The sequence below is a fragment of the Microtus pennsylvanicus genome, chromosome 19 (assembly GCF_037038515.1).
Source record: "Microtus pennsylvanicus isolate mMicPen1 chromosome 19, mMicPen1.hap1, whole genome shotgun sequence".
Lineage (NCBI taxonomy): Eukaryota > Metazoa > Chordata > Mammalia > Rodentia > Cricetidae > Microtus > Microtus pennsylvanicus.
Genome location: NC_134597.1, coordinates 7,999,834 through 8,288,191, shown reverse-complemented (window position 1 = coordinate 8,288,191; position 288,358 = coordinate 7,999,834). Strand labels below are relative to the sequence as shown.

Genomic DNA, 288,358 nt, shown 5'->3' with positions numbered 1-288,358 from the left:
ATAAGGAAAAAAACCGTGCAATCCATAGCAGACAGGTGCCGGCACTATGTGAACATATACAGAACATCAACAGAGAGCTCTTAAGTAATTAGTGGCATTTGGTCTACAGGGGCAAGATCATTGTGTTGAGAAATAGTGATTTGTGTTCAAATGAGAATATAGAAATTATATATCTGCTCATCTTCAGCCCATGTTGAAAGGCTGAAGAAGCTGGGTTCCGAAAGCCAGGAGGCAGGGCAACAGCCACGACCACTATGGAACAGACGCGTTCACCAGCAGGAATCGAAGACAGGCATGCACGTAAACTGTCATTTCCTCAGACTTCTGCAGGAAGGTGTTGCCCATTCGGGACAAAGTTCTGCTGTTAATGAAGCCTTCTCGCAAATGCCTGCACAGTCCTTCCCTGAAACATTTGTCTCTTAGTTGATCCCCTACTCAGTCAAGTGGGGAATTATAAGCAGTTAAACAAATTAAAGTTATGGAGAAGACAGAATACCTCGCACAGTTTCAGAAATGTACTTTATTAAATGTTCTCCTGACCCACAGACAGAGGGAGTGACTGACACATGGACAGGGTGGGGGAGGAGGGGAGCGAGGGTGTGGCTGACCACAGATAGGGGGTGAGTGGCTGAGCGTGGCTGATTCTGCTCTTCGTCACACCACCGCCACAGGATTTCTCCTGAAAATTCATAACAGTGTTGGGAGGGGTATTTAATGGAAATGATTTTAAGCTTATGAGAGGTGTATAAAGAGTCAACAAGTGGGCCTTGTGGTCATAGATTTTTAAAACGATTCTTATCATATATGAAATTATAGATGAAAAATTGAATTTCTGTTATTTGGGTGTAGAACTCACAAAGATAAGAAAATTGGATTTGGGAATTTTATTGTCCTGGAGTTTTAATTTGAAGCTTTAGAATTTAATTTCATTATGATTTTACTCTTGAACATTAGTTTTTTCCAAGTATTTAGATAATGACAATGTAGTACAAACTTGGAACATGTTTACGTTGATGGCACTTTGTGTGGGAACACTTGTAAGCCTTCATGTGACCTCTTTGTGTATTCTCTAGTGAACTGTTGCCTGCCTACATAGAATGGGAAAGAGAAATATAATGAGGTTGCTGTAAAAGTGACCTCTTAGCATTGAGAACAAGGTATCAGTGCTAAATTAAAAACAGCACACCATTCTCATTTGTCTTTAAGGGCTTCTTAATAGAAACCAGGGTGCTCACCTGCGATCTCAAGAGGCTCCAGGGTGGAGTCCTGCTGGCATTCTAAGAGAATAACTTCATTAGGGTAATAGTACTGTCCTCATGCATGAAAACAGCCATGTTGTGTTAAAGGGACAAAAACATGAAGTTGGTTGGGCAAGTGACTCCCTTGATCTTCATAGATTTCCCTTGAGACAATCCCAGATAGGATTCTTGTCCTTCACTGTACTACTTCCTCATTTCTTTCCCCAATTGCTTACCTGCCATTTGAAAGGGAGAGAAGGTGCTTGTACTATATCTATTGAACAGTGAAGATTTAGTGAGTGGGTCACAGTTGGGGAGAGGGGCACCTAGTTCTTGACCATCGAGCAGATAACAGAAGCTGTATTTCTTCCTCCATGAAGCTGCAGTCTACAAGGAATTTCACCCTTAATCTAACAAATTAGTATAACTATTTTCCCAATGATTCCATGTTCAAGTAGAGAGTGGGTCGTATTTATTGGCTCTATTAAAAGTCCTATACACTCTTTGTGCACGTGTGTGTGTGTGTGTGTGTGTGTGTGTGTGTGTGTGTGTGTGTGTGTGTCATTTTAAATATCAAAATGGGAAATTTGGCTTCTGTGTGTTTGCACTGGGAATATCTTCTGGCTTTAAATGTATTCTTTCCAGAAATAAAGAAAGTGCAGGTAAACATACTTCTATAGACATTTTAAATTTCTCTGTGTTGTCCTTTGGTGTGGAGTAATACTTCAAATCCATATGGGCATTTCGAATTCCATAAATACCTTCATATTGCGAAGAAAATAATTCACATATAAAATTTTAAAATTGTAAGCAGGTCTACGTAGTCCAGGAGATGGATTACTTGTCCCAGGTGGTAATTATCTTTTAATGTGGGGCTGTTCAAACTTGAGATGTCCTGCAGCATGAAATACATTCTGAAACTCAGTACTACTTTAGAAAGAACACAGAATATTTCTTTATAATGTTTTATATTGATTTCACCTTCAAATAATAGGTCAGGTCAGGAACACTGGGTTAAATGCAATATATAAACAATACTAAAATTAATGCCCACTTTCTTTTTCTTTAATATAGCCACCAGAAAATTTTAAATTGCATGTATGATTTATATTATATATCTATTTGAAAGGGCGTGTGACAGAGCAAATTGCACTACATTTACATCCCATATTGCTTGTTTTAATAGTAACTCAGATACTTATCCTTTAAAAACAATGAAATCCTTATTTTTACAATAAAATTTTATAACTATACCATTTTAATTATTAATATTTACTAATAAACACTAATGCTTGTTAAGTGCCCAGGTACGAGACAGAGTACTATACAATTTGCATATGCTATTTCATTTCCTCGTGATATCTTACTACAGATGCACTATGGAAAGAGTATAAATGAGCAGCTATACTAAGAAGCCCTTCCTCCATGCCTTGGCAACACTGGGCTTGGACGCTCTTTTGTTTGTTTTCTAAGAACTTTCCTCTTTTGTCTTGGATGGCAGTGCTGTCTCTCACAAATTTTACCCCATTAGCTAGTCACAAGGAAACTTCCAAAATAAACACCCTGCCTGCTGAGGAGTAAAAACTTTCTGCTGAATATGTGCATCACCTTTCTTTTTTGGGGGGTATCCTCTCCCCCAAGTTGTTTCGTCACCTTCACCGTGTTGCAGATTATCAAAGTTGGGTAACTGGGGGGAGCTAAACTCAATGGAATGCTGCAAAATTCAACAAGGCAATCTCTGAATTGAAAGTACACAAGAACTTTATTTTCTGCCCCAAGACTATTTACAAGTAGTCAAATAATTTTACCCGTGCAAAATGTAGTCTAGGAGATATTTATCTCCTACTATGTTAAATTACAAAAATATTTTGGGGATTTATTGGGAAATCTGGAATACTTCTTTTTGCTAGTAGGTAGCAGAATACCCAGAGTATTTAAAACCATCCAAAAGGTCCAGGAAAATAGTGTGATGCCACCATAAGTAGAAGCAAATAAAACCCTAAATTAAGTACATTAATTTTGTTCTAATAGCAGAATTTTTTGTATAGCTTCTGAATGTTTTCCAGATATAGATTATTTATTCTATAAATTTATATAAATTATAAATTTATTCATTCGAAAACAGTATTATCCTTGCCATTGATTCTAGTCAATAGAATCCATATCAGGCTTCTATTTATATTAGTATTAGTATTAGAAACACCAAGGACTATGCTGAAATGTCTTATTTACAAATATATTCATGATCTTCTAAGTGCCGTACTCTATAGTATCTGAGAGTATGAGGGGACTGAGATTTAACAGAGGTGTTATTATATCTTATAGATTAATAAAATCAGTGTGTTGAATTCTCCCAAGTATTGTCCTTTGAGCGTCTGAAAAGGCATAATTGAAGCTTTAAAGATCTTTAAAACGTGCTCACAGAAGGAACACAAGAAACACACACATGGTCTCATTCTAAAGAGGTAGATAGTTTGTTTGACTTATATAAACTGGATATCTGGATATATTTAAGAATACACACACACATACACACACACACACACACACACACACAAATACATAGATTCATGCAATAACAATGAAAAGAAGATAACTAATGAATAGAAAAGAGGCCATGAATCTGAAGCAGAGCTGGGGAACGGTGTATGGGAGGATTTGGAGGGAGGAAAAGGGAAAATGTTGTAATTAAACTATAATCTTAAATTTTTTTAAGAAAAAGTTAATCATCTGAAAGTGAACTAGACACTGGCAAGCACACTGACTGCAGAATCAAGAGACAGCACCGCTAACAGAAATGACCTGAGTGGGTTGAGAGGCCTCAAACAGGAACTGATCTTAGACGGTGGAAGCACAGAGGCCCTTGGAAAAAAGAAAACTGCACAGAAAAGAAAGAGACAAAATCAGTTGGAATATAAAGTAAGAAAAATAAGGAAAACAGCAGACTTCTTAGCTTTAAACCCCATTGTGAAATATCTTGAGTACTGGGTGAAAGATTTTGTCTGAGAACTAGTGAGTATATACCATTTGACAAGATTCGGAACTATCAAAGTAGAAAGGAAAAAGCTACATAACCATTAGAAACAAACACTAACAGAACTGTGGGTCTAGGTGAGAAATCAAAATAAAAATAGAATTCAGATAGAACATCCCCATTGTCTCAGTGTGTGGGTGCACCCCTCGCGGTCCTGAGGTCCTTGCTCGTGCTCCGTCTCCTTCTGCTCCTGATTTGGACCTTGAGATTTCTGTCCCGTGCTCCTCTGTCTCTGTCTCCTTCCATCACCTGATGAAGGTTAATATTCATGAGGATGACTATGTGTTTGTCTTTGGGTTCACCTTCTTACTTAGATTCTCTAGGAACATGCATTACAAGCTCATTGTCCTTTATCAAGGCCAGCTGGCCTGGGTCTGAAAAAGCATAGGATAAATCCGGACTAGCTGAACATAGTGGACAATGAGGACTACTGAGAACTCAAGAACAATGGCAATGGGATTTTTATCCTACTGTGCGTACTGGCTTTGGGGAAGCCTAGGCAGTTTGGATGCTCACCTTTGGAGACCTGGATAGAGGTGGGCGGTCCTTGGGCTTCCCACAGGTCAGGGAACCCAGATTGCTCTTCGAGCAGATGAGGGAGGGTGACTTGATCGGGGGAGGGGGAGGGAAATGGGAGGTGGATGAGGGGGGGAGGCAGAAATCCTTAATTAATAAAAAAAATCAATAAAAAAAAATAGAATTCAGGCAGCAAGCCTGAAACCTGTAGCAGGGGCTTACAAATAAACAAGAACTACATGCTGTGGGTATGATGTGAGGAAGCCAATCTGGAAGTGATGTAGAATTCTGAGTTGACAAGCTCAGCCATGTTCAGGGCACTATGCTCGTGGGAACCTATTCCTCATACTGAATTGCCTTGCCTAGTCTAAATACTTGGTATGCCTTGCTTTGTTGATACCCATGGGATTCCTGTCCCTTTCTGAACAGAAACATAGGAGAAGTGGATAGGGCTAGGGGGTGAGGGGAGTGGGAGAAGTGGAGGGAGGGGAAACTAGAAGAAAAAGAAATCTAAATACTAAAAAGAAAAAATTCTGAGTTGACAAAGGTATTAACAAGACAACTAGGCCAGAGCTACGGGAGCGAGTGACACCTGACTTTTCTCATTTGTTAGCTTCATCAAATTCAGTAAAGTACATTTGGGAAATATGAATAATAAAAATTATGAAAGGCTTATTGTTTTTATAATTATTTATTGTCTTGAATCACTGTCTCATAATAGCTTAATTAACTTAATATGAAACAATAACTTGAAAACAATCACAAGTAATTGGTCAGGTTGAGCATACAAAAGCAGGAGTAAGGAGAATAATGGAGGCAAGAATCCTCAGAAGATAAGCGCGTGAACTAATCTCTGCCTTGTTGTTTTCACTCTGACCAGACAGGGTGCAAACTCTCACCACAGGTATGGTTCACTTTTATCTTGACTTTAAAACAATACTGTCATCACGTCTCAAAAATCCCACCTCATCCCACATTGTTTTGGTATCATGTATCCAAGAACCGAAAGTACGGAACTCAGTAACGGGCTGAGTCACTTAGAATTTTTCATTCCCTTAAAGCTTCTATATTCTGAATCAAAATTGTTGTTGACCCTCCTCTAAAATTTTTTTTCAAACCTTTTACCTTGAGATAACAAATATATAACTACTTGGGGTTTTGTCTCTTTAAAATGTTTTGGTAGACTGATTATACAGTCATAGGAGCTCAGTGTGATATATTGACTTATGTTCCACAATCCAATCAGGGTAATTAGCATATTCACCTCATCAAACATCTATTGTTACTTTGTAATGGGAATATTCCAAATCCTCACTGCTAGATATTATAATGTATTTTAGGAAGTTATTAAATGCAGTCACCCTGCTATGCCATAGAACTCTAGAACTTAATCCTCTTATGTAAATATGAATGTGGTTCCCTATCAGCCATCCCTGCTGTACACTGCCCCCTTACCTCTCTCCGTCTATGGTAATCAGGACTCTACTCCCTCCATGTAGAGAAATTATTCTTTAACGTCAAATTGAAGAGGCTTGTTCCTTAGTTACATCCTCAGAAGGAAGACTTTACTTCTGATTGGGTTTCCCTGTCTTTTCACTCTTTGTCATCTAAAACCGTATCCTAAGTTTATTGCTCTAAATCAAACAACAAATTTGGGATTTTAAAACTATTAAAGCTTGGTTAATTATAAATGGGTTTATTATAATAAATCTAATAAACAATTAAATTTCTTGGGCTTTTTTTTCTACCTGAACTATATTAGCAGAGATGTTATGAATCTTTTCCTAGCTTGGTTCAATTAGAAAAATTAAAAGTACATAAAAGTTCAAGACAAGTAAACTATTGTTACTGTTATTAAAGTTATTCATAATTACTACCCTTTAAAAGGGAATCCCTTGTCAAAGAAGTCATGAAGGCTACCGGTTTCCACTTATAGAGGAATGGATCTGTGGATATTAATGTCTCCTCTTGTCACTTCATTTTATTTTATCCAGCAAAGTAGAGAGAAAAGCTAAACTAGGCAGAACAAATAGAAATTCTTTGACTTGTATGACAGAAAATTCCCCTAGGTGGAGGTTTTCAGCAGCTATAATAAATCTTGGTTTAAAGGAGTATAATATTTCATGATAGAAGATATTTCATTTCCGCAAACTACTGTAATGTATGAGCCTTTAAGAAAACAAGAAGCGAGAATTTCTTGAATGCGCTGATAAAATCAGTGCTGATATTTAGATACTCCAAAAAAAGAAAAAAAGAAAAATGCCAATCAAATTATGAAATTAAGGTAAGACTATAAATTGCAAGATGGAATTAATATCTATGAGGGTGGATTTTGGTTTTTCTAAGATTAAAGAAGACAGATATGTCCCAGTCATGTCTGACCCTGGATGTTCTACCCACCTGCCTACCATGACTACCTCCACATTACTCAGATACAAAAGCAGGAGACATTAGCTGTTGTAGGAGCTGCAGGCTGGTTCCTGCCGCCCAGCTCCTGGCCTCCTGCTAGCTTATGCCCCAAAATAACAACACACAAACTGTATTCTTTTAAACACTGCTTGGCCCATTATATCTAGCCTCTTCTCAGCTAACTCTTGCACCTGGACTAGCCCATTTCTAATAATGTATGTAGCACCGCTAGGTGCGCTTACCGGGAAGATTCTAGCCTACGTCTATCCTGGGTCAGAGCTTCATCGCGTGTGTCCCCGAGAGCTGAGCTATGGCGTCTGTCTGAGGCGGCTACCTCACTTCCTCTTCCTCCCAGCATTCTGTTCTGTTTACTCCTCCCACCTATGTTTTAACCTATGAGGCCAAGCAGTTTCTTTATTACTTAACCAATGACCTTCCTCCATCAATTAGCAAAAGGTATCGGTGCTGTATTTACGTGCCTTTTACTTTGTTAGAGAGCTCTATTCAGCTTGGAAATTGTGCCATAATTTTTCTTCCCCCTTTCGTACTTCATTGCAATTAAATAAGTCAGGAAGAACTAAGGTGTTAGTTATCTTAATCCTATCTGTACTTTCAACAGCAGAGTCCAACTTTAACAACCCAAGTTCTTCACTGTAAATATCAATTATCACTTACATAAGTAAGCAGTGCTTAGTGTCAGGAAGAGCTCTCGGGTTGCTCAATCTAGATATGCCCTAGGTCACCATTTGGTGAGGTTAGGATATACAAGGATTTCAGAAATTCTGATCAAGTGCCTGAGAAGACTGGAATGATGAGACTGGGAAGGAGGCTGGGGGACATTAGCAGGAATAGGGAAAATGAGATTCAATATGCCCACCTTTAAAGCAGCAGGAAGTAGATTGATAAAGAGAAATGCCTACCCTGGGTGAAGGCAATCTTTTGGAGCCTGAAACTTGGAAAATGAAGATGTAACTGGGAAAATGACCACTGAGCACATGTACCAAAGAACAGACCCCAAAGTCCATTTTTTTACTCAACATTTTTGAGGATTTTATATGTAATACTGTATTTGCTTCATTTCCATCCATCTTTCTCCACACTCAGTCTCCTCCCATGTCCACACCCTCCCTCCTAAATGTGTGACCTCTTTTTCTTTAATTATTATAATTACACAGGCAGATACACATATGCATGCAATGTCAATTTAGTGATGTTCACATGTATATGTGTTTAGGCCTGTTCACATGGCAGTGTCTCCTCCCTGAAGAGACCCCAGTCACCCTCTCTCGTAGCCACTGAGACCCTGTAGTTCTTCATCAACTTACAGGATTTTGTGAAGTTTTCCCCACTCACATTCACGTCTTCTTAAAGAAACTGCATTGACTTTTAATTTCATGAGTTCAACTCAGTCATGTCCAAAATACACTAACAGCAGATGTCACAGTCCTCTAGTTCTTACCATCTTTTTACCCTTTTCATCTTCAATTTTCTCCGAGTCTTAAAAATATATATATACAGGTTGCATTGTAAATGTACCAACTCAGAGGAGGCACACCACAGTCACTTACTTTCTGATTTTTAACAGTTGTGGATTTGAGTAATTGTCTCCACCTGCTGCCAAGAGAATCTTGTTCGATGCCGGATGGAAAGCTCCACTTATCTGTTGATTGAATAAGTACGTAGAGTGCAGTTACAAACTCTATCGTTTTAGAAAAACGGCAGTAGTGAGTTCTACTCTCAGGTCTAAGACCTCTCCAGATGGATATCTATCTAGGTTTACAGTAGCAGGCAAAAATGTCCTACCATGGAGTGAACCTTAAGCCTAGTTAAACAGTTCTTGATTTTTTTAAATTTATTTATTTATTAAAGATTTCTGTCTCTTCCCCGCCACCGCCTCCCATTTCCCTCCCCCTCCCCCAATTAAGTCCCCCCCCCTCAGCCCGAAAACCAATCAGGGTTCCCTGTCCTGTGAGAAGTCCAAGGAACCCCCACCTCCATCCAGGTCTAGTAAGTTGAGCATCCAAACTGCCTAGGCTCCCACAAAGCCAGAGCGTGCAGTAGGATCAGAAACCCATTGCCATTGTTCTTGAGTTCTCAGTATTCCTCATTGTCATGTTCAGAGAGTCCGGTTTTATCCCAGGCTTTTCCAGACCCAGGCCAGCTGGTCTTGGTGAGTTCCCAGTAGAACATCCCCATTGTCTCAGTGTGTGGGTGCACCCCTCGCGGTCCTGAGTTCCTTGCTCGTGCTCTCTCTCCTTCTGCTCCTGATTTGGACCTTGAGATTTCAGTCCTGTGCTCCAATGTGGGTCTCTGAGTGAGGTAAGCCAGACCCAAAAAGAGGAACATGGAATGTACTCCCTCATATTTGGTTTCTAGCCATAAACCAAGGACATTGAGCCTATAATTAGTGATCCTAGAGAAGCTAAATAAGGAGAACCCAAAGAAAAACATATAGGCATCCTCCTGAATATTAACCTTCAGCAAGCGATGAAAGGAGACAGAGACAGAGACCCACATTGGAGCACAGTTCTTGATTTTTGCCAAGATAAAAGTGCCACTAGTGGCTGGGCAGTGATGACTCACACCTTTAATCCCAGCACTTGGGAGGCAGAGGCAGGCGGATCTCTGTGAGTTCAAGGCCAGCCTGGGCTACTAGAGCTAATTCCAGGATAGGCTCCAAAGCTACAGAGAAACCTTGTCTCAAAAAAACAAAACAAACCAAAAAACAGAGAAAAAAGTGCCACTGGTGCACAATTGCCAAGATCTTGTCAGAGCATCATCATTGTGGTTCATACGTTTTACCCCTAAGTAGGACTATTGACTCGTTTTTCCCCTAGAAAACCAAATAACTTCAAATACTATAAGAACTAATCCTCGGAGGGAAAGATTCCAGGTAAGTTCCAGGTCAACACCAAGTCCTGTGTTCAAAGTATATGGTGTTTTCAGCAATAGGATCAGACCATCCAGTTTGGGAAAGCATCCAAGGGTAACGGGAATAGCTTGTGTTGTTTGGGGTGTCTCTTGGATATCCCCAACCAACAAATCAAAGGAAATTGCTCGTGTCTGGCATTGGGAGTTTTGTGAAGTACAATAAGACTCTTGGGGGGATTATTATCATCTCATGCAGTATAATTAAATTCAAATATAGACGGGTGGTGGTGGCGCACGCCTTTAATCCCAGCACTCGGGAGGCAGAGGCAGGAGGATCTCTGTGAGTTCGAGACCAGCCTGGTCTACAAGAGCTAGTTCCAGGACAGGCTCCAAAACCACAGAGAAACCCTGTCTCGAAAAAACACAAAAAAATAATAATAAATTCAAATATACATGCATAAATGTTATATAATTATTGACTACTTTTCTATTGTTGTGATTAAAAACCATGACCAGAAAAATTCATCAAAAGATGATCTTTTGGGGAACTTGTGGTTCCAGAGGGTTAGAAACCCTGATAGTGGAGGGGAGGCAGTAGAGCTGGGAGTTGAGAGCTGAGGACTCACATCTTAAATGATAAACATTTCTCCATTTCTTTCATGGTCCACTTCATAGCACCTGTATCCTACAGTCTTCTACTATCTCCACTGTAGAGCTCCTTCTCGCCCTCTCTATGCATAACCCCTTTCCACTTTTCTGGCTACTTTCCATGATGAATAACAACTAAAACAAAACAAAACAAATAACAACAAAAAACTAGAAAAGCAGGAAAACCATTATCAAAACAGCAGTTGGACACCTTCGTTGATGAAATATACCCTAAGCACAAGGATGCTTCCAGGGAATAGCTCAGTCTAGCATCATTACAAAGATAAGGCTGGTTATTTTACAGCTCAAGTAGGAAAAAGTGTTTTCACTGAAAACCTGAACACTAGGGTGACAGGGATGTGAAGATAGGGGAAAAATAAGTTACTGATTTCCTAAAATGCAGGCAGGTGGGGTAGAGAGAGCTGTTTGCTTGAGGACTGCCAACAGCAAAGAAGACAGTGTTAGAAATGTAGCCTTGAGAAGTGTCAGATAAGGAACCAGAATCCCCGAGGCCTGCATTTGTGCCACAGAGCACCATGTCAACATCTCTGTCACTAGACTCCCCAGTAACTCAAGGACCAGGCTTTACTTAAGACATAGATTCCACAAGGTTGGGATCATTGAGGACCATCTTAGCTGCTCCTGAGTACAAATCTACCTATCAAAATGCTCCATCCAGTAAGAGCTGAGTATGTGCTAACTCCTGTCATTTTTATCATCTGAAGTTGCACAGAGACGTTCACTATTGATTGTTTCTTTACATATAGGTTATTACAGCATCCAAGCTCCAAACAATATTCTAGAGAATAAATAAAATAAAGTATCACTTCTCAGCTTTTTTATCGAGACTGAGGGAAGAATAGTTAAGACAAGGTATACTCACGTATGACACTTAAGTCACCAAATATTAATTCAGCAATTTATATCTCAGCACATATTATTAAAAAGCTCCTGTATATTTGAGGGTGATGAAAAGGTATTAGAATCAGCTACTTATCCTGAAAGGTTGCAAAATCATCCCATACTCTCCTTGAAATCTGTGTCTATTCACGGCATAACTGAGAACGAATGAGCTAAGTGATGCTCTCCCATTTCTGCTTTAAAGCGCAGGGGAAGGTGATGTGAGGAAAACAAACAGAAGCACACCCTAACCACCTCATCACCCAAAGGGGCTGGTAAAATGGCTAGGTGAGGATTTTTTTTTTAAGTTAAATCTGATTTCCTTCTAATCATGTGAATATGAGCTTCAGAAAAAAAGGAAAGAGGAATTAGAAAAATGACATGAATAAACACCCCTTCTTAGTTTAGCCAAAACAAATGTAAAGAGGTCAAAAATCAACCCTGCTATGAATACAAACCATCTCAGAGAAGAGTGGATACTGCAGCCTGTCTAGATCTGACAAGCACCAGGTCCACAGGACTCTAAATCTCTCTTCATCCCCAGCCCACCTGCCCGCACTAGGTACTAAGACAGCAGCAAATTTAAAGACATAATTAATTCTAAGTGATGAGGTGACAGCTGCTCGGTGCCTGGTCTCCAGCTGGAAAAGCCTCTGCATTGTGGCACCAGGCTGGTGTCCTCCAAAGGCTTCACTGCCAAGGCTGTAAGTTACTTGGTGGGTGGCTTGCTCACAACCTGTTTGAGAGCAGTGCTGGGAGTCGGCCTCGTTTCCGAGTTCCCCAGCTTGCCTTTCTCTTGCTGCGCCTCTCTCCTTCTTTCTCTGTAGCTAAGGCTCAGTCTTAGACCCCACCACCATCAGTCAGGAGAAAGAATTCTTTCTAAATTCAGTTCCTTTAAATCCACACAGGAGTCTTCAAAGAAAACAGAGGGTGTACAAGGATATATACCCTTTTTTTTTGTAGCAGTGATTGCCTTCGAGTTAATCAGCTACTGGGTCAAAAAAAAAAAAAAAACAAAACAAAAACCGCCTCCAGACAAACCTTCCTCAAGTAAAGAAGAAATCTAGAATTCTTAAATATTTATTTGCAATGCAATACACTTACGTATTCTCAAATTCAAAATGTGTACTTTTTTAAGGGGAAAATAAAGCATCAGAATACATTTCCCAGTTTGTTCAATGGGATCTTAGGGAATTGTTTATAGCCAACATTTATTAAAGTCTTCAGTGTCTCTGAAACATACAGCTGCAATGCCTTAATTATGTAACTAACATGTATGGACTATATGCCAGTCAATAAGATTTTTGTATTTATTAAATAACATATGTATATAATCACATTACATATGATTTCCATTTTATTGACCCATTTTCCTCAGTTCAATCCAGCACATTTTGGACCATGAAAACCAATAAGCCATCGGAGCCTACAAGTTTTGCCCCTTGGAGACTTGGCAGGATATCTCAGCCAGTTTGGATTGTACAGTTGACAAAGACCATGTGGATACCAGACAAAAGAAGTTTTGTTTTGTTTTGTTTGCTTTTGTTTTGTTTTGTTTAGTTCCTAGATCTAGGGTGAGGTCAGGGGTTAGCCCTGTGAGTGCCCCTTTCAAAGTGCAGACTGTCATCTTCTCTTTTGTGTTTTCATGGCTGAGAGGATCAGGGAGCTACCTCTGTATCTTTTGTAAGGGCACTAATTCTCCTTAAGAACTTCTACCTCATTTTGTGACCCAGTGCCTACCCAAGCATCCCTCCCATGACACCATGTTGTTGGGGATCAGGATTTTAAGACTTTCAGGGTAATACTAAAAGTCTTTACAAACACTAGAGCCTTTAGGATTCTCAACTGACAAATTTGTCCATTGAAGTCTTAGTTTTAAGAATAATCTTGACTCAACAAGTGTAATTCCCAACCTGTTCGCTTTGTCCACTAACTTCTGAGGCACTTCCAACTCTCTTTTATAGATTACGTCTTTTAGCCTGCCACATTTTTCCATCACTTTGTTCAACAATGATGACAAAACACATTCATAAAGAAAATATATCTCGATTCAATTCCATTGATGAACCTCTCTGTTTTTATGCCAATACCAAGCTGTTTTCATTACTGTAGTTCTGTAATAGAGCTTGATATCAGGGATGGTGATGCCTCCAGAAGTCCCTTTATTGTACAAAATTGTTTTGGCTATCCTGGGTTTTTCATTTTTCCATATGAAGTTGATTATTTTTCTTTCAAGGTCTGTGAAGAATTATGTTGGGATTTTGATTGTGAGTGCATTGAATCTGTAGATTGCTTTTGGTAGGATTGCCATTTTTACTATGTTGGTTCTACCTATCCAAGAGCATGAGAGATCTTTCCATTTTCTGGTATCTTCTTTAATTTCTTTCTTCAAAGACGTAAAAGTTCTCATTAAATAGGTCTTTCACTTCTTTGGTTAGTGTTACTCCCAAGATATTTTATGTTATTTGGAAATCAGGATGGTGGTTTCTCAGAAAATTAAGAATCAACCTACCTCAGGATCCAACAATACCACTCTTGGGCATATACCCAAAAGATGCTCAATCATACTACAAAAGCATTTGTTCAAGTATGTTCATAGCAGCATTATTTGTAATAGCCAGAACCTGGAAACAATCTAGATGCCCCTCAACCAAAAAATGCATAAAGAAAATGTGGCACATTTACACATTAGAGTACTACTCAGAGGTAAAAAAAAAATGACACCTTGAATTTTGCATGCAAATGGATGGAATTAGAAAACACTATCCTGAGTGAGGTAACCCAGACCCAAAAAGATGAATATGGTATGTTCTCACTCATAAATGGATACTAGCTATAAACAAAGACATTGAGCCTATAGATAATAATCCTAGAGAAGCAAGTAATAAGGTGAATCCAAAGAAAAACATATATAGATCCACCTGGAAATTCGAAACAGACAAGATTGCCTGACAAAATTGGGAGCATAGGGGTCGGGGAGAGGGGAGGGTAAAAGGAGAAGAGGAGGAGAGTTAGGGAGAGCTGAGGAGAACTTGAGGGAATGGGATAGTCTAAATAGAGGAAGGACAGAGATGAGAGCAAGGAAAGAGATATCTTGATTGAGGGAGCCATTATACGGTTAGCTAGAGAAATTCCCAGGAATCTATCCACAAGGATGACCCCAGCTAAGACCCTAAACAATAGAGGAAAGAGGGCCTGATCTTGACTCGCTCTGTAGTCAGACTGATGATTATCTTAAATATCACCATAGAACCTTCATCCAGCAGATGATGGAGAGAGAGGCAGAGACCCACATTGGAGCACCCGACTGAGTTCCCAAAGTCCAGGTGAAGAGTGGAAGGGATGCAAATATGAGCAAGGAAGTCAAGACCATGATGGGTTCACCCACCAAAACAGTTTACCTGAGCTAATGGGAGCTCACCAAGTCCAGCCGACTGGGAAGGAACAAGCATGGGACCAAACTAGTCCCTCTGACTGTGAGTGACAGTTGTGTGGCTGGGGCAGACTGAGGGCCATTGGCAGTGGCACCAGGATTTATCCCTACTGCATGTACTGGCTTTTGGGATCCTATTCTCGTTGGATGTATACCTTGCTCAGCCTAGATATAGTAGAAAGGGCCTTGGATCTTCCCCAAAGCAATGTGCCTTACCCTCTCTGAGGATTGGATGGGGGTGGGATGGGAGTGTGTGTGGAGGGTTTGGGAGGAGGGGAGGGAGTGGAAACTTGGATTGGTACTTTTTCAAAATCTAATAAATTTAAAACATTTTAAAAAAATAAAAGAAAATGTATTTCTGTCTCTTACTGTCTTTAAGTGCCCATTTGATAGGCAAGGTGTTTCTAGGTACCTGGATAAATATTAGGGGCCCCTTGACATTTCCTTACTTTTAAAGGCTGATGCAAGTCTCAAAGCAGGCCTCAGAAGAGTAATTAGGTGATCTGGGCCTGGGTGATGTAGAGATTTAATCTTGCTTTAAAGTTGTAACATGAGCTCCTTCGAAAATTTTGTTTTATGGCTTTATTGTCCACTTGGAAATATACCATCAATTTTCAGCTATTTTGCTTCAACTGAAACTTCAATAGCAGCATGCCTTGCATTCGCCTCTCCTCTTTTCATGCGTCTAACCTTTAGGAGGTGTGCAAGACTTCTTCACCCATCAGTGTTCTTTACGTCAAGCATGAAGCAAGGCAGATTGAACATATCAACAGTTTTATTCTTCATTCCGATAAAAACAAAATTTGACTTGTTTTATTTTCTATTTATCAACATGGACCATATACTTTCTCCAAATGGTGACATTAAAAAGCCTAAATTCTGTCTCCCGGGATCTCCCTGGACTCATAGAAGACAGCTATTTATCAGTAAAGTTCCACAAACTGCCTTTTGAAAATATAAAACTGTACCTTTTTAGTTGCTGGGGTTTTTTTTCCTGCATCCCCTTGGTATTCTTCATGTATTGTTTTGTGAATTACACCCACCAGGTTAGCCATCCTGGCTTTTCATTTCTCCCATCTCCTGCTGTTAATGCAACTTCAGTGCCCAATTTCCAGCCCACTGCTTTATTCATCCCAGCTGTCCGCATCTATTCCAGCCCACCAAAACTCACTATCCTGTGTAAACGAGCTCAGCCAAATCTGCTTGTTAATGTGTGAAACTCTCCACCTCAGGCCCTTGCCCACATTCCAACAGAAATTAAATGAAGGATGAATGTCATAGATGCTTTACCTGCCTGTCTACTAAAGGTTTCCCTCCCTCCTGTTCTTCACACTTGGAGAACGGAGACTAGCGAGTGAGAAAGAGCCATCTGTCCACCCTTTTCCACCCTCATTTGGGTCACTGGTGTATTCAGTCCACAGGGGCCGTGCAGAACAAGTGAAAGTTGTTCATGCTATTGCGCTGCGAGTTACTTATGCCACACCCCCAGAATCTATTCTTTCCCTTCTTGAAATTCAACCTTAAATGATGTATCTCTGAAAGCCAGGAAATATTTCTTTTCTTTCTCCAAGCCATAGGTAGAGGAAGGATCTAGGCAGCCAGGGTCATCTGACGCATCATCCATTCTACTATCATCAGCACACTAGGAACATTTTTTTACATCTTAAGAAAATTCTATACTCAACTGTCTTTCGTTGATCATTCTTACCCACAAGAATTTTGCATTTGGGATCCTTGACAGTACAAACAAACCTTTATATACTGAGGGTATATTGCTGGGCCTAGCAGATAAATGTGGGGGACTTCATCTGACATCCCTATGGTAATAGACGATAACAGTGAAACTATTGCACATATATTATAATTACTACCATTTAAAATAATGAATAGTCAGCCCCCCATGGACAATGACCAAGCACATGGTGTAGGTGTTGAGTAGGTGATAAGGTGAGGTCACACCTCTTGACATTTTCACAGCCTTGAGTGCTTTCAACTCACAGAAATGTCAAGGCCGCTGAAACCACTCCAAGCATTACTTTCCTTTCAAAGAGGCCTTAACGCTAACTTACTATGTACAAACTTTCTGCACTAACCTGGTATGAGCTGAGTATTGAAAACGGAGTTTCTCATCACTATCAGGTCTCCTTGTTAAGTTTATATGTAAGGTAAAATATCAGACCCTAGACAGTTCTTGATACTGCCATGCTATTTAAGTGTGCCAGATGTAGATCTAATGCCCTCTATCTAGCTATATTTTTGCTTAACTGGTTGTCTTTCAGTCATTGCTTAGCTCTATAGTTTATGACTGAAGCACAAAATTTTAACAAATGGGATAAAATTTTAACAAATGTTAAAAAGCATATCTGATGTGGAATATTAGCTAAAGATCTGTTACATTTGTTTATGCTGTGCAATATTTGCTTAATGATGCAAAAAATGTATTGCATTCATTGCATTCTTTTATGTTGCAATTGTTTAACTCTGTAAAGCTGTGTGACCTTGCCTGTCTAAAACACCTGATTGGTCTAATAAAGAGCCAAACAGTCATTAAATAGCAAAGTAGGAGAAGGGATAGGCAGGACTGTCAGGCAGAGAGAATAAAGAGAAGTAGGGGAGAAGGTGAGGTGGGTGCCAGAGGCCAGCCACCAAGCCACATGGCCAGATACAGAGTAAGAAGTATAGAATAGAGAAAGGTAAGAGCCTAGAGACAAAAGATAGAATGGGATAATTTGAGAAAAGCTGCCTAAAAATAAGCCAAGCTAAGGCTGGGTATCCATAAAAATGAATAAGTCTCCATGTATTTATTTGGGAACTGGTTGGTGGTTCCCAAAGAGGAAAGAGACTAAAAATAAATTTATACATGACAAAATAAAAAAGAAAGAAAGTGAAATTAAAGATTATAGCAGATGATAAGAGAACCTATTAATATGAATAGTCTTCAAGAAATTAATATTGATCTAATATGAAAAAGGCTAAACTCCAAGGAATAGATGAACAGGCAAATCAGAAGAATCCATATTAAATAATTTGCATACCTAATGTTGATGTATATTGACAAAGCTTGATTTACATACAGACTACATGATTATCACCCTTACCACCTCCAACTAATTCTTTATGTACTTTTCATCCCAATTAATGGTCTTAGGAAGGAAGCCATTGACATGACAACAGACAGATTGTAGCAACTAGAAAGGCAGCAACACAGGACTCACTAGCCTTGAACTGAGGCAGAATGGACCATAGTCCTCTGGTCATGGGCCATTCTATAACTTCAAACCACCTGGACACAAGCAAAAAGTCCATATAAGGAAATAGACAAGAGCCATCGAGCAATGCCACTGTCAAGTCAAAAGTCGTTCCCCAGAGCACAGTGCTGCATGAGAAGCTCAACTTAGGAAATTCTAAGATTGCCACGTTAAGGTGGCCTCTGGCTGCCTGTGCACAATTAGAAAACAGCATTTATAGTAAAGCTAACGCAGAAGCTCCAAAATATTTGTGGGATTACTGAACTGACCTAACATTCCACAAGTGATCTATGGGGGGGAAAAAGGCATCTCTGCAATTTTCTTTAATGTTCATCGAAAGACACTTGATCCTTAAATGGTAAAATTCAAATTTGAAAAATCAAAACCCTTCTTGACCAGAAACTTTCAATTCTGAATAGGCACATGATTATGAACTAAGTGTCAAATTTTTTTTTCACCTCCTTCCCTGACTTTAAATTTCACAAGACAATTTTGTATGCCCTCATACTGAGTCTCATCACCCATCAGGACATTTAAATTAAAAACATCTGACAGACAGACTTGGCTTTTGAATTCATTTTCATAATATTCAAATATCCACATCAAGGCCCTGTGCTGACAAGTGGTCTTTTTTTTTAAATAAGCATATTATAAGCCAGCAGGAGTCATCTTCCTAGTTACATTTTCATGCAAGAATTAGAGATGACGAGATTCCTAGGTCAGTGTAATCAGCTGCAATTTAAACTTATTTTTCAGGACTTATCAGCTTTCAAAAATGGATTTTTCATGACTTCCAAATAGGACCAAAAGTAACAGAAGATTAAAGGATGCCATTATGATGTCTGCCTGATATCGTTCAGCCTCTTATCAAAAAGCCTATAACTGAAGTATGAGGTGGTTAAATAACAGGTTTATAAAACAGAGTCTACCAATTTGCCCCTGTCCCTCACCCAGCCTAAGCTTGAGAGTCATGAAGATTTATTTTGTTTACTTCATTCAAGCCCGAGTTAGCCTCCTCATGCTGAGATTCCTCCTCAACTCCTCCCTTTTCACTATGGCACTTCATCCACATGCCATTGTCCAGATCCCTCTGTTCTTGGTAAGCCTGGACACCAGATGTTCAGAGCACAGCCACATCCACAGACGTGCCATGACAAACCCACCCACCTCTGTATACAACTTATCTGAGTCTAAAACTCATCCCCACATATGAATCCTTTCCTGGGCATCAGTGCATGACTCCAACCCTCAACTAACACAGTTCCTACCACTCACACACGCCCAGCCATGGCTCTGACGTGAGCTCAGTGAAGCATGACAATCTGGGGCAGATCAGTAAAGAAGATATTCTTGTTCACACATTTTACCCAACTCAGATGTAGACAGAGATTGGCAAGAAAATGGCTGATCATTCTTCCAGTGATGAAAGGAGACCACATTTGACCAAATACATCAAAGAATTAAGCTAGATACTTATAATAGTTACTTTTTTCATTATTTGTTAAAACATTATAACCAAGACAGCTTATAAAATAGTGTATTTAGGGTTACAGCTCCAGAAAGTTAGAGTTCATAATGGTGGTGACAACATGGCAGTGGATGGCAGGCTTGGAAGCTGGAGCAGAAAGTTGAGTGTTCATATCGTGAACTTCAAGAATGAAGCAGAGAAAGAGAACTGGAAAGGTCAGTAGTCTTTAAACTACCATCCCCAGTGGTATATTTCAGTCATCAAAATCCACATAGCCTAAATTTCCCATGCAGCATCACCAACAGAACCAAGTGTTCAAATACCCAAGCCTATAAGACACATTCTCATTCAAACCACCACAATAGTTTAATTGATAATAATACAAACAGGCTATGATCACATGATATTCATTATCAATTCTTTATGTCAGGAAGCAAGATCACTGGGGCTGCAGAGATGGGTCAAAAATTATGTACAAACTTTAGGAACAGAGTTCAAAAGCCCATAAATCTAAGTAAAAATCTGGGTCTGGAAACATTTGTAACTCCAGCTCTGTGTTGGAGGAGAGCAGCCAAAGACAAAAGGATCACTGGGCTTGATAGCCACCAGCCTAACTCCAGGTTCACTGAGAGACTCTTTCTCAAGAAAACAAGGTAAAAAGTGAATCAGTAGGACACCTCTTCTCTTCTGGCCTTTGCATGTGTGCATGGGTATTTAAACCTACATACATTGTACAAATATACCATACACAAACATGTAATAATAATAATAATAATAAACAATAAGACATTTGAAAGTACTTACCATTCACCAAAGATTGTGGTTATGTGTGGTGATATTTTGTTTGTGCGTTAACAAATAAAGCTTTTCTGAACAACAGAGTACAGAGCTAGCCACACTCGTTAGCCATAGAAGCCAGGTAGTGATGGATACACTTTTAATTCCAGCACTCGAAAAGCAGAGGTCGGTGAATCTCTGTAGTTCAAGGCCACCCTTGGCTACACCAAGTTCATCCAACCTAAAAGAGAAACAGAGCCGGGCAGAGGTGGACACACCTTTAATCCCAGCTCTAGGGTGGTAGAGACAGGAAGGGATAAGGCTGGATGCAGAGAGGAATATAAGACTTGAGGATACAGGAACTCACAGCATTCAGTCTGAGGACTTGTAGAGACAGGATACCACACTCAGTCTGAAGATTTCATAGAGTTAAGAACTAGTGGTTGGCTTCTCTGTTTCTCTGATCTTTCAACTTCCACCCCCTAATGTCTGAGTCTGGGTTTTTATTACTAAGACCAATTATAATTCACGCTACAGCCATGCCACTGTGTGTGTGTGTGTGTGTGTGTGTGAGAGAGAGAGAGAGAGAGAGAGAGAGAGAGAGAGAGAGAGAGAGAGAGAGAGAGAGAGAGAGAGAGACTATGCCATACATATCAATCAAACATATGAACCTGAACCTGACTGGTCATGTGAGGAGAATTGTCAGGATCCATCTTTCAAACCTTTAATCATTGGCACTACAATGTCTCCACAGGTAGTATTGAGTTGCATTTTCTCTGTGGAAGAGAAATTGAATTATGGAAGTTCCTGTAGTTGTTGCTGCTGTTTCTTGTTTTGTTTGTGTGTTTTTACTCTTTGGAGCCAGCTACCCAACTCCCAAATAAATACATGGAGACTTATTCTTACTTATGAATGCCTGGTCTTGCCCTGGCTTGTTTCTAGCCAGCTTTTCTAACTTAACGTGTTCCTTTTCTTCTACATTTTGCCTCTTGGCTTTTTACCTTTCTTTATTCTACATGTCTTTCTTTCCTTCTTACTCCATGCCTGACTGGGTGGCTGAGTGGCCTCTGGCATTTTCCTCTCCTCCTTTTCTTGCTCCTCCCCCTTTGTGTTCTTTTTCAAATCTAGATTTCTTCTCCTATTTATTCTTTGTGCTTGGCAGTCCCACCTCTCCTTCTCTCCTGCCTAGCTATTGGATGTTCAGCTCTTTATTAAACCAATCAAGTATGTTTTAGACAGGCAAAGCAACACAGCTTCACAGAGTTAAACAAATGCAGCATATCTTTGCATAGTTAGACATTCCACAACATAAACAAATGTAACACATCTTAAACTAATATTACACAACAGTTTCCCACTATGCTTCTCTGCCATCATAGGATCCTTCTGTCCCTGCGTTTTTCCATGTACATCAGAGCAGTGATGAATGGAAATCTCTTTATATTCCTTTCTTTCCCTTTTCTTCTTCTACCGTTTAAAACATCTGAGTCCTAGCATCCTTCTATAAGCAAATCCCACAAAGTCCCTCTTATGTGATCTTTGATGTACAGTAACAGTTAAATAGAAAGGGGAAGTAATAGCTTCAAACAGAACGAAAGAGATTTTTATTGCAGTTTTTACATGCCTAAACCATATGAGAGTTGGCATCATTACTTAACTGCTCCAAGACTCAGTTTCTTTCCTGGAAACTGGTAATAATAATTCCTGGAATGTTAAGCATCAAGAGTAACCTCAGAGTAAAAATCACATACTGTTCTCCTCCCAACATGTTCCAATTCTATAACCTTTGTATTCGTCCTACTGACTTCTCAGAAAACAGTTTCTATCCCTTTACTCCTTCTCACCCAAGTTTCCCTCTGCATACTCTCTCTGAACAACATCCCTTCCCCTTTTATTGTTTGTCTCATTTTATATTCCTTTGCATTCATATCAACATTGCCAGTCCTCACATTTGTTCATCCTTGTGAGGAGGCCGTGCCCTTATATACATTCCCAATTTTAAAATTTGAAGTCAATTGAATAGATGAATGACTATTACAAAGCACCAAATAGCTAAGAATTTATCATATACTAACTTCCAGGTGCTCTTTGTTTACCACTATTAATGCCCAAATATTCCTCATACATCTTCCTTATGAATTAAGAAAGCAAAATACATTTAGACTACATGCTAAAGGTTTTCCGTTTTCCTTATTGGTTTGTCCTCCCCCACACACAATATGTTTATCATATGTTCAAACTTTCATGTCCATGGTGTTATTTGTCATGTACAATGCACCATAGTTGATCCAGGAACACAAAAGATCCATTAACAGAGGTCTGAATTATTTAGTTCAGGAGTGATATCATCCTAAACACATACATATGTGTGTGTGTATAAGATATTCCCAGTGACAAAGATGCCATTGTCAAAATTATGTACTTATCACCTCAGAATCTTTAGACTATTGAAATGCTGAATTAGGGGTAGGAGCAGGTGGTGTAATTTCAATGCTTAGTAGCAAACCATAAAGAAATTCAGTTTTGGGAGAAGTCAACCCTCCATGTTTGAGGCTAGACTTTGGTATTCTAAAGTATGTGAGTCTTCCCTGTGATCAGAAATTCTAAACTGGTGTTATGATATTCAAGGAAGTATGATCACTGAAGATTTTAAATACAGACTAGACAACTGCAGTCCAAAACCTTGACTTTGCTGTTTGAAAAGAACATTAACTGCTTCATGTTGACAGCCAAGTACCACACAACCTATCTATACTGCTATGACCCCTTGGTCGGTCAGAATAGCTTTATTGTAAGCTTTTGTGGGGCTAGAGCAAGCTTTTTGCATGTTCTATCTCTGTCTCCTTAGATTATTATTCTAAAGCCATGGGTATTTGATCACAATTTGAAATTAAATACGGAAAACATAACCAAAGCAGATTTACTTGGGGTGATTGGTTTCTGTGCTGTCCTATTCGCTCCTAGAGAAACTGATAAGTGGTTGACACTTTCTAGGAGGCAGTTTGGCATCTATGGTCGTGGAAACCTGTAGCTTAGCGTTAGATACAACGTAATCTGTGCCCTTCATGTCACTTTATGATGACTCCAGCAGGAAACACAGAGGTTAAAAATTCTCAGTGTAATTCACACCCAACAGCTTAAAACACCAAGAACAAAGATGGACCCTTTGTTCCCCTGAGCTAAGTAGCATGACCCACCGTAATTATTCATGAAAATTAGCAGATTGCTTTTCTTTAAAAATAATTTTCAGGATCTAGAGACGTGGCTTGTTGGTTAATAGTGCTTGCTGCTGTTGAAGAGAATTCAGCTCCCAGTACCGACATGGTGGCAAAGAACTGTCTAATTCCAAGGAATCTGATACCCTCTCCTGTCTCCATGAGTTCTCGCACGTTAATGGTCACAAAAACTCACAGGAGCACATTTACAAACAAAAGTAAAATATAAATAAAAAGTAATTAAGAATAATAATTCCCAAGTTCTCTGTGAAAAGGAAATGAGATTGTCCATTTACCCAATCAACCTATATTACATACAATTAAATTTAACAAAAAAAATAAAAATAAGTAAGTCAAGAATAACTCCAACTTGATTCTATAGTACTCAAATGTCTTCTTTAATAAAATACAATTACTATTTTTACTTATGGCATTTCTGACTAAGTCCCACTGATTTCAATCATCTCTATATAAATTTTTACAGTTGGATATAGTTTTATATATATAACTATATTTACATATATATGGTGGAAAAGGATATTCTAAGCAATTACTTTTTATTAATAGCAGTTATGTTCAATAACAGAACACTCTAGACATTTAGCATTACATAGGGACACTGACTTGCCTGACTACATGAGTAAAGGGGACTGAAAGCATTTAGCAGCCTCATGTTTCTAAATATCCTTTATTGTGGTTGGTGCCCTTTGTAAACTATATTGTCAATTCTACCTGTTTGTGTATTTATTGTTTGTGATAAGACCTGAGTATGTAACCCTGGTAGGCCTAGAACTTGCTATGTGGAAAAGTTGGCCTTGAACTTGCAGTGACCCTCTTACGTCTGCCCTGTAGGTTCTGGCTGAGAGTTCAGGACAAAACAGTCATTCTACCTTTCGATTCTTTCTCTGTTCACCTTACTTATTTAAAAAGACTTAAGATGTTGGCATAAATTGACAGGTTGAGCACTGAACAACTTTCTCTTTGTTCCCAGTTTCCGTTTATCTCTGTTTGGGTGATGTTTGGAAGAGGGGAGATGTTGTGATGTGCAAGTGGCAACAGCGTGTTCATCAGATGGTCCATTAGTCAGCTCCCACAATGGGAAAGTCTGGACATGCTCCACACAGCTGTCATTTAGCATTCTCACCCCTGAAAAGAAAAGTTAAAGAAGAATGAAAACTTGCTATTTTTCTGTTTCAAAAATAAAACAAGGCCAGGAAAACTGTCAACGGGTCACTTTTCTCAGAAAAGCCTTGGCTGTCATCCAAAAAGTGAATTGAACTGTAAGCAGAAAACATCCTCACTGATTGCAGCAGGACAAGAGAGATCAACTGGGGACAAAACATGACAGAATTTGAAGACGAGGTAGAAAACCAACCACAAATGATCATGCAAGATCCTGCAAGAGTTCACACTGGCCTCTATCTGTAAGCAGAGAAGTAATTTGCCATCGGATTCTACTGTGAAATGCCTAGCTAATGACCACTTGTCTTACAGTATCTAATTCTGGTACCTAATCCCTATGAGACTGATTTCCTATTTTGGATTATAGATAAATGCCTAAGAAAATGTTATCAGCTGTAGTGCCAGTAGCCAAAGGAGCTCACACAGGATGCCTTTGTTCTCAGGAACTCGATTTATGTTTCTTTGGTGCTGAGTGGAGAACTTGATGTATCTCACATGTTCAAGTGGAAGATGATAATGTTGCTGAACAATAGCATCAGTTTTTTTGCTAGAGCTATGTAACCAGACAAGGTGATGCCACAAAAAACACTGCTGTCGTAAGCATTTGTCCCGACCAGTAATGCGTAACAGGCTGAAAGGGTCATTGCATAATTAAATAAGTGGTGGGATTTCTGTGACTAAGAAGGGTTAACAACAGTCTCTGCTGTCCCTTGTCCCCCTCATCTCTTTGATCTGCCCGCAGGTAGAAAGCTCTTCAGAATCACTTTCCCGTTGAGAATGTATTCACAATCAACTTTCCTTGAGGAAGTTGCTATCCAAGATAGACAGCTTCAAGCATTCCATTTGGGTAGACATTAATGCCTTTGAAAAGAAAAAAAAAAGTGGCCAGGCATTCTAAGGGCAATTGGAAATGTAACAGCACAATAAATTGTAACTTGAAATAAAAAGGCAATTTACATAAGTACAAAAGATTTTTTTTCCCCAAAGCATGAAAAATCCCTCGACCAAAATGTTTCTTTTAATTACTAGTCAAGAATGTTAAGCAAACTACACCATAATGCTAACATTTTAGTGGAAAATTTTATAGATCTAATGAAAAGTCATAAGAATGGTATGAACAGAAAAGCATACATAAAAATAAGGAAATGATCAAATCTTATGATAGAACATATCATTTCATTAAAAAGTAAACAAAAAATAAGTAGGGATTCAGCAAATTGGCAATAGTTCTTCAAACATTTTAATAAATACTAAACAATAAAAATGATATTGTATAGATAAAAGGGAGGTCATGACACTTAGTGTTGGCCAACACTCCAAAATAAATTTGACATGTTCATTAGGATCACCCTAGTTCAGTCCCAGAAACAAGTAATATTATATGGACTCAGCATAGAATATGAATTCAAAGTCTGGGAGCCAATGGGGTTTATGTTTTAGAGGAGAAGGGAATTGACAGTATATTTAAATGGCAGACATCTCTTTCCAAGACAAATGAGGCAAGGTAGTAAAAAGGAGTTGTGTTTTCATTGGAAACTTAGAACTGCTCTCTGAAAAGTTTCATTTGCACAGGAGACTAAGCAGAATGGAAGTGGGGGAGGGAACAACTTAGAAGCCTATATTGTGACCAGGCAGAAATAGCAAGGATGGGGCTGGGAACACTGTCGGGAATAGGAGAAAGAATAGAGAGGAAAAACTGAGTTCAGGGAGATCTACAACGCAGGAGGAAATTACTATAAAGTGTTGCTCCACTGGTAGTGTCCTCCTAAGTTTTTTCTGAGCATACAGGGTGCACGTCAAAAGGGTCACACGAAAGATCAGTTTTTTCTGAGCATACAGGGTGCACGTCAAAAGGGTCACACGAAAGATCTACGCACAAGTCTAAACTGAAAAGCTAAAGAACTGTCGTCAGCATAGGAGAAAGTGATCGCCAGAATTCTAATGACTGCCAGAAGACATAACTGACAAGTTTCTCTCATCCTCAGCAAAGAACCACAACAGTGAAATCTTACCAAAACACCGAATGAGGAAATTTGTGTAAACTACAGAAGCAACTCTGCTGCGACAAATTGCTCCCGTTAGAAGTTCCAGTAACTGCCCTAGGAAAGCAGAAAGCACGGAGTCATGGCAGTCTGGTGCAAACTATAGGACACAAAAGAAAATCCAGATTGTGTGATGGCTAACGTAATATTTTAATTTTAAATTACCATGCTTATGAGATCTATAAAACAAAACACCTTCTGACCTGTAAGCCACACTTGCCCGAGGACAGATATCTTCCTGGAATGCTGGGAGCTGTTGCTCAGAGAAGATAACAAAGCATGTGTTTTTGATTTAGTGAATAAGCTTGGTTGCCCTGAGTGCACAGGATGTGAGCTCTGGTTATTACACAGAGGCAGGAAGGACGTCAAAATAGGTGCTTGCCTCTGATTGCACGAAGGCGGGAAGCACGTAGTCTTGTGAGTTTGGCCCCTGTCTAATATTATTCGATGTCATGACTCCTTCTGAACATGAGTCTCAGGTATGAACCTGGTTAATATCTAATAAAGACTTTATTTGATAAAATTTATTCATAGTCAGACTGGTGAATCTCTGAATGTTCCCAGACTCAAAGCAGTTTGCTTTATGGTGCTAATAACCAGAAATAATCACAAGATTCTTGGAGTTTATTGGAAATGCTTGCACTGTACTCAGAATATTGCATCAACTCATTAGACTTGGCATAAAAATTTTCCCAAAATACTAAATTCCTGAACATCAAAACTACCTGCTCCCTGAGTGGCGGTGGCACATACCTTTTATCATAATGCTCCGAAGGCAGAGGCAAGGGAATCTCTGAGTTCTAGGACAACCTGGTCTACAGAGCAAGTTCCAGGAGCCAGGGCTACACAGAGAGTCTGTCTCAGGGCAAAAAACAAGACTATATATTACATTTTTGTTACCTTCTGCTTAATATAGTCAATATCTGAGAACTATACATGCTTGACAGATGGCTCAGAAATCTTTGAAGAACAATGAAAGCATCTTTACAAACTTTCTATATGATTTTTACAAGATACATTGATGCATAGAATCTAATTGTTGCCCTAATAGTAATCAGTCTTTAAAATTTTTACATTCTAGTACCAAGCATAGTCAAATGCCAGACTACCTTTTGATGTGATTAATGTTATAAAGTAAACTATTCATCTTTTGTTTTCTGTAGTTCACATTACAAATTATAATGTAACTGTCCTAAGTTTCCCTTCTGTGGTAAAAACAAAAATAAAAAAATTTAAAAAAACACTGTACAGAAACAACTTGGTAGGAAAGGGTTTATTATGTGACATACAGGTTTGAGTTCATCACCAAGGGAAGTCAGAGCAGGAAGTCAAGACAGGAAACTGGAAAAATGAATTGAAGCAGAACCATGGAAGAGGCAGCTTAGTGCCTTGAATACTGCATACATTCTTAGAAAAGAATAATATAGTCATTAATAGTGCAGAACAATTAATATAAAGCACTGTAGTCATAGTCTGTGAGTAGCATTCTCTCTATCTTTTACATTACAATTTCAAAGAGTATGTATATTTACATATGCAGAGAGGGATGAGAGAGAGACAGAGAGAGAGAACTCTGAGGAGATATTGAAGAGGCTGCCAACGGTGAACTCAGCTTTGAAACATCCCAAAGCAAACACTTCAAAGAAAGTAGATGTTTGCCTTGGAACACTGCTTCCTTGGCACGCTATCAGCAAACAAAAAGAAATCCAAGGTTATCACTGTGACAGAGCACACACCATCATGAAGAGAAAGGGGCTGGGAGTGAATGAAGAGATGCTACTGAAAGCCTCAATTTGCAGCTCCTTTGAGGACTGGCACAGTCTTGCGGTATTCTTTCCTGCAACAACCCTTTGTTGGCAGCCCAGTGAAAGGAACACTTTTAGCACTACTAAATGCTAAATGAATGAAAGAAAAACAGGAAACCTCATTAAATGCTGCCAACAGCTTCAACTCATTATGAATATACCCATATAGCAACCGATCATCCAATAATGGCATAATGATTCTGATAACATAGTTAAATATATCATACGGAAGCCGTTGTGGCTTGGCACACGCCAAAATCTGTTGCATGGAGATATTTAGGAACATTTAGTTTTCATTCTATTACTACTTTATGAAATTGGACTAAGTGAAATAAATTCACACTGGAAGAGCCTACACAGGAGATTGAAGGCTAAAGTGTCTGAAATAGCCATCATCTTTGTTTTCAGTCTATAAATTGCACCTCCTATATTTGCTTTCTGCTACTGTTAATAGACTATGCTTTTCATGGTGTCCCTAACTTGCCTCGATCTATTATTTGACTCCTAGAAATGTGTTTATTACAGGCTTCTCTCTTGGCTCCTTTTCCACCAAACACATCCTACTACCTTTATACCCCCTGTACCTTTAGACCTTTTCTACTGCCCTACCCACCATGTGGTGCTCAACACATTTGCTTTTCCTTTTTTCTTTTCAATTTCTCAGAAAGACATTTCACAAGGGAATTTAACACGGTAGAAAGAAGCACAAATAACGCCCACTACAAAGACAAGAACAACTGACAATCTGTGCACATCACATTGGCAGTTCAGCCGAGGTTACAGTGGTGATGGTGCTGTCTTATCCGTGCCAGGGAGGACTAGAAGAGGACACAGAGATTTCAGTTACTATTCCTATATAGGCAGATAAGCATTTTACAAACACACTTGAACACACAGTGGGGAGGAGGCTGGCAGTATCATATCATTAGTTGTAAAGTTTTTCAGATAAAAGAAAATTTAGGGTGGAGACCAGTTTCAACAAGTATACCACTTACTAGGGTAGGAACATGAGGATTAGAAAAATAAGTAAAGAGAGCAAAGACATGAGTCAAAATAATAAAAGGGAAACATAGGATAGTACCAGGAGGGAGTTCCAGTGAATACTGAAAATTGCCCACACTTAATTTCCCATACACTTTTATACCCCAATACAACAAGGAGGAAATAAGGCAAAAGATTGCTTTACTGTGATACAAAAGACAACTAGAACAGTTACTTGCTTCAATACTTTGAGACATCAAGCCATTAATTCATGAGAAAAGCATTCTGTTGTTTAGGCAGTGAACCCACCTTAGACCAAGCAACATAGCCACTCCCTAGGTCAAACCTCTTATTTCAAAAGAAGGAGCAAAAGTATGCTTGAATTCTCTGACCTTTGGTCAGAGTGGAGACAATACACTTCTATGGGCCATCTTAATGTCCCAAACACCACATAACCACACCCTAAGACACTTGTTGTTAACAACTTTGAGTAGCTGAAACTCTCTGACTTTCAGACAAGGTAGAAATAGATTCATATTTTTGGGCCTCCACATATTCCTACCTTTTATTAATTTTAATAAAACTTGAGGTTCTGCTACAGAACAGATAATTGCATCTGCCTTAGGTGAATAGTTTCCCTTTTTCTAGTCTTTCCCATCTTTGTTACATGCATTCCAAATACACATGTCCATTGTCTTAGGCCCCTAGGGGGCAAGGGATCTTACTTGTCTCTGACTGCGACCTCTGTAAGCAAGGCATTGATGGAGAAAGCACCTCTAGGCTCTATGTCTCTGAGCCAACTTTTTATCAAGAGAGTTTACTAATAACAAGATAATCATGTTCAATACACATGTTCCCGTGACTGCAGTAACTCATGCTCCCATGACTACAGTAACTCCTAATTAAAAGAGTTCAGGATCACCAGGAGTGAAAAATCCCTCTTGATTTGGTGTAGTTTACTTAAGTATTTTCAAAACATAAATTTGTTTCATCTCTAAAAGTCATTACAGTTGGAAGTCTCATTCACGAAGTCATGAACATCTTGAAGGCTTGAGAAATCATCTGAAGCAATTAGCCTAAGAAAGGTACTGGCTATTTTCCAGTGATGCTCTAGGTTGGCACCGTAACCCCAGCTCAGAGTTTTACTAGGGCTCTGCTGCTGAGTTTGCAATATGTGTGTTTGCTTTACGCATCCAGTCAGGCAATATTTTTCCAAAAAATCATGCCCTTAACAGTAAAAGAAAATGCCTACCATTGTGTTGTTCATAGGTAATGCACACATTCCTGCCCCTCGGGAGCATGGCAGTTGGCAGGCTTTCTTCTGTTCCTTGTAAATGCATCTCCTATTGGACAGCTTCTTGCCCATCTCTCCCTTTCTAGTCCAAGAACTGCTGGCACAGATTGTCTCCTATGGTGCAAACCCAATTGACATTTGATTCACCTGCTGGCAGCTTCCCAACCCTCTCTAGACAAGCAGGGTTTGCTGAAAGGGAGACTTCAGTGTGCCGTTGTTTTTGTTTTCTAGTTGTTTCTCAGCTGTTTTCAAGCAGTTGAAATGATCTTGGCAATGCCATTCAAAGGGATCTCTTCCTCTTTTCTTCCACCGCTGTCCTTTGAAACGCAGCCTCCAGGCCTTGCTGATGTCTGTTTATGTTTCAGCCTGATGTCTGGAAGACCTATGGAAGTAAGCAAACCAAATTTATGGTGTTCCTGTGTAAAACCGTACAAAGCATTGGACAAAAATCAGTGGAGAGATAAGAAATGAAGAAACAAATATTTAAGCTCAATTATATTACAGAGTTTACAGTTTCAACTCAGAGCAAGAGAAACTTCTCTGCAGGGACCCAGCAAAGCTCAACTTGTCTTCACAGCACCTGCTCTGGGGATGCAGCCCCTGTGTTTCTGACTAACAGTAGCACTAGACTGGGGGAATTTTCATTTCCAAAGAAACTAACTTCTGCCTCAAACTCTATGTTCCCGGAGACATGAAGAGTTGAAAAAACCTATTTTGCTGGGGAAGTTGTAGGAAGATAACTTAGATAAGGACCGAACTCTGTGATATAGCCAAGAGATTTGTTCCCAAGCAGCTGAAAAACAGAAAAAGAGTATTAATAGCTCAGAAAACTCCTAGCATTAAGTAGAAAAGGATCCATGAACAAACATATCAGAGAGAAATCCCTAGTCATACTGGTAAGCCTGGGGATTTTTAAGAACAGTGGTGTCACATGTTCAAATTCAGCTGTGCTCCTAGCTTCCCTCGTGTGGTACTTCTGTTCCAAGCACATCTATCCGATGCAGCAAACTTATGTCAAGGATGATCTGAGTGGGGGAAAGAAGGAGTGTGCAGGGCGGGAAATGCTCGAAAGATACAGCAAGGACAGCAGCCATCGACACAGGGTGGAGAAGCAAGATGTCGGATAGACCAGCTCAGAAGTAGATCTGACTCAATGCCGCTTTCCTAAAACCCACCAAAAGGCAAGTTTATTCAGGGCATAAACCAACGGCCTGGCACTAGTGAGCAGAGATATCTGGCTGGTGGCCATGAGAACTAGCGCTCTAACAATTGTCCCTGTCCCATAGTCTGCATTCTCCAAGCTAAATATTATTGAGGTTCTGTGTTTGGAGAGGAGAAAAACCTGAGCCATGATTAAGGACTTCATACAAGGTCACATATCAAATAACTGGCAATGGGGGAATCAGAGTCAGCTGGGATTGACTCACCTCCACATCTGTCAGAAAGGTCACTCTACCTCTTTGCAGACCCACCAAATATTCAGAAACCCTTTATGCCTGACCTAGATACATTTGGAACTTACCAATGGCCTGGTATATCGAGAGTAGAGCCACCATGCCAGCTTGTCAAAGCAAATGAAAATTAGCCCTGTGCCTCCCTGTTGTCTAATGACCAGTTTGAGAATTCTGTGGGTATAGTATCCTGTTTCTTTCCGGTCCATATCTCCTCACCAGCTATTTTCCCCACCAGCAATCTTCGTTCTTATTTAGTTAACAAAAGACGAGTGCATAAAGAAAATCCCGGCCTTGCCATTTTTAAAATGAATATCCATACCTAATCTTCTTTACTCTATCAGCTCTAAAGGGATTTCACATTGAATATAGCTGATAAAGTTCAATTCAAAAGAAGCTTTTCTTGCCTTAAAAATTAATACGAATAATCCACATTCTCATAGAAGAATTGGAAATAACAGATAAGCAAAGAGGGAAAAAAAACTGAACTATCCCAGTACCTCGAGATAAACCATATTAATGTTTTGACATGGAGAATTCTTGGCTGTAGATAGTGTGGCATGAGCTGATCTTTTCAAAATTTGGGCATGGGGCCAATGAGATGACTCAGTGAGTAAATGCACTCGCCACCAAGCCTGATGACCGGAGTTCAGCCCTACGGAGCCATGTGGTAGAAAGAGGAAACTGACTCCTACAAGCTGTCCTATGGTCTCCATGAATGGATGGACACACACACACATTAAGTAAATAAATGTAAAATATAGATATGTACAGGCGACTAAGCCAAAATAAGCATCTTCATCCAAATCCTGCTATGTGGGCTAGTACTTCAGTAGTATGCCTTAAAAGAGTTGAAGTCAGTATGGTCTGAGGAGATCAACAGTAACCACGGCCTCTGAAAAAGTTCTATAAAAATTTATGGCTTCCTTTCCATCTTTGCGCGCATTTTGGGAAGGCATAAAGCCTTTAACGTCTGACTAAACTGATGGATTTCATGCACAGTGATTTTTAAAAAGAGATTAGTCACCAATCACCTTCCAATTGCTGTGCTTGCTACTGGCATAAAAGTGAGAGAGTGAAATACATTTGGAGATACAAACATCTGTATGTGGAAACATAAATATCTGTTTTCCTCTGTATTTCAGCCTAACCTCATTACACAAATGAGTCAGTAAGGACCATTCTAACATATGTGGTTTTGCAAAGCAGCTGACTTAATTATTCTGTTGATGTGTAGTTCATAGTAAATGATTCCTCATTTGGAACAGTTCTTGAAAAAGAGATGACCGCCCTTTAAGGTTGATTTTTAATGTTTAGATTCATATTTGCTAGTTCGCTATTTTATTTATTCTCTGTTAGACCTGTAGGTTCCATATGAATCATAAATTGGCAACGGTATCAATATTTAAAATGCCTCCAAGCTCAGTTTAAATATGTATTTTCAAGGACATCTATAGCGTTTCATGACAACATCTGATATTTATTGTTAACATTCTGTCAAGTCCTCTATATTCCTTATCTGATACTATAATAACTGAAAGTTATTAATATGATTATTTTATAGACCATGAACTAAGGTCCATGGAATAGAAATGTGTGCTCAAATACATACACAACTAAATAGCAGAGTCTAAATTTAATTTTCTTTATTTGTGTTATTTTAAAATTAACCCTCTCAATAAGTTCTAGCAATCTATTGAATAACATGTTAATGACAGTTTGTCGCTGGGTCTCTGTTATGTTGCATTTGTCTAGAAGTCTCTATTTGTCCTGGTTCCATGTTGACTTTATCACTATGGCTCTGTAGTATAGATTGAGACCACATATTGTGGTAACTATGGCTATGAGCTTCCTGATTAGAATTTCCCTGACTACCAGTGTTCCCTTGTGTTTCTATAATGAATTTTAGTACTTTTTTCTAATTTGTCGGTTATTTTTGAGACAAGGTTTCCCAGTGAAAATTGCCAGATTTCACCAGCTAGTCTCTAAGTCTCTGGCATTCTCCTGTCTCCACCTCCAGAGTGAATGTGTATTTACTTTGCCCTTGACTATGCATAACAGATTAACTAGAATGACAGGGAAATACATTTTTGTATTGTCTCATTTTCTTCCTACATTTATAACTGTTTCTCATTCCAGTGCTACTTGCCTTTTCAAAAATGTGTTTCCCTATGGCATTTGCATAATAATTTATTTTGTTGATACTCCTTCCTCCTCTGCTCCCCCAGGTCCCAGGACCCTTATACCTTTCAATTGCCCCCACCCTTTTCTTCAAAACTTCTTTGTCTTCTTTCATGGTCCCCTCTCCAGTTTGAGACCTATACCCACATTCACATATAAAAACTCAAAACTAGGATTTGCTTATTAGAAAGAATATGTTATATTTGTCTTTTATATTGTCTCATTTAATAATGTAATTTGAAGAATTGCACATTTTCCTGCAAACTTCAAAAATTTATTTTTCTCTGTGGCTGAATAAAATCCCATTATATGTGTATACACATTTCCTTATTTATTAATCAGCTGGAGGAGCTCTAGACTGATTCTATTCTCTTGTCTATGAATAGGGCAGCAGTAATCACAGATATTCCTTTCTGGTAGAATATAGATTCCTGTGAGTATGCCCAGAGCTGGTATACTGACTGGGTCACATTGGGAGTTCTAGTTCTTGTAGAAACCGCCAATCAATTTCCACAGAACTTATACCAGTTTATACTGCCCCCAGCAGTGAACAAAGGCCCCTGTTTCCCCATATCCTCACCAGCATGTAATTTTTTTTTGAAGATAACTATCCAACTTAGGTACCACTGTTACTTTATTTACTTTCTATCAAAGTTTGAACTGTCTTCTGACTTGTTCTATATATTCTGAAATATGTTTGACATTTGCCTAAGTCTGAGGTAGTGTTGTTTTCTTTATCGTGCCTACAGCCTGTTTACTAGAACAAAATATCTATTCTTTGTTGTTCTTCAATGATGCCCTGCCTCTGTTTCCTCCTAATGATTGTTGTTGGAGCTCCATGACTTATCACACACATTTTAATGTTTGATACTTTCATGCTTTATTAACTACGAATTATCGTTTACCACTGTACATTTCAACTTTGATGTGCATGCAAGCCACCTGGGCATCTTACACAAACAGGAGCTTCTGATTCAATATTATACAGTGTGGCCTCAAATTTCACTGTTAACACATTTCCCAGAATGGCAGTGCTCCATACTACAGAGCTATCTCAGATAGCGTGTTTCTAAGCACTAGAAGTGCAATGAAATTGTCTGCTGTCAGACAATGTGCAGAACTTGCTCCACTACTCACTGGCCACCGGCCTTGGGAAATCTGACCTAATGTCTTTGAGAACCAGCTTTCCCCTGGACAAACTAAAAATTTCAGCCCCCATAGATCCGGCTTCCTATAACGATTAGGTGTGATTTTTAGCCTGCACAAACCATAGGAGGCATGAGGCAAAAGAGGAGAACCCTGAGCATCTGCAGTCAGGGTTAAGCTTTAATGATACAGGGCAGAGAGTGTGCTGGCACTCATATCTCCACCAGTAAGGAGGTCTCTGTTCTCAGCTTCAATCGGAACCGTAGTGTTGCTTTTTGAGTTGAAGGGTTAGAACAAAGTGTCAACACCTGTCTCATCCCTACACACAAGCACACCCTACCCGCAGAACAGGAACAAGCATACCCCCACTTCAATAAAGAACCACCTGTGGTGTCAGCCACAAGATAGAAAATGGGTAAATCGTGCTGATTGTTAGTGTGTTAAATGAGTCAATGACTGTCAAAAAATAATTCTTAAAGGCAGTTCTTATAGTAGAAATCATAAAAAGTCATTAGCAGACAGCAAATATAAACCCCTGGTATTTGGATAGAGAGCTTATTGCACTAAAATCATGTTATAGTAGCTTGAAACAGATGGAATAGGTAGGAAAGGAGAGAGGGAGGGAGGGAGGGAGGGAGGGAGGGAGGGAGGGAGGGAGGGAGGGAGGGAGGGAGGGAGGGAGGGAGAAAGGAAGCATTGATTTTGTAGCTCCTCCATGCCATGCACTAATCAAATACTAACTTGTAGTGTAGGTTCCAACAAGGATGAACCCAGAGCTTCCCACCTGAAAAAAATACCAGCTTGCGAGAAAGATCAATTCATAGAAAAGAATACATGGCTAGTTTTCTCTTATACAATTCAGGATCCAAACTAGGAAATGATCCCTCTCACTTTTAGGCTGGGTCTTCCCAAACAATTAACAGAATCAAAACAATCCCTACAGACATGCTCACAGGCCAATGTAATTTAGATAAACCCTCACTGACTCCCTCTCTTTCCATGTGAATCTAGATTGTATTAATCTGACAATTAAAGGTGACTGTTACACCAAGCAAATGCTTTAGATTTTATCCTTTAGTTTGACAAGCAAGCTCCCAATAACTTTTTTGAAAAATAAAGGGTGATAGACATCATATATATATGGGATAGCTGAAAAGCCCAAATGAGCTTTGTGAGCTTCATAACAAGGCCCTAGCCCAGACATTTTTACTTTGTCAAATATCACAGGCAAAAGAAAGAGGCCTCTATTGAGCATGTTCATCCAAACCCAGCAGTTTTTAACAGCAGGATCAATAGTAGGAAAAGATCAGAACTAAAATTTCCAGAATTTTGAACAGTGTAGATGGAACTGAGACAGGGTCTCTTTATTCCAGACTAGTCTGACGTTCACTGTGTATTCGAGGCTGCCTCCAACTCCGCAACGCTCTTACCTCAGCCTCTCATGTGCTGCTTTCTCAGACACGCGTCTCGAAATGTGGACAAGTGGTTCAGTATATAGCCTATAGTTAGGATGTAACGCTGTGTCCGTCTGCAATTGATGATATAGTAAAGAACCCCAACCTTTCATGGCATGAAAGCTCTAAGTGAGCCTTTATTCCCAAGCTCATATTTCTCTTGTCACCTGGGTAATAGCATCAACTTGCAGGTTGTGTATGTGAACTGAGAAAGCTCTGTTCCATGTCTGTCTTCTCCTAGGACAAGTAAGTTCCCCAAGATATACTCTGCTCATGGCAATGACAGAAGAGCCGCCATAAAGGTACTTTTCAAATACTCACCTATATTTTATCCAATAACAGGGGTCCAAGTAAATGACATGCCAGGCCAAGCATTGATAGCAATGAGATGTAGAAGGGGGAAATGAGAATTTACTCAACAACCAATCAGCCTATTGCTGCCTTCAATATAGTTTCTATTCATCCTTTTTCTTTTCATATTCAACCCCATATAAAAGTTATAATCTCATATTGAAAGTCTAAAATCTTCTCATCTACACTAGGCAGGAGGAACTCTGTTAATTTGAGGCCAGCATGGTCTACAAAGTGAGTTCCAGGACAGTCAAGGCTGCATAGAGAAACCTTGTCTCAAAAAAGCACAGCCCTCCCCAAGAAAGAAAGAAATCAAGAATAATCTTGTATTCCTAATTGCTGTTGAACAATCCTTTTGTACACTGTGAAGATATGTTGCTGTGATTGCTTTAATAAGGAAGCTGTCTGGACAACAGCTGAACAGGGTAAAGTTAGGTGGGAATGTCGAATTAAGAATGCTGGGAAGGAGAAAGGCAAAGTCAGGATTACCAGCCAGACACAGAAAGAGCCAAAGATGAATGTGCTGTACCAACACTGGCACATGGCAAAGTGCCATGTAAGAAATATGGGTTAACTTAAAATGTAAGAGCTAGGTAGTAACAAGTCTGAACTACTAGCTGAGCCTGTATAATTCCTATTAAGCCTCTGTGTCAGTTATTTAGTACTGGAGGCCAGGATTGGGAAATAAACATTGCCCATATTGGATCATCCTTCTCCTATCTCCTGAGTATTAGCATTACAGACATGCACCTCCATATTCTATTTAATGTCAGAATAGAGTTGGGACCCAGGACTTTGTACATGCTAAAATAGTATCCTCCTATCTGAGTAACATCGACATGCTGATAGGTAGGAGTTCTTTACTGTATTTATTAAACAGATCCTGCTTTCTATCGATGGTTAAAGCTATCCCTGGGATCATTCTCACAAAGGCTGTATTGAAAAGAGATGGACCAAAATTAAACCTAAAGTAGCAAACTGGCAATTTATGAAAGGAGAGGCACAGAGACTCAGCAATGGGAGCAGAATTAATGATTGTGTATAAGCAAGGCAGCTAGTCTTGCTGCTGTTCTGCCCAAAGCAGAAAAAGAAACTCAATAAAGATCTTCAAAAACAATTCATGGGCCAAATCCCTGCAACACAGGGAGCATTATCAGTGAATAAGAACAACCACCAGTGCTTATACCTGGGACCTTGGTGTGAAGAGAGCAATTACCAGACACTCAATTAAAAAATCTGAAGGAAATGAATGTTCAAGATAAATGTCATGCAATTATCTGAAACCATACCCACTCGCAGAATCACTGGGGATCAGAAAATGTATTCAGAGGCATCTGTAGACCTTCACATATCGATACCCAGGGCCACCAGCTACAACTTTAAATACGGTTGCCTAAATTATGCTTTGGGTTCTGTCTCTGCCATTCTTAGCAACCAGAAGTGGCTTCTGATTTCCTGCTAAATAAGATTAAAAGTCTAATCACAGAAGCCCCACGCTTTAGCCCATACAGCTATAGACTATTCCCTGGATGGAAATTTGAACCTCTCTACTCCCTGTGGCCTCATTGAGCCCTGCATTATCTCTGACCCGAATAAGGCAAGTATGCTGCTCCATCAGCTGTAATTCTTATTCCATAATTTTTCAAAGCCTCTTTCCAGTGCCACCTCCTCCACAAAGCCTTTTCTAATTACTCTGCTCAGAATATTATTACCTTTTCATAGTTCTTTATCCCTCATCTGGGGGTAATACTGGTAATTATTCCCAAATCATGACCAGAGTCTTGATAGGTTTAAGTCTGACTCCTCATCTGGATGGCAAGCTTCAAGAGGCAGCAGAAAAGCCTTTTCTCAACCAATTCCATACACATGGTGTCATGGTTTTAAATCCCCATGACTCAAGGTGCCTACAATTGAATTATGTATTAAACGGTTCTGATTTTTTTCAATATGCTGAAGCCCAATAAAACATATGTATCCATTATCACATTGATTACACGATCCCTTCATTTTTCCCAAATGATGGATTTACAATTCATGATCTCCAGGCCCTTCCCAACCACCTTTCTAAATACTTTAAAGCCAAATTTATGTACACGTAGTTGATCTTCTGTTGGCAATGGAAGTCAGGAGACTCTAAAGTATACACCAGATGATGATGAAAATGGGAGCTACAGATATGCTCACACATGAGAAAGTAAAGTTTTTGAGGTTGGCTAAGGATATGTGATTCATGTTCCAGAGAAGAAAAAAAAGCTTGTAACCACAGTTATTAAAATAATAAAATTGATTAAGGAAAAGTATTTCTGGAGATTTATTCGGTTGCTCCCTTGGAGCTTAGGTATATTTTGATGAAGCCAAAGATGAAAGTATTGTTCTCTGAAATCACTATGCCTCACAACTGTAATATTAAAAACAAGTTTTCTAAGGAAACTTATTTGGGGAAACTGATTTTGAAGTCCTCAGGCCATCACTGCATACATAAAACCTGGCTTCCAAAGATGCAAGCAACAGTTATTCACTGACCAATCAAAACTGAAAATCTGAGGGCAGGAAGACTGGGATGAACTACCTTCAGAGAGGAATTGTCTAGCAATTTTCTCATGTTGGTGCAATGTCAAGAAAAGCCATATTAAACACATTCTGTTCTAGATATTAGAGGTTGTTTGGCTTTGGTTTTGTGGTGTTGTCGTTATTATCACCACTTGTGATTTAAAGTATGTGGTAAATCTCCGTTTGGAGCAATGGGCTCCATCTAGCCATAAATACTTGTGTGGACGTGGTTTCTGATTCCCATTCAACTATGTTCTCAGAACATAATTCAGATAAGTCTCTACTTATTTGTCGGTCTTAAGAATTTGAAAAAAAAAAATCAGGCCTGTGAGATGGCTCAGTGGGTGAAGGTACCCAAGGACCTGAGCTCTGAGCTCAATCTGCATGACTGGCATGCAGAAGAGAGACCGATTCCCACAAAAGTTCCTCTGATCACTACACATGCCTCATGGCAGAAACATATACGCACACTTGAACAAATAAAAATGTAAATATAAAATGTTTCAAAGGACTGAATAAGTCATTGTCAAATAAAATCATATTGCTGACAAGTGGCTCCACAGGACAGCTTTTTAGAAGATCACAGATAGATGCTGGTACAACTAGCATATTGGACACCATCTAGGACCCTATCTCTGCTGTCTGTGCCCTCCCATTGCCTCATGGGCTGATGGAGGAAGGTCGTTGGTTAAAAAAAATAAAGAAACTGCTTGGCCCTCATAGGTTAAAACATAGGTGGGTGGAGTAAACAGAACAGAATGGTGGAAGAGGAAGTGAGCTCAGACTCGATAGCTCTCCTCTCTGAGCTAGACACAATGCAGCCAGCCGCCAGGTCAGACATGCTGAATCTTTCCCGGTAAGCGCACCTAGTGGTGCTACCCAGATTATTAGAAATAGGCTAAATTAATACATGAGAATTAGCCTAGAAGAGGCCAGATATAATGGGCCAGGCAGTGTTTAAAAGAATACAGTTTGTGTGTTGTGATTTCGGGTATAAAGTTAGCTGGTGGCCGGGAGCTGGGTGGCAGGAACGCCAGCCCGCAGCTCCTTCAACAATGGGCAATGAATGTTCCCATCTAGGGAACCTCTCACCATTGAGTCTTATTTGAGAAGGTGCCATGAAGCTACAGTCTTTATCAGCCTCACGAGTTCCAGTGAAAGTGCCCAGATGTAACTGTCTACTGCAGGGGGGGAGAAGAATTGAGTGAGCCTGAACATTTATTGTCACTATTCCATTTCTTTTCTTGACAGTTACCAACAAACCCCTATTCTTCTTTATTTATCTGTTATATATTTTTACATTTCTGAGACTGGGGTTGTGCTCCCTTTCCCTATTACATCTGAGTTAGTTAGTAAGAGGTCATCAGACTTTGGTTACTTCGAAAAAGACAGTCCTAACAGTAAGGGTCTTAATGAATGTGGGATAGGTGTGTGTAACTGGTATAAGCATGCATTTTTAAGTCAGTTTGTTGTGTTGACTGCTATTTAAAATCTTTCTCCTTATTTTCAAGCCCTTTGTCTTATTTCTGACACCATCCTTCAGATCTTTTCTCAGTATTCATTTTATGATCGACCTCTCCCAAAGAAGCGTACCAGCTACATGAGTAGTCCTGTGGTTCTGTCTTCATGCACTAACTATTGACTTCCTGTTGTCCCACTGCTGGCTCCTCAAGACTGGGCCCTAGGCGTCCCCTTCCTTAGTTGCCTCTAAAGTATTTGCTTATCTGGTTAGATTTTTCTTCCATCCAGCACTCTAAAGAAAGACTGGCTATTTAAGGGTTGCTTCTAGTCATCTGTTTTATGCATACACGTTGTCTCCATATCCTTCTGATCGGATTTCAAGACATCTTCTCTTCCCCCTCCCTCTCTGTGATCACCTGAGGCACTTCTGTTTGTCCCCCCAGCACTTCCTCCCTCTTCTCTCTAATCCCTATGGTATTATTACAGTCCCCACATCACCCACTGCTAGTACTCTCTCTCTAAAATGCGGGCATGATTGTATTATATCTCCATTTAAGAGCCTCTGATTTTCCTATTTCTTCACAATTAAACTGACAGTAGAACAGTTTGCATAACGGAGAAATCTATTCTTGACTCAGTTCTATGTTTCCCCCTGGAACATTTTCTGTAATCACCTGCAGTTGCATTTGTTTCTGCTGATTCTTCTATCTTATATGCTGTGACCACTTCAGGGCATCCTCAAGGCCCAGTTCACATGAGAGTCACATTCTGCTGGACCCTTCTTCAATTACGAGATGAATGTCTCCCTAGAAGTCTCCACTATACTTCTATACAAGGTTTGCCTTGTATAGTCTGTTCTGTTCATATCTTGCTATTAATTGAAAGTATAGCATACGCCAAATATGAATATGTGTTAATTCAACATGGGTGATTTGATAAGATTTTGGGTTAACTTTACTCAGCTAGTGGGATGACAGTGGGTCAAGGAATTTTTAATTTTAATTGAACAAATGTTTATCCCAAAGAAATTGTCAAGCATCCTCAGATCGGGAGAAAATTACACACATTAGACAATTTCTCTTCTCTGAGTTTATATCCTGACAAAGGAAATGCTGGGATAAAGACATCTAGCAAAAGAGCCACATGATATGAAAAATATCCACAAGATACGGGGAAAATGGAGGGAAAGCAGAATCCTAGAAAATTCAGGGAGGCCCTTTCCCATGACCTGGTAAGATCAGAGAGTCAAATCACATAAGCACTCTCACCAGGGCAGTAAAATAACAAAGGCTCTGGGTCAGGAATGAGCGTCCCATGCTTACAGACCAGCTAACGTGCTTGTGCAGCTGAATAAGGTGAGAGGGACGGAGCAGTAGAGAGGAAAGCCTCAACTAAATGCTAGATAGACATAGTGAAGGGCCCTGGTGAGCTGACATTGTTCCCTATATCTTCATGAATCAGAGACTTGGGGGTAGGAAAACCAGGAACATCATGTGTCCAAATCAGGCAGTCTATGAGCCATAGGAGACTTAATGTACCTTTACACCTGCCATTCTAGGCCTTTCCATAGACAAGCCATAGAGCCATAGTCAGTATGTTTCTCATCTTGGAGGTCTATGAACCCATCCATCTCCAGTCATTACAGATAAGTACCTCTGGCACAAAGGGTATAGGAAGTGACAAGAGGCTATACCTAGCTTGACCATACCTTGTCATTTGACCATACCTTGTCAGCATATTTTCTTCTGCTTTTGTAGGGGAGGATGGCCACAAATGTTACAAAGTGTATGTCAGGTGGGTGGCTTATTTAGAGAAGATTTCTTCATTTCATTGGTATTCACAGAGGAGAAACATTGACAAACACAGACTGAACAATATATCATGTCAGGAAGAGAAGGAACAGTGTTCCGTTCCTGCCATTTGTTCTTACAAAGAGCATTTCAAGGCAGAGGGTTTTCAACCTAGATCACCCTTTTTGGAAAACCCCTATATCCAAAAATATTTACGTTGCAATTCATAACAGTATCAAAAGTACATTAATGAAGTGGCAATGAAAATAATTTTATGGTTTGGGGGTCACTTCAACATGAGGAACTGTATTAAAGAGTCGCAGCGTTAGAAAGGTTGGGGACCACTGCTCTAAGGCGCCATAGCTGTACATAAAAGGTCGTAGTGGCAGCTATCAGTAAAGGTAGAGGTCACCTCCTGTCCTTTAACAGATAGTGTGCCATTGCTATTACTCTCCCAAGTAAGCTGAGAATTATTCGAACAGTAGGTGTCTTTTTGAAATGGCCTCATTTAAGAGCTTTCACCCATCGCTGTTCAAACACGCATTTTCTAATTCCTCCCTAAGCCTCACACAACTCTGTTCTAGATGAAAGTTACAGGACGTGGAGAGCTGTTTGGGTGACCTCTCTAATGGGGCCCAGCACTGGAGTTAACTGACGATGGACGCTAACAGAAGATTTCCCGAGATGCTAACGCTCTCTTTCGTCACAGTTGCCTTCCTCTTGTCATGTGCATCTGTGAGAGTGGCTAACCCCAGTGACAGACAAGAAGTAAATGTGAGATTTAACAGATTTGCTCTTGAACAACTGGTCCTCCATAACGAAAATTGCAGCAAGCTGTCAGTTCTTAGGTCCCCAGCCTCTAGACCTATGCTCTTCTCTCAAGCTGCCTTTCCTGCTGACCCCTGAGCTTCTACAGCAGAGAGTGAATTGATAGCCTGCTTTTGACTTGCTGTTCCCCAAAGACCCCAAAAATTTCTTGTCTCAAATTCATGTCTATTCCTCACTTGTTGTCTTAGTTTGTGTTTTTATCACTGTAAAGAGACACCAGGACCATGGCAATTCTTATAAAGTAAAACATTTAATTGGGGGTGGCTTACTTACAGTTTACAGGTTCAATACATTATCATCATGGTGGGGAGCCATGGTGCTGGCTACATCTTGATCAGAAGACAACAGGAAGTGGACTGTGGCACTTGGTATGGGCATATATGAGACCTCAAAGCCCACCCCCACAGTTACATATTTCCTTCAACAAGGCCATACCCACTTCAAAAAAGCCATACCTCCTAAGAGTGCCACTCACTATGTGCTTATGTGTGCCAATTATTTTCAGACAACCCACATTTCTTAACACAGAGCTGGCAATGTCTATTGGGAAACACGGCAGTTGCTTCCACAAACTGGCAAGAGATAAATAAAGTGGGGTGGTTTCTGCCTACAAACCCAGGCCTTGGGAGACTAATGCAGGAGCATTGCCTTGAATTTAAGACTAGCCTGTGTTATGTAGTAAGTACTGGGTCAGTCTGAGCTATAGTCAGTAAAAAGAAAGAGAAAACAAAGTAAAAAGTCTCCAAAAGAAAAGAAAATTAAAAGAGAAGAGAAAACAAATTAAAAACTGATGGCAACTCTTTAGCATAGAAATTATGCCCACCAAACAGGCTTGGCAACATGCTTCTGTAGACACAGCTCCTTCAGAATTTGAGGCATATAGGTCAGTTGAGCCCACGAGTCCAACAGAGAAAGACACTAACTTAAAAATCAATCAAACGAATAAACAAAATAATCGTGACATTTGCTTGCCATGGGAATGCACCTGCAACTAGAAGTCTAAAATCCTTGAAGGACCTCTCATCCTAGGGCACCGCCCCCTCCCTCATGATCCCCTTCCCTAGGGCAGCACTTGTTCACCTCAGTGTGCATACTGTGATGAAGGACTCTTGAGCTTCATCCCACCTGGGAGGTGTCTAAACAGTTATATGATTTTAAAATCGGCCTAATTATCCCAGAAAAGTCACGAAATTATGAGCCGCAGTTTCAAGTGTTGATTCTACCATAAACCTAATATTATAAATGTTCATTGTTCGCCTAGTCCACTTCTTGACTGAGGCATCTCCTTCTTTCTCAGGTCACATAGAGCTCATTCGTCAGAATCAACCTTGTGTGAAGACTTTTATCTACACGATGTTTGAGAGAAAAGGAAAGAAGACAAGGGTAGTCTAACTTATTTAGCTTATTTCGTCCCCTGGCTGAACGCAATCACCTACATAGACATAAAAGTGATGTTCAAGCCATAGAGATCACTATATCCTGGATGCCATTTGCCTATAAAGGCCATATTTTATACACCGAAGTTTGAAACATAAATGGAATTTTCTGGTTGCAGTAGAAAGGGTAGATATGATGCATTCACAGGAAAATACTACAAGCTGAAAAACAGGAGCGCGCTCTATCTGTCCAGCAGGAGTAAAGACCTTAAATGCGCCCAGGAATTCTTTCCAAACCCTGGTCTGATACACTGCAAACCCTGCTTCAGTCCAGCAGATGGCGAGAGACTGTCTCTACAGCCTTCAGGAAACGACACTCAGAGAGCAAACAAAATCGATATAGAACATTTGTGCTCCTTATTTTATAATTTCGTTCTGTTTTATTGAACACTGGCCTAAAATTGCCATCGCATTCTCTCTGCTCCCCTTTTACTGTGCAGTGAGAGCAAATCTGAATGGAATATGTTAAAGCAGACAGCCTGCCGTTAATTCATGCGTCTGAAAACTGCAACCAGCGAATTAAAAAAAAAAAAACTACTCAAAAGGACACTGATACTTTTATGGTGATGCTAAATGGACCCAAAAGACCTCTCAAAAATAAAAATAAGTAGGCCTCCCAAAGTTCTTCGGTGCTTTACTTTTCCCCATGAACAAAATCTCAATATTAAAATTTGATTTTACCACACCATAAAGATCATCTTGGTAAATGCTTAGAATTGTGTCTATAAGGGTGGATATTTTTGCCCTAGTTAACACGCCAGACTGCATATGTTTTCCAGTCATAGATATCATTGTGTGTTCTGGTTTACTAGAACTTGTACCTTCCGCTGTACTGCAAATAAATTCTCTGTTATAATTCCTTAGTCATTTATTTACTTTTCTGGTTACACTGTAAACTCCTTGAAAACACATTCCTTTATATGCACAGTATCTGGCCAGAGCTGAGTCAAAAAATAAAGTGTCCTGAAATGCTAAAATGGCAGTGAATGAATGAACGTGGTCAATATTATAAAGCATTCTTCAATCAATAAAAGTTAAAGATAATGGTTACATAGAGGCCTCGCGAATAGATGTGTGGTCTCAGGATATGGTGGACTCTCAAATCACACGTTTCCCAAGAACTGAAGGTCTATTTCCCAGACGTTCCGGCTTCTCCTCAGTTTCAATAACATGAGTGATGGTTTAGATAAAAAGAAGAGCAAGAAGCAACCTAAGTCTCACTTCTTTAGAGTAGAAGTGACATAAATGTAATTGAGTTTCTTGCACGAGTATCAGAAATAGCTTTTTGCCCAAACAATCAGGAAGGGCAGCTAAAGGTAAGTGATGTATGTGCTCCTGATTGCTGATGGCTGCCAACAAGAACTGTGTCCACAGTCTCTAGGTATTTTCTCATCATTCCACACAACTGCTTCACTTAACTTCTTTTCCTTCCAATCCTTTTTATTTTATTTTTACATGTTGTATGTGTGTGATGTACATGCATATGTTTGCATAGTCACATGTGTGTGGTTGCACATATGTGTGCAAGTGTGTATGATGTGGGATCCCCCTCTGTATGCTGTGATTACCATTGATTAATAAAGAATCTGCTTTGGACCCATAGCAGAACAGAGATAGGGGTGAAAACTAAACTAAATGCTGGGAGGAAGAAGGCGGAGTCAGGAGAAGCCATGTAGCTCAGCCAGAGACAGATGCCAGAACTTTACCTGGTAAGCCACAGCCTCATGGCGATACACAGATTAATGGAGATTGGTTAATCTAGCATATGAATTAGCTAGAAATAAAGCTATTGGCCAGGCAATATTGTAAATAATATGGTTTCTGTGTGATTATTTCAGGGCTGAGCAGCCAGAAATGAATGAGCAGCCCTCCTACAACAGGTGTATATTCCTGAAACTGATATCAAGTATCTTTTCTGATCATTTCCTTCTTTCACTTATTGAGGCAGAGTCTCTTGCTCAATCCAAGCTCGTGGATTTCTACTAGTGTAGCTAGCCAGCTTACTCCAGGGATTCCTGCTAGTGTAGCTAATCTAAGATATGGTTAGCTAGAAATAAAGCTTACTCCAGGGATCCTGTCTCTGTTTTCCTACAGGCAGCCACCACAGCTGCACAGTTTTTACATGAGTTCTGTGGATTTGAACTCTGGTGTTCACATTTGCAGTGCAGGTGCTTTACCCACTGAGCCAGCTCCGTGGCTTTTCCCCCGTTTCTTTACATATTTTGCAGGTGCAAAAGTCATGCATAGACCAGAGCTAGAAGGAAGAAAAACTCTATTTTGTAAGGATAATATTGAGTAGCAAAGATGTTCTTCATCATCTTTGAGCCAGCCACTTAGCTACCACCAGGCTGTGTTATAAGATTTCTAACAAGTACCTTCCCTCTGGCTTTTTGTCTTTGCATGTGTTTACTTTTACATGAACAAAACTGTTTGTAACATATTGTTTCTCTTTGCAAAAGTATAAAGTTCCTACCTCTACAACTAATATAAGTTGAATTTTCCAGATTTTTGTTCAATGTTTTTAATTCTGTGACAAAAGTGTTCCAAGCACGCACCGACACATGCCCGCACACCCGCACGCACACATCATAAAATGGAATCACACTTTACAAATTGTTCTAAAGCTTGCTCTTCCCAATTCTTTTAAGCACTGAGAAAATAGTTCATTGCTAACTACAATGTAAAGAAAATTCTGTAGGATGTTTCCAAGTTTTACTCCCAGGTAGACAATTCTGTCACCATTTCTCTTTGCACATTTATACAGGTATATCAGTAGAGAAAATCCACTAACTCATAAAACCACACCATCAAAGATAATTCACAAGCTAAATTCTACTGTTTCCAAACTTTCTTCAAAACACGACACTAATGACTTTACCAATCATAGGGTATGTGAATATTCCCCTCTTCATTGATGACAAGCTTCCTCTTCAGTGATATGTTATTAACAAAAAACAAAGGTCAGATATGCTTCATTATTATCTCAGAATTATTAAAAAATATTAATATGGGTACAAATTTTGTAAAAATTGTAAGAGCATTAAGAAAGGCAGGAGCGAAGATATTCACATATTCATGACTGTATCTCGGGTTATTTTTATTCTGTTTTTTTTTTTACAACAGTGTGCACCACAGACTGTATGGACACAGGAGGATGAGATGATACGCAATCTCAGAGTTCAATTTTTCTTTGTCTCTGTGTCTTCTGCTTGCTGAGATAAAGAAGTCAGTTTATTGGGTTCAAACAGGGCTGGGGAGGGGGATGAGGATCTTATTACCCAGAATCCCTCACAACTCTGCTCAGGGATGCACCAATGACAGTCCAATAAATCTGCTGCTTCATGAGAGCCCAATGCAGCGCAGGTTGGGAAGGTAGTGTTCAGCGGCCTGTGTCACCATACATCACACTCGGGCGCTGCTGGTCTTGCTCGGCAGAGTGACCGTGCTCTGATTTGTCTTCTTTTTTGTCACAGACTCCTCCAGACATCACTGTCTCATTGAATGTAGCTGATCCCTGGCCATATTTTCCCTCTTCCTGCCACCTTCCATTACTTGTACTGAGATAAATCTCCCCTCTTTGGCAGAAGGATTGAATATACAGCCTCTTCCCCTAACTCTGATCAATACCTCTGTGAGATAAGCCAGCCAGGAAAGGGTAGACAAGAGCGGTAGGTAGGACTGGCTTCTCTGCACGATTACTTGTCATGTGAAAGGAAGGGGCTTCCAGCCTTCATGGCATAACCCATGAAGATACTCCATATTTCAGTAGGATACGAAGAGACGTTTGCCACTCTTGTGATATACGCATGCAAGAGAACTTTTCAGGTAAGAAATAAAAGCCTTGAATCCCAGGACTTATATAGGCACACGCTTGTTTCTGTTATTATTGGCTTGCAGCCCACATCTTCCAGGTATTACCCTCATATAGAAACACATAAAATTCACAAGATCTAAGATAATGCTGATTTCAATGGTATCGGATGCAACTACATCAGCAGTTCCCTGAAATTTTAGTTCTAGTTACTTTAGAGAGTACCTACAGAACTGTGCTAAAATGCTCACACACCAAACTGTCGTTTGTATATAGACTTGGCTTATGGCATCTGCTATTTATCTTTGATTTATTCTGCTTACTTCTTTTGCAAATGCTGCCTGCAAGGACTTGAAGCTGCTGCTATACTAGCACTGACTGTTATGAGAACTTGAATGCCACAGACAGGGCCAGCTACATTGTCTTTCCAATCTCTAATGAACTGGTGTTGGGAAGTAGATGAGTACTCTCTTTTCCAACAGCCCTAACAGCCCCTTTGGACTACTAGTCCTCAGTCGCTTTCTACAGGAATGGGCCGTCACTAGGCTATACCACTATTTCTACTTCACACACTTAATAACTAATATAATTAATCATAAGACCCACATAACAACTTACAAAAATAGCTCTATCAAACAGAAAACATACACAAAGTAGGCTTGTACAACTAAGGTCTTTGCTAACTAAACTGTAGCCACGTCTGGACTTGTCTTTATATACAAAATTGTCAGTACTGTTTTTATTAAGTTTTATGTAACAAAATGGATAGCATGAACACATTTGAGCATGCTGCATCCCAACATTTTCTGTGTAAAGTCAACATGAAAGATAGTACCTAATCTGGGGTATAAGATCCCCATTATACAACCTTTTTTTCTTCTGCCAGCTTTGACTTCACCCATTCATACCCACCCTCCAATCACACTGAATGACGTTCAGTTCTTTCAAAATTATCCTTGTCCTTGCTTACAACCTTTGAAGTCAACGACTCTGAATTCAGAGTCTTTTTGTTTCAGAATCCTATACTGGTGCATCATGCAGCCTTTTTCCCCCTCTTCCCTCCTGCCTTTCCACCTAGAAAATTGGTCACTTCCTGCTGGACCCAACTCCACATTCCATAGATGGCCCCAATACACCATAGCACCACAATGTTTTATTTTAGAAAATATGCAAACCTGAAAGGCAAAATTGTTTCTAGTACTAACCTCAATACCCAGTACTCAATGTGTATTTAATGAACTAATCTCTTGAAAATAAAATAAAGGTGTTAGTACATAATTTGAAAGATATAAGTATATATAAAGAACTATACTCAACCCATTTTGCTTAGATATTTTTTTCTGTTAACTATGATTAAAAAATTACTATGACAAAAGCAATTTGGTAGAGAATGGTTTTATGACAGTTCACAATACAAAGCTACACTTGAGCATAGGGTTGAGGGGTGGGGGTCCTGGTAGCAGAACTTTAGGCAACTGGCCATGTTGTATCGGAAGTCAAGAAGGAAAAGATTATGAATACTCACACTCAACTAGCTCCTTCATTTTGATGCATTTCAGGCATTCCAAAGCCTAGAGAATAGTGTCGCCTTCCATAAGGTAGATCTTCCCTCCTAAACTACCTGCTTAATATGATCTCTCACAGGCATGATCAGAGTCTAAACTCCTCTAAATAATCTCTCACATGTGAGAACCTAGGTGCTGGATACCTAGCAGATTCCAGATTCTGCCAATTGACCACTGTTCCTCATCAGCATAGCGGTCTTTCCCAAAATACATCCAGCTGTATAGTCAGTGTTGCATAATTTAAACTAGGAGGGGGAAATCCAGAGAAGTCCGTCACACTAGGTATCACTCCTAATGCTCCCATGACACCCTAAGGGCCTGCCTCTGACTGCAGATGGATGGAAAGCTTTCAAATTCCCCAGTAAAGACAGTGACCCTGTATAATCCCGTCCCACACAACGCTGAGGAGTGGTTTCTAAATTCCCTGGCTGCTATCTCTCAGATGGGCAATTCCAGAAACATGTTGGGTGTTTCTCAGCCAGAACGCCCCTCTATCACTTCCAATGTTAACTTCAATAAAACACCCCACTCCCTTTGAGCTGCTCCCTTCTGTCTCCCCACTTCCTTGCGTCTACCTTGTAGGCCTCCCTTTCAAAAGCACACTTGCAACCGAGTCTGTATCTCGTATTCTGCTTTCAGAGGAACCCAAAGTAATCCATAAACAGTTTCCAGAAAAACTATACTCTCTTGCTAAATCAGTGTGTAAAAATGTGCCAATCACATAGAAAGAGATACACTTATTTAAGTGCAATAAGCAACATTTTTAGAGAATTATAGAAATATGAATATAGTCTGGTATTTGTTGAGATGTGACTATACTAAAATGAAAATGCCTTCATTTCTATGTAAAGAAGCACTTTATACAGACACACACACATGCACACATGGTCTGGAACAACATACAATGAAACACAAATTTTAAAAGAGTTGAAATATCTTTTTATTCTCTTAATTTTATTTGACAGTATTTTTAATGCTCTATGACATACACTGCTTCCATATCCAAACGGGAGTTTTTTTTTTTTAAGCCAAATCTGCGTCCAGTTATCAGCATACTGTTTTGCTATTCCAGGGATGTTTGCGCACAATGATGAATGAGTCTAAGAACACAGGGAAATTGTAAATGGACTATAGGAAGCCCCATAATGCATTGTGGCTGGATAAGAATACCCAAGCCGTGACCTGGCTCTCGTGTCAGCAGGCTCCCATAAATATCAGAGCCCAACTCCATTTGAGTTATACCCACTCTTCCCTGAAAACTCATTTGCATGTATCTATTAACACACTCGGAGAACAAAGACCCATTCCTTAGCCCAGATGGAGGAAGATACTTGCTTTAACTGGCATTCATAATTTATGATTGTGGGGATTAGGAGGCAGCCTTCGTGCTTACTAACTGCACCTGATGTGACTCAACAGGACACCTCCACCACGGCACACATATTCTCCATAAGCTGGTTAGCCTGCTATACACTTAATCTTTCCCCAACCAATCCCCCGAAAGAAAATAAATATTTGTAGATTAAAGGAGGACTGCCTTCTCATCCTTCCCAGCTGCCGGCCTGCAAGCTGTTAAGCACGGAGTGTTTAATTAATGGATAGATACCATTAGAGAGACAGCTGGACCTGCATCCAAATGAGCCCGGATTCAAGGTGCCACAAGATAAAGATCTAAAAGTGGAGAAGCTGAACGGCGATTGGGTTCATTTATAAAAGAGGCCGTGAAAGGTCAACTGTGTTTTCTTGTGTGGGAGATAAAGAGATGCTATTAAAAACAATTGGAAAGTAATCCATAAGGGACCAGGAAGTCATTCATGTTAAATTAATTTGTCTTTCTGATAGCATGGCACTCAGGACGGGAAAGTAAATTTACCTAAAATCAAGATCTCTCAAAAACAGCCATTGATCATGCCTTTCCAAAAAAAGCCACAGGCAAAAGCCCTTGTGTGCTCGGAGCACTGAGGTGTCTGATCACGGCACACTCATAACCATTTGCAACTCCTTTCCAGGCTGGGAATTAACCAATTACTCCTGCGGATGGTAAGTGCAGTGGCATTTCCGTGGCCATGCTGAGATGCCCAGCCGGCTGATGTTGCCCGTCACCTCTGATGAACTAATCGCTAAGCGCCAGAACAGCCCACCGTGCACACAATTCTACTTTCCTGACATTCAGCAACATAACAGCATGTTCCATCCCACTGCCCTCCATTTAAAACCTCCCTCTGCCCCTGTCCCCACTCCAGTACACCCCAGGTTCAAACATATCCGTACCAAGACGAAAATGCTTTAATTTATCCAGAAAATGTATCTACAATTATGACCAGCAGATTATTGAACTCCCCACAACAACATGGTCCATTTTTCTTGTATGACTTCCCCTGGGTAAATTTTTCTGTTCACGCACCATGAGTTCCCTTTCTCCTCCCTAGTGTCCCTGACAGTAGCATGAGATGTGACAAAGGACAGTTGCTTTTAGTGCTCCGTAATGGCAGCCCATTACGGCACATCTTCATCTTCCTCTAGGCAAGACAGAGGTTGTGTCCGTTTGCAGCCAGGCATGGGTATGAAAACAGGAAAATGCATTTATTTCATCAGACTGTGATCTCTGTTGACTTGAACCTGTGGCTCATCATGTTCTTCCCTCTGCTTGTGCTTGGAGAGGAAACTGCTGCTTGTCGTTCTTTCTTGGGGTTGAAAACTAATGGAGATCTCTCTCTCTCTCTCTCTCTCTCTCCCTCCCTCCCTCCCTCCCTCCCTCCCTCCCTCCCTCCCTCTCTCTCTCTCTCTCTCCCTCCCTTTCTCTCCCTCCCTCCCTTTCTCTCTCTCTCTCTCTCTCTCTCTCTCTCTCTCTCTCTCTCTCTCTCTCTCTCTCTCTCCTCTGTGTGTGTGTCTCTCTCTTTCCTATGTGTGTGTGTGTGTGTGTCCTCTGTCTCTCCCCGCCTACCTACCTGCCTTTCTTTCTTAAGAAAGGAATGGGAAAAACGAGCAGTTCCCTGAAAATAATCTATTTTTGGAAACCTGCCTTTCCAGGCACTCACTAATGACAGCACAGTGCTGCTCACTGCTTCTAGCATCAATGAGGAGGATCAGTCAGAAAAGACAAAGGGATTAGAGGCAATTAATGTCCCCATTTTTCATTGCTCATCATTTGCAGGTTCTAATAGCAACCCTTTTGTTCTAAGTTCGTACTAGAAGGAATTTCCCATTCAAACACAATTCCTCCTGAGGCTTTTCCTGGGGGAACACTGAAGACACAAGCATGTTTAGTATTAAGCACACAACAGTTGATGCATTTTGTTCGTGCCTAGCAGTATTGGATGCATGTCTGGTACCAAACTCTTTTTTACATATATTATTATATACATTATAATGCATTATGAATTTTTGTTTTTAGTCCTCAAAGAATTTAAGTAAAACTCTCCTAAGACAAAATGGCTGGTAAACAGATGGGACAGGGTTCATTTGAAATCCTTGCTTTGGACTTGGTACCCAAAATCATTTGTTGTGTTTCTTTGTTAGCTGGTGAAACTGTGCTTGGAGAAGTAATTAAAATGGCCAGAGTGCATTTTCCTCATCTGTGTGCCCAATCTGCTTCCTTTCTTACTGTGGAATCTGCTTCCACATCTCCTGGGAAACACTGCCTCCATCACATCCATCTTGCTAACTCATAGCTGCTTTCTTCTTCTGGGCATCCTCAGCCTATTTGTTCACACAGGAAGAGACCCAAAGATGGTCACACTTTCCTTAGGACCCCTTCCACCTGTCTAGTTAATGTTGTCTGTGAGTGGACATGTGAGAGAGTAGTAATATTAACAATAGCTAAAACATCTTGCTGTTTATGGGCTAGGCATTGTACATTTTAAAACTACTCTGATTATCACAAAATTTCTTCAGTTTGGGCAATGTTCTATCTCCGTTGTACATAAGTGGACACAGAGGAAGTGTTTTGCCCAAGGTCATATGACTAGAAGTAGCAAATCCGAGAGTTAACTTTTATTTGTGAACTAGTGCCACAAAAATTCTGAGTTAACTTCTCATGGCTCACAACACAAGTCACTCATTTTTTTCCTTGCTGTGGAAGGGGTGTGCGGTGAGTGCAGCTGGGGTCAGTTCTATGGTTCTTGGTTAAGCTTAGTTATACAAACAAGCTACCAGGAGCCAGAAGATGAGGCTGCCACCTAGCAGGGCATCTCTGGCCTTTGTGTTTCGTATCCCTTCCTGGTGCCTAAGGTTTGGCTTACCCATGCCTTTCATAGGGAACAGCCCAAAAGCAAGCAGGGCAGGCAGAAGCAAGAAGAGGCCTCCCAATACAGGGCTCCCGACCAGCAAACTGCACTTTCCACTGTCTTTTGTGAAGAGAGCTTCAAGGTCAAAATCAAAGATGAAAGATTCAGAGAGAAGCATAAAGGGCCCATGTTATGATTCGTTGCTTGTTATTCCTTAGGAAGTTTCCGTCTTAGGACAGGATTTTCAGTTCCCTGTCAGCACCTAACATTCTGCAATGTGAAGTTCTCAGCTTTGTGGGGAGCCAGCCCCACATACTCCATTATAAGATGGCACCTGCATCCGTTAGTGCCAAACCGATAAAAAAGTTAGCGCGTACGTGCGTGGTAAATTTCCATCCCTAGCTCTCTGCCTCTCCCGTGGCGTCATAAGGGCTGACGAGCTGCAGCCAGTCGGGGAATGACACGTCCTAGGCGAGGACCATTAACCTATTTAAGGGCTGGGTTTTCTTCCCCTGGGGTGTCTCCACTCTGTAAGCTTATGCTCTCCCTCTCAAGATGCATTAAAGCTTTTCTGCAGAAGGATCCCGAGTGTGCCGCGTCGTTCTTGCTGGCGAGACAGTAGCGGGGGACACAGCTTGTCAGTATTCCCCTTCCGCAGTGCAGAAAAGACACAAGTCCGCATTGAGCTTTGGAGGGGATGCCGGGACAGACAACTGGCAGAAGACGTCAGGGATGCCCTTGACCTTTGGGACAACTGTCCTCAAACCTCCATTATATCCCTGCCATTTGGTTATTCAAGTCTGCCAAAGAGGTCTTCATGCCCAATTTTTTTTGTATTATTTTGATATGTTGTCAAATGTGACCCAGAAAGTCCTGAGCAGCACAACACCATGTAATTAATAAACTAAATAATTAAACTGCACTGATTCATGCTAATACCTACAAGACCCAACATGTGTTTTATGTTTTATGTAACCACTATTTGTCATGATTATATTAGACACTGAGCCTTCTTTTCTTTTTTAAGCATGCATGAGGCTGGAAAGATAGCTCAGTCAACTTATTGCCAGCTGTGCAAGCATGAGGACTCGAGTTCTTTAAATTCAAACGTAGCCATGGTGGGACTCAGGCATGATCCTAGTCCTGGGGATGTGGGGACAGGTTGATCCCTGGAGCTTGCTGTCAACCATCCTAGCTTAACAGCTGAGTTATAGCAAATGAGAGACACTACCCCAACAAACAATGTGATTGGCTCATGAGGATCAAAACTGGGGGATGAACTCCGCATTCACACACGTCACATTCATATGCACTCATATGCGCACGCACAGCCCCATACACACGAAGGGTGATATTGAATCCCTGTCCTCAAAGAACTCATAAACTAGAAGAAACAATGGACATGCAACTTGTGCTACCACAGAGGGAAGACACTGAGAAAGAGGAGATGGAACTTAAATTTGGGCAGCAGCAAGAGTATCTCCCAAGGAAATTGAAGTAGGCGGTCAACTTCCCGAAGAAAGGGAGACTTTTTACAACAGAAAACTTTAAAAATAAGCAGGTGTCAGTGCCTGACTGTCGGACAATAGGCAAGGTCACAGAGATGGCATGGCATCTGGCGAAGCGAGCAGCACTCTTTGATGGCTGACAAACACTCAAGTTCAAAGGAGAAAAGAAGAAGTTTTCTATATTTCTGTGAATTTTGCAAAGGAATAGGGCCTTGTTTCGCTGGCAAACTTGTTCTGCCCTACTTAGATATTATGTCCCCGAAGTGCCATGGATTGTCAGAAGAGCCCCCTTGAGATGGCCCTACTCCTTTTATCCTGACGTGGCCTTTGTGGAGCAACCTTCCATCATCATTTGGTTTTTGCACAGACGCTGTCCTCCGGGGACGCAATGAGCTAACCAACCTACAGTCATAATCTATTTTGCTTGGCAGTTATTTCTTTGCATAAATTTAGAATATTGACAGTCTAGTTAATAAAACAAACTCTTGGGAGCCTGCTACGTTATAAGGGTTCTTTATTTTATATGAACTCAGCATAGGCTAAACAGGTTTGTGGGAAAATCATAGGATTGGCTCAGAAAGAGGGGTGTCAGGCATGGAGCTGCTTCGGGGCTCCCAGGAAGTGGAATCTGACTCAGTATTCTGCCTTTGTTGTTTACGTGCTTCCCAGGTGTGTGAAAATGCACAGAACTCTCAAGTTATGAGCAGGAAAGAATCTGTTTTTCAGAAAGAAGGTCAAAAGGGCCTAAATCAGAGGTTGGTTCATTGTGGCATCCTGTGCTTTATGGAGACTTGTCCATTGTGGGATTACATGGTTGAGAATCCCTTTCCAAAACAAGATCAAGGACAAGCCAAAGTCACCATCTTTATTAGTAGCTGACCACACTAAGTTTCCCTTAAATATTTATTTTTATTTTTTAATTATGCATAATTCTGAACTGGTGTGGGATTATTTTGTGGCTTTCGCCTTCAGGTGTGTACCTTGTGCTGATCTTGAGTCCTCCACATCCTAATGGCAGGGTTGGGTGAGACAGTATGGGTCTGGGAGTTGCTATGATCATGACTAACCTCAGTTCTTTGCCCAAATTCAGCCACGTAGCCACCTGTGACTGAAGGAAGCTGGGGACAAGTGTGGTAAATTAGTGACCTTTCTCTGCTACCAGTGGGAAGGCTGAACAAATGGAAACTGTTAAATCAGGTAGGATACCTACTTTCCATTGCATCCACAGTAGAAATCCGCACACTCGAAAAACCTTTCCACAGTTATTTGATCACAACCTTTTCCTTACTTTGAGCTGTTTTATAATCAATGGTGAAATACACTGCACATAACAATGGAAACACAAACGAATTGACTGGTGGAGGGAAAGCCCATTTATTCCATGGAAAAAGTCCCTCCTGAGTCTATGTGAAAATTCATTTCTATATTCCTGATTTATAAATGTTGTCTAGTCTCTGGATTCTCTCTTGAACTCACTATAATATCTTTTTGATGATGAGTTAAATAAGATCATTAGCATGCATTCTTTTTTTCTTTTCTTCTGTGTGAAAATCAGGACTGTAACCTGTTGAAAAGAACCCAGTAACACCAGTAATTGCTGAGGATTTGTACAGCTGGCTTTCATCAAGCCAACTTGTTTGCTTTCTCTGGCTTATTTGTTTTGTTTTCTCCCCAAGTTATGCGTAGCAACATCCCCAGAAAGACTATTATACTGCATAGCGTTATGCTATTCTAGGGAACCAGACAATCTTACTATCATCCCCTTCCACCTCCACCCCAACTGTTAGGACGCTCTGCCTGGATCCTATCAACAGAAAGCATGCTCTGCTGACATTTCAGACTCCCACAGGAAATGCTGTGAATCTTCCAAGGAGGCCATATTCGCAAGGGTTGTTCAACAAAAAGGTTGGATAATCATCTTGGATTAAACCTTCAAAGCAGCAGGCTTTTGGTTACCCCCTACCCCATACCATGATTAACCTGGGAACCCTTTGAAACACAATTCCTTATCATAATGTGGTTTTTGAAGCCATCAGTTTTTCATGAGAGACACCATGGTAAACATGCTTCTTTATGCATTTCCTTTAATTAACAATCCCTTTACTTTGCACAAAACTTTTTATATTTAAACTTTATCTGCAAAGGAATATTGTATGAAGTATTAAAGAATTAGGCAGCTAATGGAAAATATATTTCTCCTACTGATAACATATCAAAATCTGTTAGACTACCCATTAATTTCTAGCTGCTTAGCCTCCAGGAATCTCAGAGCCAAGTTTGAGACTTGACTTTAATAACGCAATAGGACCTACCTCTTTTCACTACCATCCTCCAATATTATATTTATTGGATCTTAACTTATATTTCATCTACTCTTGGTTTCCCTTCCATTGTATTGCATTTGTTTTAAAAATCAACAATATGAAGATATAAAGAATACATTTATATAGGTGGATCATACATTTCTCTGTTTGCAATTTTATAAGAAATTTCTAGAGAAATCACAGATTCTCATGGATGCTTCTTTCCTGGCATGTTTCATTGAGAAACAAAGGAGCACCGACTCTTATTCGTCACATTTAACTTGTCCTTGTGCTGTATAAGTGTGAAACACATTTGCTATTGTTAGAATCTAAAATAGGACAATTACGGTCAATCTAAATTATCAGTTGTTTGGGTAAAGAGACACTTTGGAAGTTGTGGAACTGTAAAAGGTGAAGCCTGGCTGAAGAACTGAACCACTGATGGCCAGCCTTTGAAGGACATGTCTTGGCTCTGGTGCTTCCTGTTTTTCTTCACTTCGTGGTTACCATAAACTGAACAGTTTTCATCAGCATGTCCTTTCTCCCCATTGTCCTCCTCTCCATGGGCCTGAAAGTCATGGAGCCAGCTGACCATAGTTTGAAACCTCTGATACTATGAGTCAAAATAGATCTTTTCTCCCTAAAAGTATTCGTGTCAGGTATTCTGTCACAATGAGGAAAAGTCCTGATGACCACAGCTCTATCGTGTGAAAACAGAGAGCAATTCTGGCTTAACAAAGTTTCATTTTTAGCATTTTTCTTTTGAGAATGTGCTGTGTCTCTCTCAATAGGTTAAGGATACGGAATGCAACATTTGAATGATCTGCATGTGAAAACCTTTTCCTCTTGAGAGAGAATGAAATGAGAAGCACACACAACTGCACGTGACTTCAGAAATACCAACCATTTACACTGTGTATTGCTGTGCCTCAAACTTAGCTAAAAATAACACACAGTCATTAAGTACAGTATATGTGGGTCAAAAAAGAGTCTGTACACAATTTGGGTTGGTCCTCTGTGGAATAATAACAACCATGTTGCATTGAGATGACGTCTCATTATAGGCTACTTGGAGAGGATTTCTTACAAACCCATTCCACTTGTTGACAGAGTATATTTCCATGGCACTATAAGACTTGGAGCCTTCCTGCTTGCTGTTGGCTAGAAACCATCTTCAGTTACTTCAGCCTGTTTATTTCTGTGCAATTTGGTGATCATGAAAGCTGTTGGAAGGCTTTTGCTAGCTGATCGAGCCTGCAGTGTCTCATGGCCTGCAGCTTTTCTCAAATGCTAGGCAACATGGAAACCTCTCCCTCTGCAGTAGAACTTCCTGCATCTACCTGCCCTTATCTGAAAAATGTTCCTGGGTCTGGATGACTGACCTTATCTGAAAGTTGTCTATAAGCCACATGCCTGATTTATTCTTAGCTTGAACCCTGGCACAGATTCCTACTTGAAGCCTTCTTTGATGCACATACTAGGTGTTGTTGGGGACTGTGGACTCCCAGACCCTGAATTTCCTGTAAGAGGCTTGTTTTCTATGCTTGCAGCTACTCTGAGCATAAGACCCTCAGGACTTCCTATGACAGGGGAGTGGTTTCTGGTGTCTTGTAGCTGAAGCAACCCAAGAGCTAGGGTATGGCCATTGTTCAGGGAAGGTACTATATAAACTGCCCTGGAACACAATAAACGGGGCCTTTTTGGGGAATTCAAGGATGACCCATGTCTCTGTCACTCTGTATTTTTGTGTGTCAATCTCCAGGCCCCTTTCCCGGCTTGTCCATAGTTCAAGTAGCATGCTACAGGCATAGTACCGTAGTTCAGGTAGTATAGGTGCTACAGCACCATAGTACACGTAGTAGCACGGTCTGTAAAAGGTGCCTTATGATCAGAGTATGGCCCTTAATGAAAATGTGTGATGTTCCAGTCACTGTCCCCAAACTTTATATTCCCTTTTTTTCCTGGAATAAAAAAAGAGTTGTAACTGCAACATTTAACAATCTTCTTAGAGAGCTGTCTCCACTCTCACAAGCTGCTGGACCCTGCTCACTCTCATTTTGGCTCCCTCCCCATTTCACGGACCACAGCCTGAACCTTTCTGAGGAAGAAGCACAGAGGCAGAGCCACAGCCAGCAAATGGGAATAGTCTTGTCTTAGTCAACTCTGGATGTTGTAACAAAAGAAATTTATTTTCCACAGTTCTGGAGGCTGAGAAGACCAAGACCAAGAATCCAGAAGATTCAGTCTCATCTCATTTCTGGTACACAGTTGTCACCTTCTCAAGATGTTCTCACTTTGTTAGGGTAGGCAGAAGTTTCTGCCTCAAAAATCACTCCCAAGTAACCGCATAGAGGCTTAATTTTAAATATGAATGCTCGGCCAATAGCTCAGGCCTATTACAATCTAACTCTTACATTTAAATTAACCCATATTTCTTTTCTATGCTTGGTACATTTTCTCATGTACCAAGTAAGTCATGTCCATCTTGCTTTTCTCTGTGTCTACTTCAGACTCCTCTTGACTCTGCCCTTCTTTTTTTTTTTCATCATTCTCAGCTTGACTCTCCCTCCTAACTTTATTCTATTCACACATTGGCCAGTAAGCTTCTTTATTAAACCAATTATGGTGCCATATATTCACACAGTGTAAAGGAATATTCCACATGATAGACTTGGTAAGTAGCTCTCTAAGGCCTCTTTTCACTCTTATTTAGGCACTCGCCTCAGGACTTGATCATCTCCCATAGTCGCAATTCCTAATACTACCAGCTTGGACATTAGGATTTCAGTTTAAGGATTTGGATTTAAGAGTAATGTTATTATCATATGTAATATAGTTACACACATGCCATCATGGTAGGTCATTCTTTCATTTGTAACAAATTTAGGTTGGTTAGAAGTCCCTGTTAGCTCTTGAATGAATTCAAAAGAATGGAAATAACAAAGCCATGAGTATCAGGAGATAGTAAGCATAGAGCTGCAAAATGTAATTCTGATAACACAAACAAATTTGCCACTATCCAGACAAAGAAACTTCAACATATTCTACCATGGCTTTTATCTGCTCAAGACAATGTCCCTAGGACAATGACTTGCCTGAGAAAGCCAAATTTGCTGTTATTGATCATTTATTCTTGCCTATAGGCCTGACCTACAATGCTTGGAAAATGTGAAAAGCTCTTTCCTGTCTCTTTGAGATACAAATCTACAACTCAGGCTTGTTTTTCCTAGAGACTGAGCAAATGCAATCACTGAGATAGATGGAGCCACTGTCTCCTATTCCCTGAGGAGAGCAGGAGCTTAAGTGATAAAGCTCTAGTTAGCACACAGAAATGGCCAAAACACACTGACTGGCAACTTCATCTTGTGGTATCCTTTACCATCTTTCCTTAACACACTACAAAGTTGAAAGTGTCTCTTGCTCTTTTTTTCTGGTACAGTTTGTTATTGAAGGCTGTTTGTTCATTTCCCGGCTGCCCAGACTCCCAAAATAATCACACAGAAACTGTATTATTTGCAATATTGTTTGGCCAATAGCTTAAGCGTGTTTCTAGCTAGCTTTTATACCCTAAACTAACCCATCTCTATTAATCTGTGCATCCTCATGAGGTCGTGGCTTACCAGCAAAGTTTCAGCAGGCTACAGCAAAGGCATCTGTTTCCTGAAGGGGCTACATAGCTTCTCCCTGACTCTGTCTGCTCTCTCTATATATATTTTTTCCAGCCTGGCTATATTCTGTTAAGTAGGCCATCGGCCAAAAGTAGCTTCTTTACTAACCAAAGGTATTCACAGCAAACCGAGGGGCATCCCATATCACCTCCCCTTTTCTGAATAAATAAAAAGGAAGATTTTAACTTTAACATAGTAAAATTATACATACAAAGCATGTGTCAAGCAATAATTACAGTTAGAATATCTATATCTACTTTATCTTTTTCATAATGAAGGAAAACTATAACTATCTATTCTTAACTCCATTAATGACTCCAGAAGGATATAATATCACCTAAGTAAACAGCAAGTGCATTGTAAGCAACTTCTAAAACTCTAGAATTGACAGAGACATTTTACTGCCTGGACCAAAGTTTTTTTTGTAACATTGGGGCACCTGTCTTCAGCCTACAGGCCCATAGTATTCAGCAGACTTTTCCGTGAAGCAGGTAATTTCAAAGGCATTTCCGCCTAAATTGGCAGTTTATCAGTCACTTTCTTCTGTATCTTGCAGAATGTCTGGCAGACTCTTTCATGCAGCAGGAACTCTGAAAGACCATCTCATCTTTAGCCAAGTTCAGCAGTCATTTCTCTGTGGGTCCTGCATGTCCATTTCATACAGTATAACATCAAACAGTCCAGGCAAGGGCAGTTTCTTTCCCAAATGGCTAACCACCTCCATAAGGGCCTCTTCAATGCCCATCATCCTCTTGAAGGAGATTGGTGCTGCCAGGAGCAGATGTGTCTCATTGTCATGAAAAGTCTTAAGTTCTTAAGACATCTTAAAAGTCATATTCTGTAGGTCTTTGAAAGGTTTGAAGATTATCTAAGTGAAATATATCTCTATATATCTAGAAAACCTAACTAACATGACTACAAACTTGGCTATTATAAATGACTATCTATTAACCTGTATTTCTTTATTATACATTACATTTTTAAATGAGCTGCACAAACAAAGTATCTTAATCAAGAGCAGAAATACATGTATAACAAAATTGATCTTAAGTTTGTATCAATAAACCAAGATACATACCAATGTAAACTATCCATTTCTATAGCATATCCCCTTTTAAATGTAAATAAATATTTATAAACCATCATTTAGTGAATTTGGGCCTTGTTGTCGAGATTATTTCCTGCTGATTGGAGGCACTGTTAATCAGGTCTGTCATGGGGTATGCTGTGTGGCAGGTCCCTCTCAGTCAGCAGTCCTGAAGTCATCATGGATGTTGGACCATCTGGGCCATTGTTTCAGGGGGTCTTGTTTGATCAAACCACATTAGTCTGAAAGGATTCCACAGGTTCTCATCATCTGTGGAAACAAAAGTAGAACCTCTTTTCCAAAGCAACATATTCTTAGACCCAAATTTTGAAGTCAAGATATCTTTAAAATATATATGTTGATTTAACTTAGCAGCCCCCAGAATCAAATATCTCTCTGTAGTCAAAAAGTTGAAAGAAAATACAATAATAAAGATAATCCAGACTCTCTATGTATTTTCCATCTTTACATGGCTTATTTTTCTTATTCTATTACTTTTTGGACAAGTTTCATATTTATTTTATTATCTTTACTCTTTTAATCAATGACTGTTTTCTGTCTCATTAAAGACTTTACTTTTTTTTAAATTTATTTATTTATTAAGGATTTCTGCCTCCTCCCCACCACTGCCTCCCATTTCCCTCCCCCTCCCCCGATCAAGTCCCCCTCCCTCATCTGCTCAAAGAGCAATCAGGGTTCCCTGACCTGTGGGAAGCCCAAGGACCGCCCACCTCTATCCAGGTCTCCTAAGGTGAGCATCCAAACTGCCTAGGTTCCCCCAAAGTCAGTACGTGCAGTATGGTCAAAAACCCACTGCGATTGTTCTTGAGTTCTCAGTATTCCTCATTGTCTGCTATGTTCAGCTAGTCTGGATTTATCCCATGCTTTTTCAGACCCTGGCCAGCTGGCCTTGGTGAGTTCTCGATAGAACATCCCCATTGTCTCAGTGTGTGGGTGCACCCCTCGCGGTCCTGAGTTCCTTGCTCGTGCTCCCTCTTCTTCTGCTCCTGATTTGGACCTTGAGATTTCTGTCCGGTGCTCCAATGTGGGTCTCTGTCTCTGTCTCCTTTTTTTTTTTATAACTGTCTATACTCATTTTTTTGTCTCTCTCGGGCCTATATACATTTATCTAACATTATGAGCCAATTAGAGGTCTTTTTCATCTGAATCTATCTTTATTGCTTCTTTGTAATTATTTTCTGATCAGGAACACCTTTTTTTAAAAAATGCTAAGCAGGCATGGCTAGGCCCAACTCCAAGGTCCTGCCTGCTTCCTCTGCCCAGTCCAACATGGTAGAGGCATGTTCACTGCCTCTAAGAGCCATGTACATTGCCTCATTTTCAGGTACACAGTGGGGTTTTGTTGTTATTAAGCAAGTTGTAGCACTCTGTTCTCAAACCCCATTTAAATGCTTTATAGCCAGACCTCCCTAAAGAGTCATAGTCATTTGTGATGGTGAACCAGGAAGCCACCGTTTTTAAAGAAGTCATGCAGTTTTTACTGCAACTCTCTCAAATGAGCCATGTATCCCTGATCACCACGAGTCCATCCATAAAAGAAAATTTGGCTACCAAGAAACTGCACTAAACTCTGCTAAACTCCGTGTGTGTGTGTGTGTGTGTGTGTGTGTGTGTGTGTGTGTGTGTGTAATTCCTTTTTAAGCTTTTTCATGTTTTACATGGATATAGTGACCAGGTTGGGTGCCAATTTGTAGGAAGAGGCTGTTGGTTTGTTAAGCCATTGAAGAGAAAGGAGAAAGAGAGAGAAAGCATGCTACAGGTTGAGTATGGCCCTAAGTAGCCCCTAATCAATGTTGAACAGTCAATGGAACTGTTTGGTCTCATTTGCCAAGAAACTCAGATCCATTATGTTCGGCTGTGTACTATAAGTGAAGTGTGGATACTGATAGCTCCCGAACACATCTGTCCCCACCCCTGGGGGACCTGGCAGAGTGCATCACCCCTGTGGGCATGGCAAGCAGTACCCTGGCCTGCTGTGTGGTGTCACACCGTTCTTTTAAAAGGCTCAACTCCACCTACTCCTTCCTCTTCTTTATCTTTCCTGTTCCTCTCTGCTCTCTCTCTCTCTCTGTCTTTCTCTGTCTTTCTCTGTCTCTCTCTGTCTCTCTGTCTCTCTCTCTGTCTCTCTCTGTCTCTCTCTGTCTCTCTCTGTCTCTGTCTCTCTCTCTCTCTCTCTCTCTGGCTTTTTGCCTCTTTGCATCTCTCTAGTTCTCTATACCTCTGTCTCTCCCCACTTCTTCACAGGAGGCCACTCTGCACTCCCTTTCTCTCTCTCCTCTCTCCCTTCCCTTCCTTCTCCTACTCCTTTCCCTTCCCACAATAAAACTCCCCACATAAGCTCTGTCTTCCTAGTGTGTGTGTCCTTCACCCGCCGTGGTTTGGACTTAACCTGCTAAGGTCCCTCACAGTTTCATTAACAGATACCACAAGCTGAGATATTCCTTTGACATTTTGCATGTTCACTGAACTGCAGACAAATGCAAACCTTTACAAAGCAGAGAAATATGTCTTCCTCAGATGTGTTTAGAATACTAAGAGACGAAACTATCTAAAGGGTTTAGAAATGGCATGATTACTGAATTTGTCCATTTGGAAGATGCATTGGTTACAGATTACGTAGGCATTCAACAACTTTTTCTTTATATTCATATTATCATTATTATTCTAAATTACCTTAATTCTGTTATTGTTAAATAACAATACAGTACCTTTAAAATTATTATTTTTGGTAAAACGTCAAGAGTGTTTTATGCAGTGTGGACACATTGTAAAGGATAAAGGGGTTTGATGACTGTCTTTTCTTTTGCAGAAATGTGATTCACAGGACAAATAATATTCTAATTTTAAAATAAAATAAAATCAAATTCTGCATAGACAGTTTTACTCCTCATTTGTATTGAAGTGTTTTACCCTCTGAGATTTGACCCTAGTTTTCAAGAAAACTTCTTCACATATGGGTCTCACCATAGGCAATTTTGACTCCAAGTCAAATTTGGAATTTGGCTGCAGGTTGTTGCCTGTAATGTTTCTCTAGTTGCGTTAATAAGGTTCAGGTCTTGCTCTGAGTGCTAGGTACAGAGCTATATCTGGCCTCCACCCTGTCCCTCCATACCTTTCACATTCAGAGAATACTGTCCTGTTATACATCATCCAAGTTCCCCTCACTACGTGGCCAATCTTACTAAGTATTCTTTTCCTAGTAAATTATAATTTAAATTTTTTAGGATTAATCTCATTGATGCATCAACCCTAGGCAAAGACCTATAGGCATCTAAGAAATGCTCAGAGTGGGGAGAGCCTCTCAATGGTTATCCAGCACCAAAGGTCAGCCCTGAAATTGTATATATACAAGTAATATTTTAACAGCAAATGGATTGAGTAGGTTATATTTATATAATTAGGAATCACACGCACACATGCACACCCAAAGCAATTAAATAGAGGGCATAAATTTGAGAGTAAGGGGCATACATAATAATGGTGGAGAGAGCATAATGATGTATCTTAATTTCAAAATTTTTTAAATTAAATTAAATTTTTTTAATCTTAGTAAAAGCATAACTGATGAGATGTAATAGATAGCCCATGCATGTTTAACTTTAAGAAAAATACATTATTTCATATCTATTACATGCCAAATGACGTCCTCTCCATGATTTTTTAAATCTTCAGATACTAGATGGGTTTTAAGACCTTGGTCTAGGATAAATGCCTTTCTCAAGTGGCTGTAGATTACTATTTGCAGTATACCACTCTCTGTTCTTGACTTGTTGGGGTTGGTGGAACATGACCAAAATATTAGAATTAGTAGAAGTCTTTGGAATTATGGGATGGGGCTGTTACAATTAACGTAGAAGCATATTCTCTAATAATTCAAAGACAGAGTGTGCTGGCCAGTTTTATGTCAACTTGACACAACCTAGAGTCATTGGAGAGGAGGGAGTCTCAATTGAAATATGTCTCCATAAGATCAGGCAACAGGCAAATGTAGTGTATTTCCTTAATTAGTGATTAATGGGGGAAGAGCCAGCCTATTGTGGGTGGTGTTATATCTGAGCTGGTGGTCAGTGTTCTATAAGAAAACAGGCTTAGGAAGCCATGATGAGCAAGCCAGTAAGCAGCAACCTTCCATGAGCTCTGCATCAGCTCCTGCCTCCAGGATCTTGCCCAGTTTGAATTCCTATCCTGACTTTCTTCAGTGATGGACTATGGATGTGGAAGCATAAGCCAAATATCACCTTTCCTCCCCAAGTTACTTTTGGTCATTGTGTTTCACCACAGCAACAGAAACCCTAACTAAGACAGAGAGAGATAAAAAAGGATCTTAAAATAGATTATTTTTCTTAATTCTGTAAGTAGATAGTTCATTAAGCTTAACTGACTCCTGAAGATTTGTTAATGACTAGGTAGTGCCCACTCATGTCTGAGGAAAATTTCCTAGACATCTTAGCTACATGTTATTTGGAATACCTGGCCTCTGTAAGCAACTTCATATGCATACTTATCTTGCTTCTGTTTAAAAAGACTCCAGTGGATTTTTATTCATTACAACCTACATCTGAATAAGGAATTTTATAATTTTTTAAAGATACATTTAATAGTTCACATTGTTTAGTTTTTAAAAAATACCATTTTGTTTTTATCTCTGCTTTCTCTACAAGATTCAGTTAAACCACAGAACAGAAATACAAAGAATTTAAAATCAGAAGGACAAAAAGAAAAGCAGAGTCAAATTCTGTAAGACTAAGGCAGAAAAGGTAAGTGGCACCTGGTTTAAGTGTACAGAGAAGCTGAGTCTTGTTGAAAGAAACAGTGTTAAGAGAAAGCATGTTTTCTAGCTGTGGGAAGTTCAAGGCCCTCTCCCCTCCATCCAGGCTTAGGAAGGTGTGCATCCAAATAGACTAGGATCTACTGCAGTAGAGACAAATCCCAATGCCATTATCATTGGCTTCTCAGTCAGCCCCAATTATCAGTCACATTCAGAGTCCAGTTTGATCATATGCTTGTTCAGTCCCAGTCCCCTCTCCAAAAAAAAAAAAATCAAAAAAACTATGTCTTTGTGAAAATTCTTCCACAAATATTTACAACAACTTCATTTACAGTCCCTAAAAACTGGTATGGTGGCTTGAATGATAAATGTCCCCGTAGCTTTGGGTATTTGACTATTTGACCCCAGTGGGTGATGCTGCTTGGGAGGTTTAGCTGGCATGTCCTTGATGAAAAAAACTATGTCATTGGGGGCAGGATTTACCAGTAAAATGCCTCATCTAGTTCTCTTTCTGACTTGTGGTTGCAGCTCAAGATGTGATCTCTCAGCTCCCTGTTCCTGCTCCCATGACTCTTTTTATTTATTTATTTAAGTTTAATTTTAATTAATTTTTTTTTCAAGACAGGATTTCTTTGTGTAGCTTAGCTGGTCTAGAACTAACTCCGTAGACTTGTCAGGTCTTGAACTCACACTGCTGGGATTGAGGGCATGCACCACTACTGCCCAGCCCCTGCCTGGTATCTGTTGTCATCCCTCCACTTGGCCATTGTAGATTCCTGTTTCACTGGTCATGGTGTTTTATAACAGCAGCAGAAGAGCAAGTAATCGAACTGGAAAACTCAGTGACGAGGGGCAGACTAACCACGGCATAAGGAGAGAGCTCAAATCACTCAGTGATGGAAAGAGAAGGATGCTAGTATACAAAACAACATCGATGATAGTAAGGGATAAATGTTAGTATACATAACAGATGATAGAAAAGGGTAGACGCTAGTATACATAACATAGAGAATAGAAAGGGACGGATGCTAGTATACATAATATAGATGATAAAAAGGGACAGATGCTAGTATACATACAACATAAATGATAGAAAGGGATAATGTTATTATACATAACAGATGATAGGAAGAGGTGAACGCTAGTATACATAACATAGATGATAGAAGGGGATGGGTGTTAGTATACACAGATGAATTAAGTGGAAGAAGCCACACTCAGCAGCTACACACCATATGATTTCACCTATGCCACATTGTGGGAAAACTGTGAGACAGAACATGGATTAGTGTTGTCAGAGACTGTAATTGGGAGGAGACTCTGAGAATTAACTATGTAGAAACCACAGACTTGATGGATCTGGGGAGTTACTGTCAAGCTTCCTTTTGCTGGTGTTACCTGAGTGTGTGTTCTTAAACACACCCAACATGCACATTTTTAATGTGAAAATTAAATTAAATATATCATAATTTTTAGGAATTAAAGATAATAAGTAAGGTTTCTGGATTGAATGATGACCAGACATTGGTACTTCTGAGGCTAGCAGCAACCATGGCTGAACAGCAGACAGGTCTCAAAGAAAACAAAGGCAATTTTCCCCTCAGTAACCCGAGAGTGAGGCTGCTGGAGTTAGTACCACCAGGTGGTGGGATTGCTCCATCCTGAGGAGCCATTCTCTTGTACACAGCCTAGCTTTTGTCTGGTGGTCATTTGAGTTGTCTTCAGATGTTTGCTCCCAATATAGTTCCTATGCCATTTTATTGCCACCCACATGGCTTCTCACATGGAGTCGAAAAGCTGATGATCTGTGTTCCATGTGATTGACAACATGGGTTTCCTGAAATGCAAATCTGATCAGGTTATTCCCTCGATTAAAATTCCTCACTGGTTCCTTATTGCCTACAGCAGGGCTTCTGGAGTGTGACTGCACATTAGAATTGCCTGGAGCATTTTACAAGGTGCCGGATGCACAGCCCACCTCCAGACGTCCGGACTTAATTGACCAGAGCTTAGAGTTATCAGAGCTTTAAATACTTCCCACGTGGTGTGTTTCTTAGGGGCTCATTTTTTCAAACAACATTATTAAAATATAATTCATATATTTTATATTTTTTAAAGTATGTACTTCGAAGGCCCCTTTCTGTACCCTACTATTAATTTTTAAAATTATGGTAAACTTTGTAATATAAAATGTGTTTTTAATCACTTAATTATGGAATTCAGTGGTATTAATGGCATTCACAATGCTATACAGCCACCTCAGCTATTTCTTCAGTTGCATGTGATTTAACTACTTATCCAATTCTGAGGAACTAATAAAAAATCCTTTACAGATCCAAACACTTTTCATGAAAAAATATCCTTCTGTCTCCTCAGGCTGTGCTCTGAACACTTCCTGTCTGGCATTTTCTCAGATTCAGAGAAGCTAAATTATCTTTAGCCTTTGCAGACTTTGCTTTTGTCTATTGTCATTTTGTTTCTTTAAAGCACTCCTCACACTAACTGCTACTTCTGTTTAAAAAAAATAAAAAAAATCCCTTCAAAGCCAAACTCGAGTGTTATATTTTAAGATCATTTTCCTGAAGCCAAAGCTTATTTAGCTTCCCCACTCTGTGTTCCTCATTTATCAACCTCTACAGGACCATTTAATCATGACAACCTTCTCTCTCTTTATCTGTCTGCACCCAGACTGAACTGAGCCAAGGCAGCGCATCACACAGAGTGTAGGCTCACAGGAGAGGCTGTTTGATGAGCAAATTAAGGAACAGTTGCTGATATTTAAGATTGTAACCATGGATTGTATAATTGGGTGGCCAGGATTCAAGCTACATAATATATACAGCAGGAGCATGGGTTCCTAGGATGATATATTAGTAAAGGAGCTATAATTGATGGACTTTACAAAGTTATTGCCTTTATTAAGTATATCTGATGGTACAGGACAGATGAGCTGACACACATACACACACATATAAAACTCTTTTAATCTTTATTATAAATATATACATAATACTCTTTTAATCTTAATTATAAATATATACATAATACTCTTTTAATCTTTATTATAAACATGCTTGAGGCTTTGAGAGGACTTGGTTACTACCTCCATATACCTTGTGGCTTGTGGACATACAGAGAAATCTAAGTAAATATTTACCCTGCAATATCAGCCCATCGCTAGTAAAACTGAACTGTACTTGACATGGACTTTGCATAAATTGGTTGCATAAGTTGGTGGCACTGACTGTCTCACCTGGGTTTCGGTTGTCAAGTGGCAGAGGAGGAAATCACATGGTTAAGCATAAGCAGTTATTCTGTAAGGCACAGGGACAAGGAATGCCGACAGTGAGGGACAGAGAGAGCTGGAAGGAAGTCTTCCTCAGCCATTCTATGAACAAGCAGGAGCTCTGAAGTGCTTAAGGAAGTGCTTATAGGTGAAGAAAGATCAACTGAAACACGTATGAAAGAAATATTATTCCACATATATTGTTGTTGGAGATATAAAAGGACATGTCTTCTGTTGAGAATTATGAGGAGGGTCGTCAAACACTTAAAAGTAAAGCCAAGCATGAGACACATAACCATAATCCCAGCACTTGGGAGTCTGAGGCAAAAATATCATAAGTTACAAACCAACCTGTCTTATATTGTGAGGTCCTGTCTCAAAAAACATACAAACAAAAAATGGAATTACTATATGACCCAACAATGTCAGTTCCAGCTGTATACATCTCATATAGTAGAAAAAAGGACACAGCATCAGCAAATGTATGCTTACTGTGAAATTATAGCTTTAATAAAAGGTGTGTATTATCAGGGTTCTCTGAAGAGGCAACAGAACCAATCAAATGAGTGGGGAAAAATATCGACCATCACAAGATGGAAGTAAAGTAAATTTCCATTGATAGATGAACAAAGAAAGTGTGAAATGTCAACAAAGGAATTATTCATCTTCAGAAAATAAGGGAACCCTGTCACGTGACATACCATGGGAGAACCTTGGGGAAAGTCTATTGAGAGGAATAAACCACTCACAGAATGACAAACTGCATTATTCATTTACAATATATATATATATATATATATATTACTATATATATATATATGAAGATGAAGAAATTGGTTACTAGGGAGTTGTGATTAGGGATTTTTAAAGGGGTGGGATAATTAATGCGCTTGTATGGAGGGTTAAAGGGGAACAATACAGCAGACAGGTTAAACTGCAGCAGGGAAGTGGAAGGTAGAGCGGATGAAGAGTGATTGACAATGCTAGAGACTTAAGGAAAAGACATATGGAAATCCACTACTACAGAAACTTCCGTATATAAATATGTATGTATGTATCTTTATATGTGTCGGGCTTATCACAGCAATACCCCATTCCCTGGTACTAACGTCTGTCTTATTCAGGGTTTCTATTACTCTGAAGAGACACCATGACCATGGTAACTCTTATAAAGGAGGTAGATAAGAGGTAGATAGCTGTAGTGGGTGATTACAAGAGAATAGCATCTTCTGGTTACAACAGAGCTACAACACATGCAAACGCACAGTGATGGTAAAAGCATCCACATGAGCTGTGCAAGCTTGAGCTAGATCAAATTCCAGCATAAAGATGGGAATTATTTTGAAACTACTAGCTATTATTAGCTGCTAGGAGAGGGAAGCGTTTTCTCTGAGAGTGTAGCCTCTGGTATTGGTCCATGCTCTAGGCCAGGGGAAGACCCCATATACAGGAATTATTTGGGCAGCACAAAGTGATCTTTGTGGGTTTATAGAAAAGAAAGAATTCAAAGTGATCAAAACATGTTGGATGAAACTTTTAAAAGACTAACAAAAATGTAAACCTAAACGAAGAAGTTAAACCTTTAGAGGACAGAGTCGTGGTGGTGAAGATTGTTTTGTTCAATAGTGTAGAGACATAGTTTGCTGATGAGGCAGTGACACGGAATTATCAGACAGCAATGACTATTAAGTAAGCGAACCTTTCTTCCTCACGAGGTAGGATAAGAACAATAAAAGAAAAGATGTGCTCAAGGACCCTGAAGACAAACATTGTACCAGGAAATTTCCATGAGCCTATTCCTGACTTTTAGAATTAGATTCAATCAGATAATAAAGGTCAAATCAATGCAGGCCAAAAAGATAGCCTCAAAGTATTCCCCAGAGAAAGAATCAGAACCCCAAACAAATGTTCCTTTTGTTAACTTAATTTTACCAACAAAACAACATTCTAAAGGCACCAGCCTTAGCCCTTGTTAGTATAATTATAAATCTTAGTTCAACCATATACTGGAGGCTGAAATGTATTCATGATTTATAGCTGAGTAGTTCTATATTTTTGCCCAGGCCCAAAATTACAGATGTGAATCTAGAGTCTGCTCTTTAATGGTGATTACATATAATCACCACTAAAAATCAAAACAACTATCTTCTTACATCTCCTTAAAAATGAAAAATATCAATAATTGTTCAATCTCACCCCAGAGTACACAAGAATTCATTGTACTCTTTCTCATCTTATTTGTGTCTGAGACTGTCAATAATAGTAAATGGTAGAGGGAATAGCAAACTCACAGATAAAACACCTTAGATATTTTTAACAAACTTAAGAACACAGCTTACAGGACTGATTGCCTTAATCACAGAATTTCACTGCCTAATAAAAAATAGCATCACCATTTCCAAATAATGTTTCCTCCTACAGAGCTTCTTATTTATTATGTGAGGCAGATGGCAGACTCCTGAGGGGGTGGCCGCCCTTAGGTTCTACTATCGCGCTCCCTTGCTCATTGTTCTGAGTCTGGATGTCCTGAAGAAATATACCTATCTTTAAAAACAACAATAAATCTCATGTCTCCTTTAGATCAGGCTCTGCCCCAAATGGTCAGAGTCAGAACTTTTCTGCCACCTTTTCTGATCTTCAAGTGTCAACAATGAGAGCTACCATTAGGGCTTACATGGGCATCTGGCCTAATCTAATTATCTATTATCTCTATAAGGTGTATCTTTTGATACTCTGTGGCTTGAGCACCACGGATGTGAAAGCAGCGGTTTTATTTCACTCTACCGACAATGGCACTGTCTTATTTTCTAGAGTGAGCTATTTAGCATGCTGAAGGTGTAAATGGAAGATGTAAAAGTGACAAAAGTAACCTTGTAAACATTAATGTGATGTTGGCTGTGTTATTATCAGCCTAATGAAATCTCGGGCACACAGGAACACATAGGTGTCATGCTGGGAAACCAATGATCTAGCTCTCATCTTGACTGCAGGCAAAATATATCTCATCAAAGCTATAAATTTCATGAGTGTGCTCCCAAATTTAAAGCCCTTAAGGAGAATGGATTTCATGGCTCAATAGTTTTAAAGGGTTGTTCTTATTTGGCTTTGTAACTAGGAAATTAAGAGTTTTCTAAAACAAATCAGAATTATGTACCATAGCTGCTCGTGTTTTCACACTGTTGCTTTAAGTGCTTAACTTCCTCTCCAGATAACAAAGCCAAGGACTCCACATCAAATTCACCATGGGAAGACATTTATTACCTGCTATGATTGCTCAGGATAGTCTGGAATGGAGAAGAAATTTGCTCATCCATGGCTATGTAAAAAAAGGTAATAGAAAATGGAGTAGTTTTCTAATCAACTTTCACAGTTCAGAGTGAAGCTTATTTAGTCTGGTATCAGGAGGAAGATGCCATAGTCCCAAGGAGTATCAGAACTCGATCAGCAGAAACCCGCACAGGCCTTTGGAATTTCTGGCACTGGAGAAGTAACAAAACGAATGAATACATTGCTTCTTTTTCAACAGGTTTTGCAATATATTTAATATAGCCATGTAGAACTTTTATAGGAAATAATAGTCTTCTGTTTGTGAGTTGTTCGCGTTCAGTTTTAAAAAGCAAACATTTATTGCAAGTGGGAATAAAACAAGACAATTATATGTGGGAGAATATGGATATATTCAGTGCTTCTGCTTAGAGGAAAACCATTAGTGACCGTTTTGTACATTTGTAAGAATGTACAAGACAAATGAACACTATTATCTCTTTTTAAAGGTAATAGAAAGAAGAACTAATGCCCCCTACTCCCATTCCATTTGGAAGATCAGAAAGCTACGAAGGGAAGTCACTGCCCTCTGGAGAGCATGTCCTATTTGGTCTGACGTGTGTGGAAATAAGACTTAAGGCAGTTAACAGCTATTCCAATATCAAGTAATAGGTACACATGTCTGGTGTGCTCTTATTTACATTTTCTAACCCCAAGGAAATGGGTAGCACTTACTCACACGCATAGCCAGCCACATTTAAATAAAAAATAAAAATAGAATATGCAGTCATTAAAAAAGCTTTGACTCTATTGAATATTTTCAAATAAGCCACATCATCACTTTCTGGATGTTAAAAGTTGTAGGTCCTTTGTGTATTATTTAGATTTCTATTTAACCTTTCATAGCAGTTAAGTAGTGATTTTTGTTGTTGTTGTTGTTGAGACAGGGTTTCTCTGCTTAACAGTCCTGGTGGCTGTCCTGGAGCTAGCTCTTGTAGACCAGAGAGATCTCAAACTCACAGAGATCCACCTGTCTCTGCCTCCCAAGGGCTAGAATTAAAGGTATGCACCATGACCACTGGGCTTGTAGTGAGGTATTTTTTTTTTACATTATTGCTACAGTTGTAAGAATTAGACATTAAGTTTGTGAACTGCGTTACACAGGTGAAAGAAACAACTAGATTTTAGCGTGACTTAGAGCTGAATAGAAACATTAATTGGCTCCTGGGTGGCGCCATTATGAATGCCTGTTACAAATATTCATGTACAGATCTTTGAGTAAATATGTTTTCGTCTCCCTTGGGTAGACTCTTGTAGAAGTAGCATTACTGTGTCATGTACTAAGAGTATGACTAACTTCATAAAAGAACCCCAAATTCTTGTTTGAAATAATTTAATATTTTTAAAATTTATTTGGCTTCTAATTTTAAATTCATTGGTGTGAAGGTGTCAGATCCCATGGAACTAGAGTTATAGATAGTTGTGAGCTGCCATGTAGGTTCTTGGAATTGAACCCAGGTCCTCTGGAAGAGCAGTCAGTGCTCTTAACTACTGAGCCATCTCAATATTTTATATCTCTGCCAACAATATATGTGTTTAATTTAAGTTAAAGTTTTAATCTTATTTTTGTATGTATCAAAGATTCATTTGTAGACTTATAGTTACAGCTCAAGACCACTGTTCAGTAGTCCAGTACAATTCACAGTCTGAAAATTCAAATTTTCTAGTGATCACGGCTTAAAAAGTGAAAATTTAAAATTTATATGAATCTACTTAAGAAGTATTTCAACACATAATCAGAATGCCAAGTACTGAGATATTGCTATTATTTTTTCTACAGTTCCAAAATTTGGTACATCTTAAATTGAAGTAGCTCTAGTTCAACTGTTCAATAGGTAGGAGTGACCAACTAGTGGCTACAGTGTTGAATAACTCTCTCTCTCTCTCTCTCTCTCTCTCTCTCTCTCTCTCTCTCTCTCTCACACACACACACACACACACACACACACACTCACACATACAACACACACACACTTCATGGATTTATAATTTTAACTTTTTAAATTAGCCTTTTCCTAATTATTAATGTTTCTTTTATGTGCTTTTGACCATTTATGTTTCTATAATTTTATGTTTGTTTAAATATCTCTCAACAGACAGATGATCAAATTGTGGTACCTTTACATGAAGCCGTATTTATCAATAAATAGGAATAAGTTAGATTGTTTGAAAAACACTATAGAAGTTAAACACAAAAGTTATGTATGTTGTGATTTTATTGTGTGAAACTTTAGACTGGGCAAAACTTCAAGAAAGAAGGTAAATCAGGGACAAGGCTGTGTGACTTCAAAACTACAAGAAAGGATATTCTGAGTGGTGGAAATGCTCTGTAGATTGGAGCTGAGGTTACACGGTGTAATGGCTAATTCCAGTGACATGACAGGGTCTGGAATCAATCAGAAGACACACATCTGGGCCCTTCTATGACGGCATTTCCAGAAGGGATTAACTAAATGGGTTCGAGTCTCCCACAGAGGTGGAACCTTCCAGTGGGAGGCTCCTATGGGAAGACACATGGGGGGCGGGGAAGCCGCGTTGCTTGTCTGCTTCTTTCTGAGTCTGCTGCTACTGTTGCTGTCTTCTGCTGACCTCCCGTCTCTTTGGCTTTCCAAAAACTGAATAGCTGTGGCTCCCTAGGGATCTTCCAGCTCCCACTATTGCTTTGGAACTGCTGACATTCAGCTTCGAGGTCCCAGCAGCTTCTGGATCATGTTTTCCATTGTGCAGCCAGCCACTGCCCAGCGACCTAGTCCCTGTTGTGTAGGTCAATCCATGACCATGAGTCCCCACATCTCCTGCTCCTGTGAACACTTCCGTGTAATACACATGGACGTACATTTTGTCTAGAGTTACCGAGTTACACATCTGAATGGGTGCATTTAATAAAAACGCATGGCACATGGGGGGGGGTTCACTAAAGTTTTGTTTAATGAATTAAAGAACATGTAGCTAGAAGTTTCCATTTGGCAGCCAGCCAAATGTAACATCCATGTCTGCCTCTGCTCTTTGTTCTCTAGACCTAAGCAAGGCACATAAACTAAATAGTTGGGGGTCGGTGAGGAGCCATTCCTGAGTGTGATAGAGACACACTAATAAAAGGGTGTTTTATTTTTAAATTCTTGGAAGTTGTGAAGAAATACAGCTCAGAATCTAGCACGAGCACAATTCATTTCAAGGGCTAGGTTTACACGCATAAGGTAAAAGGGAGCTGTGTTCTCCAGGCATTTCGCACTGTTCCTTTCTGGCTGTCTCAGGACAGTACTGCTCATGTTTGGTACTGGCCAGGAAATGAACTAAAGAACAGGGCTAAATGGATAATGAAAACAGGCAGGTCTCATTGCACAGTGGACAATCTTTAGAAGTCAACTTCTAGATCATATGCCAATCATTAACCTTTATGAAGACTTTCTGTAAATTCAATCTGTATTGCCATAGAAACCTCATTGGGATACTGCTACAGTGTTCCTTAATACAATTAAGGGGAAGTGAGGGAGAGTGCTTCACTGGAAAGTAAACCTTACTGAACTTTGATCAGAAATTCTAGACATACCAAGCTAAAATAATGTCTTGTGTTTTAACATATGCAACCTTGGGTATTTTGCTATGGCAGACTGATCTAATATGTATACAGTGTGAAAATAAATAACATGCAAATAAGGTTAATGATAGTCACAGAATTGCCTGTGGCACTATGAGATTTACATTTGGGGCTGGAACAGCGGCTCAGAAGCCAAGAACTCATATTGCTTTTACAGAGAATCCAAGTTTGGTCCCCAGCACTCACGCTGGGCAGCTCATAACTGCCTTCAGCTTTGGGTCCCAGACAACCTGATGCCTTTGGTCTCTGCAGTCAATGCATACAATAGCACACACCTTCACATACACACACACACACACACACACACCATTTTTTTTTTGTTTTGTTTTTTTTTGTTTTTCGAGACAGGGTTTCTCTGTGGTTTTGGAGCCTGTCCTGGAACTAGCTCTTGTAGATCAGGCTGGTCTCGAACTCACAGAGATCCACCTGCCTCTGCCTCCCGAGTGCTGGGATTAAAGGCGTGCGCCACCACAGCCTGGCTACACACACCATTTTAAAAATAGGTAAATCTTAAAAACAATACCATATATTTTAACACGGAGGATGCAAGTTTGGCTTTAAGCTTTTGCCACATCCACACACAACTTTTTCCTAAGGGAAATTTAAGGACTTTTACTCTACTATTCACTATCCTAAAGTAATTGATACATACTGTTTAAAAAAACATTTAAAAACATTATATTGGTGTATGTGTATGTGTGGAACTTGGAGGACAAGTTGCCTGAGCATGTAATGGTTCTCCCCATTACATGAATCTTAGGGATCAAACTCAGCTGGCAGACTTGACAGCAAACACTCCTTTTCTTTTTTTTATATTGATTTTTATCAAGCTCTACATTTTTCTCTGCTCCCCTCTTTGACTCTCCCCTCTCCCCTTTAATCCTCCCCCAAGGTTCCCATGATCCCAATTTATTCAGGAGATCTTGTCTTTTTCTACTTTCTACTTCCCATGTAGATTAGATTCTCTACATGGGAAGTCTCTCTTAGTGTCCGCATTGTTGTCCAAGTTCTTTGGGATTGTGATTTGTAGGCTGGCTTTCTTTATGTTTAAAAACCACTTATGAATGAGTACATGTGATAACTGTCTTTCTCTGTCTGGGTTACCTCAATCAAAATAATGTTTTCTAGCTCCATCCATTTTCCTGCAAAATTCAAGATGTCTTTTTTTTTCTGCTCTGTAGTACTCCATTGTGTAAATGTACCACATCTTCCTTATCCATTCTTAGGTTGTTTCCAGGTTCTGGCTATGACAAACAAAGCTGCTATGAACATAGTTGAGCACATGTCCTTGTGGCACGATTGAGCATCCTTTGGATATATACCCAAAAGTGGTATTACTGGGTCTTGAGGAAGGTTGTTTCCTAATTTTCTGAGAAATCGCCACACTGACATCCAAATGGGTTGTACCCGCTTACATTTCCACCAGCAATGCAAAAGTCAAAAATCCCTTTTCATTGTACCATCTTGCTGGCCCATGGAAAAACTTTTCTTAAAGAACAATGGCAATGGGTTTCTGATCCTACTGCACGTACTGGCTTTGTGGGAGCCTAGGCAGTCTGGATGCTCAACTTACTAGACCTGGATGGAGGTGGGGGTTCCTTGGACTTCCCACAGGACAGGGAACCCTGATTGCTTTTCGGGCTGGGGGGGGACTTAATTGGGGGTGGGGGAGGGAAATGGGAGGCGGTGGCGGGAAGAGACAGAAATCTTTAATAAATAAATTAAAAAAAAGAAACAGCATAAAGAATTTTGAATAAAGATATCACTTAAGTAGAAACAATGTACCCACTGAATGGCTCTCCTTGTGTCTTTCACACTAACAGGCCACTTTATAAGCTCAAACATCAGTAGAGCAGATGACAACATGCAAAAATTGAATCAACTTTCTTAATTTCCTGGAATGTCACAGAGAAACAACAGGTGTTTTCATAGCTGGCCCATTACACACAGGATTCTAATCTGGAGCATAAAGAATGGGGTACTTGTCATTTCCTCTAATTCACTTAAATAAAAGTCATAAAATAAATAAAAGTTGCCCAAGAGAGTTACATGCTCTGAGGTTAAGAGCATGTAACATTCTTGTAGAAAATAATCTGATTCCTAGCACCCATTTGACCATTTCACAATTGTATGCAACTCTAGCTCCATGGGATCTGGCCTCTCTGGCACCAAAGGTTCTTGTTCTCACATGCACATATCCACACATAGACACAGTTAAAAATAATAAAAACAGATCTAAAAATAATTAATAAAAATCCTAAGAAGTTGGTGCCAAGAGTTACAGGTGATCTAGAAGGAAGAGAAACACATGTGGATCTAAAGAAGTGCAGTATTTGTGGAGATTGTGCAAAGACTGTGAAATTGGGGGGTAAGCCTGCTTGAGTTTAAACTCTCGCTGTTAAATGCAGAGTACATAGCTTTGGCTCCTTTATTTCCTTTAAGCCTCACCTTGAGCATTATTAAAATGGGAAAGCAGCAGCATCCATCTCACATTCCCAGGACAGCTGCCTGCATAATCCCAAATCCTGCACTGTGCCTACGAGAGTAATAGGCACCTATCATTACTCCACTCAGAATGACAGCCAAACATGGTAGCATGACCTTTAATCCCCACACTCCAGAGACAGGAAGCTCTCTGTAAGTTCGAGACTAGTCTGGTATACACTGTAAACTACAGGACAGGCAGGATTACATAGAGAGACACTGTTTCAAAGCAAAAACAAACAATAAACCAGTGACAATATTGATAAAACATCAATGTGTCAATATGGGTATTCTGAAATAGATCCATGTAGAGAAAAAAATGTCCCAGTGATTTTGACATTGCTTACTTCAAACGCCCTGTGCTGACTCTTGGCACAGTCTAGAGTTCACCCAGAGAGTCTGCTTTTGGAATTTTAGCTGCTTTCCTGATCTCCCATCAGAGTAGAGGCTATCCTTCAGTGAACTTCTTAACTCCTTGCAGTTTTTCTCCATTTCCGCTAACTCTATCACAGCTGCCAGCACATCCCGCTGTCACACATTCACTGAGCTCGTCAGATGCAGGTGATATGACTCTGGGGAAAATCACCCATTCCACTCTCACAGAGAGGACACTGTACGCTGGCATTCTCTTACAAACCTCCCAAAGTTTTGCCGCTTAGTTTAAGCAACTCTGCCTTCAATAAACAAGCAAAGACACCGGCCAGAGACAAACTGCTCCCTGCTGGAACTGACAAATAATAGCTCAGAAGCTGGAATCAAGGAGGATAATAGAGAAAACACTAATGGAAATACAGATCAGAGATAGTCTGGAAGACTGTTAAGTTAAAGAAACACAAAGAGATGGTTTTTGAAATAGTTCAGAAGTTTGAATGGACAGATAAATAGGTCCGTATTAACTATTTTTTAAAAAGATTCTATTCTGTATGTGTGTTTGTGTTTGAGCGTGTGTGTGTGTGTGTGTGTGTGTATACATACATGAACTGAGGTGCCTGCGGATGCCATAAGTGTTGGATCTCCCTGGGGCTGGCATTATATGCATCTGTAAGCCTCTGGACTTAGGTGCTGGGAACTAAACTCCAGTCTTCTATAAGAAGTAAGCATTCTTAACCACTGTCATCTCTCCAGTCCCCTTCTTAAATATTTTATGAATTAGAAATCACGGCACTCTCTCTTCTACCAAGAACTGTTGTACTACTTTTATCCTCTCTACAAATTAAGAATATCATGTGGGCCTGGCAGTGGTGGCACACGCCTTTAATCCCAGCACTCGGGAGGCAGAGACGGGTGGATCTCTGTGAGTTCGAGGCCAGCCTGTCTAGAAAAGCCAGAAAAAAACAAGAGTATCATGTGACAAGTTAACACATCAGTATTTCCTGTGACAGTGGCTGGTTCTCCATGTCCCCATGCCTGGACAATTCCTGTTCTCTTTTCAATTATGTTGCTGTCCTAGATAGTTTTATTGTCAATTTAACATACAGACTCACCTGGGAAGAGGGAACCTCAACTAAGTACACAAATCATCCTGGCATTGGCCATATCTGTGAGAGCTGCCTTGACTGACAGTGGAGGATTCAGCCCACATTTGGGTAGCACCAGCCTAGGCAGTTGGGCCCAGGACGTGTAAGAAAGCTAGCTCGGAATAAGCGAGACAAGCAAGCTAGGAAGCCGTGTTCTTCCATGGCCATTCTTCAGTCAGTCCTGTCCTGGCTTCCCTCAATGATGGAGTAAGAGCTGGAAGTGTAAGCTGAAGTGAACCCTTTCCCAACCCCAAAGTTGGTGTTAGTTATGGTGATTAGCACAGGAACAGAAAAGCAAACCGGAACACTGGGTTCTCTTTATTGACAGCTGGAATTCTGGTAAGGCCCTTTCTAAAGATGACAACAAATGTAGTGAGAAGAGTAAACACTCAGACATTTCATTTTTGCTACCCAGATGTGTTATATTAGGTCACAGGCTAAAGAAAATCCTGTTCTTGTATTTTGGGCAATTTCTTCCTTTTAAAAGCATTTTCAAAGGCTGTTTTGGTGGCCCAACTATTTAGTCCCAACAATGGGGGCAGATGTAGGCAGATGTCTGTGAATTTGAGAGCAGCCTGGTCTACATAGGGAGCTCCAGGCCCACAAGGGCACACAATAAGACCATGTCTTAAAAGAACAAAAACTGAAAAACAAAACCTACCATCACAAAGAAAATGACAAAAAAATTCACACAAAAGGTATTTTGAAGGTTTGGCTTTTAAATCAAAGCTGAATTGTTTTAAAAAGAAGTATAAGTTCCAAATACAAGCGCCTATTTCAAGGACTTTATTGAGAACAGTTTTGCAAATTAGATTTTACAATTAACATTTTATAAACTAGAAATGTTATTTGTCACAGCATGAGTTGTAAACTCTCCAGAACAACAGAAAGTCCTTATTTCTTTGCATTTTTCTGCTCCATGCTGAACTCTTGAGATGAATTTTTTCTTTCAGCTTCATTTTCATCTTCCTGCAAAAATAAATTTTAGCAAACATGAAATTCTAAATTGCATAGAACGTGTCAGCCCAACAATACATTTAAAAACAACGTACTGTTCTGATTCCAGAAACCTTAAGGAAAAGATTATATATCTATAAAGTTACTAACATTTAATAATAGCACATGGTATTTTCTTCTAAATGTTGATTAAAACTTCCTATCTGCCTTTCAAAGCAACCAATTTTATCAAGGCTTTCAAAATTACTTTCTGAACACCTGCTACTGAACAGTGTTCTCTGTGGTAAGAGAACCAGATAGCTTTCCTTTGCTCTTTGATAAAAAACAATAAATTTAACTTCTAAGACACTTTATGTGCTCCAGCATGGCATTTTGGTCTCATCTAGCATACTTTCTTGACAGGTCTGTCAATTTTCCAATTACTTGTACCACCATATGTTATCTGAAGATCAGTCAGTTCTAAAATAGGAAACATGGCATGTCATGCTGTAGACTGCTTACAATCTTCTACAGCTTCGACTCTAAGTGGTGGCCCCATAATTCACCTCAGTTCCCATGGCACATGGAGGATAATAAAGTGACATCATAATGTCGGCTACCACAGGAATGAAATGTACCCTGTGGTTACTATTAAATGGTGACCTTCAAAGTATAAATAATGAGTCTGGAAAAATATTTCATCCTATAATTGGCAACCTCTCTTACACATATTCCTTCAACAATGTCCAAGTACCACACAGTCTTGCTTTCCTGTTACTTAGGATTTATCGCATATGATCTTTCATTTTTATTAACTGAAATAAAAGTACGGCCTAATATATTACTGAGTTAATTAAAGCAGAGGCAGAAATTCTCAAGTATCTTTAAATAAAGTTAATACCAAAAATACAATCCTGTATCTACGTGTTTTAGAAAACTAAACTTAAGAAATCAAGTAACTTTTGAGTTCTTCTTGTGTCAATGCAAACCAAAGTATATGCAATTGTTTTCTATGGGCAAAACAAACACAAACACACAAACAAAACACTTTAAATCAGTATAGTGAAGCAAGCATCCTCTATATTTTGTCTCTCACCTCCACAGCATTAATGGTTTAGACTCTGTCAACAGGAGAAAAGTAGAGAAACTATAAATATTACCAACCATTCTGAAGCATTATAGGTACACGAGACACCAGAGAAAAGATTTTAATATCATCTTTGTAACACAACTTTGTATATTTTTCATAACTACTACTATGTGTTATTTAATTTTCTCCCTAACTTATCTCTAATGAGTAGATATTAGTAAATAGGAAGCTGCTTTCTTTAGATAAGAGTTCCCAGAAATTATATTATAGTTATATCCTATTCAAAATTAAATATTAGTTCTCTGCCTTCCATTGTCTTCTTGTAGTGAAATACTGACAGTGGATAAAATCACTTGGTAAAGAGTTTGTGGCGGATTGCATGAGAACGGCTCCCACAGACTCTGTATGTTTGAATACTTTGTCCCAGTTGATGGAGTTCCTTGGGAAAGACTGGGAAGTATGGTACTGCAGGAAGTGTGTCACTGGGGTAGCTTTGTGGTTTCCAAAGACTAGCCCCATCGCCTGCGTATCCTCTTTGCCTCCACTCTCAGATGTTCCTGCCACCATACCTCTGCTCTGCTCTCACACACTCCGACACGCTGAAACTGTAAGTCCAATTAAACGCTTCCTCTTCTAAGTGGCCCTGATCGTGCTGTTCTACCACAGGAATTGAAATGTAACTACAGCAGTGGCAAACCGCTTTGTCAGGCAGCACCCAATCTGTCAAGACGCTCTCAAAGCAGGGCTTCTTCTTTATATTATATTCTTACCATCTGAATAAGTACAGTTAACGAAGCAGTTTGTGTCAAAAACAGCCATACATTTTAGATTTATTTTATTTTCACATGTATGAGTGTCCTGCATATATGTATATGTACCACACTCCTTCTCGTGTGCGCAGAGGACAGAAGAGAGTGCTAAGTCTCCTAAGACTGCAATTTCAGATGGTCGTCAACCATAAGGTACATGCTAACAGCAGAAGCCAGTTCCTTTGCAAGAACAGTAAGTGCTGTGTATCTCTGAGGCACCTTCCCAATCCCCAATACAGGCATTTTAAACTCCAACCTTTAAGTTGAGAAACAAATGAAGACTTTATCATCTGAACAGTCGTACTGAGTTTGCAGACCGATATGTTGGTTAATAAACTATCTAACTTTACCTAGCAACTCTGACACCACTCTTTAACTCAAAATACAAATGACTGTAGAGGTGGCTCAGCAGTTAAGAACATTGTAGTATATTACACTTGTAGTATGCCATGGGACAGTTCACGAGTCGGGCTAAAGACTAGAGACTGAAACACACACACACACACACACACACACACACACACACACACACAGAGAGAGAGAGAGAGAGAGAGAGAGAGAGAGAGAGAGAGAGAGACAGAGAGACAGAGAGACAGAGAGAGAGACAGAGAGAGAGACAGAGAGAGAGAGACAGAGAGAGAGAGAGGGAGGGAGGTCATCCTTGAAAGAAGAATGCCCCCTTTATTGTGTTCCAGGGCCACTTATATAGGACTCTCCCTGACTAATGGCCACACCCTAGGTCTTGGGATTTTTTTAGCTGCAAGCCCACCAGAAACCACTCCCCTGCTATCAGGAACTCATGAGGGTCTTGTGCCCAGAGCAGCTGCAAGAATAGGAAAACAAGTTGTTTACTCTGGCAGGCAAAAGGTCATAGAAAATTCAGGGTCTGAGGGTCTGCAGTTCTCAACAGTACACAGCATTTTCTTCCAGAATACTCAAGATCAGTTTTTCTACTCCCTTATGGAGGCTTACAACCACCTGTAAGTTCAGTTTCAGGGGTTCCATCTGTTGCCCTCTTCTGCTCTCTGTGACATATACATGGTCAGTCAGAAAAAGAAAAACTCATGCACATTAAAAAAATTAAATATACAGATGTGGAGATGTGGTAATAAGCCTGGGGAACCAGAAGTCTAGGAACTATCTATATATTTAATGATTAGAAACTATAGGAGAATGTGTTAAATAAATGTTTGCAATTTGCATTAAGTTGCAAAGAGTTTAATATATATATATATATATATATATATATATATATATATATATATATAAAACGTAACAGAAGTAAATTTTCAACTTAACACGTTAATACAACAGCAGTCTTCTTTGGTTGTCTTTTCTAATCAGGAAGCACGGTTACAGAATCATGTCTCTTCTAGCACTGCTTCCTCTTAGGACAGATACACAACTGTCTCCTCCCTTTCTCTATTCTGAAATTTTGACTTGAAAAATTTGCTTTTTTATGTTTTTAAATACTTATATAACCATTACAAGCCTATCTATTTGTGATTTTATATCAATACAGCCGTGACTTAGATGTAGCAAAGGATCATGGAGGGGAGGAAAAGACAAATCTAACTGCTGGGATGTACCAATGAAGCTGCTATATTATAATAGTATAAAAATAATAGTAATAGGTTTTATCTTAAATAAAACCATTCCAGCTTGATCCTGTAAAGCTCTAATGGGACTGTTCTTTGGACATGTGTATGTTTAACATTGTAGGTCAATTTTACAAGAACTTGATATATAGTTCAGGATTAACAAAATCATCCAGGCAACAGATCAAGTATCATTAATGAGTAAGTGCAGAGCAAGAGAAACTGCGAAGGAAGAAAGGCTTCCAGCGCAGCACTTCCTCACTACTTGATAGCAAACGCAAGCAGACATTGCCTCTCGTGCCAGGGGTTTCAATTTGCTGAGCTAAGACATCTGCTTGTTTCCCAATGGAAGAAGACCCCTGCTACACGGATCGTTTTCTTAGTGACAGTCCTGACAAGTTTGACATTTGTTTTGTGCAGGATCTCTGAAGCAACTGTCAAGAAAACATACCCTTTGGGGGTACTGGAAAGCAAAAGGCATGCTCTTAACGTTTAAGCTTGTTATTCAAACTCCAGAAAACATATTGATTCCAATGACCTCGTTGTTCGTTTAATCAGATGTGGAATTTCAAAAGTGTACAGTCATTTGACAGTAACATCCATAATACCAAACAACTAAATATGTTTCAGTGGCCTCCTTATTTTTTGTTATTGTTTGTTTTTACTGACAGGATGAAAAGGAGGGGAGCCATCATTTCCAGGTACATGAGGGACATGTAATAATGGTCTAATGCTCTAGGCAGAGAATGAAGAGTTGTTGTGAAAGAGAAATATGTAAAGACATTTCTCATGTTTGTCAAAGGAAAATGCTTACTATTTACTGTATAGCACTTGCAAGATTTCCTTCAAATGCTATTTAACTTGTGTCAATGATTTGGAATGGAGACTCCTAGTTCCCCTTACCGACAAATGCATTGTTTTTTTGACAATAGTTCAAAGACATTATGTTAATTAATAAAACCTACCCACCTTCTTTTCTTTTCTCTAAACTCCAAGAAAAGGCTAATTATTTACTATCTGAAGATTTTTACTGCTCAAGAAGTTTGTGAACTCAAGTTATAGTTTACAAGTAAAGACATTAGGCTTACCTTGTTAACAGCCATGTTTTAAAGGTTTTCTTTTAAAAGTAAAATTATAAAAACACACAATTTCCTTGTCCTTTCTTTACATAAGTTTATAGCCAAAACCCCAGTAAATACCAACTTAGCCACATGATCAAGATCAATATCACCTACTTAGTACTACTACACCAATGTGATGCACTAAGAAGGGAACATGGCTTCCAGCCTGTGGTGCCTTCCCTTGAGCTAAGCATGTTAAAATAACTCAACAGCAGTCTGCAAAAACGTCAAGGTCGGGGATGACAACACTTTGAAGCGTCACAACTGTAGAAGTTTAAGGTGGCAAGATTGCTTAATGCAGAGTGGAATACTGGACCATAAAAGTACCAGTGGGAAAATGAAAACACACCACAGGATTGTCACTAAAATGATCGGGTACGAACTTTCTAGTTCTGGTAACTGTTCAATGGGTACACAAGATAGAAACAGTGCACTTAACTGGGAAAAGTGAGCTCAGAATTGTCTGTCCTGTTATCTGTAAACTTAAAATGTTGTGAAGTAAAAACTCTTAAATAATCAATAAATGGCTATTTGTTCTAAACTATAATATTAACTTAGTGTTTTAGATAAAAGTAGAGTATATAAAACATGGGAAAGATATTTTTAATGAGGAAAACAAAACAAAAACACAAACACCAAGACATCCACACCTCTATACTCAAAAAGCTAAAAATAACCTTTTCTTCCTATGGCTCTTTAAAGATTTCTTCACTAAGGACCCAAACTGCTACGTGATATTATTGTTTCATTCTATTGTCTGTGGGATTCTGTGCTTTCTTATATATCCACTGTGAGCAGAGGTTACTTTCCTAACTATAAAACATGTCTTTAATCAAGACATGTATCTTATATCTTTTACAGTTCGGCCATACACTTATTTCTACAGAAAGATTAAAATTAGTTGCTTTTCCTTTCCCAAAGGTGCTATTCACAGAAAGGACACTTGCTGCTTGAAAACATACACACAAACAAAAATAGACTCAGCAGGTTATATTAATACATATTTATACATACATATATATACATGTGTGTGTGTGTGTGTGTGTGTAACAACATAACAAAAACAAGGCCATCATCTTGAGAGTAGTGGGGTCTGGGAGGAATTAGAAAGAAGGTAGCTAGGAGGGGCTAGGAGAAGGACAGAAGGGGAGAAAATGATGCAATTCTATTTCAATTAAAAATATATTTTTTAAAAATTTGTAGTCATAGGTGAAGAAAAGCAATACACCCACATTACTTCAAATTGCACTTAAACACCACTTTCTTTTATTAATTTCATGTAAGTTATTATTATTGTGTTTATGTATGATGTAGTGAGGGCATCCATTAGTTTTAACTCTCAACAGTATAGAAGACCATAGTTTACTATAGCCAACATTCTAGTGCTGCACAATGAGGAAAAATTTATCTTAATAACTGGAAAAATACTGATGATAATGAAAATGTTTCAGGCAAAATGAACACACTGCATACTTCAGACTAACATTAATTGGAGCTTTTAATGCTTTACAGTTCCACCATAATTCTTTAAATGGTGCATTTACCTCGTAGTAATAAACACTTGGGTCATTAAGTACAGTGTAAAACGTGTGTGTTGTGCTACATTAAACAACCTTTGGCCCTTTTCTGCACATCTGCATTCAGTTTTCCAATGCACTGAATAAGTAATTGAGGACTCTAATTACATTTCCTGACTCTGCATATTTGAGATTCTTATTTCATTCCATACAAAAGGCAATTAATCTACCATTTTACAAGTGAATTCCAACTTTAGTGGGCCATGGTAGACACTAAAATGAACTTACAAGAAATGCTTAATTAAATTTACTGTAAGAAGTATATGGATTTTTCTTACGACAGAGTTGCATACTTAATTAAAAATCCTATGAACATACTATAAAATTAAAGTAACATTGGGTGGTCTTAGTAAAAATCAGTTCAACTAAAACTATCATTAAGAGAATGGAGGACTAGGGTAGAGAAGTTGCCTAGCACATTGAGCATCTCATAAACCGATGGAATATTTTACTTGTGTCGGGAGCTATAGGTCTCTGGCCCCTTGACTTTGCCAGCGGCTGCTCTGAGCACGAGACCCTGAAGCCCGCTGATGAGTCTGCAGCTGACAGATCCCGAGAGCTGGGAATGGTTAAGGATTTCTATATAAACTGCCCCTGAGCATAATAAAGTTTGGCATGGGGCATTTGGCATTCTTGTATCAAGGATGACCCCTGTCCCTGTCTCTCCCCATGTCCGCGTCTCCGACTCTCCGTGTTTCTCTGTGTTTTTAAGTCTCCAGCTTAGTTCCTGGCTCGCATATGGTTTTGTAGTGACTCAGGAGCAACAGGACCATCAGGATTTTACAGGACTGGTCAGGTTTTTACACTTCTGTTCTTTATTTTTTCAAGCAAAAGACAGTAGAAACATCATTTTACTCAACCTCACAAAAGTTAAACAGAAAAAGAGATGTAGGGCATTTCTAATTTCTGACAACACACTGGTTCCCTCTTTAAAGTACTTTCTGTCTTCCTCTCTAGTTTGTGACTCTGGAGCAGACCTTGCAGAATAAGGTCCTCCTGTTATTTTTTCTTAATGGTAACTTTTGATAGCATAAGCATGGGACAGTTAAAAAAGACTGAACTTTTCCTATGTGATGTGGTACCAATAAGGAATCTGACTTGCCAGGGAAGAAAAGCTCTAAGAATCGGAGCACCCATCTAAGGAGGTACAATTTAAACTGAGGGAAATAAATTCAGTCAGTGGAAGATACAGATCCAACATAAGAAGAAGAAAGAAAGAAAATGGTATGAAATGATAGCAATTAAGCTACAGAAGACTCTTCATGAGTATAATCCCAATTTCCTAAAAATTAGACATAAAACCATTACAACTTGAAATGTAACTTTAAATGTAATTAAAAAATCAAATTGTAATATTTGAGATTTTGAGAATTTCATACATGAGTAGCATGTCTGTATCATATTCACCCCATCCTCTCTCCCTTCTAAATCCTATGTTCTCCCCTATTCCCTCTCAAATTCATGCCATCTTCTATAATTATTTGTCTCTGTCTCTCTCTGTCTCTCTCTCTTTCTCTCTCTCTCTCTCTCTTTCTCTCTCTCTCTCTCTCTCACACACACACACACACACACACACTCTCTCTCTCTCTCTCTCTGAGTCCTTTAGCAGTGTTACTCAGGTGTATGTGTGTTTAGAGATAATCTACTTCAATATTTTAAATTCCTTAAATATTGTTATCGATGGAAGTCAGATAACTGTAAATATTTTATAAGATAATTCTGATGTTAAAGAACAACTTCGTATCTAAGTAATTAAATAGTCAACTAACAGGTTTTTTTCCGTTTGAAAACTCATAAACAATATCAATTCAGAATTTCTTCAGTATACAATGCCTTTATTAAAAATATTTAATTTACTCATTGCAAAAGCTACACATCACACTCAAAGATAGTTTTCGGCTAATCTGATTGTAACTGTGATATGTACAGGAAATCTCTTTCACTTTTTACATTTCTCCTTAGTCACCAAGTCATTACAGCTAAAATGTTTCCAAGGCTGCTTCATAGTGTGAAATCAATTTCTTCACTAGACTTAAACTGTCCGGGGACTTAAAGGAAAACAGCTCCTTGGATTGTCTTCCAAATATAAAGAATTTGAAACTCCTTTCTGAAAAGGAAATATGGTAACTTCCTAATGGAAAAACCTCACAAATACCAAGCCAACTGAGTGAGGATAGTCAGGTTAGCATTACGAGGAATGCACAGGCTATATCCCAATGCTTCACCCTGAGAGTGATCGTAACGCAGGCCAGAGACTTCTCATTAACATACAACTTGCCTAATCAAGAGAACATACTTGAAAAATACAAACGGAAGCCACGTGGTGGTGGTGCAGGCCTTTAATCCTAGCACTCAGGAGGCAGAAGCAGGTGGATCTCTGTGAGTTTGAGGCCAGCCTGGTCATACAGTGAGAGTTCTAGGACAGCCAGAACTACACAGAAAAACCCTGCCTAGAAAAACAAACAAAAAAGATGCACATGAAAAGACAATGTACAAAATAATTGAGTATCAAAGCCATGAGGAAGGGTGGAATGGGGAACCATCACCAAATGGAAGAGATTAACAAGATCCAACTGATGATACACAAGTGAGTCTTGACTGAATCTTATCTAGAGAAAAAAAAAAGACAAGCAGCAACACTGGAAAAATCTAATAAACACCAACATTTACTCCTGAGGACTGCGCTAAGGTGTCTGTACTATGGATGGTAACTCTTCTCTAAGTTGTTCACGAGGAGCTGGCAAAAACCTAAGAACTCTCCATACTACTTTTACAACTACAGGCAAATGAACAGCTGTGAAGTAAAGACAGTTTGACCTTAAGTTACTATCAAAATAGCACCCATGCCCACACGGGTGTGCCTTACTCTTTCTCTAATCCCTCTCTTTCTAATAACATCTGTATTTAAAATGTCCTCACAAAACTTAACTCTGCCTCAAAGACAACTCGGGAGTAGTCAGTTATGAACAATGAAGCTTAGCATCTCCACAGTATCCACTGTGTTGATACAGCACAGCACTACAAATCGGTAGTTACTGCCTGCCAGAAATTAAAGTTACTGAGTAATATTTCACCAATGAAACACACTGTCATGTGTTTTATTTCTTAAAGTTTAGAACGTGATTCAACTATATTGTAAAAAATGTAACATGATCATGTTTTATTATCAACTATATTTTCTGTGGCTAGCAGATATTCACACTAATAATGATATTTTACTTTAATACCTTGAATGGGGTATTTCAAAATTCCTATTTTACAGAGGAAAAGAGACACTTACTTAAACACAGTAACGACCTTTATTTGAAAATGCTGGCAGCCAACTGCTAAAAACCCATCATTCCTTTTTGTTGCTGCTAACTTACAGACAAGATTCGTATTGATTAAATATGGTTCTCATTTTAGAAGAATTTGGAATATATTTTAACCCTATTGCATCTTGTAGGGGGAGTTTGGTTTTTAATGATTGATTTGGTACAAAGTTTGGCTACGATATAAAAAATATACAATTTCCTCTCTCCAAGGATCAGTTTCATGAATCTTCAAGCCATTTCTCAATCTAACATAAACTGCTTCTTTATTAAGACAAACTCAACTTCAAAGGCTAAACCTTTAGAAATAAACATATTAGGAAGCAAATTATAAAAACTTTACTCTCAAATGATCTGCCTAAATTGTCTCAAATACACTTATTTCACTTGAGTGATATTTTCCCCAGAGTGAGTCCATTAATCTTCATTGTTTTATTAGAAATTAATAGCTCATTAGATTTCCAAGTAACATATCTCCTATGGCACATTAACTTTTTATGGAATAAAAAGAGGATATTGTACTTCAAGAAAAAAATCTGCTATAGTGGCACTTTATTATCGGGACAAATTTATCAGTTGTATTATTTTTATCTCCTGGATTTACAGATTATCTCTTTGCTATTGAGTTGCTTTAAAATTAAACTTTAAAATCATTTAAGTTGTTACTATAATGAACTCCTCTATGGTATGTATTTAATTGGCTCACAAATGTAGGCCAGTTGGCAAGATTCAAAGTACTTATAAAGCTTATATGACAATGCATCATTTAACCAATGGTTTCTATAAGCAGCTAATGATTTTATTGGTATGAAGTACTTCTCAATGTTTTATCATCTAGAATATAAGACAAAGAAAATATTATTCCATGCAATGAAACTTTCAAATATCTCATTTGAAAAGAAAGATATGTAAGCCATCTGTACAACAATCCCTGATCAAATAACTATGTGATGACACCGTATTCAACAGCAACAACAACAAGTCCCCATCTACACAGTCACCATTCTTTGCTTTTCTAGTTTCAGCAACATGAGTATCATAACTGTAGCAATAGCTGCCGACTCTGAACCATAGGAGAAAACCACAAGAATCATATTAAAGTCACTTCTGATATACCTGGGTGGCTGATAAGTTATGACTTATATCTCTTATATTTACTCAAACGTTCTTTTAGCATAAAAATATGACTCCAGTACTAAGCAACATATAAGAGACCTTTTATATTGGGTTTACAGCTTTCAGCTTGAGGAAAAAAGAAACAGAGTCATGGCATTGATTTGAACATAGTAAGCTGACTGCAATTACTGTAAGAACATATTTTAGCATCTCATTTTGGCTTTATAAAAACTCTTGTGATGTGAGCAATGACCACATGTGATGTGGGATTCCCCTCTGTATGCTGTGAATACTACTGATTAATAAAGAAACTGTCTTAGGCCCACACAAGGCAGAACTTAGGTAGGCAAGGAAAACTAAACTGAATGCTGGGATAAAGAACGCAGAGTCAGAGAGAAGCTATGTAGCCCCACTGGAGACAGACGCCAGAACTTTACAGCCACAGCCTCATGGCAATACAGAAATTAATAGATATGGGTTAATTTAAGATATGAGTTAGACAGAAGTAAGCTAATAAGTAGTCAAGGTCTACTATAGAGGTTCTCAAATATTCACTATAAAATGCTGTAAGCTGGCATAAACAAACTGTACTGTCATAAACACCTGCAGATACAATATTTTAATAACATAATGTATTAGGGAAAAATCAGGTTCAGGACTGAAGAGACGGTTCTACAATTAACAGTACAATCTGTTCTCTCAGTGGACCCTGTGTTCAATTCCCAGCACCCACGTAAGCAGCTCACAACCTAACACTCCAGTTTCAGGGGTTCTGATGCCCTCCTCTAGCCTCTAAGGGCACTGCACTCATGTAGAAACAAAGGCAGGAAAATTGCTCACACAAATGAGATCATAACTTTTAAAAAAGCAAAACAATTTCAACTCATTCAAGAGTGTTTCTGCTACTTTAAAAATTAATCTTGGTATACAATATGTACTCATGTCTAATTACTTAACAGAAATAAAAAAGAGTAAAATGAAAAATGCTTAATGTTATATGATGCGAATTTACTGATAATAATTATTATAATATCCAGAATACCTATAAAGGAAGTTTCTTTTCATGTTCTTTTGTGTATTTCATTAAGGCACAAACAAATAAATGATTAGAAAAGTAATTGCTTAACTAGTTTGGTGAAATCAAGTGTATTTATGTACAGTGTTATAAAATTGATATTAAAGCCGGGCAGTGGTGGCATATGCCTTTAATCCCAGCACTGGGAGGTAGAGGCAGGCGGATCTCTGTGAGATTGAGACCATCCTGGTCTACAAGAGCTAGTTCCAGGACAGCCCCAAAGTAACACAGAGAAACCCTGTCTTAACACCCCCCCCAAAAAAATAATAAAATAAAATTTGCTAATAAAATGCATCAACTGCTTTAAGCAAGAGTAGGGCTAAAATGAGAGCTGCTATCTTTAAAAAGTTACATAGGAATGCATTTTAATTTACATACCACAGTTCAGTAAAATTGTGTTTTATGCCCAGAGGAGCCAATATAAAGCCATAGTCAAGGAATGCAAACCTAAAACCTCAATACAAGGTGAATATTTCCAAAACAACTCAGACGTTTTCCTAAGTCTTTAAGAAGCATAGGTTAAGTAATAATATAGTTATGCTCATATTCTGTACAGACATCTAGCTGTCCAACAGAAACCTACCAGTAGTTAGGTGATATGGATACACTTTCTGGAGTGAGACAAAGGCATTGTAGATTTTCAAACTCACACACTTGATCAGCGTGGCATTAGGTCAGTAGGTAATGTTATCACCATGGCAAACAAGGTAACAGTCTGTTCTGAGAACATATGCAGAAAACCATGAACCATTAACTATTTCAGTGCTTTCCTTTTTTAAAGGTATTTTCTCAAGGAAGAACTGGTGACGCTACCTCGGTTACAAACCTGCAGGTGAGATGTTTATATGGTTTTCTTCTCCACACAGAATCAGTATTCGTGCTTTTTTTCAAGCAATAAATTATAGCTGATACCTCAAACCTATCCTATCTGAATCTTCTAACCCTGAAAACTGAGAAAACATAAATATTTATTCCATATAAACAGAGCAGATGCCAGATGCAGATAAAAATGATCCATCATGGCGTACTGAATAGAGGATAGTACACCACTCTAAGAACAGAGAAGGTCATTGAGTACTGCTACTGGCTGGAAAATCCAAGGCAGCTAAAGATGCCAAGAAAACTAAAAATTTGCAGTTTTGTGTATTTGGGGCATTATGTATTTGTTTCCCAAGTTTTGTTAATAAACAATTAATGTCTAAAGCGTTTATTGGAAAAATTCAGTAATAATGTAGTATGATGCCAACACCTCTAAATGGAAAATTAATAGCCAGCAAACCTATTTGCTTAATTATCTATTTTATCCTTGCCATTTCTGCTCTTTAAACATTACAACTATAACCCTTTAAAATTTAGTAAGTAAGTAATTCTCACAGTTGGTCACCTTAAGGAAAAAACACTGGGACTTAGGATTTTTGCTTTTCCTTTCATGAAGCAGCATTTTTCAATTCTGGCAGGCCACAGAGAAAAAGAAAGTAGTGGTATTAAAAAAAAAAACTACATCAAATAAAGAGGTTAGAGATAAATAATTAAAACTTTAAGGGCTAAAAGCAAACAAGTACAAACTAGGTTTAAAAATCAAAACATGAAAATACTCATAATTAGGTAGATATTTGTATCACTGCACTGATGCAACATGAAACTAATTTCAAATGATAAAATCTGTTCTTCCTGTGGCAATCATATAGCCAATCAGGTCTTGGTGAACTACAAGCAATATATAACACAGTGCAAGGAAAATTTAATATCTTATTTTGTATCAAACCAATAAAAATGATTTATTATACTGACATATCCCAAACAATAAAATGAAAAATCTACCTACACAAAATGTGCAACAAAAGAAGTTTTAGTTTTTCCTAGATCATGACTACTTCATTCTGTGTCTCTATTAACATGCACAGAAACCCATGAAAAACATGCGGACTATGATAAGCCAGTTTAGATTAACATACACAGAAACCCATAAAAATGTAGACCTATGATCAGTCAGTATAAATTAAAATACATGGAAACCCATGAAAAACACGTAAACTGTACTCAAATGCCAGCACGTCCTAGTCTTGACAACTATGTGGATGTAGTAAGTTGTCAGTATTTGCTTAAAGGTGAACACAGGAAGGCTGAGAAGGGTAAATTCCAGTGTGCCTATACCATGTATCAATGTATAAACAAGTAGGGTTTTGTGACTTCCATACATTAATACCTTTCTAGGAACAATGAGCTAATCCATATTCTATGGAAAACTTATCAAGTCTCCCACATTCTGCAAACGTGTGCCTTAAGTTAGGCTCTTACATGATATCAAATTATCTATTATACTTCTTATGTTTTGTCATTTATTTTTCATTTATTTAAGGGCAATAACAAAATTCCTGGCATACTATATATCATGTAACATTTTAAATTACCAATGCTTCAGGATTAGTGTGAAAATGATTCACTGTTCTTTTAAATACAATTCAACTCATCAAAATCCTTTCAATCTAATTACAAGCCAAATACTAATGATTTATATTTATCTTTATTTCTCTTTCAATATGAAATCCACCAGGGTGTGACAATTAATTCACTTATTTATGGTAACTTGATCTTGTTCTTTCATATGTCCACATGGAGAGTTACTCAAGTCAAGAACAGAGCTGAAGAACTAACCCCTTAGAACATGATACCAAGTCATGTGTCAACTCTCCTCTAAACAGCACAAGAAAGAAATGAGTACATACTGAAATACAGTAACTCTGGAAAGCAAAACTGAAATGAAGATATAATTTTTAAAAACAATGCCAAAATTATTTTAATATTTCTCTGTAGTTACTTAATCTGCTACTTGAAAAATAACTCATTTCAATGTTTGAGGGAATTTTAGAGTTACTCAAGCCAGTCAGTTTCTGTGAAAGTAAAAGAATCTATCTGAAAAGTTTTCTACAGTCTTTTCTCGTGTATTATATATATATATGTGTGTATTAGCATATACATAAAATCAGCAATGTTACCTTTTATATTCTCTTTTACCTGAATATCTCTAGAAACTTCACTTTTATGAAACTTTAAAAAATTCAGAGTGAAGGAAAATACATCTTTGTTTTAGAAACATATTTCTTAAGAGGTTAAAGTTACAAAAGGAAAATAACAATCATTTATTTGTGCATGGATGGGTGCTTTGATTCCAAGTTCACTCAAATCATGGGCTTTGAAATTTAGTTAAAAAGAAGTATAACTGAAAAAAAGAATCTCAAAAGCAGTATTAGTTTAAATTTTAGTGGCAATGAACCCAATGAAAATGAGGCTGAATGTAAAATTCAGGATTGAAGCCTGTAGATTGTCAAAGAAGGTAAAAGCAATAAAAAATACGGCCAGGGTAGGCTGGAACTGGTCACATCTGCCATCCCAGTACTGAAGCTAGCTTAGAAGGATCACAGAAAGACCAGCCTGCACGTGGCAAGCTCAGGGTCAGTTTAGGCTTCAGGGTGAACTTAAAGTCAGCCTTGGATGTACAGGACTTTATCAAACAAACAAAAGGAAAGCTATTTCTACTAAAACTCAACAGTACATATCTTTTTCTTGGATACTATGCTGAAACTACAATGGAAATGTTTTAGCAATTAAATATTTAGCATAGAAATGAGTATGCAATGTATATAATGAAATATTGCTGTTATATTTCATTCTGTTAAACATTTGCTTTGATCATTATATAATTGGTTTACCTCTATATCTCCACAATATCATAAAGCTTGACTGAAAAGAAATAGTGTTAAGTCCTGCGTGTTTTGAACTGATTTTGTTTCTAATGAGATAAAGTTGCTCAAAAGGAAGGAATCTGCCTGACTCAGTTTTTGAAGCTTTACAACTCAATGCTGGATAAAATAAAGATGGTGAGGTATGTCTGTCATAGATTATACTCTGGAAATATGTGAAAGAGAAACATAACCTGGAAGGCTACTGGTAAGTGCCAAGTTCCTATTATTTCAGAGATCCCCAAAGTACACTGTAAAGATGTTATAACGAGAATCCTGCCCAGGGTTGGTCTCCTTGTATGGATGACACAATGTTGAGTTTTCAATAATTACAAAGTGATCTGAAACCTTAGTTGGCATTTGTGGATTGTTGTATAGTATAGTTTTTCCTCTAAGAACTTAATACATTCATTGTCAAAAATGTACCAATACACCAAATCTACTTACTGAACACTGAAGTTCAGGAGCACGGTACACTGAAGACTATCTGTGGTTCATGTCAATGTGGCTGAGTGGAAGCTGCTTGCTACCTCTGCCTAGCATCAAGACAGTGTTGTATAGACTGTCACTCCAGGAAGAGGTCAAATTTCACAGTTCTACGTAAGGTTTATGTTAAATGTATAACTATTGTAAAATGAAATCATCATCAGTGGGAATTACCTCTCCAAGCATGCATAGGTTATTATCCCAATAAAGAGCAGCAGACAACAGTAACAAATGGATCTATTATTCACTTCTCAATTATTCCTATGCCCACTCTGTACAGAACACAAAACTGGCTTAGGAGAAAAGAACCAGCTTAACACCTAAATATTAAGGAAACATTAATAAGGTAATATGAAGGAAAATATGAAGATCAAGGTTATTTATGCCCGTGTTTCTTACCTGTTTTTTTCTTCTGTTATCACTTCAAATGTTTCTTAAAGAAACATTCTCCTCTGAAATTTTACAGCTATAGATTCTAATCATCCATTTGTGCATTTTTTGTAGAACTGAACTTCATATATAAAATATATATAAACCTTAACTATTTCATTACAATGCTGTGTACAAGGTTAAGCATAACTAAATACAATTTAGGGCAGGTTGAGACGACTTTTGCTAATACCTGTACACACTGGTTTATTTACTATTTTCTTTAGTGTCAGCACCCAACACACCTGCAGTGTGTGACCTATAACACAAGCAGCTACAAATGACAAGTGCACCACTCCAGGGTTCTGCTGTTGCTTTGTTCATTTTCTTGAGCCACGATCTCACTCTGTACCCCTGCTGAAGTGCATCTCATAGTAATCCTCCTGCTTTGGCCTCTGAGTTTTAGGATGGCCGGTATGAGTCACACTACATCCAGTTTACACTTTTTAGGATGTTACAATGATAGGATATGGCAAAATGGCAAAAACAAAACAAGCAAACAAATAGCACCCTAAGCATGCCAATCCCCCAGTCTTTTTAAGAAGGTAAGACAGAGTTACCATGTAAATTATTTACACCATCTATTCTCCAGTCCTGAATGCTGACAACAATTCTGAAAACCTGGCCCCATTCATAATACAGAACACTTTACAAGGAGGATTTATTATTTGTCAGTAACAATGATTAAATATAGTAGAATAAAGGGATGAAACAGTCCACACAGTTAGAAAGCTGATACAAATAGGAAGAGCTCGAAATTCTTTCAGTCTGATCTGAGAAAGACACTTGTCATGAAGACAGTGGCCGACTGAACTACCTAGCAGCCTCGCCATTCCATACCATACTGTCTCGGCACTGTGCAAGCTAACAGCTGCTGGCTGTGTTCATCCTTATCAGACTGACTGTAATGTTATGACAAATGAAGAATTTAAAAAACAAAAACCACAAAATAGGACAGACTGTACAATGACAGGAAGCTAGTTAAGACAAAACATGCTGACAAACTGATGTTAGTGGTGTTACCTACATAAGAAAAAAACTGCTTACTATTTCTGTCTCCCCCTCTCTGCCTTCTGTTTTTAACACCATCTGACTTTAACAAGACACATCTCAATGTATCATAAGTTAATTCCTTATCAATTTTCATACATCATCCTTTACCTTGGTCAGCCAGCTGAAAATTATGTAAGCCATAAATTAGCTTTAAACAAGCGTGGAATCAGGTTGGAACTGGTTTTCAAATTAAAGAGGCTTCAGTATATTACAAGGTGCTGTCATTTTATTACCCCAATCAATTTTGTCTGGCCTGAGGTAGAAGGAAAATGAATGCTGTCTTCATTTGCAATGGGTTTATCTCCTACAGCAGGCTCTGGAAATATAACTGCAGCAATGAATTGAAAGCTAAGGTTACATTTAACATTGCCAACACAGAAAATTGTTGTTCCTTAACAAAGTTTGAGTTACAATGGAAAAAAAAAAAAGACAAAGAGCAGTTCCAATAAAAACAGTTAAGTCAACGCAATATTTAAATATATTTAAATTAACTTCAAATAAAAAAAACTGTAAAAACACAGGAAGTGCCACTCTCAGGGCTTCGGGAGTATTAAACAACTTATCAGTATATATTTCAACCTTAATCTCAATGAAACAAACTTTTCATTTGTTTTCTTATGGACAAGGACAGTCAGACAGAACCTAGAAACTTACCAACATAGCCCTCATTCTCCCTAGACTCTAAACAAAGCTTGACAAAGCAGACATCCTCCATGTTAACGTGAGGAGACCAAGGCAGAGAGATGACCTCAGTTGCTCTCCTACTCATATTTCTCCACAGTTTGGTTCTGACACTGTTACCACTGACTAGTGTAGGGGCACGAAGCGTATCCAAGAGACAAACTGTTTAGAAATAATACATCACACAAAGATGGCATAGTGTTTACACACCTGTAATCTCAACACTTGGGAGGCACAGTCAGGGCAGATCAGCAATTCAAAACCTCTCTGGTTTCAGTTTGAGGCCGGCTTGGGCAGTATGAGACCCTATTTCAAAAACCTAAACTACAATAACAAAACCAAACTAAGTAATACAGAATATAAAGCAAGGTGAGAGACCAGAGGGGTCACCAAGTGAATTTAGGGTGACCAATCACAGTTTTGTGCGGCTACTCATGGAACATGGAAAGTAAGAAAGGTTTGTGCTTCTGTCAGGATCTGCTTAGCTTTGTGTTACTGACGTTGGCATGTTTCCTTCTGTAGTGCGAGTTTCACAAAATGGTTCCATAGGTCTATACTTTAGCACTGAAGTTGCTGCTAATCATTAGATTTATCAATAACAATATCATTACTTCTGAAGATCTTGATAGACTCAACTAATAAATGTTGGCAGCCAGAGTACTCACTGGCCACCGCTGACCTGGACATCATTCTGCCTTTAACGATTGTGTAAGTCGGTGGTTACCAGGAATTTCTAAGCTAATTTTTCTTACCAATAAAAAATTTAAAGCATTTGGACTAGGTTATATTCTAATTCTTTAAGCATATAAGTGCCAATAAAATACATTCAGTATTTCTTTCCCTCTTTTTTATTCTAAAAGGAAAAAGCAAGTTTTATTATTCCATACAATCAAGTCATAGCTAACAAGATCTATTAAACACATTATCATTTTAAAAGCCTGCAGCGCATGCCATCCCTGTTTGGGAGTGGAAACATGTAAGTGAACTAGCTGGGGCGGGGGGCAGTCTAGTTTGTTAGGCAAGCTCCAGTACAAACGAGAGGTTGCCTCAGAAAGAAGGTACAAGACTCCCGAGGAATGGATACATGAGGCTGTCCTCTGGCGTTTACACATGTGCATATATATTTACACACATATACTTGCACACACACAAGCACCTGCATGCACAGAAAATGAAAAGAACCATCATGAAAGTTCCTAAACCAATTAGACATTAGCTAGTTCACTGGTGGACTGCTCATCTTAAGTTTAGAAAAATTTTCCAAGAAATCTTTTTCATATGATTTAGCCCAACTATAGCGAAGATTTTAAATTCATGACTGGATTCCTTGTTCGTGCTCTCTCTCCTTCTGCTCCTGATTTGGACCTTGAGATTTCTGTCCGGTGCTCCAATGTGGGTCTCTGTCTCTGTCTCCTTTCATTGCCTGATGAAGGTTAATATTCAGGAGGATGCCTATGTGTCTTTCTTTGGGTTCTCCTTCTTATTTAGCTTCTCTAGGATCACGAATTATAGGCTCAATGTCCTTTATTTATGGCTAGAAACCAAATATGAGTGAGTACATCCCATGTTCCTCTTTTTGGGTCTGGGTTACCTCACTCAGGATAGTGTTTTCTATTTCTATCCATTTGCATGCAAAATTCAAGAAGTCCTTGTTTTTTACTGTGAGGGGTGCACCCACACACTGAGACAATGGGGATGTTCTATCGGGAACTCACCCAGGCCAGCTGGCCTGGGTCTGAAAAAGCCTGGGATAAAACCGGACTCGCTGAAGATAGCGGACAATGAGGACTATTGAGAACTCAAGAACAATGGCAATGGGTTTTTGATCCTACTGCACATACTGGCTTTGTGGGAGCCTAGGCAGTTTGGATGCTCACCTTACTAGACCTGGATGGAGGTGGGTGGTCCTTGGACTTCCCACAGGGCAGGGAACCCTGATTGCTCTTTGGGCTGACGAGAGAGGGGGACTTGATTGGGGGAGGGGGAGGGAAATGGGAGGCGGTGGGGGGCAAGAGACAGAAATCTTAAATAAATAAATTAAAAAATAAAATAAATAAAAAAAGAAAAAATCATGACTGGAATTTCCTAGGCACTGATAAAAATCACGTGTGTATAATAACTATGATAGTAGATTTTAAAAGTTACATGGAATTAGAAGATACAAATAAAGTACAGCAGGAAGTGAGGGACCAGAAGCATTGTGATTGGCTCCAAAAATTAAAAACAAATCATGGATAATAAACATTTGAAGGAAACTATGGCAGCTAGAGAGTATTTCACAGAAATGCTATAAAATAAATTTACAGAGTCAAGATTTATATATAATAGTCTTATTATATTCCAACATAAAAGAGAAGGTTCTGCACAGTTAAGAATAATGTGTAGGGGCTGGAGAGATGGCTCAGTGGTTAAGAGCATTGCCTGCTCTTCCAAAGGTCCTGAGTTCAATTCCCAGCAACCGCACGGTGGCTCACAACCATCTGTAATGAGGTCTGGCGCCCTCTTCTGGTCTGCAGACACACACACAGACAGAATATTGTATACATAATAAATAAATATTAAAAAAACTAAAAAAAGAATAATGTGTAGATTTTTAAGCAACAAATTATGTGGCACATGGAAACACACAGCATGTCTACAAAGACAAGGAAAGAGCGGAACACACAAATGGGCTACAGCTTCCTGTACAATTGTCTACAAAGACAAGGAAAGAGCGGAACACACAAATGGGCTACAGCTTCCTGTACAATTGTCTACAAAGACACGGAAAGAGCGGAACACACAAATGGGCTACAGCTTCCTGTACAATTGTCTACAAAGACAAGGAAAGAGCGGAACACACAAATGGGCTACAGCTTCCTGTACAATTGTCTACAAAGACACGGAAATAGCGGAACACACAAATGGGCTACAGCTTCCTGTACAATTGTCTACAAAGACAAGGAAAGAGCGGAACACACAAATGGGCTACAGCTTCCTGTACAATTGTCTACAAAGACACGGAAATAGCGGAACACACAAATGGGCTACAGCTTCCTGTACAATTGTCTACAAAGACACGGAAATAGCGGAACACACAAATGGGCTACAGCTTCCTGTACAATTGTCTACAAAGACAAGGAAAGAGCGGAACACACAAATGGGCTACAGCTTCCTGTACAATTGTCTACAAAGACACGGAAATAGCGGAACACACAAATGGGCTACAGCTTCCTGTACAATTGTCTACAAAGACAAGGAAATAGCGGAACACACAAATGGGCTACAGCTTCCTGTACAATTGTCTACAAAGACAAGGAAAGAGCGGAACACACAAATGGGCTACAGCTTCCTGTACAATTGTCTACAAAGACAAGGAAATAGCGGAACACACAAATGGGCTACAGCTTCCTGTACAATTGTCTACAAAGACAAGGAAAGAGCGGAACACACAAATGGGCTACAGCTTCCTGTACAATTGTCTACAAAGACACGGAAATAGCGGAACACACAAATGGGCTACAGCTTCCTGTACAATTGTCTACAAAGACAAGGAAAGAGCGGAACACACAAATGGGCTACAGCTTCCTGTACAATTGTCTACAAAGACACGGAAAGAGCGGAACACACAAATGGGCTACAGCTTCCTGTACAATTGTCTACAAAGACACGGAAATAGCGGAACACACAAATGGGCTACAGCTTCCTGTACAATTGTCTACAAAGACACGGAAATAGCGGAACACACAAATGGGCTACAGCTTCCTGTACAATTGTCTACAAAGACAAGGAAATAGCGGAACACACAAATGGGCTACAGCTTCCTGTACAATTGTCTACAAAGACACGGAAATAGCGGAACACACAAATGGGCTACAGCTTCCTGTACAATTGTCTACAAAGACAAGGAAAGAGCGGAACACACAAATGGGCTACAGCTTCCTGTACAATTGTCTACAAAGACAAGGAAAGAGCGGAACACACAAATGGGCTACAGCTTCCTGTACAATTGTCTACAAAGACAAGGAAAGAGCGGAACACACAAATGGGCTACAGCTTCCTGTACAATTGTCTACAAAGACACGGAAAGAGCGGAACACACAAATGGGCTACAGCTTCCTGTACAATTGTCTACAAAGACACGGAAATAGCGGAACACACAAATGGGCTACAGCTTCCTGTACAATTGTCTACAAAGACAAGGAAATAGCGGAACACACAAATGGGCTACAGCTTCCTGTACAATTGTCTACAAAGACACGGAAATAGCGGAACACACAAATGGGCTACAGCTTCCTGTACAATTGTCTACAAAGACACGGAAATAGCGGAACACACAAATGGGCTACAGCTTCCTGTACAATTGTCTACAAAGACACGGAAATAGCGGAACACACAAATGGGCTACAGCTTCCTGTACAATTGTCTACAAAGACAAGGAAATAGCGGAACACACAAATGGACTACAGCTTCCTGTACAATTTTCTGCAGAAAGCATTTTCCTCCCAGGTTAATTATGTGCCTTTAGACAAACTTGGTATTCTTCACCTCAGGAGTAAAAGAATTAAATTTCCATTTTAAAAGTATTTGCTATAATCAAGTTATATATTAACAGAAATGCTGAGTAAACTAGGTAGAAACAGAAATGATTCTAAAGACGTGATTTTTAAATTTGCTGAATAGATATTTTCTTCTCTTTTATCTTTTCTGCATATTTGGGTCATAGCTGGCACAGATTTATGCTCCAGACATCTTCTGTGCACCAATAAACAGCCACGGGCCCCTAAAGCACAATACAGGACCCGTATTACTTACATGCTCCCTTTTGGCAAAAGTAAGCATTAAAAGTAACTTAAGAAAAGCTAAGCTGGAAGCAGGGCTGTGGAGAAGCAGACAGTTAAAATATTATAAAAGGTCTTTGTCTTTGAGGGAGTAGAGAAAATCCCTGCCGTAGGAGTTTCCAGTCTAGCTTGTCACGATAACCTGGGCACAAATGATGGCAGGGCCAAGAAACCCCTGCTGAATGCCAAAAACGAACAGTCTTACAGAAAAAGCATACAAGAAATTCAGTCTAGTCCTGAGGATTATAAACTAGGATTTAAGATGGCTACTATGGTTTAGACATGATTTTTTTTTCATCTAAGGGTCCCTACGCTGCATGCTTGGCAGTGTTAAAGAGTATTCCAACAATTAAGGTTTAAGGACTTTAGGCCGTTAAGTGCACAGCTCCCAGAGGTAGGTTATGCCGTTCTCTCATCCTTGCTAGTTCTCATGAGAAAATTGCTACAAAAAAGCAAGTCTCACTCTAAGTGTCTCCAGCTTCTGATCTCTTCACAGATCTCTAGTAAATTCCTGCTTCTCTGATGCCATCTACCACAAGATTCCTCCACCACAGCAAAACAATGCCACTGTTATGACCCTGAACCTCTTATATTTTATAATAAATAAACTTATTTATTATTTTCCACCACCTCCCTCCTTTCCTCCCAGTCCCTCCCACCCTGTTCCCACCCGCTAATCCACCTCTCTTACGTTTCTGTTTAGAAAAGGGCAGGTCTCCCAGAGTATCAACAAAACAAGGCATATCAAGTTGTAATAAGACTAAGCACTTCCACACATATTAACTGACTTATTAGGAGCATTTTGTTGTAGTGGGCTCTTACAACTGCCTAATTAATTACATTAACAAAATAAAATAAAACCTAATACCTTATACTCACAACTTGCTACATGCTACCTAAACATATTGAGAACAGATTTATAAACACAACTAATAATGTGAATTTATAATTTTAACTTAAAAATATAACGAAAATATTATTTGTTTTTAAAAGTTGAAAGAATAGTAACTTTTTAAGGACTCAGAACTGGCTCAGAAATGATTGCATATGACAGGTAAGTGCCTACAAACTCAGCTTTCTAAAGGCAGAGAAGCAAGGAGCAGATGGTAAAAGGTCATCTTCAACTACATGCAAGTTTAAGGTCACCAAGAGCTATATAAGGCCATCTCTCAAAGGAAACAACAAACAATACTCTCCCACAATGAAAATGAAAAAGAGAAAGGAAGTGAGAAAAGAACATACTGCTGACAAAAATGCCTTGATGCAGCTTGAAGTTTTCAAAATGTTTCTAAGAGAAAAAGAAAGAAAATCACCTCTATAAGCATACTGTAAGAGTTCTCAAACCAACGAAGCAGATAATCATGTGCAGCTATTATATAAGGTACATTTAATAAAGCCATAATTTCAATGAAGGTGCAATCCTAACATAAACCTTTAAAAGAATCATTAGAGAAAACACTGAGGTTGCATCTTCAGTGATCAGAGATTAGGTTGAGCATACAAAAAAGTCCTAAGGAAATAAAGGAACAACACATCTAACCTTTAATTTACCGATATCTGATATCAGAAAAATGTCATTGAGCTAGGACACATATGTGAACAGGATAGAAACATTATAAATATAGTTTTAGCTGACAAAAGATGGGGCCTATTATCTAACTTTTTATAGGTGGGATGAAAATTTCACACTATGGCTCAGGAACAAATGATCTAAAACAATACCACAAGCTAACCCAATTGAGTCAGAATGGCATTATCGAAGTATTTAGTTCACTTACAAACAAGGTCTTATTTGAAAATAAGAAAAATTATGACTGACAAACTGAACAGTGAAGAAAATCCTAACAAGGACCTACAGACAATGGAACAGAGTGGGAAGGGGAAGAGGTAATCCTCCCCAGGCAAAAATCACATCAACTGGTTGTCCAGTGCCAGATGGTCAGCCCTGAAAACATACACAGAAGATAAATATATCCAGAAATGTATCCATGAAAACAATAACAACTGATGAAAAAAGGGGCCATGAATTTAAAAAAGAGATGACGTGAAGGTTAATAGGAGGGTTTGGAGGGGGAAAAAGACAAGGGAAAAATGTAATTAAAATACAATTTCAAAAATAAACAAAAAATAGAAATGTTATTGCAAAGATAAATTAATAGTAAAAATAAGAAAGAAACTATAAAATTATTCCAGTATGCACAAAAAGCAGCCAATCCTGCAAAATCAGAATGTCTTCGCAGAGACTGAATATAATATGACCAGCCTTGGTTTGATTCCAACCTCAAAACTAGGAAAAACTATCAACAGGACTCAGTAAAATACAGGATTATTTTTCCCACTGAAAACTATTTTAGATCTGTTACTTTCCTCCAAGTTTGATAGTTAATAAACCTACCATAATGTCAGTCAGCAACTGCCTTAGTATAGGTGCTATGTTGCTAAAGAAGGGGCCTTGCAGGCCATTTTTGACTTATCTGTGATGATAGGTTTATTGCCCTATGTTACAAAGACCAAAGCAAATCCCACTTAGTAAAAAGGTATGTTTTCTTTTATTACTAAACATGTTTATTTGCAATGAAACAATAGTTGAATTTTTACATTATTAGATCCTAAAAAGACTTTAGGATATTTTATCTGAAACATGCAATAAAAGGCTAAGGCCAAATTAATCTATGTAGAAAGCCTGAGAACAGCCATCCCGACTTTGCCCAACAAATGTTGAGATTGAAGTTACAGGCCACAATGCTACTTGGTGTACAGGTTTTATTAAAAAGCTTCCCAAACCTAGCAGTCAAACTTAGACAATGAGCCTATATCAACAGCATATCCTTGTACTGCATGTGTTTCAAGTATTTCTAAGTACAGGAATGGGGGGAATTCTGTTCAAATTGATTAGTCTAGAAATAGGATAAATACAGAGGCAAATATATTTTGTAGATCCTTTCTGAGTTGAACTACAAACTAGGAAGTAATGCACCCCCCCCCCTCCTTCACACGCTCCTGTCAGGGTTTGCTCTTTCCTTCTACCCTTGCTGAGGGAGTTCTCTTGCTATTCTTGTCTTACTGCATACCACTTCCAGGCAATGTTCCTTTTCCTACCTCCCATCTCACTGTAGGAATATTGGGATTACAGATCCATTCTCAAGTGTCCGTTTTTTTTCCCATGGATTCTAAGACAGAACCTAAGGATATGTTGTGTGGCTTGAACACCCAGTGCCTTTACTCCCAGGGGGCAATCTCACTGCCCCTGATAAGCCCATCTTTGGTTGGTACTATTTTTTAATTTAATGTATTTTATCTTTTCATTTCAGTTTCTCACTAAAGATTAAAGATATGTAAAAGAACTAATACGCTTTCATGGTCTTGAAATGTTCATCACCTGTTACAGCAGCATGTTTTCAGTTAAATAACAATAAATAGTTTCTGAGTTTCCTCTTACATTCACATCACTTAGATTTTTTTTCCTACGATTCCTATTAAGATCTGACAAAACCACTGCTTATATCTTGACCTGTTAAGTAATTTGAAGGATCACCATTCTATATTTAATATAAAATATAAATTGCTGACGTAAAAAAGTCAACTTTTCAGAAAAATATACATTTCGAAAAATACATGATAGGATAGTATGTGATTTTAGTAGTTATGAGAAACATCAATGTCCTAGTTTTAAAATGTGTTAGTTATAAGGATAGCTCCCACTGCCTCTGAACTCTAGAAATAAATTGATGTTTTTCTATGTTGTAAGGAGGCTGCTTGTTTGTTCTTGGCTGCAAAGAACCGAAATAATCACACAGAAACTATATTAATTACAACATCGCTTGGTCTATTAGCTTATGCATAGTTCTAGATCGCTCTTATTTCTTAAATTAACCCATTACTATTATTTTATATTTTACTGCGAGGCTCGTGGCTTACCAGCAAGGTTCCAGCTGGCGGCTGGTGTCTTTCTCCTCTGATGGCTCCATGGCGTCTCTCTGACTCTGCCTTCTTTCTCCCAGTATTCAGTTTAGTTTTCCTGCCTAGCTCTATTCTGCTAAGCCACTCGCCAAAACAGATTTACTCATTAAGCAATAAAAGCAGCACATATACAGAAGAACTTCCCACACTATTTCTGTATGTAAAGTTACACATAACTTCATATTACTTAATGTGAAACTCTGAAAGAAACTACAATACTCTACCTGGTATGTAAAAAGGCAAAGTAGGAAGCAGGAAATAGTATTTCACATTGCTTTATTAAAAAATAATCTCCTTTTTTTCTCTTCTCTTCTCTCTCTCTATCTCTCTCTCATTAACAGATTTTTACATATCTTGAATGGTGAGGAGGTAAATCAAAACTCAGCAAATATTAGTGAAGAGCATTCAGTAAGGTCTAATCACTGTGTCCAAATGCCAGAACCACATCAGGATGGTGAAATGGTGTTTTATTTCTCTTTCAGCCATGTTAAAGTTAGAAAGTTAAAATCCAACCTCCATCCATTTGCAATTCTAGAGGTCAAATGGATAGTTAAATGTATTAGAAAATCCTTTTTTATGGGTCTGTTACAAGCTTCAAATTTAAAAGATCTTTTAAGGATATATCATTTTAATTTTATATTTTTCATAAATCTTCACAATACATAAAATTCAGACATTAAATTTCCCATATACTAAGTTCAATTAAATGTGCTTGTTTAATGTATTGTGGCAGACTCCTTGGGGAGACTGTTCTATTAAGTTCCCAAAGAGGCACAAATGTCAAAACTATTTCACTTGAAAATGAATACATTGATATTTTATTTTTATATATCAGTTATAGAATTTTAATTGCTCATTGCAAAAAATGTATAAAATAAAACATCTGAACAACTGTACTTCTCCTACTTTGACATTTCTACTCCAAATGACCATCAAGAAATGCCAACTCTATCAGGTATGTAATGATATTGGTTCTAGAAGCTCTAAAATAAGAAATTTAGAAGAAATTTCTATGCATGAAAATTCAGAATTTACTACTGTTATACACATTTAAACTGTGCATAAGTGTAGCACACCAGGAAGACAAACTAAGAGTGAATGAAAGAGAAGTTGCCACGCTTAGACAGCTCATCTTATGGTAAACAGATAGTGACCTTTCATGTAAACTCTACAGCTGCTTCTAAAAAAAGAATTGGAACAATATTTAAACACTACAAGATTAAAGACAGGGATGTGATTGTATCTTCAAAAAGACTACTTTGCTATAGGACGTCTACTATTTAAGCATATTCATGAAATAATTTATTCACCAATTTTAAAAACATTAAGTATATTTGTCAATTAATTTTATGCACCTCTTCTTTAGTGCTAAATCCCACACACACAAACTCTCACTACTGTACAATAAGACAAGTAAACCTGCCAAAACGAAGTCAGTTGTGATAAAATTGGTATAAAAGTTAGTTGTATTTTTATAAACGTAATTTTAGAGTCTAGAAATATTTCAAGCTTTTTATGCACATTATAAAACATATTCAGACATGGACATGATTTTTAGCCTTACTTTGGCCCGCAGTTCCTCATTATGCTCCCTTCCCTGCATTTTGGAATGGTAATGTATACCCTGTGACATTACATGTTGGAAGTATCTGATCTAATTTTGATTTTTACAGATGATTACAGTTAAAAGAGATTGCCATGAGTCTCAGGATTTTGGACTTTGAAACAAGTTTGGGACAAAAGACTAGGGGACTTTTGAAGTGGGACTACATTTTTATAGTATGATATTGCTATAAGCCCTTGGGGGTCAGGGAGTAGAATGTAAGGGTTTGAGAGAAAATGGTCCGAGTTCAACTATTAGGAGGTGTGGCCTTGTTGGACAAAGTGTAGCTCTCTCAGCTCCAGCACCACTCTGCCTGCACGCCACTATGCTCCCTGCCATGATAACGTACTGTCCCTCTGAAACTGTCGGCGAGCCACCCCAATTAAATGTTTTCTTAATAAGAAAAAAAAAATAGAACGCCATACAGAATTAAGTTAAATGTCACTTTGCTTCACACCTCATTTGGAGGTCCCTAGTGAAAGGAACAATAGAAGAGCTGTACGTCTGGGCAGCTCTTCAGATGCTGTCTCCAGCACAAGGGACTGGAATAGAACGAGATACTAACGGCACTAGATTCAGGCACCAGCAGGGACGGCAGCACTTGTAAGACTCGGAGGTGATTCACTAGGTCAAATAAGGATGAGGAGCCTTCTGAACGATGCTGGGCATTTGGTTTGAGTAAGTAGATGGAAGTAGAAATGCAGGGGAAACACAAATCATAGGTCAGAAGAAAACCCATAGCTTTTCTAGGCACGCAGCATTAACTAAAGATGATACTATCCATAAGTAACCAAAAATGTGAACCTTACGACAAAAGTTTCAGAAGGCCTCTGTGTCAAGCTAGAAGAAATCTTGACTACCCAAGAATATCTGGTTTGATAACTTGAGAGTTTAACCTGTATTGATTCAATTTTTTAAAAAGTATCGCTGTCATACTACAAAAAACATTTACTTTCATTATCTTTGCATGAAATAATAATATTGGTAACACACAGCTGATCAGAATGTCCTCATTCAAATATATTCAGGACTTTTGTAAAATTTGTACAAGGACCCAGAATCTGGTTATTCTTTCTCTCACAGTAAAGAAGCAAATAAAAATAAAACTATAAACTGCTATAATTTAAGGTAATATTGATATTTTGAAGAAGAAATTCAGAGTTTATTTTAGAAGATACACTACTGAACTTGTTTGAATTTTATCTTTTATATTTAGCTAAAATAAATCTAGGTTAAATTAGATTGTTTTTGATAGGAGTCTACAAAATAACCCTAATAAATTTATTTTATCTTAAGGTCATTCATCTCCAAAATAAAATAGGAATCTACTCTTAAGTCCTTTGCCTAATAATAATTTTTCCTGCTATGGCCTTAAAATAATCAATTAGCAGAGACATTAATCTACTATAAATTATTTAATACACTATAGTAATACAAAGAACATACAAAACAGCTAAATACTCTATAGAGGAAATTCGTATCATTGAATAGTTTTCTTTTTCATTTTTAAAATTAGAAGGTTGATGTTGTGATATAGAAAAGTTGTCAAGAGAAAGGACCCAGACTTTTTTCTTCAAGACTTTCGGCCTTACCTTAGAAGATGAAGAATCACATTCTTGACATATCCATCCATAGCCTGTCTGTTTAGGAGATTTTTTCAAAGGAGGATCTAAACAGCCAAAATGGTAGCACAGTCTGCATTCATCACATCTGTAGGGCAAGCAGATTCACAGTGTATATAAATATTGAAAACATTTCTTTCAAAGACAAATGGCAAAGTGTTATACATTACTACTTTAACACTTAACTCAGGAGATTCTAAAATTAACGTTTATAATAAAGGTGATCTAAATCTGAAGTAAATATTGTAGAGGAACATGAAGCAATCATAAACTTTTCAAGGCAACTGTCACTCAAACATTCTGATAGCAAAATGTTGAAAGTATATGAAAGGTAAAATATGAATAAATATATATGTGTAATCAAATGTGCAAAATAGTAGCAATCAAAGATTCAAATTTGAACTAATAGAATTAACCATTTATCCAGCAAACTGTTTACAGAAGTCTAAGCTATAATTATTGTCATACAAATTATACTTCATTTCTGTATTTTTCCAAGTTAAAGTATACTGTAAATGAACTTTCTGACATTTATAGCATGCTAACACAACGTACATAAATACAATCTTTGTAAGTTAAGTAACAGAATATTTAAATGTACAGGAAGAAACCACTTCAAGAATTGAATATTACTAGTTTTTGCCAACTTCTCAGTGTACTTGGTGTCTCGAGGATATTTTACACCTGGTATGTGTTTTTATAGTGTCTTGCCTCATATGATGTACATAATCTAAGAAAACTACCATACCTATTCTTCGTTTCAGACACACTCTTCCTGCTGACAATGAAGAAAAATCTGTATTATTTCAGTGTTTTTAAAAAGAATTTTTCATCAACTGGAATAACAAGACTAAAATTTAACAACCAATACCAAGTTGTATATATCTTACAGAAGGGGCATATTCCTGACTTTCTTTGTGCTTTAGATTAAAAAGAAATACTATTGTTAACCAATTGAATTCCCTTTATTACTCATTTTTCACTAGTGTGTCAAAAGTCAATTAATTTACAAGCAAAACACCAAGAAAGAATAAGCACACTTCTTGAATACAATATAAAATTCCTATTTAATAATCATTGGGAAAATACAGAAAGGAATTAATCTTATGCATATGCCACAGAAAGAAAAAAACTAACTTTATGAAGTGATCACAATAAAGTAAATGATAATCCGTATTTTTAGTAAAAATGTCTTACCATGTTACAAAAGCCTAGCCTCTCATGGACCCATTTCAGGATTCAAGAGCAAAGCTATCGAGGCACAAGCGGTGTGAGACAGTTACTTGCCACTGCTTACGCATTATCTCTCCACAACTCATTACTTAGCAATGAAGCAAGTGAAGGAACTCTTTTCAAACCTTTGAGACTCAAGGAATTAACTATACATTTACTGTTATTTCACTTACAGGAGCAAATAAAATGAAATAGAACTAATAAATGCTATATATTATACCACTGTCTGAAATTAAAAACAACAAAAGTAAATCAAAAATTTAAAATGTTCAAATACTGTTGCTCTGGCATTTAAAAAATAAGATTATATACCTAATTTCAAATGTAAAATAAGAATACCATATGGTAAGCATAGAGAATTTAGGGTCTTCCTTTCTCAATTGAACTAATTTATATTCCAGTAGCTAAAATATCCATTCCACTAAATACTGGGGTACAGAAACCTTTGAAGTATGCTTTTTCTAAGCTGAAGAGAAGGTCCAGAGCTGTAGTAAGGAAGGGAACACTGTTCAAGTACAGGGAATGATATGCCACTAACCCTCGATTGATGGGAAGTTTATAAAGAATACCATTATTAGGTTCATATCATTATTTGGAATACATAAAATATTTTCTCGTTTGATACACTGGGATCATCAGTCGGAATTACAGTTGATACTGCATTTCTCTGTCAAATTTCTGTAATCAAAGTATCATTCAGCTGCTGTTTTGCCTGATCCCTTACATTCAAATTTTCAGAATTCTTACTTGCTTAAAAACTACCAGCGATTGTCTCCTTATATTATCAGCATATTTTTTTACAACAATTTTCTTAAAGAAACATCTTGTATAGAATTCAGACCACCAAAAGTATTAAGACTGTGAAACTGACAATGTTTGAGATGAGGCATCTAAAAATACATTTAAAAATTTAAATGATCCAATACCTGTTCTGGTATTGGTAGCTCTTTCAGAAGATGCTGTGAAGCATTTGCTCTTTTGAGATGACCTAATTCTTCCTGATACCTTCATCAGGGTCCATTTCAGGACGTCTTTCTCATGATGGTGGACAACTGGGAGTGTTAGGATAGTTCTCTAAGGTCCTTGCTTACTCACCAGGAAGTAAAAGCTGCAACTCCAAGTTTAAATAGCACAAAGCAGTGGTCTCTACCCTTAGCAACCACCAAAATCCAAGAGACAGAAAGAAAAAGACAGAGAGAAACACCCCATTTGAAATTAACAGGTTTGCCAAGTAAGTAATAAATATAAAAAGGAATTTTACAAGTTATTTGCATATAGAAAAATTCATTAATTCTGTTAAACTGGAAATAAAATCATAATTTTAGGTTACTGATAACAATTATAACCTAAACATCAGAGGTCACATCTAGCAGAATTGGCATTAACTAAAAGGCCATTGATAAATTTCAGAGATATCATTAAAATTCTCAAAACACAGAATATAGAAGACTAAAATAATAAACTATACATCACATGCACACACGTCACTATAAAATCTTTATCAAAATTTAGAAACTAGCAAATTTTGGCTACATAGAAAATTCAAATATATTTAAAGCTCAAAAACTAAGTCTATAATGGTTATACCCTGAAAACTATAATAGGGTAAAAACAGTTACTTATTAATTTTACTTGGTTTCTACGTCTATTAAGTACTTGAAAACATTTCAATTGTAGCAATACACATACTTAATTTGTCAAGATAAATGAATAAAAATAAGTTTTCAAAGGAAGTTAATGACCCACAAAAGTATTGAGATATAACACAACATACTTTATTAAACAAAACAAATGTGTATGTAATAAAACATTATTATACCAATAGCACATTCTAATAAAAAAGAAGGCAGTACCTTAAACATGAAAAGAGAATATAAAACTAGCATATGAAGAATGTATCTTTAAATAAAATATAAACCCAACATTTAAAGTATGTTTAAAGCATCTAATAAATATTGTGAACATTAGAGTACAGAGTATCCTAAAATTTACAGCTTAATGAAATGAAACAAAGCCAATTTATAATGTAAAACAAAAACTAATTACTTACGTACCTATGAAATACAACTTCCTACATACTACATTCATATTTGATATACAGATACTAATGACAGAGAAGCTCTATACGGTCTTTTACAAACTGATTTAGCAAAACATAGAGATTAAAGAAACACAGCTCTATTTGTATTAAAATACTTACTTAGCATTATGATTAAGTATAGCACCCTAGACAAAGCAGAGAAAATGATTGATCTTTATAAGTGCTAAGATCCACACAAGCATTAGGTTGGGTGTTGAGTGACCATTGACAATGCAGAAACAAACAAAAATATGTAACTGATTTATTTTCTCTTGTACCTAAAGGCAAGTCAGTCAAAGCGCTAAAGCAGTGGTTCTCAATCTGTGGGTCATGACCCCTTTAGTAATCAAATGACCCTCTCACAGGGGTAGTCTAAGACCACTGAAAAACACAGATACTTACATTATGACTCCTAACAGTAGCAAAATACAGTTATGAAGTAGCAACAAAAATAATTTTATGACTGGAGGTCACCACAACATGAAGAACTGTATTAAATGGTCACAGCATTAGGAAGGTTGAGGACTACTGCCCTAAAGGATTTATTTACCTTTCTTAATTTCCAATTAATAAATTCATTTGGGGCATACACTAAGTAACTACTTAAAAATAACTAGAGGAAATAAGTGAGTACATCTCCTAAGCAAACAGTCTAAGACTACATGATAAACTGGCCTTGGAAAGAACAAAATCTGTAGCTCAGACTTTAAAAGAAATGTCCTGTTGTAGGATCACACTGGTGTTGATCATTGTAGATATTTTTTTACCTTAATAACCACAGTACTCAGTGGTGTGGGAAGTTCTTCTGTATGTATGTTGCTTTTATTGGTTAATGAATAAAAAAGCAGCTTTTGGCCAATGACTTGGAAGAGTGGAGCTAGGCGGGAAAACTAAACTGAATGCTGGAAGAAAGACCTTGAAGTCAGGAGACACCATGCAGCCTCCAGAGGGGAAAGATGTGAGCTGCCAGTTGAAACCTTGCCAGTAGGCCACGACCCTCATGGTAAAATACAAAATAACAGAAAGGGGTTAACCAAAGATATAAGAGCTAGCTAGCAATACGCTTAAGTGATTGGCCAAGCAGTGATTCAAACAATAATAATATTTTGGGAGTCTAGGCGGCTGGGAAATGAACAAGCAGCCTCCCCCAACAACTCAGCATTCCTTTCTAGTCTATACAATGCTGGATAAAGAACTGTCTGTAAAACTACATAACATTACATTTTTCACTTAGAAATAAGAGTATAAAGAGAACAGATGGGGTGAGGAGTTCTGACTTTCCTATCAATTAGTTTTGAATATTAACACTGCTTAAATAAAACCTTACTAGCAATTCAAACTCAAATTTAGCAACTACAATGATAGGTTATTTCACTGAACAGTGACTAATCCTTTCAATTAAATGTCTTAATAGCTTGAATATATACTGAGGCCCCTTAAAAAATTTTAAATAATATGAAGTCACAAAACTCTTACATTCTATCAACGGTGTAAGACTTATAACTACAATATTTTATCCTTTATAACATTTAACAATTATAGTGTAAGCCTCTACACAAGCATTTTCTATACAAATTGACTAGAAAATGTATTTTAAATAATATTTCACAAATTTCAAACCAATGTGGAACACGTGAACCTATTTCATTAATGCTACTGGGGATTTCTCTCACAGGCAACAGTGAAAGAGGGGGTGGTAGGATAGACTATAATTTTTCATTACAGGTGACTACAGACGAATTGAAACTATTTAGGAAAAGCCCAATTCAAGACCACTTAAAGAGTGGATTCAGTTCATTATCTATACCTGCTAACAGCCAGCTTGTAATTTTAAAAGTGAAATAAAAAACCAACAATAAAACTTAAAAACAGAACATGAAACAAGGCAATTCCTATGAAAATACACAATAAGGCCAAGTATCTCTTCACAGCATGAGAGAATGATTCAACATTTCCATACCTGAAACACGTCTGCTTTGTTCTTTAATAAACTGATCTACATCTGCTAATGCCCTTGAAAATATTTTAGCATTATAACCTGCTGTGTTCAAGCGCCACAAAACTGTGTATTTCCCCATTCATAATTAACTAATTATACTCCAACCAATAGTGTAGATCCTGAGTCTACGATGTAAATCAGGTAAATGAGATAATGGCTAGGGGTTGGCCTCATTTTAGTTACCCACCCCAGCGTGAATATTCAATTTCATTACAACTTATGTACCTGAACAGCAGTCAATCTCACTGCAGATCTACACAACACCTTAGGGTAATCACTACAGGGAAGAAACCTACATTTTTTTAATAAAAAAAAAAAATCACTTGTAAAACCAGTCTCTGATTTTTTTTTACAATCCTTACTGTTATCTAAATTTACAAAGCAATGGTTCAGCCTATATGGATAAATTCTGACTTAGTATATCTTGTCAATATCAGTCCATATGTTTTCACTGGTGAAAAATAATTTCAGAAGCTAAAAATATTTTGAAAACTGTTAATGTTCTAATATATTACAAAGTCCTGAATTCCTAAACAGATTCTGGTAAAAATATTTCCATACTGTGAGTTAAGTAAAACATATCGATGATGTGTGTGTTTATTTAACTTTGAGACCTTAGAAAGTGTTTCACTAAGAAATAGGATGTACAAACCAGGAAGTAGGGCAACAAAATAAATATTATCTGTCAGACATCTATTTTATGTCACATATAATAGTGGGTAAGCATTCAGGAAACACAACTACAATGATACATAAGTGATGCATAAATATCCAAATTTATAACTCAAATATTATTTTCATATCCTACATAATCCTAACTCTTAAGAAAAAACAAAAAGCAAAAAGTCGATGATATTTTGGGCATACAGTATTGCTCTATTTGTGAAATAAATATTTAAATGAATTTTTAAAAATGAAGGAAGCTGCATCTTATGTGTTCGGGAAGAAATTACTTTTCTACAAACCTTCTGTCTGGAAACAAATATTTTGAGAAATCTGAGCCCCTTAAAGACATCCACACTCATTATTAATCAATACTGAATATATGATTTTAAACAAATAACTACATTAATTGTTCTCAAAGTAATGTCCCTGACTAGTTGAATCAACACTATTTTGAACCTGTTACAAATTCATATTTTTGCATCTTATCAGAAAACTACAGGATTAAAAACTTCAGAGAGGCAGAGAGAACAGAAGTTCTGGTGGAACAGGAGGGCAAGGAGACGATGATAGCCAACAAAGTCTCAACAAATGCTTTCTGTGATTCTGATTCATCACTATCATATCATCCATTGTGTATTTAGAGGCATTTCATTTCCTTCCCAATACTGTGTAGGTAGATTGGTGTGTGTGTGTGTGTGTGTGTGTGTGTGTGTGTGTGTGTGTGTGTGTGTGTGTGTGTGTGTGTGTATGTACCCGTGGTGTGTGCTGGTCTGCCTTCCTGCTTCAGAATTGTCAACTATGTGTTTCGAGCTAAGGTCTCTCATTTGCCTGGTACTTGCCCAGTCTGCACAGTGGCTGACCAGTAAGCCACAGAGAACCTCCTGCCTCAGCACTCTCTAAGATTAGGAGAGTGAGCCAGTACACCTGGCTGTTCACTGATTACTGGTCCTCATGCTAATACACATTTTACCAAGTAAGTATTCTCCCAGAGCCTTCCTGCTTTTGCAATGCTTCTTCCAGTTCCTATTCTGTAGCAAATAACTGTCGAATACCTGAGCTGTCATCCTCTTACTCATATTTATGAGATATAAATCATTTTGAAATATTTTCTTAGATAAATAATAATTTTAACTTTAATAGCAATGGGCAAAGGTTAACTTTCTACTGTTTACTAAGGGAAGCATTTCATTCTATTCTCTTCAGAAGATGGAGACTCCTAAGAATCTATCATGTTGGAACTGTGCAACTTCTATCTGTAACATGTGAAAAACATGTAACATGGGTTGTTTACCAAACTTGGAAGAGCAAAATCTACCACTGAAAACTAAAATATGAAGACGGTAATTAGACATTTTACAGTTTAACCAATGTGAAAGGGCTTGTGGTTAACACTGTCATTGCAACTACACTACCTATGATTTTTCAGGAAAATAAAAAAAAAACCAGAAACTTGTAAGAGGGGGAAAAAAACGCTAAGTTAAAAAAATATCCATTAATGTTTTCTTGCCTTATACTAAAAGACAGTTGGGCTAAATCACAGTTCATTTGAAAAATGCTAATCTGCCACTGTCATTTTTTTATAAAATTTGCTGGAGTTCATCAACTTTTCCATAAATTAAGTTGGTTCTTCCTTATATTTAAAGAAAGCATAATGCTTTTCCTAAAGATTATGGATATTTTCTCCAGTGCCATAAGATCTGCCAATAAATAAATAGCATATTTATATATTATTTCCTACATGTGCAATAAACATTTTATCCAATGATATGGTTCCTATTACTACAGATTAGTAGAGACACTGACTTTACATTACACATACAATGGCTAGCTACAGCATTGATTATTCTATTCCTACAGTTTAAACTATTCCAAATGGCCCGAAACCTGGAAAGATCCAAACCCACAATGATAAATAATGGAATTCCAAGAGACAATTTGACAATTTACATGTGTATGTACATTTCAATTTCAGCAGTCTCTTCTAAATCAGTCCAAGATTTAGTGGTACAATATTCAAAGTATTTCTGCCGTTGACTGAGAACTGGGCCAGTAAAGCATGAAGATCAAAGGTAAGCTCAGTACGCCTCTGAGGAGACACAGGTGCTGTGAAGATCTCTCAGCAGGCGGGTTGTATAGTCAACAAGCTCTGTATCTCCCTCATTTCACAGCTTCGCATTTGAGTTCAAAAAAGTAAAACTATATGGAGCACACAGAGTTCGTATCAAATAAAACAATGAGGAATGAATGTGGTAACTTCTGAGAAGAGTACCCACAGACTAACACAGATAGTATAGTACGTTTACTTGAGCTTAAGTTCTAGCTATAAAACGTCCATGCTAACAGCAAGTGCTTCCGTACTACTCAACAGCGGAGAGTCGTACTCTTCACCAGTCTTTCACTTTTGCTGAATATCACAAATAGGAATAATATTAAATTTGAATCTAGAGTTGTTCTCATTGCAGAATTTCTTTCATGTGTGAATACATGAAGAAAGTAAGTTGATACAGACTTGCAGATGAGTGGCAAGCATGGTCCTCTTACAAACAAATAACGGAGATAATTGTTCAAGCACAGGGAAGCACAGAGCATGTAAGTCCCACTGGCTTCCTTCAGTCTTCATTGAGTCCAAATACTGTATCGTCGTGTGCCAAAGAAGCAAGAGGGAAAGACATTTACCCACTAAAACAATTTTGACATTACCCACTGTAGTTTTTAATAATGTGTACACCAACTGTTTCTGAGTATTGTTACAAAAAAAAAAAAGAAAATAGGAAAGGAAAGAAAAGAAAAGGAGAAGGGGAGAAAGAAGAAAATAGAAAAAAATCCACAGGCAATTAACTGCCTTGTCTACCCATATAACAGACCAATCAATTACATTCTATCCAAACCTGACAAGCAAAAGCACTTTTTTGCAGTGATAAGCTTATGGGAAGGACAAGATAGCTGTTCTCCTTTAGTTATATGCTCTATTGAGAGTTTTATCCACATTTTTAAATCACACTTATAAAAGAGGTTTCCGGGATTGCCTCCGAGGATGAGCTGTGGCAGAGTTGGGTCTCATGAAGGGTATCTACACAGTAAAGTGATAAGAAAACAGCATTAACATTTAAAGATCACAGCAGCTCTGCACTATGTCCTATGAAACATGCTAATAACACCACAGTCGATTCAAATAACAAAGAGACAGAAATCCTCACTCTAAATACCATGGTCTTGGGCAGGTTCTCACTGATTACAAGTGAATATTTTATCTTTTGAACACTGAGTTGCCTCTTCTTGTGCTACTGGTAATAGTTATGATTATCAAAATAAATCTACTGTATAAAAGAATGGCTTAAACATAAAGGAAAATGTATTTAATCAATTACTATATTTAAAAATAGCAGTGTGCTGCTTACATCCCTGAGAATGGCAATTTTACAATGCCTGGGAAAACATGCAACTACATCTCATCCCTCCACTGGCTTCCTTGGAAAAAAGACTATTAAAAATGCATGGCTAACATTATTTGCAAACTTTCTGTCTTGATTTTGAGGGGAGAAATCTTAAGGACTTAGAGGTTAGAAGTGATGTTATTTTTTTAACAATGGTAGAAACAGAAGTTTACCATTTCTTCACATATTTAGAACTGTATAGATGACACAAAATTGCTAAATAGTTACACATCATAAAAGGCTCATTTTCATTTAACCACTAGAAGGATGTGTTTAATGCTTCTAAGTTCCACTGAGAAACAAGAAAGTGAAAAGAGGCACATGGAGAAATAAAGCAGTGCTGGGGAGAGCTACCAAGCCAACCTCACCAGAGACAAAGGGAGTGAAAACAAAACCCCTTCTACAAGGAAAGGAATATAATGGGAAACAATGCTACGAGAAATTCTGGACTTATCAACATATGGGAAGCGATAGCAAGAGCTGGACTCTGGCCAAAGAGAAAATCCTGTCTCCATGTGAAGGGCACACTGGGAATCTGGTGGCTACTTTGTTTGAACATTAAGCAGTACTGGGAAAATACATTCTAGTGGAAGTAACCATTCATAATGTAAATATATATAACTCTCAACTATGCGCAAAATAATGGCAACTAATAGTTAACTGAAAAGAAATCGATAACTACTTGTGATAGTCCTTTGAATATGGATACATAACATATCAAGGAAATCCAGTTAAAACTCTAATTCAATTCGAGTTTAATATTAGCTGTGGGAAAACCAAATGTTAATCCAAATATTCCCTTTAATACTACATTTCATCTAATATTTTAAGTCTAAATGCCAGAATAAGTAGTGTAACTTGTCTTCAGCGCTAATATGTCAAGATAAAAGACTGTAATGTTTTATATCAAAGATCATGTTTTACCCAGAAGCTACTTTACTTGTAATTAGTAAGTTTCCTTTGAAATCAACATAGCAATTTTGTTGTTGTTGTTTTTTGAGACAGGTTTTCTCTGTAGCTTTGGAGACTGTCCTGGAACTAGCTCTTGTAGTCCAAGCTGGCCTCAAACTCAAAGAGATCTGCCTGCCTCCGCTTTTCGAGTGCTGGGATTAAAGACACGCACCACGCTCAGCAGAAAAAATATTCTTAAAGAATTTCACTGGTGGATGAACGGCAAACTATAAATGTGTTCTGCAGTTTGTATTAGCTCTGGTAGCATAAGAAGTATCCACCATGCTTGGCTAAGTCACAGATGATAATTAAGATGCTTATATACAATATGCACTTCAGTCATACTCTAAGTATGTGATCTTAGGTAGATTCTTCATTTCCTCACTCACAGAATAGGAATGAAAGTAGTTTCTATCTTCTATCTGTATCATATATATGGTTGCTGTGAAGATGCAAAGAGATATGGAAAGTACTAGCAACATGAGAGGAATACAATGAGTTCGGGAACTGGCATAAAAACCAGCAGACCTGTCAAACACTACAAACCTGCTTCTGGAAAAGAAGTTTTAATATATAACAATTCATACATTGTACTTTTACTATATACTTGGATTAATCCAATTTCACACTGTTTGTTCCTTCCATGGCACAAATCACTTATATCTAAAAGAAGGTATGCCCATCCCAAGTCTTACAAGATCTGATGGGCACAGTCCATGCAGAGAACAGAGTCATGGACAGAGAATCTATATGGAATTATTATAATTTCCAGGTCAAACATATTTGGAAGGAACATTCCTTTGTACCTGTTACAATATATCATTTTTTCGAAAGCACAATTCTCCCTCAACCCCACCGAGTGCCTTCTCCTTTGGTCACATTCCTTTCACCTCTTGCATGATTAATATGATGTACTTTATGCAGCAAAACACAAAACCAATAGAAATTAAAACTCATGCTATATGAATAACATAAAATAGATTATTAAATTTTTATAAATGAAACAAATAAAACCAAGAAAACGATGTAGTTGGGTTCTAATACTACAAGGTAGACAATACTTATTTCAGGGTTCTGATGACTGATAGTTTTAAGACCTGGTGGCTTACTTGGGAAGAAACTGTCCACTTCTGACTAAGCTGTTTCACACAGAGGTTTGAATACCCTTCTCTATCAGTTTGTTTTCTCATGCTTAGTCAATGCTGGGAGACAATGCAAGTCCTAAATGAATGGTGAGGCTATACACTTCCAGATTCTTTGCAGACCTGGATATTATTTCATTTTTGAATCTCTAAATTATAAATGTTTCAAAGTTTGAAAATAAGAAGGTTGAAACTTTCATTGTACAGATGAGAAAATGACTAGAAGTAACTGAATTCAAGGTCATGAACCTTGTCAGTAACAGAACTGATTAGAGATTCCATTCTGCATGTTTGAATATGTCTTGAGACGACGGAGTTTTTCATTAAACCTGTTGTTCACTTATTCATACAAGCTGGCTGGCCAGGAAGCGCCTGGCCGGCCCTGTTTCTGGCTTCTGGGGCTCATATTACAGGCACACCCCACCACACTAGTTTGTGTATGGGTGCTGAGGACTGGAACTCAGGTTCTGATCCTTACATAAGAAGCATTTTACTGAGATCTCTCCAGACCTAAGGAGAACCACATTTGCTATATGATTCATATAGTCATTGATATATGTAATATATAATAGTCTTGTATAAGTTAACAATATAAATATACCACAAATAAAAATAAGTTTACAATTCAAAATCAATTTCACTGAATAGATGAATAAATGAATAAAACAAATATTTCACTGTTAAATGTGCCTGAAAACAATATTTTTTCCTATTTACAATTTATCCCAGGAATAACATATTTCACTAGTAAAGCTATTATGTGTATGTAAGCCATATACAAGCTTCTGTGATTTTCATATGTGACTGCTTTACCTAAACCACTTCATACAATCATGAAAAATTAGATATAAATATTGGTAAATTAAAAATATGGGCCACACAAATTTACCTAAAGGTTTAGATTTCCTGTATAATTTAAATTTATACTAGAATCATTAAAATGATAAAAGAGTATATAACAAAATTAAGTAATACTGTAAATATTACATATATAACGAAGTAGGTTAACCCTGTATGTATCTAACAATATTCAAATTCAAACCAAATTCAAGTCAATTAGGAGCATTAGAAGGGAAAGACATGGTAAGTGAACATTTTGCTTTTAGCTCAAATGTTTTTAGAAGCCTTAAAAGAGCAATGCAGTGGCAGCTTTCATAGCCAACTGCGAATGTCTGGAACTGGTACAGCCCTTTCCCAATCTTACTAACAGAAACATAGCCTTTAAAAATTACTTTTAAGTGTAAGGATTCCTTTAGGAAATTCCGCTGACTTCCTAACTCCTTCTTCAGAATCTAGTCCTTTCATGATGCACCACTAAACATAACTTTAATTCTAAAGATGTTGACTTTAAATCACAAAGCATTACTTTCCACAATGCAAGGCAGATTAAAAGCAACAAAGAAAAATTCCTAGTGGAAGGGACGTTGAAAAACTGAGCAATGAAAAGAACCCACTACTAAACTTTGCACTCTTCTGTGCTATAAGCTTTCTTTTGTTCTAAATTGTCCAATAAACATTCAAGGAGCTTAGGAATAACGACATTTAGAGAGTACAGTGAAGAACTGCTGGTCTGGTGAGGGATGGCAAAGGAGACCACATGACCTACTTGCACAGCAGCTAAGACACTTGGGAAATTTCCTCAATAATTCCAATACACAGAATTTAAATCCTGAATATTTTATTGGGCAAAAGAAAGGCCCAGAGGTTATAGGAAATGGTATCACAGAGTCACTGAACTCGGGCAAAGACTAGCAGTCAGAATGGAAGTGTTCTCCATACTGACAGCCAAAACTGACCAACAGTGAACTGTCTGCTACTCTTGACTATTTTCACTGGAATAAGAGGAAATATCAAAGCGTTTTTAATTTGCTTTTTCCCTCATTACTAAGTATGTTCAAAATTTTCTGAGATGTTTTAGCCATCTTTATTTCTTTTTAGAGAACTGTCTGTTCAAATCCAGAGACCACTTTTTAGTTGGGTCACTGGATTCTTTGACTCCTTGTTTTTGTTTCTCTTTCTTTTTTTCTCCCTTCCTCCCTTCCTTCTCTCCTCCAGCTCTCCTTCCTTCCTTCCTTCCTTCCTTCCTTCCTTCCTTCCTTCCTTCCTTCCTTCCTTCCCTCCCTCCCTCCCTCTTTGCATCCCTCCCTCCCTTCCTTCCATTTGTTTCTCTTATTTTTTTTTTTAGTACTTTGTGTATTCTGAATATAGGTCCTCTATCGGATGTGCAGCTGGCAAAAATTCTTGCCCACTCTGTGGACTTCGTCTTCACTTGCTGTACAGAAACTCTTCAGTTTTCTGAGGTGCCATTTGTGAACTGTTGGTCTTAATTCTGGGGTGAATGCAATTCTATTCAAAAGTCCTTTCTCCACATCTATGTTTTGTAGGGTACCGCTTATGTTTTCTTCTACCGATTTCAGCACTTCGGGTTTCACCTAACGTCTTTGATCCATTTCGAGTTTATTATTATACATGATACTAGATACAGGTCTAACTTTGTTCGTCCATACATGGACATCCAGCACCATTTGGTCAAGATGTTGTTTTCTCCAGTGTTCAGTCACTATGAAAATCAGTGTGCAGAATTATCAGAAAAAGTAGATATGATCTTTCATGTGAGTCACATACATCACTCCTTGACATCTGTCCAAATAACTTGCCATCCTACTTCACAGATAACCGCTGTAGCCATATGTTCGTTGCTATTTTATTTAAAATATTAAAGAAATGAAAAAAAACTAAATATCTTTCAATAAATGAATAATGAAAATATGGTACGTACATACAACAGAATTGCACATACCTGTAAAGACAATGAAATCATGAAAATAGCAGATAAGCAAATGGAGCTGGAAAAAGACCTTGAAAGACAAACGCCATACATTCTCTCTTATTTGTGGATCCTTGATGTAAATCTTTAGGTAAACATATATAGCCTGTAACAACTGCAGAATCCAGGAAAATATAAAGGACCTTTGAGGTGGGTGGAATAACACTACTAAAGACACAAAGTTGGACACAGTGCTATGAGAAGGAAGGCAAAAACTCGAGGGGCAGACTTTAATTAAGGGAGGGCAGCATGAACAGACAGAGGAGGAGGAGATACCACACCAAGGAAGGTTTAAAAAAGAAATATATGATTATATATTATTATATTACTATATTTATATTATTTTGTATTTATTTAAAATACATAATATATTAATATATACAAGATTGAGTGTAAACACACATATAGCTTAAAAGAATTTATGATACATGCAGTGAATATTAAAAACAAACAAATTCTTCAAATACTAGTAACACATAGATGTATGTACATATATTGTATATATTGTGTAAATTTATGTATACATATATGTGTATTATGTACACACACACACAAATATTCATTGCATTTTTGATAGTTTGAACAAAACTTTAAAACATGTTTCTACTCATTGCTTTTAAATAATTTATCAGTTTTAGGAATTTCTAGGTGGAAGTTTTAAGATCAGCTCAACAGAATAAAGGCAATTTATACCAAAGCTGTAGCCAACGAGTTAAATGGAGAGAAGCTCAAAGCATTCACTAAAATTGGGCACAACAAAAGGTTGTGCACTCTCACCATATCTACTTAACATACTTGAAGTATTAGCTACAGCAAGAAGGTAACTAAAGGAGATCAAGGGCTACCAACTGAAAGAAGGAAGTCAAAGATTGATATTTGCAGATGACATGCAGCATATATCAGTAACTCTAAACCTTCCATCTGGAAACTCCTACAGCTGAAAAACACTTTTAGCAAAGTTTCTGAATATAAAATTTTCTCACAAAACTCAGTAGCCCTCCTGTATACACATGACAAATGGACTGAAAAAAATTGGGGAAATAACATTTTCACAATAGCATCAGATAATATAAAACAACATCTGATAACGCTAATCAAACAAGTCAAATACTTAGAACTTCAAAAAAAGTAAGAGAGTAAAGAAAGAATATGAAGAAGAGATCAAAAGAGGGAAAGAACTCTCATGGACATGCATCAGTAAGATTGGTATAGTAAAACTGGCCAGCCTAACAAAAACAATCTACAGGTTTAATACAATCCCCATCAAAATTCCAACACAATCTTTATATATCTTGAAGAGAAAATCTTCAGTTTTAAATGGAGACACACACCACACATATACACACACACAAAACAGGATAGCTAAAACAATTTCAAATAATAAAAGAACTGCTGATGGTCTCACCATCCCAAATGGAGTAACAGTAATAAAAACATAATAGTATTGGTACAAAACAAACACATTGTTCAATAAAGTTGAAATGAAGACCTAGACATAAACCCACATACCCGTAGACAGCTAATTTTTGCCAGAAATACACACTAGAAAAAAGGATAGCATCTTTAAAATTGGTGCTTGTCAAACTAGATGGTATGCATGTAGGAGAATTCAAATAGATTCATACTTATCAACCTGCACAAAACTCAACTCCAAATGGATCAGGGACCTCTACAGAAAACAGATACATTGAAGCAGATAGAAAAGAAAGTGGGGAACAACCCTTAACTCACTGGCACAGGAAAAGATTTTCTGAACAGTACACTGCTACCACAGGTACTAAGAACAATTAATAAACAGACTTCCAAAAGCTGGAAAGCTGAAGCATGCCAAAGGACACCTTCATTTGTACAAAGGGGCAGCCTATAGAATGAGAAAAGATTTTTCCTAACTATACATGCAATAGAGAGCTAATATCCAAAATATATAAAGAACTCAAGGGCCCTCACAAGACAAAACAACAGAAACTAACAAATTCAAGAAGCGTCCATACCTTCTTCATGGATATTGACCACCATGGCCTTTATCATCAGTGACTACTACCAAATGTATTTTCGCCTACCTTCCAAAGTTCTTTTAAAGGTAATGGGTGTCTGATGTTTCTACTTTGAGGAAAAATGGAACTGATTTTTATTTTAGATACATGGAGTTTTACACAGCCACTTGAAATGATTTAATATAAGTTTTTACAGAAAATATGATGACAAACTGGCAACCCTGTCTGTAATGGTTTCAGAAAATTAAACCATGATTTTTAGAATTTATTATCTCTTCTTCAGACAGTACCTTGTTTTAGTTACACAAATTCATTATTATATTTAAATTTATCCTTGACAACTGTATCCTAATATTTAACCAAAGTTTCTTTTATTTTACCCATACTTTAATTCTTTGATAAAAGAAAGAAAAAAGGTTTATGAAAATATTAAAGTTTAATGACCTAGTTTTTTTCCATCTTTTTAAATATTGTATTTTTATATTTCCATATTTCTAAAATACTTGAAACATTTCATCTTAAAAACTATGGTAAATTGAAGAGAGGTAAGTTAAAGAGGCTGGTGAGAGAAGTCTTTCTGTCTATGTGTTGATTTTATTGGTTAATGAATAAAGAAAACTGGCTTGGCCTATAGCATGGGAGGAAAAGGGTGGAGTAGGAAGAAGCCATGGAGCCGCTGGAGACAGACACTGAGAATTTTACCTGGTAAGCCACAGCCACGTAGCGATATACAGATTAATAGAAATGGGTTAAATTAATATAAAGTTAGCCAATAAGAAGCTAGAGCTAATGGGCCAAGCAGTGATATAATTAATATAATATAATTTCTGTGTGATTATTTTGGATCTAAGCAATGTCTACAAAGCTATCCAGTAAAAATCATTTAAAAGAATTCCCTTGGAGAAAGGACTGTAGGAGTCAGAGAGGTCAAGGACACAAGAAAACCCACAGAATCAACTAAGCTAGGCTCAGGGGGGCTCAAAGAGACTGAACAGACAACCAGGGAGCCTGCATGAGACTGACCTAAGCCCTCTGCATATATGTTATAGTTGTATAGCTTTATCTTCTTGTGGGACTTCTAACACTGGAGCAGGCAACGCCTCTGACTCTTTTGACAACTACTGGGATCCGACTCCTCAAACCGGGTTGCCCTGTCCAGCCTTAATTAGAGGGGTGGTGCCTACCTCGTCCTCCTGCAATTTGTTTAGCTGATATCCATAGGATGCCTGACCTTTTCTGAAGAGAAACTGAAGGAGTGGATGGGGGAGGGGAGTTGGGAGGAAGGAACTGGGAAGAGACGAGGGAGGGGACATTGTGGTCAGTATGTAAATTAGTAATAATTAGAATAATATCATTAAATTTCCCCTTAAAAAGAAACATTGATATAGAAATAAAATCCAAGTGGCATCAGTAAGGAACTGTCAATTTCATAATTACAAATCACAACCAAAATGTCAATTTATATTTACTAGCTTGGCAAAAAATCTTTGCCATGCCATTAACACATATTCATGTCTAAAAGAAAATGAAACATTTTTCATTGAAGTAGACTATTTAATACACTTTCATCTGATTTCTTCAATTTGAGATAAAAGTAAACAGAAAAAATGAATTTTCATTAGCAGGGAACTATCACAATCAGTTATGTTTATATTGACATTAGGGTACATTTTATTATTTTTTTTCACTTAAAAAATATCAGACAACTAACTATAGGCAACTGTGGCTAAGGGAGACTACTAAAAACTAATGCAATTTACTTCTTCAAAGAAGAAGACTTAGTGGAATCAACAAGTAATTTTTTAAATTCAATCCTAGAAGTTAATGTATGTTTTAACACACTGTGCCAACCCTTAACCTTTAAAATAAGCTTACCCAAACAAACAAACAAACAAAACAGAACAAAAAAACCCAGCAATATCAAAACCTAACAATGGTTTAGGAAACAGCTTGGTAGGCAAAATACTTAATGAGTAAACAAGAAAAACTGAGTTCAGATCCCCAGTACCCATGTAAAAGTCAGATAAAGTATGTGTCTATAACCCAGTGCTAGATGGAGATAGGAAGATCTCCAAAGCTCACTGCAGCAGTTAATTCCAGGTTCAGTGTGAGATACTGTCTCTGAAATGAGATGGACTTTAAATTCCAGCCGAAAGTGGTTGATTGCTGCTCCATTCTTGGCAGTTGCATCATCAGTAGACAAATCTTTCCAGAGCATTCAGGACTGCAGCTCACTTTCTACCTTGTAGCAGGGATAAAGCCCTATGCTCCCCATGCTCCACCACACGGTTCTATACATATACATGCATACAGGCAGCACCAAGGGGACTCTGCAGATTTAAAAGAACCACCACATGAAGTTGGGAAGTAAAAGGTTACACAGAAAGGAGAGGGGAGAAGCTGGAGGGAGGGAAGAGGTGAATTTTATCAAAACAAGTATGCACGAATGAAATTATCAACAATTAAAAACATGTGGTTTACTCAAGGCAAAATAAATTATAAAAGCAAACAAACATGGAGAATGACATATTACGCAGGCAAGTGCATGTGAATATACACATACATATATGCATAAGCCATGAACACAAAACAACTTGTATCAATCAAACACCTAATTAACTTCTTTTATTCAGAACACTCTTGACTTGTGATAACTTTCCATCTTCCTGGAAACGCTTACAGAGTTCTACTCTTCTGAAACGCCTTGCTCCATTCTTTCCTCATAACTCACAATTATCTATTCTTTTTACAGCCCCTCTCATTTTGCACTGGTCATCAATTACTAGGTAACTCAATATCATTCACACACACATACACACATACTCACATATTTGAGGAAATAGAATTTATTTTTCTAAATTCGTTTAGCTTCCTGACTTTCATATACTGGACTGACAGAATTCAAGAACTCTGGCAGCTCGGAGGGAGGACGGGAGGTGAGAGTACACATGAGTGAGCTTGAAGGGAACGCAGAACATGACGGAGTAACAGAACGGAAACTGGAGCTTTCTCTTTGTAAACTAGCGCGTAAGGCTATTAAAGCAGGTTTGGTGTTTCTTTCTGTTTGTTTGCTTGTTTTTTGATTTGGAGTCTGCTGTAGCCCAGGCCAGCCCCAATTTTGCAATATAATCAGCATTACTATAAGGTCCCAATTCTCCTGCCTTTACCACTTACATGCTGAGATTATGGGCAGGTGGCACCATGCCTGGATTATGTAGTGCTAGTGACAAAACCTACGGCCTAGGGCATACGACTCAAACACTCTACGACTGAGCTAATGCTACGGGTCTCTAGGAAGGTAATTTTGAACAAGGTATATTTTAAGAGGTTCTCATCTTCCCCACCCCTACAACTCAGAACCGCCTTGTCACTTCTGTTTCATGACACGCGTGTCCTTTTGCTATCACTGTCTTTCCTCAAAACTTCCTTATTACCGTCTCTTGGCCTTCTTTTAGTTACTTAGGCTTTACCCACATTTACACATGCACACACGCGCACACACACACGCGCACACACACACTTTAGAGACTAGAATCCACAAGTAAGAGAAATGAAAAACTGTCTTCACTTAAATTTTGAACAGAAATGCTGAATACTTCAAAGATGAAGGAGTGAAATGGCTAAGCCCAAAGAGGGGAATCCTAACGGTTTGGTGAAACTGCGAGCGATTTAGAAAGAAACCCAAGCTACGTATTCAGGTGGGGATGGCTGACTATACTGTTGTCTGAAACTGTCTTTTTGAACTCCAGTTACTCCTGGTATTTGTGGCAAAGAAGAATGACTAAACATCAAAAAGGTTCAGGGATGCTCTGACGAATGAAAAGGGGAAAATACATCTTAGAATGCATATTACCTATAAACAATTCAAGGTGAACAGAGAAAAATATGAAAAGGAAATCCATGAACTCACTGTGCTAAATTAGGGCATACAAAATAAAATGGAATTCATTCTATTTCGTGCCTTTCCTTTTTGTTTAATTAAATTTATTTCGTCAGTGTGTTGACTAGTTTGAAGACAACTTGATATAAGCTAGTCTTCAGAGAAGAGAGCGTCGACTGAGAAATATCTCCATGAGACTGGGCCGCAGGCATGCCTATAGGACATTTTCTTAGTGAGTGATTGTGGGACCAGGGTTGGTGGTCCTGAGCTATTTAAGGAAGGAGGTAGAACACGCCAGGGGGAGCAAACCAGAGAGTCCCCCAAGATCCCTGCCCTGCTTGAGTTCCTGCCCTCACTGCTTTTGATGAACTGAGTGAAATAAACCCTTCCTCCCCACGTTGCTTTTGTTCACGGTGTTTCATCACAACAGTAACAATGCTAAGATAAACTGGTACCAGGATTATAGGACACTATTCTGACAGACCTGAGCATGTTGTTTTGGGGAGGACTGTGGAAGGACTTTGGAACTCTGGACTAGAAAAGCCATGAGTGTTCTGAGCTCAGTGGGCTGTTCTGTAGGAGTTTAGAAGGCAAGACTGCTGAGAGCACCTTAAAGATTCTACCAGGGATGTTTGCTGTTCTGAGTGGAGAATCTGTGGTTTGCTTAGTTGGGAAGAATCTTGTGACTCTGTGGGACACCAGAACCACTGAAGTGAAACCTTCATTTGCTGGGACAACTGATCTTGCTCAGCTGGAGCGAAGAAATCAGCACTGATGAAGAAAAAAGTACCATGGATTTCCCTAGGAAGGAGAAATAGAGAACTCCTGGGTGAAATGGGGGCAGGGTGGGCAGATGGGAACTTGAGGGAGTGGGTTGGGCTGGCTGGGCATGGAGGTGGGTTGGCAGCTGGATGGAGGGGGAGGGTAAGAAAAGAGGCATCTTGATGGTGAGACCATTTTGGGGTTAGGGAGAAACCTGGTGCCAGGGAAACTCCCAGGAACCCACAAGGATGACCCCAGTTAATACTCTTAGCAAAAGTGGAGAGGGTACCTGAACTAGCCATCTCCTGTAATCAAACTGGTGACTACCCTAATTGTTACCAGAGAGTCTTTATCCAGTAACTAAAAAAAGCAGATGCAGAGATCCACAGCCAAGCACAGGGCCATTCCTCATGGAGACCTCCTGTGGAAGGGGAGGCAGGATTGTGTAAGTGGGCGATGGGGGTAGGGGGTATCAAGGTCATGATGAAGGAACCCACAGAGACAGCTGACCTGAGCTCCCGGGAACACAGGGACTCTGGACCAACAGATTTATTTTTCTACAACTATGACACTTGGTACCATTAATTTCCATGTGCTTGTCTGGGTTTTCAAGCCAGAGTGATAAACCTTAGTCCAGATGACCATCAGTTCTCTACAGTTTCCTAGGCAATGATTTCTAACTGTCACAGCATCACTCCTATGAGAAACAGTTAAAAATAGCTAGTCTTTTAATGAAGAGACTGAATAAATGTAGATTATAAGGCTACTTAGGAATTTTCTCTGTTTTTTTCTTCACAGCAGTCCAGTGTGCCTGCTCAGCACCAAGGGCACAGTGAATTCACATCACTAACAGGTGCTTATGTAATCTGTAGTTGAAGCTATAGAGTTTCATAGAGCTACACTACATAATATCTTAGTTTTATATAGACAACAGTTTGAATGAAATTAAAGAAGTTGATGAGTTTCTAAACAAAACCTAAGTCCTTCCATTAAGACATTTGGGAGAAACAGCAATAGCTAATGTTCATCAGCAAACAGAATCTAATTCCACCAGAGTTCTTAGGAAAAAAAAATGAAGTTTCCTGCTGAAATCTTTGTTAGAGGAAAAGAAAGAACGGGTAGCATTGTAGCTAAGACACTCCAACTTTCACAAAGTACTATTATTGTAACATTCTATGGGCAAAAAGATAAAAGAATGTTCAGTTAATCTGATGCACTGCTTTCATAAAAGGAGACACTAAAATTATGCACATACGACAAACTCTTTTTTTTTAAGTAGTTATGTGATGGGGCACATAATGAGGTTTTCCATATCAACAACAAACAAAAATGTGAGGTAAGTGCCTTACAAACTGCAGTCTGTCGAGTTAACTCATCCAGTTATATCTGCTCTGCTTCCGTAGGTATAAGTTAGCTCTGTCCTGCCTAACGTGTGACAGGATAGGATAATGGCATTTATTCCCAACACAAATGTGAATCTCAATGTTATCAGGTAGCCGTCTTTTAGACAAAGGGGTCCGCGCAAACAATCTCACTGTTTGAGTCACAGGTAGCAGGTTCAGTCTGTGTAATAATTTAAATAAAGCAATAAAGCTTTTCTAATTTGTTGAAATGCCATTGATGATCACAGTTACTTGCCAAAAAATGTGAGCCTATTTCCACCTTGTCTGAAGGTCAGAGAGTTTCAGCTTGCTCAAAGTTGTATTCCACACCTAGATTTAGATTAGAGAGTTCTGCTCTCTCTGTCAACAGGTGTGGCTAAGACCTTGTATTTCAGGTAAGAGAAGTACAGCTGTTTCTACCTCAAACAAAAGTCTAAGGACTTAACTAAATTCCTATTCCCTTAGGGAGATAACAATGAATTCCACTCAGGAAGTGGTTTGCCTAAAGAATGTTTTGGTCCAGAGTGTGTGTATTACTTGTCTTGTTAGAGCAATAAAATGTCTAACTAAGAATGTAGCCCACAACCTTCAACTGGTGTGTCCATTTCCTTGTATCATGCTAATGCAGCTTTTTTCTCACTCTTACCTTTTGGAGTTGGAGTATTTTAAGCAAATGGAAACTAAACACAGGCGACTTGAGTATTCACTGGAACTCCCTCCCAGTACTATCACATGTTTCTGTTTGTTTTTTTCACTGGCATCTTCCTTCTCTTTACTTATTTTTCTAATCCCCATGCCCCTACCCTAGTAAGTGATATTTTTGTCGAAGCTGGTCTCTGATTAAAAAAAAAAAGAAGAAGAAGAAGAAAGAGAGAGAGAGAAACAATGCTAGAAAAGGCAACCTGGACATTACAACTGAGGTAATGATTCTGTTTGGTAAAGCTAACATACAATATAAAAGGGGGAAATGCACATTTCTAAATATTTTTATTAACTGACTTTGAAAACAGATTCTTATAAAATTCAGTGCTTGGTTACTCTTTCCCTACATTTCTAACCTAACTTTGGTTTCTTTTTAATGAAAAAAAGGAAAGTCAGCAAAACAAAATGCCACCATTAAATCATGTTGCAACATTTTATGTCAAAAATGTAATGGGAAACGCACACATCTAGGGAAAGGTTACTGCTCTTCCAGAACATCTCACTCACTTCATGCTCATCCTTTTACATAACTGTGCAGGCACTGATGGTTCTCTCTCTCAATTTAATGTGGCATTTGAAGGATTATGGCATTTTCAGGAAAGCACAGAGCAGTGACTTTGGTGGCTATCTGGCTGAAAGTAAGGCTGTGATTGAGAATAACTGCTGTTTACAAGCAGTGGTGAACGCCAGCTACTGAGCCGCCTTACAACACCCGCCCAATACTGGGTTCTGCATTTTCTTAATAAAACGTGAGGTCACTCTAGAAAACGAGAACAAAATACGAGGGAGCTCTTTTCACAAAGGTAACTGCTGTATACAGGGGCCGCCTATATTTATCTTTAAATTATATTAGATGCACTATAGTATGAAAAGCTAATCATGTAATTGTTTCTGGAAACTGTTCCATCTTTAAGAACTAAAATGAAGAGCAATCTCGTGTCACCCAGTAAAGTCGTAGCAATACAGGCAATAAAGATATGCAATACCTAATCAGATAACGTAATTCATGTTTATCTATAAACATTTCATTGTGTTTTTAAAAATCAGCTTATTTTGTTTTCAAAAAAGATGACAGCTTGTCAAGTTAAAGCAAAATTCTACTACAAACCTTTTTATTAACAATAAATGAGAAGCAAATGCCTTATAATTGTTGGACCAGGGCGTCCAATCACCGAGGAAGAGTCGCCCCAAGAGACCATCTCTCATATCACAGCTGATGTAAAAGCATGAGGATTTTATTAATTCTGTCATGACAGGGTCTTCCAGCAGTCGGGAGGCTAGAAGACCCTGAATGTCTGGTACAGGGTATTTTAAAGGGAAAAAACACAGAAGGAAGGGGTTTCTGGGGGTTGTTTTTTAACTATTATGATTGGCTTATTCAAAAAGGCTATTACCAATAATTGGCTGGAGAGCAGTTGCCAGATCAGATGAAGTAAAGGGAAACTTCTGAGGGTCACTTTTCCCCTTCCCAGGGACCAAGTCAAAACATCAGTAACTGAGTCAACACCTAAGGGTTATCTTGCCCCTATTCAGGGAGATGGAAAGTTCCCAACATCTCAGTATGGGCATGCATAGCTGTTAAGGCCTTGGTTCCCAGGGGAGGAGGGGAAGTACTGAGAATTGTCAGAAATGGCTTCAAAATTGTCTTAAAGTTCTACATAATTAGCTCAGACTTTTGACAAAATATAGTCTGTAAAATATATAAGATCAAAATGAGAAAAATATATTATGAGTTGATAATATTAAAAATAGTAATCACCAAAATTTTTTTTGTATTCAGAATTTCTTACAGCTGAGAAACATTTCGTATATCCAAATTTCTCTTCCTTACACACAATATTACAAAATTATGGAATGTGAGACTTAAAGGGTATTTTCAAACCAATTTTTGGGGTAGGGCAGATAACTCACTTGGTAAAGTACTTGCTGTTCAAAAATGAAGAGCTTAATTTGACTCCAGAGCTCAATCAAAATCTCTTTCGTTGCTCTCAACTCTGTCCTTTCTCCAACTCACTATCCTGTTCCCTCAGTTTCTCCTCCACCTTCCCTTCTCCCCTCGCAAGACCAACTTTTGTGAGGTGCATCTGATCTGCAAAGTTCACTTATAAAATCAAAATAGTGACACTAAACTCTTGAGTAAACTTGTTTTGCATAAAGTAGCAACTAATTATTTCCCTCTCTAAAGCTCAGCATTATATTCAAGTTTCTTTAACATACAGCAATGATGCTTTATTCCTAATACAAAAGAACCACAGAGTATTTTTAAATGTGAACATAATTCACATTACTAAAACTTTAGAAAGTGAAAAATTTCCCAAACAGCAATTTTAATAAATTAGATGCCATTAAATGTGTATGTTATGTAAGCGAGCTAAGGATGTATGCATGTGACATTTAATTGCATATACTACAAGTACAATGTAATTATATTAGTTGACTTTGGAAATGACGATGAACCTTAAAGTTTTCTAATATGTAACTAGCTTCTCAAATATCAAGTTCCCAGAGAAGCACAGTAAAGCCCCATTCCCATCATTAGTGCTGTGTTCCCTATTCAATATAAAATACAGGTAAAGAATAACACAATGACATATAAAGTTAAACGAACAGTTAGACTATTTTAATAAATGCTTAACTAAAAAACAATGCTTAAAAGCATAAGGTTCTAGCACTCACTTAACTGAAAAAAATAAAGATAGTCTAGTAAGCAAGCAAATAAAAAAATCAAAATCAGCATGAAATGAGTACCATCACCTAGCCTGTAACAAATATATTTATCAAAGCCAAGTTTTTTTGTTTGTTTGGAGACAGAGAATCACTATGTGGGTATGTAACTTAGACAGCACTCCACTACTGATCCTCTTGCCTCTGACTCTCACATGCTAGGGTTAAGAGTTTCTGCTACATGCTTGGACAAGTTTTAAGCAACAGTGAACTGAAATGTAAAGTACCCAGCATTTTGGAATTTGAAGCCAGATGGTGCAAGTTCGAATTCATTACTTTTTAGTTATACAACTTCTGGGAAGTAACCTGACTTTGCGCCTTAGTTTCTCACCAAGACCAAGTCAGTGGCAATAACTGCCTACCTTACTGGGTAGCTAAGATGAACATGTAGAATGTGAGATCATGCAAAAAGTACATGTTTTATTATAGTAATTCTTTGTATATGTGCAACATCTGCCATTTCCTAATCATGTGTTATATCATCACATTTATTGTTCCAGACAACCTACATAGCAGGCGTTATTATCTATTAGTTTTTTTTTTTTTTTTGGTTTTTCGAGACAGGGTTTCTCTGTGGTTTTGGAGCCTGTCCTGGAACTAGCTCTTGTAGACCAGGCTGGGCTCGAACTCACAGAGATCCGCCTGCCTCTGCCTCCCAAGTGCTGGGATTAAAGGCGTGCGCCACCACCGCCCGGCTATCTATTAGTTTTAACAGAAAATTAAATCAAGAGGAGATGAAGGCAAAGTTAACAAGTTACAAACAAACATAGGGTTGAAGCCAACAGGGTGACTGATTATAAATCATTGAATTTACAATACTGCCTCCCAAAATGTAGAAAGAACCTTCAGTTTTTAATAAAAGTCAGGCACAGCTACATAGCAAAAGATCTTGTTTTAAAAATAAAAACAAATTAATATGGATATTTGAGGGGGTGAAAACTTAAGGGGTAAAAATCAGAACCCAAAAGAGGTGTTTAAACAAGACACTGCTTACTCATCAAAGGTCTGACTGACTTTTATGATCTGTTTCTATTGTTGTAGAATAATGAGACACAGAGAGGCTAGAAAACTGCCTTCCATTTGAAGAGGCTTAATCCATCAATTATAAAGCAACATAAAGGGAAGATACTCAAAATGTGGTCTAAAGTTGTTTTAATGATAATGACAACATAAAAATCAAGTATTGTTGGGCACAGTTGCACACACCTATCGATTTCACCAAACAGGAACTAGAAGCAAAACAAGAATCAGTGCCTATTTAAGGCCCATCTGGTCTACATTCCCAGGCCGGCCGAGGTCACCCTGTCTCAAACTTACCCTACATCGTTCCACATATCAAAAGTTAAAAATACAAGAAAATAAAGTTACAATGTGGTCATAATTATAAACCTTTGCTTAAATGCAAACAATTCCTTATGATTCAGCCTAGATTTGGACTATGGGATTTTTCTTCCCCTCTGATATGAACTCTGTTAAAAGAGTTAAGCAAATGACAGTTTTAGGCTATGAGTTATGAGAGGGATCTTGCTATGAAACTTGTGCCTTTTATATTCAATCTACCATATCTACCATGAGAATTAGGAATATTTAATACGTTGTCAAATTTAATAACATAATTTGTTAAAACATGCAGGAAGACAGTTCAGTGAGACTGTTTCAACATAAACAACAACAACAAAGAAAGATGGGAGTCTGGGGCTGACTGAGTTCTGAGTTCACAGAGCGTCTGCCAGCACAAGCCCATGCTTCCTCATCAGCACATTATACATACAATACACAGTCATTCAGAAAAATAATAATTTCTGTATTAGAAGTTTCTAACAAGTCAGTAATGGAGCACGTCTACGACCAAAACAAAGTAAAATTAAGAATTCTACGAAATGTAATTCTAACTTTCCTTAAAGGAAACAAAAGCAAATTATATTTTTAAAGTAATTTGAGTAATCCAGCTTTGGTGGTATTAAGTGACATGAAAATACTGAGCATGGAATAGGGCTGAGGCTGTAACTCAGATGTAGTATGTACCAGGAGGGAACAGGGAAAAATATCTTTGAAAATAATAACTAAATGACAGCCAAAGTTAGCTTCACTATCAGTCAAAACAAATCTCTGAGAGAAAAACTCAATTATGATACAGGAAATTTACCATCCTCCACACTGGTTAGGACAAAAAACTTAATTAAAAATTTAAAAACTTAAGACTCATTAGATTAATATTTGAAATAAAAATGTATTATACATAAATTCTGGTGTCCCTAATAGTATATGATACAATCAAATTTAGATTAAGAAAAAGTATCTAGAAGCAAGACATTTAAAATCTGAAGGAAATAAAAGTGCTCATAGCATTATTTAAGCATCATGCTAACATTCTAACTTTGTAGCCAAAATGGTCCAATATCAATATAAACTGCCACTTACTCAAATTAAATTCCAGCATACATTTAAGAGTAGAGAATTAGCTGTAAAACTGAAACAGTGTCAGGTTGTCTTCTATCCTTATGCTTCTGATTAACAACTATATGAAAAATAAAATAAAAAGTACCAGCTTAAGAGAATTCACAGATAAGAAACTTTTTTTTTGGTAGAAACTTTTGTGCTCTCTCTCTCTCTCTCTCTCTCTCTCTCTCTCTCTCTCTCTCTCTCTCTCTCTCTCTCGGTCTCATATTGTGTTTACCTAATTAATGCTAATTATGAGGCATATAGTTCATCTTGCTCTCAGTTTGATAGAAGAATAAAAAGTTCATGGAGAAGACATACTTTCTTGGCTCTAAAGTTTATCTTTTGAAGAATCAAATACTTTGAAATACAAGGATTACAACATGTCTACTCTTGTATGGATGTATCAGGTTCCTTTCCTTATCTCATACACATACAAGTGTTCACTGTACTTCATCTACTAAGTATGTATTTTTATATAGTGACCCAATTTGTTTTTAGATTCATTTATAATCATAGAGATTTTATTTAAAAGAGCCAATACTTATATGAAGCTTATTAAGTATCTATGATTCATTTATCAAGAATTTCTGAGCATAATAGATGGAAATAAAAGCAAATTAATTACTGGGAAGTGGGCAAGGTAAATATAGAACATTATCAAGGCAGATATATGCTTAGAGAGATACCATCTTTTAACAAGCCTCATGTAGGCCTTTAGCATTTAAACAGAACATTTTTGAGAACATAAAGGAATATAGTTTTAACGAGCAAGTTCTCAGGTAATTTTTAAGTTTAAAGGCCAGCCTGGTCTACGAGAGCTAGTTCCAGGACAGGCTCGAAAGCTACAGAGAAACCATGCAGCAACAACAACAACAAAAAAAAAAAAAGATGGTAAAATGGAAGTATTGTTTAAAAAAATTCCAATTCCACAAGATTGCTTTAAATATAAGTTAAATATTTTAAAGATCTTGATAATTGTCATATTTCTCTCAGCTGGTGAAATTATTTTAATCTAATCATTTTAGAAAATACATAATGACAAATTCTAAACTTCTTTTTGTCCCCCATATTCTATAAATCTTTTTGAACAAAACTAGAGTATGTATAATTTCTGATATTTATACATATTTTCAGAAATACTTACTACTGAAAATGCATCTGCCCATTAACAACACTCACATAAACATCCTTTGCAATGCTATACTAGATTACTGTCTTAATAGCTACATAGAATTTTGCAACCATTTAGCACTTAATCACAAGATACCTAAAGCAAAGTACAATTCTGTTCAACTACAATAGAGGGGAAAAACTAAAGCACAAAAATGCTAAGTAATTTGTCCAACACCTGAGAAAAATTTACAGACAAAGCAGGAAATAACAGCTGGGATCAACTAATTATGGCTGACTGATAAAGTGCAAATATGAAATAACCTGAAAAATTATACATAAAAACTCAACATTAAAACATTAACACTGAGAACAGAAAATAAACATGAAGGACTTTAGTGTACAGCCTGAATTACAAAGAGGTATCGTTTTAAATTCAAAGCAACCAACCCTACAGAGTTATGGATGTTAGTTCATAGGAACTTGAGAAAATAACAAACTACATTCAGTAAAATAATTTGAGGATCCCAAGGCACTTAAGCTTTACAGGAAAATCTAAAACAAATACAGTGAGAAATATGTCTAATGAGGCACTGAGAGATGTTTTGTATATGTATGTTGGAGTGACGCACGTAAGTTTGCGTGTGGATGTTTGGATGTGTATACGCAGGTAAGCCAAGAGTGAGTGCTGTTTGTCAGGAGATCTGCTGTCTACTTTGGTTTACACTTGTTTGTCTATTTATTTGAGACAATGTTTTGCACTGAGATCTGAAGTCCCGTGGTAAAGTTATAGCAACAGTAGGTCAGTGAGCTCCCAGACCTGCCTGTCTCTTCCTCCCTGTCAAAGGATTATATGCAAAATCCTGCACAACCCCACAGCCAGCCTTTTTGAATATCACAAATCCAACTTAATTTTGCTGTGTTAGTATGTCACGTACTCTACTGATTTAGCTCTCTGCTCTTAAGTATATTTTTACAAAAAATAAAGACATATTTAAAAGATCATTAATGAAGCCATGGTTCAATACCAATGATTACAAATAAATAAATTAATATGTATTCAAATAATAAATTGAATATGCTAAAATTAGAGTTGAAAATAGAAAGTAAGCATGATAAAGGTACAATATGATCACAAAAATGATTTTGCAGGCCTTTTCAAACAATAATGGTGACAATTATAAAATAAATGAGACGCCAGGCAAACTAACATATATTAGTATAAAATTAATTTACTAAGCAGATGGAATTCTACATAAAAATTTCAATCCAAGAACAATAGTGCCTAATCTGAACATATTTTGTACAATAAAAATAACATTACAACTAAAAGCATTTGTGATATTACGTCATACCCACCTTAATCTCAAAATATTAATAAAATCACCTTAACTGCTTCTTTATCAATTTCTGTTCCATAATTACAGGTAATTTATGCTCCCTTCTCTTAATAAGGTAAACCCCAAAAAGCTACTTTTTCATCAATTCTACAAAAACATATTTTTGCCTTCCAAGAGACTGACAAAATTTCAGATACTGCATATTGCAATAATGTGATTAGGAATAAAAAGTTTATAATAGAAAGTCATGAAATAAACAAGGCATATAGCTCAAAAATCTTATCAACTCTAGAAAAATATGAAACCTATTTTTTACTTTATTTTTTTTATTTATTTATTTTTTGGTTTTTCGAGACAGGGTTTCTCTGTGGCTTTGAAGCCTGTCCTGGAACTAGCTCTGTAGACCAGGCTGGTCTCGAACTCACAGAGATCCGCCTGTCTCTGCCTCCCGATTGCTGGGATTAAAGGGGTGCACCACCACCACCCGGCTAAAACCTATTTTTCAAAAGACAACGTTTGGAACTGCACTAGAATAAAGTCGTTTTTGAAATAAAAATGGTTTTCATTTCTAATGTTAAATATATCCAAAAATAACACATCCCTGTAAAAATCTAATGATCCTAAAGTAAATTCATCGGACCCAATGGAGTATCTCCCAGAGTAGGATAGGATAGTCTTGTGTATGGGTGCAAACAGCTGGGGGACAGTCGCCAGCACTAAATCTTACACAATCTCAAGCTCATCCATCTCTCCCACCTTACCTCCAGCCCCCAGGAAGTTACCTTTGCTTAAATTCTGTTAATTATATGAGGCTGCCATTTGAAAAAATGTTCATAGTAATATGTACACGCTATGTTGTATTTATGCTTAGGAGATCACTTTTGATAGTCTTCAAAAATTATAATAAGAAGACAAGTATTCCAGTGTATTTCTTAAACTTGGGAGAACTTAGCCATAAACGGAGTTAATCTTTACAAGCTCATACAAGGAAATTGTTCCTACAAGGTAAGGAGTTGCTTCAAAGAAATATTAGCTAGTAAAGTTTCCTAATGTTTTACTTTTTCAGTGGCATTTTTACTTTCTTCTATTCTTCATCAGTAAAAAGCAAAAAAACAAAAAGCCTGATAACTTTCTATTTTATATTCAATTACTTATAATTTTGAATTAACACAAACAGAAATTATATTCTTAGTGACTGAAACACATGACAGCATTTTAAAAGTAAATACTAACTCATACAATACAAATATGTGTTTTATCAAATTTAAGTTCGTTCTTTCTGAAATTTTACTTTCTTTTTCCCCAGTTAACGGAATATAGACCTGCTAAACACAGTTTCTGAAGGAACTCTGAAAACTCTCCCGTCCATACTGTGTGACCCTTTGCATCGCTGTCCTTTGAAGAACTAATAACTCTGAATGAGCACCTTTTGCTTTCTACCCTGCACCACCACCACACTCAGCACTTTGGTAGTTCATTCTTTTAGCCAAGGATGCAAATGGCTAACATGGGAAGTCTCTGAACCCTGAGTGGCCACTGAGCAGCACCAGCCGGGGTTCCTGGGAGGCATCATGTTCTACTTAAAAATTTTCAAAAATATAAAACAAAATAAACAAAGAAGAAAATCAAACAAAAAAATCAAGTCTATCTAGGCCATCTTTTCACCTTTCTTTATTTCATAACAGAGAAGCATTTAACACATTTATTTTGGAAAGCAATAAGGAACTGCTAATTAAGTTGTTGCCAATCAAAGTCTGTAATAACCAATGTGAGAAAACTTCAACTTTTATGACACACTAAGAGACTTTAGAAACTCTCCGATCTGATGAGATAAAATAATCATCTTAGTCACATCAAACACTTTTGCAGCTTCTTTATATAAAGCATTACCAACTTATTCTCAAGAGAAAAGGAATTCTCTTGCTCAAAATTCATATTGTCAATCTGATTTATATCTAAGTCTGGAGCATAAGCATATATAGCAAATAAATAAAGTTTATACAATCTATTTCTGAAGCACCACTGTCACTAGGCAATATTTTATAAAGGACTTGTTTGGTAATTATTTTGTACTGTATCTGGTATTTTTAAAAGATGATGGACAATTGACTTTAGCCCCATAAAGACAAAATCTCAGCGTTCGATTTACCTGACGAGATTCTCATTATCTCCAGTCCCTTTGCAGGTTGCACATTCAGTTCTTAGGTCTTCCGCCTTGGGCTTCTTTTGCAACACAGATTGCCTCTGCCTTCTTTCTCTAGGAACTCTTTCCTGCCATGAGAAAACCAAAAACACTCTTGAGTAGGATGAAAACGGAAAACACCCAAAGCAAGACAGTCTCCTCATGTTCAGACAAGTAAAGAGAACTAACTCATTCGAACCTCATGTTTTTCTTCCTCTGGAACAAAGCTTCGCTTTCGTCCTCTGGTTCTCTGGAAAGAAAACCCATAAAGATATTTAAGGTTTAAATCATGATAAACATAAATATTCTCTGTTAAGTTTTATGGCTTAAGTTATAGTTGGAAAACTGGTGTTTCTAATTGTTAGATTACTCAACTGCTTGTTGGTAAAATTGTGTCATTAATTATAACTTTTTAAAAAATACACAAATATTTCATAGGGAAAGAAACTAATTTTCCAAAACTATTCTAAAGGGTTTTCTTCAACATTTCATACTTATATCTATGATTTACTCGGAGCATTTAATTTTTCATATCTTGTCACAAATCACTTCTACAACTAAAACACTGAAACTGGAATAATATCATATCTATTATTTTCCCACATACGTGTCTACGCATACATGTTTGTGCAATAAAAAAATTCCCCAAGTAGTCATAAAAAAGGTGGAAAGCAAAAACTTCACAGTTCCCAACTCTCAGATAAAATAAGACTAAAATGATTTAGCAAAACATTTATAGTCTTTATTTTGGACTGTATTCATCATTTGAAAGAAAGCATTCCCATGTTTAAAAGTAATAGAAGCCTATCTGCAGCCTGTCTGGTTGGACTCTCCATCCTACAAAGCAACTGCCTCTGAAAACTGAAAATGCCCACCTGCGGACTACTAGAGGCGACGAGACAGGGGTGCCACCTAGATTTTACTATACAGTTGAGATTTAAAAAACATTTATTTCAATGTTAGATAGGTACCAAATAATTCTGAATATAACTCTCTTCTAATATGCATCAGTGCATATTACAATGTGCATCAATTTTCTAAATGCATCAGTGCTGTCTTAACCTTCAGTTTTCAGAATATCTAGTCCCTTGCACCAATGTACAATCTCATATTGTCTAACTTCCCACCAGTAACCCAAAGCCAACTGAAGTCATTAAAGACAAGCTATGGAGCAATTTGTGTTGCCTGTTGGTCTCTTTTAAATACATTATTGAATAATTTAAGAAAAGATAATATTCTATCCAGGAAAGAGCTTCAAATGCAGGCCATATTAAATGAGTTTTTCCTTCTTTTAAATAGGCAGCGTCTTGCTCCTCAAACAATCACCACCCACTGACCATACATACAAATGTCCCACGGGCACCTGATTAAAATACAGAATTTGTAGGCTCATTTCAGCACATTGAATTAGAGTCTTCCTTTTACCAGCTACATGAAGTTATACATGTTAACTTTAAGGCCATTGTTACAAAAAAGCTCTAAGTGTTGACAGTGACGTCGCCGGCCTTTACAGTTTATGATTACATCTTAGCATGCTTTCCCAGTGCTGACAGTGACGTTGCCGGCCTTTACAGTTTATGACTACCTCTTTGCATACATTCCCTTTCTTTCTACAACAGTTACTACTCAACTTCAAACTTGAAAGGACCATGTTCTGTTCACCTTTCTATACCCAACTAAACGCAATACAATGTTTATTCCATCCAAAGACTCAGAAATTTTGTTTGAATAAAATAAATAATAAATGGGTCATTTAAAACTAATAAATGATTGCACTACAACATACGTAATACAAACACAACATTTTGCAAAAAGTTTCAACTATTTTTCACTTTTATGGTACTCATTTAATTATCACAACTTTCATATATAGGCCATTTCAGTAAGGTTTCAAAATGGTAAAGTCTATTAAAGAGAAAATATTTAAATTACTCATCTAAATTCCACAAACTTCTGTACACAAGGCTCAAAAGTTTTCATAACACTTATTGTGGGGAGAGGGGTAGCCAAGTAACTATAATTCATCTAGCTTTGAATGATTTTCTCAGCCAGTTAGATCACCTGGCTCTTGGTCCTGTCCACAGTATAGTTACTTAGTAAAATGAGATAAAACAGACACCAAAACTATTTGAATGGTCCTGAATACCATAATCTAGTTTTCATTTTTAATCATTTTAGCAGACTGTTTTCCTAAACTAATGTTTAAAGATATTCACCAAAAACATTACTCAAATTCTCAACACTGCAGTCTTAGCATTATTATTACCTGAGTAAAACTAGCAAAAACATCAGTAGACTCTGGGATATGTCATTCTTTCTCAATTAAAGCCTACCACTGGCAGGACAAATAGAACAATCAAACATATAAAATGCAATAAATCCATTTATGTTAGTTTAAATTTTTTTAACTAATAAAACAAATGAATACTATGTACCGCCCCTTTGTTTAATAAATAACATGTGAAGAAGAATAAACATTAAATTTGCTAATTCCCCTCACCAAAATAATGACGCAAAAGAAGCAGTGTTCTCTGGAAAACACTAGGATCAGTCAAGACTGTGAAAATGTACTGTGACTGCTGTATTCACTGTGTTTAAAAATACATTATTTAAATGCAAAATTTTACGAGTCATGGGAAATAAAAATCACAGGACTTCAAAGGAAGTAAAGCCGAAGCACGTGTGAAGAAAGACTAGGAAAGGACAGGTCTCAACGCCCTCGGGCACCAGATGCACAGAGCATAAAGAAATGAAAAACAAAATCAGAAAGCTTTCAAGCTACATTAAAGTTATTAGAAAACACGCCCAAAAGTACAAATATCATTTTTAAAGTAACTTCAAAAGGCATGCGAACACTCTCATTTATTTGTTTCAAAAGCAATTTCTTTGCCTAAAAGGAAGAAGATACTTTCCACATAAAAACATTGCAAAGAAAACATCTATGTAATATAGGCCTTGGAAGGAAGTGCTACCACGCTGCCTTTGCAGTAAAGTCACAGCATCATCCATGAAACAGAAAGAGTAGGAGGGAGATTAGGACCATTCCCAGCATTTGAGTCCATGAGTCTACAAGTATCAAACTAGAAACTACAACAATAATTATGGGAAAAAATTAAGGACAAATATGAAAATAGATTCACACATAATATACAGATCTTCTAAAGTTTCAACTAAAGTTTAATTAACAAGACTCTTCTCAAATATGTCATATTTTAATACCTTTTCTATGGTCAAACTAGCATTTAAAAACTGCTATAAGAAAAACGTTAAAACAATTTTTAAAAACAGATTTTGTGACATTTCAACAAGCATAAAACCCACAAGTTCAACACTGGTAAGGAAGGGATGTAATGAAGCATGTGAGCAAAGCTGAGTTAAGGTTAGTTAGTTAGTTAGTTAGTTAGTTAGTTAGTTAGTTGAATAGCTTAACTTGGTTGAGTTACTGTGCTGACTGACTAGTTTTATATCAACTGGACACAAACCAGACATTTGGGAAGAAGGACCTTCCATTGAAAAAGAATCTCAACAGATATGGGCAAGAACGTGGTGCATTTTCTTTGTCGATGTTTGAGGTGGAGACTTGAACATGCTAGGCAAGTACTTGACCAATAATCAGGATATGTAAGTAAAACTCTAATTTCAATGAAAGGGAAAAAGGAATATAAATAGAAATGTCATTTTAAAACTATGTCACACAGTAAAAAAAACAGAGATAAAATATTTTCTCTTAAAATATCAATAAGCAATAGGAACACAAATGTAAATCAACACTGGTAAGGAAGGGGTAAGATATTACTATACACTTAATGGCTATATTAAAAAGACAGATAATAACAAAGGCTAGAATATGAAATGAGACCTCATCTACTCCTAACAGAAAGCAGAAGCATCCTGAGAATTAATAATATGGTTTATAACTTCTAGTAGGGCAGTCTTTAATCCCAGCACTTGGGAGGCATAGACAGGTAGATCTCTGTGAGTTCGAGGCCAGCCTGGTCTACAGAAGGAGTTCCAGGACAGGCACAAAGCTATAGAGAAATCCTGTCTCGAAAAATGAAAACAAACAAACAAACAAACCAAAAAAAAAAAACCTTGTAGATAATATCTAAAAATGGGTCCTTGGTCCATCCAAAATCTACGAATATTCATGGTAACCTGACTAATACCAGCCAAAAAGCAAAACGTACCAAAATTTCCATCAACACTTAAGTGAAACATATAAATGATTACAGAGGGAGAATTGTGTAATAATAGAAGGTAAAGTATAGATATATGCCAAAATATGAATAAATCTTGAAGGTGAAGGCACACGAATTTCAAGAAACTAATCTGTGGTTTACATAAAATTCCCAAAGAGACAAGTCTATATCAATTAGACCAGTAGCTGCACAGTTTGGGAGATTGCAAGAGAGAAAAGGCAGTCACTATTAAAACATACAAAATTCTGAAGAGTAAGATGATAAAAGTGAGCCTGAAATTGTGGTAATAGATACATAACTCCACAAATGTACTAGAAACCACTGAATTACATATATTTTAAATATATGAATTAATGGCATTTGAATATTTCATTTGGTCCATTATTTTTTAAATCAGTCAAAGCTAAACAGTAAACTGTTGTAAACATTAAAATATAATAAATTAATCTCCCATTACTGCTTAATGGCTAAATTTTATACTTAAGTCATATATATAAAAGCTAAAAGACCAGTTGCAAATCTGGCTCTATTTTCCATCAATTATAAAATGAAGTAATTAAGGACTATAAAATCCATCTAATATCTCCTATCTCTTAACAGGAAAGCATTTCATAAGTATGAACTAACTACAACCCTATTAGAATTGTCATATATATATACATACATATATATATATGGCTTCAAGTAAAAATCATCAAGTGTTATCATAATTTCCCATTAGTTTTAAATGTTCAAACAAATATAAAAATATTCAGATATACTTGTTCCTATCACTGCTTAAAGTAAAACAAATCCAGTATCTCAGATTTCTACATAATTTTCTTGGGCTAAAATCTAAGTTTTGGAGAGTTTACAATCTATTATAGAGATGCTGGGGGAACAATATATTGGTTCTTTGTTCAACTCTTAGAGATCATCCATATTCCTTAGTTCATAATCCTCTTCCTCTACCACCAGGGGCAACACTGCTTCCCTTCTAAATCCTTGCCTGTGACCACATCTCTTAGATTGATGGCAAAAGTCCTATCTTTTCAGGTACTTATTTGTTTAGATTAGAGCAACACAATATTCCCAGTTAATCCCCACACCCCAAGGTCTACTAACAAAACCATTTCTGTAAAAGCCCATTTCCCAAGGAAATGTTTTCACAAGTTCTAACCACTATGTCTTGAGTATCTTGGGGCAGGTGTGTCATTTCTCTACCTAATAGACTACAGGACTCAAATGCAAAACTAAATACATGGTTAAAGGTATCATGATGGGGGAGAGTCTTCTGTTTTGTGTTAATTTCATTGGTTAAATAAAGAGACTGCCTTGGCCCTTTAATAGGACAGAAAATTAGGTAGGCAGAGTAAACAGAACAGAATGCTGGGAGAAAGAAGCTGAGTCAGGAGTCGCCATGATTCTCCCATTCCAGGCAGAGGCAGGTTAAGATCTTTCCTGGTAAGCCAGCTCGTGGGCTACACAGATTATTAGAAATGGGTTAGATCAATATGTAAGAGCTAGCCAATAAGAGGCTAGAGCTAATGGGCCAAGCACTATTTAAATGAATACAGTTTCCGTGTGATTATTTCGGGTAAAAAGCTAGCCATGCGGGCAGCTGGGTGCCAGGAACGTAGCCCCTCCGCTCTCCCACAACAGTATCATACCATATACAGAATGGGCATTTAGAATATAAGTGAGTAGGAAGAGTGCTTGCCTAACATAATAGAAAGTTCTCGGTTTAGTTCTCCACACCATATGAAATGAGGTATGGTGGTATGTCTGAACATGGTCCAAGAATAGAGTCATGTGAGGAAATTCTGAGTGCTTGTGAGAAGAGGCCAAGAAAATAAGACAAGTATCTTGTCACCCCAGTTTCTTCAATAACACCAAATGTTCTTAGAATGTATTTTCATGCTTCTTCCAGGTGTAGCGGATAAAAGTGAGTTGACTTTAGATTACTCATTACAAGGGGCTACTGTTATTTTATATGCCTCTATGGGAAACATGTTTCTGCCACGTTCAGTTTGTCCTTGAGATTTTGTACAGCTTGAACTTGTGAGAACTTTATGCACAAGATTCTTCTTAACCCTTGAAGTATAAATTGTTTATTGCTCTGAATAAAGTTGACTGCTGCGTGAGCCTTTTTTCCACCTCATTGTTAGGCTCCATTCTCTAGCAGTAAGCAGTGGTACACACTTGAGAGTTAAAAGCAGGAGGTTCAAAAGTTCAAGGTCAGCCTTTTGAGATAGGAAACCCTGTTCTCAAAAATATTTGTAAATGGTGCGGTTAAAAGTGACTATTAACAAAAATATTGTTTATATTTAAAAATATTTATATTATTCACATGAAGAAGATTCTATTTTTTTTTTAATCTTTTGTTGTTGTTGTTGTTTCTCAAGACAGAGTTCCTCTTAATCCCAGCTCTAGGGAGGCAGAGGCAGGTGGATCTCTGTGAGTTGAGGCCAGCCTGGTCTACAAGAGCTAGTTCCAGGACAGGCTCCAAAGCCACAGAGAAACCCTGTCTCAAAAAAATAAATAAATAAATAAATAAATAAATAAATAAATAAATAAAGACAGACAGACAGACAGACAGACAGACAGACAGACAGGGTTTCTCTGTGTAACCACTCTGGCTGTCCTGGAACTCACAGAGATCCTCCTGCCTCTGCTTTCCAAGTGCTGGAACTAAAGATGTGGGCTACCACCACCCAGTAGAACAAGATTCTTAAATATGGAAAAATCACACAAATTAATATAGGTAAGAATCCTACAGCAGTCATAGGGAAGTGCTACTTCTGGTTTAAATTTAGTAACAGAAAGTTATAACAAATTTCATTACACATTACAAATTAGAAATATCTTGTCAATACTCATTTAAAGCTAACTAGAATTACCACCGAGAGAAACATATGCCTGGCTTTCACATTAACACTACTCGGAGGGACACCAAAGAAAATACCATCTTGGTATCAGAATATAGCACACAAGGAAAAAGATCTCAGATCTCACACCTCTAATGCAAGTATTTGGGAAGCAGAGGCAGGCAGAGTTCCAGGACAGTCTAGTCTACATAGTCAGCTCCAGGACAGCCAATGCTACTTAGAGAGAGCCTGTATCAAAGAAAAGGGAAAAGAACAAAACAAAAACAAAACAACGACAACAACAAAAACTGGAAAATGAAATAGAGAGCAATATCTCACTTATTAAGTAAGTGACACAATAACCAAATGTATAAGGACAGTATCATTTGTATTTCCCCTGAATGTTCATGCAGAACACAGAAGAGGACATGAGAAATTCAGACTGCCTAGACCCGACTCCTTCTGTGCTCCTCACGTTGGCATTTGTGCTAAATGGACAGTGCTATCATGCTCTCATAGCTGTGCCCCTGCTTTACTACTCTCCAAACAGACGCATGAAAAATATGCACAATCATGTGAATCAGCGCTAATGACTTTGGGCATCTGTCTATAATATTAAATTTTCAAGGAATGAATAGATAACTCTTTTGACAATTCTTCCAGCTCACTGAAAATATTCGGAGGTCAAAATTTAAAGAATTTGTTAATAAAGCATTTCTGTTTATTATTACTAGGTGGATTGAGGATCTCTTTCAACATGCAACTTTTTTAAGTAAGAGTTCTGTGTGTGTTTTATATTTACATCAGTGGTATACATTTTCTCTACAGGCCCATAAGGGCTGACCTGCACTTACGACTTCTAGGGGAGATATCTTTTACTTTTTTCTCTTGAGCCAAGACATACCTTTTTTCAAAAAATAAAAAACTTTATCCTTGAGGGAGATTAGATTTAATGCTCTTATTTGTATGGTTATATTTTAAGGACTGTTTTATTTTTGTTCTAATTTAAATTTGTTTCAAAGAGCCTTTACTATTTTAAAGTTAAGTTGCCTCAAAAATTCCACTAAAAAAACCCATATAACAAGACTTATTTTATTATTATTTGAAAAGTTATTTATTTGTTTGTTTGTTTATTGGTTGGCTGGTTGGTTTTTTGAGAGAGTTTCTGTGTAGCCTTGGATATCCTGGAACTCATTCTGTAGACCAGGTTGGTCTCCAACCTCCTGAAAGACCTACATTTTTGCTTTGTCTTTATATTTTGTGTGTTTGTGTGTTTGTGTGTGTGTGTGTTTGTGTGTGTGTTGTGTTGTGGTTCAGTCCTTTCCTTTCTTTCTATCTCATGAGTGCCAGGAAAGAAAATTAACAAATTTCAAACTGTCTGCAACTCAGCAAATCTATACCTTCTTTAAATGCTCAATACCACACTGCAAAGGACATTTACAGAATTAGCTAAAACAAACATAATGCTATAGAAGGAAAAAGTTTGATTTCTCCATTCACACAAAACCCCCAACTTGGCAGACTAAATTAAGTACTGTTCATGACTACACAGGTTTGAAATATAATGGCAAAGATTAGGGAGGAGAGATCCAAAGCTGAGAAGAAAGGTAATCTGTTATACCTATGAGACTGCTGAGGCAGGCATAGGAGTCTAAGGCTTCCATATTGCCCTACTTTTAAGTGGAATGTTAGATATACTGGTACTCGCTAGTAAGCTTTTACCTGAACCCACAAACTAGATTCTCAGCTAAATACAATATGCTACTGACTACTGATTTCTTAGAAACAAACAAGCATAATATGGACACCTGTTTGACTTCTGAGAGTATGTTTATGCTATAAATCCTTTATCTTTGTAAATTTTGCATCAGAATGTCACTAAGACCAATAAAGGAAGAATAAATACCGTGTTTCTTATAGGGATCTTCTTGGGTTCTGGTGGCACGTCCTGAGGAACAAATTTCACTGGCTCCTTAATCTGTCTCCTTGATCGTTTGGTTCCGTCTGGCAAGGTTTCCATGGCCATGTCTGCTTCCATGTCACTGCTCCCTGCCTGGTCACACTCTGAGCACTGCCTGAACAAATTTTTGTTAAAATGAGGTCATATATTATCTTCTGATTTTAGCAACAAATTCTATAAATACAAAAAGAATTTGTACACAAATACACACAAGTAGTATGATAATGACAACACAGAGAAACACACCTCCACCCCTGCGAAAATGACTACCAGGAGTATATTACAGGAAACAATTCAATGTATCCATATATTACAAAAACAAACGGAACAATGCTACTGTGAACCAAATAACTCATAGATCAGTGACTAAGAAGGCATCTTCTCTTTGGAAATGATGACCTTCTTTTATGTGACATATACTAAAAAATCTTTTATAGACTTTTATTCTTATATTCCTTTACCATTCCTTTTCATTGTATTTACTGACACAGTATGCTGAATATACCATTTTGGGAAAAAAAATGAGATTTGTTGAGATTGGAGGAGAGTAGGCATTTTACTTGGTAGATCAAGTAAAAACTGCATTGTCACTGAAGACCTTGAAATATTTATTCTGCCATATATATGTGCCCATTAAAACATTACAACCAAGCTGGGCATAGTGGTACACACCTTTGATCCCAGCACTTGAGAAACAGAGGCAGGAGGATCTCTGAATGTTCAAATCCACCCTGATCTACAGAGTTCTGGGACAGTCAGGGCTGTAACAGACAAACCCTGCCTTGAAAAAAACAAATAAACAAAACAAACACAACACAATACCACCATCTATTAAAAGTAAAAGAATAAAAAGTATATTTCCAAAAGTTTGATTTGTGATATATATGATATTTATGTGTCTGTGTTTGTACCTTTGAATGTAACTTAAAATTTCAAACATCTCTAAACATTTCTTATCACTTAATTAGCTCTCCATCAAAATTAGTATTTTTGATATACCAATACTACAGATTTACTATAAAGCTTATATTTACTTTCAAAACTGAAATATTTAAATTCTCGGCTCTACAACATAAATACAAAGTACCATTTGTTTTGCTGATACGATCATATTAACTGCTACAATGCAAAATAACCAGTGAGAAAAACAAAGCGTTATTCTGTAATGCATTACTTAGAAAATTTTTATGTGTTATGTTGCTAGGCAACTAAAGACGTTTTATACACTAGCAAATCAATAATAAACTAAAGTGCTTTTATACTTCTCTAAATAAAAACATCAATAACTGATAATGGTACTATATAAATACCTTGCATGACTCCAGAATTTAAATAGTGGATATATTCTAAGAGGAAAATAAAATTACAAAAAAACTGTGAAATGCTAAGATTTTGTTTTTGTTTTTAATAATAATATACCACAGCCATATAAGTAAATAAGTCTACAAACAATATCAAATTATGTCTCAAATGGATCTTTTTTTTTTTGGTTTTTCAAGACAGTGTTTCTCTGTAGCTTTGGAGCCTGTCCTGGAGCTAGCTCTTGTAGACCAGGCTGGCCTCGAACTCACAGAGATCCGCCTGCCTCTGCCTCCCGAGTGCTGGGATTAAAGGCGTGCGCCACCACTGCCCAGCAAATGGATCATTTTTTCTACTTTATATCTCTAAATTATACAAACTAATAACAAATTGATCATTTTCATCGGATCACTGAAATGTCAAAGTTTCTCAAGCATTCCAACCGTGTGTGTGTGTGTATGTGTGTGTGTGCGCGCGTGCGTGCATGTGCACACACATGTGCTAGCACTCACGAGTACACACACAGTACACCTGTACTCATGGAGAGCAGAGGACAACCTGAGGGTTGATCCTTAGGTCTCCTATTGGCTTTCAGCTTACTGATTAGGATACACAGTGTGACCAGCAAGCCCTGAAGATTTACAGTCTCTGCCTGAGCAGTATTGAGATTTCAATCATGCACCAACATCAAATCTGGCTCATATGGCTTAGGAATATCAAACTCAGGTCATCAGACTTGCACAGTAAGCACTGTAGAAACTGAGCCTTTCCCCTGTCACCCATATTAACTTTAAAATACATACGTCCCTATAATATGAAAACAGGTACAAAAGTGTGTAATCAGGTTTGTAAATGAAAACATGTCATTTTATTTCTGTTTCTGTAACGACTACTCATCATTACAACATTCTGTTATGCTCATTCTCAAACCCACTAAAAACTGTGACAAATCAATTTGTTCTAGATGATTCAGACAAAAAAAATGTCATGCTGTGAAACCCCAAAACATCAAAAATCTCAAAATGTCATGAAAATTTTGTAGCTGACAATACAGAACATATATTCCAATTTTAAGGCAGTTGCCATGAGTCATGCCATATACACCTAACACAGATGGACAGCTTTTCCTTGTGACAATATATTAAACACTGCATTCTACACCTTCAAACACGCTTTAAGATATCTACATAACAGTCTAGTATAAAAGTCACAGCATATCCAATTCAATGAGATCACAGAACATTTGGAATGTCATGATTATCCTGGAATGTCAAAGGCATGTACACGAATTCATTTAATAATCTCTGGCAATACTATGATACACAAGCATATTAATCAAACTCATCATCTATATATTTACTTAATACATACATTCTATCAGAGATAGGTCCTACAGTTTGTAATTCCTGTGCAAAAAAACAATCTTAAAATAATTGAAGTAATCAAAACTATTAGCTGACACTGCCCCCTCAAAGATCCAAAACCACTTAGGAAAAACCCCAACACCAGGAATGGGAAGCCCTCTTTTGATTTGTAGTCCAAGGTTGTCCAAGAGACTTCCAAAACATATGGGTTATTGTTGTTGCCCTCACTTGCCCTGGAGGTGGAAGGTAAATCCCTATTGCTGAAGACACTAAGCACTGCAGACATAGGGCTCAGAGGCTCCCAAGCTGGAGCTGACCTGAAAGCCGCCTTGCCCGAGAAGCAAGAGTGGTGTTTGGAAGGAGAAAAAAGGAAGAGATGATGTAATTATATTATACTTTCAAAAATAAAAGAAAATTATTTTTTAAAACTATTAAATAAAATGGAGTTTAAACACTAAACAACAAAACTTCATGTGAGGAATTATGCAAAAGAACAACATTCACTTTCATGTTTAAATACCAATATAACCTTTTCAATTTGCTACACCTTCTGTCCAGCACCACTATCAAATCATCTTTTAAAAAAATATTCTTCAAGTTTGGCATGGTAGCACACATCTTTAATCCCAGCACTCAGGAGGCAGAGACAGGCCTGATTTCAAAGCCAGCCTGGTCTACAGAGTGAGTTCCAAGACAGCCAGGTGTATACAGAGAAACCCTGCTTGGAAAAAAAAAATCCTCAAATAATCACCAAAGGTTATTTCTGGGTAAGACAGAAGACAAAAAGATGCATGCATATGCCAGTTAAGAGGAAGGGTCATATACCCTGAAAAGAAGAGAGTTAGAAGTTCATGAAAGTTGTGACCAGATCTCTGAAAAATGCAGAATAAAAGACTGGAATGCACAGAAGAGAAGTAAAATATACAACTCACAAAAGCCACATGTTTTCCCACATATGAGTACATCTAACTTGTATGTATTTATGTGCATATTGTTTGTGTGTAGGTGAAGGCCAGAGGAAGGCAGATACCTTGTGTCTTCCTCCATCATTTTCCATTTTATTTTTTTGTTGCTGTTGTAAAAAAAATTTTCATACAATATATTCTGCTCATGTGCTCCCCTGCCCCAGCTCCTCCCAGATCCACTTTATTGTTGAGACAGGTTCTCTCATTCAACCTGGAACTCATAAGTCCAGCTAGACAGGATGTTTTCCAGGAGTCTCATGTTTTTGCCTCCAAGGGCTAAGATTACGCACATTGAAACCACACAGCGCTTCCTATTCTGACCGTAGGGATCCAAACACAGGTTCCCAAACAGGTACAACAAGCACTGGAGGCCACTAAGTCATCTCTCTGGCTCCTAAAGCCAGAGCCTTTTAATAGATTGCAATGCCAGGATTCAGGTCCTTTTCTTTTCTAAAACTAGAAATGATGTGGGATTCCCCTCTGTATATGCTGTGAATTTGTTTTATTGCCATTGGTTAATAAAGAAGCTGCTTTTGGCCAATAACTTAACAGGATGAAGCCAGGCAGAAAATCCAAACAGAGATATACAGAGAGAGTAGGCAGAGTCAAGGAGATGCATGGTAAGGAATGGGTTAACTTAAGATGTAAGAGTTAGTTAACAAGAAGCCTGAGCTAATAGGCCAAGCAATGTTTTAATTAATATAGCTTCTGTGTGATTATTTGGGGTCTGGGTGTCCGGGAACAAAAAAGCAGAACAATTACATTTGAGTAAAAATAATATTCATATTCACTTTATAGTTTTTCCTTTCTTGCATTCCCCTTCCTGAAATACTGCAACAATCAGTCTATTAAAATCTGAGCATCTGTCTCCTCTTTACAATAAACCTAGGATAAAATTCATTATCTACATCTGGGATGGTTACTGTTAACAGTCACCTTGACGGAATCCATTATCACCTGGGAGATTCTAAAGATACGCCTGTGGAACACCATCTGGATTATGTTAAGTGACATAGAAAACCCCATCTTACTGCGTGACCACTACCTAGGCATGAGACAAAGCTCTTTCTGCCTTGACATCACAGCTGTGATGTGGGAGTCTTCTGTTTTGTGTTGATTTCATTGGTTAAATAAAGAAACTGCCTTAGCCCTTTAATAGGACTGAAAATTAGGTAGGCAGAGTAAACAGAACAGAATGCTGGGAGAAAGAAGCCGAGTCAGGCAGTTGCCATGATTCTCCCACTCCAGACAGACGCAGGTTAAGATCTTCCCTGGTAAGCCAGCTTGTGGGCTACACAGATTATTAGAAATGGGTTAGATCAATATGTAAGAGCTATCCAATAAGAGGCTAGAACTAATGGACGAGGCAGTGTTTAAAAGAATACAGTTTCCGTGTAATTATTTCAGGTATAAAGCTAGCCGGGTGGCGGAAACAGCCCCGCCACTCATATTACAACACAGCCGTGAGGGCCTGTACCTCGAACTGTGAGCAAATATGACCTCTCTCAATCTTAAGTTGTTTTCGTCAGGGTGTTACATCACAGAAAAAAAAAAAAAAAGGTCAATAAAATATCTGTAGTAATCCAACATGACTAAGTTGGTAAAAAAATAATTAAGAAATGGTAGTCATGGTGGGATGTAGTTAAGTTGGTAGAGTGCTAAGCACACAAGAGTCCTGGTTCAATCCCTTATACCACATAAACAGCATTGTGACCCAGGTCTACAATCCCAGAACTCAGGAGGCTAGGAAATCGATGGATATCTCCAGCTATGTATGACTTCAATACTGGACTGGAAAATGAGATTCTGTCTTTAAAAAAAAAAAAGTTTTCAAAGTGTCTGGATTTTCAAAGAATGGCTGATGAAACTTAAAACTTGTTTAACTTCAAAATAAAATTAATGAATTTCAGAAATACCAAATCATAAAAAAAAAAGAAAAATCCCTGGTGCCTTATGTAAGAAAGAACACATTGCTAAGATTAAAAATTTAATTTTTATAAAAATTATTCATGTAATAGAAAGACATAAATATTCTATTCAAAAGTATGAAAAATACTTTACTATGAATCAGTGATATAGAAAACCAATTCCAACCACATGCAGTCTGTTTCACTCACCAGTAACTGTTTTTGGTCTTTCTTGGCATCCGTGTAAGGGGAGGATCAAGGCACCCAAGATGGTAATGCAGCTTACAGGTGTCACACAGTAAAAGAAGGTGCTGATCATGGTTCTTCTTACAAATTCCACAACTTCAATAAAAGCAGCAAATAAGAATTACACTGATATCCATAGGGAAACAGTTTCATTATAGCAGATGAGTTCAACCGTCTTCTGTTAATGTCATTTCTGGTCCTTAGAGACTGAATTTTGCTATATGGACTAGGCTGGCCCTGACCTCATGCAGGAACAATTGGTATATGCTGCAAGGACCCAGCAATCAACTTACGTTTTTCCATAGCACCCACTGTTTTAACAACACCAGTAACTGTTAGAGCTAAATACAGTATGTTAAAAATAGCTTAGTTCTAATATACGCTTAAAGTTTTCTAATGCTAAACTCATTAAAGAATGGGAATACTTAAAGATTCTCAATATAGCCTTTTAGTTATTATTTAAAATTAATGTTATTAGTTCAATTTTTCTTTAGAAACATAAACTATGAAAGAAACAAAAATTTGAAAAACAATATTCTAATTTTGAAAACTACCCTGAAGGTCAAAACAATTTTTTATTATTAACTGCAAACCATTCACGCAGCATTAAACATATAAATAAGCTACATTCTCTCTTTTCACAAACACCAGACCTTGAATTAAAAGAAAAATACTCATTATTAGTGATAATATCACAAGTGATATGAATTTTAGTTAACATTTCTTGTGGGAAAACAAAATTTTACTTCTAAGAAAATGAGCACCATGACTTGAAAATGTAGCATATGTTTAAATTGGGGACACACAGAATGTTGGAAAAGTTGTCTGAGAACATAAGAAAAGCAGCAATGCACAGCATTGAAGAATAATAATGTCAGATGTTTTCAACATTCCAAGAAAACACATATGTCAAGCTGTAATAATAAAACAAATGAACAACAGTAATCAAAAAATAAAACACCTGATCTTAAGCAAAAATCAGTTTAAACATATTCTGAAGCAAAAAGTAACTGTAGTCATAAAACCCAGAAGTCTAGTGCTATGCCTAATATTTTCAAAAGAACCTACCACACTTGGGAAAACAGTTCTGGGGATACACTAACGTTCACACTAAAAATTAAGACAATAATGTGCTTTTACATATTTCACAAATATACACACATATATATGTGCACTTATAGGCGTATTATTAATATATGTATTTAGAGCACATAAATAGATATAAATACATTTTCTAAACTCTCACTTATTGTGATTAATACATTACAGGAAAAAGTGAATTATTATTTAAATATAGAAAAATGAAAACTTTATTTAGATATAGAAAATGGAATTGTCATGAAAAAGCACAATGATCAATACTGTTAAAATACTGAGTAAAAAAAAAAAATAAAGGAAGGGCTGGAGAGATGGCTCAGCGGTTAAGAGCATTGCCTGCTCTTCCGAAGGTCCTGAGTTCAATTCCCAGCAACCACATGGTGGCTCACAACCATCTGTAATGAGGTCTGGTGCCCTCTTCTGGCCTGCAGGCATATACACAAAACAGAATATTGTATACATAATAAATAAATATTTAAAAAAAATAAAAAAAATAAAGGAGAAAAGTATGTCTGGAAAAGAAATTATTACAACTGATAAGGGAGAGAAAAAGTACAAACAGATTAAAATATAAAAGTCATCATCTTTATCCACTATCATTCACCCCTACCTAAATCAAGAGCAAAATTTTACAACATATTCAAGTAAAATATAAATGTTCACTTTTTTATTATGTTCATTAACATAATAATTACATAATTATTGATTATAAGTAAATTTAAAAGGTTAAATTTAACATAACAGGCACAACACCGCAGCTGAACTATTTCATCTGGGTATTTTCTAATTTCTTAAAAAGAATTGTTTCCATGGGACATACAAAAATTTATTCTCAGTTCCTAAGTACATCATTTATCTTTCTGAAGAACAATAAATATCTCTTGTATTATCCACTTTACAAAGCATTTTTGATCAAATGAACCCGAAACACACTTAGCTGAAATTCTGAAATGGACCATAATTCGGTCTCAGATATTTAAAGCACCTTCTGACTAGTACATATTAGTTGAAAAATACGCAGTATTATCTTTTATGATTTTTTTACTTGCCTATAAAGTACTGTAGGGAGAGCAGATGTCTTGTGTGTGCCTCCTTCTTTCTTACTTGGTTTTCTCTCCTTGGGTGCTCGTAAGATGGCTGGTACATTCAACTTCTATTGACATGAACAAAGGCAGTAGATGCTGCTTTAAAGATGAAGTAAAAGAAGCATTTTCCCCTATTTGCTACTAAATGTAACTAAATAAGCTTGGGTTCAGAGAGGCAAATCTGCTTTACCAGCTACATTAGCAAAGAGCAAGAAAACTCTAACTGCACAATCTCATCAGTTCTTAGAAACAAACTTGATAGTATGAGAATTATACTACTTCAGCTTGAAAACCCTAAAAGAGGGGCGCAGTAGAGAAGGCTTAACAGTGGAACACAGTATACTTGGGCAAAAACATCAGTGTTGTTTCTTTGTAACTTCCCAGCTATATTGCTGTTCCATAGGTTAATTAGAAAAATTATCTTATCGGACCAAACCCTGTAAAAAAGCAGATGAGATTCTCTTTGGCTCCCTACTAATCTATAGTATGCTGGCTTCAGAGACAGCAACCATCTATCAAAGTCATTTCTTAGTGGCCCGGTGTGCCCACATCTGTTCGGCCAACTGGAAAAGCATCACAAAATGATAAACGTGAATTTTAGGTCTGTGCATGCCACCGTCACACAATGCAGTTTGCAATCTTCTATGAAGTTATTTAATAAATAAAAATGTCTTTTATAGTAGATAATATTTTAAGCTGTAGAGGAGGTTTTTATGGAAAAAAATATAAACCAAGCCAAAACAAATGCTAGATTGGCAAGTAACCTCTTACACTCCCCAAATACCATAACCTTCCTAAAATCTATTAACTACCTATTAACATAAACAAGAGTTAATACGTCCAAAGGCAACTCTTCCTCTTTGCCTTTTAAAATGAATTATTCTTTGTAGTTCAGCTGACATGCAATCTGCTCACAGAAGAAGTTTCTTCAAAGTCAGCACGGTACTATACAATTCAAATGCATTACTTAGATCTACACTGACTATCTCCGGAAGTTGATTTTTACAGGTGTCTGAGATGTATACAATTAAAAGTCTTACAAACTACTTCAACAGAATAAGAACCATAAACAGGGAGTCTCTATCACCTATCTTTATAACTGAAATTATCTGAAACAAAAATCTTATCATTTATTGCACAATATATAAATGGACATCCAAAAACCTCCATTTTATTATGTTTTTCATTTTAATATGAAGCATATTAACAAGCTACAATTGCTCAAGGAGAAAGGGCCTTCCTTTTGCTTATCCTATAATGACAACTAATAGTTACCAACAGATAAAAAGAAAAGCACACTTTAACATCTAAGTTTCAAAAACTGTATCTCTTGTTCAGATGAAAATCAAATTAACATGAAAATCATGGCTGTGGTTTGAATTTTTAATTTTAAATACAAATAAACTGAAGAAATAAGTAGGGTATAAGATTGGAAAAGAAAAAAATTATGGCCAAGAATCTAAAACCACTGAATAAAGAATATACTAGAGAAAACTCATGCTTTCATATCTTAGCTCATCAGAAATGACAGGTCAATCAATTTGAGCAAGTGGGAAGAAAATGCCATCAAGATAGTTGATGAAAGAACCAAATTAAGCTACAGGTTCTCAGCAGGCAGTGGCTGCCAGTAGTCTGGAAGTATTTCAGAAGGAAATCATTACCTTAGGGAATTAGGCTCTGATCCAACAGAATCATTTAGTCAACAAAGTGGCTGTTGTGTAAGAAATAGATACTGTGGACAATTACACAGAAGGCAAGAATTGAAGTGAGCTACTAAAAAGAAACTAACCTGCCCTGTAATTCGGCCAAGTAAGGCCCATATTCCTTGCCCTTCACTTCGAAGTTTCCCATTCAGATTTTGCAGTTCTTCTAAAGATTCACAGAGCTACAAAAAGAGTAAGTAAAATTAGTAAGTTTTTATATGTACAAATATGTAAACAAGAATATTCACATTTATTTTCCATATAGAATGTATTCAAGCCGGGCGGTGGTGGCGCACGCCTTTAATCCCAGCACTCGGGAGGCAGAGGCAGGTGGATCTCTGTGAGTTCGAGACCAGCCTGGTCTACAAGAGCTAGTTCCAGGACAGGCTCCAAAACCACAGAGAAACCCTGTCTCGAAAAACCAAAAAAAAAAAAAGAATGTATTCAAGTCAGATAACTACTGAAAGACAGATATATTATTATTATTTAGCATGATGATATGCTCAAGAGAGGGCAAACATTTTCTGTTATTCTAGTGTTTTTATGATGATAATTACATATCAATATATTTCTTTATAGTTTGCACATAATAATTTGACACATACTTTGCTTTATCATTCATATCTCCATCACTTTTCTCATGAGAAAACTAAGACTCAGAGGTTCATTTGGCTGAGATCAAAATAACTACCAAAAATCTCCAGATCTTCTAGCTTTAACTCCCCACAATCTTTAGCGATTACTAGATGTTACTTCCTACTAGTTTTAACTCTTTAAGTGTTTTATGAACAATAACTAGATACCAGTTTAAATATTCATGCAACTTAGAACCTAATAATTCAGCAATATCTTGATTTATATATTATTAAACAAAGAGATACAATAATATTTTAAATTAGAAAATACTTATAGCAAAAATACCATCTAATTTAGAAAAGACTTCTAGCCAGGTGGTGGTGGTTCACGCCTTTAATCCCAGCACTCTGGAGGCAGAGGCAGGCAAATCTTTGTGAGTTGAAGGGTTGGTCTATAGAGTGAGTTTCAGGATATCCAGGGCTACACAGAGAAATCCTGTCTCACAAAAAGGTAAAAAGAAAACAAAATTTAAAAAAGAAAGACTACTAATTTAAGAGTGGGTTTTACAATTTTAATCCTATTTTTAAAAAGGTCTATAATGCTTTGTGCACTTAAGAATTAAAGAAACAAACCACCACCTCTGAGACCAGATGACTATAAGGCCATGTGCAAGTCACGTCACCTCCTCAGACCTCAGTTCCGACCCCTAAAAATAGGAACAATAATGATGATGACTCACACTAAGGACAAGGAGAGAACTAAATGACTTACGATGTGTATAGAGATCAGAACTGTGCCTGGCGTAAGAAAGTGCTCAGTAAGAGAATGACAATAATGAAAATGATGATGAAGGTCAGAAAAGAGCCTAAGAGCTATAGAATTTCACACTGAAACACAGAAATGCAAAAAAATAACAAAAGAATTATAAAGACAATCTACTAAATACTGTGTATTTGTAGCCAACGTACCTTATTATATTCTACATGAAGCTTTTCTTGCTCATTTTCTAATTTATCCTTTATATTCTTTTGTTCAGCCATATTTTCCTGAATTTGAATCATGCGCATATTTCTCTCTATTTAAATTAAATATCCAATTTTACTTCAGTATATAATAAAGGCTAATATAAAACATACACAAAGAATCAAACTAGCCACAGAGACGGTCAATTGGATAAACCAACATTTTTCAAACCATTTTAAGTATATTTAAGAAAACAAAACATGAGCCTGGAATTTACAAAATGCTACAACTTAGGAAAATAAACATGGCTCTGACATATACAACATAAGAATTATTTTCTAAAACATTATTAGTATATCAAATTCTGTCATTAATAAATTATTCTCTGGGAGACTGTGCATGCATCAATGTCTATACTGACCAAAATAGTAATTCACAAAATCAGCAGTGAGAGCTGGCTGCTTGTGTTTCCTCCTTCCGTCCACACTAGAACTGGTATCTGAATTGTCCACTGGGAAGATATCTGTACTGATCCCCATTAGCTCTGCTTTGCGCATCAGTTTACGAATGGCTGAAGCACTACTTGTGAGTGGCCTGGGTAACTTTTCCCTTGGAACCCAGGCTTGCGGTCTGGTGGATCGAGCCAACTCTGCCTTGGCACGATACTGCTGTAGTCGGGCATTGATCCTTGCCTATAAAGAAATGCAGAAAGTTTGACAGAAAAAAATGGAATATATTCCTCATAACTTTAACATTTATGCTTAGAGAAGATAACAATACTAAAATCTTACTAAATCTTACAATTAAGGCAAATGAGATTCATCAGTGGTCTTGAAGATATATCACATAAGTCCAGAGTTGTACTAAATGGATCCACACCTCATAACAGCTGTCTTCAAATGGGGTCCTAGAGCTGAAGGTGAAGTGGACAGGAGCCTGCATCCCTAACCCAGAAGCAATCTCCAATTGATAACCACTGTGAATGAAAACCTAGTTTCCTCCAAGGCAATCTCACTGAGGAAACAAACCACTTGTAAGGATAGGCTGCACGCCCAACAGCATATGGACAAGGTCAAACAAACTCAAAGGATTCTTGTCTTATAGTACCATGCCAGAACTTTCCCTTTATTTAAACAAAGTTTTTGTATTATGTTTTAATTTCAATTATATATATATTATATATATGCATATATAAAAAACCAATTATATGACCATACACACACTCACTCACACAAACACACACACACACACATACACACACGTTTTTGTTTTTGTTTTTTCTCATTTCCCTTTTCACCCTACAGGTCCTTTACATATACAGTGTGGCTTGTGGCTTCCAATTTAGCTTTTTTGAGATTCCTGTGTGTGATAACAAATGGATCTGTTTCTTATGCCTTCTTTTGGGTTTTTTTTTCCTTCTGTTTGTTTTGTCCTATTCCAGTGTGCTAGTTTTTATTTTATCTTATTCTATTATAATCTCTTAGAAGCTTGTATTCTTTTTAAAAAAAAAAGACTGTTTTCTTTTATTAAAAACAGATTCTTTTCCTATACAATACACTCTGATAATCGTTTCCCCTCCCTCCATTCCTCAGTTCCATCCCACCTACCTTCCCTTCCAGATCAACTCACTTTTTGCCTCTCATTAGAAAAGAACAGGCTTTCAGGAGATAATAACCAAACATGGCAAAATGAAATATAATAAGATGAAGAAAAAACTTTCATATCCAAGTTGGACATGACATCCCAACGAGAGCACGTAAACAGTGGAAATGCAGCCATTCTCAGAGTCAGGAGTCCCATGAAGATACTAAGCTAATAGCTATAACATATACGCAGGCCCTTTGCTTGCTGCTTCAGGATTGTGAGCTCATATGCACCTACTTTAGTTGATTCAAAGGGCCTTGTTCTCCTGCTGTCCTCCACCCCCTCTGACTCTTACAATCTTCTTGCCTCCTCTTTAGCAGGATTTCCTGGACTCTGAAGGGAGGGATTTGATGGAGATCTCTACTTTAGACCCCTCTGCATAATGCCTTCAACCAAATTTTTCACCATGGAAATAGTCCTTTACAAATGACTACACCATAGATATGATGAAACATAACTTCAGAAAGAAACTCTGCTCATGTTTAATCACAAACCACTGCTTAAGTAAAACTTTAAAACTACATTTATATGCTAGATTTCAGTGTCAATCACATGTCAACAGAAAACACACATGAGATCTGAAAAGAAAACAGTAAGATTTGGTGTGATTTCCATACCTGTGCTTCAGGGGACAGTTGTTTTTCTCTCTCTTGCAAAGACATTTTACAATAGGATTGTAGAGCCAAGTAGTTTTTTCTTTTCCACTTTCTGTCTAACCTATCTGCATGTTGCTTACAATAAGCAAAAAATGGATCTGCTATATCCTAAAAAAAAAAGTTAAAAATTTTTACTCCAATGGGTCATTTCAAAATCAAACTATCACCAAATAATATTTTTTGACAAATCTGCTAGTGGTAGTTATATCAATAAAATATTGAGGAAGTAATTTTCATACACCATGATAAAAATTACTTACTGCATTTGAAATGCTATCTATCTCACCTCAAATTATCAATATTTGTTTTTCTCTAAAGGCCTTCATTGTGCTTAGATGTATAGGTTATCCATACAACACCTGCTTACCATGAGCAAGACCTGGATTTGATTCCAGCAATGCAAAATAATAAAGGGCCATATGTATTACAAAATACTGATTAAAAAAAACTTTTGAAATTTGGGTATGTTTGTGTACTTCTATAAAATTTGTTGTGTGATACATAAAGTTTCAATAACCTTAGGGAGGAATCATGAGCAAATATTAAAGTTACATAAATGTAAAAAAAAGCAACAGTGAATACATATATGCGTGTGTGTGTGTGTGTGTGTGTGTGTGTGTGTAAAATACAAGTCAATACAAGTAAGTGAAACCTTCCTAACCCACTGGCAATGTACACATATATTTTATCTACTAGGTCAACCAGTGTATAATTAATGTAGACCTCTGTGTAGTTTTTCGGGACTGAACAACTGCAGGACTGAGCATGACAGAAAACAAATTGCGCCAATGTGGACAACTGCATCCATATAAAACCTGAGAGAGCTTGGGAAGTAATTCTACACACAAAAGAAGAGTTAAGCATGGTTTCTTGGTAGCAGGTTTTACTTGCCTGGGCTCTGTTTGCTTGAGGCAAGCATGTCTCATTTAAAAGAGATTTCCTGACTCAGCATTAGCTGCTAAAACCTTGTAGCTGTTTTAAGATCATCCACTAGAAAAAAATTAAATGGTTTTTATGAATAGCCCACAGTATGCTTCTTGGTGGTGGCAGGGACCTTGAAACGCCATAGAGTTGTGGCACTAAACATGGCTCCAGCTGGTACCTCCACCATGAGGCTAGAAAGCTAAGAAATGGGCTGGATCCAGCGATCAAAGCCACGGCTTTAATCCTAGCCACATGGTTTAGCAAATTAAAGACTCTTGTGTCAGAAAAGGAGAGATATACAGTAAAGATAGATTCAAAGACAAAGAAAACATCTAAATGGTTTACAGTGTGTTTAAAAACATATGTAGGCTTGGGAGCGAAAAGAAAAAGGATAAAGTCCTTAAAAAAGAAAGAAAGAGAGCAGTTGAGTGTGGTGGCTCACACCTTTAATCCCAGCACTTGGGAGGCAGAGGCAGGAGGATCTCTGTAAGTTCAAGGACAACCTGGTCTACAGAGTGAGGACCAGGACAGTCAAAGATAAACAGAGAAACCTAATCTCAAAAAAAACAAATATATTTAATATTAAATATAAAAATAAAAGAAATACAGTTTAAAATAAAGCCATGTAAAGATGGAAAATACACAGAGAATTATTATTATTATTGTGAGAGAGTTATTGTGGTGTCTTTGAATTGTATGACTGTTGAGAAAGGAGCAACAGCTGCTAAAAGACATTTGATTATAAATGTTGCTGGATTAATCCAGCATACACATTTTGAAAATGCTTTGACTTCAAAATTTAAGTCAAAAGATATGTTACTTTGGAGAAGAGGTTTTGTTTTTATTTTCCACAGGAAGCTGTAGACTCATTCTGGAATAACAAAAATCAGGTTGATCAAGGAAGACCCCCTTGAGAAATCTCCGATAGGAGTGGATAGCCCAGATGATCCAACGTTTCAGAAATTAGTTTCCTCTGAGTTCTACATCCAGAACAGTTTCAAGAGTGAAAGCTGATATGATTAAGCCTCACAGAATTTTCCACTCAGGACTTGACAGTAATTCTAAATTTTCTTTAGGTCCCTTTAAGAATATCAGCGCCCCCAAGCAGCAGGAAGTAGCCTGGAAAACTATACCCGCATTCCCCCAAAATTGATTATGGATGTTTTCTTTGTTTACAGTGTTGGTTACAAGTTGTACAGATAATGGTCAGGAAGAAAGCTAAACAAGGGAGATTCCATTCAGAGTTCTTGTTTTGAAAAAAAGGGGGGGGAGTGCTGTGGGACAATGGTTTTACCCTGTAAAGATTTGTTTCTTGTACTTGTTTAATAAAATGCTGATTGGCCTGTAGCCAGGCAGGAAGTATAGGCAGGGCAACTAGGCAGGACGTAGAGGTAGGGCAAGAAGAAGAATTCTGGGAAGAGGAAAGATTCAGTCTGCAGTTGTCACTCAGATGCAGAGGAAGCTAGATGAGAATGCCTCAGTGATGAAAGTACCAAGCCACGTGGCTAAAATAGATAAGAATAATGGGCTAATATTAGACGTAAGAATTAATTAATAAGGAGCCTGAGCTACTAGGCCAACCAGTTTATAACTAATGTGGACCTCTGTGTATTTCTTTGGGACAGAATGACTGCAGGACTGGGTATGACAGAAGACCTCTGTCAATATTTATCCTGTACAAAACAGATGAGGAAGGCCAGACACTGTCAATAACAAAATTCAGGTACTCCCCTTTTATCCTTTTATAACAAATATCTCACAAAAGAATATGGTATTAGCCAAAGGGTACATTTTAATGCACTGGTCACGGTAGTCCAAAAGACTCTGAAAACACAGGCAATTTTAATTGCCCTCGATTGTCTCCTAGAGGTTGAAGCTATGTCTCCATTGCTGAAGAGACAGTATCTTGTACTTCAGACACAGAACCCAAACAATTCCAGCTGGTTCTGACCTGAAAGCCTCCTTCCTGTGGACTAGCTTTCATGATACAAGATAGTGCCATGCAAGCTTCCAAAGGAGAAAAGCAACCAAAAGACCTACCCAGTTGTAACACCTATAAACTAAAACAAGGACAGCAGGGTATGCTATCCCAAAGGGTGCAATGATGGTATGCATACTTTAGTGATAGCTAACATTGCTCTAACTGAATGTAACGTCTACTCAACAAGAGGAGAACCATGCCTGGTATTACAAACCAGGGGCAGTGAAGTCATGAATCTTGGAAGAGAACCTAAAAGCACCAGTTTACTAAACCTGTATAATCCTAACTACATTATAAATATTTATACCTACAGCCAAGTTGAGATCTTGCCCCTCATCAAAGATACATCTCCCTGCAACAAACAACAGGTCACTGCAGAAAACTACAACCAATAAAGATACAGAGAACAAGTGACCATAGAGTACCCAGCCCCAACTGACACATGCACAACACAACTCCTGTACCTAAGGTTCAGGGATCAGAGTTTAAGAGGGACAGGAACCACAGCAAGAAACAGAGGAACAGGATAATTTGCTATAAGATTTCATTTCCTAGAAATGATACCTGTGAAGTCTCATCAATACAGCTGCCTAATTAAGACCTAAACAAAGATAACACAGACATACTAAAGAGAACAGGAGTTAACCTCATGGGGCCTCAACCCTAGACAAAACACACACACACACACACATTAGGAAATGTTGAGAGCAGGAGAATTAGTGAATTAGTCTTCCCTGGGCAAGTGCCCCAAAACTGGTTATCCAATACCAAGTAATCAGCTCGGAAATCATATACATACAAGTAACCATATTGGAGCAGGCTATTTTATATATTTAGTAACACACACAAATACACACACACACACACACACACACACACACACATTAAAGAAATAATAGCTGTTTTTTGAGAGAAAAGAAGTGGAAGAAAGTGGGAAGGGTCAATGGGAGAAAAACTTTAAGAACAGTACTATAAAAAAACAACCATAATCCTAGTTAAGACACAAATCATTTCTTTAAATATAACAAAAAAAATCAAAGTAATTTGCATATGATAGTTATTAAAAAACAGCAAATTTTTAGGATGGCAATTCATTCCATATGTCTGTCCCTATAAAGGTAAGATATCTATATAGTTTTTAATCTAAGTTACACTAGAAGAGACTTTTATTAAGATAGGGGTTTATAATCCAAAGAGAAATGAAATTTTCAGGCAGGTACATCTGAGACAGAATAGAAAGATAAATAATAATCTTGAAATTCTAATCTATACTTAAGATGTTTAAAAGCACATAAAGCAATTCTATATTATGATACTCACAGATACTAAAGTATATAGCACTGTATAAGATAAAAATTTGAATAAGTAGACACCGATTTGAACACTAATACAACACCTAACACAATTACTTCAAAATAACAACATAATCACTATTTTAAAAAACAGAATTGACATGTGTTTATCCTAGCCATACTTAACCTAAAGAGGCTATTTATGTTTTATGTCATATCATTTGGATGACTTAAATCATCCAAAACCAGGCTATTTATGATTTATGTCTAATCATTTGGAGGATTTAAATCATCCAAAACCAGGCTGTATGTTCTATGCATGTGCACATGTCTATGTTTGTGTGTGGACGCTTCCGCTGCTTTGTTGTTGCTGCTGCTGTTGTTGTTATTAAAGGGTTCTTCTTGGGTTCTAAAGATTAACAATTCAGCAAGACTAGCTGGCAACACAGGGTTAGGATTACAGGCATGTGCTACCACATCCAGCTTCTTCCAAAAGCCTGGAGATTTGACTCAAGTTCTCACAGCTTCATGGCAAACACATTAAAAACTGAGCCATCACCCTAGCACTAAGATAATCTTAATTAATGCTTACCTACTAATTTTAAATTTTAGTAAGAAATGTAACTACTCTGTATCCTGAGAAATTAAAAAAAATAGAATGAGGGGGAAAAGATATATATCAAATCAGATATATAAGATATGTGTATGTGTGTATTGTTTTTCCTTGAGGGTCTGTGTAGCATTACATAACCATTTAGAAGCTGATTCTAAAAATATGACACTGTTGTAAGTCACAATGAATTTTTTTTCAATCAAGAGCATTGTCTGCTTACACAGAAAGTTAAAGTCGTACTAGTGTTTAGGTGATCCATTGTAACATAATTATTAATTATCAAGAATAATAAATGAGTGCTCGCTTCGGCAGCATATATACTAAAATTGGAACGATACAGAGAAGATTAGCATGGCCCCTGCGCAAGGATAACACGCAAATTCGTGAAGTGTTCCATATTTTTAAGACAGCAGCATATACCTTAAAATACTATTGTTTATCCCAATGATATTCTAGAGAAACTTAATAAATTGAATTTTCTAGGAAAATAAAGAAAAAAACAGAATAATAAATGAGTAATGCTGTGATTTCTTAAATTCAACACCCTAAAAAGTGAAGCCCAGGCATATAATGTCTGAGAAGTGAAGAGGTCTATCCTGAAGCATCCAAAAGAAAACATTCCAACTTTTTCTTTTCTTTATTCTTAATACCTATCTATTTCTTCATTTTTTTCTCTTAATACCCACTATAAACACTTGTCATTTGACATAAGCACATGGGTATGACAAAATGAACTGAAGTCAACTGACAGGTTCTTAGGTTAGTTGTGTCGAACTGTGCTAGCTACTGACCTTGGGTTCTTTGTACTATTTCCAGTGACAAAAACTGGAAGTATCAGATTTTACTTTCCCATCTTTCTCATAGCAACAGAGCCTACATTCTGGTATACAAGATGATCAGAAGCTATTCACCCTGGACTGTGGAAGAGACACTTTCATTCCTATGAGAGAATCTCTATGTTTCCTTGTTTGCTTGCTTTAAATGCTACCAAGTAAGAATAAAATATTTAGAGCTACTTCAGTCATACTGAGAACATGAAACAAGAAGGTTAAAAACAACAAAACAATAAAAAGTACATAAAAGAGAAAAGAGGAAAGGAGAGAATGGGGGAATAGAGGTAAGAATGAAAGAAAGAGAGAAAAGTATTTGTAGAAAAAATTGTGGATAAGTCAATCTATGAGCTGCTTTGACTTTACATCTTCTGAAATAGTTAATTTAATATTTAGGCCATAGTCATTAAGAGTCTATTATGTGACTGAAAACTTAGGAGGCATACAACCTCTGGAAAAAGATGAATAAGAAAGGCATATGTCATAAAGCCACATACATTAATCCTATCCCATTGTGAATCCTCTGAGCCAACAAACAGCCAAGCAGAATAATCCTGTGCTGCAATTGTGGAATGAAATCCATGAAAATAACCAACCATTTCTATTTTCATTTAAGGTCCACTCACAATGCAATTAACAATTCAAGGAGTTTTGAAATTCTATCAGGAATCTTTTATAAATTTCCGGTTCTCACTAGCTACAATGGCACACACTTGTAATCACAGCACTGAGAAGGCTGAGACAGAAGGACTGTGAATTTGAGACTAGCCGGGGCTGGGCAGTTAATTTCACATCAGCTGCAATACATAGTAAGTTCCTATAGCAAAGAACAAAAGAAGTTCAACTCTGTTAAGTGTTTACAACAACAAACTAGAAACTTATAAAAATGTGCTTTAATAACAATGCTAACCTCCCCCCAAAAAATCAAAACAAAACAAAAACCACACGAAAGCAAAACCTCTGCACTGACCAAGGCAGCATCCAGCACATTTACCAAATAGATAAAAGAAAGCAACAGGGCAGGAAGAGGCCTCTGGTCCCAGTTTACCAACTTTACTATTTCAGGGTGCCCTGTACATTTCCCCAGATTAGCTCTTAGGTTCAGCGACTAGGGACTTGATTTTGGTTTTGTATTAATATGCATGCCTTCTGATAGGGAGACACAATCTCAAGTCATGCACATCCCAATGTCTGCACATTTACACACAAACGATGTTAATACAAGAGTCAAATCTCTCAAAAATAAAACGGAAAGTGTCTACAAAAGGAACATCCTGACTAAAAAGTTCAGTTACCCAGAAGCAGACAAGTAGGCTGAACTTACAGATTCCCTCATTTTCACCTGCGACCTACCCAGCCCTCTAAATCCTACTGCACTGCCCCTCTGGACCACTGCCCCTCGTCCAGAGCATCAGTCACGATTAGTCCACATAACCCTACGCTGCCATTACACTGCTGTGTCTGCTCCATAGCTGTGAAAACTCTCAAGGTTCATCCAGTACTCCATCAAAGCACAATCCTTCAGAATCAGAACTCAAAACAAAACAGGCACATATCAAAATGTGACCTTCATAATTAAGATCTATTTAGGTTAAAATAAAATACATCCTACAAGTGTTTTTCAAAAATTTTCTTCATTGGATTACCTTTTTCCTAGATAAAAGTATATTGAATGTTTTATGAGAAAATAAAATTTTATATATCAAATAAATGAAATGACTTATATAGTATCATAAAGCATCATGAATACAAAGTAAAAGTTTACTAAATTATCTCTCCAGAAAAACTGATTAAGGAATTAATTACAACTGCTCTTGGGATTCCTTAAAATTCTTTAAAATTATTGTGAATGCTGCCAAATAGTGGTGGCGCACGCCTTTAATCCCAGCACTCAGGAGGCAGAGGCAGGCGGATCTCTGGGAGTTTGAGGCCAGCCTGGTCTACAAGAGCTAGTTCTAGGACAGGCTCCAATGTTACAGAGAAACTCTGTCTTGAAAAATCAATACATATACATATGTGTGTATATGTATGTATGTATATTTGTGAATACCAAACAATTTATGAGTTTTGTTTTTAGAAATTTATCACATGAATTAAAACTTTCAGTACTCTTAAATACTAGTTAACTTATCTTAAACTTATTAAGTAAATACATATTTTTAATTAAGATAGCTACTATGGCATTATGCAAGAAATTTTAGTGGGAAGGGCTGTAGTTTTTTTGCAACTCTAATATCATAACATAAAAGCAGGGTTCTCAAAACAATTTCAACACAAGGTTACATTGTTATGTTGTGTGTAATCTCTAGAAACCTCCAAAGCTTAGAACATAGAAATACATATTTTATATTGTTATAAAAATAATTTGATGTATAGGGTCCTAATCTAAAGTCAGTAAGTCTGGAAAAAATACTAGGGAGCTAAAACTAAACTCAGAGAATGAGCTACCTTAAAAAAAAAAGCCATATTCCTGTATAAAATATGTGCCATATAGTGGTCTGGTCAAACACTTAAGAGAAGATTATTTACTTTCCCTTATACTTTCCAGCTGTCACAGGGCACAGCAGACATGAGAAGTCTTTGAACACAGCAATTGTGGGGTAAATAAACATACCTCTTCTGCTGCCGCCTCGGAAAGCAGGCCTTCTTTCTGCGCACAGGTAACATGAAAATAGGCTCTGCACATCCCTGCATCACAGCTAATGCAAACTCCAGTTCTAGCAAAGCGAGTGTCTTCACAAAAGCTACACTCCTATGAAAGTAACAGGAAAACTCTCACAGCAAAAGTATTTCTGAAGCAAAAATATCCTCTCATGAAACACCCACTAAATATTACCAATGCAAAAAAAACCAAAAAAAAAAACTGTAGGCAAGCAAGTTCTGATGAAAAAGAGAATTCTTTGCACAACTCTAATCAGCCTGAACTAAATTGATAGAGTAGTAATAAGAAGAGATAGTATTATAACAGTTCTTAGGTGCTAGGCACTTAGTCTTCTTAGTGCTTTACATATGCTAAGAGATAAAATCAATTTGGTAATTTTTCTTGTTACATTAAAAATGTTGAAGTAATAATGGGCTGACACCTGTTCTAAATAAAGTGTGGTTTTTATATTCTTTTTCTTAATTTTAATAAAATTCATTTCAAAGTTAAAGTAAAATTTATTTAATCCAACTGTGTAACAAGGTATTCTTCTGGGTCCCAGAGAATAGAAACAGTATCAATTAATATGCATTTTTACAACTTAGGTTATCTGAAGTTATACCATATGGAAAAATCAATAAATTAGTCCTCTGAGGAAACATCTATCAACTAATGATTCAAACATGATGACCATACCTGATCCTTGAACTAAGGAGGAAGAGGCAGGCTGGCTACTATAAGTTTGAGGCTGACCCAAGCTACAGTTAGATATTACCTCAAAAATACAAAAGCCAAAACAAAATAACTGAATAATATAAATGACTTAGTGCTAAGAGTTCCTCAAGGAATGTGCTTGCTATTAAACACCTCTGGAATAATTCACAATTATTTAAAAAAGCTATGTAAAGGAACAAATAAAATTTTCAATTTTACCTAATCATAAAGTTAATCTTACCTTGGCACCATATTTAGAATAGTTCATTTCTGTTAGTGTTACTGGTCGTAACTTATCAATATCTCCAAAGGCTACTCCGGGAACATATAGGGCACAAACAATGTGAACCCATCTGTAAGAGAAAAGATGCAATTCTGCTGTCAAATGCTTTCCTGAAATTCTCACATAGAAGATGAACATAAAATATGCTCCACCTCAAAATACTACAGAAAGCATTCAACAATCAGATGGTTTAAAAAAAAAATTCATCTCAGACTCTTAACTGGAAAACACAGAACACCCATAGAGTGATGCTCCATTGTGGAAAGCAAGCGTACCATGAGCACTGCTCTTCCAGAAGTCCGTCTAGTCAAAATGCAGGTCCAGCAACCATAGCTGCTCTGCTCTTACAACTCACTGCACTTTGGTCTTGCCTGGTATTCTTAAATATTTGCATAAGAATGCTTTCAAGGATAATAAAACATTGCCCTCATATTCCAGGAAAAATATTCACATTCATTACTGTGAGCACTTTTAGAATTAAGGACTCTAATTTAAGGACTACAAAGTTATTTTGCAATAATTAGATTAATTGTTCTTTACTGCTACCTTTCCCACAAAGTTGCTAAATATCCCCATGGATATATTTTTAGACAGTTTTGGTAGCAAGTTTAACTTTCATCTCAGGATAAAATGGTGGCTGGGAAGAGGTACAAAGCACAGTGATAATAATGGAGGAGTGCCATGTTTTCACTTTTCTCATCTGTTCCCTTTATAACCTAAGACCTGAAGTTTACAAACGTCACCTACAACTACATAGTATAAATTCTGCACAAAGCTGTTAACACTTTTAAAAAATGTTCAACTTTAGCACACTGAAAAAGAAAAATAAGTTAGTTTTGATTTCTTTAAATTGCCCTTAGCTATTATTACATGATTACATATCTATCTGTTTGCTTGCAGTCAAAATTTTAAATAGCTGCCTGAAATTTAAATAGCAGATATGCATAGTTTGTGTAAGAAAAACAGTAAAAGTTAGATGGCAAGTCTCTATAAACTTTGTGAATATATTAACAAATTTTGCTTTATCTCATCTTTAAAAGTTCTGATTTTAATATGTAATGTGTTTTAAACAACTAAGAGTCACTCTATAGAGGTATTAAGGAAAAGTTATAAAACTTTAACATTTTTATCATTTTTTACAAAAAAAAGAATCTATCTATAGTTCTGAGATTTTTTTCGACAGAACATTTTAATCCAATCTCCCAAATTCATTATGCGGAGTTCAATATAAAGATAGCATCTCAACAAGCAGCCGCTTTCTCAATTTAACCTGTGAGGTTTCTTCATGCTCTAGTGATGTATCAAATGTGGCTGTTCTCTACAGGAGTTTATCTCTGATAAACCCAACGGCTGGCTGCTTGCTTTCTACTGACCTTCTTAGCACACATCGGAACAAGCCACAGGAGCAGTGGAGATTTCTGTGTGACTGGCACACAAATGTGTCATTCTGCCCAGGCATGCACATGAGGACACCAACATGAGTCCTTATTAAAACATGCGGCAAAGTCACTGAAAATCACTAAGACAATTTAGCCCTTCGAGCACCTGTTTGTTCACATATTTCAGAACTTATGTAAAGAAGTTGGGAAATCAAAACAACAAGAAAATCTTTCTTATTACTTTATCATCCATTTTGCTTAGAGTTATGATGACAGATGTTGATTGGGAAAAGGAGCAGAAAACAAGAATCACAAAACCACCGAAAGACAGAGGCAGACTGTCATTCAAGAGCGGCAATGCATTCAATTACATTCATATATTGTTTATAGGCAGGCAACTCTAAGTAGCAATATACTTCCTTGAAGAAACTCTTATGTCCCAGTAGAAACTACACTGATGGAATAATTTTCAAGTACATTTTCTGTGAAGTACCACATATTTAAAAAAATATACAGCATGTTACTTCCGTTCCTTCATCCCAAAGCCAATGACTAGGTTTCTCCTAGGTACAGAGCATTACACAGACAATCTGGAACGCAGATGTCTGTGAAGTGCTTAGGGCAGCGTGTAGCTCACTGTCTTCCATCAAGGAACATTAACTACAAGAAAAATAAAAATGTCTGTTTCCTATGGGTAGCAAATTGTTCTTCTCATTTTGCAAAGCATGCTTTCAGAAGATTGATGTCTTTAAATACAGCAAACAATGAGGCTGAAGAAATCCAGTGCTCTCTTACTTCTACTGTATGATAGTGCTTACTGCACAGAGAAAAGGCCAATGACTCAGAGTCATCCTGCATTCCCAACACATAGGAGGACAACCTACAGAGGCTGCAAGGAGCGCAGACACAGGTTGTTCTTTCTTCCACAAGAGCCACTCAGTCTCACTTTAGAGTGTATATATTTTGCTTTGCTTTGTTAAATAAACTTCTGTTTAAAGTGGAAGCAGGAAAATAAATATATTTTATATATGATTATATTGATTATATATTTTAGATATGATTATATTGATTATATATGATTGAATGAACGAATGAATGAAATTTATCTCCTGGCACTGCTGAAGAATGCATAGGTAGCCACTACATTGCGGTTCTGTGGAACTTGTCCATATTGGGTTTCATGCTTTTAAGTTGATGAGGACGACTGACCAGGTCTCTTCCTCAAGAGGGCACCAGATCTCATTAAAGAGATTGTGAGCCACCACGTGGTTCTGAACTCAGGTCCTGTGGAAGAGCAGGCAGTGCTCTTTACCACTGATCTGCTAAACCTTCTATTTAAGAAATGTAAAAATTCAGCCAGGCTGTGGGGGCACACGTCTTTAATACTAGCACGCAGGAGGCAGAGGCAAGTGGATCTCTGAGTTTGAGGCTAGCCTGGTCTACAGAACAAGTGCCAGGGCAGGCACCAAAGCTAACACAAAGAAACCCTGTCTCGAAAAACTACAAAAAAAGTAAAAACTTAATTTTTATTTCAAGAATTCCACAGCTATTTTCTCACATTGAATCATTTCCCACATAGATATTATGAATCACATCAGTAGAGGAGAATGTATAGTCAAATCCATACAATAAATCAATTTCAAAACTCTTTTCGCCTGTCTATGAAGATAAAGGACATGTCCAATTTTTATGTTTTTCTTTCCTCTTTTTTGGCCTTAAATCAAACTGGCATTACATGCTGCAAAATATATAAATGCCCAAAATTTCTATCCTGGCCTTTGGCCTCCGTGGGACTTTGGAGATATATATATATATATATATATATATATATATATATATATATATATATATATATATATATATATAGCAAAACAAAACACACAAGCGTTTAAATAGTCTGCTACAGAACTGTACCTCTCTGCCCATTCATTGAGTACCTAATCTGTATATATAATATGCACAGTCGTTAATATGAATATTTTTACTTTAATAGCAACGCTTAAAGTGCTTTCTTTTGTCTCCTTTTGGAAAACATTACACGTTACTTTGTAGAGCATGACAGCACAGAAAGACACTTTGTCAATACAACTTTTAAATTAACAGGAAAACCAAGTAAAATGAATTCTCTTCCTCAATAGGAAGCTGGGTTGTTTTTTGTTTGTCTTGTTTTTCTTTTTTCAAAATGGTTCACCACAACTGAGTATTCAAAGTTTCAATATTCAAGACAGAAATTACCAAATGGCATGTATACTGCAGCGCCTACTCAGAAGAAAGCAGTAGTAGCAGCTGCATTGATAGCCAAGGGGACATTTACTGTCCACCAACTACATCAGGAACTGTCTTACATGAGTTGTACCACTTAAGCTTCTCGAAAGTACTACAAAACGAAGGCATAGTAACAAGGCTAACGAACTCGCCTAACGTCATGGTAGAATAAAAACAAACAAAAAAATAAATCTAAATAAGGCAAATCTACTTGGAACGCACATATTTCTTAATGCTTTACTAAATCCACAGTTATAGGTCATAGCCCAAAAATTCCATGTATAAAAACGAACAAGTTCTAGTCTATATATAAAAAGTACTTGCTACTATTTTAGTTCATTTCTTTTCTTAGGAGATGAGGGGTTGTCTGGATCCTGAGCACACAGGGTCCCCTAAGATCTCATTGTAGATTCTATGTTATCTGAGCAATTTACCAAGGCTATATTTCTCAAGAGTCTGGTTAATAATTGAAACAAAATGAGAAAGATATTTTTCTTAAGTTTACTAAAGTAAACTTATTACATCTAAGTCTAAATTTTATTTGTGGACTACAAATATGTTTTCAGTGTTAAAAATTGATGAATATTATGTTGTTTGGTAATTCTTGCTGTTATTACTAAAATATTAAACATTCTTATATAAAACATCCTAAGTGACAGAGAACTGGCTCAGCACTTAAGCACATACTGCTCTTGAAAAAGAGCCATGTCTGGTTTCTAACACCCAAATCAGGCAGCTTACAAACATCTATAACTCCAGCACCAAAGATTCAGAAAACCTTTTCTAGACTCTGCAAGCACCTGTATTCATGTGCACATACCTACACAGACACTTAATATACATAATTTTCAAATTATAAAAAAGTTAACTTTTAAAATTCTAATGCCTTGTCAAAATAAAAACATAAAAACATGAGTGTCTCTTCTCTTATTGACAGCACTGAGGTAGATAGTTGTCAAAACACACAAGACTGGGAATAACTTATATACTGTAGTCAATCATCCCTGGGCTCATAGGGAAAACAAATATAAATGATGTTGATACTTTTATGATGATAACTGTTCAAATGTGGCAGTGGCCGTGAGTGTGACTGCAGTGGAAAGAGCACAGGTCTTCGTGCCAGCTATCAGACCATTTGTTGCTCGGCTTCACAGTCATGCTTTAATATCTACTCTGCAATGATGTCATTTAGAGAATGTGATGTTGTTACCGCTACAGTTGGGCACTGGAACTCAGCAATACAGAGCACAGAAGGACAGACAGGGTACATCTGCTACAGTACAGCCACATGGTCATACCTTATGACCTCACAAGCCTGGCCCAGCCTTGAGATCACTTTTCACTGTCCTCTCAGTAAACATAGCATATGTAAGTAACAGGCTTCAAAAAAAGTTGCAGCTCCCCCTGCAGGCACCTACTTTTAAGAGCTGAAGACTGGCAGATAAAGCAGAAAAGTTTTCTGGCAACCAGTAGGCTACAACTAGTCCTTGGGACAAAGTTCATACTCCAACCAATGTCAGGAAAGAGGTCATTCCTTTCATTTTGGCATTCCTTGATCTATGTCATCCCTAGAATTTCCTTGAGTAGCTAATTTATAACTTCCATATACTTTCAGGGCATAATTTTAATAATACATATTATTAAATTTCTCCATTTTTAATCATTGTATGTTATATTCCTGAAGTGAGACAGATCTGGGTTCTAATTTCTCTGTTTACCAGATTGTAGACTTGTGCTTATACAGAATTTAAATGATGTAAGTCTCGGGCACTATCCTTATAATCTGAGAAACAACCACTGCTTCTTCACAGGCTCATTAAAAATAATTGGGATGATGAATAAAAAGAACGAATCCAAGTACTTGAGAGGTCATCTTTCTTATTCCCCTCATCAATCTATAACCTATTGGTCAAGTCACAAGATGGGACGAAAAGCGTGTGACTCAAAAGTCATAAAGGGAAGAAAAGGGAGCTCCAAACCAGGCATGTTATAAAGAAGGCATATGAACACAACATAATGGGACATCAACCTTCCAGCATCAGTTTCCTTGAAAATTCCATCCTGATTAGGACATAGCTCGCAGCTAGGAGAAACACCACATTTACAGGCATCACAAAACCAAGGCTCAGTGGAGTTTTCAGAAGCCGAGCTCATAATAGAGTCACTCTCCCCATCAACTCCGTAACATCCTAAAAAAAGAAAGAAACAGTTAGGATTCAATAGGGGTTGTTTTTTAAACTCACTTTTGTAAAAATCAAAAGAAAAGGAAAAAAAATGGAAGTACAGAAAAATTCTGGAAAAAGAAATGATTTATAACTGACATAAAAATAGAAATAAAATAGTTTTGCAAAAATACTATTTCACCTTACAGCTATGACTTACTTAATCCATCTCAAATAAAAATTGTTAGCCCTATGCTATCCCAAAGTTTTATAATAACACATTTCAATATACTCAAAGTCTTATAAGAGAGTGCCAAAGAAACAGTTTTAAATGAATTAAATTAGCACACAAGCAAAGAGATCAAAATTCATTCCTTTCTTTAAATATTAAATTTCAGTCAGCAACCACCATCTTCATTGCTTATGTGTAAGCACAATTTTGCAACACAAAATCATAAACTGAAAAGACTTAGGATTTTCTTGTTGCTGCAGTTACTGTTATCTATAAAAGAGCAATAACTAAAATCTATTCAAAAAACATAAAAGAAACAATAAAAATAAAACTTTTTCTCAATAAGCATTCTAATACTACAGGGAGAAAAAAATCTACTTTCTTTACAAAATTATGCTCCTTTAAAGCCAATTATTTCAAACCAGAAGAAATCTGTATTCAAAGTAGACAATTAGCAAGATAAGAATGGCCGCCAGAGGCTATCAAATTTACTAACTTTATTCAGTAAAATCAGGACACCGCACAGCAGTCCACGTATTTTTTATTTATTTATTTATTAAAGATTTCTGTCTCTTCCGGGCCACCGCCTCCCATTTCCCTCCCCCTCCCCCAATCAAGTCCCCCTCCCTCTTCAGCCTGATTGCAACCCACGTGTTTAACGCGGTTTCAATTCTTTCTAAAGAAACATGCTGCACATGGCAAACATCTGTGGAGTTCTCAAACGCCTACAAACACTCATGCCGATGGCTCTGCACTCATTCGCAGACAGTCTTCCTTTGTGGCCCAGAACATTGGCACTCTCCCTGTCCGAGGACATCCGGTACAAGAGAAGACCTTCAGTCAGCCTCACTGTTCCAGAAATCTGACGCATAGTGTCTTCAGAGTTCAGCATTTACCATCTGACCTGCTATACCGCCATATTTTTGTCATACTCTCAGTGTTTACTGAGCTCTAAACCAAAATTCTGGCACTTTATACCAAGACAATCTAATTCAAACCAACTAATGACTAGATACATGACTACAAAGATTTAAAAATATGTGTTTCTTTCATTCAAAACATAAGTTTATAAAACTATTCTTTCATCTGGTAAAACATTAAATTTCAAAAATTTATAAGCAAAAACTCATTATCATGTATGTTAACTAATTTCAAGTGCAAAAACACATTTAATAAAAGTAATCTATGTAAACCATATTTAAGGAAAATATTATATAAAATGTCTAATCGTCTTGAATTTTACAGAGATCATGACCCAAATAAGTAGAATTCAGATTTCTAAAGAGACCAAATACTCTTCTGCCTTTTAGCTACGTAGCTCTGCACAGACTGAATCTCTGAGGATTGGGAATCTTATTGGTAACATGTATTATTTACCAACATTTATCGTATCTCTTAATATTAAAAAGAAAAAAAACAGAAAAGTTGCCACCGTAATTTGTATTTAAAAACCTGCATTTAACAATAAAATCCATATTCCTCCAAAATGTTTTAAATAAATAACATTGTTCAAATAACATGGGTTAGTTCCATGAAGACTTAAGTCCCAATCTGCATCATGCAAAAAGCTGGGTCTTTCAGCACATGTCTATGATCCCAGCACTGAGGAGGCAGGCACAGGAAGATCCCTTGAGCTCACTGGCCAGTTAATCTAGCAGAATCAATAGCTCCTGACTAAGAAACCTGTCTGGGAAATAAGGTGGAAAGCAACTAAGAAAAACATCTAGCTAGCACTGACCCCCTGACCTCTATTCAAATATATTGTATGCACCTGCACACACATATCCCGCCCACATACACCAAAAACCACATATAGGAGTAACTTACTACTATTATTCTGTTAAATGAGCATGCAATAAAATTACTCCATATCTCACTATACTCACAGATCACCTCATCACACAAGCTTCTTTTTGCAGTAGACAGTTGTAGGCCCATATTTCTGTATGGTACAAGAGCCATAAGCCCGGTCTGAGGTGGTCACAAACTCTGCAGACAAGCTGTCTCTGTTTAAGAACAGCCAGGATGTACTGCTCCTAATTTCTTTTGTTATAAATGCAGATCTCCTGAGAAGAGATGTTGGCTGAAACTGGTCAGGATGTTTGGTGCTTATTTCTTGGTAATTTGGAGGAAGCCTTATAGAGATGCTAATTCATCGCCTACATGACTGCTAGCATACAGGCCGATGAGGACGTGACTAAAAGCCCATTCACCTGGTTACCTAGGAGACAGCCTAATGTGTTTTCCCGCTCAATTTATGTGATGATATATAAGGTGTTTGGATAATAAATGAGAGATCTTTGGAGAGAGATCTTGCCCTTCCATGATTACCATGTAAGCTGTCTGATCATTCCTCGCAACTCCGTTCCAGTCCAGTTAGGGAATCTGTGTTGGACCCACACGGCCTCCGACAGACAGTAATTACCAGAATAGAGAATTCTAAATGCTTAGTGCTAAATAAATGTCTATATCACTATCACACAGACACACACACACACACACACACACACACACATCCTTAAGGCTCAGAAGTCTATGGGGAAGAGGGAAGTAGGAGACTGTAAGAGTTAGCTGTGGTGGATAACTTCAAGGAAAAAAATCCCAGCATAAAGAAAGTGAAAAATAGGACAAAGTCCCATCCCCACGCAAAAAAATAAAAACAAAAAAACCCTACTTGCAATTAATAGCTGCTGGGAGAGAAAAATCAGTTTTCTCCAATCAATGGGTATATTAATCAGACTCTATGACAGGTTCTACGTTCAGGAGTGGTCAACAAACACAAACTTGACTCCATGGTTTTACTGTCGTTTTATTTTTTTTAAGAGAAAGAACTAGTTTTTTCTTCCGGTCGCAGGCGCTTCGGGAGCCGCCGATTACCGTCCAGCCATGGCCAAGTCCAAGAACCACACCACACACAACCAGTCCCGGAAATGGCTCAGAAACGGCATCAAGAAACCCCGGTCACAAAGATATGAATCTCTCAAGGGGGTTGACCCCAAGTTCCTGAGGAACATGCACTTTGCCAAGAAGCACAACAAGAAAGGCCTGAAGAAGATGCAGGCAAATAATGCAAAGGCCATGAGCGCACGTGCGGAGGCCATCAAGGCCCTGGTGAAGCCCCAGGTGATGAAGCCCAAGGTGCCAAAGGGCCCCACCCGCAAACTCACCCGTCTGGCTTTAATTGCTCACCCTAAGCTTGGGAAGCGGATTAGAAGCTACATGGCCAGGGGTCGTAGGCTCCAAAAAACAAAGCCCAAGGTTCAAGCAAAGGCAGAGGCCTCAGCTGCAGCTCAGGCTCCCAAAGGTGCCCAGGCCCCTGTGAAGGCCCCATAAAAAAGGTCGCAGTCTGCCAGTGTGAAGACAGATGGACTGGTGTGAACACCTACACAGTATTTGCAGATGTTCAGGACCTTATGCTGTCTTTACAAATAAACTTGAGGCAAGTTCTGTTAAAAAAAAAAGAGAGAGAGAGAAAGAACTAACACGAAGTTAGGTAAACAGGGGGGTTGGAGAGACGCCGAAGAGCTGGAAGAGGGGAAAGAGTATGCTCAGGTTATATTATATGAAATTCTCAAAACAGAAAAAAAAATCTTAAACATTAATAGCTGCAATACCTTGTTCATAGCAACAAAATGTTAGAAGAAAAAATGAGAAATATTCTTTAATACAGCAAGTCAGTAGTTTATGCTGCTGAAAAATATTTTTGAAAACTTGAAATAAATATTTAAACTGTGAGCCGGGTGGTGGTGGCACACACCTTTAATCCCAGCACTTGGGAGGCAGAGGCAGGCGGATCTCTGGATCTCTCTGAGTTCAAGGCCAGCCTGGTCTACGTGAGCTAGTACCAGGACAAGAACCAAAAAGCTACGGAGAAACCCTGTCTCGAAAAATTAAAAAAAAAAATTTAAACTGTAAAAAAAAATGACAAAAATTTAACGCCCAATCAACAACAAGAAATCCCAAGAAGCAGGAAAGACAAGGAAAATCAAACACTTCAGAATTCTTTTTCCAGAATAGGAAGAAAAACGAGTGGAACACTTAGTTTTCAATATCATACGTGATGTGATAGCTATTCTTAGCTGTCAACCTGACTAAAGTTGGAGTTAACTAAAACCCAAGCAGTTCGTATATCTTTGAGGGATCTTTCTTGATTGAATCATTTGAGGTGGGAAGACCCATGCTAAATCCAAATCTTCTGAGGTGGGAAGATCCAACTTAACTCTGGCCACACCTTCTGATGGCAGGCGATATAAAAACATGAAAGAAAAAACTTCTCTTTGCCTGTTTGGTCTTGCTTTAACTGACAAAAATATTACTTCCCTGGTCTTTATACTGAAGACTAGCTGAGACATCAGCTTGGAGGGCTGAGCAACTACTATGTTTTAGACTTTTGGTCTGGAGACAGCCATTGCTGCACTAGCAGAAACACAACCTGTAAGCCTCTCTGGTAAATCCTGCTTATTTTATAAAGACACACACACACACACACACACACACACACACACACACACACACACACACACATTCTGCGGTGGTCTGAATGAGAATGGCCCCCACAGGTCTATATTTGCAGCTTAGTTTCCCGTTGATGAACCATTTGGAAGAATTAGGTGTGGCCTTGTTAGAAATGTGTTTTGGGGGGTGGGTTTTCAAGTTACAAAAGCCCAGGCCAGGCCCAGTGACTCTCTTCCTGCTGCCTGTGGATGAGTGCAGTTCTCAGCAACTTCTCCAGGACAGTGCATGGCACCACATTCCCCACAATGATGATAATGGTCTAGCCCTCTGAAACTGAAAGCAAGCCCCCAATCAAATGCTTTCTCTTAGCAGAGTTGCCTTGGTGATGGTGTCTCTTCTCAGCACTCTAACTGTAACTAAGACAGAATCATTTTATGAATTCTGTTTTTCTACAGAACCCTAACAAATACACCTAAAAACCATTAACAGAAAGACAGCAGGAAATATAAAAACTAGTTGGAGATTAAGCAGCATGCTTTCAAAGATGTGGATCTTTTGTAAAAAAAAAAAAAAGGAATCTCAAGGAAGTTTAAAATATTGTGAAGTAAATGAAAGCAAACATTTAACTTATCAAAATGTACCAGATGGCATTGCAGGTAAAACGGAGAATTAGGCAGTATCTTCTTATATACTCAGGAAATAAGAAAAAGAGTAGCAAGAATAGAGAGCACTACACACAGAAATGCTGGGGGAGTAGCAGAAATCACAAAAAAAAACCGACAGGACAGCGAGAGTGTGGGAAGAAGGACAGCTCAGAAAAATAAGCAAGGACTTACTGAAAAATACACCAAAAAACATGGAAAGGAACTCTAAGACTTGGCAAATGGGATTGAATGAAATTAAAAAGATTCTGCAAGCAAAGGAAACAACTGACAAAGCAAAGAAACAGCTTACAGATTGGGAGAAAGCCGCTACAATCAAATGACATTATCAAAGATTTACAATATACTCTCCAACAACTGAAGAATGTATATTTTGTTCATCAGTATTTAGAGCTTTCTCTAGAATAAACCAAATATTAATTAGATCAAAGAGTATATTTTGAGAAATTCAAACACTGAAATCATGTATCTTTTCTATCTAATTACAATTTAATGAAACTAAAAATCAGCAAGAACAGGAAATTACAAATATAGAGGAGTCTGAACAACATACTGAAAATGTTAATCAAATTTATTTATTGAATATGAGTGTGTGTGTGTGTGTGTGTGTGTGTGTGTGTGTGTGTGTGTGTGTAATGTGTAGGAGCATAAATGTGTCATAATAAGTATGTGGAGGTAAGAGGACAACCCACAAAGCAAGTTCTCTTCCACTAACATATTGTGTGATGTTTTGTTTATGTTGTGACAAATAAAGTTTGCATGGCGTCAGAGGGCAGGGCTAGCCACCAGTTAACCATAGGAGTCTGAGGTCTGTACAGAGACAGAAAGTTTCGATAAGGAGGGGCAGAGAAAGGATCTCAGCCTTTTTGGACAAAGGAACTGAAGACCTAGGAAGGGACTGTGGTTCTCTCTCTGCTTCTCTGGTCGTTCAGATTTTTATCCCAATATCTGACTCCTGGTTTTTACTGATAAAATTAATTAGATGTATGCTTCAAATATATGGATTCCAGAAATCAATCTCAGTTTGTCAGGGTTTACAGAAGGCATCCATATCAACTGTGCACCCTCGCTGCCCCTGTATAACATATTAAAACGAAACAGAACAGTGGGCTACTGAGGAAATCAGAACACAAAATTAGAAGTCCTTGAAATAAAGGGAAACACAGCAAACCAAGACAAGAAAAAAAGCAAATGGTCATCTTCAGTTCTTAGAAAAGAAACCATGCCAAACATTGAATTAGCAGAAACAAACAATAAAAAACAAAACAAAAATAAATCAGGTCTAAAAGAACAAAAGAAAGATGATGGAGGTGGGTCTTGTATTTATCTGTTGCTTTCATTGGTTAATTAATAAAGAAAACTGCTTGGCCCTGATAGGACAGAAATTTAGGTAGGCGGAGTAGACATAACAGAATGCTAGGAGAAAGAAGCCGAGTCAGGCAGTTGCCATGATTATCCCACTCCAGACAGACGCAGGTTAAGATCTTTCCTGGTAAAGGGATGGGAGGAGAGGGGAGGGGAGGGAAAGAGAAGGGAGGGGAGTGGAGGAGAGGGGAGAGGAGAAGAGAAAAGGTGGGGGACAAAACTGCAACCCAATATACCTGAACAGTGATATAAATATCCTCAACAAAATGTTAGAAAATCAAATTGAAGAGCATATCAAAAAAACTCATATATATCCCATAACCCAGCTGGTTTCATCCCAGGTGTAATTATATGTAAATAAACATCAATCAACTTAATAATAAATGAAAAATATCATAAAATCATTCCAAGAAATGTAGAAAAAATTAATGAACATCTCTTCATGACAAGAACTCTAAAAAAATTAGCTATACAAGGATCAACTCAATATGATACAGGCTATGTATAACAGTCAACATCATAATGAATAGGGAAAAACTGATAGTATTTTCTCTAAGATCAGGAATAAACAAAAGTGTTTAATCTAAACACTGCTTCTATTCAACATAGTGCTACAATCTTTAGGAAGAACAATTATGTGTGAAATAGAAAAGTTATAAAAATAGAAAAACAGAATAAAATTATGTTTTATGTGATATAAAATATATCTCTATATAAAAGTATCTACAGATATCAACAATATTAAAACAGATAAACTCCATTAAAAAAAACAAGATACAGAATGAAAACACAAAGAGCAATAGTTTTTCTACATACCAGTAATGAATTTTGTACAGGAGAAATCATAGCATGTCATACCCAAAGTGAACTACAGATTCCATAAAATCCCCCATCAAATTCTAATGACATTCTCCAGAGTTACCACAAAAAAAAAAATCCCAGGATTCATATGGAAATATAAAAGACCCTAAATAACCAAGGCAACCTTAAGTACAATGATTAAAGCTGGGGCATCACAATATCTGATTTTGAAATATATATGAGAGCCATAATTATGGGACCAGCATGATTGACCTAAAACAGATACAAAGATCCAGAAGGAAGAGATGAGAGAACCCTTCTATACAACTACTTTCAGCTAATTCTCCAATGTTTCAATAGCACACAATATAGGGGAAAAGAGCATCTTTAATAAATGTTGCTGGGAGACAGGATACAAACATGCATGCAGAAAACTGAAACCAGATTCCTACTTCTCAGCTCAAAACAAAAGTCTAAATGCATAACCCAGAACTAAGAACTAGTAGAGGAAAATATAAAGAAACACTTTAAGATAGTGATGCAATGATTTTTTGGGACAAGAGTCTGTGAGAATGAGAATAAGAACGGCCTCTGTCATTTCATATATCTGAATGTTTGAATCACAGTTAGTGGAACTGTTTGGGAAGGATTAGCAGGTGTGGCCTTGTTAGTAGAGTGTGGCCTTGCTGAAGAAGGCGGATCACAGAAGGTGGGCTCTGAGGTATCAAAAGTTCAAGTCATTCCCAGCTAGTGCACACTCTCCTCCTCTCTCCCCCATCCCTGCCTTGTGCATGTGGGTCAGATGTAAGATCTCAACCACTGCTCCAGAGCCATGCCCGCTTGCTGCCATGCTTCCTGTCATGATGATCATGAACTCTACTACCCTCAGGAACCATGACCCTCAAATTAATAGCTTTCATTTGCACGCTGCCTTGAACATGGTGCTCTACACAGCAACAGAAAAATAACTGAGTCTAACACCACGAAAAGCAAAAACTAACAAATGGGATTACATCAAAGGAAAATGTTCTTGACACAAAAGAGCAACATTAAAATAAAGTACAGAGATAATCAACAGAAAGGAAGAAGATATTTGCCAAATGTTTTTATCTGACAGAGGTCTAATATCCATAATATAAAAAAATCAGCAGTCAAAATCCAAGTAATCCAACTTCCAACTGAAACATATAGGAAAATAACATAAACAGAAATGTATCTAAAAAAGAAATACAAAGAGCCAATCAATATATGAAAGAAATGTCCTGTCTATTTTACTAGCCATGGCAAAGTGAAAATACCACAATAAGGTATCACCTTATGCCAGCTAAAATAGCAATGATACAAACATAAAATAAAGTCAGTTGGTGGTGGTGCACACCTTTAATCTCAGACTTGGGTGGCAGCGGCAAGCAGATTTCTCTAAATTTGAAGCCAGCCTAGTCTACAAAGCAGAATCCAGACAGCCAGGTCAACTCAGAGAAATCCTGTCTCATAAACTTAAAAAAAAAATAGAGTGGGGATATTGAAAAAAATGAAACAACTATATATTGTTGTAGGTAGACCTATTATATAATCCAGCTACCCACCTTCTACCTATACATCCAAAGACTAGGAGGTCAGCATCAAGAGTTATTTGCATGCCAAGTTTATTATAGCACTAGTCACAAAATACCTAATATATATTCTGTATAGATACCTGTCAATAAATTAACAGTAAGGAACAATGACATATCTGTATAATGGAGTACTATTCAGCTATGAAAAAACTGCCACAAAAGTCATTTAATGTGATAGAAATGAAAGATATTATATTTAATGAAATAAGCCAAAAACAGAAAGACCATGTTCTCTTAACCATTTGTGGAAACTTAAGAGAAGTTGGAATGAACGTAGAAAAGGAATTTACAGGAATTGAGCAGGGTACCAGAGGACAGAAATCAGAAGAAATGGGCATAATCAAAAAGTATTTCTGCATACTTGGAAAAACACAGTGAATATTCTTAATTTGTACAAGTCATAAGTGTTAATAATAAAAAAATATAATGAAAAAAGATTACATTGCATTTCAAATTGCTCGATTAGGATGTTCAAATATAGTATCAATTAATTAATTATGCAACATGAAGATTTACTCAAGAGTGGAAAACTACAGTCCTCCTTTTACAAGTCAAATAGTAGCTAGCTCTCAGAAACACTTACAAGCACCAGTTCAGCAGCACTGACTGCTTTCTTGTGCCCCTCTTCCATCTGTGGAAACAGGACTGTGACTAGGAAGCATGTACTTGAATAGGGGTTACACTGACACCAAGCACACAGGATCTCAACCACCTTGAGTACCTACAGTAACTAAGTGAGGCAGGAAGACATGAGGTCCCCTAACAGTGGAAAGTAACATTCCATGGGCTGGGATCGGGACTAAATACAAAGGAGAAAATAAGATGGTTACAAGCATTCCTCATTGTCTGCCCCCTGCCTGTTGATAAAACACAGCTCCTGTAGCAGTTGACTTCCTCACTAGAGGTATGGCATTGCTACTTATTGTGATCACCTAATTTATCTGCCTTAATGCAGACTGGCATTTTAGTTGTTTCTAAAATTCAAGGGCACCTTAAAAAGGTACATTTGTCTTTAATGAGGTTACTCATCTAAAACATAGATCATATTATGAACCTTTAATTAACCTTAAAGATGTCAGCGGGACTAACATGGTATTTGTACAGAATTCTGTGGTCAGGCTGGCCTCACACTTGTGATCCTCCTGACTCTGCCTCCTTCAGCAAATCCTACCGGCGTGCGCCACCACAACCGGAGGTGGTGGCGCACGTCTTTAATCCCAGCACTCGGGAGGCAGAGGCAGGCGGATCTCTGGGAGTTCGAGGCCAGCCTGGTCTACAAGAGCTAGTTGCAGGACAGGCTCCAAAGCTACAGAGAAACCCTGTCTCGAAAAAAACAAAACAAAAACAAAAACAAAAAAAAACAAAAACAAACAAAAAAAAAGAATTCTGTGTTCATCAAGGCTAGTCTCAACTACAGGGAGTTCAAAACCAACCTGGGCTATACTACTTGAGACCCTGAAAACAGAAAAACCAAAAGTTGTGTTAGAATTACAGAGGTAAAATACTGAAACCTCAAGGCATCTTCACCCTCAAGTACAGAGTAAATGAGAAGCTGTATATTCTCTCACCTCCACAGACTAGGTAGCTAACAAAGCTGATTAAGTAAGTCAGGGTAAATTAAAGACTGTAGAATACACTCAGATGCAACTGATTTTTGACATAAGAAAATGAAGACCAAGTAATGCCAGAACTTCTTTTAAAGAGTTTCCAAATATAAAATCGGTACAAGACAATCTAGAATTATCCCTCATGCCTATAATTCTAGCACCCAGAAAACTGAGGCAGGAGAAAGGCTATAAGTTTGATGAACAGCTAGACTACCAAGATTCTGTCTCAAAAAAGCCAACAATAATGGCAACAATAAAATGTTTTAAAAATTACACAGTAAAATGACCTAGCATCAGAATGTCAGAAATCAATTAAATTTCTTAAACTATTATCATGGCCTTAAAAAACTATATCCACGGTCAAATGACCTAACCGAAAATATGGCTCAAGAGTAATTTAAGAAATAAAAATTTCCCTCTCTTGCCCATTAGGCAATGTGTGGAGTAACAAGTCTGTAGTTCTAGTACTTAGGAGGCAAAGGCAGGAATCTCAGCTCAAGGTCATCCTCTCTACTATTTAGCAAGCCCAATGCCAGCCTGGGCTACATAAGATCCTGATTCAAACACACACACACACACACACACACACAAAAAAAATAAAATAAAATAAAGATGGGTGATGACTCTGTGTACCAAATGATTGCTGGGCTTTGTGGTGCATGCCTGTATTGCCACCACGGATGGGCAAACACAGACAGGTCCCTAGGACTCAACTGCCAGACAGTTAGTGGAATAAGCAAATATCAGGTTCAATAAGAGACCCTGTCTCAGAACCTAAGATATTCAGCATCAGCTTCTGTCTTCTACAGACACATGAACAGGCCAACATGCATGAGAGTGTATATGTGCACACACACATACACACATATGCATATATGACATATACACACAAAAATTAACATATTTCAGGACTCATAAATCATTTTCATTTGAACCATCACATCATTTAATAGTATAGTAAAACCTTAGGCAAGCATAAATGAAAAAAGTTCAAACTTCCTTTAAACAAGATGTCAACCAGCCATTTCTAACAGAAGAAAAACAGCAAGATTACCTTCATGAACGGTAATGCCACAATTGTCACACTGAATTATTTCATCTGCATCTTCACTGTTATCTCCAAGACAAACACAGCAAATCAGAATGTGGTCCATTTTTTGGGAACTCCAGTTTTGACTCTTCTCAAGAATCAGCGAGTCCTAATATAAAATACATCAGAAAAATCACATTTTAATTAAAAAAAAGTAATTTAATACTCACAATTCTCATTTTTTTAAATTCTATTTCTCATACTTCAAATTTATGTGGCATTCCATTAGGAGCCTCAAAGCACGCCCCGCCACATTTATACATCTTGTCTGTCACTTCTCTCCATGTGCCATGGGTTCTTCCCTCTACAAAGTGAGAAGTTGGTTTTGGCACTTGACTTCCCCCTTATATTAGGGGAAAAGGAACAATAGATCCTCTAGGAATCACCAATCTTACATAGACATTTTCAAAGTAACAAGATGTAGCTCTTGTTACTTTGTAGTTACGTTTGGTAAAGTTACTACCAGGAAAGACAAGACACACATATACAGAACAAGAGGGAGTAAATTAAGGATAATGTATAAGCAAGTATAAATATGATGTCTGAGAGACTCTAGACTCCAAAGTCCAGAGTTACCCAACTACTCTGAAAAAGCCTGAACACATAATCTGCCTATCTGGCTATTAAAAAAAAAAAGTAGTTGCTTGGAAAATAAGAGTGTTCCTTACATTTATGGCAAGAAAGATCTAGTGCAAAGTGGTAATAAAGATAGCCAGCTACTAACAACATAAAAGAGGAAAGCTTTAATAGCAGACAAATATAAAAAGATAGTATTTCAAGAAAAGGAAGCCTATCTATTTTAATGTAAACCTTGTACATTATGGATGTAAACTTTAATTTAAAAAAATGACTGATTCTGGCACAGTAGCACACTCCTATAGCTCCAGCTACACGAGTGGATGGGGCAAAATGACAACTTGAGCCTAGGAAGTGGGCACCAGTCTGAGTTAAACAGAAAGGCCCTACCTCAAAGAACAAAACAAAAACTTTTGCTATTTTCATAAATAACAATTAACATTACAGGGTAGCATTCCGGTATATTTTCATTTATAAACCTAACCACAGAAAAAACAAAACTGTTGTTAGTTCTATGCCACAGTCACTAAATGTATTTAATTTCATATTAATATTTTACTGTTTTCTATCCCTTTAGATTCTATCTATACTCTCAAAGGTAACATTTGGAACCATCATTTCAATGCAAATCGTAAATGACATTTCAAATCTTTGGGGGGAGAGGAACAAGACAAGATCTCATTACATAGCTCAAGATGCCCTTGAACTTGCTACGTACCCAAGGATGGCCTTGAACTTCTAATCCTCCTGCCTGTAGTTCCCAAAGGCTCTGCTTAGGGGCGTGTACCACTACACCCACTGAAAATCTTTGCAGGTTGCAAAAAATAATTCTTTCAATACATTTTATGGATAACATCTAACGTTACAGCTGTAAAACAAGTTAGAAAAAAAAATGGCTACCAAGCAAGGTGAGACTATCCTATAAAGAAAACTCAAGTTTTATAGTATCTTAATAGTTAATGAAAATCATGGGTTTCATTCTCAGCTTTCACTTAACAGCTGTTGAACATACAATGTTCCTATTTGTCAAATGAGAATGACAGAAATAAAATGCAACAGAAAGGTTGTTGTAAGAATTAGTGAAATAATAAAGGTAATCAGTATTGCACTGTTCATAGCTTCCTCCTCTCCTCTACACTCCCTGCAGATGATTCAAAAGAGAAACACAGACTGGTGTCTAACAATGAGGCAAGGGATGGGCTGTCTTCTGGCGAACCAAATTACAGGCATGAATGGGCACTGGGAATCCCACCCCATCTCATAGACTATCACTTCTAAGTTGGTTTTGGTTTCTGTTTTTGTTTTTTTTTTAATATCACAGACTAGAAAATGACCGAGTAAAGCAGAGTTTGCCAACTAATAGGCTACCTGGGTTAATGGACTGTCAACTTTCCTTCGAAAGATTTACTTCTAAGCCTCGGAAAGTGGCTTTTTAATACAGAAATTAAGTGAATTTCTATGGGTAAAACTGTGAATAGATAAAAAGAGAATTTCTTGAAGTAGAAACCGAATCGATGGGGGGGGGCGGAGATCTAATTCCTCTATGTTCTGATTGTATTCAGAAAAAATGTCTATCTAAGCTGTCTCTCTATGCCAATTTCTCTCCACATGGATTCTTGTCTAATGCATGAGAATGAGAAAACAGCAGGGACTGCTGTTGCTAGCCCTCTAACCCCAGTGAGACGCTTGTTCAAACTGTAATGCAGAGGAGGGCGGAACAGTAACCCTACAGTGTCCACCTCAACAAACAGCTGGCCACGATGGTTCAGCAGGAACATCTAAACCAAATTTTGAAAACATTATGAACTAACTTTTTGTTAGTAGAGCAAACATACATTAATGTTTAAGTATGATTTATGATCCTTTAGGATCAAAATAATAGAGACCAGTTTTCTATGAACTTGTTACCATGTTTCTGAAGATATGTATCCTCTTTCAAAGAACAGGCTAAAACGCTCAACAATAAATTTAATGCAGATTTATTCAAAAATAGAAATCAGGAAAGTAAGTTATGGAAGACAAAAGAAAACTCACCTAGAAATTAGGGGAAAAGGGTACTATACCAATAATTCAATGATTATTTCATTTTTCCCCTTGGAATGTAAAGTTAATCCTAAAGAAAAGAACTTAAGGGAGGTGAGAATTTACAGAGCTATGGTTTTTTACATGTAAAAGCTAAGCTGAAGAATTGAAGTGAAGGACAGAGGCAGGGAGAAGAGAGGAAGCAGGGAAGCAACTGAGAACTAAGTATAATGGCATGTATGTTCGAGGATATTAGGTCAAATCCCAATGCTTAGTATTAAAAATGTGAAAACAACCATACGTTAGCCTAAAAATGAAGCACTGCCTAATATTCTTACATTCTGAAACATAGTGTTCACTTGCCATGTATTCTCTGATTATAAAACATACACAAATGCACTAAATTTTACCTGTTGTATTAAGATTTAATAGAAAAAAATCCGATATACTTTACATGAAAGCAGCATTAAAAGATAAGAAAAAATATTATACCAAAAGTGTGATCAACTACTCTTCACCAATGCTCTTCTTCAAAGACTCTCAAATGAGTCTGAGGCCGGCCTGACCTACAAGAGCTAATTTCATGATAGGCTCCAAGGCTACAGAGAAGCCCCATGTCAAAAACACGAAAAACAAAAAAATAAAGACTCTCAAATGTTTATAAAACATTACAACACTTGCTTTTAACAGGATTTAAAGCAACTTTTTTCTTGAAAATGTGCAGAGATAATTAATTAGTAAGTCAGACATCCCAAAAGATAAATATCTTCAGAAGTATGCTAGAAAGAATTGATAACAAACTTGAGTTTTTATATTCATTTCATCCTAAGTGTGCCTGAATTACTTACTCTATGTAATTACTTGTAATTCTTTGAATTATACTTGCTCTATTAAAACACAAGTCATGTTTTCAAAGAAAGGGTTAATATTTTCCCATTTGAAGTATTTAGAAATTTTGCCAAACACTAGGTGACATTTGTCATTAAAGAGCCTTGTATGACCAAAAAAAAAAAAAAAATTCTTTTGTTGTTGAGCCAAAAATACAAGGCTGTATTTATCAAAACAGTAGTCCAAAAACCAACTGTTCTAGAGATCGTCAATGAGAAAGCAGCTTTGGGTCCTTAATAAAATAAGACTGCCATCTCTATTGACAGAATTTCTGCATTGTATAAATTCTCATCTACTCTAGGTTCAAAGTCTTCAAAATGAGAACCAGAACCATTTTTTGAAAATGTTACACTACCCTTCTTTTGCTTTTTCTTTCTTTTTTCCTTTGAGACAGGGTTTCTCTGTGTAGCCTTGGAGCCTGTCCAGGCTGGCCTTGAACTCAGAGATTCACCTGCCTCTGCTTCCCAAATGCTGGGATTAAAGGTGTGGGCCACCACCGTCTAGCCGCTACCCTTCTTTTAAACACTTAGGTAAGAAGATCAATGGGTGGGCAAAATGCTATTAGTGACACTTAAAAGTTTCAAAACAAAGGACTGAAAAGGACAGAGCTATACCGCAGGGGCGGGGCGTTATCCAGACTGTACTGATTTAAAGCATGCAAATGTGAAAGCCCGCGGAAAAAGATAGGTACCAATTCGCAGAAAATGCAACTCCAAGTACCCGTGCTCAAGCAGCAAAGGTGTGTTTCAGGAAGCTCTCTTGCAGGAAGTGCACAGGTAAAGACTATTCTCATGATGCTATTAATATACTACTTGCTTTTTTTACTCTTCTCTTGTAACTAGTGGAGTGTTCAAGAAGCTACCTAAAGTCAGTGTTACCAACTTAACAACTTGTCTGCTTCTCTATTATGTTTTTGTTTTTATAGTTTCTAAGATTTAATTTGAAATTGCAAATGTCAATAGACACAGTCAACATAAATAATACTGCAAGTCTGCAATAACATCTAAGATAAAGAAATCCAAAAACCTAAATGCTTTAGAAGCATTCCTCTATGTGCATGAGGCATGTTGAAGCCAAAAAGTGAGTTATAAAATGACCCTGGTTAAAAAATGTAAATCCCCCTACGAAAACTGAAAATTGTTAAGGTTTCAGAGCACCATTTAACTGTAGACAACCCACATCATTTCTCTGCAAATCTACTTGACATTGCAACCAAGAAAAGGCTTCCAGTTAAAAACTAAATATTCTTGTTTGCATTTCTAAAGCCATACTTTCTGCTGTTTCTACTACAAAGGGGAATCTGACACTTAAAGGGAAAATGGAAAAAAATGAAACCTCAAATACGTACTTGTTAGCTATAAGGACTAGTAAGATTGACCCATAAGGAAGCAAGAATAAACTTCAAACATCTTTCTATAAATACAAGATCATATAAATAGAAAATTTAGACTTGTAAGTAAGAAATTTATTAACTAAAATTGAATGTCTAGTTTAACATGATTTAAATATAATTAAAATCATTAAAAAATTTTAAAGAATTAAAATAGTTGAAGGAACAAAAACTGTGATGAAGCATATAGCAGGAGGCTACTCTCACAGAGATTAGCTTTCTGTAAATTATTCTATATGGGCATTTTACTAAGAATACTTTGGAATCTCATCCCAGAAATATCTTGGGACACTTAAATATAGGCCCCATTACTTACCAGAATTTTTAATTTTATCACCAGAAGGGAAAAAAACTAACCCACATATATGATCTTGAAATGTATTATAAAACTTAAGTCTATTAAAACACTGTTGTCAAGTAGAGGTAACTAAAAGATAAATACCTTATGCAAGTGTCCCCACAGATTACTATGATTCTCCTCCATATGCCCTCTATCTTAAATTACTTTTGTGGATATAAACCCAATAAACATGGAACATGAAGAGATGTTACCAAAAGTAAATTCAATCAATAGACCTAAAATAAGTGCTAAATGCTTTAAAAATAAACTAAACAGATAAATGTGCAATCTAAATATTAACAGATAACCATAAATAAGCCAAAATGGCATTAGCAATATGGAACAGTTTATGCTACAACCTTAAAAAGTACCACACTACCTCCTCAAATGCGTTTTCCTTTACCTAAAGATAAAAATTAGCATAGCACTGGAAGCAGGCAATGTTCTTCATAGAAATGAGAGAAACCTGAAATTAATCGGTGTTTATAACGCAAATAATAAGATGTTATTTCACCTCTGCTGACATGGAATCCCTGAGTTTTCTATATATTATTTAAGAGGAAAAGAAACCCACAAAATTGATAATAAGCCTAGTTAAAATAGACAAGAACTACTTTGAAAATCTGTAAGCAGAAAAATATGAAAGAATAAATAAAGCATAAAGAAAATCTACCAGTTTAAGCTACTTCAATGATATGAAAAACAAAAAAAATGGTGAAGAAAATTTTGTTGACATAAACACAGTAACGGAAATGACAGAATTAATACAGTTCTACATGTGATGTAACAGATACATCTACATGTAAGACAGCAAATCAATCCTTTCTTTTGGAAAGAAAACATATAGGCACACAGACAGAGACACAGATAAATTTAACTGAAGTCTTGAACGTTGCACCTCTGGACCAATGGGTAAACCTAACGTGCAGTAGAACTTCAATGGCAGGACTGAAGTCATTACTGTTGCTTCAGGATAGAAACGTTTGTTCTATGGGGGAAATATTTGCTTTCATTTTTACTTCTTTGCAGAGAATTTGTTCAATAAATATGCTTTTAAAAGTACATTTTACCTTCACACACATAAAGCAAAGCACTGGTGACTATGCTGATGATTGTAACAGCTGATGACTTAACCCTTTAAAACAGCTCTACCAATCTGAGAAAAAAATGAGCTATTTGCTGTTCTCTTCTAAAGTATTCAAAAGCTTTTTTATCTTTATGTGTCTATGGACAAAATTATGCTGAAAGAAGTTTCTCCTACCATAACCCACTCAGTGCCAGTTAGCATCTATAAACAGGAAGATGAGAAAAATGGGAAGAGAGAACTATCGTTTCCCAAGTCTTAGAGATATAAAAATGTTTCTCTACAGATGCTTCTCCTTGGAGATGGAAACTACAAACTCCTGGAGAATGCTGACAAATGGTGGGTAATTAAAAGTTTGTTGACCAAATGAATAAAGGTTACATTTAGGGTGTTCATTCACACCTACAACTAAATAAAAATTCAAGGAAGCCACTTACTATATATAAGTAGTGAGTTAGAGAGTTCCCTTTTCCCCAGACAGACAGATATCATAAAAATTGGGTTGCTCTACCTCATTACTCTTGCTCTGAGACAGGGTCAGGCTATCATTGGTCAGTTCCTCATCATCAGCACTGTTTCTGCTAAGAACTTTACTCTTCTTCTTCTTGCAGCCCACTTCGCTAGCAGGGCTGCTGTGGTCTTCGTCATTGCCCTCGTCATTCTCATCCTCATCGCTCCCACTTCCCTCGTCTTCATCATCCTCATTGTCTCCATCACTGCCCTCCTTCTGCGATGCCGACCTCCCCTTTCTCTTTACTGCAGTAGGTCTCCAGTCATTGTCGTCCTCGCTGTCATAATCGTCCATGTCGTTCAGCTCTTCCATGGATACAAAGTCCAAGAGGGGTCGGTTTCGACGGAGATTCCACTTCTTGGGCTCACTGGCTTGTTCCTCGGTGGTGGTGGTGGTGGCAGGGGCAGACGGGGAAGCGACGGCAGGACTTGTGGCTGTGGTGGCGGCAGCAGAAGCAGCTGCGCTATCAGATACTGCCGCCTTTTCTCTTTCCTTTTCTTTCTCTTTTTCCTTTTCTTTCTCCTTTTTCTTTCTAGGTCTTTCTCCATTTTCTTCTTCTTCCTTCTTTTCCATTTTAATTAACTGTTTATCTGATGGCACTATTTCTTCCTCTGTAGAATTTTTAAGCTGTTCTTCTTTTATTTTAATGTCTTCACTCAGTTCTTCTTCTAAATTGTTCTCCTCAGAGTCACTACAGGAGCCTTCTCCACTGTCCTTTGAAGGGTCTTCACTTCCATTACCACTCCCTTCAGAATCTGTCGAAAATATGAGAAAAAAAAACCACACATATGTATATACATACACACACACACACAACACTGACACAGATGAAACCACCAAAACTCGTGAATAACTCGCAAAACAATATAAACAAATCTACGGCAAAGGATGGTAGACATTCCCAACCTCATTAAATAAGAAGTCAACCAAGTTGATATATGATTTAATCCAATATGAATTAATGAGGATGACATATGAAATGTAAGTTAGAATATACTATAAGAATAGGACTACCATTTTATATCAAATAGCTAATAACAGTATAATGTCCTAGAGATAGTTTTATTGTCTAAAAGTATGTTTTAACGGGCACTTGATTATAACTTTACCATAATGTAATTTAACTAATCTTTGTTTATATCCTCCTTTCATAAAATATGTATACTTAAACTAATAAATCACAAATCAAGCAAGAAAAATGTAGCCCTCTAAAATTGTCTGATTTATTAAACCTTTTTCTATCAAAACAAGCATAGACATTTGATAGTGACCTTGTAGCAGACAATGTTACATCAAGTACAAAGGTGAAAATGGACAAAACCAATGGCACATAAGAAAATGGAAGAGGAAAGAAAATTTCAGTCTTCCTGCTTAGTAGAATACTGCCCATATCAATAAATGTTTCATGCAAACTTTCATAAGTTCTAACTATTAAGTGTCCTACAGTGGAAGATGCTCATGAAGAAATGAATCTATCCTAAAATGCTCAGCTCCCTGCTACTGAACAAGTAAACTATGATTATTGGGTAGATCACGCAAGCTTACAATTAGCAAGCTGCTTCCATGCCCGCCAAGGGCGGCCGAGTCCATCTCAACCCAGCACTTACTCTAATCTTGTCTGCACACAAACCGAACGTAAAAATTTTAAATATTTGAACAGTAGGATAAAGGGAAATGGAGAAGAAGAAGAAGAAACGGTTTTTATACCAATTGTAAAATCTATAGGAAAATAAATTGTCTGCATCTGTAGTCAAGAAAATGGAAATGATAAAATAGTACAAAGCATTACTTTACTGTTTTAATGTTTTACTGTTAGAAAATTACTGTTTCTATATAATTTTAATTTCAATGAATTTAACTTTCCTTCACCTTTAAAATTAACTGAGAATTGAAGGTGCAAAGGTTAGTACAGCTCAATCATCTCAGAAGCCCCACATACATAGTTAATAACAGAACTATCCTGTGTGCTAGTTAACTCACGAGAGAAATGAAAACAACAGATGCTGAATGACCCAATGAGTTCACTATCAACCTCAAGACTATCTGCTTATTCAGTAGTGTTCTAAAAAAAAACAAAAAACAAAAACTGCCCTTATTCTAAATAATCTTACACAGGGCAAACACGCACTATCATCCAAGCTAACAATTCCCTAGGTTTCAGACCTTTGGAGCTAGATATATGTGCTGAAATTTAGGAATGATCACATTTTACAAAAGTAATTTGAAATATAAATAATATATTACATTAATACCACATTAATACCTAAGCTGCTACCAAATATAATAAACAACATAAAGTACAAATATTCACAATGTGTGAGAGATGACACAAATCAACTGTCTGTTTTAGGCCAGTACTACTGTAAAACAAGTTTCTGCCAAACTGAAGAAATTCTTAAAGATGTTTCAGCTTTTTAGATTTAAAGAGCATGGACTCAATATCATTCCCAATGAGTGACTTGATTTCAGTTGAACAGTTCCATAAATCATTAAGAAAATTTGGATTTTTACACCACTCACAATAACTGAACCTAAGCTACAAAGAAAAATCAATCCTAGCTAAAATCAACAATGATTTCTACAAATTTCTAAATAATGGTCTTCTAAGAAATAAGCAGAATTCACTAAATACTTCAGAGGCAGAAAAGGATCCCTTGTGCACATTAGCTAAAGAAAAGTATGACACCTCATAAGTAACACTGCAATCAAGAAGCCAAAAGGGAGAGACAAAAGAAGATCCTACTCTTCTACAAGGTATTTTAACAACAAGAATGTAATAAAAGATACATAAATTCCCCTAGTAACTCCTAGTACAGAGTATGGGTTCCCGATGAGAATAAACTTTGTAATATCTGGTAAACTTTACATATGTCATAGAGTTTGTAATTTTATTTTTAATGTCAATACTAATGTCAATTATTTTCAAATATAGGGGTAAGCTAATGTTCTTTGATCTTGCTTTGTTTTATAACCATGTTTGAGCACAGTGCAATTTCAAAATTCAATTGTTTTATATTTTTCTTCAAATTCAAATACTAGGTAGGTGCTTGCCAAACTTTTTCATCACCAAATGTAACATCTTAGTTATAGTCTAACAACAGGACCAGGATCGCTGGAAAAATAACTTTTTCATCTGATTAGCCATTACTTCTATTTGGTACATATTCATTTGATGAACAGATATATTTACTCATAAGCACAGATAAAAAAACCAACAATGAGAAATGAGGTCCACACCTGGCTACATATTTAAAGGCTGCATAAGAAAAGCACTGCTATTATTACAACATCAAAGAACAACTACCCCCCATGTTGCCTTCCAAATCTATCATTTCGCATAGGAGAAAGGAAATAATAGAGGAAGGAGGCAAAGAAGAAAGGAAAATTAAAAGTGTGAAGAAATTAGAAATTAGCAGATATTGCAAATAAAGCTATTGTATGCATAAGGACAGAGTTAATTAATCCCCGTATCTAGAATGAATTTTTTTACATTTAAAGTGAGTTTAAAATTAAAATTCAGTTCTTCATTTAGTTACAGAATTAAGAAAAATAACCCTTCAAAACACACAGTATATAAAGGATCACTCAAAGAAACAATCATTTCAACTCTTAGTTAAGGAAATTATTTTAGTTACAGAATTAAAAACAAAACTTCAAAAATACCTTGACAATATTTACTTGATAATATGAATTTAATAATCAACAATAAGTATCATTATAACACTCATTTTCTTAATCATGAATATTAAATAATAAAATCAGTACAATTCAGAGATTTCCAGCTATGAAATATAGCCTTTGTCCAATAATTCTATAACCTTAGTTATTCTTTTCATTGGCAAGAATTAGCAGCACAAACTAACATAGTAACTAACAGAGCCTAGAATCATCTTTCAATAATTCGGTGTCTTTTCATAGAAGCCCATCACAACACAACTCATTCTCTCCTGACTCTAGTTACAGGCTGTGCCATCTTGCATTTTCTGGGTAAATCCAAAGCAGAGCTTCTCTGGGATGGGTAACTCTTTCTCCAAGGACATGCACTAGCTCCTGGAAACACTGGCAGTCACACAGTAGGTACAACGAGTAGGGAAGACACTGGCATCAAACACAAGACAACGGTACTCTAAACATCGACACTACACTACACAGGACAAACCTCCACAACAAAGAGATAGTCAACACAAAGCGCCAAGAGTGCCAAGGCTTTCTGAGAAACCCACATCTAAAATAAGATCTCAATAGTCTCGCTGTCCTCTACACATGTTTCTTCCTAACCCCAAACAGAAATAACATGTCCATGTCTCTGCATCTTTAACATTTATTGTTTCTCTCACCAAGACTGTTTTTCTCTTTACTATTCTTAGTTCACAGCTCCTTCCCTAGCTCCTCAATGAAGACGACCTATATCAACCTAGTCAAAAACAATCCTTTCTCCTCCAGAAGACTTGAACCACAGACATAATCAACTACTCCCTGTATTACCCATCATTTAGTAAGTGCAATCTATTTATCTGCCATTTCCCTATAACACTCAGGAAAGTGTTAAAATTAAATGCTAATGAATACAACTTGATCAACAAACACAGAGTAAACAAAAAAGCACTACCAAAAGAAACCATTACTGAAGTCTCAACCTGCCTCTCCTAGTTAGATTACTTCCAGGCAAAATGGCCTCACTGTTTTAACTAAATAACCCACCAAGATCTAAAGGTAACCCATTTTGCTTTGCATAGCAAAGAAAATAGGAAAGGTCAGGACACCATTAGTTTATATTGTTAGTAAAATGAATGAATGCACACATCTTCAAAAAGCGTTCAATGCAGATAACAGAAAATTATCCCTAATCCCAGGCACAAATCAAATCAAATGCTTTACTTAAACTAAAGGAAGTGTGTGTGTCCAGTACTGGGCTGGTTTAGAACTACAAAATCAGTCACTTGCACGCGGTTCCATCTAGCATTTCCACATACGGTTCTTCTGGTGGCTAGTACCATAATTTTACCTGTGCCCTGTCTTAGAGCATGTTTATTTCATCACCCGCAATCAACAGTGAGAGGAAGTAGAAGTAGTGCTGATCTAGATAAGTCAACATCTCAGGAGCACCACCATTCCGGAGGCAAACATGGGGAAGGAGACTCTCATGCCACTGACTATTATTTTAAATAAAATCAGTGACCACTAGCTCTTTTTCTCAATAACATTTCCAAAACGGCAAAAACAAATCTGTGACCTGAAATCTTAAGATCATGTATATAAAGTCACCAGGAGTCAGGGCAGTAAAAAACTGGGAATTATACTACAAGGGACAGAATGTATGAAATTTGAGTGCTTTGAGGGGATGTACATTAGCCAAATATAACATCCGTTCAACAATTATTAGTACTTATCAAGGTCGGGAATCATGACTTGGCTTGATACCATACTTTATTTTTAAAGAATCTTATAAACGTATCTGGATTATTCCATGCCTTGTAAAGAGAATGCTTGTGCATGACTCCACCTCAATAAATGAGAAAATAAACCTATCAAGTCAGAATTTATTGAAACAAAACCATTTTTGAACATTTAAAGAAAGTTTTAGAGTTTGTTTCATAAATTCCTGCCTTCTAATTGGTACCAATTTTGGGCGGTTTGGAGTCTCACTGACGCACCAATACTACCTTTTAGCAAAGCATATTCCTGATAGTCTTCTCTAGGAAGAAGACTTTTGCATTTCACCTCCTTTCCCTTTCCTACTTTGAAAGTACCAAATACCAACTAAATAGGAGATAAAGAGCTGCAAAGGAAAGGTTAGAGAACAGTTAATCAAAACAAGCTTATCAAATGTTGATTGCTGGACTGAACTCATCACAACCCACTCTTAGGTTCTGAACATGGAAAAGATGAAATGTTACAGTCAGACCCATTGGGTCCATCAGTTTATGGACAACTTCCTGAGCAGTCGTTTAAACTCAGTACTGTACCCTGTACAGAACCCCGTGACTCTAAAGAACTATCTCCATGAAAAGCTATTATAAAATCTAAATGAGATTCTGCATTAAACCATAATGCAAACTGTTTGCTCATGCCGTTAAGAGTAACACAACTCAAACTAATCCCATGCCTTCTCACTACAGAGAAAGGGAGCAAGATGTTTCAAAATGCCAAACTGCATGATGGGATACTAAAAACAAGTTAGAGAGCCCGGAGTATTGCTCAGCTGGAGAGCAAGAGCAAGGTCCTGAGTGTGAGCCCACTACTCAAGAGAAAGAAAGTAGAAAGGTTCTCACTTTATCTAAATGTTCATCAAAGGAGCAGAAATACCAAAACTTTTCAATGCTTATGTGTTTGCTGATCTTTTTCAGATATAATTTTATATCAGTTTCCTTTAACTAAACCCTAATATAGTAAGTACACATTAAGTACACAGAAGAAAACGCATACAGGAAAACCATAATGTTCTGCTTCTGCTTCTATACATGTGTACATACAACTTTCATCACCTTTTAATCCACTAACTAAAATGAGCAAGCGTGTATGCTTTCCTCAAGGCATTGCACCTGCTATTTTTAAGCAGAAGGTTTGCTTGGACTAAATTTATTCTGTAAGGGAGCTAAGGCACAAAACAGAACTCCTCTAAGTGTGCCATGTGAGCTGAAAAGGGAATAACCCTGTGCAAGGCTAATTATGGTCCATAGTATTCGTCTATACTCTTCTATATCTGGGGTACCTCAACTCTTCACTAAAATATATAAGCATAAATGCATTTTAGGGTATAGGATAGAAAAAAAAACTGCTTTTGCATCTTTGAAAAGGGTTCTTCTGTACCAGATAACCATAACAGGATCTAGTGAAAGGATCTTGGGAAAATGCAGGAAATCAAATGAACAAAATAAATGGGTATGTGTGCTTTTACTGTAAATGAGCATTTTAATCAAAACTGGTTCAAAAATTAAAGTTAAAAATACACGGAACCGGAGAAAGCTGCGAAGGGGAAGGAGGAAGGAAACGTTTACCTGAAGCATCTCCAACTTTAAAATCACTGTCATCTGAACTATCATAATCGAGAGCTTCCAGAAGAGAAGCTGCCAAAGGCTTCACCTGCCTCCTCTTGGAGCTGCGATCCACTGTGAAGAGAAAATATTACAGTCATTTTACCACCTCACCGAACAGGGAGAACTGGGATGGGATGCTTAAGACGGTAGGGGTGACATCGTGCAAGGGACTCTGAGTTCTCAACGCAGTGCTTGGGGGAGAAGTTGGGTTTGTGGGCGCTGCCTGCAGAAGGCCAGGTTGCCCCTGTGGTGCGGCCACGACCAAGATAAAACCAGCCCACCCTCCTGACACACCTCCGAGGGATAACTCCTCGGCAATCCCTCTTAGACCCCCCGCAACGTACAAAAACGTACACCCACTGCAACCCAGAAGCCAGAGCTCACTGCCGGGGACCAGCGAGCAGCCTCTACCAAGGGGTCCGTTTGTCAGGCAGGACCCACCCAGTCCTCCCTGCTCCGCCAAGTCCTGAGGCCTCGGATACACTTACTAAGGAATCCGTGAGGTGGTCGTTTGGAGGAGACCTAGGGAAGACGCTGCAGGAGGCGAGGCAGCGGGGACCAGTCCGAGAGCAGCTCTAGGTAAGCGGGGCGGTGCGCCGGCCGAGCAGGGGCGACCCCGGGGGCGGGCCACCGTCCCTCCCCACCCCCACCCCGCCCCTTCCCCCCCGAGCTCCCCGGTCAGCAGCGCCAGGCCCGCCCGGCCGCCCTGCGAGGGGAGCTGCCCCCGTAAAAGCCAGGAATCAAAAGAACAGAAAACTTTATTATCCTGCACCAGAAGCAACAAAAGACCCAGAATCCCCCACAGTCTGAGGCCGGCGGGCTGAAACAATAGGGAGAGCAACGACCCGGATACGGCTCTGACGAGAAGGAAGTGAAAACCACGAGCTCGAGGGCCGCGGCGAGCGGCGGACACGGAGGGCGCGTGCGCAGACGCGCTCCCTCCCCGGAGAGAGCCGAAGGTAGCCGAGGGAAGCCGAGGGAAGCCGAGGAACTTCGAGGCAGAGTTCGCGCACAGCCCCAAATCTCAGCCCATAGCCTCAAGAGAGACTAGACCTCTCTGAAACTGTCCTCCCATCTCCTTCCAGTCATGTAAGACCAATGCTGAGTCTGGTTTGTGTTTTTTAAGATTTTAAATTTTTCATTAATGCACTACTGAAAACCGTAACTGATGTCTGCACCCCCATCACCTCCTACTGCTTCCTTGAACTGCTCTTCCTTAAATAGGAAGGCGCAAACGTGTTTTCTGCCAAAGGTTTGCGAATGAGAATTTTATGTCAGATACAAAGGAGTTTTGGTTTTGCTTGTTTGTTTGTTATTGTTTTATAAGTAAGATCCTGATCATGACTAATTCTTTTGCTGGGTCCTCAGAGTTTGTTTCTTTATGTGGTTACCAGCTCTTCCTCTCTCCTGAAGATAAACTGTCCTGCCTAGCCCTCAGCCTCTTCTCTGTCAGATCCTATTACTAAGCCTTCCAAGCTACGAGGGGCATTATAATATTTAATAAATGTGTTATGTCCCCCACACACATATGTACAAAATGTTATGCCTAGCCAATAGGGTAAACCCTAAACAAGAATTCCTAGAAGAAAAAAAAAAAAGCTGTGACGGCTTCAGATAATTTCATTAAAACTGATTAAAATCTGGAGAGATTGGGAAGTTTTAATTCCAGAGCTTGATTACCAACTAACCCAGTCTATGTTTGGGCTACTAAATAGCCATTCCTTTCACACCTTCATGTCAGATCTAACAATGTGTGACTAACAGATAAAAGTTATTTTGGTGTGGGCTAACTGAACGAAACACTAGTTTTCCACCAATCAAGGGGCTAAGAATGTTGATAGATAGCATCCAAGGCGTGTTACAGAGTTCCCTCCACCTTGCCATGCCTAATACACCCACCAAAACATGTGAAAAATGTCTTGGTGTATCGCTTTCTTCTGTTACTAAAAGCAGTTCATGCAGTCACTACCTCTTTGGAACATGATAACATGGTATTTGGAGGGACCTAAATCTATGTACTATTGCCATTAATAATATTAATATTAATGGTAATAATAATAATAGTCACTTACATTTAGTCCCAGAGTAAACTATCTCTTGATCTCTTTGAGGTGAGAGCTATGTTTTTGCATGACCATTAAATGTAGAATTCACATTAGTCTTGAATTAATTGCTATTTTAAGAAGTATTAGTCTCAGAGAGAAAATTTACCCATTTAACTATTAACTCTTATGTAAATTAAACTGCTTGGAGAGTTCATCTCACCCCTCAGCATGGCTAAGCTACAAAACAAATGGCAGCATATGCTGGCAAGGATGTGGGGAAAGGAAACACCTAGTCCTTGCTGGTGGAAGTGAAAATTGGTATAACTACTGTGAAAATCAGCGTGGAGGTTCCTCGAGAATCTCAAAATCCATCGACCTCAAGATCCATTCCTGGGCATATACCCCAAGTACTCTACAGCCTACTACAGAGATATTTGCTCATCCATGATCATTGCTGGTCTATTCATAATAGCCTGAAATTAAAAACATAGATGTCCATAAGATGATGAAGAGATGATGAATATGTGGTACATTTACACAATGGGATGTTATTAAGCTGGTAAGAAAAATGAAATTGAGGGCTGTGTAAGTTAAAAAGTCTATTTTATATGACTTGAAATAGTAATGATACCTGAGCTTGCCACGAGGCAGATCAGCCTTTGCCTCAGAAGTAAGCCCCTGGCTCAGACAGAATCCAAACCCAGGACAGGACTTGATATGCTAATGAACTAATCCGGAGGTGGTCTCCAAGAGCTTGTGAACCAGCCCTGAGCTGTGAGCACGTTGAAATGTTACAAAAATTTGAACTTCGCACGCTGTGTGTGGCCCTGGCTTTGGTCACAGCTGAGCTCCTTGTTACCGTTGTTGGCCATCAGTCTTAGGGCTTCCAGGACCTTCATCAGGGCCATCTTTCCAGCCTGCCAAAGTTGAAGTATTTCAAAGAGGATCAATTGTGCGAGTTTCTAAAACTTTCTTACCTGAGAGAATTTCTGCCTAAACAGCTGTTGCCTGCTTGGTGTGATGTCTGTTTAACTCTTATATTAGCATATCAATTGGAAGATTTGTATGACTAAACCACATACATTTGAAAGACAAATCTTGTATGGACATCCTAATTGCCAAGTACCTTACAGCTCATAGGCCATGTTTTCTGCAATGTAGAAGTCAGCTTTTAAGCTTTTGAAATGTATGCTACAACCCAAATAACCACAGAGGGCCTATACCTAGTAAGGGAGTGGGGTGTGTGGGGGTCTCCCAAGGAAGGGCAAATACAATATGGTGTTATAGAAAGATAAAGCGGAAAGTAAAATGGGAAGATTAAATGACGAAGGGGTGGGAGAGATGGATAAAGGGGGCAGTATGGACAGGACAACTAACACTAAAGGCCTTTGGAAAAAAGTTTCTGTAAGGCAAAGGACACTATCAATAGGACAAAACAGTAGTCTACAGAATGGGAAAAGTGTTAGTATATAGGAATCCATACTGGCCTGCCCTTAGGGTCCTGACTGGGTATGTACTCAGCTGCAGTCACTAAGAGCACCTTCTGTGCATATCTGCTACATTTCCTTTTAAAAGGTAGGCTTGCCCACCTCCCATCTCTTCCTCTGTTTTTTTTTCTCTATCTCCTGCTATCTTTCTCTTTTTTTCTTTCTCCCCCCTCTCTCTGTTTTTCTTCTGCCACACTTGTTCCCAGGGACTGGTCTCTGTTCCCCTGTCTGTCCCCTTCTTTGCCCCCTTCTTTCTCCTTTTCCAATAAATTTCTTATGTGAACCTTGTTCATAATATGACTTCTCTTTGTGCCATTTTTTAAAGTCGCAACAAAAATATTTTCATCAACTCCATATCTGACAAAGGGCTAGTTTCCAAAATATATGAAGAACTCAAGAAAATAGATATCAACAAACCACATAATATGATTAAAGATAGAGTACAGATATAAACAGAGAATCCTCAACAGAGAAGTCTCAAATGATTGAGAAACACTTAAGGAAATGTCAGCATCCTTAGCCGTCAGCGAAATGCAAATCAAAATTACTCTGATATTCCATCTTACACCTGCCAAAATGGCTAAGATAAAAAACACAAGTGACAGTTCTTGCTGGAGAGGATGTGGAGAAAGGTGAAGACACTCCTCCATTGCTGATGGTAGTGCAAACTTGTACAGTCCCTTTGGAAATCATTATGGCAGTTTCTCAGAAAATTGGGAATCCATCTACCTCAAGACCCCGGTATATCACTCCTGGGCGTATGCCCAAAGGATGCTTCATCCTATCACAAGGACACTTACTCAACTATGTTCATAGCAGCTTTACTTATAATAACCAGAAACTGGAGACAACCTAGATGTTGTTCAACCAAAGAATGGATTAAAGAAAATGTAGTACATTTACATAATAGAATATTACTCAGCTGCTAAAAAATAATAACATCATGAAATTTCCAAGAAAATAAATAGAGCTAGAAAAAAATTATCCTGAGTGAGACAACCCCAACCCAGAAAGATAGACATGGTATGTACTCACTGATAAGTAGATATTAGCTATAAAGTAAAGGAGAACCAAGCTACAATCCATAGCAGCAAGGAGGGCTCAAAGTGGGGAACACATGACTCTCTCTGCGAGGGGGAAATAGAGTAGAAATCAAAGGGAGCCTGAAGATGGGTAGGGGTCGGAACAGGAGAGAACAAATAAGGAGAGAGTAGAGGGAGAGACAACTGGAGTTGAGGGGAGCATCTTAGGAGCAAACGAGAACCTAGTATAATGGAAACCCCCAGGAATCTATGAGAGTGACTACTGTGGGATAATGGTCTTGTACCCTGTAAAGATTTGTCACTTTTATTGGTTGAATAAAACGCTGATTGGTCAGTAGCCAGGGAAGAAGTATAGGCGCGGAAACATAAATAAGAGAATTCTGGGAAGAGAAAAGTGTCTATAGTTGTCACTCAAATGCAGAGGAAGCAGCTGATGAAAGGTACCAAACCACGTGGCTAACACATGCAAAAATTATGGGTTAATTAAAGATACAAGAGTTAGTTAATAAGAAGCTTGAGCTAATAGACCAACCAGTTTATATAGACCTCTGTGGGTTTCTTTGGGACTGAATGGCTGCAGGACCCGGCTGGACAACAGGTAACGCTAGTGAAGACTCCTACTAATGGATATGGAACCTGAACCAGTCATTTCCTGTCCCCAGGCAGGATTTCCAGTGGAGGGATTGGGACACCAGCCCAACAACAAAACCTTTGTCCTACAGTTTGTCCTGCCTCCAAGATATGCTGGAATAAAGGGAGTGCAGCTACCAATGGCTGATCCAGCTTGAGACTCAGGCCATGAGAGGGAGTCCATCCCTAACACTATCTGGAGGACCAGGAACTAGAGTTTGGATGGCCCAGAGATCCAGGAGAGAACCAAACACCAAGGCGGGGAGTGGGGGGTAGGGTCAATGAAATGATTTCTAATGGTACTCTGCTATTTGTGTAGACAGGAGCCCAGCACAATCATCATCAGGGGCATCATCAAGCAACTGGAAAAGAGACCAAAGCCAGAGAATCTTGTAGAAGGGGATGGGGGGGGGGGGCAGAGAGCAAGGATTGTAGCATTCAGAAGGGTCAAGAACATCACAAGAAAACCCACAGAATCAAGTATGCTGGGATCATAGGGGCGCACAGAGACTGAACTGAAAATCGCAGAGCCTGCATGGATCTAGGCTCTGCATATATGTTATGATTGTGTGCCTTGGTCTCTGTGGGACTCCTAACAATGGGAGCGGTGGCTGTCTCTGACTCTTTTGGGATATTATTCCTCATACTGAATTGCTTTGTCTAGCCTTAATAGAAAGGGTGGTGTCTACTTAGTCTTACTGCAACATGATATGCCATGTTTGGTTGGTATCCAAAGGGCCTGCCCTTTTCTGAAGAGAATCTGAACAGGAGTGAATAGGGGTGGGGTATGTGGCAGAGAGGTTGGGAGGGGAAACTGAGATTGGAATGTAATACATTAGGGAAGAGTAAATTAAAAAATTTAAAAAGAAATAAAAAAGGAAATAAAATCCCACCACTTTGAAATTAAGATTCATTTGACATGGTTTGTCTTGAAGCAAAGTAAAAACCTTATTACCAACAGAAAGAAAATATTGTAGTGAGAAATAATTATTTAAATATCACATGTCATCACTTGGAATAAAATGCCTATTGATCACAGTCAATAGGGCAACAATTCTGATAATAGAACATCAAGATGGAGCAACAACAGCAAGAAAAAAAGTGTTCTGAACTGAACTGAAAAGCAACTCTAAGAACTTTATATACATTTAAATATATATTTAAATATATATTTATGAATTCAAATATATACTTATTGAATGAACATATATTCAAATATAATAAATATTAGATCTATATTTAAATAATAAATATTAAATATATCTGTATGTTTATATGATGAACAAAATCCCAGAGTATTAAATTCTTGTCTCGAAACAGATTCTCTGTTACTCAAAACTAGGATTTCTCAGTGTGGGCACTTACGGTATTTTGGGCTAGAGAGTGTGCTGTAGAAGGTGACCCTGTTTGTAAGATGTTCCAACTCCTTCCCTCTCCCCACTACATGCCAATAACAGCTCAGCTTCACTCAAGCTGTGACAACTCAAAATGTATCCTCACTTTGCCAAATGTCCCTTGGAAAGAAAATTCATCTGCAGTATCCACATTTGTGTCTTTGAGAATCATTGCTCTAAAAGAATCTCATCTCATAAAATCAATGAAGAAAGCCAACAGCCAGTGAACTGGAACCGCAGATTGAGATTGTAGACACTTTGTGAACATTGAGTATATTGATTGATAAGGATACCTGAAGAATTGAAAATGGGTTGCAACATCAGAGAACCTCTCTTGGTCAATGTAATTAGACCTTCCTTTCTAGTTGAAATTAGACTCATCTCTTTCCTCTTCATCTGTATGACAGGTCTCAGAGTCTCTTAGAAATAGGATTGCAGATGTGATTTATGTTTGGCCATAAGAAAAACCTTGAAAAAAGAAGTAGTAGCCAACTCTCTGTAAGTGTGACAGCAAACTGTACCAGGCAAGACAGCAAGCATGAAACTTCTGAAGAATTTATTCCTGTGCCAAGATAGGAGTGTCCTGGCTGATACATGGCTATGACACGGGCAGCTACAAAAGCAGAAACTGAACCAGTTTCCTGACAGGTGAACTACAAAGGCACTTGTTTAAAATTCAAGCCAACTTTCCTGAGGAAACTCCTTAATTTGTTCTTGTGACATCATTGATATATATTTTTTAAATATCAACTTCCAAACTATTAAATCATTTTTCTTAAACATTAAGTGTTCATCTTTATAGTGCACTGTATCTTGTCTGATAGGCAATCTTTTAAAATTAAATTTTTTCTGATGAATATGGTGACCCATTCATTTAATACTAGCACTTAGGGCAGAAGCTGACAGACTGGTGTTAAGTTTAAGACTATCCTGGTCTACATACTGAATTCCTAGGCAAGCCAGGACTACATAGTGAGAATCTTTGTTTAAAAAAAATAGACTCATTCATCACTAAGAATAATTCTCTTCCCCTAACCTTGCAGTGCTAAGCTAATTTGACAACCCAAAAGTGCAGCAGGCAGCCAAAACAACTATCATTTCAAACCCCTTTATAGACAAATTCTTTACAGCAAATCTCTAGCTGATTTAATCATTCTGTAGTTAGTATTTCAGGGATATTCAAGAAGAACAATAACAACTAGCTAGGCAGTGATGGCACATGCCTTTAATCCCAGCACTGGGGAGGCAGAGGTGTGCAGATTTGTGATGTCAAGGCCAACCTCATTTACACAGTGAGTTCTAGGACAGCCAGGACTACACAGAGAAACCTTCTCTCAAAAAAGGGAACTAGCAGAGTGTGCTGGAATTTCTGAACTTCAAGGAAATCCTAAGTGCTTTCATAGAGAAATGACAGGAAATTTACAATGATAAAGAAATTAGGGCCAAGTAAAAGATTCAAGCCTCAACTCTGAGAGATTGGGAACAATACTGAAAAATATTTTATAGAACTCAATTTTTCATGCATGGGATAAATAAAACTTCAAATGCTAAAACAAGTGTTATATAAACTACATTTTCATTTTACCTCTATGCCATAGCCAGTCAGTCATCTCGTTAGAAAAATAAGATTCATTTTTGAGGGTTCACAACTTAAAGCTGAGATTTTGTTATAACCTTATTGTGATATAGTTCACATACCATAAAATTAATTCTTTTCTGGTATACAGTGAAGTGGCTTTAAATATACTGAAAGAGTGGTGTATGCCTTTAATCCCAGCACTCGGGAGGCAGAGGCAAACAGATCTCTGTGAGTTAGAGGCCAGCCTGGGCTACAGAGTGAATCCAGGACAGCCAGGATTATTACACAGAAGAAGCCTGTCTTCAAAAACAGAAACAGAGACAAAGCAAAACAAAAATGCTGAAAGAATTGTTCAAGAGTACTATCACCACTATTCTAGGACATTACATCACCCAAAGAAACTCCATCATCTTCATCAGTTAATTCACATTTCTCTTTTTTTAAATTTAACTTTATTTTGTGTGCATTGGTATGAAGGTGTCAGATCACCTGAAATCAGTTATAGACAGTTGTAAAACATCTAGGCTTGTGTGCGCATGCACGTGTGTGTGTGTGTGTGTGTAAAATGTTCCTGCACACCTTTAATCTCAGCACTTAGGAGGTAAAGGCAGGAAGATCTCTGAGTTCGAGCTCTCGCTGATCTCAGAATGAGTTTCAGGACAGTCAGGACTATTATATAGAGAAAAAAATAAAGTTTTAAAATTGACAAAGAATGTGAAAATGTTTGTTTCAAATGGATGCTCATCAAAAAGTTGGAAGAAAAAGGAAGAATGAATGGCCTTTAAAGAAACACTGCTTTGTTATCAATGCCTCAACATTGTAGTCATGGATTTGACTTGCTCACCCGCTTGGCACAGTATTGCTTCTGTCCAATAAACTCACTTTACACCAAATAAAATATGAAAATTGGATCAAACTCGTAGAATTTGGTAGCTTTAACATATGATTTATCCCCATAAACAAGTCACCTAATACAATAGGTGGGATTATATTTTGAAGACACAGTGACAGTGCAAATCGAGAGCAATACCTTGGTGAGGTGGAGTCATTTCTCTAGATAATGTACATTCTAAGTTAGCAAATAGTGCCTATTACTATTTCCTCGAAACAAAGGGCTTATATATGAAAGCGGTTCTTGTTTCTATAACCCTAGCCACTCACTGTGAAATCATCACTTTTTAACACAGCTCTGCTGGCATAGACATTTTAGCTTCAATGGAGGGATGCTTCTATCAGCATATACAACAATGATTTTATTAAACTGAAAGCTTAGACTGCTACTTGTTCACTTTGGACCATCCATGCCAGTCAATAAACAGGAAAATAGGGTGTTGTGCTCTTAGTTAATGTGGCTTAACCTGTTTGCAAAGAAGACATTGGGACACATAACTCAATGGGGTTAAGGAGGGGCACATCCGGAATGCTGAGATCACCTAGGACAATTGTTAGTACTTTCACCCTGCCAGATTCCTTTCTTACATATCCTGCTAGTTGGAATTTTATTTAGTTTTATTAGAAAGAGCTGTGGCTTCTTCTGTGGGAATCCCATAATATTAAGATTAGATATTGATATCGGAAATTTGGAGGCAACAGGAGCCACCAGTGTTGTAGCTTCTATTCTTGTGGTCATGCTTATCATGTGTCTAATGTGATTTTGTTTGGAAGGTCTCATCCTTCCTTACTGACTCCTCTGCTGGCCTCAGGTAGAACAGGAAATGCTAGTTTCCACAGACTGTATCATAGCAATTTACTATGATAAATATTTTACTATGTGGCTTAGAAGTTCTGCTTCTCTGGTTGACTCCTGACTGATGTATTGAACTTCAGTTCCGATTGTTTTACTGTATCATTATTGGCCTGGTCTTCAGAGTCTTAGAGAGTCTTAGGCAGAGTGTCTTCTCTTCCTGCACGTTCCTTTTATGTATTGGTTGTGAACTAGTTCATCAGTTTGTGTTGTAGGAGGCCATTTGTTTGTTCCCAGCTTCCCAGACACAATATAATCACACAGAAACTGTATTAATTAAATCACTGCTTGGCCTATTAGCTCTAGTTTCTTATTGGCTAGCTCTTACATCTATAATTAACCTATTTCCATTATTTTATATTTTACCATGAGGCTCATGGCCTACTGGCAAAGTTCCAGGTGACAGCTTGTGTCTTTTTGCTCTGGCGGCTCCATGGTGTCTTCTCTGAGTCTGCCTACTCTCTGTATATATCTCTTCCAGCCTGGCTATATTCTGTTAAGCCATTGGCCAAAAGCAGCTTCTTTATTCATTGACACATATACAGAAGGACTTCCCACACCAAATATGCACTGTATTAACTCTCATCCGTAGGTTCTTCATTTTTGAATTATATTGATCTCATAAATGATACATATCTTACCTGGCTTAACGTGTCTCTAATTGGAGTTATTTCACAGGTATCATGGATTCAGTGATTTCAAAAATGATTTCACGACCTGGAGCTATAATTCGGTGGCAAAGTGCTTGCTGCACATGCATGGGTCAATCTCTAGCAGCCATGTAAAAGCAGGGAGCAGTAGTATACACCTATCAATTCCAGAGGAAGGGAAGCAAGGTCAGGAGGATTCTTGGAGCTTGCTGGCCAGCTAGTCTAGCCAGATCCACAAGCTCCAGTCTAGTGAGAAACTACCTCAAAAACTAAAGTGGACTGTGACTGAGGAAGACACTATACACTAACCTCTGATACTCCTGCACACACAAATCCATACACACATCAGGCAGATAATTATTTCGTTTTCTGTAAATTAAGTAAACATCATAAAAGAAAGTTAAATTATATACTAATTCTTGTTGCGCTATTTCTCATAAAGCTTTGTTATTGTATATCGGCCACCCCGACTCAACACAGCAAATAGTACCCAGCAAGCATTCAATATTACGTTCATGAGCAAGTGAATGACTGAACTAAACAATCCACAGAGGAAATAAAAACTGAAGATAAATGTAGGAGGCCACTTTTTTTTTGTTCCTGACCTTTCAGACCCTAAATAATCACTCAGAAACTATATTATTTAAATCACTGCTTGGCCCATTAGTTCTAGATTCTTATTGGCTAGCTCTTACATCTTAATTTAACCCATTATTTTATATTTTATTATGAGACTCATGGCCCACCAGCAAGGTTCCGGTTGGTAGCTCACGTTTTCCCCCTCTGGTGGCTTTATGGCAACTCCTGCTTCTTTCTCTCTGTGTCTTTTCCAGCCTGGCTATACTCTGCTAAGTCATTGGCCAAGAGCAGATTCTTTACTCATTAACCAATAAAAGCAGCACATGTACAGAAGGACTTCCCACACCAGGTAGATAATAAATAGCATCAAATAAGAGAGATGAAAAATGAGATAATCTAAAGTCTATTATAAAGATTAGATATCTGATGTCTTATTCCAAATAAGACAAACACATATTTTTTCTCTAAAATATTATGTAGTCATAAGGTTTCACTGAAAAGAAGTACTTGCTAAATTACTGTGGCTCAGCTTTTTAATATTCATTGAATTTTACACATAAAGTATTTCAAGTATTTAATTTAAACTATAGCAGTGAAGCTTTGAGATTTATAACAGTCAGAGTAAACTTTCAGACAAAAATGCTTTCATTTTTCTAATAGAAATTTTATAATTAGTGGTAGTTTATGTTACATTGTCTTGCTAGTAGATGAACATATTTGTTTTTAGATTAAGGATAGCTGCAGAATTTTTATTAACAAGTGAAGGTATTTGCATTTGTGTTATCAGAAAAATAACTCCAATTGTCAATTTATCTACTAGAAAAATAATTAAAATTCTAAATGCAAACTGAACAAAAATATGATTCTGTCTTCAATTTACATTAATATAATTGTATTCTATGGCTCATTTATTAAATTATTTTTCTCAAAAGAAGCTATTTCTTTGCTGTCATGCATTAATAACAACACATAATCACCATAACTTCCAGAATTTTCTAGGCTTGCATCTTCAAGGACTATATATAAGAGCATTAATTTATCTTGGATGCTATTGATGGGGATTTAGAGGTATTTACCATATAATAACTATTTGTTTGCTGTTTAGTTTGGAGACACAGTCTTTTGTAGCTTAGATTGGCCTCAGATTCACTACGTAACTAAGGCTAGCCTTGAGGCTGACCTCCTGGCCTTTTCCTCTCCAATGCTGAGATTATGAAGATATGCCACAAAGTCTGGCTACAGTTTCATTTAATATGAACAACTATTATTTATATATTTTTAAATTTTTAGATCAATCAAAAATTAAAACAAAAGAACAAGAAATGAGCATGGTACAAACTTCAAAGTGAAGTGGTTGAAAGGTACCCAAATGGCTACTATAAAAGAGTCCGTCTTTTTCATTACAAACATTTAGGACTCTTCATTCAAGATATTCAGGTCTTGATTCTTTTTGCTCCAAATTCACTCACCTCTGAGACCCTAACACTCACTCATTATTTCCTACTCAGAGTCTATGATCCATAAGTGATGTTGTGGAATCTTCTTTTATTATCTTTTCTCTTCCTGTCCTTCCTGACCTACTTTTTCTTTCCTTCCTTGTTTTGCTCCACATTTTATCTTCTTCTTGTTGTTTCTGTTTTAGTGCTAAGTATGGCAGCCCTCACATAGAGTTTGAGGAATGTAGGACTAAGTTACATTCCCGGTCCAATTCTGTGATTTCTAGGTTGTTGCTTTCTACAGTTGTATTTGATTGGTCTGAAGATCTCTGAATTCACAACCACTTTAATTGTCCTAAACAATCAAACAAACAAAAAACCAAATTTCTACAGAGGAACAGAGACTGGAGACTGGATAACTATAGTGAAGCTCTAATTCAGCAGGAGAATGAGAACTGTTCATGGGTGCTGCAACATCACTGGGTATAAGCTGCTGCAGAGCTAAGGTAGGAAATGGTCTTTGACTAGTGCTGATTCTGTCAGCACACTTCCTGGATTCTTGGCTTGAATCCTTGCAAGGAGTTCATAAGCACAAGCATATCTTCCTATCTGATTCTTTTCTCCAGAAGATTCGGGAAATGAAATATCAATTCGCATCTCAGCTTTTAAAACCCAAAGCTAAGAGGGCTTTTGTTTTGTTTTACTCTTTTAGCAGTATATAATCGACTTCTCTTCTATTTGAATCTAGCCAAGTCTCTGCGTCATTGACCAAACCTGTAATTCTTTTTGAGATAGACTATGCTGCTAATCACAAGTACTATGACTTGAAACAATAAAACTCTCTTCCCTACTTTCAAAACGTGCCCATCATAGGTAAGCAATGGCTCTTCTCCAAATAGCTTTCAATTTCACACCCGAGCTGGTAAAGCAACCACTGTCTAGGCCAAAACTTGATCTTGTCATGGAGGGAAAAAAGAAGAGAGAACAGCACACAAAGGGGCCAATAATTCTGCATGACAAGTGCGATTTCTCAGATTTCCTTTTCTACTAAAGGATGTCATCTAATCAAACCGGATGCTAATGAGGCAATTAAATGACTGCTCTTCCTAAGGACAGGCCAGAGGAATTTGAAAATGATATAATCTGCCACACAGAAAATCCCTATTCTAAAACTCATATTGAATTTTTTAATGCCTCCTCTGTCATGGTTTTTCTAAACTGTCACCTCTACTCTCTAACCCTACTTAATATACAGGGCGCATCCTCTTTCCTCTAAATTTAATATGCAAAATTTAAATTTTGACAATTTGACGTGTTGGTTACAGTTTAGTCAGATTTACATCGTGCAATTCTGCTTTGTTAACTTTCCAATATAAACTTGGCTGCTCATATTATTCTGATGTCTGGAACTAGGTCAATGGTCCAAAGCAAAAAACAAAAAACAAAACAAAAAAAGAGCAAACAACTGCACTTCACTTTCTTTTGAGCTATGGTATTTCTGTATATCAACTTACTTTTTATTACCAGTATTTTTCATTCCAAATGAAATATTCAGTAAAAGGTTTCCCCATCTTGTATTCCCTTTTTCAGCCAGTGTGGCTGTACTCACTACTGTAGTTCCCTTGTTTACACTTGAGTACTTTCTGTACTGATTTTTTTTGAATGCAAGTTATTTTATTTAATGACATTTATATCATGTGATAAATATCAAATTTTAATACTCATAAGGACACAAAGATAAATGTAAAATAAAAAACTTGAATCAATTCAATTAAAAAATATAACTCATTAATTAATATTACCCCAGCAGGGAAGAGATGAGAAATAGAAGCAATAAGATAAAACGTGTTGATAAAAACGATCATACTCCTTACCATAGTATATAAAACTTTAGCAAGATTGCTATCTCTAAGTGACCTTATTTTTCTCTCCTTTGTTATGTATGGCCCAGCTACTTTTGCATACCTTCTGTTGCTGTTTTTTCTTTTCCTTTTCTTTCTTTTTCTTTTTTTTTCTTTCTTTTTTCTTTTGGTTTTTTGAGACAAGGTTTCTCTATATAACAGCCCTAGCTGTCCTGGAACTATCTCTTGTAGACCAGGCTGGCCTTGAACTCACAGAGATCTGCTTCCTTCTGCCTCCCAAGTGCTGGGATTAAAGGAATGCACCACCACCACCTGGTTCTGTTGCTCTTTTTTTTTTTTTATAGTCTCTGGGCAGTTTCATTTAACTATACTGTTCTTTCTAGATCTTTAACTGGTTGCCTCTTCTTTTCATTTAGGTTTCAACTCGAATATCCTCAGAAGGCTCTTTCCTCGCCCACTCTAGCTAACATAACCTTCTTCCCTTCTCACCCATGTCATTTCTAGCTCTTGCTCTAGGTTATTTGCATGCCTATAACTCTCTAAAGTTATCTTATCTGTTCATTACTTGTCTTTCTTAGTCCACATGGTAGTTCTGTTAGGTCACAGTATTTTTTTTCTCCAATTCTAAATGTCTATAATCTAAGTGATGTTCATGTAGGCATATGTCTGTGATGCCAGCTCTTGGAACGCTAAGGCAAGAGTCAGAGGCCAGTCAAAAAAGCAAAAGCAACAGTATTTGCTCTAGAGTAGTCACTTAGCAAAATTTTCTGAATTAATGACAAAAAAAGTAAGAAAGAAAACCACACCAGTCTTTACATTCATAACCTTCATTACATATCATCCACATTCCCCTCCTTGTTTGTATCAAGAAGGGGGCCACTTGTTTGTCCCAGCTGCTCAGAACCAAAATAACCACACAGAAACTGTATTATCTAAAACAGTGCTTGGCCCATTAGCTCTAGCTTCTTATGGGCTAACTCTTACATCTTAATTTAACCCATTGCTAGTAATCTGTGTGTTGCCAACTGGCTGTGGCTTTCTGGCAAGCTTCCAACCAGCTTCTGTCTCTGGTGGGACTACACAGCTTCTCTCTGACTCTGCCCTTTTTCCTTCCAGCATTCAGTTTAGTTTTCCCTGCCTAGCTAAAGTCTGCCCTGCTATAGGTTCAAAGCTAATCCGCAAAACAATCCCACACCAGTTAGTATTTAAAGGGGCATTTATTTTGGGGTTAAAACTCACAAAGCACCAACTGTCAGGAAAGGAGCCTAGTCACCAGAGCACGAGCAGGAACCAACCGCGGGAACCAAGAAAGCAGGCCTAGGCTTGCAGCTCTTTTTTGTTTTGTTTTGTTTTGTTTTTCGAGACAGGGTTTCTCTGTGGTTTTGGAGCCTGTCCTGGAACTTGCTCTTGTAGACCAGGCTGGTCTCGAACTCACAGAGATCCGCCTGCCTCTGCCTCCCGAGTGCTGTGATTAAAGGCGTGCGCCACAAAGATAAATAGACCGTGCTCCAGTGGGCTGTTATCTTAGCAGCTATTGGCTGAACAAGCGGAAGGTCCTCCTGCAGCACAAAGCAGTTTCTTTATTCATTAATGGTAATCGCAACATACAGAGGGAAATCTCACATCACTTGTTGGTTTTATCCAAACAAACATTACACACTGGAGTTTCTCAGTTTGATGCTCTTTGAGTCTTTCCTCAATCCATCTCCAGTCACAAATTAATCCCCATTAATAAAACAACTCCTACATCTGTTTTCCTTTTTTTTTTCTTTCCCAAGAGAGGGTTTCTCCGCATGTAGCCCTGGAGGTTCTGGAACTTGTACACTAGGCAAGGCTGACCTCAAACTCAGAGATCTGCCTACCTCTGCCTCCCTGAGTGCTAGGATCAAAGGAATGGATGACCAAAACTGGCTCTGACGTTATTTTTAACTTTTCTCCTTACTTATCTGTATCCATCAAACCATCAGGTCTTGTCAGTATTACAGTTTTCTCTGGGATTTTCCCCTCCCCATCCAATCATATCATATCACACACACACACACACACACACACACACACACACACACACACACACACACCATACAACACTACCTGCAAACATATATAGGCAAAAAGAATAATAATAAGGTTAAAAATAAAAAAAAATCATTCACTTTGTGTTGTATACTTATGTAATTTTGGATTCAGTTTTTAATTCGAAATAAAATTGTATACCCATGTTTCAGAAACATGTTTAATTTCTGCAAGTTTCTGTTTGTTATATCTTAATTAGATGTTAGTACATGGATAATGCTTTTTTATTTGGGATGTACTGGGGAGTCTGCCTTCTTTTGAATCTGTCTTATCTCAGAGTTTTCATTTTCAGATGGGTTTCAAGTACTAATTTAATTTCTTTGATACATACAGGTTCATACAGGGTACTTATAACATGTTGAATTTACTAATTCTGGCCTCTGTGTCCCAAGCTTACAAACACTGTCAGAGGAGTTAGTATAGACAGTCATGGGACACCTCATTTGCTGTCCATTTCTCTGGGACCATTATCTTTTTGGCTGAAATCTGCTGCCATGAAACCCTTGTACACATTTTGTATTTTTAGGTTGTTTCAGGCAGGAATGAAATTCCAGTTTTTGTTTCAGGAAAAAGGAGGAGGAAGAGGAAGAGGAGGAAGAGGAGGAGGAGGAAGAATAAGAATAAGGAGGAGGAGGAGGAGGAGGAGGAGAAGAAGGCTTGATTAATGGAATTTAAATCTAGATATATACTTTTCTTAGTGTTCAGTGACCTTACTGTTACTGTGTCTATTTATGCTCATGAATCCGGTATGTTCTATCCACCATGAAGAACAGTTATTAAGTTACACTCAAATATGAACTCTTTTCCTGAATAAAATTAATCTAGGCTTAATTGAGCTGTCTTGTCTTCTTTTTTATTTTATCCTAAGAGTAAAAGTAGATGGAGAATCTTTCAACTTCCCATTACAGGTATAGCTCCTTGTCAAGGGCCACAGAAATAGACAGAGGTAGTCTGTATTTCAACAGAATACCAGAAATGATTGCAAAATTTTAAGTCCTTTCAGTTTCATATAAATCGAGGGTTTATTATCGAGAATATAATGATAAATGACTCTGGATAAACTGCAGATGTCCATGAACAAGAGATTGTGGCCTTCACATTGTTTTCACATGGCCTTCATATGGCCTTCACGCGGCTTTCATGATCTGCACATGGCCTTCACATGGTTCTCACATGGCCCTCACATGGTCTTCACAACTAAAATCAATCAAAAGAAACAAAGAAGTACATTTCATATTTGTCACAGGAGAAGTCTATCAATAGGAAATCTCAATACCTAACGTCTATGCCCCAAATACAAGGGCACCCTCATTTGTAGAAGAAACACTACTAAAGCTTAAATCACACCTTAAGCCCCACACACCAATAGTGGGAGACTTCAACACTCTACTCTCACCATTGGACAGGTCTATCCGATAGAAAATTCACAGAGAAATAAGGGAACTAACAGATGTCATGACTCAAATGGACTTAACAGACATCTATAGAACATTCCATCCAAACATAAAAGAATATACCTCCTTCTCAGCATCTCATGGAACCTTCTCAAAAATTGACCACATACTAAGTAACAAAGCAAATCTCAACAGATAAAAAAAATTGGAATAACCCCATGTATCTTATCAGATCACCATGGCTTAAAATTAGAATTCAACAGCAACACTAATTCCAGAAAGCCCACAAACACATGGAAATAAAACAACGCTCACCTGAGTCACCAGTGGGTCAAGGAAAAAAAATAGAGGAAGAAATTAAAGACTTCCTAAAATTCAATGAAAATGTCCACACAATGTACCCAATTTTATGGGAAACAATGAAAGCAATGCTAAGAGGAAAGTTCAAAGCACTAAGTGCCTTCATGAAGAAGCTGGGAAAATCCCACACTGGTGAGTTAACAGCATACGTGAAAATTCTAGAACAAATAGAAGCAAACTCACCCAGGAGAATTAGATGGCAGGAAATAATCAAATTGAGTGCTAAATAAAAAATACAAAGAAAAAATACAAAAATACAAATAATCAGTGAAACAAAGAGTTGGTTCTTTGAGAAAATCAACAAAATAGACAAACCGTTATCCAAACTAACCAAAAGGCAGAGAGAGAGAGAGAGAGAGAGAGAATATCCAAATTAACAAAATCAGAAATGAAAAGAGGGACATAACAATAGACATGGAGGAAATCCAGAGAATCATTAGGTCAAATCTTGAAAAACTGTACTCTACACAATTGGAAAACTTAAAAGAAATGGACAACTTTCTTTTTTAATTTCAATTTGGCAAATATCATTTACCAATATTAAATCAAGACCAGATAAGCAAATTAAGTAGACCTATAACTGCTAAAGAAATAAAAACAGTCCTCAAAGGTTTCCCCTGCAAAAAAATAAACAAAAAACAAAACAACAAAACCCAGGATCAGATGGTTTCAGCACAGAATTCTACAGGATTTTTTTTTTTTTTTTTGAATTTTCGAGACAGGGTTTCTCCGTAGATTTGGTTCCTGTCCTGGAATAAGCTCTTGTAGACCAGGCTGGCCTTGAACTCACAGAGATCTGCCTGCTGGGATTAAAGGTGTGAGCCACCACTGCCCGGTTCTACAGGATTTTTGAAGAAGAACTAATACCAAGACTCCTCAAGTTGTTCCTTTTATACAATAGAAACAGAAGGAACATTGCCAAACTCTTTTTATGAAGCTACAATTACCCTGATACCCAAACCACATAAATACATTACTAAGAAAAAGAATTACAGACCGATGTCACTCATGAACATTGATGCAAAAATATTCAACAAAATACTGGCAAACCAAATACAAGAACACATCAGAAAAATCATCCATCATGAGCAAGTAAGCTTCATCCCAGAGATGCAAGAACGGTTCAACATATGTAAAATCTGTCAATGCAATCCACCATACAAAGAAACTGCAAAAAAACAACAACAACAAAAAAACAAACCCACACATGATCCTTTCATTAGGTGCTGAAAAAGTTTTTGACAAAATACAATATCCTTTCACAATAAGGTCTTGGAGAGAGCAAGGACACAAGAAACATACCTAAACATAATAAAGGCCATATACAGGAAGCCAACAGCCAACATCAGACTAAATGGAGAGAAACTCAAAGCAATCCCACTGAAATCAGGAACAAGACAAGGTTGTCTACTCTCTCCATATCTCTATGCTGGGAATTAAACTCAGGACCTCCGAAAAAAAGCAGTCAGTGTTCAGAGTCATCTCTCCAGTCCCTGATTTTGGTCTTGAGTTCCAGCCATAGCAGACTTCAGCATGTTAGCAGTTGTGAGCTTCAGAACTTCTTCACTTGAATTGTCTTCCTTATACACTTCCACTGGTAACTTTCTCTCGGCTAATACTACTTCTTAAGTCTAGCAATTCCAGTGAAGATGTCTCCTCTTTTTAGTCTTATTATTTCAAAGCTGTAATATATGTAGGGAGTAGGAAAGGGTTCAAACTGTTAGTTGTGATTGTATGTGCTCCATTAAACCCTGTCCCGAGGAGGCCATTTTTGGGGTGAAAGCAAATTTAGAAAGAAATAAATGAAAATGGAAATAGGGTAGTAGAAACCCTTAAGTTTAGGAACACGACCAGTGAAGATGCAAGAGCTGAACCCAGAAGGGATGGTGGCATGTTGCAGAAGTTTTTGGAGGCTAGTGTCATGACCTGGGAGTGTAGCGATCACACTGAAGAAACGAAGGTCACTGACTACTTTTTTAACTTCTGTCCCTCAGCGCAGTGGGGGACAGGAAGCAGCTGCAAGCAGTCTCAAACCACAGCCCTTGACCTTGGCGGCTGCAGACAGGACCTGTGTCCTGTGGGAGCCCCTGAGGCGCCTTGCAGCTCCCTCCGGGCCCTCCAGGCGGCCCTGCGCGTGCACAGCACTCGCGCCCCCAAGCGCGTTCGTGTGCCGCCCGGTCGGGGAAGCTCCGCTGGGGAAGAAGCCGCGCCCGCCCGCTGACCCTGATCACACGCGTGTCGTCCTAAAACGTGCCTGTCTCATCCGTCGAGAAGTTCTGGTTTCTACGCCGAAATAGACCCATCCGAGAGGATGCATGACGAAGCACTGAAGGATCCCGCGCTTCACGGTGGAATGCAGAAGTCGGGCTAGGTGAGCACGACTGCGCAAAGGCTCAGCCATTCCGGCGCTGCGGAGGACAGCCGCATCCGGGCTTTCCTGCCGCAGGCTGCCCTCTGAGCCAGGGGTCCTTCAGGTAGGAGGTCCTGGGTGACTTTGGACGTCCGCTCAGCCGGGTTGCAGAAGCCGCTTGGTGAGTGTCCCGCGCTCGTTCTCCTGTCTCCGTGGAGGTAGGCCTCTGCCGCAAACATGCTCCGTCAGATCATCGGGCAAGCCAAGAAGCATCCCAGCGTAAGTTCACGGTCTTTTCCAGGGTGGCTTCTGTGTTTGGTGCACCTGCCTCAGTCCCCTGGGGACGCTCCCTTTTCGCTGTTCTTGGGGTTTACCCTGTCTGTGGTTGGCCTGACCCGGCTGCTCGAAGCCTTTTATTTGTCACTGTTTTCCGCTGCGGAGTTTTGCCAGAAGCAGAAGGTGGCAGACATCAGGGAGGAAGGTAAACATTCTGAGTGTGGAAGGCTGGCCATGCTTTCGCAGATTGGTTGCTCCAAAGAGGGTTGGATGGTACACGGAGTGGGTGAGACTCCAAGAAAGGTCAGGTTTGTTATCTTGGCTTTTGAGGCATTTATATCCACTGCATCGCATCCCCAAGCCTTCTGAAATGTAAGGGATCTTCAACCTGGAATCCTTACTTTTCTTGGATACCTTGCATTTGCAAAATTTACTTAAGTTTTCTTGACATCTCATTTTTGTTCAGTAAAACTCCCCCTATGACAGTCCCTAAGATAATTAATCTTTACCTTGAGCCTGGTTTTCCAAATACGTAGCCAATTTAGTAGAAATCTGTTTTCAGAGTTAGTTTCTAAAACCAGTGCTTGTAACAGACATGCCTGCCAGCTGATTATGCTCTTTATTTCACAGAGATTGTGTACTTATCACTACCATTACTATTATCTTTATTATTTTTAGTTTTTTTTCTAGACAGGCTTTCTCTGTGTGCCCCTTGCTGTCCTGGAACTCGCTCTGAAGATCCGTCTGGCCTCTAACTCATAGGGATCCGCCTGCCTCTGCCTCATCGGTGCTGGGATTTAAAGGCATGCGCCAGCCAGCGCCACCCAGCAAGAAGTCAGACTCTTAAAACCAAAATAATCCTAATGCCTTTAGAATACAATTGAAAAGAAACATTGCTTCCCTCTAAGATCCACCTTTGTTCCCATTTTCGGACAAGTTAGCGAAATGGATTTGGATGTTACCATGTAGGAGATCAAAGAGTGTGATGACGGGTACTATGTTTTGCCTATTCTTTGTTCTAGTTGATTCCTCTCTTCGTGTTTATTGGAGCAGGAGGTACCGGAGCAGCACTGTATGTGATGCGCCTGGCGTTGTTCAATCCAGACGTCAGGTGAGTCTCCCGATGCTTCAGGCTTGGCTGGCTGGCTGGGGAAGCTGCCCTGGGGACCACAGTAGAAACAACTACAATTCCGTAGCCACGCAGCCTCCAGGACTTTCTGCTGCTGCTGACATTTACCTTTCCTGTCTCATCAATTTACCCAATTGAGTTTTAGTTTTCTGTTGGTAAAGTAGAATTGCTAAGTCTTCCATTTCATTTCAGATTGGGATAATAATTGTTATGTTTGTTTATTATTGTTGTTTGGAGACAGGACCTCATTATATGTCTCTGGCTGTCCTGGAACTCACTGTGCAAACCAGGCTGTGTCATTGAACTCACAGAGATCTGTCCGCCTCTACCTCCTGAGTGCCAGGATTAAAGGCGTGTGCCGCCATGCCTGGGAATCATTGCTTTTTATAAAATACGTAATGGTGATTCTTGTCCTGTGTGAATGTTTTTATCTTTTAAACAATAAAATGATCCTTTTTGCAGTTGGAAATGATTAATGGGGAGTCTATAAACTTTTATGTATTACCTCAATGAAAAAAATAGAAGACTTTATAAAATCCAAATACAAGCATTCCTGCTAGAAAGACATGCTTGTTTAACTATGCATTCTACTTCTGTTTCGCTTCATAATGAAAGTAATACTATCCTATACCTACTAGAAAATGAATGAGTTTGATCTCTTCAAAATACTAGCTTCTAAGGAAGTATTTCAAAACATGATTTAAGTAGTGTTTTATTACTATAATAATTATGCTGTTTTATTCATTTTAGCTGGGACAGGAAAAATAACCCAGAGCCTTGGAACAAACTGGGTCCCAATGAACAATATAAGGTAAGGTACAACATTGTTCAACATGGCTGGAAAGCAGATTGTAACAGATCTGTGGATCTGTGGTAGTTTTTCTTGAAATGAGATGTGCAGGCAAAGCTCCATTATCATGATGAACCTTGAAGAGTTGCCGCCATTGCGTTTGAAGTATGGACAGCCTGGTCTCTTGGGTGGTTTGGTTGCCTGTTTCTTCTTGGTATGGTTCAAATATTTTTGGTGAGGTTTAGTAGGAATAAATGAAAGTCAGTTAAAAATTAAATTTTGCCATGAGCCTCATAGATAAGCTAAACACTTTCCCAGAAGAGTGGTCTATTTAGCTACTCCTTGAAAGATTGTATTCATGCACCATGACTATTGATTTCTCAAACATAACCTTTCTTATGTGTTGTATTTGTGCATGTAAACCTTCTGTTGCCAAGAGTTCTGGTATAATTTTCATGCCAAACAATCTATTTAACGTGCCTACTTCTCCCTTAGGTTTTCTGCTGCATCCAATTGTTCCCCAGTACCTAACAAGTTTGCCTTAGCCCCCCAGAAGAGTCACGCTGAGCCATGTTTGACTAAGGCCTGGGGAAAGTGTCTGTGGTAGAGACGCGTGTTCTCATTACTATTTGTAGCAATTTTAAAGATTATTCTTTACTCACTTTATTTTTTCTTTTTATTCCTTTTGTTTATTCATTTTTTTTGAGACAGGGTTTCCCTGTGTAACAGCCCTGGCTGTCCTGTCCTTTACCTAGCTCTTGTAGACCTAGCTCTTGTAGACCAGGCTGAGTGCGGGGATTAAGGATGTGTGCCGCCATCAGCCATCACCGCCTGGCTCTTTACTCGCTTAACCCAACGCTAATTTGGCTCTAAGTACACAAGCTGCTGTCCTCTAATGGTAGAACTAGAAATGTACCAGCCAAGCTGAACCAAACCATCTTCTATGTGCTCAAGAAATAATAAACAGGCATTCTCGTTCATTATTTTATTTTAGGAATTTAAGCATTCTGGGGGGAAATGTATGTAAAAAAAAAAGAGAGAGAGAGAGAGAGAACAAAGAACTAGAATTTGGTTGTTTGACCAAAGAGCATATTGGGATATTCTATATAGGTATTTCAGGAAATGTTCCAGATGATTCCAACAGTTGTGCCAATTACTGGTGCATTGGAATATGATGACGGGCTGATGTGAGGCCCTGTTCACTGAAAGTGGAACGTTGCTGCGTTAAGACCCTGGTGTTTGTGGCATAGCATGAGCCTTGAGTGCTCGTGGCTCAGAGAGGGTGGAAACTGAAAAATGTTATATTGTAGTAAGAGTGAAGAGAACGCAATCTAGATGTTCATTAAGCCTGAAATGAACGAAGTCTACTTAATTTTGCTTTTAAACCCAAGCAGTGATGTTATTATCTCCATAGTGATTTTTCTGTTATCTAAAGAGAACTTTTTTGAGCATGGACTGGTTTCTCTGTGTAGCCTTGGCTATCCAGGAACTCAATCTGTAGACCAGGTTGGCCTTGCACTCAGAGATCTACCTGCCTCTACATCCTAAGTGCTGGGATTAAAAGCATGTGCGAAACTCTTGGCTTCATCTAAAAGAATTTTATTTATTTGGCCAATAGAGCTCAGTCGTACCATACACCTTATTTATTTGTTTGTTTGTTTTTGTGGCAAGCAATGAGGTAGGAAGATGATATTTACCACTTTTAAACTATTTTGTTTTTGACCCCCTGTTCTTTCCATTTCCCTTGGGAACCAGAGTGGCAAATGAGGGCTTCTCATCAAACTGAAGACTGGAATGAAATGAGTGTGGAGCACTTGACTTAGAAACAGCAATGTGAATAAAAAAAACTAAACGTTAATAGTGTTAAGATACTAAGATTTGGGGTGGCTCTGATAAAAAGTACCATGGATAGGGAACCTTGGCAGCAGAAATGTGTCACCATTGTGGGAAATGTGAGACCAAAAAGCCAGTCAGTTCTGTTCCTCCCGAAGATCCTGGATCTTTCACAAGATTACTGGATGCTTTCACAAGAGGAAAAGGAGGTAGACACTTGGCCCTGTTTTTCTCTTTAAACAAAATAGCCTAGTTGTGAAGGCTCTGCCCTTATGACCTGATTACCTCCCATACTCTCAGTTTCTAAATGTCATTTCTTACTAGGGGCTAGGACTTCACCAGACATTGTAGGAGGACATGAATATTCAGTTCGTAAAGGGAGGTTATTGGCTCCCCAAAGCAAAAACTCATAAAACTACAAGAGATTAGGAAAAGATGAGGTTTAAGGATTAGAGGCCCAGTAGTACATCAATGAAAGAAATGCTTCAAAGCCAGGATCAGATATCGCCATCTAGGGTGCTTTCCAGGTGACCACTGTTGAGAAAAGCAGGATCAGATATCGCCATCTAGGGTGCTTTCAAGGTGACCACTGTTGAGAAAAGCAGCAGAGGCATGGACGTGAAGAAAGCAAAGCAGATTTCAAAATTACTTCCAGAGAGAATTTTAAGTACAAAGCAAATACATCAAAAGCCCACTAGCTTTGAGGAAAAAAAATTGTTGAGTCAAGGTCTCTCTACATAGTCCTGACCTGGAACTCACTGTGTTGATGAAGCTGGCTTTGAATTCAGATATCTGCCTGCCTTTTTGACTTCAGAATGCCGAGGGATTAAAGGCATGCATCACTACTTTGGCAGAATAGTTGGTTTAAGGATGTAGCCATGGTTGTCTTGAAACTTGATATGTAGATCAAGTTGTTCTTCAACCTGATCAAGGTTGATCCTTCTGCCTCTGCCTCAAAATTCTGGGTTAAAAGGTGTGTAACAACCACCACACCTAGCAGTGGCTTTGTTTTTGAATATTTGCTCTTATTGCTTTGAATTCCATTTATGAGTACAGGAGCCTGCTGAGGTTACAGATGTCAGAGCCCTGGAGCTGGAGTTATCGATGTGGTTTATGAGCCACCCCACATGGGTGCTGGGTCCTGAACTCTGAGCCTTTAGATTAACAGTACTTGCTTTCAGCCACTAAGTCATCTCTCCAGCCTTTTAGTTTAGTCAGTTTTAAGTAATTTATAATTTGATCCTCAATTAGAATGCAGAAGATGGTGATGGTTAAGATAAATCGCAGCTAAATGTTGTTGGCATCTATTAGATGTTTATTTTTTGTTTAACACATATTATACTTGTATATCTATCTCAAATATAACCTAATATTATGCAAACGTGTTATTTGTATATCTATTTCAATATAACCTAATATTATGCAAACGTATTAGAGATTAGTATAACTTCTTCTGTTGCCTAGGTGAATTGGTTGTTAACAAGACAGAGCAAAGAATATTGCTCGTTTATTTACATTTTTCTGTCCAAGTAACCCTAGACCAGTGTGTATAAACCTAAGGATAACATGGTGATGTGCTTTACAACTTGGAGAGTTTTCTTTTTTAAAAAATAAGTAAGGAGTTGGGGATGAGGTTCAGCTGGCAAGGTGTTTGTTTGCCTGGAATGTGCAAAGCTCTGTGTGCCCTTAAAACAGCGTGGTGACATGTGCCTGCCACTCCAGTGCAGGAGAGGAGGAGGCAGGAGAGCATAAACTCTTAAGATCATCCTCACATACACACCATGGAGGCTGGGTGAGATCCTGCCTCTTACAGTAAAGAAGTCTATATTTGAAGAAAAGAGGGTTTGAAGAACTCTGTGGGAACAGATTTGTGAACCATTTGTTTGTATGTTTTTTACAGTGGAAAGGAATGAGTCTGGGTCCTCACATAGGCAACTGCTGTGACTTTGAGCCAGATACCAGCCCTGAAGTCTCCTTTAATGCAATCTGTCTTCCATTGCTGTGAAGAGACTCCATGACCAAAACAACTCATATGAAAGAGGACACTTAATTGGGGGCTTGCTTACAGTTTAGAGAGGCTTAGTTCATTATTATGTTGGCAGAGAGCTTGGCAACAATCAGGCATGGTGCTGGAGAATGTATCTGGGAGCTACATCCTGATCCACAAACAGAAAGGACTGGGCCTGGCAGGGGATTGTGAAACCTCAAAGCCCACTACCCCAGTGACTCACTCCTCCCACAAGGCCACAACTAATCCTTTAATCAGTACTGGGGAGTTCCACTCCTGGGTGACTAAATATTAGTAATATATGAGCCTATGGGGGCCATTCTTAATCAAACCAGTACTCTGGAGAAAATGCTTATAATTCTTCTACAGATAAATAACTCATTTTCAAGGAATTATAGCATTATCTTCTTAGTTTTCTTTAGCCCAAGAATAAGTAAAACTAAGATTATAATTTTATTTCTTCCAGTAGAAATTCTAGACCCGTTTCAAATATATCACCAAAAAACAAAACAGCAACAAACTCACTAGGAGTTAGCCATTGTTTAGCACTTGAGTAAAATTTATTTCTAGCTGGGCGGTGGTGGCGCACGCCTTTAATCCCAGCACTTGGGAGGCAGAGGCAGGCGGATCTCTGTGAGTTCGAGACCAGCCTGGTCTACAGAGCTAGTTCCAGGACAGGCTCCAAAGCCACAGCGAAACCCTGTCTCGAAAAAACAAAAAAAAAAAAATAAAAAAAAAAATTATTTCTAAAATGATTCTTAATTGGAAATCTTAGACACGTTTTAGTGCCGTATTACTTAAAATCTATCACCAAAGGTGACTGACAGTATTCAGCATTCAGAAAACCCATGAGAAAAGGACAGTGGGAAGTGAAGAGTTGCATAAGCAACAAAACACTATATTACTAGCCTCCTTCCTGTTGACTCCGAGACCCACATATCACACATAGGGTGTTTATTTATATATGCACACACAGATATATATGAAGTAAAAATTTAGAGATAGAAGTGTGCATCAGAAAGAATAATTATTCATTTTGCAATGGATAATCCTTATAGATCTTACTAGTATAGAGTATACTTAAACTATAGATTGAATGCTTTATTTACTTTGCCAAAATCATCTCCTTGAATAACCACTAAAATTTTAGATAATGTATTTTTTGTGTGTATTACATTTACATAATTAAGTATTGTTAAAATTTTCTGAGTTCTTATTTGAAAAAAACGAAACAAATTCTAAAACTTTTGCACCATGTTTCTCTTTAGTAATCTAAAATATACTTTCTCCCCAAGTTCTACTCAGTGAATGTGGACTACAGCAAACTGAAGAAAGAAGGCCCTGACTTCTAAACCGTGAAGCTCACCATAAAGCTGCTTATAATGAAGGTCTTTCAGAAGCATCCGCACAATTTTCCACTTGACCAGGAAATACTCCTCTGAATGCATGAAATCATGTTGATTTTTTGGAGTTTATTAAACTGATGAATAAATCTTTGAAACTTGATAACGTGTCATTAATTAATGCTGAAAATCCATATGGGACTTTATGGCTAGGGTATGTGAAATAAAATACTAAAATTCAAACCATCTCTTGGATTTCTCTATGCATTTGAGCATTTAACTTTATACTGCTTTAGTAAGTATGTGTGTGTGTGTAGACCCACACATGGTAACTTCTAAATGGAAATTAAATAAAGGGATATTGGGAAGTATATTCAAGCCTTTGTTAAACTGTGGTGTTCACTGCATGTTGGTCAACACTGCTGAACATGAGGCCTACTGTGGAGTGGTTGATGTATCCTGTGTCACTCCATTGGAGAAAACTGATTTTCCCACTCCCGACAAGTACAATTGAGTTGTTAACCTTTACCTTAAGTTTATCTTTAAATATAACAAAATAAAATAGAAGAGAAAAACTATCATACCTTTGTGGACAAGACAAACTAAGAAGGAAACGAGCCCAAGAGTAAGAGAGACCCACTTGTCTGCACGCAGGAATTTCATAAAAATACTAAACTGGAAGTCATACATGTGCACGCACACACACAGAGAAACGTGGTGCAGACCTGTGAGGGTCCTATGAATGCTACTTCAGTCTCTGAGTTCATAGAAACTTTGTTCTTGATTTAGAGGGTCTTATTTTCCTGGTGTACTCCATACTCTGGCTCTTACATCTTTCCCCAGGTTCCCTTTCCCATTTAGGGATGAGTGTTCCCTGATCTCCCACTTTAAAATGTCTGGTTGTGGGTCTCTATTCCCATCTGCTGCAGAAGGAAGCATTGCTGATGGTGGTTGAATAAGACACTGTCTCCAAGTATAACAGAATATCATTAGGAGACATTTTATCAGTATTTTAGGCTGTTATTATTTGGTTTTACCTTAGGTCCCTGTGCTATCTAGCCTCAGGTCACCCAGCTTTTCAGTTTCACAAGGTCCCATTTATTAATTGTGAGTCTTAGTGTTTGTGCTACTGGTATTTATTTAGGAAGTGGTCTCCTGGGCCAGTGTGTTGAAGGCTATTTCCCACTTTCTTTTCTGTCAGGTTCAGAGTAACTGGGTTTATGTTGAGGTCTTCGATCCACTTGGACTTGAATTTTGTACAGGGTGCTAAATAGGGATCTATTTGTATTCTTCTACATGCTGACATCCAGTTATGCCAGCACCATTTGTCGAAGATGCTCTCTCTTTTCCATTGTATAATTTTGGCTTCTTTGTGAAAAAATCAGGTGTTCATAGGTGTGTGGATTTAAAGACTTATGTTGGGGTCTTCAATTCCATTGATCTGTCTTTTTATGCCAGTAAAATGTCTTTATTACTATATCTCTGTAGCAGAGCTTAAAGTCAGGCATGATGATATCTCCAGAAGTTCTTTTACTGACCCCAGGTAAGACTCATAGCAATAGTGGATAGGTAGCCTGAAGTGGCCATCTCTTGGAATCAGATTGGTAACTACACAAATTGTCATCAGAGTCTTTACCCGGTAACTGATGGAAACAGATGCAGAGATCCACAGCCAAGCACTGGGACAACCTCAGCAAATACTGTTGAAAAGAGGGAGGAAGGATTGTAGAAGCCAGAGAGGTCAAGGTCATCGCAAGGAAACAGAATCAACTAACCTGGGTCATAGAAGCCACAGACTCTGGACCTATAGCTAGGGAGCCTTCATGGGACCGACTTAGGCCTTCTTCATGTGTGTGACAGTTGTATAGCTTGTTTTACTTGGATTCCTTACTGTGGGAGCAGGGATTGTCCTCAGTGCTTTGGCTGGCTTTGAAGAACCTGTTCATTATATGGGGTTGCCTTGCTCAGCCTTAATACAAGGAGAGGCGCTTAATCTTACCTCAACTTTATATGTCATGCTTTATTGTCACCTTTTCTGAACAGAAACAGGAGGAGTGGAATGGTGGGGGCATGGAGGAAAGGTTGGGGGAGAGAATAGGGGAAGAGGAGGGAGAGGGGATATTCTTTCTTTGTTCTATATGTTTAGTGTTTTGATTATTATGTGCCAAGTGGATTTTCTTGGCTGGTTTGATCTATTTGGTGTTCTGTAAGCTTCTTGTGTAAGCTTCTTGTGTAAGCTTCTTGTGCCTTTATAGTTATCTCATTCTTTATGTTCAGAAACATTTCTGATTTTATTGAAAATAATTTGTGGGTTTTTGAGCTGGGATTCTTACACTTCTATTCCTTGGACTTTCCATAGTGTCCCAGATTTCCTGGATGTTCTGTGTCTTTTAGATTTAACATTTTCTTTGACAGAGGCATCATATCTGCCTGAGATTCTCTCTCCCATCTTTTGTATTCTTTTGTTGATGCTTCTGTCTGTAGTTCCTGTTCCCTTACCTAGGTTTTCCATTTCCAGAATTCCCTGTATGTGTGTGTGTGTGATTTGTTTGTTTGTTTGATTTTTTATATTTCCATTTTCAGGTCTTGAACAGTTTTATTCATTTCCTTTAACTGTTTTCTCTTTACTTTCTTTAAGGGATTTATTAATTTCCTCTAATTTGTCTTTATCCTCAATTTCTCTAAGAGATTTATTCATTCCCTATTTAAGGACTTCTATCATCTTCATAAATTAAGTTTGTCTTAAATTTTTTTCCCGTGTGCCTCAACTGTGTTGGACTATTCAGGCTTGCTGTAGCGGGATAGCTGGTCTCTGGGGGGCTATATTACCTTGACTATTGTCTTCTTACACTGGTGTCTAGGTTTGAAGTGATTATAGGTCTAGATGCTGATTTGAGTTTATCTTTGTTGGATGACTGTTTCGTTCCTTGGTTTCTGCTTCCTTTCTCGTGTTCTGGTAAAAGTTTACCCACTGGCGTCAGTTAAATTTAATGATATATTACAGGTTTTGGCATACAGACAAGGAGAGACTGCCTTTTACACCACAGCTGTTACTAAAAAGTGTGGTTTGTATTTCTCCCTATGTTTGCTACCTAAGTGTCTACACACATAGCATTCATAACAATGTCCCAACCCCTTTGATTTACATTATGACTCAGTGACTGAAAATCTTGACATGCTGGTCATCTCTTTATGTTGAAACCAGCACTGAATTAGACTGGGCCTGATGCTGAAAAAAAAATGGTGCTATATGAAAGACAAATAGCTGGGAAAATGTATTTTGAATCCCACCCCATGTTGTGTTTTTCATTCTTCAAAGTCAAGCATCTGTAACCTAATAACCAAGACAGGGCAGAAAGAAAAAATTACGGAGATGTAAGATGAGAAAGAAGCCCCTCACCCAGGAGCTCAGTTTGAGTCTCAGGCTAAATGAAAACAAGAATTTCAACATGGTCGACATTTGCTGTGAAGGCTATTTGACATAGAAATAATATTTCATAGATGTTTATGGCTAAAGTAACAATGAGCCAGGTGTAAGACCTGTACATATACGACCTTGGGCAGGGCCTATTCCTTTGCCTCCGCATTATCTCAGAAGCTCAAACAGGATTGTCAACTTCATTTACGAAAAAGAACTCCCAACTTCCTGCATCTAGGTGACTTGTACTTTCCCTAGCCAATTTTAATTTTAATTTTAATCCTGTCAGGTGCTTTCCCAAACCACCCAGTGATAATTTCGCTTCCATAGTTAGAATACTATTGTAAAAACAGAAGCCTGTGCCCATAGCATGTCAGGCTTGTTTTCTGTCTCACTCCTTTCTTAATCAACGTCCTTAAGTCCACACTAAAACATCTTTGTTAAATCTCAGCTCTGTTTCCTACAGCCAAGCAAGCCCCGATTTTTTCTTTTTGTTGTTGTTGTTTGCTTGTTTGTTTGAAAACAAAACTCCTGGTTTGGCTTGGGTTGAAGTCCCTAAACATTAAGGGGAACACCTCAAATCACTGCAAGTGAGAGAAAAGAGCTCTTTTCTTGCCTATCCACACCAGTGAAAATAACTTTTTGTTTTCTTTGTACATTTAATCAGGAAAAGAACTGAGTTAATACAATGACGTACTTAGACTCTTATCTTTAGTAATGATATATTGCAAACTTACCTGCTTTAAACTATCCAATGGGTCACTTATTTTTCCCTCTGGCATATTCAAACATTTTAAATAATAAAAGAAAATATTCTATGTAATACGAATGTGTGCGCATGTGTGTACACATGTATGCAAAAACTTGAAATTCATATTGGGTGTCTTACTGAATCATTCTTCATTTATTTATTGAGGTGAGGTCTGGACCCCATATCTTGTTCAACCTAGATTTAATGGGGAGTGTTATCATTGTTATCATTTATAACGCTGATCACTGGAGGCTGGTCCCACAAAAAGCAGCATCAGGTCACTCGAGACCTTGGCGGATCCCCTTGACATGTGGGAGATTACGGTGGGTGAGAGACAGACAGATACACCATGCAGACAGAGAGTTTGGGTATAGAGTTTATTTAGTGGGTTATGGAGGGGGAAGAGAAGGGGAGAAGTGGGAGAAATGGAAGAAGGGGAAAAGAGAGAACAGAGAGACAGAAGGTGCCTCTCCAGAAGAAGGGCAAAAGGGCAGAGAGAGAGAGAGAGAGAGAGAGAGAGAGAGAGAGAGAGAGAGAGAGAGAGAGAGAGAGAGAGAGAGAGAACGAGCACAGTTTGGAGAGGAGGCAGGAGATCAGCTTGCCTAGGTGGAAGGGAGGAGGGGAGGGGAGGTTGGGAGTTGGCAGAGCTTGTTTCTTAAAGGGACAGGGTATCCAGGTGACAGACCAGGCCAACAGATTACAATAGGGAGGGCCTTGGTCCTGACTCAAAGTAATATGCTAAATTTTGTTGACTCCCCATGGGAAACCTACCCTCTCTGAGGAGTGGATGGGGGGTGGAATGGAGGGGTGGGGAGGAAGGTAGAGGGAGCAGGAGGAGGGAAGGGAGTGGGTACTGGATTTGGTATGCTAAATGAGAGAAGATAGTTTTGTATTTTTAAAAATAAATTTTAAAAAAGGAAAAAAGGTAGCAGATGGAAAAATAAAAATAAAAAAGGAAGTACAGTCCAGCGAGACCAAGAATTCTAACCCATAGAACTATAAGAGAATAAACCTGTATGTCTTAAGCAACAGTTTTGTGTTAATTTGTTAATTGGAAGTACAGAGAAACCACAAACCGGAGGTGATAAGGCACATTGTTATCACCTCGGCATTACTGACCATAGGTTGTCTAGAAATGAGAACATGACTATCAAGAGCTGATGGGAGCTAAATCCAACATATCCCAAGGTCTACTCAATAAGAAAGTTTTGATCCCCTTTAAAACTTGTATTTTAGTGGCTGGAGAAATGACTCAGTGTTTAAGAGCTCTAGATATCCTTCCAGAGGTCCTGAGTTGAATTCCCAGCAACCGAATGGTTGTCTCACAGCCATCTATAGGGGGATCTGATGCCTTCTTCTGGCATAAAGTACATGAAGATAGAACACTCATACATAAATAAAACTTAAAGAAAAAACTTGTGTTTTTTTGTAGAATATACATAAGGCAGACTAAAAAAGAAAAGAGACTAGCAATATTCGATAGCCTAATTAAGCTTTTTTTTTTTTTACCCTCATGGAATTTTGTTTTCACCTTATCTTAGGAAGGGCAAGGCAGGGAGTGAGAAATAGTGAAGGGAAAAGAAGTCAGACAGAAAGGCAGGTCTACTGGTCATCAGAAGAACAGCTGAGAGGTCTTTCCATGAAGACAATCAGACAGAGTTTCCAGGAATTGAGAAAAACATTTCTTCAGCAGGTGTTTAGATAGTGCAGAAGTAACAAGCTACTGAAAATTTTAAATAATTGATGAGAACTAATTTTCTCTATTAGGAGTCAAAATCTAGGAGGGAAAAGCATGGGACTGAGAATGGAATAGGTTTTATGTTGAGTTTCCTGTGGGTAGGTATTTTTCTTTTGGTAGCTATCTAGTAAACAGAGCCTGGGGCAAGATTTGTGGGCAAGGTAGTTATTTAGGAGCAGAAATGGCAAAGAAGGTTAATGAAATGGGGAAGAAAGACAAGTCAATGAAAAAAAAATGAGTTGTGTGTGTGTGTGCGTGTATGTGTGTTTGCTTGTTTTCTTTTTCTGACTGTTTCTAATGTTACAAAAAGCCTTTGGGGGAAACCTTAGAAGTGCTTCACAGAACTTTTGGTCATAGAATGAAAGGAATAGAAATCTCTCTCCCCTGGCTTCTCTGCAGACAAGGATGAGGTAAAGACCATTCCTTCTGCTCTGTTGAGTTGTGCATGTGTGAGAACTAAGCACCCTTTTTTAAACCTCTCATATAGGTGAGTAACACCTCTTGTCTCTGTTTGAGCAAAGATGTCCCATAGGCTCATTGATTTGAGGCTCACTTGCTCCCCATTTGGTGATGTTTGTGAAGGTTTTTGGAGATGAGATCATGGAGGAAGTAAACTATTGGAGGTGGGCTTTGAGATGTCAAACGCTTTGATATTCACTTTTTGTTTCTTATCTGTGGTTTAATATGGGAGCTCTAAGCTTGTGTTCCAGATGCCATGGCAAACACTTAACCCACAGGCTGCTTTCTCTTCATGATGGACTCCTACCCCTATTGAACTATAAGCCAAATAAACCCTTCTTTCTATATGTTGCCTTAGTCATAGTGTTTTATCACAGAAACAGAAAAGTAGTTAATATATTTTATGGTGTCCAAGGCAATATATATATATATATATATATATATATATATATATATATATATATATATTCCTATATATATATGATGTTCAGATTGGGCTTCTGCCAAACTGATTGAAGACTGTCTGGAATTGAATGCTACAGCAGTAGCTGAGGAAGAGAAAGGTGAAAGAATATTAAGTGAATCCAAGGGGAATCTGGTTTAGGAATTATAATTGAGCCAAAAACTCATCTGCACCTGTACGCTTCAGCGGTACCCATCAGTGCAGTGTCAACACAGTATTTTCGGTAGCAATATTAACAGTTAATATGGGCAGGATTTGAGAGAGTTGACTGTGTCTTATTTTCATTTTCTCATTACACACTTATTCTTCAGGTTATATGGTTTATATTCCACTACCCTGATGATCATATTTCTTCTGAGGTCTGTATTAACTTTATTGCAAATTGGTCATCATTCCATTTACTCTTGTGATTTTGTTTTTTGCCTTGATATCTGTGTGATATTTGGTTCTGTCGTGCTCATTTTCTTGCTTTATTATATATATATATATATATTTGTTGGAAACATGGAAAGATAGGCAAAGGCTCAGATCCTGTGCATTCTTTTTCTTTCTCAAAACTTCTATTTCCAGAGTTATAATGAATCTTAGTTCTCATTTTCTTACTGGTCTGTGTATATACTTCTTCACAGTTTATATTTTGCCTTATGTGGATACTTAATAATTGTTTACTGTTAGAATTAATAAAGGACAGAAGCAATAAAATGAGAAATCAGGCACACTGTTACCCCAGGCCCCATCCCCTATTCTCATTCTAATGCTTCGACAGAACAGCAGCTGTAGCCTCCAAGCCCCTGCCCACAACTCCTGTGGATCCCACAGACCACAAACATTGAAAAGTCAAGCTGCTTCCTACATAGAATACTCATCCCTATGTTCTATACTCTTTGTTTTGGGAAGGTACACTGTAGGATACAGCCAAAAGAAATGTGGATACCAATTCAGCCACAAAAATGTTTGACCTACAATGTATCCTTTCTGCTTAAAGGTGGTACTTGTGGGAATAGCCAACCAATGTCTGATTTGACTTAAGGTCTATTCCACGAGACAGAGCCCACACCTGATACATCTTGTGTTACCAATGACCTAGAACAAAACCAAACACTAGGCCTGTGGCTTGGAACCCATGCCCTACATTGCCTGGAATGCCAGAAACCAGAGATTGGATGCTTGAAGGACATATGATAGAACAGAACATGACTGGCAAAGAAAAATAAAAGTCAATGTAATGATTCCTAAGGATATTCTGCTATACTCATAGTTCAATGCATTTTCCTGTTGCCATCAGAGAGACTTCCTCTGGAAGCAGTGTGAGCAAATCCAGAGACCCATGACCAGAATTTGTGCAGAGAGAGAGAGAGAGTCTAAATCAGAGGTCTCCATCAGATCCCTCTCCCTGGAGATCAGGAAACCCCATGGAAGAGGGGGAGGAAAGATTGCCGAAGTCAAAGGGGATGGAGGACACCAGGAAAACATGACCCATTGAATCAACTAAGTAGGGATCACAGAGACTGAAGACAAAGCCTGCATAGGTCTGCACTAGTTCCTCTGCACATATGTTATGGATGTTCATTTGGTGCTTTTGTGGTACTTCTAACAGTAGGAGGGGATGTATCTCTGACTCTTTGGCATGCTCTTGAGACTCTTCCTCTGATTGGGTTGCCTGTTCAGTCTTGACATGAGGGCGTTTGCTTTGTTTTACTGCATCTTGTTTTGTCTTATTTGGCTATCATCTCTTGGAGGCCTGCTAGTTTCTGAAGAGAAATTATAGGTGGAGTAGGTTTGGGGGCAAAGGGGATGGTGGGGTATCTAAGAGGACTGGAGCAAGGGAAAACTGTGGTTGAGATATATTATATAATAGAAGATTTTACTTTCAATAAAAAAAAATTAAAAATCCCCCCAAACAAAAACCAACCAACAAACCAAACAAACAAAATCAAATACTACGTGTATAAAAAATTTAATAAACGATCCTAAAGATATTCTGCTATAGTCATATATGAGTTGGAAGCAAAACTTTAGTAGGCAGACAAGAGTCTTGGGGCATTTGACTAGGAGAATGAGAGAGAAAAAACTCACTTTCAATTCAGAAATTCCATATGTGCTGTGAAAATGTACCTAGAGGGTTGGGGAGAGGAGAATTTATGAACTGGATATTACATTCTATTTCTTTTTTAGAATGCAGAATTTTATTTTCAACCAATATGGAATGTGTTTCTCCTTGCACTTCCCAAAACACATAGCCATAGATTTCCTCTGAAGAGTTGATATATGAGTCCTTCTTTCACACTGCACGCACCTGAGCATAGCATTTAGGTTTGCTATATATCCATATTACAAGGTGTAACCTTCTTCATTCCCCAGCGTATTCTCCAATCTTGACAGTGTCTGGTATGGAACAGGGGACACAATGGTACTGCAGAGACCTTTGATGTGAGGCATTTTCTCGGTGGTGGCACAATTTAACGCATAGATGACAACTGAATTTTGAACAAACGTTTAGAAGAAAAAAATCAAGTACTTATAGGTTATTAAATGAAAATAAAATTCAGTGAAATGTTTTTCTTCAGCATCTAAGGGATCATATATAAGACACTAATGAAGTAGCTGTTACAGAAGCCGAATTCCTGACAGTTGTTTACCACATAAACACTTTATATGATGCATGCAGATGGAAGCTATTAATTTGAATTACTTTAGAAAAATAATGTATATAGGCATTTATAGTTTATCATTATAATGTAGCAATATTCCCCCTTTGTTTTACTAGATCCCCACAGTGCCTACCAATCATGAATAAATGTAAGTACTTGTTTTTCATATTGAAGCAAAATGGTTATGAGAATAAAACGTCTTCTTTCATTTTTTTCACTGCAAGCAAATGAAACAAAGGACATATGGATAAGGAGAATAAGTAATATCGTGGAGAAGTTAGAACTGGATGTCCATTAATAATTTTTAGACTCAGAAACATAAAAACATTTATTACTGGCTAATCCAAAAGTAATTTTGATATGTTTTTGAAATATTGTTTCAAATAAATATGGTTTTAAGTTCAAGTAGATGCTTCAAGAATAAGAAATGACTGTGTATTTACTGGGCCATCAATATATATACACATGATCATAGATCATCAACAAACACAAATAATACAGTATAATATACTTATTAGAATACGGTGAGAATTAATTTGCTGGTAAGAAAATAGAAAGACACTGCAACCAATTTATATGACTTCTCAAAAGCACAAATCTTATGAAAGACTGTATCAGGAAAAAGATGTGTAGAAAGCAAGCAAGGAAAAAATGTTGAAAAAACCAGGCAATAAATAATAACAAATAAAGCTTCAGGAAACAGTGAAATTAATTCTGCGCTTGTTTCCGGAAGGTATAGAATAAGAGAAATAGCTTGTGTTAAAATGCACAATGCTATTTACAAGGGTTATGCCAATTTTTATTCCTACATCAGAGCTATTGGGTAGGTGTTTTTTCAATGTAAAAAATAATATTTAAAGTAGTTAACTGAAGAAATGTTTTCAAACCATACTATCAGCTTAAAACTGCAGTTATTTGTGTCCAAATGCATCAAGCTATCAAATCCATTCAGTTCTTGCCACACGATGGCCATTCTCTAACAAGACGAAGCCTCTGCACTTGTGACTGTGTTTGCTGGAGTAACCCAACAGTATCACTTATGAGTCCTGAAGGCATTAGCAGAATGAATACAGTTTCTGTGTTATTATTTCTGGGGCTAAGCTAGCTGTGCGGGAGTCGGGCGGGATAAAAAGCAGGCCCGCTGGCCTCATCACTACAATTAGCAAAGTCTTTTCACCTTCTAAACCTTCTATTCTTGTGGCGTGTCTGAACTTTGATATAACTTGCTTTTTTTTTTTAAAAAAAATCACCTTTGGACATTTTTAATTTATCTTTTAACAATTTGAGAAGTGGGATCACTGAGGTTCAATAATTGCCTTTGCTTATGTAGAGCAGACAATCATGAATTAAAATATGAAACAAGTTATGGTCACTCCTAGTACACACATTTTTGTTTGTTTGTTTGTTTTTTTCGAGACAGAGTTTCTCTGTAGCTTTGGAGCCTGTCCTGGAACTCGCTCTGTAGACCAGGCTGGTCTCGAACTCACAGAGATCCGCCTGCCTCTGCCTCCCGAGTGCTGGGATTAAAGGCGTGCGCCACCACCGCCCGGCCACACCTTTTTTTTTTAAGGGACACTTTTTCTTCTTTATTGTTTATTTTTTTTTCAATTGTGTAAGTACCCTTCTTCATTATGTAATCTTGAGTGCATCCTGAGATACTGGTGCTCTTTTGACTCTCAGATGTTGATGGAAAATGTCTAGTGTTTTCCTGTACCACAGTTCAGTCTGACTATAAGTCAGCAAAGAAGAAAGCCTGGTCTTGTGAGACGAGACTTTAGGTCTCCCACGCTTTAGATATTCCTTTAACTGCATGCTACCGATACTCATAAGTCTGAGTGAAACAAATACTCTCCAAACTAGGTGAAGGGGACTCAATATCTTTTACAACACGGTGCTCATATTATGACATAGGGTTGTAGAAACCTGATTTCTTAATGATAATCTACCGTTTAACATCACCCTCCAACTAGATCTGTTCTTGAGATGGTCAGGCACATGGGGAGATATTCCCTGTGCTCAGACTTAACTCTTGAGGTGCAATTGCAACTATAGGAATGCTATAAAGTGGATACTAATTCAGATGATTTCTTTCTGTGAACCAAGATGTTTTTTTAGTTCTTACATAACTTGACAAAATTCTGTGGGGAATGAAGTTAAAAATGATGTTGTTTTACTTTTTTTTCTAAATTGATTTTATTGTGCTTTACATTTTTCTCTGCTCCTCTCTCTTTCTCTTCCCTCCCTTTCAGCCCTCTCCCATGGTCCCCATGCTCCCAGTTTACTGAGATATTGTCCTTTTCTACTACCCATGTCGATTAGATCCATGTATGTCTCTCTTAGGGTCCTCATTGTTGTCTAGTTCTCTGGGATGGTAAATTGTAAGATGGTTTTCTTTGCTTTATGTCTAAAAGCCACTTATGAGTGAGTACATATGACATTTGTCTTTCTGGGTCTGGGTTACTTCACTCAATATGTTTTCTAGATCCATCCATGTACCTGCAAATTTCAAGATGTCATTATTTTTTCTGCTCTATAGTACTCCATTGTATAAATGTACCACAGTTTCCCGACCAATTTTTCTGTCGAGGGGCATTTAGGTTGTTTCCAAGTTCTGGCTATGACAAACAATGCTACTATGAACATAGTTGAGCATATGTCCTTGTGGTGTGACTGAGCATCCTTTGGGTATATACCAAAAAGTGCTATTGCTGGGTCTTGAGGAAGACTGTTTTCTAATTTTCTGAGAAAACTCCATACTGACATTGAAAGTGGCTGTACCAATTTGCACTCCCATCAGCAACGCAGGAGTATTCCCTTTATGCCGTGTCCTCTCCAGCATAAATTATCATCAGTGTTTTTGATCTTGGCCATTCTTACAGGTGTAAGACGGAATCTCAGAGTTGTTTTGATTTGCATTTCTCTGATGGCTAAGGATATTGAGCATTTCCTTAAGTGTCTTTCAGCCATTTTAGACACATTTGTTGAGAGTACTCTGTTTTGGTCTATACCACATTTTTTTGATTATTTCTTCTTGTGATGACCAATTTCTTGATTTCTTGATATATTTTGGAGATCAGTCCTCTGCATGATATGGGGTTGGTGAAGATTTTTTTCCCATTCTGTAGGCTGCCATTTCATCTTGTTGACCATGTACTTTGCTTTACAGAAGCTTCTCAGTTTCAGGAAGTCCCATTTAACTTTTTATTTCAGTGTCTGTGCTACTGGGGTTATATTTAGAAAGTGGTCTCCTGTGCTAATGCATTCAAGTGTACTTCCCACTTTCTCTTCTATGAGGTTCAGTGTGGTTGACTTTATGTTGAGGTCTTTGATCCATTTGGATTTGAGTTTTGTGCATGGTGATGGACATGGATCTATCTTCATTCTTCTACATGTTGATATACAGTTATGCCAGCACTATTTGTTACATATGCTTTTTTCCATTGTATATTTTTTGCTTCTTTGTTGAAAATCAGGTATTTATAGGTGTGTGGATTAATATTTGGGTCTTCAATTTGGTTCCATTGGTCCTCCTGTCTGCTTTTATGCTAATAACAGGCTGTTTTCAGTACTGTAGCTTTGTAGTAGAGTTTGAAGTCAGGGATTGTGATGCCTCCAGAAGTTCCTTTTTTGTACAAGATTGCTTTGGCTATCCTGGGTTTTTTGCTTTTCCATATCAAGTTAAGTACTGTTCTTTCAAGGTCTGTAAAGAATTTTGCTAGGATTTTGATAGGCATTGAATCTGTAGATTGCTTTTGGTAATATTGAAATTTTTACTATAATATATTCTACCTTCCCTAGAGCATGGGAGATCTTTCTATTTCTTGTGTCTTCTTCAGTTTCTTTCTTCAGAGATTTAAAGTTCTTGTTATACAGGTCTTCCACTTGTTTGGTTAGAGTTACTCCAAGATATTTTGTGCTATTTGTGGCTATTGTGAAGGGTTGTTGAGTTAAGGAGCAGCGAGCGGGCCGCTTCCCTGCTGCCCCAGCTCCTGCACGGCTAGCTTTTGCCAAGGAGCTGCGGGGCTGCTTCCCACCACCCGGCTAGCTTTATCTGAAATAATTACATGGAAACTGTATTCTTTTAAACACTGCCTGGCCCATTAGTTCCAGCCTCTTACTGGCTAGCTCTTACATATTTATCTAACCCATTTCTAATAATCTGTGTAGCCCATGAAGTGGCTTACCAGGGAAGATCTTAACCTGCGTCTGTCTGGAGTGGGAGAATCATGGTGACTTACTGACTCAGCTTCTTTCTCCCAGCATTCTGTTCTGTTTACTCCACCTATCTAAATTCTACCGTATCAGAGGGCCAAGCAGTTTCTTTATTAGTTAACCAATGAAAGCAACAGATTGGAAAGAAATCATTCCCACATAATTTTCCCTTTTTCTGTTTAAACAAAAAAGAAGGCTTTCGTTTTAACATAGTAAAATTACATATAGCAAAACAGTTATCAAGCAAGAATTACAGTTACAATATTTATATCTTTTATCATAACTAAGGAAAACTATAATTATCTATCCATTCTTCAACTCCATCAAAGACTCCAGAAGGATATAATATTACCTAAGCAAACAATAAATCCAAAACTCTAGAAATGACAGAGACATCTCGCTGCCTGGACAGTCACCCAAAGTTCTTTTGTACCATTGGGGCATCCATCTTCAGCCTTCAGGCCCATAGTATCCAGCAGACATTTCCATGAAGCAGGAAATTTCAAAGACAGTTCAGTCACTATCTGTTGTGTCCTGCAGAATGTCTTGCAGACACTTTCAAGAATCAGGAACCACGAAAGACCATCTTACCTTTAGGCATGTTCAGCAGTCCTCTCTCTGTGAGTTCTCTGTGTCCAGTTTATGCAAAGTCCAGGCAAGAACAGTTTCTTGCCCAAATGGCTATCAAACTCCATAAGGAGCCTCTTCGATGCCCATCATCCTCTTGAAGTAGATTGGTGCTGCCAGGAGCAGATGTGTCTCGTTGTCATTTAAAGCCCTAAGTTATTAAAACATTAAATGCCATATTCTGTAGTCTTTGAAAGATATGAAGAATGACTATCTAACTGAAATATATCTCTATATATCTAGAAAATCTAACTAACATGACTACAAGCTTGACTATTATTGATGATTATCCATTAGTTCTGTCTTATTTAGACAAAAGGGGGAGATGTAGGGTTAGTCCAGCCCATTAGGGGGTGCGTTCGCCTTGGGCTAATGTTTACATATAAATCTGGTGAGCGTGAGCCCTGCCTGCTTTCTTTTTTTTTTTTTTTTGTATTTCCTGCTCATCGCTGGATCCCTGGTGTTGTAAGCTATCCCTTCATTAAAATTTGCTGTTTCATATTAAGCTAGCCTGGTTATTTACACCACTTACAATTGATGATGTTTCTCTGATTTCTTTCTCAGCCCATTCGTCATCTGGAGTACACACTCTTAACCACTGTGTTAAAATATTACACATTTTGCAAAATGTTACCTTCTTTATTCCAAATTTTCTTTCCCCTAGTAATGTATATATGTGCCATTCAGAAAGGCATCTAGGGAGGTGTGTATATGTTAGCTATAAGGAAAGGAATCTCATATTTAATTATTTTAATTCATTATCTTGATTGTTTTATGACACATATGTGATGGGGAAGTAGACTTTTATTTCTTAAAACAAATGATGTTTTTAATCAGTAATAAATAGTATATAAAATATATAAGTGTATGGTTTAAAGCATAAGATATATTAACTTGTAGTGGAAGGATGTATGTTTAGGACAAATCAAGAAAGAAAAAAAGAAAAGACAAGATTGGATTTGTGGTAGTTGAAGATTATTAGTGTTGGACTGAATAAAATTGGAGTCTTGATTTTAGGGAATTAACATGACATAATTTGATGTAGTATACTAGAGCAAAGAAATATTGGAGGAAGAATTTCTAGTTGAAGGGCCTCTTGAAAAATACTTTACCCTTCATATGTGTTTAGGGGTTTTCATTGCTAAAGAAAATACATTCTTCTGTGTTGTCTTGGGCTATCATAAAATATAATACAATAGGCAGCTTAAATAATATAAATTTACTGTCACACTTTTTGGTGGCTGGAAGTTCAAGATCAAAGTAACCGCATGGCTGGTTTGTGGTCATGATCCTCTTCCTGGTTTAAACATGTCTTCCTTCTTCCAGTGTCATCTCATAGGAGAGAAAGAGAGAACAGACATGGTAGTGTAGAGAGAAACAGAAATATGTAGAGAGAACTTTAATGTCTCCCTTCTTTGTTGTTTGTTTGTTTGCTTTGAGACAGGGTCTCTCTACTTAGGCCTGGCTGTCCTGGAACTCACCAAGACTCACTTGACTCTCTCCTGAGTGCTGGGATTAAAGGGTGTGCCACCATGCCCTCCTAATGTCCCTTTTTTAAAGAACAACAGTTCTAGTCATCTTGCCCTAATTACTTTCCAAATGTTTCATCTCCAATACTTTTACACTGGGTTTAGGGTTTCAATATATGAGTCTGTAAAGGACACAAACATTAATCTGTAAAACCTCAAATCTCCATGGTTAACACAAAAGATTTAGTGGAGTATAAAACAGGCACTTTTAAATAGCAGGAAGTTTTTAAAAAATGACTCATTTGGGGACCTGCCTGTATTATGCTTCTTTCCACTCTGTAATAGGACCTTAAAGTTCTTTATATTTATTTGATAACCAGGTAAGGAGAATGGAGGAAAAACATGCATGGGAGATTTTATAGGCCATTCCTGAAAATGGTTCAAGTATATTACTTCTGTCACACTCCTTAGACAGTAACTCATTCATGCATCCAAAGCTAATTGTAAGAGAGACTGGAATATGCACTTTAGCTGCATCAGCTAAAGCACAATACCAAACTTCATAGGCTTCTCTAACTGATGTTTGTGTTTACTACAGAACATTTTCTGAATAGGTCACTGAGATAGCACTGCCTATTATGAAGTCATTCTGCTCCCCATTCTGAAGGTACTTTGAAGGCTGGCTTATTTTCCTCTTAAGTACAGCCAGCATTGCCTATCTCATGACTAGATATGGAATTAATCTTAAAGTTGAATCTTGGTTCTGAGTGAATGAATGAATTGGTCCTGGAACATCTCACCCCTACTCCAATATTAGATATGCTTTATGACAGAACATAGAGACTATAGTAAATTGAACAGGAATGGCCCCCATTGGCTGGGTAAGGGGGTGGGAAAAGTGGAACTATTTGATAGGATTAGAAGGATTAGAAGGTGTGACCTTGTTGGATGGAGTGTGTCAATGGGAGTCATGTGACATCTCACATAGATCCCAGACACTGGCTCAGAGGTCTAATCTGACCTCCTTTGTGTCCTAAACAAAAGGCACCTGAACTAGACTTAACCCTGGACATGACAGACTGGGTGTCATCTTATTAGGGGTTTCAAAACAGGTCTAAATGTAACTTCTTTTTATTTAAAGAATTAACCACGTTAACCATAAGGCAATTAATTTCACATACTGAATGTATCATTGTAGAAGATGGGAAAACTAGTCATAATAAGTAACCACACAGAAAGTAAGATTTATGACAATATCTATATAATGAAATTTCTTCATGTTGCAAGTATTCTCTATTTTAGAGTAGGGGTGTTATTTGATTAAGTTGGATACATACTCTGGGATACATACCCCTGTGTTCTGCCTGCTGTAGCTCTCTGGTCTTCCTTCTGAATAACTAGCTTTCCTTTGTGGTCCTCTTCTTGACTTCATCTGCATTGCTCACAGAAGAATGTGCCATCCTTGGAGGCTGAGTAAATTTATCTTCACCTACTTCCTACAGGAAGAAGACTTAAAAGTCAAGGATTGTTCTAAACTTCAAGCAGTTATGGATATTTCTAGGCTAAGACCAGGTTTCTTTGACATAAAAATGTTCCTGGAAGCTTAACAATGTTTAACTCTGAGTCCAATTACTCCGTGAGTCAATGATGTACCCACTCTTTCAGACCTACTTAGGTTTTACCGGTTTTAAAAATCATCACTACCTGTTTTGCTTCCCTCTCTATCTTCCCCCATTTCCTCTCCTTCCTTTTCTATCTTCTTCTCACTTTCATCATTTTCTTTCTGTACCTCATCTTAATTGATGTATCTTGGACTTTCCAGATTCCAGTGACTAAACCGAACCCTCACGTTTATTTTCCCTGGGCCATTTTGACCAACTGAAAGCAGACACAGGGCCAGTTCGTTTTAGTTATGAACTTCGGGTTTGTTCTTCACATGAGAGCTCTTTTTGTCAGCTCTGCTTTGCCATCAGTCTTCTCTGTTTCATCCTTTACCACTTGAATTTGAGGAGTGTAACTCCTTACAGCTGAACCTGTATATCTTTTCTAAATCTCTACTCTTGCTTGTTACAGGGTACTTATTTTCATGAGTTTATTTATTTATCACACTTCAATGAATGAGGACAAAAGTAACCAAATTATGCTAAACTAATCTTGACAATGCCTTTCTTCAGGTTTTCTTATACACGAGTATGTCATCTTCCCTCTAAGATAACCCAGGTTACAAAAAGAACAGATTATTTTTTGTCATAGTATGGTTCTGTGGAACCATGTCTTCAGTCTCTGAAAAAAGTTTCCTTATGTATTGTTGCCTTGATCCAATGCCACACTGTTAGGTTTTGTTCTTGTGGAAGCACCTGTCTGGCAAGTACCAATTTCACTATTTCTCAAGAGATGCTAGTTTATGATATAGATCCCAACATAATCAAATCCCAGCAGAATCACAATGGCTTGCTTTTCCCTTCAACATATTCATGCCTTAATTTAAGCCATTACTGATCTTATCTTAGTCACTGTTCTATTGCTGTGAAAAGACACTGTGACCAAGGCAATTTTTTAATATAATATTTTTATTGATTATTTGCAAATTTTATACAATGTACCTTGATCATGCTCCTTTCCCATTCCTCCCAAGTTCACCCTTCCACCCTTGTGCCCTCCACTAACAGTGGGGGAAAAAGAAAAAGAAAAAATACACCAAATCCAATTTGCGTTGCCTATATATATTCTCTGGAGCATGGCCAAACTTTTAAAGATACCTGTCACCACCACCTCTCCCACAGCCACTAGAAGCCATCAAGGGTGAACAGCTATGCTTCAGCATCATTATTATAATTTTATGGACTCTCTTGAGTGGTTTCCTGTCTATACTGTTTCTTTGGTGTGTGTGGTGGGAGGAGGACTAGGTTGTCACAGAAACCTTTAATGCCTCAAGTTTCAATTATGAGTCTGCAGTCATTGACACCTCTGCAAAAAAAAGCTTTCTTGCCAAAACAGCCACTGTAGCACAAATTATGAACTTCTACATGGTTTTCACTGGGAGAATGAACCATGGACATCCACATGGCCTCCTATGGAGCTCAGAAACACAGGTATTAGCATAACCTCTGGTAGCAACACAAAAAAGTACATGATGTATCTATAGACATTCACTTTGAACACCAGCCACCGATACCAGGACTTCACCAAGACAGTGCTTCTCTCAGGACTGCAGCCTTTGCCCTGCCCTAAGGCATCTCTTATAAAAGGAAGAATTTAATTGAGGCCTTACTTATACTTTCAAAGGTTTAGTTCATTATGAAGGGAAGCATGGTGGTATGGTCCTGGAGCAGTAGCTGAAAGCATTGCATCCTGATCTTCAGGCAGAAAAAGAAAGGATGAAAGAAAGAAAGAAAGAAAGAAAGAAAGAAAGAAAGAAAGAAAGAAAGAAAAGAAAGAAGAACAAAAGAAAGAAAAAGAAAGAAAGAAAGAAAGAAACAGAGGGAGCAGGAGCACCTGAATTTGGTTGATATGGGCTCTTGAAACCTCAAAGCCCACCTCCATTGACACACTTCTCCAACAAGGTCACATCTTCTAATCCTTTCAAATAGTGTCACTGCCTGGTGACTAAGCTTTCAAATATATGAGCCTATGGGGGGCATTCTTTTTTTTTTACATTTTATTTATTTATTTTTATTATTTAATTAAAAATTTCCACCTCCTCCCCTCCTCCCATTTCCCTTCCACTCCCCCTATCCCCCTTCCCCTCCCTCTCCAGTCCAAAGAGCAGTTGGGGTTCCCTGCCCTGTGGGAAGTCCAAGGTCCTCCCCCCTCCATCCAGGACTAGGAAGGTGAGCATCCAAACTGACTAGGCTCCCACAAAGTCATTACATGCAGTAGGATCAAAACCCAGTGCCATTGTTCTTGGCTTCTCAGTCAGCCCTCCTTGTCAACCATGCTCAGGGAGTCCGGTTTGATCACATGCTCCATCATCCAGCTGGCCTTGGTGAGCTTCCATTAGATCAGCCCCACAGTCTCAGTGGGTGGGCACACCCCTCGCGGTCCTAACTTCCTCGCTCATGTTCTTTACATTTTTTTTTCTGTTTTCAACCCCTTTAAAATTTTATTTATTCTTTGAGAATTTCTTTTCTTTTCTTTTTTTTATTGATAAAAGGAGAATAATAAAGAAAAAAAAAACAAATTTCCACCTCCTCCCAGCCTCCCATTTCCCTCCCCCTCCTCCCACTCTTCTCCCCCTCCTCCCACCCCTCTCCCCTTCTCCCCACTCCTCTCCCCCTCCCTCTCCAGTCCAAAGAGCAGTCAGGGTTCCCTGCCCTGTGGTAAGTCCTAGGTCCTCCCCCCTCGGTCCATATCTAGGAAGGTGAACATCCAAACTGGCTAGGCTCCCACCAAGCCAGCACATTGCGTTGGATCAAAACCGCGTGCCATTGTCCTTGGCGTCTCATCAGCCCTCATTGTTCGCCATGTTCAGAGAGTCCAGTTTTATCCCATTCTTTTTCGGTAACAGTCCAGCTGGCCTTGGTGAGCTCCCAGTAGATCAGCTCCACTATCTCAGTGGGTGGGTGCACCCCTCGTGGTCCCGACTTCTTTGCTCATGTTCTCCTTCCTTCTGCTCCTCATTGGGACCTTGGGAGCTCAGTCCAGTGCTCCAGTGTGGGTCTCTGTCTCTATCTCCATCCATCACCAGATGAAGGTTCTAGGATGATATGCAAGATATTCGTCAGTATTGCTCTAGGATAGGGTCATTTCAGGTTCCCTATCCTCAGCTGCCCAAGGAACTAACTGGGGACCTCAGCTTGGGCACCTGGGAGCCCCTCTAGGGTCAAGTCTCTTGCCCACCCTAAAGTGGCTCCCTTACCTAAGAATTGTGGTTCCGTGCTCCCCTATCCAACCTTCCTTTATCCCGATCCTCCTGTTTTCCCAAGTCCCCCCTCCTTCCCTTCTACCTTTTCTCTCCTATGGGGGGCATTCTTATTCAAACCACCACGGTTTATTTTTCTTATTTTTTAATTATGTATTAAAGATTTCTGCCTCCTCCCCGCCACCGCTTCCCATTTCCCTCTCCCTCCCCTGGTCAAGTCCCCTCCCTTGTCAGCCCAAAGAGCAATCAGGGTTCCCTGCCCTGTGGGAAGTCCAAGGACCACCCACCTCCATCCAGGTCTAGTAAGGTGAGCATCCAAACTGCCTAGGCTCCCACCTAGTACGTGCAGTAGGATCAAAAACCCATTGCCATTGTTCTTGAGTTCTCAGTAGTCCTCATTGTCCACTATGTTCAGCGAGTCCAGTTTTATCCCATGCTTTTTCAGACCCAGGCCAGCTGGCCTTGGTGAGTTCCCCATAGAACACCACCACGGTTTATTTAAATACATTTTTTTCTAAATTCAGAGGGGGACCAGCTCATTTTAGCTTGTCAAGGTATTTTCTAGGTGTGTCACTGAAAATCCTGCATCTTAATAGTCCCAGTCCAAACAAGGAGATTTGCAGGGCCAGTTGTGTACAAAAAAAAAAAAGGTTATATCCTAGGAATTCCTCAAGTGAGATTATTGCTCATTCTACATAATCACTACAGGAGTGGGAGGGAATTGTGCCTCTTATGGTTTCTATCCAATGATGAGATCTTCCATGTCTCCTTTCTCTCACTGGCTAATTCAAGTCATGTGGCTACCCTTAATATCAAAGCAGAAGGAAATGTAACCAACCATTTGTATACAAGAAGGAAGTTGACAAAGATAGCAACACCATATATATAGCTATTGTTAACGTACTAGCATTATGATCAGGAACACATGGAATAATTTGTATAAGCCAGAAGTCATACAATAGTAGTTATGATAGAATATACTTGTTAGACACTTAATTTGGTATGTCAAGTAAACAATTTCTGTGCAGATTTGTCACTCTTTAGAAGGAGTGCGTAGGGTGTACATTTATGACATCAACATGTTGGCGGCATTTATGAGTTGGCTATTGGTTGATAGCAAAGAGAAATGAAGAGAGAAAAAAACAGAGAGACAGAGAAATAGAGCGACAGAGAGAAACAGAGAGACACAGAGAGAAGGAAAGAATGATAGAGACAGAGAACAAGAGAGATGTAGGAAAAGAGAAGAGAAGACCCTGGACAGATACAGAAGTGCTCTAATATTTAGAGATGTGGTTGAAAAGCAATGTGGAAAGATACAGAGAGTGCCACCTGGGTGACATCTTGTAATTTAGTGGACTTGGAGTGGGAATATTGTTCAAGAAAGTTTAGTGTTGGTGGCTGTTTATTAATGCAAGAAATATTTAATCAGAAAGTACAAAGATTAGCTGTGAAATCTTGCAAACTGTCAATCATGGCCATGATTTCTGTGGAGTTGGCTGAGGAATGAGTGGACAATGAAAAAAAGAGACAGTGAATTCAGATAAGAGTCTCCAGGCATAGCATAATCATATTATAAAGCAAACAGTTGTAACATAATTAAATTTAAACTTCATATACTAGAGTAAATGGAATATTTACCAGTTTATAATTACATTACTTATCTCTAGATGGAAATTAATTAACAGGAAATGATAGTCAACGTCGGATCCAGAGAAGTGAGGCCAAGTCCAGGAATCCAGTGAGGTAAGTGCAGTTGGCTCGGAGGGAGAGTGTCGATGGGTCTGGTGGGAAAGACTGTTTTCTTCATTACAGAACCCACTGTGGAAGGGCAATAATTGTTCAGATTCATTATTGTCCCAAGTCCTTTAAATATTACCATCTTTTTGATTTCTTGCTAGTCAAACAACCTTTTCTCCAACAAGCTATGGTCCTAAATTGGCTTACTTCCAGAGGGAAGGTAAGTAGGAGCAACAGAAGGGACTTATGATAGAAAATAGTGTCAGAAAGGCAATTAATAGCGATTATTTTGAAAGCGAGGGTTTTTGTTTTTCAGTTTTTTTCTTTTTATAAAAAGCAAGAGAAAAAGACAAGATGTAACTGACTCAAAAATATATATAACTGAGTGTGAATTCTGACTGAATTCTTTTAAGATGATTTATTGGTAAGCCTTATGCCACAACAGAATGCCACACACAGAATGGTTTATACACTGCTTTCTTCCCCCTCAGTCTTGGAAACTACAGGTCCAAGTTCAAGGTGCTGGTACATTGGACTTCCTTCCTTCCTTCCGTCCTTCCTTCCTTCCTTCCGTCCTTCCTTCCTTCCTCCCTCCCTCCTTCATCTCTCTATTCCTTCCTTTCTCTTAATCTACAGCCTGCATGTGTCCACTGTACCTACTCTTTCTCACTTCTTCCCTTTGCTGTCCTCTCCTTTTGACCCTGTTCTTTCTTTGCTTTTATTTCCTGTTTTTTTAATTTATAATTTCATTTTGCATTCCAGCTGCAGTTTTCCCTCCCACTCCTCCTCCTGCCCCCCTCACTTCTCCCAAGTTCACTCCAGTCACTCCTCCCAATGGATAAGGGCTCCCATGGGGAGCCAGCAAAGTCTGGCACTCTGCATTATGGGTGAACATGACATTCCACCATAGGGAGTGGGCTTCATCAAGCTAGCTCATGAATCAGGGATAGACCCTAGTCCTACTGCCAGGGATTCTTTAGATAGTCCAAGCTTCATCACTGTCTCTGACATAGAGAGGGCCTAGTTGGGTCCCATGGAGACTCCACAGCTATCAGTCTAGGGTTCATGAGTTGCCACGAGCTTGCTTCAGCTGTCTCTGTAGATTTTTCCATTATGATCTTGACCTCCCTTGCTCATATGTCCCCCCCTCCCTTCGACAGGATTTTCAGATCTCTGCCTATTGCTTGATTGTGGATCTCTGCATCTGACTCCATCAGTTACTAGATGAAGGTTCTATGATAATAGTTGGGGTATTCACCAATCTGATTACAGGGAAGTCCAGTTCGAGCACTCTTTCCACTATTGTTAGGAGTCTTAGCTGGTGTCATCCTTGTAGAACCTTGGGGTTTTCCCTAGCATCAGGTTTCTTCCTAACCCCACAGTGGCTCTCTCTATCAAGGTCTCTCTTTCATTACTCTCCACTCAGTCCCTCTCCCCATCTCCACGATCTCTTTCCTTCACGTTATCATCTCACATACCCTCCCCTCTACCTCCCCACCTTGACCCCAGCTTACCCAGGAGGTCTCATCTAATTCCCCTTCCCAGGGGAATTGATGTGTCCCTCTTAGGGTCTTCTAGTATCTCTGGAGCTGTGGATTGCAGACTGATTATCCTTTGCTTTACACCTAGTACTCACTTATGAGTGAGTACATGTTGTGTTTGTCTTTCTGCTTCTGGATTATCTCACTCAGGATGGTTTTTCCTAGTTCCTTCCATTTGCCTTCAAATTTCATGATGTCATTTTTTTTAACAGCTGAGTAATACTCCATTGGGTACACTGGATTTCTTGTGAGTCCTCTTTCCTGCCTTATAGACTGTTGGTGATTTCTGTAGTCTCACATGACATTTTTTTTTCTTGTTACAGACAGAAAGAGAGGGGGTGTCATTCTCATTGGTCTCTTTTTCTCCTTGGAGATACCAATTTTATTAGATTTTTTTTTATCTTGTAATGGCATGTAACGTTAACCACCTTAACTTAAATAAAGGATTTATTGCAAATATAGTCATAGGATATGGGGCAGAGATTCAACATATGAACTGCTTTTGGAGACAGAATGTATATAGTCTTAGGTAGTCTGGACTCACTATGTAGATGAGGTTAGAGACCCTCTGGTCTGTGCCCTCTGAGTGCTGGAATTAAACCCTTTCACCACCATGCCTGTCTCAATAAATGAAAATTTGCAGAACACAATTCATTTCATAATAAGCGGTTTTGCTTTTCTTATAACTGGAAGTCAGACCCTTTGCTGATGGAATGTGGTAAGAAACAAGATTGCATATTCATTTATGGAAGTTTGATTACATTCTCAATTTGGACATGGTACTTTGGGAATTTGTATAAATGACAGAGCATACATGATTGAGAATTGGGAGTGGTAGACAAATAATTTTTAGGGAAAGTAAGGATAGGGTTGGAATATGTAATATTATCCATGGAATGGTTGATCATTGGACTTAATCTTAGTTTACTAATGCTTTCATTATGGCATTGTAGTACAACAATGACATAAAACAATTTTATGTTGAACTAGGTTGAGAAATATTTTTATTATTTTATTTTTTAAGTAACACACACACTTTAAGGAGCCTAGAGAATAGCAGCTCTCATGGAGATAGCTGCTATCATATCATGCTAACTATGAATTTAGAAACAGTTCTTGGATTAGTGGTTTTTATTTTACTGTGACAAAATTAACCAATGAAAGCAACTTAAAGAAAGACAGGTTTGTTGCAGAGATTTCAATCTGTACTGATGGGGAAAGCAAGGTGGAGCTCAGAGGGACCAAATGGCAGAGTCCTCTTATGGCAGTGAGCCGGGAAGAAGGAAACAGGAAGCAGTCTTACTGATTGGTCTTGGAACCTTTGTTGAGAATCATGTAGTCCAAGAATGCATGAGTTTATTTATAAATTCTCATTTTTACTACAGTAGTCTGGATTTCTGTTGCTTTTGGAGACAAAGAGTGTGACCCCTCTTTGTTTCCCATTTTTAGGATTGTTTTGAGTAAACACCCAGTACTGTTTTGGGGTCACAGAATCTTATAGATATAGATAGCACCTTGTAAAAGACAAGATAAGGTTGGCTTCTGTCTTACAGATCTTCCTCTTCAGGAGCTTAGCAGTTCTAAAGACAACCAGCCTAGAACGATACAGAGACTCTGTCTATAAGACACTTAGTCCTGGGTACTGATTGTGAAGAACTGAATGTCCAAAAAGAGGGAGCCCTTACATCCCTATCTCTCAAGACTTTTTTTTTAACAGTTGAAAGAGTAATTAATTTTTTCTTTTAATGGAATATTCTTATTTATAGGTAAGATTCCACTTTCTTGTACCTCGAAGTAGTTTGTATTGAATAATGATATGAAATTACTCATTTCAAAGTAGAAGGTTGAAGATCCAGGGCATATTTTAGTTTTCTTTCCTATTTTTGGAGGTGGAAAAGTGCAAGTAGAGTTCTGTTAGCAACAATCCCCGAGTGAGGCGGATCCAGGAAGAGTCCACTGCCTATCTCCCACTCAAGCTCCCTCGCGGTGATGCAGCTGCCTGACAGAGGATCATATCACTTCTCTTCCAAGCCACTGAATACTTGACACAATTTAGAAATATATCTCATTTTTCATGACCAAATTTGTTATTAAAACAGAAGCTAGTTCTAACCTATAGAAAATTGGTACCAAAGCAAAACTGTTACAACATAAAAATCTAAAAAAATATGGTACTGGCTTAGGAATTGGAGGACAACAATCTATAATAATTTATGTATTGCAATGGGAACAGTCTGGGGAAAACTGGCCATCAAAGTCAGATTTAGTTATGTAGTAAATTGAAGGCCAGCCTGAGCTACAGACTTACTGTTTTCTTCCATTGTCTCCCACTACCAAATAAAGCATTGGAATTGAAATGGAACTTTCAAGTAACAATGTAGAAGGGAAACCACAAATGAAATAACATTATAACTCCCAGGGAGAGAGTTTTTTAAAAAGTATTAGATGTATAAGATAGTACCTACTTATAGCAAGGCATTTTTTCTTTCTCTTTATTTATTACTTTTACTAAGGTTTCAAACACGATGATGAAGAAAAGAGGGATGAAGGGATGTGTTTGTTTCATTCTTAATTTTAAGAGGTGATGTCATTCAGTAAGCTGCTGGTTGTAATATATCACCTTTACCACATAAGGGTATCGTGCTCCTAATTTAAGTTTCACAGCAAGGTATTAGAAGTTCAGAAAGGAATTGGTCTGTTTACAAATGAGGAATAAGAGGAACAGAATTAAATTTAGGAATGAGGAACTTGAAGGGCTGGACAGAACAACTGCATCACAGTCTAAGCTACTAAGTACAAAGAACACAGCCACTAAAATCCAACCACGTGATCAGTGTCAATCCAAGTGTTTACTCATTATAGCCATTGATATAGTTTAACAATGCCTGAAGGGAGAATTCAGCAAATCCTTTACACCGAACATTGCTCAGATTAAAAGAGAACCACCTGGTTTACTAGAGAGTCTTTACAGCCTGGCTCGCATTATTCAATTGCAGCATAGCAGTAAGAAAATGAAGCCCAAAACACAGGACAAGCAAATCAAAGGATGTCTAGAAGTAAACTGTGGAAGGGCTATTGTCTCCTAGAAACTACAGCTAAACAAATAAAATCTGCAGTGTTTTAAATGTAAAACCATACAGATAAATCATTAGCCTGTAGTAAAATATTTTCTGACTTAATAGAATTGTCATCTAACATCAGGATTAAAGTAACTCAGACTTTAAGGGGTCTTGGTGCTGACTGAGTGTGTACTGAAAGCATGACCGTGTGTATATGTGAAACATTCCAGAGGGTAAAGCTAAGAATGAAAAATGAGAAGGGTATTATTTTCAAGAAGTCAATCATCACACAAGATTTTTACAGTTCTGTCAGGGGACACTGAATACCAGTGGCTTTTCTAGTAGGTCTCTATTGTGCTTTGAAAGAAAATGGCCCTCAAAGGAGGTGTGGCCTTGTTAGAGTAGCTGTGGTGTTGTAGGAAGTGTGTCGCTGTGGAGGTAGGCTTTAAGATTTCATATATGCTCAAGCCATGCCCAGTGAGACAGACCACTTCCTTTTGCCTGAAAAATGTAGGACTCTCAGCTTCCTCTTTAGCACCATGCCTACATACTTGGTGATAAGGTCCTATCATGGGGATAACTTAACCTCTGAAATTGTAAGCAACCACCTCAATTAAATGTTTTCCTTTATACAAGTTGGTCATGGTGTCTCTTCACAGCAATAGAAATCCTAAGTAAGAGAGTTTCCCAGTTGTACCCTCTGGATGGGAGTTCTTGCTTGGGAAAACCTGTCTTACTACACAATTGAATCTTGGAATTGTGGGACAAATAGCTTTGCCTCTTTAGTTCTTACATCCTTTGATCAATAGGATCCACATCCTTGATCCAGTCATATATGTCAAACGTACTGAACTGTGAGCTTCAAGCTATGTCTTTCGGATTGTGTCTGTGGAAGGTGTATGATATTTTTCTTGTGGAAGAACTGTGTTAGTTAGGTGAATAGAGGGCATAATGGGACAGTCATCATTTCATCATTGTTGTTTTTTTTTTTTTTTTAACAGAACTTGCCTCAAGTTTATTTGTAAAAACAGCATAAGGTCCTGAACATCTGCAAATACTGTGTAGGTGTTCACACCAGTCCATCTGTCTTCACACTGGCAGACTGCGACCTTTTTTATGGGGCCTTCACAGAGGCCTGGGCACCTTTGGGAGCCTGAGCTGCAGCTGAGGCCTCTGCCTTGGCTTGAACCTTGGGCTTTGTTTTTTGGAGCCTACGGCCACTGGCCATGTAGCTTCTAATCCGCTTCCCAAGCTTGGGGTGAGCAATTAAAGCCAGACGGGTGAGTTTGCGGGTGGGGCCCTTTGGCACCTTGGGCTTCACCACCTGGGGCTTCACCAGGGCCTTGATGGCCTCCGCACGTGCGCTCATGGCCTTTGAATTATTTGCCTGCATCTTCTTCAGGCCTTTCTTGTTGTGCTTCTTGGCAAAGCGCATGTTCCTCAGGAACTTGGGGTCAACCCCCTTGAGAGATTCGTGTCTTTGTGACCGGGGTTTCTTGATGCCGTTTCTGAGCCATTTCCGGGACTGGTTGTGTGTGGTGTGGTTCTTGGACTTGGCCATGGCTGGACGGTAATCGGCGGCTCCCGAAGCGCCTGCGACCGGAAGAGAGTTCATCATTGTTGTTAAAAAAAACCTTTCTACTTCATCCTTTCTGTGGTGTCCATGCTATGACTGCATTTTCTTATACGTTTGAAGACAGATGGGTCTTGGATCAATGTAATGTGTGCAGCGATGCAATATTTCTGATTAAAATTTGGGAACTACCTCTGTCAGACTCATTTATATCTTTGAATGCTTAGTTCCCAGTTGGTGGAAATGTTTAGGAAGAATTAGGGGGCGGTTCCTTGGAGGAGGTATGTCAGTGGGGATGGGCTCTGAGGTTTCAATAGGCCCAGTCTTTACCTAAAATTTATGGTTATGAGATATAAGCTCATAGTTGCAGCTCTACTTTCATGCTTGCCTGCTTGTTACCACACTCTTCATCATGATCCTCATGGACTTAACTCTCTGAAAGCATAAACAGGCTCCAGTTAACAACTTCCTTTTATAAGGTTCCTTGGTCATGGTGTTTCTTCATAGAATGTTGGAGAATATTATTTTAAGCTGCATTGCTTTTGTTTATGTTGCATTCATTTAGCTCTGTGAAGCTGTGATTCTTTGCCTGTCTAAAATACCTGATAGTCTAATAAAAGACCTAAACAGTCAATGGCAAGGCAGAAGCAAGGATAGACAGGGCTGACACACAGAGAATATAAATAGAAGGAGAAGCGAGGAAGGAGAAGAGGATGTCAGTCATCCAGATACACAGCAAGCCATGAAGAAAGAAGTGAAGAAAGGTATATAGAAATAGAGAAAGATAAAAGCCCAGAGGCAAAAGGTAGTTAGAATAATTTAAGTTCATAAAAGGAGGCAAGAAACAAGCCAAGCTGAGGTCGGGCATTCCTAACGAAGAATAAGCCTCTGTGTGTGATTTATTTGGAACTTGGCTCGTGGGCCCCCCCAAAAGCCAAAAGAGTAAGACATCACACAACAGAAAACTGTAATCAGGGTATATTGTAGGAGAAACAATATATTTTCAATAAAAGAGTAAAAGGTTTAAATACAAATGTATATGTAATTCATAAGCAACTTACATTGCTAAATTCTTTAAAATTTTAGATGGCTATATTTGATACTTTATATAGAATAAAATTATTTACACTTAATATGTAAATTAATTTAAAGCAATTTGGTGGTTATCCTCAGCTATGAGCAGGGCTGAAAAATCCAAGCTGATTTTATCCAAGCTAAATTATATAATCAATGTGCACAAAATGTGCACAAGCAAAATGAAATGTCATATGATACAAATCAATTTCAGGCTGAAATAATGTCATTTCTTTATACAATCCATGCTTCCTATAAACATTAACAATGCCAAGTCAAACCCAGATCTTTACATTGACATTATACTATAATATCATTTTTTTTCAAAGTAAACTAACACAAAATAGGAAAATGAGATTCTATGTGTAAGACTTCACCAAAATACAAGTTGGAAGAAAAGCTACAACCGTATATTCTTCTTCAATTAAGTTTACTTCATATTGAGTTTACATTTGAATTACCTGTAAAATTAAGGACTAAAATTTCTATGTGTTTCTTGATGTGTTGGCCTATGTGCCTTTATAAAATTGTTAGTTTCTGAGATAGACTATTTCATGGCTCAGGATGGCTTTGAAATCACTATGTAGCTATGGATGATCTTGAACTCCTGACTCTCCTGCCTCTATCTCCCAAGTGCCTTGGCTAACAATTTCCTGGATTCTTTTCCTTTTTCTTTCTTTTTACTTCTGTACTCGGGTTTGACCTTGGCCCTTGTACATGGTAGTCAAACATTCTACTGCTGAACTACATCCACAGCCCCTTTCTCTCTTTCTACAAATATTTGTCAGCATTTCATTAAGCATACCAGTTTTAGGATAAGGAAATGGAAAATCACAAAGGTTAAAAACACTTGCCCAAGATTACAATGCTGATAATGGGTAAAGCTGTCTGTGAGATTCATGTTGTTCTGATGCTTGTTATTGCCCCTTTCATTCAACTCTACTCTAGCGAAATGTATTAATAAAGAAAACATGAAAAGTAAGAAGTTAGTTTGGACTAGTTCTTTTTCGAATCGAAAATTTATAATTTTTTTCCAGGTGTACATTTTAAACATAAATAGATACATTCAATAGGATCATGGCCTAAATTTAATCTCAGAACATTGCAATCTTCAATGAAATTGACAAAAGTTGTAATATTTGTCCAAATTAACACAGAAGGACTTGCTTTTAAGCTTGGTTTGAGAAAGAGTTAACTTGAGTTGATACAGAGCAACATTTCTTTGTTCTGGAAAACCTGCTGAGTACCATCTTGTGATGTATAGTTGTCAAAGAAATCAGAGGACCTGGGGAATCTGAGACTCGAAGAGGGTTGACTGTCCTTTTGGGGAACACAGTGGTTGGCTAAGAGTGGGAGGGTTGTTTTTTTATTCTCAGAAGGGTTTCCGCTGGCGAGGTGATTTTTCTCTCTGTAGGTCAGTAAGTGGAACTGTGCCTATGAACTGCCTTCCTGACAGTACGCACATGCTTGATCCGTGACTGACACACACTCTATATCTAGAGGCAGAAAACATCAAATCTCTGGGAAAACACAGATTGAACAAACATCTTTGGACCAGATACCACACACCTTGGTTGAATGGTACAGGGAAATCAAGATAAGCCAGAAGCTTCCTTCTTGGGCAGCTAAACAATGTTTTGAGACTAGTTGTCACAAACTTAAAGCATCAGAACAATTGGAATAGCAAGATAAGTGTACACTTGTGCAAGTGTGTGTGTTTGTGTCTATTAATGTTCAACAAAATGGATACAGAAACAGAACAGAAGACAGACATCAAGAGAACTGATAGAACATTTAAAAGATAGATACAGCGGGATGGTTAGCATTGATTTTCAACTCGCTAGTTTCTGAAATAACCAAATAGACAAGACTCCAAGTGTACCTGTGAGAGATTATTTAGGTTAAGTCACTTCTGGGCATGTCACACGGTATTATATTGATTAGGTTGATTGAACTTGGAAGATCCAAAATAAAGAAGGGCAACATTATTCCCCAGGCTGTGGTTGTGGTCTTTATTAAAAGGGGAAGCAGGCTAAGCAAAGGACAACTGTGCCAACCTTCTACAAACTTTGCTTTGTCACAATGATGGACTCTTCAACAGTGAACCAACACAAAATCCTCTTCTCTTTAAGCTGATTTTTCTTAGGGTATTCTGATCACAGCAACAGGAAAAATAACCAAGAAACATACAAGATGATGCAATTTAATTTGGGCACATATAAAAGTAAAGATTTGAGTTGAGAAAGTAGGAGTGAGGAGGTATAGATTGACTGACTTCTGTCTCTATGGGATAAAGAATCAGGAAATTGGCAAGAGTAGGCCGAAGAGAAAAAGGAAGTCTTGGTTAGAGAATGGAACGCCTAAAACCAAAACTATGAGGGGAGTTTCCTTTAAAAATATTTCAATTTTGATTATGCGTATGAATCAGTATATAGGTATGCACATGTGAGTTCAAGTACCACAGAAGGCCAGAGGTGTCATATCTTCTTGGATCTGGAGTTTCAGACAGTTGGAATAGGTGGCAGTGATTTTTAGTGATGCTTATATATGACTACGGTAAAAATCCTGGCATGGTGGTGGATGTCTTTAATCACAGCCCTTCACAAGGCAGAGGTAGGCAGATCTCTTAGTTTGAGATCACTGGGTTCTGAGACAGCCAACGAGACACAGTACCCTATCTCATCAAAACAAAACAAAGCAAAAAACCCAAAAATTAAAATATATTCTTACAGAAAGCACATTCAGAGGAGGAATAAGATTACTGAAAAGGAGACATCAAATAACTAAGACTCCAGAATTATAGGGGACCATCTTTGTGGACGTTGGAATCGTCAATACTGGGTATTGTTGGAGACAGTCTGTAGGATCTCCAAGTTTCCAAGACATTAAAAGGAATAGCCTAAAGGCCAGTAGATATAAGAAGGCAACATGCCTGATAAAGATCAGGGGAGGATATCGTTGTATTAAATCAAACCAACCTATCCAGTAATTGAGATCCGAAAAAAAAAAAAAAAACATCGTTTTATGTCCTGCCATGCTATTTCTGACTGCTAGAGGGCAGCAGAAGCCAGGGACAGGCAAGAAAAGCCTTAACTTGAACAAGAGAAATGCTTTGTCTTTGCCGAGAGAGCCATACAGTCAGCACAGAAACAGAAGTCTAAGTTCAAGGGGTCTGAAATTAAGGTTCTATTCAGTAACTGGAGAGTCCAGCAAAATAAACAAGAGTGCTTTAAAGGTTTAAGTAAATAGCACTCACTCTCTTTGAACCACTTTGGGAACTAAAACAAAGGGAAGACTGGCAAATCAAAAGCCGGGACTTGGCACCCACATGAAGGAGACGGAAGAGTTAAGTGGCAGTAAAGTATAAAGTCAACACATTATTGAATAAATATTGTTTAGAAGAATTTGGGCTGGCTGAGGATATGTCATTTGTCCTCTGACAAAATCTGAACAGACCTTCCACTAAAACAGGCCACATACAAGGGCAGCGATGGGAAACAAACGTTAAAGGCAGGAAGATGCGCAGCTTGGGAGCTACAAGAGACAACTTGTTTACTCCTCGGAAGCAGGCTTTCTTGTATCATTACATTATTAAAAACATTTTATTTGTTTTCAGTTATTTTAAATTTACAAGTAAATTTACATTAAAATGGAATTTACTGCTATTTGAATTTTATATTTTATAGAAGAGTGTAAAAAATGGGTCAATTTGATGAAATTGCTTATGGTTATTATACCAAAAATATTTTGGCATCCTATTCAAGTGTATGTGAGGGAATGTAAAATGGGAGCATTTTAAAGTACCAAACAACTTAGAAACTGTTTGGAAACAAAACCTAATTCTTTTTCATCTAATTTAACAGAAAAAAATATGCTGGAAAATAACACAGTCAAGCTGATGTTTTGGTTTGGTTAGTATAGCTGGGTATTCTCCTGCATGTGTATCTATGTGTGTGTGTACACATGTATGTTGTATATGTGAAGGTCAGATGTCAATGTCAGGTTACTGGCCCCTTATCATTATCATTAAAGACAGTATCTCTTGCTGGTAGGCAGCTAGCCCTATCTCTGTGCCCTGCCACACAGACTATGTGAGTATGCTGTCACGCCACTTCCGGGTGGGTGCTGAGGATCAAACTCAGATTTTCATGCCTGCATGGGTACCACTTTGCAGACTGAGAACCAATGCTTCCTGCTTATTGATGGAGTGGGTGTTTTGTTTCCCATCCATGTGTTTTAGATATAATCAGAGTTTAGAACTTGAGTTGTTAGGGTAGAGAAAATGTTGGCCACTGGGAAAAACATTCAGGAATTCTTCAAGCTATGTATTGTGCAAAGTAATTACAATTAATATCAGTGTATTATATTGAAACTACCCAGAGATTATATTTTATACCATCTTACTTTGAAATAGTTTATGAGATAAGGTGCCCGATTTAGCTGCTTTATTGTATAACGGATGCATATTTAAAAATATGCTGTTATGTAAGTATGCCATGCTTTTGTCCACAAAAATAAAGGATCTAGATGAATAGTAACAACCTAATAGGGCTATGACATCTAGGAATGATCTTACCCTATGAACTAGACCATGATGTTGCCGGAAACTGGCCTCATTCTAGGTCTAAGTTGTCAGATTTTGCCTACAGAACACGATAAAACCATAAACTATCAATGTCAGCCAAATCCACCACACAATCTTGAGGTATCAAGTCAAATTAAAACCCCTCTATAATCATATCTGAGCACATACTTAAGCCACAAAATGACTAGAACTCTCCTATCTTGACTAAATGATTGACTAAAACTTTTTCATATTGATATATTAAAGTTTATCTTTGAACACCTTGTCTCCCAAATAAGAGTTACTAGGGTCCCAGTTATAGAATTACCTTCTCTCTCTCTCTCTCTCTCTCTCTCTCTCTCTCTCTCTCTCTCTCTCTCTCTCTCTCTCTCTCTCTTCTGTCTAATACAAGCTTTTCTCCTTTCACACACACAGCAATCCCCACTTTTCCCCCCACACTTTTCTCACCTTCCCACTGCCCCATCCACCTCCTCTCTCTCTCTCTTTCTCCCTCCTTTCTATCTAATACAATCTTTTCTCCTTTCACACAGCCATCCCCACTCTCCCCCCCACACCTTTCTTACCTCCCCACCACCTCATCCACTTCCCAGAAAGGACAGGACCCCTTATTGGGAGTCAACAAAGATTGACACATCACATCACTTTGAGGCAGGACCAAGGCCCTCCCTCCCATATTTAGACTGAGCAAAGTATCTTTCCAAAATTACCTCCATTTTCTTACTGTTTTAGATTTAGAACAATATTCTTCTTCCATGAACTATTGTCCACTACTTAAACACGAGCCTGAGTTTCAATCTTTCTGATACCCACTGCTGAGAGACCTCATTGTTCTCCATCATGCATGGTGTTTCATGTTGCAACACATAAGTAAAAAAAAAAGAAAGAAACCTTGTTTGTCTATATGTGTATTATTGGTGACACTGGAATAACATGCATGGACATAGAAGTGAGTATTACTAAGTGTAAGATAACTAAAAATAATGACTGCTGCCTGGTTAGTACTCAATGACTGGTATGAATATTATCTACATGGTGTCTTGGAATTTTGTTGCTGGAGATATGGAATGTCTGAGATGCCGACAGCTGGGAGGTGGTATTGCTGAAAGCTTCATTACTTTGAATTTTGCTTCAGTTCATGTTTTCTTTTCTTTCTTTTTTTCTTAATTTATTAATTATTTATTAAAGATTTCTGCCTCCTCTCTGCCACCGCTTCCCATTTCCCTCCCCCTCCCCCGGTCAAGTCCCCCTCCCTTGTCAGCCCAAAGAGCAATCAGTGTTCCCTGCCCTGTGGGAAGTCCAAGGACCACCCACCTCCATCCAGGTCTAGTAAGGTGAGCATCCAAACCGCCTAGGCTCCCACAAAGCTAGTACGTGCAGTAGGATCAAAAACCCATTGCCATTGTTCTTGAGTTCTCAGTAGTCCTCATTGTCCGCTAAAATGGGGCAATGAGCTGAACAGAGAATTCTCAACAGAAGTTCAAATTGCCAAAAGTCACTTAAGATCATGCTCAACTTCCTTAGCGATCAGGGAAATGCAAATCAAGACAACTTTAAGATACCATCTTACACCTGCCAGAATGGCTAAAATAAAAAACACCAATGATAGCCTTTGCTGGAGAGGTTGTGGAGAAAGGGGTACCCTCATCCATTGCTGGTGGGAATGCAAACTTGTGCAACCACTTTGGAAAGCAGTGTGGCGGGTTCTCAGGAAATTCAGGATCAACCTACCCCTGGACCCAGCAATACCACTCTTGGGAATATACCCAAGAGATGGCCTATCATACAACAAAAGTATTTGCTCAACTATGTTCATGGTAGCATTGTTTGTAATAGCCAGTTCATGTTTTCTTGATATCCCATTGCTCCACCTTGATTCATATTTTTCTTCTGTATCATATTGATAGGAGCAACCTTTATTGGTCCCCGGGATTTGATCTGTTTTGATCTATAGGAGGACCCACTTTTAGCTAAAGATATACTGTTTACTGTCAGCTTCTGGGGGAGAGACTGTCACTTTCCTTAAGGGACATGGCTGTTGGTAAGTTGACTGTGCCCTAGAAGATGGCCCCACATCCATGTACCTATAGGTAGCACTGATTGGACTTGGGATTATTAACAATAATAGGAACAACAACAACAAAACCTAGACCACATGAAATTGGGGGACAGTCAGGGCAAGGGTACTAAAGGAAATTGGAAGGAGGTAATGGTGGATGGGTACAAGCAAAATACACTGTATAAGGAACAACTAGGAAATGCTGAAAATGGAAGAGATATTCTTCCCTAGAATAGAGCTCCTCAGTTGGTTATCCACTGACTAGTTGTCAGCTCTAAGCTTGTATAACACATGTAGCATGATTTGGACAGAGCAAGTTGTATTTTGAATTTAGGTGATAATTATGTATATATATTACCTATAATATATATATATATATATATATATATATATATATATATATATGAATTTTACAGAGAACAAGGGAGATTCATGGCAATTATTAGTGAGAGGAAAAGGAAGAGGTTAATAATGTAAGCACAATAAAAATAAAAAATAAAAATACAAAATTCTTATAAATATGAAAATTTCAAAGAATAAATATTTAAAGAATAAATATTTAAAGAAAGAAGGATTAATAGATACATGTCATTTCCACTCAGTTTTACTCACAGGAAGTTGTGAGATCTGGGAGTTTAGTGGAGTTTGGTCTTTGTATGTGTTTGCTTTAGGAAAGAATTCTAGTTGAGTTTTTCTTCCCAAAGTGTGTTTCTGGGAATGCTGGTATTCTAAAAATAGTAATATGTATTCTTTGAAAGACAGTCTGATTATTTTGCAACTCTCCCAACTATATTTCTGTTTTCAGATTCACAGAGGTATATTAATAGCACAGAGGTTTATTAAAGCCTCTGAAAATACAGTAAAATGCATTTAAATTTGTAAGGTATTTATCACATCAGAAGTCAGTTATTTATTCCTATAGCACTTTATTGTTCATGCTAAGCCTTCTGGTATACTTATCATATAGGATATATTTTATATATAGTAGTTAATTATCTTACCAACTTCAGTCTTCCTAAGGACAGTGAAGTACAGAATAGTTAAGTGATTTTTTTTGATTTCATAGCTAGTAAATTAGAACATAGTATCCCCTTTATAACTAAGGTTACCAGAGACTACTGTGGCACAATGGTCTTGTACCCTGTAAAGATTTATCACTTTTATTGGTTTACCAAAACACTTGTTGGCCAGTAGCTAGGCAGGAAGTATAGGTTGGAGGTGACCAGAATAGAAGAATTATGGTAAGAGAAAAGGCTCAGTCTATAGTTGTAACCTAGACCTAGAGGAAGCAGGATGAGAATGCCTCACTGATAAAAGGTACCAAGTCACTTGACTAAGACAGACAAGAATTATGCGTTAATATGTAAGAGTTAGTTAATAAAAAGCCTGAGATAACAGGCCAATCAGTTTATAATGAATGTGGACCTCTGTGTGTCTCTTTGGGAATGAATGGCTGCAGGACCAGGTAGGAGAGAAACCTCTGTCAATAGGAGACAGTATGGGATACACTCTTTTTACTTTGGTAGCAAAGAGAAAAGAATTAGATTTGTGCAAATAATATGCTGACATTAAATGAGAAACTAGTATGCATCTAAAAAAGAAATTTGTTCTTAAAAATAATTTGTCTTCCTCTTACATCTATCTATCTATCTATCTATCTATCTATCTATCTATCTATCTATCTATCTATCTATCTATCTACCTATCTATCCATCCCTCATCTATCTATCTATCTATCTATCTATCTATCTATCTATCTATCTATCTATCTATGTTTGTATCTGTGCATACATATTCATACATGCCATGACATGTGTGTGGAGGTAAAATAATAACTTCCAGGTGTTTGCCTCTCTTTCTATCATCTAGATTCTGGGGACTGAACTCAGATTTTTGGGCTTGGCAACATGCGTTTTTCTTCTCTGAGCCATCTCTCTGCCCCCTAAATGCTACTTTAATTATGTTTACATTGCTAGAGATGAAATATTGCACAAGATGGATGAGATACTGCTATGAGACTTACCTTGGAGTGTGTGGGGGGGTGGGTGATAACAAGAATTTTTTTTTTTGAGGCAAGACCTTACTGTGCAGCCGTGGGCAACCTTGAGTTTGCAATGAAGATCAGGCTGATCTTGAACGCACAGAGATCTTCGCCCTCTCCTTCCTGAGTGCTGGGATTAAAGGTGTATTTCCACAGTTCTTATCTCTAAGCATATAATATCATCACCCACGTGACAATGAGAAATATGAGGAAAGCAGATCAGGGTGGTGTGATAGGGTATGGAGCAAAACTAGTCTACTTATTCTTGGAAGTTAATTGCAGTATCTTATCAAATAGCATAATATGACTGATTAGAGCAGTCTGTTTTCACCATAATTTCCAAATACTGCTTATTGATTCAATGATAAAGTGTATTTTTCCCTATTGTGTTTCTAATTTGGCTTTTTTTATACTTTTGTATAAAAGTATATTTCTATCACCAAATGCGTATAGTGAAGTACTAATTTCTGTGAATTTCAGTAGTTATGTGTAAAAATGATTTTGTGTTTCAAGTGAAACATAGTTTTTTTTTATCATTCCATTTATCTGGAGCCTTCAGTATATACCAACATTAAGATATGTAGTGTATAAAAATAACCTTAACTTGCTTGACCATGGGGATACATTTTTGCTTGTATGAGAGCTTTTCAAAGAGAGTAGTATTTTGTGAAATTTACTCAGTTTTGATTTCTTTCATTGACTTGGATATGAATTCTTTAAGTTTCCTTTGCTACTAGCAATATGAAAGACAGATTTCAGACATAAGAAAAATAATATTTCATAGGAATATACTATACTTTAATATTTTGATATTAATTCTGCTTGCTAGGATTGAATTAGTAGACACAAGATTGGACTGTTAATCACATAATCTAATTTCCCCACTTAGTTACTAGGTTCATGATTACAAGTCAGTCTTTCTCAATCAACACATGAAACTCTTGGCATTTAGTGAGCACCGGGAATTACGGTCTCTCACTAACTTAATAAGTAAAAGCACTTAAAGCCTTTCTGTTCCTGTCAACATACCAGAACTTAACGAAAAGAATCCCCACATATTATTAAGATTGTTTAACTGGATGCGTAGTGAAAAAAGTCTCTTGTCCATTTACATCTTTCAGCATCAAAAGGCAATAATTGTTGTCAGTTTACTACGTATTCTCATTTAAATATGCATTGTATATATGAAGTATGTATTACATGTCTAATACCAAACACACACACGTAAAATTTCCCTGTAAAACAGAAATGTTTCATACACCCGGCTCCACTCTCTGCTTTTCTTCATTCCATTTCACAATTCCTTTTGGGAATGTATCCAGGTCCGAATATAGAGAGAACCACATCTATGACAAAAAAGGAAAAAAAAAGAGCAGCAAAACCCACAACAGAGTGTTCTTGTATAAGTTGTTACAATTGTTTATCTATATTGCATTATATACAGTACTATAATTTACATGGGTGTTTGCCATTTCACAGGCATTTGTGTGATTTTAAATCAATGTATGACATAAAATAATCCTTTGAATATCATTTTTGTAACCAGGATACATTTTTCTTGATTTTATTATTTTTCAAAACTGTGCCTTTTGGCCATTTGAACTTCTTTTGTTGAGAATTCTCTGTTCAGTTCGGTGTTGACTTTTAATAATTTTATTTAGTATAAAAGATTTCTAAATTTCTAAAACACTGAACATTTAAAGTTTACTCTAAAAGGGTTTCTAAGACAACTTTCTTTTATTAAAATTATAATTTTAATAAAATTATTCCTGCAAATAGTTTGGCTTTCCATATTCATTATATCCCAATACTAACCTCATATTTTATATAATCAAAGATTATATTTTAAAAACTCTGAAGTTCTTCACATTTGGTTTTTAGATCCACAACCCGTTAGTATAAATTACTATTTCGAAGCACAATACCGATGTGTGTATTGTTGCCTTCATTCTATACAAACAATTCGTGAATAATATAAATGAGCTTGGATTAGATCAGATACAATGAGGATTGAAGAGTGATGGTGGATGCAAACGAGAAGAGTGGTTAGTGTTGTCCTTGCTGTATGATGAATTACCCTATACCATGCATTACAACAATGGATTATGCTTCAGAATATCACAGACTCTTTAGTAAAACAATGACAGGAAATACACAGTCCTCTATCATTTAGCAAAAACATGAGACATAGAAAGTGTTGAAAATTTCCTTCAAGTCTCAACATAGTAGCACTGGTACGGATGAGAAAGCACACACTGTGTCCTTGGAAATGGGCTTAGTGTATTTTACTCATTTTCTCTGCAGTCCTGTTCTGTGATAGTAACTGTTTTGATATCTGAGGTCTTACCTTAAATTGGACCAGGAACTGCTCTACCCTTGGGATACTGGTAGGATTTTAGTGATTCTGTTTGATGTACCATGTTAATCACAAATGAAATAAGTGAAGAGAAATACACACAGCCAGTATATCAAAGAGATACGTCTACTCCTAGGCATACAGTTGTTGCTTAGCAACCTGTGTTAAACTTTATGGTCATCTGTTAGTAAAGACACGAAGTCAATGCTCCCTCAGGACATAAGATTGTAAACAAACAAACAAAAAGTCTATAATCTGTGGAGTTCTATAAAAAAAACTGTTTCAGTGAACATATAATGAGTGAAAGATATGAGGCATCTATTTGGAGGTCTTCAGAGCATCAGCGAAAATGCCCAAACAAATGAATGAGAACTACATTCAAGTCCAGTAGGGTGGAATGGCACAGACAATACTTTGAAATTTGCATGAACCGTTTCCACATGCCAGGATCTCCCTTCAAAACACTGACTCTCTGTAAGCTGGACTAATTTAAATAGGGTGCACTACAAACCTTCCCACAGGCTGTAGTATTTCCCCACCTCTTGAACTGGGAGTTTTATTGGTAATAATAATACCACTTACTATCTTCTTTTATCTCCTTATTCGATATCACATTTTAATATGCAAAGTCTGTGACATAGAATAATTTTTACAAGATGAGAGTATGAAATGGATTTCAGGTTAAGAGGGCCACAAAGGCATTGTTTTAGTCTCGTAAACTCTGTTTATTGTGCATATAAATGACTGATAGTTTCTACTTTTTTTTCTGGATAAAGAGTTTCCTTCTGATATTGAATGTTGTTTTGCTAATACTTTCTTTGTTCTACAGAGCAGTGTTTCACGAAAGGGTTCATGCAGTAGTCTCTTGATATTAGAAAAAGTATTTAATATGAGCCTCAGTTTTCCTAAGTGTAAAAGAGGACGATTAAATCGTCCTTTCAAAGTGCTATTGTGAAACTCTAATAAAATAATATTTACAAAGTATGTAGTACATGACATGTGTTAGTTATGTGATAATTATCATATTATATGGTGTAGACCAACAGGATAGTGTTGTAAGTAGAAGTATTGTATTTTATTTACTAAAGTTATAAAAAATGAGAAAGTATACTAACTTTTGGTTTCTATTAATTATAATTCTCTGAGAAATTAAATTAATCACACTTTGGTCTATTATCACATTCAAATATTAAATATTTAATTTTATTTGTGCTATAGAAGGTAACTAAACTATGTGGACTCTCAAGAGAAATAGAAACACTAAAATATCATCTCTCTGTCTGTCTGTCTACCTAGTCATTCATCTTGACCCCCTGTGAAGGGGATAAGGGCAGTTGATGACAAAAGCTGACAGTGTGGCAATGTACAAAGGTAGGAGAAGATAAATATTTATGGTGATTTGAATAAAAATGGCCCTAATGGGCTCACAAGGGGTGGCACTATTAAGAGGTGTGTCCTTGTTGGAGTAGATAAGGCTCTTTTTGGAGGAAGTGCATCACTGGGCCTGGGCTTTGAGGTCTCAAATGCTCAAGTCAGATCTAATGTGACATTCGCTTCCTGCGTCTTGGTGATCTGGATGTAGAACTATTAGCCCCTCTCCAGCACCATGTTTGCCTACACACCACCATGCTTTCTTGCCATGATGATGGTGGACTAAACCTCTGAACTGTAAACCAGCCCAATTAAATGTTTTCCTTAGTCAGGTGGTAGTGGTACATGCCTATAATCCCAGCACTTGGGAGGCAGAGGCAGAGGCAGAGGCAGAGGCAGAGGCAAGAGGCAGATGGATCTCTGAGAGTTTGAGGCCAGCCTTGTTTACAGAGTGAATTACAGGACAACCAAAGCTACACAGAGAAACCCTGTCTCAAAAAAAAAAGCAAAGCAAAGCAAACAAAGAAATGTTTTCCTTTATAAGAGGTGATGTAGTCATGGTTTCTTCACAGCAATGGAAAGCCCTAACTGAGACAGTATTCCACCTGAAATATAAAGCGATTGTGGCTTTCATCACCTTTTGTCTGCTCAGATCCCCAACAGATCAAATCATGCCCACTTTGCTTAGAGGTTATGGACTTCTTTACTCAGCTAACCAAATTTAAACTTACCTCTTCCAGAAATACGCTCATAGATACACCCAGAAATATTAAATGCTTTATCAGATAGTAGGGCATGTTTCTGTGTCTTGAGTCTGATCTCAAGTGAACCATCTCTTAGACTTTTTCTGTTGTTCTGCAGGAATACTGCAATAAGCACATAGTTCTCAAAGTCTGTCAGGAGATGAAAAATGAATGCTTTCCTAATGGAACTATAATGTCTTTAGCATAAAGATGCTGCCAACACCCCACCATCTGTAGATTTGCCTTATCTCTCAGACTTACAAGTTTACCTTCGAAGCAGAACACAGTCTCCCCGCTCTCCTCCTCTTCTTTTTAATCTCTGGGTTTAATTTTGAGAGTGTTTTCAAAATCTGTTAACATATTTCATGATGTTGAATTTAGTAATCCAACCAAGTCAACTGGGAAGAATACTGTTCTAATGATAAGAAAGTTCCAGAATCTATGTTTATTGTATGTTAGCCCGTTTTCCTGGGATTGGCTGCTTCTAGCTATTCTCCCAGTGAGAGTGGAACCCTTGTTTATCTGGTCTGTTCACATACTTAGTTCATATACTCAGCACAGTGCTAGGTTCTGGGAAGTCAGCGATGAACAGATCAGAAGTAGGCTTTGTGTCTGGAGCCGCGAGAGAGACAGCAGAAAGGACCAGTGTCTGAACGAAAATGAGAGAAAATGGAGAAGGCAGGCATCACTATGGGCTGGATGAGTGAGATGGAAGCATGACTAGAAGAATCTGAGCAGGTTTCACAGAGGCTGAGATCCTTCAGGACAATGCAGGAAGCCTGAGCCTCACTTGTGGCCCTGGAATCGTGGGTGATGCCTCCTTAGACTCTGCACCTGGGGCTGACCTTTCTTTGTCTGCAGGAATGCTGAGTTTGAATAATGCAACGTATTTCTCCATTTTACCTTTTCCTTTATGAAGGCATTTGGCGTTTATCTTTGTTTTCTGAGACAGCCGTTTCATTTCACGAATAGATGTAGTGCCACCCTACGGCAAGCTGGTGGGCTTTCATTTCATGAGGACCGTTTTCCTCTACCAGTTTTCATTTCCACCTGTGCTTTTCTGTACAAACGATGATCTCTCCAACAACCGCCTAAAGTTGTCTGATTTTAGTACTGATAAGGCAGGAGCCGCTAAGCACAAATTAGAGCAGGCCACTCCATTTAGCAGGCTGTTTTTTTCTTCTATATATTAATCACTAGTTTCTCATAAATGGTCAAGCACTCCCTGAAAAGAAATGCGTAAGGTTTTTATTTAGTGCTAATTACTCTATTTTCATCAAATTTTAACTGTTTCAAATTACGTTAATACGTGCTCAGAGACAAATTTCTCTTTTAACTGCAAAGTGAAAGCATCATTGCATTGGTACAAGCGGTCTTTTCACATGTTACCTTTCAACATACACCAGCACACAATTTAAACAGCACTAGGTTACAAGTCACGTTACACATTTATATCATTAAAGCCTAAACGAAACATTTTCTATATTGCTATAATTCACAATCTACATAATTATTTGGTTAATTAGGAGATATCAAAAATTATAATTAGCACCAAACAAAAGATGTTGCCAGAAAAGAACCCAAACCGTATGAAAACATTGAACATAATGTCATGTTAACATACTAACACCTGTAAGCCAAGTTTTATACGTACTGTTTTAAATGCAGTATCTGCAAACTGCTTTTAATTCTCATCTGGGAGGTACAAGGGTAAAGCGGCTGTTTACATAAACAAGCTAATTAGAATTTATTTTTCCTAAACTGTTTTTTATTGCTTACCTTTAATTAAAAAACAATAGAAAACTAAGTTGCTTCATAAATTTTTTATTTGTAAAGATTAGAAATAGCCATAATTATAAAGCACAAAGTAAGTTATCTCCTTAAATAGCAGTACACCTTTTTTAGAGATTCCTTTGACTCTTTCTCTGATAAAAAGGCATTTGGAAACAAACATGTAAAGAATTCCATTTAATTTATGGAATGATATTTTGAAGGAAATTTGAAAATACAAAGAGTTATTTTCTGTGGTTCACCTGACATTTTGGATATGGTTATTAAGTTTTAGACTTATACTTGTAATTTAATTACATTTGCTTAAAGAACTATATTATCTTTGAGTGATTTATAAGGAACATGAAATACTTGTGCATTCAATTTGATCTTCTTAGTGATCTACATCAATTATTCCATCTAAATGTCTTGGTAGTCATCTCAGTAATGGCCTTGTCGAGCACCTATTTTCTGATCTAACTTCTACCCAAATGATTCACTCTGTTTCTTCTTAAGGAATTCATTATAAAACCCAGTACCATTTACAGAATATTTAGACAGAGGAAGAAGCTGTTCCCAACCATTACTCAGTTCACCTTCCTTTGCAGGACACCACAGTTCTACTTAAATACGATGAATTAAAACTTTATGAGAGGAAATCTGACCTGGCATTTCTTATTACATAATTCTTTTGAGTCTGACCTTTGTTTGGAACATTAGTCTAAAATTTAATTAAACAAATTTTCGATTCTTTTTTTTTTTTTGAGACAGGGTTTCTCCGTGGTTTTGGAGCCTGTCCTGGAACTAGCTCTGTAGACCAGGCTGGTCTCGAACTCACAGAGATCCGCCTGCCTCTGCCTCCCGAGTGCTGGGATTAAAGGCGTGCGCCACCACCGCCCGGCTCAATTCTTTTTCTTGAGCTGTGTATTTGTCTCCGCTTCCCCGTCTACCCTCTCCCATGATCCCCACACTCTCAATTTACTTAGATCTTGTCTTTTCCTACTTCCCATGTAGATTAGATCCATACATCTCTCGCTTAGGGTCCTCTTTGTTGTCTAGGTTCTCTGGGGTTGTGAACTGTAGGCTGGTTTCTCTTTGCTTTATGTCTAAAAGCCACTTGCGAGTGAGTACTTATTATATTTGTCTTTCTTTCTGGGTCTGGGTTGCCTCAGTCAATATGACGCTTTGCCTGCAAATTTCAAGACGTCAAAAGTCACTCTCTGAGTTGGCTTCCAACAATATTTTTTTTAGATACAGAAAATTTGATATTTTGCCTGACCACAGCCACCATTAGAACTCTCTCGGTGGCTTTCTGTGACCCCCTCGATATAGTCTCAGCGCCTCCACTTGGTCCCAGGAAAATGCACCTCATCTTTCCTGTCTAATACTGTCTTATACCTCCCTCTGCCAAAGCCCTGGGGACGCACTGGTCCATAGCTGTGTGTTCCATCAGAGGCCTGCTGAAATTCACACACACACACACACACACACACACACACACACACACACACACGATGTGGTATGTTTGTATACTGTGTGAATATGTATTGCTGTGATTGCTATAATAAAAAGCTAAAAGGCCAATAGCCAGGCAGGAGGTATAGGTGGAACTTCTGAGTAGAGAGAGAAAAACTGGAAAAAGGGATCTAGGCATGAGACACACACACACATAGACATGGAGGAAGCAGGATGGGAGTGTGTGACAGACGTAGATGAATAGAAATGGGCTAATTTAAGTTATAAGAGCTAGTTGGAAGCAAGCTTAAACTAAGGCCAAGCTTTCATAATTAAAAAAAATTAATTTTAAATCTAAAGTGAAAGGAAACAATTTGTTTGTTTCTCTACCCATTCTTTTCCATTTTCAAGCTAATTAACATATTTCAAACTAATTACAGTACCATGTGCATTTCCTTGAAGTCAAAAAAAGAAATGTCTATAATTACTCAATGATTTAAATATTTCTTTCCTTTTGTTAAATTCTGTCTCTACTTTCTGGACTCCAAGAGAAAGTACAATTCTATGTATTTACTTATACACAAAATTTTGCTACTTAAATTCATAGAAATTTGAGTACTAATACATTGAAAGCATTGCTTTGAGAAATTCAGAAATTAAGCAAGGGTCTAGAAAGACTATGGAATGTTAATGGAAATGTAGATGAGTAAAAATTTAAGGTTAGCATATTATGAACACTTTCAATCTGTATTCTTTATGAATAATACACAAACAAATATAAATGTTTTTATTTTCCTCCTTCAAAATGTATCATAATATCATTCTGTAAATTATGTGATGTAACGTTTTTATATATAGTATAAAAAACTGCTTGCAGGTTGGGCATGGTAATGCAGCCTCAGCTCTTGGGAGGCTGAAGCAGGGTGACAATGGGTTCAAGGGCAACCTGGGTTGCATAAGGGGTCCCTTTCTCAGAAGAGACCTAACTGAACCATTACTGACAAAAAACAATGTGCATATCATCTACTCCAGATTATTTTTTGATTGTTGAAAGAGAGATCTATGACTCTAAAGGAAAAAAAAGTTCTTCCTTATATATGTTTTATGGGCTTAGTGACTTTGTGTTTAAGCCGTCAATACCCTCCCCACAAATAAGATTGTGACCTAATTCTGAAAATTCTATGTACTTGCTTTAGAAAATCTAGCACTCTTGACAATGCTTGCTATCTTCTAATGTATATAGAAAGCATTATTGTGTGTATAACAAATTACTATTATATATCAGGCATTTTAATTGAAAAATCATTTAGTTAACTTTGTAATAAAGAATTTGAGCGATACAGAAAACTGCAAAAAAATATAGTACTAAAACTTATCTTCAATGCTATTATTCCCAAACTATTATCATATAACTTGACCATTATCCTATTATCTTTATATTAATGTATGGAAATTGAGGTAAGAGAGAGCATTGAAGTACATTTTTTAAAGAAAATATGATCATATTGAATACATGATTAAAAAACTTAGTTTTGTTTTAATTAACATCAGCAAATGAAACTAAGGTAAAGCAGAGGATGAATTGTGGAAGCTTACTATTTCTTTAGTTCCACTGAAGTGCCTGTTTCCTGAAGTTTTCTTTAAAATTAAAGAAAAGAGAGAGAGAAAAAAAAAAGAAAAGAGAGAGGGCTGGAGAGATGGGTCGGTTGGCAAATATATATCCAGTGCTGTGAAAGCAAAAGCAAAGAGATAGGAGCATCCGTGGGACTTTGTGGCCAGTCAGTCTAGCTGAATTGGAGAGTGCCAGGCTTAGTGGAATAGTCTATCTCATAAAACATGTGGAGAGCTGGCAAGATAGCTGAGTGGTTAAAAGTATTTGCCATGCAAGCCTGAGGAACCAAGTCTGTCTCTAAGACCCACAGTGAAAGAGAAGAACCAACATCCAATCTGTTCTCTGCACACACATGAATGTGTGTGCTCACACCCCCTCTTACACATATCATACACACACACACACACACACACACACACACACACACAAAAATAAAGAATAAAATGGAGAGTGATGGAGACATTTGAGGCTGACCTCTGAACCCATACACACGTGCACACACATGCATGAACACCACAAGGCACTCTTTACAGACACTGATCAACAAAACAATTATGCAAAATATTAAAAGGCAGAGTTAAAAATCCCTATCTTCAAATGTTGGTGTTTACTTTGTGCAATGGGAACCTAGTTCCTTTTACTTCCTTTGACTTGACTAAACTCATTTTGGCGAAACCATGTCTGTCTAGCACAGTGTTTCCCGTACTTCTATTGTTTTAATATATTTGCATTTTAATCACATCATTTTTATTTGGTCAAACATTTTCTCTCTGTCCCTATATATTAGCTGGAAGTTTCTTATAGTTCAGACTTAGTTGTAATCTTTATCATATTCTTTGATTTATAATGTGCTTCCTTAAACTTGTTTTTTTGTCTTTCTCTGTCTCTCCTAATTTTATGTTTCTAGTTGGGTAGGTAAAATTAGTCTAGGATTTAATAAAACACACACACACACACACACACACACACACACACACACACACACATTGATGGAAAGGTATTTTGGGATGGAAATGATGTACATTAGAAATCTGGGAAAAAAGAGATTAATCCAATTTGATTGGATCTTATCTAACAACTGATTTAACAGGGAAGACATTCCCAGAAGCAGAAGGAGGCCACCTTCCATGTTGCCTTTATATTCAAGACAGTATCAGTTCCTTCCAGAGATTCAGCCTGATCTGCAGATTTCAGATTTGCTTCTCCCCACAACTGTACGAGCCAAAAATTACTCATCTGTGGTGTTGTGTGAGTGTGTGAACACATGTGTTCGGTTGAGCATGCATTTGTGAAGTTTTGTTCCAAACTTCACTTTGAAGAGTGTCTCTTGATTCTATGAGGTACTTGTTCTTTTATTTTCCCTCAATCTTATCACAGTTGGTGGCTATTTATTTCTCATGGCCTCCCCAGTAGAGGGGAAGATTCCATTTTCAGAGTTGGGAGGACACGCCTCCATTTGGTGCCTTTTTTGGTTAGGAAATTTAGGTTCTGTTTTTATTCCCGATTTCTGAGTTTTATGACTACACCCTGAAACTATTTGGGATACATGCCCTCTCCTCACGTAGGAAATGGAGAATGGATCTGCCCACGCCAGAGGATGGGTAACAGAGATGCCTTTCTTCCATCAAAGGGATGTGATTTCACAGCTTCATTGTTCATTTTCCAAACTTTACCTATTTCTTTTCTGCAGTGTTCCCCATTTCCTTTACTAATGTATGGGTCTCAGCTTCCAAGACTCATCATTTGCCCCATGGTGGAAATGATAGTTAGAATTCAATGTCTCCCTGTAAAGCATTTCCCACACTGTTTCAGAATTTCACTGTTGTTTTCTCAGCTACTCCTTTTTGAACTTCATGGATGGCCGGGCGGTGGTGGCGCACGCCTTTAATCCCAGCACTCTGGAGGCTGAGGCAGGCGGATCTCTATGAGTTTGAGGCCAGCCTGGTCTACAAGAGCTAGTTCCAGGACAGGAACCAGAAGTTACGGAGAAACCCTGTCTTGAAAATAAAAAAAAAAAGTGATACACCTGAACTTCATGGATGGCACTGTTTAGTTGCTATTGTTGAATTTTTTCTTATTTTGTTTCATGGCATTGGACGTTGGGGGAGAAAATCCTATGCAGCAACTTTATCCCATTGTTTTAGCTAAGAAATCCCCAAAGCCCTTTGTTAGCTAGAAAATATGTCCAGTCATTGTATGGAATGGAAAATTTGCAAACAGAAGATTAGGTAGGGCATATTATCGTGTGAACAAGTGCTTAATTACATTAGTGATGCAAATGTTTTTTGAGATTATACTTTTGTAAACAAGATGATCTTGTAATGGAGGATTTGTGGTAACTGCAATGTAAAGGAGCCTCATAGGAAAAATTAAGAAAGCTAAGTATGCAAACTATTTATTTCCAGAGCTAGTATAGTGTGATAAAATGTGATGAATACCAAAGAGGGTGTGCAAAATCATAACACACTGCCTCTATCTATAACAGCCTCATCCTGTTCGTTTAAATGTCTAGATTACTTCTCATTTCTCATAACTGAACTGAAGAAATGTCTCAGACTGACACACTTCCGAACATTTTAAATCTCTAGCAATCAAAAACACACTTGGCAGAGAACTAATTTCACACCTCAGGCATTAAAAGCCAGAGTTTGTATTCATTGTTTATTTTACATAATGCAAAACAGCATGAAGCATGATATATTGCACAA

At 37.8% G+C, this 288,358-nt stretch overlaps 2 protein-coding genes and 1 non-coding gene across 5 annotated transcripts; 2 read left to right on the top strand and 1 right to left on the bottom strand.

The window, feature by feature from the left end:
* Positions 1-83,646: 83,646 nt before the first annotated feature.
* Phf14 (PHD finger protein 14) lies at positions 83,647-210,654 on the bottom strand. 3 transcript variants are annotated; one of them, XM_075953869.1, is made up of 18 exons: positions 210,512-210,641; positions 209,985-210,095; positions 202,987-203,741; positions 196,140-196,284; positions 184,215-184,374; positions 178,500-178,611; positions 177,518-177,655; positions 169,225-169,371; positions 167,385-167,655; positions 166,969-167,075; positions 165,511-165,606; positions 163,686-163,789; positions 161,503-161,634; positions 155,704-155,872; positions 146,952-147,002; positions 146,720-146,841; positions 113,873-113,990; positions 83,647-83,844 (listed from the first exon to the last, which is right to left on the bottom strand). In XM_075953869.1, coding segments are annotated over exons 1-18 (2,814 nt in total). In that variant the 5' UTR covers positions 210,513-210,641; the 3' UTR covers positions 83,647-83,769. The 3 variants fall into 3 exon arrangements, with proteins under 3 accessions (XP_075809984.1, XP_075809986.1, XP_075809985.1); XM_075953871.1 differs by lacking the exon at positions 202,987-203,741 and having other exon boundaries at positions 210,512-210,654; XM_075953870.1 differs by lacking the exons at positions 83,647-83,844; positions 113,873-113,990 and adding an exon at positions 122,814-122,950.
* LOC142838527 (U6 spliceosomal RNA) lies at positions 174,370-174,476 on the top strand. Its single transcript, XR_012908581.1, has one exon. It is a non-coding gene; the product is annotated as a U6 spliceosomal RNA (small nuclear RNA).
* Positions 210,655-230,459: 19,805 nt separating the features above from the next.
* Positions 230,460-238,194, top strand: Coxfa4 (cytochrome c oxidase associated subunit FA4). Its single transcript, XM_075953605.1, has 4 exons — positions 230,460-230,928; positions 231,948-232,036; positions 232,805-232,865; positions 237,981-238,194. The coding sequence occupies exons 1-4, from the start codon at positions 230,887-230,889 to the stop codon at positions 238,035-238,037; spliced, it is 249 nt and encodes an 82-aa protein (XP_075809720.1). The 5' UTR covers positions 230,460-230,886; the 3' UTR covers positions 238,038-238,194.
* The last annotated feature ends 50,164 nt before the right edge of the window (positions 238,195-288,358 follow it).

Excerpts from the sequence above, each read along its gene's own strand:
- Phf14 (XM_075953869.1), bottom strand. Across the intron at positions 203,742-209,984 it reads TAAAGTTGGAGATGCTTCAG|ATTCTGAAGGGAGTGGTAAT; the intron begins GTAAACGTTTCC and ends TATTTTCGACAG. Across the intron at positions 146,842-146,951 it reads CAGAGGAAGAAAAACATGAG|GAAAGAGTTCCTAGAGAAAG; the intron begins GTTCGAATGAGT and ends TTCTCATGGCAG.
- Coxfa4 (XM_075953605.1), top strand. The coding sequence starts at position 230,887 with ATGCTCCGTCAGATCATCGGGCAAGCCAAGAAGCATCCCAGC. Across the intron at positions 230,929-231,947 it reads AAGCCAAGAAGCATCCCAGC|TTGATTCCTCTCTTCGTGTT; the intron begins GTAAGTTCACGG and ends TCTTTGTTCTAG. Across the intron at positions 232,037-232,804 it reads TTGTTCAATCCAGACGTCAG|CTGGGACAGGAAAAATAACC; the intron begins GTGAGTCTCCCG and ends TATTCATTTTAG.